We start from the raw sequence: 281,818 nt of genomic DNA on the forward strand, positions 1-281,818 counted from the left end.
ATACAATCCTGTCTCGGAGCTCTATGGACAATTCCTTCGACGTCATGGCTTGGTTTTTGCTCTGACATGCACTGTCAACTTTGGGACCTTATATAGACAGGTGTGTGCCTCATGTCCAATCATTTGATTTTACCACAGGTGGTCTCCAATCAAGTTGTCAAAACGTCTCAAGAATGATTAATCGAAACAGGATGCACCTGAGCTCAACTTCGAGTCTCATAGCAAAGGGTCTGAATAGTTCTGTATACTGTTTTTGCTTTGTCATTATGGAGTATTGTGTGTAGATTGATGAGGGAAAAAATGAATGTAATCAATTTTAGAATAAGGCTGTAACGTCACAAAATATGGAAAATTACTTTCCGAATTCACTGTATGTGCGCGTTGTGCCTTTTCCTTTTCAATAGTGATTTTAAAAAATGGATTCCACTTTGACTCACGTTGGTTGAGCCCCCTCCACTTCCTTTCATGATCTATATTTATTTACAGACACTGTGGTAAACTACAGTTCAATCATATTTAAGTCAACTTAATATTCAAGTTAATTAACTGCCACGTGATTATCTGTATCGTGTAGGCAGGCTACTCTATTTCAATGGGACCACACATACAGTACTAGGCGCTCTCTCATGCCCACCTAGGAGAGTTAGGCTACTGAAGTTGAAGCAGTGAATTCTGAGTGTGTGGCTAATGCAAAAGATATGTATTTTTAATACAATAGGTAGGATAGCGCATACAAAGCAGAAAAGAGGACCGTTTCAAAATAATCTGTGGTACAACAAAAATATTTCAATTGTCCATCTGACCATCCACTCCCACCTGTAGCGTGAAGAATGAAGACCGCAGGCCTCACAGGCATCCCGTGGGAATGCAGCCCTCTAATGCAGTCAGTACACAACACTATGCTCATTGTGTTTTCGAAGGATCAGATGGTGACAGGGGTCCCAGCAGGGTCAGACAGCCAGGGAAGACTAGTCTACGTAGCTCAGGTGAATTTTGCAGTATGTTCAGTGAATGACACAAAGTTCCATCTTGAATTGATGGGTAGACCTACAGTAGCTACATGATAGCAGCTTAAGCTTAAAGCTTCAGTCTGGGATCTGAGAAAAATTGTAATTTCAATTATTTAACCATTGATTCTATTCTTGGATAATATAATGTATAATAGTACACCAAGGTAATTCTTTGTCATGCTTCATTTTAGAAGGATCAGATGGTGACAGGGATCTCAGCAGGGTCGGGTAGCCAGGGGAAACCAGTCTGTGACTGAGGTGAATTATTGCAGATGCACTTTATTCTCTCTGTTCACCAAACAATGGACAAACCAGATGCTATTTTAAGGCCGTCTGACAAACCTCCAATGTTTATTTCCAAACTGTATCAAGGGTTGATAGACGCGTTTCCCAATGACACAAAACATGTAAAACAAAGATGTGAGGAAGACCTGAGAGACGGTATTGATGATGAATGGATACACATATTATTAAAATGCCCAGTCATGTTCATATAATCTCAGACATGAATTAATGCAGTTTAAGACCATCATAGAATGTACTATATGCCAGTGAAACTGAATATCATGCACTCAGAATTTGTATTATTCTGCTGCGGGTGTAAAGCACAAAAGAGGACATATTTGCATGTGTTGTGGTCTTGTGAAGGTTGGCTGAACTCTGACAAAGTGTATATTCTTTTATCTCAACATGTCTATCGATTCTCCTTTTTCCCTGTTTTTGTTTGCTTGGAAATGTTGATACTGGAGACTGTTATAAGAAGAATGTGTAACCTAGCATTTATAGTGGCTAACAAATGCATTGCCATTAATTGGAAGGTTGGTCATCCTCCCACAATGTTTTGAAGAAATGTCAAGTTATGTACAGTATCACCAGTATCACTTTGTTTTTAGTTTAAGGGTATGCTATGCAACTTTCATAAGGTCTAGCTGAATACCTTATATGGAATACAGTACGACAAAAGGAGTTTGTATTGAAGACATGCCCCTGAGATATACCTATTTAGGCAATCCCTAGTTGCTGGGCTGCAAATCTGCCCCCGAAAAAAAATGAAATTTGTAAACTAATTTCCTGCCATTCTAAAACGTTTCAAAATTCACTCACATATGGGATGAACTTTTTATTTATTTTTTATTTTTTACAATAATGCCTAATTGTGTATTGAATTACATTGCTCTGTTTTTGGCAGAGATTAGGGATTAATAAAGTACAACTATAACCATAATCATATAAACAGAAATCTACACATTGTTATATGAAGACAAGTCCAGATATTTTGGCCAAGGTTTAGCAAATTGTTGTTTTTATTGACATATTTACAAGTAAACTTGGTTGGGCAGCAGGGGCGTTTGCTCTGCTCTGCTCTGCTCTCCTCTCCTCTTGTCCTATCTTCTCCTCTCTACTCCCCTGCTCTCCAGTCATCTCTTCTCTTTTCCTCTGCTCTCTTATCCTCTCATCTCCTCTCCAGGCAACGACATGTTTTGACTTGCCATTCTTCAAGCTAAGGATCCAAAGGCCTTTTTGCGCTTATCGTTGACACCGATAAAAGACTGGCATATTCCTTCAAGGTCCAGTCTGTCCAGTTTCTCCTGGTGCATGTGATACATGGCCACATTGTTCAGCCTTGTTTGACTCGTCGAAGATCTAAGCCATGTCTTAAGCCTCCTCAGGGCACTAAAACTCCTCTCAGTCTGTACAGAGGAGGCAGGGATGACCAGCAGAAGCCTTACTAAAGCTTCCACCTGACTGAAGAGACCTTTCACCTCTGGCACCATTTCCCAAATAATGCTAGCAACATCTGAGCTCATTTGATATGTGTAATTAGCCCCACACATGGCCAACTGCACCTGCAGTAGTTTTGAATTCAATTCAGGATACTCGTCTACCACCTTGTCCATGTCTCTGTGTAGCAGCACATTTTCAAGCTGCTGCAGTTTGTGGAATCCAGCTTTATCAAACCTCTCTGTGAATTGAGTATTCACTGTGTCCAAGGCATTGTAAAATTGGGCTCTGTACAAAGACCGGGCATCCGGATGGATATGGCTGGTGCCTGACCGGTTTAACGCCTTGTAGGTTTGAGGATATGAGGCATCTGAATAGGTTGTAGGTCCAACTTTGCTGCCGTAGCAGTTGCTTTTGTGAACAAGACATCAAAGTGCTCCTCCGTTCGCTTGTCCTGCATGCTTGTTTTGACATGGTCCACAGCCTCCAACATGCCTGAAACGGTCTGTTTCCTAAGCTGCAGGGAGGTGTCAAATCCCCCATCAGGTCTTCAGCCATTACAAGGCTGAGCACAGTGTTCCCTTTTAGAAATGTTCCATGAAGACCATTAGCCTTAGTTCTTCAAGGACTGTCAGCACTGATTCATACTGGCTGAGAACTGAGCGGATGGCAAAGGTGCGAACAGTCCACCTGGTGTGACAGAGAGGTTTCAACGAGTTGAAATCATGCTTTGATTTTGCGATTTCTTGGAAAAACAACTTGAACTTGCTAGATTGACTAAAGAAGCCCCCCAATTCATGAACCAGACCCATTGAATCTCTTACTATTGGAGAGGCTACACAGTAACTAAGTTCACACAGTCTGGACCTCAGTGACAATACATAGCCAGCAGTCGTTCTTTCCTTAAAATGGCTTGAACCCCCTGCAATCGTCCTGCCATGTTTGCGGCACATTCATTGGTTTGTCCTCTAACTTGGGACAGAGGAAGCCCTAGACGCATCATCACATCACATGCCATCTTGGCTATATTTGGCCCTGTCGTTGAAGACACTTCGTAGAGTCCCATGAATTCTTCCATTGTTTGTAGATCTGCATCTACAAAGCACAAACATATTGACTCCTGCTCAAATCCTGATATATCCTGGTTGCCATCAAACATATTGAATCCTGCTCAACTCCTGATATATCTTGGGTGCCATCAATAATAAGTGCAAACCGGACCACTGGCATTGATTGTATTTCCCACCAGCTTCAAAATGTAGTTTTGCATTTGGGGACTGGTGAAATCAAAGTTACCTTTCAGCCAGTTGGTCAGCTCTGCATTGCCCTCTGCCTTGTACTTTAGAAGCTGGCTGAAGTTCCCACTCTCAATGCTTCGAAAAGCCTGACCGTGCCAACTACTTCACACCCCCAACAATCTTCATAAGATTTCTCCTCGCTTGTTGCTGCTGTCTTTCAAGCTCAAGTGAAAGTTGCACATTAACAGGCTTTGGCTCCTGAATCGGAGTCATCACAGCTAATTTGTGACACTTGTTGTCTTTATGCGCTCTAAATTTCTCCAGTGCCGCCTTCCAATTTTGAAAGCCAGTCTTGACTGAAAGATGAATCTGCTTTTGACACAAGCTTAGACTTTTGTGTTGCAAAGTATTTAGCACAATAGAAACAGAGAACCCCTTTTAACTTCTTATGCGAAGGTGGGATGGTAGCGTCTCACCTGGCCAACATTCGGTGAAATCAAAATAAACATCAAAATAAAGCTTAACTTGTTGTTAATCCAGCCGCTGTGTCATATTTCAAAAAGGCTTTACAGCGAAAGCACACCATGCGATTATTTGAGGACAGCGCCCCGCATACAAAAGCATGAAAAACATATTTCAACCAGGCAGGTGCGCCACGAAAGTCAGAAATAGCGATATAATAAATGCCTTACCTTTGATCTTCTGTTGGCACTCGAAAAGGTGCAAGTTACATCACAAATGGTCATTTTGTTTGATAATGTCCTTCTTTATATCCATAAAAACTCAGTTTAGCTGGCGCGCTTCAGTCACTAATCCACCCAGTTTCCCTCCATCAAAATGCATACAAAATGAATCCCAAACGTTACTAATAAACTTTTCCAAACAAGTCAAACAATGTTTATAATCAAACCTTAGGTACCCTAGTACATAAATAAACTATAATATGTAAGCCTGAGAATCGTTATAGTCTTTACCGGAGAAAAATACCAAAGAACACGTTCTCTTCCACGCACTAGGTAACACTACAGCCAAAATGGGAGCCACCTAGAAAAACTACAATTTCTGGCTCATTTTTCTAAAAACCAGCATGAAACTCTTTCTAAAGACTGTTGACATCTAGTGGAAGCCCTAGGAACTGCAAGCTGGGAGGATTTTGCCTTATAATAAAAGTGACAGCCATTGAAAACAGTGGTATGCTGAAAGATTTTTGGCGGGTATGGTTTGTTCTCGGGGTTTTGCCTCCCATATCAGTTCTGTTATACTCACAGACATAATCTGAACAGTTTTAGAAACTGTAGAGTGTTTTCTGTCCGAATCTACCAATTGCACGGATATCATAGCTTCTGGGCCTGAGTAACAGGCAGTTTACTTTGGGCACGCTTTTCATCTGGATGTGAAAATACTGCCCCCTACCCAAGAGAGGTTAAGGGGGGTTGTAATGGAGTGAAGTATAATCTTTAAACCATTTCTCCTGAAAGTAGAGTGTCTTTTGTGATAGGGAATCCCACCATACCTTCTCTGCTGTGCAATCCGGTTTCCAAGCTGGTCACGGGTGCACCTCAGCCACGCTCAACGTACTAAATGATATCATAACCGCCATCGATAAAAGATTGTACTGTGCAGCCGTCTTCATCGACCTGGCCAAGGCTTTCGACTCTGTCAATCATCATATTCTTATCGGCAGACTCAACAGACTTGGTTTCTCAAATGACTGCCTCGCCTGGTTCACCAACAACTTCCCAGACAGAGTTCAGTGTATCAAATCGGAGGGCCTGTTGTCCGAACCTCTGGCTGTCTCTATGGGTGTGCCACAGGGTTCAATTCTCGGGCTGATCAATTCTCGGGCTGACTGTTTTCTTGGTATATATCAATGAGTCGCTCTTGCTGTGGGTGATTCCCTGATCCACCTCGACGCAGACGACGCCATTCTGTATACATCTGGCCCTTCTTTGGACACTGTGTTAACAAACCTCCAAACAAGCTTCAATGCCATACAACAGTCCTTCCATGGCCTCCAACTGCTCTTAAACGCAAGTAAAACTAAATGCATGCTTTTCAACCGTTGGCTGCCCGCACTGGCCCGCCCGACTAGCATCACTACTCTGGACAGTTCTGATTTGGAATACGTGGACAACTACAAATACCTAGGTGTCTGGCTAGCCTGTAAACTCTCCTTCCAGACTCATATTAAACATCTCCAATCCAAAATTAAATCTAGAATCGTCTTTCTATTCCGCAACAAAGCCTCCTTCACTCGCACCGCCAAACATAAATCCTGTTTGGGATAGGAGGCAGCATTTTCACTTTTGGATGAAAAGTGTGCCCAGAGTAAACTGCCTCCTACTCAGTCTCAGATGCTAATTTATGCATATTATTAGTATTGGTATTGGATAGAAAACACTGAAGTTTCTAAAACTGTTTGAATGATGTCTGTGAGTATAACAGAACTCATATGGCAGGTGAAAACCTGAGAACTCCAACCAGGAAGTGGGAAATCTGAGGTTTGTAGTTTTTCAAAGCTTGGCATACTGAATACAGTGCCTATGGATTCAAGTTGCACTTCCTAAGGCTTCCACTAGATGTCAACCGTCTTTAGAAACTTGTTTCAGGCTTCTGCTATAAAGGAGGGGGGAATGGGAGCTGAATGAGTCAGTGGTCTGGCAGAGTGTCTCATGCTCGTGACGTGCGGTCCCGACAGAGTTAGCTCTCGTTCTAGTGCTTTTCTACAGACAATGGAATTCTCCGGTTGGAACATTATTGAAGTTTTATGTTAAAAACATCCTAAAGATTGATTCCATACATCGTTTGACATGTTTCTACGACTTGTAACGGAACTTTTCAAGTTTTTGTCTGGATGTAGTGCTTGCGCCTCATGAAGATGGATTACTGGGCTGAACACGTTACCAACAAGTGGCTATTTGGACATAAATGATGGACTTTATGGAACAAATCAGTAATTTATTGTCGAACTGGGATTCCTGGGAGTGCATTCTGATGAAGATCAAAGGTAAGTGAATATATATAATGTTATTTCTAACTTCTGTTGACTCCAACATGGCGGATATTTCTTTAGCTGGATTGGGCTCTGAGCGCCATACACAGATTATGCTTTTTCCATAAAGTTTTTTTGAAATCTGACACTGCGGTTGCATTAAGGAGAAGTCTATCTTTAATTCTGTGAATAACACTTGTATCTTTTATCAATGTTAATTATGAGTATTTCTGCGATTTGATGGCTATCTGCAAAATCACTGGATGTTTTGGAATCAAAACATTACTGCACGTAACACGCCAATGTTAACTGAGATTTTTGGATATAAATATGCACATGTATTGTGTAACATGATGTCCTACGAGTGTCATCTGATGAAGATCATCAAAGGTTATTGAGTCATTCGGTCTATATTTCTGCTTATTGTGACTCCTATATTTTGCTGGAAAAATGTCTGTGTGTTTTTATGAGTTGGCTCTGACCTAACATAATCATATGTTGTGCTTTCGCTGTAAAGCCTTTTTGAAATCGGACACTGTGGGTAGATTAACAAGAAGTGTATCTTTCATTTGCTGTACTGGACTTGTTAATGTGTGAAAGGTACATATTTCGAAACAATATTTTTGAATTTCGCACGCTGCCTTTTCAGCGGAATGTTGTCGAGGGGTTCTGTAAGTGCTAGAAAGGGTAACCTAGTCAAACTGACCATCCTACCGATCCTCGACTTTGGCGATGTAATTTACAAAATAGCCTCCAACACTTTACTCAGCAAACTGGATGCAGTCTATTACAGTGCCATCTGCTTTGCCACCAAAGCCCCATATACCACCCCCCACTGCGACCTCTATGCTCTAATCGCCTGGCCCTCGCTACATATTTGTCACCAGACTGGCTTTGGGTCATCTACAGTGTGGAGAACAAGTATTTGATACACTGCCGATTTTAGCAGGTTTTCCTACTTACAAAGCATGTAGAGGTCTGTAATTTTTATCATAGGTACACTTCAACTGTGAGAGACAGAATCTAAAACAAAAATCCAGAAAATCATATTGTATGATTTTTAAGTAATTAATTTGCATTTTATTGCATGACATAAGTATTTGATACATCAGAAAAGCAGAACTTAATATTTGGTACAGAAACTTTTGTTTGCAATTACAGAGATCATACGTTTCCTGTAGTTCTTGACCAGGTTTGCACACACTGCAGCAGGGATTTTGGCCCACTCCTCCATACAGACCTTCTCCAGATCCTTCAGGTTTCGGGGCTGTCGCTGGACAATACAGACTTTCAGCTCCCTCCAAAGATTTTCTATTGGGTTCAGGTCTGGAGACTGGCTAGGCCACTCCAAGACCTTGAGATGCTTCTTACGGAGCCACTCCTTAGTTGCCCTGGCTGTGTGTTTCGGGTCATTGTCATGCATGAAGACCCAGCCACAAACCATCTTCAATGCTCTTACTGAGGGAAGGGGGTTGTTGGCCAAGATCTCGAGATACATGGCCCCATCCATCCTACCCTCAATACGGTGCAGTCGTCCTGATGAATGATGTTTCCACCTCCATGCTTCATGGTTGGGATGGTATTCTTGGGGTTGTACTCATCCTTCTTCCTCCAAACACGGCGAGTGGAGTTTAGACCAAAAAGCTCTATTTTTGTCTCATCAGACTACATGACCTTCTCCAATTCCTCCTCTGGATCATCCAGATGGTCATTGGCATACTTCAGACGGGCCTGGACATGCGCTGACTTGAGCAGGGGGACCTTGCGTGCGCTGCAGGATTTTAATCCATGACGGCGTAGTATGTTACTAATGGTTTTCTTTGAGACTGTGGTCCCAGTTCTCTTCAGGTCATTGACCAGGTCCTGCTGTGTAGTTCTGGGCTGATCCCTCATGATCATTGATGCCCCACGAGGTGAAATCTTTCATGGAGCCCCAGACTGAGGGTGATTGACCGTCATCTTGAACTTCTTAAATTTCTAATAATTGCGCCAAGAGTTGTTGCCCTCTCACCAAGCTGCTTGGCTATTGTCCTGTAGCCTATCCCAGCCTTGTGCAGGTCTACAATTGTATCCCTGATGTCCTTACACCCTCTCTGGTCTTGGCCATTGTGGAGAGGTTGGAGTCTGTTTGATTGAGTGTGTGGACAGGTGTCTTTTTATACAGGTAACGAGTTCAAACAGGTGCAGTTAATACAGGTAATGAGTGGAGAACAGGAGGGCTTCTTAAAGAAAAAGTAACAGGTCTGTTAGAGCCGGAATTCTTACAGGTTGGTTGGTGATCAAATACTTATGTCATGCAATAAAATGCAAATTAATTTACTTACAAATCATACAATGTGATTTTCTGGATTTTTGTTTTAGTTTCCATCTCTCACAGTTGAAGTGTACCTGTGATAAAAATTACAGACCTCTACATGCTTTGTAAGTAGGAAAACCTGAAAAATTGGCAGTGTATCAAATACTTGTTCTCCCAATTGTATTTAGTATTTATCTAGTCTTTGCTAGGCTAGTCTTTGCTATGTAAAGCTCCGCCTCATCTCCGCTCACTGGACAACGATAACAACACCCACATGTAGCACGTGCTCCAGCAGGTACAGTGGGGCAAAAAAGTATTTAGTCAGCCACCAATTGTGCAAGTTCTCCCACTTAAAAAGATGAGAGAGGTCTGTAATTTTCATCATAGGTACACTTCATCTATGACAGACAAAATGAGAGAGAAAAAGCCAGAAAATCACATTGTAGGATTTCTTATGAATTTATTTGCAAATTATGGTGGAAAATAAGTATTTGGTCACCTACAAACAAGCAAGATTTCTGGCTCTCACAGACCTGTAACTTCTTCTATAAGATGCTCCTCTGTCCTCCACTCGTTACCTGTATTAATGGCACCCGTTTGAACTTGTTATCAGTATAAAAGACACCTGTCCACAACCTCAAACACTCACACTCCAAACTTCACTATGGCCAAGACCAAAGAGCTGTCAAAGGACACCAGAAACAAAATTGTAGACCTGCACCAGGCTGGGAAGACTGAATCTGCAATAGGTAAGCAGCTTGGTTTGAAGAAATCAACTGTGGGAGCAATTATTAGGAAATGGAAGACACACAAGACCACTGATAATCTCCCTCGATCTGGGGCTCCACGCAAGATCTCCCCCTGTGGGTGGTCAAAATGATCACAAGAACGGTGAGCAAAAATCCCAGAACCACACGGGGGGACCTAGTGAATGACCTGCAGAGAGCTGGGACCAACATAACAAAGCCTACCATCAGTAACACACTACGCCGCCAGGGACTCAAATCCTGCAGTGCCAGACGTGTCCCCCTGCTTAATCCAGTACATGTCCAGGCCCGTCTGAAGTTTGCTAGAGAGCATTTGGATGATCTAGAAGAAGATTGGGAGAATGTCATATGGTCAGATGAAACCAAAATAGAACTTTTTGGTGTAAACTCAACTCGTCGTGTTTGGAGGACAAAGAATGCTGAGTTGCATCCAAAAAACACCATACCTACTGTGAAGCATGGGGGTGGAAACATCATGCTTTGGGGCTGTTTTTCTGCAAAGGGAACAGGACGACTGATGCGTGTAAAGGAAAGAATGGGGCCATGTATCGTGAGATTTTGAGTGAAAACCTCCTTCCAAGTTGTGTTGGGGAGAGAGTTTATTTATAGACTAGACTGTTACGGGTCGGGCGTGCAGGTGGCTCGGGTTTGCTGAAATTTGATATAGAGGATGTCTTAAAGACAATCCAAAGGTGTCTTTGTACTTTATTTGATAGTTGTTCATTTTTTAGGCTATTGGTTATAGGTGTATAGTCAATTGATCGATAATATAATAACACTCTTAACTAAGTGTAAATTTAAAAATAAACATCTATGTAAAATCTATGAGAATAGAATGGTTCAGAACTTTTGTGAAACTTAACAGCACAGTTGAGAAATATATGCCAAATTCATCGGTTTGAAATCAAAACTCCCTCATGGTACCCTTCCTGCAGGTTCAGATAGATCCAGCATGACAATGCCACCAGCCATGCAGCTGAAGGATGGGACTAAAAAGCCCAGATCTTAAAAGATAACGTCTGGGACCTGTTGATAAGAAATGTCCAGGAAATCAAAACTGGATGGTGTTCAGAGATAGATGGGGGGGGATTTAAGGAGCTGAAGGATGGGACTAAAAAACAAACAAAAGATAACACTTGTAAAATATACTGTGTCCCCCCACTTCTAAAATCAACGTTGAGCCCCTGGACACACACGCACACAGAAATGAGTTGTCACTGTATTATACTTGGCAGGGGTTATTTCATGAAGTTGAAATGCTGAAGTTGAAATGGTGCTGGAATAGTGGAGGCAGCTCCAGTTTTCTTTGCGACTTGCAGTAACTCTCTGTTGTTCTAAATCAATAGTTGTTTAGTGGGCTGAAAATGTCGGAAACGTTAACTTGAGCTAACAGAGTTTGCTATCCGGTTTTGCGATAAAACAAGGTGTGGTTGAATTTATTCTGCCACTGTGTCTTCTTATTATCTCGGCGTTTAGATAACGGTCGCAAGGCATATGAATTAACAGGTTATAGATCAAACAAGCAATTATCACAACACATAGGTTGTGTGTGTGTGTGCGTGGGCGGGGGGGGGGGCTTTCCCAGTAATTTTTCCCACGAACCGGGGTTTACATTTGAGTTAGGTGGGGGTTAAGTGCCTTGCTCAAAGGCACATTGACATATTTTTCACAAAGTAATCTCGGGGGGCTCGAACAAACGACCTTCCGGTTACTGGCCCAACGCTTTTTTGCTAGGCTACCTGGTTGAATTTCCCAGTCCCTTGTGATACGTTGTGTTCCTTGCTGTTCCTTTTACCTTAGCAGGCTTGAAACACCCATGTCAATCAGCAATCAGAGGAACGTTAACCAATTGTTGCCCATGGGGTGACGCTTCCACTGGCACAGTAGGCTATTTAAAAGCCAGTTTGCGGTCAGAGCGCACGGACCATCATTACATGAGAAGATGGAGACGTTCAGGTATCTGTTTTGAACGTATGAAAAGTTTATGCTACCATACCATGTTTGCAACTATGTATCTTTAATTTTTTTGGAACATATTTTACGTCTGGAACGAAATAGTGGATATGCAAACGGCACTGGGGGACACTTGGAACCATAACATCAGCTCTTATAACCGGTCCTCTACGGACCCAGACCGCTTCAGCAGCCTGGAGGACATAGATATGACCGCGGACGGCAGTCCAGCGCTTCGAATCATGATATCAATCGTGTATTCTGTGGTTTGCGCAGCGGGTTTGGTGGGGAATTTGTTAGTCGTTTTCTTAATGAAAGTGAGACAAGGAAGAAAAAGGTCCACCATACACTATTTTGTTCTTAATCTGGCCATGACGGACTTCCAGTTTGTCCTGACCCTGCCTTTCTGGGCTGTGGACACTGCTCTGGACTTCAGCTGGCCGTTTGGGAACGCGATGTGCAAGATCATTCTCTCCGTTACTGTTATGAACATGTACGCGAGTGTTTTCTTCCTCACTGCTATGAGTGTTACGCGCTACTGGTCCGTTGCCTCGGCTCTAAAGGACCGCACCAGACACAGATATTGTTCGGTGAGATGGGTAAGCGCAGTGCTATGGGTCTTTGCCACTGTGGCCACCGCTCCAACTGCTATTTTCTCCAATATGACAAACATCGCTGGGGAGAAGCTCTGCCTTTTGCGGTTCCCGGAGGGCCAGCACTGGCTGGCTTTATATCACTTACAAAAAATCATAATTGCCTTTGTTTTCCCCATGCTCATAGTAACAATTTGCTATTTGATGCTCCTACGATTCGTTCGCCTGAGGAGTATGAACAACAACCATCCTAAACGGAGTAACAGAGTCACTAAATCCGTTACCATTGTGGTTCTTTCATTCTTTTTGTGTTGGATGCCTAATCACGCCATCACTTTCTGGGGCGTCCTGGTCAAATTTAATGTGGTGAACTGGGACAAGTCTTATTATATGGTTCACACCTATGTTTTCCCTGTGACCGTGTGCCTGGCACATGCCAATAGTTGCTTGAACCCAGTTTTATATTGTCTCATGCGAAGAGAGTTCAGGAAAATGCTGAAGGATTTATTCTGGCGGGTTTCCTCACCTGCGAACAGCTGTCAAATACGTCCCTTTTCTGCAACTCGAAAAGCCTCTGTCCACGGTGACACACAAATACCTTTGAATGTCATAGACACCGACCTCTGTCAACTATCCATTGTAAATGGGCAATGTGACGCATTAGCGGAGGACAGCCAACCATAAAGGTAACTTAATGCGTAAAAGTAGAGCTCTAAACCGCTTCGAAAAACAATCCTCGACTCAATGCATAAGACTAAGATGAGAACATTATCTTTTCTTAATTAACAGTATTTAAGTTTATAAATTATGATATTATATCACGTAACCTACCAAATTGCGCATAAGATGCCAGCTGCGCCAAGCAAATATTTGTCTCCGTGACTGGCCTCAGCCCTTATGTGACTTCAAAATGATTTCTACCTTTGTACATGGCGTACTACCTAACATAATTTAAATTGAGGCCTACTTGGGGATCTATTGAATCTGTATCGCGGAAGTTCAGCGTTACAGCTTGATTGACATTTATTAAGGCAATATTCCCGCATTAGCAGACTGCATTCATAGTAAACGCAGTATATGTCGGCTCAATCGGGAATTACCTTTACATTTCTGTCGCAGAATGTGTAAAGCTTCAACAATACAGATGATTGAAAAGCCCTTGACCTTGCTAAATCAATGGTATATTGTCGTTACATTGCGCTTTTGAGCTGTTTTTAAATCGAACAAAAACTTTGGCTACTGCCTGAACGCCTATTGTGATTTCCATGGCTATTGGTTGTCGTAAGTGTGTAAGTGTGGTATAGCAAGTGTGGTATAGGCCTAGGTGTATTTTGAGAAAAATACTGTTCTTTCCATTTTGCAAAGTAAAATGCAAGTGTCAGTCATTTTCAGTAATTCACAGTATTTCATTAACAGATACTTTGCAACTTTGTGACAAGGGATTCATATTTTCCCGGAAACTTTCCAACTTTCAGTACCGGGGATACTTCATATGTATCCCTTGAGTCCCAGAAAGTACGGCGAAAATCGGAAGTGCCCAATTCAAAGCGTTTAAAACCAAAATATGTCCACTATGCCAGGGTTCTGCCCAAATAATAAGGGCGCTGTGCCACCTTGTCGACTGGGCTGCACCACTATGTAAAGATTTCAGAGCAAATTAAACTGATATTTACTAATGAACTATCTTTGATCGCCAATGACACAGTTGTGAATTAAATTCCATAAATTCCGAGCATTATCATGTTCCTCAATTAATGTAGTGCATATCTCGATACAGAGCGCGCGCAGGACGCACAGAGCGCACCCCGAGTACAGCGTTGTCTGATCATGCAAACTTGCTAAGCTTGCTAGATAACCTCCTTCAACTAATGACATAATATATTCTATATTTGGCAAAATCGAGTTGATGATTATACAGATAGTATATCAGGAAATTAACAACAGAGAGATTTAAGAGTATAAATTGTTTAAAATGTCAAGGTATCTTAACAGGAACCAACTCTAAAAATATCCATATATACTTTCATACGGTCTGTTGATCACGCATACCGAAGCTCTCATCTGGGCAGCAACTATACAGTAAATTGTTAACAGACTGTGACAGAGATGCCTATATAGGGAATTGTGCACAGGCCTATCAAATGTGTGACTGTCTGGAGAGCCACAATGACAGCTCAAATAGGCACACGTTATTTCACAGGCTCTATTGTAGGGGTTTCCTGTAGGGCAGAGCTCTCCTTCTTGGAGAGCCACCATCCTGTATGTTTTCACTTCTAGCGCACCTGATTCTAATAATTATCTAGTTGACAAGAATCAGATTAGTTACAACTGGAGTTGGAGTGACAACCTAAAGGAGGGTAGCGGTGTCAATTATGTGTGTGCTTTGAATTTATGGCAACTTTGTGTGAAGTAAATACCTAGGCTAATGGCTTCCATGTGATAACCTGTTTGGATAATGTGTTTTTAATTTTTTCGCTAATCTGCATGTTGTGTATTTTGTGGAATTTCATTAGTGCGACATTAGCTATTTTCCCGGGTCTTGGCATTTATTTTTTTCTGGAAATATACAGAGGGTACCTGGGACAGTCCCAGGAAACAGTTTAAACATCTTACTTCTTAGTTGTGACTGTAGCCTATGCCCATTCCAATAATTGATATAGTCTATACACTAGAATACTTATTTGGTGGCACTGTGTTGATGCCGCTGTGCCTCCATCATGAAAGTCCCCCACCGTTGTAAAAAAAAATATTTCGGGAGCTATAGCAATGCATTTATTAATGTCTACATTTGTTTTTGCCACATTTATTCTATTACAGACAACTTGATGCATACAAAATGATTTAAAAAACAACTTTTTCCCCTTTAAAGTATACATTTTTTGAGATTCCTAATGTTGCTGTCCCCACTACAACAACAAAAAATACGATCCCGAAGACACTGATCTTTGAGCTAACATAGGCTAATGCGATTAGCATAAGGTTGTAAGTAACAAGAACATTTCCCAGTATATAGACATATCTGATATTGGCAGAAAGCTTAAATTCATGTTAATCTAACTGCACTGTCCAATTTACAGAAGGTATTACAGTGAAATAATACCATGCTATTGTTTGAGAAGAGTGCACCATTTTGAACATGAAAAGTTATTAATAAACAAATTAGGCACATTTGGGCAGTCTTAATAACGTTTTTGAACAGAAATGCAATGGTTCATTTGATCAGTCTAAAGCGTTGCACATACACTGCTCCATCTAGTGGCCAAAATCTAAATTGCAACTGGGCTGGAATAATACATTATGGCCATTCTCTTGCATTTCAAAGATGATGGTACAAACATTTTTTCAAAATAATGTTTTTTTCCTTCTTTGTATTATCTTTTATCAGATCTATTGTGATATATTCTCTTACATTCCTTTCACATTTCCACAAACTTAAGTGTTTCCTATCAAATGGTACCAAGACTATGCAAATCCTTGCTTCAGGGCCTGTAATTGTGTCCTGGAAACATTTAATTGAAATACTGTATAATTCCATTAATTCCTGTGGAGGACTGCTCCTACTAGGGAGTGCCAATATGGCCAATCGGTGGCTTCAAAGCCTCTCAATAGCCAGGGTTTATTTACATCATTGACTTGTTTTATTGTGAACTACAAGTAGAGCTTTGGAAACGAGTGCTGTAAATATTATAACATTTTCTGTGACTGATGCCTGTGAAATACATGTACTCTTCGCTAAACAAATGTAATGACTGATATGTCAACCAATACATTTGCATAATACAATTATTTCTCATGGCCATTTTTTTGTCTTATTTAGCAGTGATGTTAACAAGTTTGGCACAAATAAGTGGAAAATCATCAACACAATAAAAACTACACATTTTGGAAAACCGACAGTGCCAAGGGTAAGACAGAACTGGCAGGAGCTAATATACAATAAGTGAATTTGTCCAAATACTTATGACTTCTTCAAAAGGAGGGACTAGATACATAAGGTGCTTTCATTTCTGAATGGTAAAAGCAGTGGTGTAAAGTACTTAAAAAAATACTTTAAAGTACTACTTAAGTCGTTTTTATGGGGATATGTACTTTACGATTTATATTTTTGACAACTTTTACTTTTACTTCACTACATTCCTAAAGAACATTATGCACTGTTTACTCCATATATTTTCCCTGACACCCAAAAGTACTCGTTACATTTTGAATGCTTAGTAGGACAGAAAATGGTTAAATTCGCACACTAATGAAGAAAACTTACCTGGTCATCCCTACTGCCTCTGATCTGACGGACTCCCTTTACACAAATGCTTTGTTTTTAAATGATGTCTGAGTGTTGGAGTGTCACCCTGGCTATCTGTAATTAAAATAAAAGTGTCTGGTTTGCTTAAAAAATAATTGTACATTATTCATATTTTTACTTTTACTTTTGACACTTAAGTATATTTAAAACCAAATACTTTTAGACTTTAACTCAAGTAATATTTTACTGGGGGACATTCACTTTTACTTGAGTCATTTTCTATTAAGTCGTCTTTACTTTTACTCAAGTCTGAGAATTGAGTACTTTTTCCACCACTAGGTGAAAATAGATATGTAATACCCTCAAATAAAAGGTGACGTTCTGAATTGTCGCCTCATATTAAATATTTTATCTCAAATCCAAAATGCTGGAGTATAGTCAAGTTAAGTGTAGCTCTTAACCCAGTATGTCCACTGAGGGGCCACTATAGTCAATAAATAATTCATTGAATCTCAACGTGTACTTGACAAGACAACAAAACCATCTAAATATTTAGGAGAAAACCAAGGGAATTATTGGGCCATACATGATGTGTTTAAAGTATATTTGATGAATATTCTAAAATAAACTAAAAAGCAAGTCATCACAGGTTATTTTCAGTTTCTCCAAGTTAAGGTTATCCTGATCTCACATTTTAAACCCTTTTATAACCCGCCAATCTCTACAAAGTCAAACGCCATAACCTTAATAATCTACCACACACCAGTATACCTGCCTCTATCGATTCACTTTAGACATAATGGGGGGGCAGGGTAGCCTAGTGGTTAGAGCGTTGGACTAGTAACCGGAAGGTTGCAAGTTCAAACCCCCGAGCTGACAAAGTACAAATCTGTCGTTCTGCCCCTGAACAGGGGGCAGAACCCACTGTTAACCCACTGTTCCTGTTCCGTCATTGAAAATAAGAATGTGTTCTTAACTGACTTGCCTAGTTAAATAAATAAATAATCACTGAAAGGTTCTATGGCTGAGGGGCTATAATGTATATGCTATAGAAATCCCGATGGTATTCGTCAAATGGAGTAATGGAGTAATGGGGGAGATCAAATGAAACTATTGACAACCTTTTATGAGATTATTAAGGGCCATAGAGATCCTCAGGGCTACGCATACAGACTATTGTCCTGCTCAAGGCACATTACTGTAACATCACTGTGTACACAGTCAGCGTACCAAGTCCGCTGAAATGTCTCTATAGGTTTCAATTTCATAGCTCGTTTACTGCCATCTCCAAGTCTGAATATGCTAGTTTGCATTTCCTAGGAATAAGCAATACTCAGTGGAAAGGCAAATGCAAGATGGTAGCCAATCAGTCTGTCCGTTTGTATGTGTGATCCTTGAGATCAGAGTTTAAGAGTTTTTATGTTTTAATGACCCTGATCCTGATCCTGTTTACAGAAGCAAATGCTTTTTTATGTGAAGGTGGATGCTGTATATAACAACTATTATTTTTAGATCTCAGTCTCTATTTTACATTTCGGATTGAGAAGGCATTTCATTTTTTATACACCTTTCTGGAGTTGGTTGCTCACGGAGTCAGGAGTGTCTGTCTGCGCGCAAGGCCTGCTACGCGAGCGCAGGTGCGCACTGAAGGCTAGGAGCGGAGAAGCGCCTAATTAGATTGGAAAACCTGATGCACCGTGGGCGGTGGGAAAATATAGGTTGTTCTACACAACGTCTACTGATCGTTGGACACCTGTGCTGAAATACCTATAAAAAAACGGCATTATGTAGCTGTCACTGTGCCTGCTCTTTACTCAATGCCATCCTGGATTAAATAGGCTGATTAAATAGGCTGAATGATCAATGGTTGAGTGAGTTACCTTCGCTTTATGCCCTACAATTTGCAAACACTCCGACGAGACCATCATGTCAATACCACCAGGAACTTGGTCTCTCTGCAATTACATTTCTACTATTCTCAAACGCAACTGGACCTACACTTGATGGCATACTTCCAAAATCTCAAACTATTGAATTACTTTCTGTGTTGAAAGACCTCACGCATTGGGCAACAGATATATTGTTATGCTTTTATTGTTGGTCTCTGGTAAAGTGCAACCAAACCCTGGTCCGGTAGATACTATCCAATCTCTACCGAATCCCTATGATTTTAAAAACAGAGCCGGTTTTGGCCTCTTGTATGTTAATGTCAGGAGTCTATTTCCAAAAATAGACATGATTAGAATATGGGTCAAAACGACAAATGCAGACATAATGGTTTTATCAGAAACTTGGCTAAATAAATCTATATCAAATAACTCGATTTCTATTGATGGGTGGGTACATGGTTTTTAGAACGGGTTGGATGAGTAAAGGAGGAGGGGTTGCAATTTATGTGAAATCCGAGTTTAACACCTCTGAAATTCTCTCGATTACCAAAGCCAAACATTTTGAATTGCTTGCAGTTAAAGTGAACATATATAAGGACTCCCACATCACTGTAGTCGGCTGCTACAGACCGCCCTCGGCTTAGGGAGACGCACATCTTTCTGATGTCTTGCACAAGTTATTAAATGACTCTGAATTCATTATTTTAGGAGATTTGAACTGGGACATGCATACATCTGTATCGGATTATTTCGAAGAACTGTGTGACTCTCTGAATTTCGCTCAATTAATTCATGCGCATACAAGACCGAATCCCCGACCACCTAACAAATCAGCGCTATTTGACATTATTTCAACGAATACCACTTACAAATACACATCGACTGGGATATTCTGTAATGATGTCAGTGATCACTGTGCAATTTCTTGTGGTAGAAATAAAAAAATGACCAAATCCAAACCCCGTTATATTTTTAAAAGACATTTTAGACAGTTTGACGAGCAAGCGTTCTTACATGATCTGTACCATACTATTGATAGAGTAAGTCTGATTCTTGATGTTGACACTGCCTGGGACTATTATTATATGAAATTTGTGTCGATTTGTGATACGCGTGCATCTGTGAAGAAATTTAGAATCAGTGGAAGGGACAATCCCTGGTTTTCAGAAAACTTGGCAGAATTAAATAGAAAGATATATCTAGCTCAAGCTAGACGTACAAACGCTCCTGTTGACTGGGCCTCCTTCAGAGCGCTAAGAAACAAATGCACAGGATTGACCAGGAAGTCCAAATCAGATGACTATTTAAATAGTCACAGAGAACCTAAACAACCCTACCAGGTAATCAAATCGGTGTCAGGTTCTAATGTCTCCTCTGACCTTCCTGACCCTTTAATAATGATGGATTCTAATGAAGTGAAGGATAGCGCCAATATTGTAGGGTTTTTTAACAAGCACTTCATATCTGCTTGTTCAGTTTTTGATAATGGTGGGGCCCAGGCCTCTAATGTAAGCTCGGTTATACTCAACTATGATATAGGCCCTCGTGTGAACCATTTTAACCTTGAGCCTGTTTCTTATACTGAGGTCTATAAAGCACTAAAGGCTATAGACACTAAAAAATCTGCAGGTCCAGAGCCCTACCTCTTAAAAGATAGCAGATGATATTAGTACTGAACCTGTGACTCACATTTTCAACTTGAGTTTCTTGACCAATTCCATACCCAGCATTTGGAAATCAGCTTATGTTCTCCCACTGCTAAAGGGTGGTGATCCCTCAGATGCTAATAACTATTGTCCTATCTCTAAACCCCCTATCATGGCCAAAGTCTATGAATCCCTAGTGAACTCACAGTTAAAACGCGTCTTAATTGAAAATAACATACTGAGCGGGGTTCAGTCTGGCTTTAGATCAGGGCACAGCACCATAACTGCAGCTATGGCAGTGGCAAAAGACATCATTAATGCACTAGATAAAAAGCAATGTTGTGCTGCTCTGTTTGTGGATGTTGACCCTGAATTGTTGCAAGCTAGACTCAGAAACATTGGTCTCAGTGAAGGGGAAGTAAATTGGTTTAGGAACTATCTTTCTGATAGTGTATATACTGACATGTGTATATACTGAAATGTGTATATACTGACAATCACAAGTCTAGCTTTTTTAAGATTAATAAAGGTGTGCCCCAGGGTTCCATTTTAGCTCCTGTGTTCTCAATTTTTATGAATGATTTGGGAAATGGGATGCAACCGGCAAAATGACATCTATATGCAGATGATACAGTCATATATTCATGTGCTCCTTCTCTGGTTCAGGTTGTTGAAGAGCTCCAGACTGCTTTTCAGTCACTGCAGGCCTCCCTTTATGGTCTCAAACTGGTCTTGAATGTACAAAAAAAAACAAATTCATGACCTTTACCAGAGCTAGAACTTTTAGAACTTTTTCCCTTGAAAAAAGTGTCATCCTACAAATACCTAGGTATTTGGTTGGATGACAAGTTGTCCTTTACAGTTCATGTGGATAATCTTGTGACAAAGCTTAAATTGAAATTGAGTTTTTATTTTCGTAATAAGACTTGCTTCCCGCTTATTGCTAGAAAGAAGCTTGTTCAGGCCACTTTTCTCTCTGTAATTGATTATGATGACTTGTTATATATGCATACAACCTCCTCCGTCTTACAAAGACTGGACTCTGTTTATCATGCATCCTTGCGCATTATTACAAATGCCAAGTCACTCAACCACCATTGCACATTGTACCAAACGATTGGTTGGACCTCACTTTATATGAGCAGAAAGATACATTTGTATGCGTTCATCTACAAAGCCATTTTGGGTAAACTCCCTCTTTACCTCTGTAGTCTGGTCTCCTTCACCACCAGTAATTACCATACCCAGTCTGCTAGGTGGTTTCTACTTAAAGTTCCCAGGACATTCACAGTATTAGGCAACACTGCCTTCTCTTCTTGTGCACCAGATGCATGGAATAGTCTACAATCCATGCTTCATCTAGATATGTTAGTGCCATTGAATGAATTTAAAATATTGATGGGAGACTCTGTTACAGAGAAGTGTAAATGCTTTTTTTTAGGCTGGATCATGTTGCTGTATTGTTGTATGTGTCACACCCTGATCTGTTTCACCTGTCCTCATTATTGTCTCCACCCCCTCCAGGTGTCGCTTGTCTTCCCCAGTGTATTAATCCCTGTGTTTCCTGTCTCTCTGTGCCAGTTTGTCTTGTATGTTCCAAGTCAACCAGCGGTTTTCCTGTACTCCTGCCTTTGCTATTCTCTTTTTTCTAGTCCTCCCGGTTTTGACCCTTGCCTGTTCTGGACTCTGTACCTGTCTGCCTGACCATTCTGCCTGCCTTGACCACGAGAATTTCTGCTACTCTGTACCTCCTGAACTCTGATCTGATTTTGACCTTTTTCCTGTTCACGACTATTCTCTTGCCTACATTGTAAGACTCCAACCACCTGCTTCCTGTGTCTGCATCTGGATCTCGCCTTGTCATGATAGTATGTTTTAATTATGTAATGTATTGATTGTTGCTGCCTTGGCCAGGTCTCCCTTGAAAAATAGACTCTGGGTCTCAATGGGCTTTTCTTGGTTAAATAAAGGTGAAATAAAAAATATATATGTTGTAAGGCAAATAAATTATATTGGCAATAAAAAATGTTTACCATTTACTCAGCTGTATTCACAATTGCAAAAGGAAAATCTAAGGAATGGCTATAGTTGTACAATAATAGTAACTGAAGCCATTTCTTATCTGCCTTTATTTTCATCAATTTGTGAAAGTTAACTTTACAGACATATTACCTAATAAGATTAGGTAAACAGTTGCAATACTGACCTCTTTCTGCCTCAAGTTAATTTATCTGTTTGGGTGGTTATGAAATCCAAATACACCTAAATTCAGCAACAACAAAAAACGCCCCTTTTTCAGGACCAGACCTTTCAAAGATAATTCGTAAAAATCCAAATAACTTCACAGATCTTCATTGTAAAGGGTTTAAACACTGTTTCCCATGCTTCTTCAATGAACCATAAACAATTAATGAACATGCACATGTGGAACGGTCGTTAAGACACGGTAGGCAATTAAGGTCACAGTTATGAAAACTTAGGACACTAAAAAGCCTTTCTACTGACTGAAAAACACCAAAAGAAAGTTGCCCAGGGTTCCTGCTCATCTGCATGAACATACCTTAGGCATGCTGCAAGGAGGCATGGGGATTGCAGATGTGGCTAGGGCAATAAATGACGATGTCCGTACTGTGAGACGCCTAAGACAGCGCTACAAGGTGACAGGGTGGACAGCTGATCGTCCTCGCAGTGGCAGACCACGTGTAACAACACCTGCACAGGATCGGTATATTCGAACATCACACCTGCGGGACAGGTACAGGATGGCAACAACAACTGCCAGTTACACCAGGATGCACAATCCCTCAATCAGTGCTCAGACTCTCCGCAATAGGCTGAGAGAAGCTGGACTGAGGGCTTGTAGACCTGTTGTAAGGCAGGTCCTCACCAGACATAACCGGCAACAATGTCGCCTACGGGCACAAACCCCCCATCGCTGGACCAGACAGGACTGGCAAAAAGTGCTCTTCTCTGACAAGCCGCGGTTTTGTCTCACCAGGGGTGGTGGTCTGATTCGCGTTTATCGTCAAAGGAATGAGCGTTACACCGAGGCCTGTAATCTGGAGCGGGATCGATTTGGAGGTGGAGGGTACATCATGGTCTGGGGCAGTGTGTCACAGCATCATCGAACTGAGCTTGTTGTCATTGCAGGCAATCTCAATGCTGTGCGTTACAGGGAAGACATTCCTCCTCCCTCATGTGGTACCCTTCCTGCAGGCTCATCCTGACATGACTCTCCAGCATGACAATGCCACCAGCCATGCTGCTCATTCTGTGCATGATTTCCTGCAAGACAGGAATGTCAGTGTTCTGCCATGGCCAGCGAAGAGCCCGGATCGCAATCCCATTGAGCACGTCTGTGACCTGTGGGATCGGAGGGTGAGGGCTAGGGCCATTCCCCACAGAAATGTCTGGGAACTTGCAGGTGCCTTGGTGGAAGAGTGGGGTAACATCTCACAGCAAGAACTGTCAAATCTGGTGCAGTCCATGATGAGATGCACTGCAGTACTTAATGCAGATGGTGGCCACACCAGATACTGATTGTTACTTTTGATTTTGATCCCCTCTTTGTACTGGGACACATTATTCCATTTCTGTTAGTCACATGTCTGTGGAACTTGAACTTATGTCTCAGTTGTTGAATATTATGTTCATAGAAATATTTACACAGTGAGAGGACATTTCTTTTGTGCTGAGTTTATAATATAGTTAGCCACAAGATTTCGTCACAATACAAATCTATGTTTTCTTAATCACAGTTAAAGTATTTTTGATTTGTCCAAAGCACTTGAACTAATGCTGCGCGTAATCTCACACATCACGTTGTGTCAAATGAAATCTACGATACCATTTATTTTTACGTCAGAGCTGCCGGAAAACGTGTGGCGAAACAGCATTTTGCCTGAGTACTTTTCAAAGTCTGGTAAAAGCGTTTTCCAGACATATTCTTAGTTCAAGTCATAGAAATCATAGAAAAATGTTTAGCATCAGAAAAGAAAGCAGGTGTTATTTATTGGACAAGTTGACATAGTACCTTCCCCAATTTCAGACCATTTGTTTTATATAGTGAATACAACCCTGTCCACGGCATTTCACACATTAATCCCCATGCTCGATGTAACAGGTGGATTCACTTGTCAGTCACAGGGGTCTCTTAGCTACAGTGCCTTATCAACCACAGCTGTCAACAACTACATTTGCACCAGCTCCTCTCTTGCCTGCCTGGTTGCCTGCCTTCATGATAGAGCGAAAACAAATTTTCATGGAAAACAAGGTATGTGTTGAAGGGATACTTTGGGGTTTTGGCAAGGAGGCCCTTTATCTACTTCCCCAGAGTCGGATGAACTTGTGGATACCATTTTTATGTTTCTTCGTCCAGTATGAAGAAAGTTAGAGGTACTTTCACAAGCCAATGCTAACTAGCGTTAACGCAGTGCCTGGAAGTCTATGGGTATCTACTAGCATAAAATGGTATCCACAAGTTCACCTGACTCTGGGGAAGTAGATAAAGGGCCACATTGCAAAATCCTGAAGTATCCCTTTATTAAAGCAGTTTAGTCGTCCTCTAAAATGAGCTAGAACGATCCAATCTGTAGCTAGCTAACAAAACTACAAATGTAATTTAAGTAGCTTAGCTAATGTTAGCTATCTAGCTAACTAGGTTGATGCAATCATTCCACCAGGAGTTTATGTTTATAATTTAGACTCTCTAACCAGGTATACATCCAACCTTTTTATGTGGGTAAAGTACATGTCGGTTTAAAAAATGCTATGAAAGGCCTTATGGAAACATAATTTTTCAGTAAACTTGACATTTCTCGAGAAAACAAAATACTTTAAACAAGGTCTGATCTTTTTGTGTTGCTTAAAATTAATAATGTGAGAAATGTCGATGGAAGTGCTTTTATGAGGAAATATTTATATAATAACCATCATATCGAAGTAAATTTGGAGTCACGCGATTACATGTTGTGTGGTCCTCCCACTACGACACCCTAGGAAAGCATGCAGTTTATTAGGCTACAGATGAAATAAATTATGATCAACTTCACAGGGTGGTGAAAGTGCAAGGTGATGAGCTTAATGCTCGTTCCAATAATTATCAAGGGTTTTATTCGAGTGACATGACCGTCGATGCTTGGTGGCCGTTTGACAAATAAAAATGATCTTGCTCTTTAGTCCATAATAATCTCATCATGTATCTGCCGCTGCTGGCTCGAGCGCAAGTGCCAATACCAGAGTGAGCACACTCACTACATGTATATAACACATTTGTTTTGAGAAAAACATCAGCAGAGTTGAAAATGCAATGGAAACCCATTCAACTTGTATTTGTTATTCAGTACATTTGGGAATTTATCTGTATGAGGTTTTTTTATGTGCACTATGTCATCACACAGTCTTTTATCTGCAACAAGTCAATTTGATGGAAACATCTCTGGTGGGAAAAATGTGCATATTGTTTTTAATATGCACATGTCGCCAATTGGATGGAAATCTAGATTCTTAATAAATGTTTTTGGCACAGGTTAAAGAAGATGAAACGATCTGTTGCTGCTACCAAAGGACAAGGGATTCTGAAGTTATTGAAAATGTTAGTCAGACAGTTTGTTGATCCAGTAATGTTGGCATATTTCTTTTTTCCACTGCTGGTGATTATTCACAGATGTTTGTGGTGAAAATGTCACGGTCTTAAAAGTAAAACATCTACAAATTCCACCACAGAGCATTATAAACAGATAACAATATGAACACGTTTCTCCAACCATAACAGATAAATGGCTAATGCAGAAAGAAAACAATTTATGGATTCTCGCACTACCTTCTTTTACAAATACAGAGACAGGCAGCCATCATGGCATCAGTCTTTTTCAACTAGCTAGTGCATAGTGTCACCTACTGATATGAAGTGGTAATGCAGGTTTGGTTAGAATATAGTACAACAGAAAAAGTGGCATTCAATAAAATCTACTTCATGAAAAGGGAGATATTATTTTCAATTAAAATGTTGAATGTAGTTGATTTAATGATTGAATATATGGATTTGACATGCAATCAGTTCCTACAGTGAGTGCCAGAGAACCAACCATCTGGTGGGCCAGATGGAGGCCAGGACATCAACACAAGGTTAATGTTTTTATGATTTACACATTTTAAAAAATTGTTGCAAAGTCACTCGGGCTCCCGAGTGGAGCAGCAGTCTAAGGCACTGTGAAGAGGTATCACTACAGTCCCTGGTTCAAATCCAGGCTGTATCACATCTGGCTGTGATTGGGAGTCCCACAGGGAGGTGCACAATAGGTCAGGGTAGGCCGTCATTGTAAATAAGAATGTGTTTTTAACTGACTTGCCTAATTAAATAAAAAAAAGTGTAACAAAGTCTACTGTGTAAAGCAGGGTTCCCTAATTGGTGGAACTCTGACACATTTTATTTTGACACCCAAGTTTTCTGAGCATTTTTGTTGTTTTTATTTGCTGGACATAATAGACTAAAAACCAGGAAATCAGCTCCAAGTGGTTTTAATTTAAGAAATGTATTCCCAAATATTCCCACGCATAATAAAGAGAATGTGACCGTATACAAATAAATGTAAGAAGTTTGAAATGATTCACATTATATTGATTTCGGCTTCTTGAGGTCAATTTGCTCTCTATAAATGATTTGTAATTATGTTCCGGACCCCCGATCATCTGCTCAAGAAACAATCATCCCGCAGCTGAATCTAGTTCATGAAATCTGGTGTATAGTGTTAAATGAACCCTTGCAACGAACAACCATATATGTGTGAGAAAAATTCTGATATTGTAAAATATTTATCTTTTTTATCTGTATATGACATCAAAAGTGTAATTATTGAAAGATAATTTCATCACGCTTCTCTCTTTCAATTATAGTTGCTAGTTTTTGATTTCATACTTACAGCATTTTCCATAGATTTTATGATTCATAAAATCAATTTCTTTCAAAAAAGCACTTTTTAAATGGTTCTACGTCTGTAGGTTTCAAATGTAACCCTGCCTTACATAAAGCTCACAGAATTAATTTCAGAAGAGCACTGCAGTCAGATGAACAAATAATCGGTTGTGACAAAATTAAAATTGTTTTCTACAATGAAACCTGTCTTTTAAATTTTTTAAAAAGTCCACTGCTTAAAACTTCTTGATCGGTGTACCATCCACGGTACAGTTGAACTAACGCAGGCTAATGTGATTAGCATGAGGTTGTAAGTAACAAGAAAATGTTAGGACATAGACATATCTGATATTGGCAGAAAGCTTAAATTCTTGTTAATCTAACTGCACTGTCCAATTTACAGTAGCTATTACAGTGAAAGAATACCATGCTATCGTTTGAGGAGAGTGCACAATTTTTAACATCAAGTTATTAATAAACAAATTAGGCATATTTGGGCAGTCATGATACAAAATTTTGAACGGAGATGCAATGGTTTATTGGATCAGTCTAAAGTTTGCACATATACTGCTGCCATCTAGTGGCCAAAATCTAAATTGCAGCTGGGCTGGAAAAATGCATTATGGCCTTTCTCTTGCATTTCAAAGATGATGGTACAAAAAATGTAAAAAAGAACCTTCCTTTCACATTTACACACACTTCAAAGTGTGTCCTTTTCAAATGGTACCAAGAATATGCATATCCTTGCTTCAGGCCCTGAGCTATAGGCAGTTAGATTTGGGTGTAATTTCAGGCAAAACATTAAAAAAAAAAGTGTACTTAAGAGTTAAAATTGTGTGTGTATAGATATTATAATATTTAAAGACATTGTAAGCATAGCGCTCAGCCCTGCTATAATAGTTCACTAAACTACAGGGTATGTTGTCCATTGACATTGTTGTCTCTGGCTCTTTTGATATCAGATTCGGAATGAATAATAACAAGGTTTGTGGTAGTTTGAAAGGTCCACCTTAGGTCAGCAGTATTTCCAATTCACATGACCTGACAGGAAAAAAAACAGCCCTGTAGTCATAGCTTCCCTTTTTGTCTGTGCTATCTATAATAATGCTATTTTGTCATAGCCTACGAATAGGACCCATAGTTTTACCTGACCAGGACATGGGATCAGGAAAAACTCCAGGCCCCAGAAAAGACATTCATTTTGCCACACCACTTTTTAACCACACCACGTAAACTACCTCTGGTTTACAAATTTTCTCCATGAGAGATTGTTTGATCCAAACCTACAAAGCTTATTCACATTTACATAAAAACAATTTTACAGCAAGTTTGGACCCAAAATGATTTGTCCATTTATTATCAAGAAATCAAGTTGTTCTTATATCAATAAGAACAATGTCATTACTTTGTGAAAATGTCAGTAGGCTTTTTAGTGATTACTTGGTAATAGTGATAAGCTATAACAATGCCAGTTAGTATTAGTTATATATTTAAAGTGCAGACATTTCAACCAGGCACACCATTGCTTCCTTCAACATACAAATCTATATAAGGGATACATAATAGAAATATAAGGAAAACGTAATAACTATAGAAACACACCTCAGAAAGCTAATAAAGAAAAAAAACCTTCTCATTTCAACATGTTGTTAGTGGGCAGCCAGCATGCAGATGCTTTGAATTAGTGCACTTTTGTGGAACAGTATGATCGTATCCGGCCTGATGGCTGCTCAGCAGTTTGTAGAAGGAAGGGTCATTGTTTTGGCAAACTCCTCGTAGTGGACACATCCGTCTGATCCCACGCCAGTCTCTTTCAGCAGCTCGTCAACTGCAGGGAAGTGAGAAGATGATGCCCACACAACTTAATTATAACTCATTAAATCTAGTAATTTCATCAATGGTCTTTGAATATTTTAAGACGTTTTATGACTACTGGTCATAAAATCATACAATCATCGGTCATACAATCTCTGCCACACACAAAGTACCAGTCAAAAGTTTGGACACACCAACTCATTCAAGGGTTTGTCTTCATTTTTACTATTTTCTACATTGTAGAATAATAGTAAAGACATCAAAACTATAAAATAACACATAAGGAATCATGTAGTAATCAAACAAGTGTTAAACAAATCTAAACATATTTCAGATTTTAGATTCTTCAAAGTAGCCACCCTTTGCCTTGATGACAGGTTTGCACAGTGTAACCAGAAAAGCACCCTCACACCATCACACCTCCTCCTCCATGTTTTACGGTGGGAACCACACATGCAGAGATCCTCCGTTCACATACTCTGCGGTTGGAACCAAAAATCTCAAATTTGCACTCATCAGACCAAAGGACAGATTTCCACCGGTCTAATGTCCATTGCTTGTGTTTCTTGGCCCAAGCAAGTCTCTTCCTCTTATTAGAGTGTTATAGTAGTGGTTTCTTTGCAGCAATTCGACCATGAAGGCCTGAGAGGTGTCTGTTACTTGAACTCTGTGAAGCATTTGTTTGGGCTGCAATTTCTGAGGCTGGTAACTCTAATGAACTTATCCCCTGCAGCAGAGGTAACTCTGGGTCTTCCTTTCCTGTGGCGGTCCTCATGAGAACCAGTTTCATCATAGTGCTTGATGGTTTTTGCGACTGCACTTGAAGAAGGTTTAAAAGTTCTTAATTTTCCGGATTGACTGACCTTCATGTCTTAAAGTAGTGATGAACTGTTGTTTCTCTTTGAGCTGTTCTTGCCATAATATGGACTTGGTCTTTTACCAAATAGGGCTATCTTCTGTATATCACCCCTTCCTCGTCACAAGACAACTGATTGGCTCAAACGCATTAAGAAGGAAATATATTCCACAAATGAACTTTTAAACAAGGCACACTGTCACGAATATCACCGAAGGTGGCTTCCCCTTCCCGTTCGGGTGGAGCTTGGCAGTCGTCGTTGCCGGTATACTAGCTGCCAACGATCCCTTTTTTCCCCCTTTTGGTTTGGTTTTGTCTAATTGGTTTCACCTGTTCCTTGTTGGGGTATTGGGTTGGGGTTATTTAAGTTTGGTTAGCCCGCCTGTGTTTTGTGCGGGCTTGTTGCTGTGATGTCAAGAGGTGTTCATTATTATTGTTGGGTTTTTTCGCTGTCCGGTGAGGTACCAGTTTGTACTTGGATAGAGTGTATTACGCCTGTGTTCGGCGTCACCCGTTGTACGCTATTTTGTTGGACATTAAAGCGTTTTTCCCTAATCCTCTGCTCTCTGCGCCTGACTCCACTCCCATCACTCTTCGAGCATTACACACACCTGTTAATTGAAATGAATTCCAGGTGGCTACCTCATGAAGCTGGTTGAGAGAATGCCAAGAGTGTGCAAAGCTGTCAAGGCAAAGGGTGGCTACTTTGAAGAACCTCAAATATAAAATATATTTTGATTTGTTACTACATGATTCCATATGTGTCATTTCATAGTTTGATGTATCCACTACAATGTAGAAAATAGTAAAAATAAAGAAAATTCCTGGAATGAGTAGGTGTGCCCACACTTTTGACTGGTACAGTAGTGTGCTTTTCAAGTGTTCAAACAGAATATACAGTATTGGTGTAATAAAGTAACAAAGTAATTCAATTACATTTACTACCATAGAAATGTTGTTAAGTTGGTACAATAATGCACACCCATGATTCTGGATGTGCGTGGTTTGAACAAACAAACACAATGCACATACATACACTCTACAACTCTCTCGTATACATGTGGCATGTGTGTTTTATGACCCTTACCTTCTTTATCAGTGAGCTTCTCTCCCAGCCCGGTGAGCTTGGCCCGGAGCTCCGAGGACAGGATGTAGCCCTTCTTCTGCTTGTCCGTCATCCTCATGGCCTCCAGAATCTCTGCTCTGGGGTCCTCCTGCTGGATCTGCTGGTGCATTATAGTCAGGAAGGTGGAGAAGTCCAGCTCTCCACACTTATCTAGTTTTATGGAGGGAGAGTGATTGATTGAATGATCGATCAAATGATTGGTTGATTAGAAAATTGATTTATTGAAAGGGATAGTTTAACATTGAAAGACATACATGCAGACAGACAGACAGACAGACATGCGTACCAATCTTGGAGATTTGCAGGTGTCTGTCCACCTCAATGAAAGTGGGGCTGACCCCCAGGCAGCGCATGACTATAATCAGGTCCTTGGCCTCAATTTTACCCTTGTGCTTCTTGTCATAGAGTGAAAAGCATTCCTTGAATTCTGTGAGAAAGAAGAGGTTGTCACATTTCCTCAGCTCTTCTAGGTATGTCTATGTATGCTTCTAATGGCTATTACCCTGAGGTAAAACCATAGAAATAGAATGAATAGAACAGACATCCCCATACAGATCAATTATGACATAATAGATGGACTGTCAGACATGTTTTGTGTACCCATGAGTTTACCTGTCAAATTTCCATGGTCAGAGGTTTCAAGAGCCTTCTAATCCCTCTAATTCAATAGGTTTAGTTTATTAAGATCATGATTAGCTACTGCTCATTGCTGATGACAACAGTAGTAGGCCTGATCACCAATAACGATGTGACAGCCTATACAGTGGGGTGCCAGGACAACAACCTCTCTCTCAATGTGAGCAAGACAAAGGAGCTGATTGTGGACTATAGGAAAAGCAAGGCCGAACACACCCCCATTAACATCAACGGGACTGAAGTGGAGCGGTTTGAGAGTTTCAAGTTCCTTGGTGTCCACATCACCAACAAACTATCATGGTCCAAACACACCAAGACAGTTGTGAAGAGGGCAAGACGACACATTTTCCACCTCAGGAGACTGAAAAGATTTGGTATGAGTCTCTAGATCCTCAAAAAGTTCTACAGCTGCACCATTGAGAGCATCCTGACCGGTTGCATCACTGCCTGGTATGGTAATTGCTCGGCATCTGACCGTAAGGCGCTACAGAGTGTAGTGCGTATGGCCCAGTACATCACTGGGGCCACGCTTCCTGACATCCAGGACCTATATACTAGGCGGTGTCAGAAGAAGGCCCCAAAAAATTGTCAAAGACTCCATTCACCCAAGTCATAGACTGTTCTCTGTTACCGCACGGCAAGCGGTACCGGAGTGCCAGGTCTAAGACCAAAAGGCTTCTCAACAGCTTCTACCCCCAAGCCATAAGACGGCTAAACAACTAACCAAATGGCCACCCAGACTATTTACATTGATCCCCCCTTGGTTTTACCCTACTGCTACATGCTGTTTATTATCTATGCATAGTGACTTTACAAATTACCTTGACTAACCTGTACCCCCGCATATTGACTCGGTACCGGTACCCCTTGTATATAGCCTCGTTATTATGTACATCTCTTGTGTAACTTTTTGATTAATTTGATTTTTTTTCACTTTAGTTTATTTAGTAAATATTTTATTAACTCTATTTCTTGAACTGTTGGTTAAGGGCTTGTAAGTACGCATTTCATGGTAAGGTCTACACCTGTTTTATTCTGCGTATGTGACAAATACAATTTTATTCGATTTTAATATTCCTTCTCATGGTCTGAGTGTCATTTAGCTGCCTTTTGGCAAACTCCAAGCGGGCTGCAATGTGCACTTTACTGAGGAGTGGCTTCCGTCTGGCCACTCTACCATAAAGGCCTGATTTGTGGAGTGCTGCAGAGATGGTTGTCCTTCTAAAAGGTTCTCCCATCTCCACAGAGGAACTCTGGAGCTCTGTCAGAGTGACCTTTAGGTTCTTGATCACCTCCCTGACCCTCCTCCCCCGATTGTTCAGTTAGGCCAGGTGGACAGCTCTAGGAAGAGTTGGTGGTTCCAAACTTCTTCCATTTAATGATGGAGGCCACTGTGTTCTTGGGGACCTTCAATGCTGCAGAATTTTTTTGGTAGCCTTCCCCAGATCTGTGCCTCAACACAATCCTGTCTCAGAGTTCTACAAACAATTCCTTCAACCTCATGGCTTGGTTTTTGCTCTGAAATGCAGTCAACTTTGGGGCCTTATATAGACAGGTGTGTCACTTTCCAAATCATGTTCAATCAATTGAAAATACCACAGGTGGACTCCAATCAAGTTGTAGATACATTTCAAGGAAGATCAATGGAAACAGAATGCACCTGAGCTCAATTTCAAGTCTCATAGCAAAGGGTCTGAAAACTCATTTTAAGTAAGGTATTTCTGGTTTTATTTTTAATAATTAGCAAAAATGTCAACTTTTTTCACTTTGTCTTTATGGGGTATTGTGTATAGATATTAATGAATCGTGAATAATGAAGAGTGAGAAAGTTACAGATGTACAAATATCAACCCCCCCCCCAAAAAAATGCTAACCTCTCACCATTACAATAACAGGGAGGTTACCATTTTTTTTTTTTGGGGGTTGATATTTGTACATCTGTAACTTTCTCACTCAGGACTGCATCCAATTTGCTGAGTAGAGTGTTGGAGGCTATTTTGTAAATGACATCGCCAAAGTCAAGGATCGGTAGGATAGTAAGTTTTACTAGGGTATGTTTGGCAGCATGAGTGAAGGATGCTTTGTTTGCGAAATAGGTAGCTGATTCTAGATTGATTTTGGATTGGAGATGTTTAATGTGAGTCTGGAAGGAGAGTTTACAGTCTAACCAGACACCTAAGAATATGTGGACAACTACAAATACCAAGTCAGAACCGTCCAGAGTAGTGATGGGCTGGCAGGTGCGGGCAGCGATCGGTTGAAGAGCATGCATTTAGTTTTACTTGCATTTAAGAGCAGTTGGAGGCCACGGAAGGAGAGTTGTATGGCATTGAAGCTCGTCTGGAGGTTAGTTAATACAGTGTCCAAGGGCCAGAATAATACAGAATGGTGTCGTCTGCGTAGAGGTGGATCAGAGAATCACCAGCAGCAAGAGCGACATCATTGATGTATACAGAGAAAAGAGTCGGGCCGAGAATTGAACCCTGTGGCACCCCCATAGACTGCCAGAGGTCCGGACAACAGGCCCTCCGATTTGACACACTGAACTCTGTCTGAGAAGTAGTTGGTGAAGCAGGCGAGGCAGTCATTTGAGAAACCAAGGCTATTGTGTCAGACGATAAGAATGTAGTGATTGACAGTGTTGAAAGCCTTGGCCAGGTCGATGAATAAGGCTGCACAGTATTGTCTTTTATCGATGCCGGTTATGATATTGTTTAGGACCTTTTGCGTGGCAGAGGTGCACCCATGACCAGCTTGAAAACCAGATTGCATTGTCACAAGGAATGACACTGGAGAGACGAAGCAGGTACGGGGAGTAAGACATTTAATTATAACGGACAGAGACTAGACAGGAACAGCGTCAGAAACAAATTCAAAAGACAAAAACAATACAATGCAGCAGCAGGGAACAGAGCAAGGGAACAGACAAGTATAGGGGAGGAAAAGAACATGTGATAAGTGAGTCCAGGTGAGTCCAATAATGCTGATGCGAGTGACGAGGGACGGCAGGTGTGCGTGATGGATGGCAGGAGTGTGTGATGCAGGGTAATCTGGCGCCCTCAAGCGCCAGGAGAAGGGAAGAGTGGGAGCAGACGTGACATGCATAGCGGAGAAGGTACGGTGACATTCAAAATGGTCGATGATCTGTTTGTTAACTTGGCTTTTGAAGACTTTAGAAAGGCAGGGTAGGATAGATATAGGTCTGTAACTGTTTGGGTCTAGAGTGTCTCCCCCTTTGAATAGGGGAATGACCACAGCAGCTTTTCAATCTTTAGGGATCTCAGACGATAAGAAAGAGAGGTTGCATAGGGGTTGCAACAATTGTGGCGGATAATTTTAGAAAGAGAGGGTCCAGATTGTCTAGCCCAGCTGATTTGTTGGGGTCCAGATTTTGCAGCTCTTTCAGAACATCAGCTGTCTGGATTTGGGTGAAGGAGAAATGGGGAGGCTTGGGCAAGTTAATGTGGGGGGTGCAGGGCTGTTGATCGTGGTAGGGGTAGCCAGGTGGAAAACATGGCCAGACGTAGAAAAATGCTTATTGAAATTCTCAATTATCGTGGATTTATCGGGGGTGACAGTGTTTCCTAGCCTCAGTGCAGTGGGCAGCTGCAATGAGGTGCTCTTATTCTCCATTGGCTTTACAGTGTACCAGAACGTTTTGGAGTTTGTGCTACAGGATGCAAATTTCTGTTTGAAAAAGCTATCCTTTGATTTCCTAACTGCCTGTGTATATTGGTTACTAACTTCCATGAAAAGTTGCATATCGCGGGGGCTATTTGATGCTAATGCAGGATGTTTTTGTGCTGGTCAAGGGCAGTCAGGTCTGGAGTGAACCAAGGGCTATATCTGTTCCTGGTTCTACATTTTTTGAATGGGGCATGCTTATTTAAGACGGTGAGGAAGGCACTTTTAAAGAATAACCAGGCATCCTCTACTGATGGAATGAGGTCAATATCCTTCCAGGATACCCTGGCCAGGTCGATAAGAAAGGCCTGCTCGCTGAAGTGTTTTAGGGAGCATTTGACAGTGATGAGGGGTTGTCGTTTGACCGCAGACCCATTATGGACATAGGCAATGAGGCAGTGATCACTGAGATCGTGGTTGAAGACAGCAGAGGTGTATTTGGAGGGCAGGTTGGTCAGGATGATATCTATGAGGGTGCCGTGGTTTAAGGATTTGGGGTTGTACCTGGTAGGTTCATTGATAATTTTGTGTGAGATTGAGGGCATCTAGCTTAGATTGTAGGACGGCCGGGGTGTTAAGCATGTCCCAGTTTAGGTCACCTAACAGTGCGAACTCTGAAGATAGGTGGGAGGCAATCAATTCATATATGGTGTCCAGGGCACAGCTGGGGGCTGAAGGTGGTCGATAGCTTGCGGCAACGGTGAGAGACTTGTTCTGGAAAGTAGAAGCTCGAATTGTTTGGGCACAGACCTGGATAGTATGACAGAACTCTGCAGTAGATTGCAACTCTGCCCCCTTTGGCAGTTCTATCTTGTCAGAAAATGTTATTGTTAGGGATGGACATTTCTGGATTTTTGGTGGCCTTCTTAAAGCCAGGATTCAGACATGGCTAGGACATCTGGGTTGGCAGAGTGTGCTAAAGCAGTGAATAAAACAAACGTAGGGAGGAGGCTTCTAATGTTAACTTGCATGAAACTGAAACCAAGGCTTTTACGGTTACAGAAGTCAACAAATGAGAGAGCCTGGAGAATGGGAGTGGAGCTAGGTGCTGCAGGGCCTGGATATACCTCTACATCACCAGAGGAACAGAGGAGGAGTAGGATAAGGGTATGGCTAAAGGCTATAAGAACTATTGTTTAGTTCTTTAGAAACATATTCTATTGTTATTTACAATAAAAGTGACTCCAAAATGACACAATACATTATTTACCATTAATTTCTATTGGGCACAAAATCATCTGAAACGTGACCAAAACAAACAGCAAATGCATCAAACAAATGTGTAAAGTGACAGGCTTGATGTAGTTATTGCGGTGCTTGTCACGCCCTGACCATAGAGAGCTTTTATTCTCTATGTTAGGTCGGGTGTGATTTAAGGGTGGGTCATCTAGGTGATATTATATTATATTATATTTCTATGTTGGCCTAGTATGGTTCCCAATCAGAGGCAGCTGTTTATCGTTGTCTCTGATTGGGGATCATATTTAGATAGCAATTTTCCCATTGTACTTTGTGGGATCTTGTCTATGTATAGTTGCCTGTGAGCATTAGATTAGCGTCACGTTTCGTTTGTTCGTTTTGTTCTATTCCAAAAAATAAAGGTTGGAAACATACCAAGCTGCTTCTTGGTCCACTCCTTATAACGATCGTGACAGTGCTATGAATAAGGGATCAAATACTTAACTTTTTACTACTTTAACACACATATAAATGAATTTGCCCCAATACTTTTGGTCCCCTAAAATGAAGTGACTACGTACAAAAAGTGCTGTAATTTCGAAACGGTTCAACCTATACGGATGAAAATACCCTCAAATTGCACTTGACAGTCCAAACCCATAGTCATTGTACATTTCAAATGCTGGGGTAGAGCCAAAACAACAAAAAATGTGTCACTGTCCCAATACTTTTGGAGGTCACTGTACAGATTCATATTCTTATGTACAGTTAAATTAAATATTTAGAATGAGGAGAGGCGCTGTGATAGAATATGTTTATCTGTTGTTTTTAAAAAAGTTAAATCTGTTTTTGGTTTGGGTACCGTGATGAAACCCATAGTGGCGTGTCTGGTGGGGTATGTATGTCTGTTTGAAGTGTATGCAAATAGATTACACAAGTGGTTAGGCATTTCCAGCACACAAATGTTTCTTAAAAAGACTGGAAGGGAAGTTGTCTTTCATGGTTGAGGGTTAAAGAGAAATTGACTATCATACATGATGTTGATGTTAGTTGTGTGTGCAGTTAAGGGCAAGGCATGCTGTTAAACTCACTGTGTTAAGAATAAGGCCCGTTCATCTCAGACTGAACTAGCCAACAGATCCCCAAGCTTCCTGTGTAGATTAAGACACCACGAAGCCAGCGTGAGACAAGGCTCGAAAAACGGACCTCAACCCAGGGATGACAAATGTGTTGTACTCCGAATTGTCCCATTATCCAAACTGTTACACTGAGAAAATGATCATGCTAGCTAGCAGATAACAGTTGTTCAATCTTCTCTGTGTAACAGTTGTGATAATGGGACAATGCAGAGCACAACGCAGTTCTCATCCCTGGAATGAGGTACGTATTCCAAGCCATAGTTTGTCTTAATCTACACAGGAAGCCTGTCCAACCTTAGCGCAGTTGTAAGCAAGCAAATTGGATCTGCTGGCTTAAACTGAACTAGAGCATTATACTCTTCAATGGGAGATACAGGTCAGTCTTAATCGAGGTAGTATCTGCAGTCACCGCTCATTAATCTTTGATGAGGGATTACAGCCGTCAGGATCTGCTTCAATCACACAGAGGAGAGCACAGGCTGCCTACTGAAAGGCAAAGAGAACGCCCATAGAAATATATATGGGTTTCATGGTGCACTGTATACTAACTAGCCCTTGATCATGACTCTCAGTTCCATTACATTATACATAAGAGTCATTGGATGAAGGCGTCTTCTGTACGGGGGAGTTTTGCCCCAAGTCTGGGTCTGAACATTAACACGAATCGCTTGCGGTATGGTTTCGGAAGAATAAGGACCTTATCTTTCATATCAGCAAAACATCTTGGCCATGTTCTGTTATAATCTCCACCCGGCACAGCCAGAAGAGGACTGGCCACCCCACATAGCCTGGTTCCTCTCTAGGTTTCTTCCTAGGTTTTGGCCTTTCTAGGGAGTTTTTCCTAGCCACCGTGCTTCTACACCTGCATTGCTTGCTGTTTGGGGTTTTAGGCTGGGTTTCTGTACAGCACTTTGAGATATCAGCTGATGTACGAAGGGCTAGATAAATATATTTGATTTGATTTGAAAACATGTTTGTTTTTTAATAATGTGAAATTGATACACACCTTTATAAATAAGGTTAGGGTTAGTGTTCCCACACGGCCATATATTCATGTTACAGGGCATGTAACATGAATATATGAAGACAGAGGGACCACCTGTGCTATCTAGCATGCTCGGAACACCTGTGTGTAAAGGAAGTAGGCCGCCAGAAACATGTTGTCACTGAAAAATACTGTTGGCTGCAACTGTGATGAAGCTGGTTAAAACACTAAGTGTATATTTTGCATTTGTGAAATTATTTTAATGTGAGATGTTTCTAGAACCGTATTGCAAACAAGAATCAATTCACGTTTAGATGGTGTATTTGGCTGTTTTGTGTGCCAGAGTCAGTCTACCTCTGAAAATAACATGTCCTTGGACCTAAAGGTAACATTAGGAACCTTAAGAGTACATCTTGAGCTAGGTGCATATATGATGCATGATAGCACCAATCTGACATAGTATTGTATATTAGTAGGCTATATATTGGTATACAAACTAGTCCTCCACAGTCTGTAATATCCTATTCAAAATATTGTTGAACAGTTTTATGATCTACATTTGACAACAAAAGAAGAAACTATGAAAAGACTGGTGATATAAGTGATGCATTGTGTGTGTCTTCTCAACAGGAACGTTGACACAAATGGGGTGCATTGTGTTGTGGCAGGCACACGGAAAATTACGTGGAATAAAAGTCTGTTTTTATCAACATCCAGCAATAAGAAGTAGTCCTGGAATGTAGGCTTCTGTGAACGTGTAGTAGTTTTCATTTTATTCGCCAATTTCTTCAGTATAGATCAGAGACTATCCAAACTGCAATCATCAAGATAGTGGACATTCTCAGACAGTAACGCAAAACAAAACGATTAATAAACAGGTTGTGCATACCAGGAATTAAATTAAATGAATGACCACGATTATTTTGACATGTGATAAACAATCCTGCCTTGTGTCGTACTCGCCTAAAATGATCACCTTTATCCAATACAACATAGCGTGCGCAATATGTGCACACAGTCTAACGCGTCTTACCATTTATTTGGTCTTGAGTCAGGAACTTTGCCTGTAACAAAACAAGAGAAGCACGTCACTTTTATATTCAACTAAGTATTTATAGTGGATGCTACATCTAACTATGAGCCAACTATTGTACATAACAACGATTTCACTGGAATAACTTGCTTACCATCGTGGTTACGCTCAGTCAGTGCTCCTAGACACACTCGACGTGTCAGGTCCGCTTGTTAAACCTGCGTGAGTAACCTTTATTTTGAAGTTTGCATTATTGATACAGTGTTGCCATGAGCACATGGTGAACTAGACCCCACACCAACTATAGGTTAATATGCTATTTATCCCCGATCACCATGAAACGGTCTGTCACAATAAAGGCACAATCCTTAATTTATGTATTCGCCGAAAGACCCACCACTTGGTTTGCTGTAGGGCTGGATAAATGTAGCCCAGCCTACTAACGTTACTCTCAAATTCGTAACTGGAAGAAGCTATGGATGCAGAATGGCATCACGTTTTTATATAGTTTTAAACTTTTACCGTTATATTGTTTGGTTACAAAGACAAAGGATTCATAAGTAGTTTGTGGACTATAGATTATGTTTATAAATCAGTAATAGTGGTAGCCCAACCAGCAGCAAGATGGCAGTATTATGCTATTCGTTTTACATCGTTTTTTCATTTTACGTCCGACTTCTATGTGCACAGCCGGAAATACACTGGTGTCCGCCGTGGACCGGCTCGTAAATAAAACATCCTGCATTCAGGCTGAAAATGCGTCAGTTTCATCCATAACTCGACAAGGCCATTTTATTGCCTGCCAAAATTCTCTCTCTCTCCCCCCTCTATTTTGGAATTGTGATGCCTGGCATGCCTGGGGGGTTCGGCCTGGCAATTTTCTTGCATATATCCATAATTACAGTAAACTGTTATAATAATTTTTTGAAAAGTAAAATATAAATAAATGTATAATATTATAATAAACAAAACTATGACTGAATGTGCCTCCACGAAGAATCTCCTCCCCAATAGGTCCCTTCGCCCTAAATAGGAACCCCCAGCGCCTCCACTATCCCCATCAACCTCCCCCACCCCTCATCCACAAAACACAATAATGATAATAATAATTGAAAATAAAATGTAAAAAAATATACCAAGATATATATATATATATATATATATATATATATATATATATATATATATATATATATGTATAACTATGTTTCCCCCTTGGCATTTTCCCTATTTTGTTGCATTGCAACCTGTAATTTAAATTGATTTTTATTTGGATTTCATGTAATGAACATATACAAACTGGTGAAGTGAAATGAAAAAAATAAAAAACGGAAAGTGGTGCGTGCAAATGTGTTCACCCCTTTTGCTATGAAGCCCCTAAATAATATCTGGTGCAGCCAATTACCTTCAGAAGTCACATAGATTGCAAACGGGTGGACTTTATTTAACTAACTAAGTGTCACATGATCTGTCACATGATCTCAGTGTATATATACACCTGTTCTGAAAGGCCCCAGAGTCTGCAACACCACCAAGCAAGCGACACTATGATGACCAAGGAGCTCTCCAAACAGGTCAGAGACAAAGTTGTAGAGAGGTACAGATCAGGGTTGGGTTATAAAAAAATATCAGAAACTTTGAACATCCCACGGAGCACCATTATTTAAAAATGGAAAGAATATGACACCACAGCAAATCTGCCAAGAGAGGGCCGCCCACCAAAACTCACATACCGGGCAAGGAGTGCATTAATCAGAGAGGCAGCGAAGAGACCAAAAATAAGCTCCACAGCGAAGATTGGAGTATCTGTCTATAGGACTACTTTTGGTCGTACACTCCACAGAGCTGGGCTTAACGGAAGAGTGTCCAGAAAAAAATAAGCAAACATGTTTGGTGTTCGCCAAAAGGCATGTGGGAGACTCTCCAAACATATGGAAGAAGGTACTCTGGTCAGATGAGACTAAAATCGAGATTTTGGGTCATCAAGGAAAACACTATGTCTGGTGCAAACCCAACACCTCTCATCCCCACAGTGAAGCATGGTGGTGGCAGCATCATGCTGAGGGGATGTTTTTCATCGGCAGGGACTGGTCAGAATTGAAGGAATGATGGATGGCGCTTAATACAGGGAAATTCTTGAGGGAATCCTGTTTCAGTCTTCCAGAGATTTGAGACTGGGACAGAAGTTCACCTTCCAGCAGGACAATGACCCTAAGCATACTGCTAAAGCAACACTCGAGTGGTTTAAGGGGAAACATTTAAATATCGTGGAATGGCCTAGTCAAAGCTCCGATCTCAATCCATTTAAGAATCTGTGGTATGACTTAAAGATTGCTTAAAGATTGTGGAACCCATCCAACTTGAAGGAGCTGGAGCAGTTTTTCCTTGAATAATGGGCAAAAATCCCAGTGGCTAGATGTGCCAAGCTTATAGAGACATACCCCAAGAGACTTGCAGCTGTAATTGCTGCAAAAGGTGGCTCTACAAAGTATTCACTTTGGGGGGGGGGGTGAATAGTTATGCACGCTCAAGTTTTCAGTTTTTTTGTCTTATTTCTTGTTTGTTTCACAACATTTTTTATTTAGCATCTTCAAAGTGGTAGGCATGTTGTTTAAATCAAATGATACGAACCCCCCAAAATCTATTTTAATTCCAGGTTGTAAGGCAACAAAATAGGAAAAATGCCAAGGGGGGTGAATTATCCCCCCCCCCACACACACACGTACATATACATGTTCACAGGACACTCAACTTATCTCTTTTCCTACATCAGATATGCAGGTGACATTTCCACCTGGATGACAGCACATAATCAGCCAGACGAAGATGCTCTTCATTCGAGGGAATGCCTGCCCATTCTCAGATGTTAGATAATCCGAGATGATCACATCAGTTACATTCCTGCCCTAACCTGAATGCTCTGCTTCTTCCTCCACACTACACACCATCCCCCAATATGCTAAATCAGAGCTTTGTCAGCTCCAGATTTGACTACTTCAACTCACACCCTGCTGGAATCCCTGTATTATCAGATTCCCCTCTGTTATTAATCTCTATATTGTAATCAAGAAAGTGTTTCAAAATGTTGTACTTTTATTAACATATATGTGCAGATCATTCCTAAGAGAGAAGTGGTGTAATATCTCCAGATGGGTGTGTGGTACCTTGCCAACAAGATGTTACTTCTTGTGGGGTCTTTGCCTTGAAAGTAAGTATGAGAGTATAAGTAATGTACAATTAACCTACTGGAAGTATACTGACTAAAAGGCAAAACAGAACTGTCAAATTATATTTTAGCTGTGTCGTTGTATACTTGCGAATTTGAATCTTAAGTGTAACAATTTTGTTGGGGAAACCAATTTTTTTTCCCCAGTTTGCTGAATGTGTTCTGAAGGAGGACTTGATTGTCTTTTCAAATACGAACAAAGATGTTAAAATCATGAGAGATGAAATAGCAGTCACTCTCCTCCAAAACACTGCTATGTTCAATTTCTAATTAAAAATAATTGTAGATAAAAAATATAAAAGCATTTATATGGAACTTTCAAGGTTATCTTTGATCCAACTTCTGACTAGTAAGCAACACCTTTTATTTTTTAAACAGACCAGGGGTGAAAACAGACTGCTGCAACATCATTGGCTGAATGTGGTAAGCAACATCCCTGTGTAGCATTAGCCACTCTAGCATAGTGGTGGAAAATTGTGTTTTATTAAGACAGTATACATATTTTCTGTTTCTTTCCATAGACGAGCCATTAAATTGATTTAAGGAGGAAACTGATGCCATTGTAGCATGAATGGTGGATGCTTTATTTACGAGCCGGTCCATGGGGGAAATGAGTGTCTTGCCGGCTGTGCACATTCAATTCGGAGATAAGATGACAAACAACGTAAAAGGAATAATACAGTACCGCCATCTTGCGGCCATTGGGCTATAATTAAACAATAAGGCCGGAGGGGGTGTGGTATATGGCCAATATACCACGGCTAAGGGCTGTTCTTAGGCACAACGCAACGCAGAGTGCCTGGATACAGCCCTTAGCCGTGATATATTGGCCATATACCACAAACCCCAGAGTTGCCTTATTGCTATTATAAACTGGTTACCAATAAATGTTTTGTCATACCCGTGGTATACGTTCTGATATACCACAGCTGTCAGCCAATCAGCATTCAGGGCTCAAACCACCCAGGTTATAATAACAGCTATGTCTAACAGTTTGAGTTTGCCGCATTGGGACATTTCAGACCTTACAATCTGTACTTGTGTGAGTGAGCATACAACACAAACTAAACATAATTCATTATTTATGGCTTTATATAGGCTACAACAATAGTTTGGACAAGGACAGTATAGAATATATACATTGGAATATAGGAAAATAATTAGGCAATATTTTCCTCTCTTAAAGGTAGACTCAGCAACATGATGCAGAAATGAAACAGCATAGTGGGTCAATTTCTGCAAACAACTAAAAGCGATGAGCCTCAACTTTGGCTGTTTTGGTGCCCAGGCTACCACATTGAACAGTGTGAACTGAATCCGTGCACATGCGCAGATACTGTGTGTGACTGTGTGAGAGCAAAGTGTTGCATCTCGCTCATCTCTGGCGCTGTCATTTAGCTGAGTGTACCTTTACATTCTACAAGAACACAGTATGAAACAAGGTGGAAAAGATAAAGGTAAATATTGAAAATATATTTTAAATGAGTCAAGCCATAATAAAACATTGTCAGCTAAAATTTCCTCACAGTGTTGGTGGTGCACATCATAATAAAAGCTAAGATGACTTCATATCATGCAAGGAACTACATCAAATCTGCTTCTGAACATTGATAAAACTTTTCAATCCTGATAAAGGGTATAGTGTAACAGAGTTTGGGTCAATTCTATTCCGTAGCTTTTCAACAAGGAAAATCAGTGTACTTCCTGAATTGACTGGAAATGGCATTGACCCCAAAATTGAATTGACCCCAACCCTGGTGAGTGTGTGTGATCGAAAAGCATCTCTGCAGGAATCCCAGGAGAATCATACATTCAGTTTCTCCAGTCTCCATTCAGTGTTGCCAGATGGTGCTGGCTCAGCTCCACTGTTCTGAGCTCTACTGTTCTGAGACATATGACACAATCAACAGGGCTTGCATTGATTACACCACATCACTTCTCTGTAAAAAAAATAAGCAATGGAGGAATTTCATATCTGTATCTGCATACGCAATCAAGTTAATTTATCTTAGGTAACTTAAACCTTAGTAAAAAAAAAAGAAAGTTACTTCACTTCGGAGATAATTCAAATTCTTGACACAGTCCCAAGAGTACAGTACCCCTCAGCATCTCTTACTTTTGTATTTTTGTTGCATAGTAGGTAAACTCGTGCTCTATCCCTCTTTCTTTTCCTCCCAGCACACATGACTAGAGTGAGTCATTTGAGCAGCCAGTGATTGTGCGTGTTGGAGATCGACTGCATTGCAGTCGGAATGGGAAAAATCTGCAAATCACCTCGCATCCCAGATAGCTACTCATTATATTATGGGTGATCAAGATAAGTGATTCTGTGCCTCGCTTGCTCAAACTGATTCCATCCAACACGCTGATTGTCTCTGCTGTGCACCTGCATCCAAAGTAGCTACTCATTATGTGATCAAGATTACAGATTCTGCAATTCGCCTTGCTCAAGCTGATGCCCCCTTGTCTCTGATGTGCAGAGTGTAGAAGGCCCAAGGCTCCGGTATGTAGATGACCCCGCGGTATTTCTTGCGGAGGACCTGGTCGCTCCAGAGACAAGCCACCCAGATGCTGACCAGACCCAGGGCGATGGAGAAACTGTCAAGTCAAGTTTATTTTAAAATGAATTTTGCTCAGGTCTCAATTCACTTTAAATAAAGGGGTGGTTTCTCAGACACGGATTAATCCTAGTCCTAGTCCATGGTTTTTAGCCTAGGACTAGACTTAATCTGTGTCCGGGAAATCGCCCCAAATATTCTTAAAGAAAAACAAGGAACAAACAATATCGGAAACAGTATCATTATTATACCTGTAGAGCAGGAAGAGCCCATTGCTATCAGGGACAAAGCCTTTACGTTTCTGGTGCATCACTGTGGCCGTCATGGCGAAGAAGGTGAAGATGAAGAGGATGAAGATCTGGCCCTCTGTGATCAGGTACCTGTACAGAGTAGAGCATTGTTCAATTTAGCGCATGTGATGGACGACAAAAATTGGGTTACTTAAGTCCCCTCCCTGTTACAGTTTTCTTCCGCTTGCTACCTTGAACATGACGCAGTCAAGGTACCTGGATGGAGGTGGAGGTCTTATGCTGCTGCCTTTTTGGTATCTGTCTCGATTGACACCGATACCCTAAGATCAATGCACTTGTAGAGATCTGAGAATGTTTAATTGATATAAGCATGGGGACATTTCCACCTATCCTATCAGAGTGCAAGGTGGATCTATTATTATACTGCTTACACCGGTCAAATCCTCTCAGATCTCCACAAGTCTACAGGTCGATTTGGGATTGGGCCATACTCTCTCTTTGCCTCGTTCATTGAAATGGACCCAAAGTATCAAACTACTTCGGAAACAATGGATGAAATCCTTTCCTGTCAACTCCTACATTTCATATTCACACATAGGGGAGGTTTCCTCAACACATATTAAGCCTAGCACTAAAAAGTACTTTCAATAGAGATTCTCCACTGAGCTTGCTTTTTAGTCGAGGACTAGTCGTAATCTGTGACTGTGACTGCGGAACCATCCCATACAGTTGACATAAAGGATAAAAGCCATTCAAGATGTTGCCTATAAACATTCAGTGCCTTTTATTTGACCTGATAACTCTTCCATCATGTTACATTTTAGTAGCATTAAGGAGACCTTTGAAGGGAAATACTGTAACTCTGCACCACCTGTGTGTCCTTGTGAACGCAGCCCATAAAGAACTCTACAGATAGAGGGCAAGTCTCAGGAAGTCAGTTTTGCTGAGGTGAATAAGGGACAAGAGCCCATTGGAATCAGAACGTACGGTGCATCCTTCGTTCCTTCCCTCCCTCCCTCACAAACACACACGATACACTGACGTGTCCTGCCCTTTGCCCAGGGCTAAGTCATTGCGTTCAATCACAGTGGATTCAGACAGAAACAAAACAAACATTCTAGCATTACAGGCTGTGATAATATGATGTGTCACTAAAGAGGCTGACCAATAGTAGACGGCGCTGGGAGCGAGAAGAAACCAAGCAGCGAGCGGCATCCTCTTCTCCTCCTTGATGTGTGTGAAGCAACCAGTGAAGTAGAGGAAGAGGATGAGGAAGAAGGGAACATACCTATGGAAGAGAAGAAAAAAGGCACATTTTCAATCATGTTCAATTGTGTTTTTCCCAGGGAAGATTAAATAATTGAAAGTGATTAAAATGCTGGTAAGCTGCAAACACTGCACATCATGTCAATGTATCTATGACAGTCTTCACGTAGATGTAATCTCATATGACATTCACAGTTTGAATGGTATAAATTCATGTATAGCTATGGGCAAGGTGAAATGACCTTTTTCATCTGATTCAGTACAGTAAAGTAAAGATACACTACTGTTCTAAAGTTTGGGGTCACTTAGAAATCTCCTTGTTTTTGAAAGAAAATCACATTTTTTTGTCCATTAAAATAACATCAAATTGATCAGAAATACAGTGTAGACATTGTTAAGGTTGTAAATTACTATTGTAGCTGGAAACCGCTGATTTCTTAAGGAATAAGGCCAGCATCCCAGTCACCTCTTCACTGTTGATGTTGAGACTGGTGTTTTGCGGGTACTATTTAATGAAGCTGCCAGTTGAGGACTTGTGAGGTGTCTGTTTCTTAAACTCGACACTCTAATGTACTTGTCCTCTTGCTCAGTTGTGCACCGGGGCCTCTCACTGCTTTTTCTATTCTGGTTAGAGCCAGTTTGCGCTGTTCTGTAAAGGGAGTAGTACACAGCGTTGTACAAGATCTTCCATTTCTTGGCAATTTCTCGCATGGAATAGAACAAGAATAGACTGATGAGTTTCAGAAGAAAGTTTTGTTTCTGGCCATTTTGAGCCTGTAATCGAACCCACAAAAGCTGATGCTCCAGATACTCAACTAGTCTAAAGAAGGCCAGTTTTATTGCTTCTTTAATCAGAACAACAGTTTTCAGCTGTGCTAACATAATTACAAAAGGGTTTTCTAATGATCAATTAGCCTTTTAAAATGATCAACTTGGATTAGCTAACACACCGTGCCATTGGAACACAGCAGTGATGATTGCTGATAATGAGCCTCTGTACGCCTATGTAGAGATTCCATTAAATGTTGATGTTACTTTAATGGACAATGAATGTGCTCTTTCAAAAACAAGGACATATCTAAGTGACACCAAACTTTTGAACTGTAGTGTAGTTTCGAGCAAACATGCTCCTTACCACATAGAATGGCCAAGCTTTTCATCATAATAGTAAAGTAGCTCAAAGGAATCTATCTGTGGGAAGAAGAGGACAGTAAAGGTATAGCATTTCTGCTATTACCAAAATAGAATCCAATCAAATAATGCTAATGAGTACTACAATTTCATGTTTGGTCTTTAAACAAAAAGAAGCCTATCCAATAAGCAAAAACAATGTAAAAAGTTACACACAGTATTCAGCGGAGTATGGCAGTCCTTGACTTTCACAGCTTTTACATTCAGCTTTCACAGTGTTATTGACTATGCACAATGTAGTAGGCTGGTTACTGGTTTGTTATTGTGTGGGGTAAGGGTGGGGAGGACACTCATTATCTCCACCCAGCGGTTTACAGCTAAACTGGATGAAATGACTGTTACAACCTTGTAATAACATCCTGGAAAAACTGATTGAAATTACAAAATTCCACATAAGCCTTAAACTGGTTGTAAAGGTGTAATTAAAACCAGCTTGCGCGCTGGTCAAGACAAGTGCTCCTGAGTATGAGAGAGGTATAGAGGGTGTCATGGTGGAGTACCAGAGAGGCAGGCTGGAGGTTCTTGATGATGGGGTTCTCTCTGACAGACAAGTGGAGCTGGTAACCACTCAACAGGAGGCGGTGGTTAATGGAGTCACCCACCAGGTGAATGCTGGCGCCCATCACAAAGGTGATGATGCACAGGTACACGGCGACGTGGGGCAGGGTCTTGGGGCTACGCTCGATCAGCTAAAGAGGGATGGGAAAGAATTGGGCAGTGAAATTCCATCTGGGCACAATTTCAACAGGGGGGTTAGTTGGAGATGGCAGGCCAGCAGGGACATAAAGGTTATGTTCCTCTGTTCAACTTGACAGCTATGATCTTTCAGCTTCCTCAGGCCAACGTGTGAATGGGTTTTATCTGAGACAGGACAAATCAAATTGTATTTGTCTCATGCGCTGAATACAACAGGTCTAGCTAGACCTTACAGTGAAATCGTTGCTTACAAGCCCTTAACCATCAATACAGAGTAAGAAAATATTTGCTATATAAACTAAAGCAACAAAAAAAGTAACACAGTAAAATAACAATAACGAGGCTATATACAGGGGGTACCGGTACCAAGTCAATGTACGGGTTAGTCAAGGTAACTGAGGTCATATATACACATGTAATGTAGGTAGGGGTAAAGTGACTATGCATAGATAAACAGCGAGTAGCAGCAGCGGTACAAAAAAGGGGGTCAATAAAAATAGTCAGAGTAGCCATTTGATTAAGTGTTCAGCAGTCTTATGGCTTGAGGGTTGAAGCTATTCAGGTGGTCCTTTTGGTCCCAGACTTGTTACTCCAGTACCGCTTGCCGTGTGGTAGTAGAGAGAACAGTCTATGACTGGGGTGGCTGGAGTCTGACAATTTTTAGGGCCTTCCTCTGACACCGCCAGGTATAGAGGTCCTGGATGGCAGGAAGCTTAGCCCCAGTGATGAACTGGGCCGTTCGCACTACCCTTTGTAGCGCCTTGCGGTCGGATGCCGAGCGGATACCCAACCAGGTGTTGATGCAACCAGTCAGGATGCTATCGATTGTGCAGCTGAAGAACGTTTTGAGGATCTGAGGACCCATGCCAAATCTTCTGAAGGGGAATAGTTGTCTTGCCCTCCTGAGGGGGAATAGGCGTTGTCTTGCCCTCTTCATGACGGTCTTGGTGTGTTTGGACCATAATAGTTTGTTGGTGATGTGAACACCAGCTCTTGACCCGGTCCACTACAGCCCCGTTGATGTGAATGGGGATGTGCTCGGCCCTTCTTTTCCTGTAATCCACGAATCAGCTCCTTTGTCTTGATCACGTTGAGGGAGAGGTTGTTGATCTGGCACTACACTGCCAGGTTTCTGACCTCCTCCCTATAGGCTGTCTTATCATTGTCAGCGATCAGGCCTACCACTGTTGTGTCGTCGGATAACTTAATGATGGTGTTGGAGTCGTTCTTGGCCACACAGTCATGGGTAAACAGGGAGTACAGGACTGAGCATGCATCCCTCTGAGGTGCCCCTTGTTGAGGATCAGTTCCAAGTTCGATATCCCCGAGCTGACAAGGTACAAATCTGGCGTTCTGCCCCTGAACAGGCATTTAACCCACTGTTCCTGGGCCGTCATTGAAAATAAGAATTTGTTCTTAACTGACTTGCCTAGTTAAATAAAGGTTAAAAAAAAGGGCCATGTGGAGTGCAATAGAGATTGTGTCATGTGTGGATCTTTTGGGGCGGTATGCAACTTTGGGTGGATCTAGGGTTTCTCAGATGAGGGTGTTGATGTGAGCCATGACCAGCCTTTCAAAGCACTTCATGTCTCAGACATGAGTGCTACGGGTCGGTAGTCATTTAGGAAAATTACCTTGGCGTTCTTGGGCACAGGGAATAAGGTGCTTGAAACATGTAGATCCACAAGGTCTGCCATGAGAGGTGACTGTAAAATCTACTTCCGGCGCCGACAGAGATGGCCGCCTCGCTTCGCGTTCCTAGGAAACTATGCAGTTTTTTGTTTTTTTACGTGTTATTTCTTACACTAGTACCCCAGGTCATCTTAGGTTTCTTTACATACAGCCGAGAAGAACTACTGAATATAAGATCAGCGTCAACTCACCATCAGTACGACCAAGAATATGTTTTTCGCGATGCGGATCCTGTGTTCTGCCTTACAACCAGTGTAACCGAGTGGATCACATGCAGCGACCAAAAAAAAAACCGACTCAGAAAAAGAGGGAAACGAAGCGGTCTTCTGGTCAGACTCCGGAGACGGGCACATCGTGCACCACTCCCTAGCATTCTTCTTGCCAATGTCCAGTCTCTTGACAACAAGGTTGATGAAATCCGAGCAAGGGTAGCATTCCAGAGGGACATCAGAGACTGTAACGTTCTTTGCTTCACGGAAACATGGCTAACTGGAGAGACGCAATCCGAAGCGGTGCAGCCAGCGGGTTTCTCCACGCATCGCGCCGACAGAAACAAACATCTTTCTGGTAAGAAGACGGGCGGGGGCGTATGTCTTATGGCCAACGTGACATGGTGTGATGAAAGAAACATACAGGAACTCAAATCCTTCTGTTCACCTGATTTAGAATTCCTCACAATCAAATGTAGACCGCATTATCTACCAAGAGAATTCTCTTCGATTATAATCACAGCCGTATATATCCCCCCAAGCAGACACATCGATGGCTCTGAACGAACTTTATTTAACTCTCTGCAAACTGGAAACGATTTATCCGGAGGCTGCATTCATTGTAGCTGGGGATTTTAACAAGGCTAATCTGAAAACAAGACTCCCTAAATTTTATCAGCATATCGATTGCGCAACCAGGGGTGGAAAGACCCTGGATCATTGTTACTCTAACTTCCGCGACGCATATAAGGCCCTGCCCCGCCCCCTTTCGGAAAAGCTGACCACGACTCCATTTTGTTGATCCCTGCCTACAGACAGAAACTAAAACAAGAAGCTCCCACGCTGAGGTCTGTCCAACGCTGGTCCGACCAAGCTGACTCCACACTCCAAGACTGCTTCCATCACGTGGACTGGGAGATGTTTCGTATTGCGTCAGACAACAACATTGACGAATACGCTGATACGGTGTGCGAGTTCATTAGAACGTGCGTTGAAGATGTCGTTCCCATAGCAATGATTAAAACATTCCCTAACCAGAAACCGTGGATTGATGGCAGCATTCGTGTGAAACTGAAGGCACGAACCACTGCTTTTAATCAGGGCAAGGTGTCTGGTAACATGACTGAATACAAACAGTGCAGCTATTCCCTCCGCAAGGCTATCAAACAAGCTAAGCGCCAGTACAGAGACAAAGTAGAATCTCAATTCAACGGCTCAGACACAAGAGGTATGTGGCAGGGTCTACAGTCAATCACGGACTACAGGAAGAAACCCAGCCCAGTCACGGACCAGGATGTCTTGCTCCCAGGCAGACTAAATAACTTTTTTGCCCGCTTTGAGGACAATACAGTGCCACTGACACGGCCTGCAACGGAAACATGCGGTCTCTCCTTCACTGCAGCCGAAGTGAGTAAGACATTTAAACGTGTTAACCCTCGCAAGGCTGCAGGCCCAGACGGCATCCCCAGCCGCGCCCTCAGAGCATGCGCAGACCAGCTGGCCGGTGTGTTTACGGACATATTCAATCAATCCCTATACCAGTCTGCTGTTCCCACATGCTTCAAGAGGGCCACCATTGTTCCTGTTCCCAAGAAAGCTAAGGTAACTGAGCTAAACGACTACCGCCCGTAGCACTCACATCCGTCATCATGAAGTGCTTTGAGAGACTAGTCAAGGACCATATCACCTCCACCCTACCTGACACCCTTGACCCACTCCAATTTGCTTACCGCCCAAATAGGTCCACAGACGATGCAATCTCAACCACACTGCACACTGCCCTAACCCATCTGGACAAGAGGAATACCTATGTGAGAATGCTGTTCATCGACTACAGCTCGGCATTCAACACCATAGTACCCTCCAAGCTCGTCATCAAGCTCGAGACCCTGGGTCTCGACCCCGCCCTGTGCAACTGGGTACTGGACTTCCTGACGGGCCGCCCCCAGGTGGTGAGGGTAGGCAACAACATCTCCTCCCCGCTGATCCTCAACACTGGGGCCCCACAAGGGTGCGTTCTGAGCCCTCTCCTGTACTCCCTGTTCACCCACGACTGCGTGGCCATGCACGCCTCCAACTCAATCATCAAGTTTGCGGACGACACAACAGTGGTAGGCTTGATTACCAACAACGACGAGACGGCCTACAGGGAGGAGGTGAGGGCCCTCGGAGTGTGGTGTCAGGAAAATAACCTCACACTCAACGTCAACAAAACTAAGGAGATGATTGTGGACTTCAGGAAACAGCAGAGGGAACACCCCCATCCACATCGATGGAACAGTAGTAGAGAGGGTAGCAAGTTTTAAGTTCCTCGGCATACACATCACAGACAAACTGAATTGGTCCACTCACACAGACAGCATCGTGAGGAAGGCGCAGCAGCGCCTCTTCAACCTCAGGAGGCTGAAGAAATTCGGCTTGTCACCAAAAGCACTCACAAACTTCTACAGATGCACAATCGAGAGCATCCTGGCGGGCTGTATCACCGCCTGGTATGGCAACTGCACCGCCCTCAACCGTAAGGCTCTCCAGAGGGTAGTGAGGTCTGCACAATGCATCACCGGGGCAAACTACCTGCCCTCCAGGACACCTACACCACCCGATGCTACAGGAAGGCCATAAAGATCATCAAGGACATCAACCACCCGAGCCACTGCCTGTTCACCCCGCTGCCATCCAGAAGGCGAGGTCAGTACAGGTGCATCAAAGCTGGGACCGAGAGACTGAAAAACAGCTCTATCTCAAGGCCATCAGACTGTTAAACAGCCACCACTAACATTGAGTGGCTACTGCCAACACACTGTCAATGACACTGACTCTACTCCAGCCACTTTAATCATGGGAATTGATGGGAAATGATGTAAATGTATCGCTAGCCACTTTAAACAATGCTACCTTATATAATGTTACTTACCCTACATTGTTCATCTCATATGCATACGTTGATACTGTACTCTATATCATCGACTGCATCCTTATGTAATACATGTATCACTAGCCACTTTAACTATGCCACTTGGTTTACATACTTATCTCATATGTATATACTGTACTCGATATCATCTACTGTATCTTGCCTATGCTGCTCTGTACCATCACTCATTCATATATCCTTATGTACATATTCTTTATCCCCTTACACTGTGTATGACAGTAGTTTTTTTTGGAATTGTTAGTTAGATTACTTGCTCGTTATTACTGCATTGTCGGAACTAGAAGCACAAGCATTTCGCTACGCTCGCATTAACATCTGCTAACCATGTGTATGTGACAAATAAAATTTGATTTGATTTGATTTGATTTGTAGCTATTACAGACTCAGTTTGAAAATGTCAGTGAAGACACTTACCTTACCAGTTGGTCAGCGCATGCTCTGAGTGCACATCCTGGTAATCCGTCTGGCCCTGCGGCCTTGTGAATGTTGACCTGTTTAAAGGTCTTACTCACATTGGCTACAGAGAGCGTGATGTTCCATTAAACGAGTAAACGACCATCTGACCTTCCCGTTACTGGCCTGGCTGAGTGGAGCTGGCATCTGCTTTAGCAAGTTAATGTCAATGCCTTCAAAGTGTCCCTTATAAACTGCCAGAGTGCCTGCAGAGAAGCCAATGTTGGAGGGACAGCAGCGTGCCCTCATCATGTAGCATTCAACTGGGTTGTCGTGCCTTGTGTTCATTAGGCACCAAGAGGAAGAAAACGAACTAGAACAGGAATGTACTACCCGGACTTGTCCAACAAGAAACACTTGTTTTTGTATCAGTTTTGAAACGTATCGCTATGGTGTGTCTAATGAACACCACCCTGTCTCTGTGTGCCATGATTGGTTACCTTGAGAAGCAGGAAGGGTGTGATGATGTTGTAAGCCATGTGGAAGTAGTCCCCAGCACTGGGTCTGTTCAGGGGGAACCACTCTAGAGGGAGGATGATCTGAAGAGATACAGTTAATCAGTTAGAGGAGGGGAAAACAATACACAACAGGGACATGTAATAAGCATTGAATATACTCAGAAACGACATGGTAGTATGGTAATTGTTACAATGACCTAATAATTACTGTGGTTTCTGGGGTCTTGTTGAAAAAAGCACCACTACATGACATTTGATACTAGGTACCTGTAGTTATTTTTTTGTGTGTCAAAGTTACCATAAACCACTCATTGTGACCAGATACTGTTTTAGAACCCGTCTGGACATTTAAGATGGAATAGGCCATATTATGAAAGTGCTACTGCACAACCTCCGACAACCAATTGAGTTGTAGTCATATAAATAGAATTACTAGACCAGACTTTTGCCATTCAAGTCAATAATACTTTTTATTTGTATTTCACTCACCATGACAATGGGCCTCCCGAAGTCCAGCAGCCAGTTCTGGATGGTGAAACTGACCCACAGGTCCAGGTGAAACTTGGGCTTCAGCAGAGATGAGTCCATGTCTCTGGACCCATGCCTATTGTGTATAAGGAGGACAAAATAAGATCAATATGGACCCATGCCTGTTGTGTGTTAGGAGGACAAGTAATCTCATTATTAAAGTTAAAATGATTATGTGCTCCGACTTTAAATTTGAACTCTTGCATTGACATCAATAATAACCCTGAAGCTAGGTGCACAGCTTTACTCTCTGCAGGGTGCATTAGGTCCCTAATATGTTTTTGTTGGTTAAACAAAGTATGTATAGTTCAGAGACAGCGTTGAAAGAGTAGGAACCTCAGTTGTTGGAAAGGAGAGGAGAGATGTGTGTTCAAAGACAGAGAATCCCGAGGGAGGGAGGGTGGATACACATTATATACACAGGGTTGGGTGGCATGCCTCCTCTACAGTCTTAAGCAGTAGGTCTGCACAGGCTTTCTCTGCTGTAAGATATTAGGCTTTACACATCAGACCATCTTCTGGCATTTTTGAATCCCAGCTGTTCCTCCTGGCCCCAACATTAACAAGGCCAACAAAAGAACAAAACAACAACGCTGCTGTCATCTCTCTCTCTCAAGTTTATTGTCTTTATTTGGTCATGAAACAAGACACATGCAGTTGAGAGTGAGAGATCCACTGCTGGCTCCACACATTCCCTAGCAGAACCCATTTGGCCTTAGCTTCCATTCAGCTGCCTGTGTTGGAAGTCGGATTATGGGAGCCTCTGTGCACACTATGTGGAGCATCAGCATTGGTTGGGGTGACAAATGAGTGCCTGTCCTGATCCTGTGGCAGAGAGGACCTCTTCCCTTTCCCAATCCTGGCACGGCCTGGAGAATCAACTCTAATCTCATCCGATTTGTCTCTTTCAAATCCCGACAGAACAAGCTCCTCCTGCACGCTGGTTTCCTAAGGTCAGTACTCCTGAGTGGAGCTAAGAGAGGAGAGGCAGCAGCTGCACTTGGCAGGCCATAGTATCACCTTTCTGTGGGCTATATTTCAGACTAATGTGACACATTCACTCATGGGGACTGACCCTGTTAATCCCACAGAAGGAAAGGAAACGCCTGGTAATGGGCATTTGAGCACTTACTTGCAGTATGCACAATAGGGGAACTATACCTTGGTTAGATAATGTATGATAATACACATACAAAAAGAAAGGTTCTTAAATGGTTATTCCTCAGCTCTTAAGGTTCCTTGGAGAACTCTTGCCCCAAAAAAACAACATTTGTGAAGTGTGGGGTTCTTGACATGGCATCTACGATTCTTCTTAATTCTAAAAAGGTTCTTGAACTGTATGGAAGCCTGCAGATGTGTCCCTTTCATAGAACACAGAAAATTGGCCAGTGTCAACTTGTGTTGATTTTTCAGTGTAACATTCTTAGTGTTGATTAAGGAGTTAAATTAACTCTCAGTGTAAAATAACCCCAGGGAAATATGATAATGATGGATGTGGTTTTGGTTAAACTCTGGTTATTGACACCAGAGTTTAACCAAAACCAGACCCATCATTAACTATATTTCCCAGCATGCTCTATTGCAGGTTGATTCTAAGAATTGTTTGTTTCAATATCTTGTTTCATACATTTTTCTAAACTATTCCAATCTCCTACTTGGTCGTATTGCACCCGTTCCTGAAATGGTTGTTCCAGTTAGATGCTTAAGGTAGTCTCATATCTTAGTTTTTCCAACCTGGCAAACATTCTGAATGCAGGTTGTGGGTGAATAAAAATGTTAAAATGTTGGATATCCCCACTCTGGCTGGATGCCAATACGAATTACAATTACAATCACTTTGCAAGCCAGCATAACGTAACTTGCAGGCCCGATGTGGCCTGTAAACTATGAGTTTTAGGCCATTGTATTAGGGTAAAACTATGTCCGCAAAATAAATATGAAATATACATTTTATTGTCTTAGGACCCGATTCCAGCTTTCTTACACACGCCTTTCCTTTGCACGTCACAGTATTTGGTATTCAACCTTACCTTATTCAGTCGCGTAATGCCCTCTGAAGGTGCGGGTACCTTGCGCACTCTGAATACATTTAATTCAACCACAGAAAACCCTCCCACTTGCCGGCCAACAGATTATCTCGTGGAGATTTTATTCAGTAGGGTTTTCAGTACATTTATCTTAAGCCATCCCTTTAAATACGGTGTACCTTTTAAGTTTGAATTTCATCGACAGACTTGCATATATCGTGAGAACGGGTTCAGAATATTAGGCATCAATGAAAGAAAGCCAAGTATGCATATTAATTTCATCACCAATTGGTAGATTTTTTTTTTTAACTCTGAAAATTCGGATTATTTAGGTTTAGGGAAGCATTTAAGCACGAAAGAATGGAAAGAGTGGTTTTATTCATTCATAAATTTGCCACATTCAGTTCTTCAACCCATGGTAATGTTGGAAGATTAGTTTTCACAGAATTATAGTAGGGCGAATAGGTTACAAAAGTAGGCTATACCCTCATCTATTGCCTCCACTAACCATGGAACTGCGTGATGACACAGTCAAATATTGCGCCATGCGTCGGGTTAAAACTGTTAAGGCTTGGATCTCCGCTCCATAACGATTTAATTAGCCTCCCTGTCTTTTTAAAAATATTATCAACTGTTAATAATGATCCTCAGCAACAACCACGCGGCCGTGACAGCGTTTGCAAAGGAAGCAAATGAAGGTAAACTAAACAATGTAATTAAATTAAATGATAATGTAGGCTATACCAAATGAAGGAGACTAACAGTACATTGGCAGTTGAATATGTGTGGTTATTAGTCCTACTGATGGCTGGTACTGATAGTGGCTAATATCTAACGTGATATAAGTAGGAAACAGAATGTCGGGGTAGCCTATCATTAATACATTAAGACAGTCAAGTTCTAAATTACAGTACATGGAGAATTGTGTTATTTCTATTGTAAAAAATACAGTAGATGCTTTTTCCACTTGGAACCGGTAGATTCGCTAGACCTTATTCATGGTTTCCTTGCGCTTAAAGGTGGTGGAATTATTAGTGAAATAAGTCCAGGTCAGAATATGGTGTATCTGTAGACAAACCTCCACTCGACATTAATTTATTTGATTTCCACCCCAAACGAATAGCGGGTGAATAGCATGCTATCCTCATGCTTAGGTTCAAGGTCAGAATACCCATAGAGAAAAGTGCATAAAAGGGGAATTGTTTTTAATTGACGTGTGCTTATTGCTGATCAGAATCAGACCCTTAAAAGAATAAAATGAATAACAACATATTCAGTTAGGCTCTCACTTGGTGAAGGCCACAGGACTGAAAATGAATGAATGCAACAACCATATCTCTGTCACTAGCAAACAGTCATGGGTGGTACTGGTAACTAACATTCACTCAAAAGGCACCCTGGGAAATATGCAAATAAGGCTTAAAACCCGACAGCAGGGCTATTCAAATCTGGTCCTGGAGGGTCAAAACGTTTCTGGTTTGGGATTTTTGTATGATCCTTTAACGAACCATCACATGTATGGTTCTTCAGAGACCCTAAAATGGTTCCATTATGGCGTCGCTCTCAAGAACCTTATTTGGTTCTAACTTTTTAAGAGTGCACTGTATGGCATTATTTACAGATACATGGTGATGATTAGGCTTTAATATGTCTACTTATGGAATTGTTAATAATCGTAATGTTGACATTAACATTTAAGGTGTGAGGGGGTCATGCATATGAAAGGTAGGGAAGGCCAGTAAAGGGCAGACAATTCAATTGGATGAGTTGGTTAGGTATGGCTATTTAAATGAGGTTTTTCGAATGCTATATTAAAAAGTTGTTTTTCAAACCTAGAGAGAAAAGTTGACGACTGCATAGCATAGCTCTGCCGTTTCCGCATCGACGCGTGCATCCCCCTTCCAACAGAACCATGAAGATTCTCCTCGATATCACTTCTTTCAGACCCGACTTGGCAGCCACCGGTCCCTTTGAACTTGGTCAAGGAACTAGTTGCTAAAATAAGATTTCACAAAGGAAATAGCCATTTGTAGATCTGTGGTGAATAATTGACGAGTCAACAATCCGAATAACAATGCCGACCTCAAAACCTCTTCTTTCGCTCACCGTTGCTCTCCTTGCAAAGTGGCGCAACAATAGAGATTGACAGGCTCAGTGACAATCTGTAACATAATAGCCTTTGACGAGATGAGAGTCCCACACTCTCCAATAGTTTACACAATATTCCTCTCCTCAGCATTAGTTGACACAGGCTGTTTTTGCCCTCAAAGTCTAACCCGTGTCTTGAAGAGAGTTCTGAAATTTTATCACACAGTTCGGAGTGAATCTATTTTGAAATTGCGTGTTTCAGTTCTATGAGTCTGTGTGAGTCTAAAGGGATATTGAAATGAAATGGTTCAGTAGCCTGCAGATTAACCGTTAATCTGTTTTCCCCATCCCCTTTTTATCAGGGGCATAATCTCTGATTTTGGCAGAGTAGAGCAGATAGGATGCAATTTAGGCCGGCCCGGTACATATATATAGCCGGCTCCCATCAAACCAAGGTGCCCTCATGTACAAGAATGGTCAGTAAAAAATAAAAATAAAACTTATCTCTGCATTATTATAATATCTATATCATCTCTATAATACTATAAAGGGCAGTAGTGGAATCCAGGCTGTGAATGGGACATGTAGCGAGATATTCACAAAATTGTGCAAACATGATATTAAGGTCAAATTGTGGGTGCTTATAGTTGTTCTGTTTCACACATTTACAACGGGAAAGTTTTTTTTTTGTGCATATCCCACTCCTCCTGAGACACCCTCGGAGAGTGGGGTCATGGATCAGCCATTATTGACAGCAACACTGGAGCAATAAAGGTTAAGTGCCTTGTTCAAGGGCAGATGGATAGACGGTTCCTTGTCAGCTCTGGGATTTGAACTAGCAATCTCTACCGATTACTGGCCCGACATGCTAACCGCTGGGCTACATCAATAAGAAAAACAGTGCCAAACCTCTGCCAATAACAGCTAGCATTCAGTTGTCCCCTCCCCACTCAGACCACTCCCAGACAGTCCTAGTAAATGTATTGCTTGAGAAATTGCTATTTGCTAAGAAGTTTTTTTTAAACCATTTCCAGTGAAGGACAGGTTTGTGGTCCATCCACACGACGAAGGGGAGAATAGAACCCTCCAGCCAGTGACGCCATTCCTCAAGAGCTAGCTTCACTGCCAGGGGTTCCCAGTTACTAATGTCATAATTTCTCTGCAGATGAGAGCTTACGGGAAAGGAATGCACATGGGTGGAGCTTCTGATCACAGGGGGGAACGTGGAGACAGAACAGCACCTACCCCGGTATCGGAGGCATCCATCTCCACGGTGAACTGGAGTTCTGGGTCTGGCTGAGTGAGGACTAGAGCGGAAGTGAATCGGCACTTGAGTTCCAGGAAAGCTGCCTCTGCCTCAGGGGTCCAGTGGAACGGAGTGGAGGTGGCGGTGTGAGGTGCTGCCAGACGGCTGGGGTTGCGGATGAATCATCTATAAAAATGTGCAAACCCCAGGAAATGCTGAAGCTGCTTCAGGTTTAAGGGTGCAGGCTACTCTGACTGCCCTGACCTTGGCGGGATCCATACGTAACCATCCCTGTGCAATAATATAACCCAGGAAGCATGGAATTCACAGTTTTCAGATTTAACAAAAATATTATTCTCCAACAGCCATTAGAAAACGTGTTGCTGGTGAGCCTCAGAGACCTTAGAAAGAAAATCAAAATGTCATCCACACAAAAAAACGAAGCATCAAATCACATCCCTCAGTACATCATTGACTAGGTTCTGGAAAACAGCAGGGGCGTTAGTGAGACCAAAAGGCATGACCAAATACTCAGTGGTGTGTTGAACGCCGGTTTCCACTCGCGGACAAGGTGGTAGGCATTCCGGAGGGTGAGTTTGGTGAACACCGTGGCACCATGGAGGGGGGCAAAAGCTGACCTGATGAGTGGCAAGGGATACGTGTTCTTCACAGTGATGTTATTCATCCCACAGAAGTCTATGCACGACCTCAGCATCTCATCCTTTTTTCTTTACAAAGACAAATCCAGCACCTACCGAAGAGGAAGAAGGCCTGATACTGTATGTCCTACAGCCAGGGAATCCTGGATGTACACCTCCATAGCCTCCTGCTCAGGGCGAGAGAGGTTATACAACAGGCTACAGGGGAGAGGAACTCCAGGCTGGAGATCAATTGCGCAGTTGTACGGCCGATGAGGCGGCAGCGACAGGGCGTGGTGCTTGCTGAACACAGAAGCTAGATCGTGATACTAGAGAGGAACTCATGACAGGTCCGGAGATTGTGGAAAGGACTGCGGCACAGACAAGGCAGGGGCAAGTGCAGAACAAAGATCATTTGAGTGACAAAATGAACTCCAAGTGGTTACCTTTCTGGTGGTCCAGTCAATTTGTGGATTGTGCAGCTTTATCCAAGGATGGACAAGATCCAGGGAAGAGAGGGCAGTCGATTATGTGGAGACTGATCCTTTCCTGGTGATTCCCAGAGAGACGCAGGATGACAGGGACAGTTCTCTCAGACACGGGCGAGGAGCTGTCCGTTGAGAGCATTGGCATCAAGGGGTGAATCGAGTGGAACAGTGTCCAGGCCCAACTGGATAACGACACCTCGGTCCAGGAAACTCTCGTCGGTGCCCGAGTCGATAAGCGCAGGCAGAGGAAGAGCCTGGCTCTGCCACACAAGGGTGCCGTCTAGCAAGGGGAGATGGGCTGGCGATTTGGTTACAATATACCTTTTGTTGGCCGCAGGGAACGAGTGGAGACAAAGTGACCAATCTGACCACAGTATAGGCAGCTCCTAGTGATGATTCGCCGCTGCCTCTCCTCAGGTGAGAGACAGGCCCGGCCGAGTGGCATGGGTTCAGGTTCTGGAAGAGACTTGGGAAGGGAGGCAGTCAGAGGAGAACCAAGCAAAGAAGCAGATGTCGTGATGGGGCATGCAACCCTACCTGCACTCTCCCTCCGACGCTCATGGAGACAGCTTTCGATGCAGATGGCGAGAGAGATGAGCTCCTCGAGTCCATCTAGCTCATCCCTGGACACCAACTCATCCTTGATGGTCTCAGTGAGAGCTTACTGAAATGCTCCCTGAAGGGCCTCCTCATTCCAGCCGCTCTCAGTGGCGAGGGTGCGAAACTCGCTTGCCATCTCAGCGACAATATGGGAGCCTTGACTGACAGACAGGAGTAGCTTAGCGGCATCCTTACCGCAGACACGGTGGTCAAAGACTCTCCTCTCATCTCCTTTGTGAAGCTGAAGTAGGAGGAGCAGATGGGGGACTGTCTCTCCCACACCGCGTTGCCCAGGAAAGCGCTGCTCCACAGAGGCTGCCGATCAGGAAGGAAATCTTGGCCGGCTCGGTAGCGTAAGCGAAGGGCTGTTGCTCGTATACTAGTGAACATTGTACCAAAAAGGCTTTGCAAGCTCCGAGGTTGACATCGTCAACCAGAGGGGACCAGAGTCAGAGCGGACAGAACTGTAGCAGAGAAGAATTCAGCGTCAGGCAAGGGAAAACAGGCACAACACGAAAACAGTATCTATGCAGGAACAAACGTCTCAAACTGCAGACTGACTGAGCAGAGGTTACGATCTGGCAGAGTGGAAGTGGCAGGGCTGAGTATTTGTAGAGGTCTTGATAATGGAACAGGTTGCAACTGGTGGGGATCTGCTCTACCTCCAGCACACCTGTCTCCACCCACACAATCACACAGGAAGAGAGCACTGGGGGAGGGGCGACAGGGTAGGGAGACAGGATGAGCAGTAGAGGGCGTGGCAGGTGCAGATGTAACACTTTGGATGTACACAGAGATATAAAAATGAATATGTCAATCTCTCCTGGTTCAAAGTGGAGTAGAGATTGACTTTATCACTACTTGTATTTGTAAGAGGTGACATGTTGAATGCACCAAGGTGTCTGTTTGAACTACTGGCACACTGCTCTGACACCCATGCATACCCCATAAAACATGCTACCAGAGGTCGCTTCACAGTCCCCAAGTCCAGAACAGACAATTGGAGGCACACAGTACTACATAGAGCCATGACTACATGGAACTCTATTCCACATCAAGTAACTCATGCAAGCAATAAAATTATATTTAAAAACAGATATAAATAAACCTTATGGTACAGCGGAAACTGTGAAGCAACACAAACACAGGCACAGACACATGCATACACACATGATAACATACACACTATACACATGTACACATGGATTTTGTGTTGTAGATATGTGGTAGTGGAGTAGGGGCCTGAGGGCACACACATGGTGTATTGTGAAATATGTTGTGAATGTGTTGTGAAATCTGTTGTGAATGTGTAATGTTTTTAAAATTGTATAACTGCTGGACCCCATGAAGAGTAGCTGCTTCCTTGGCAGCAGATAATTGGGATCCATACTTAAATTACTTTTTAAAATGAATGAATTAATTATCAAATTCAGCAGGCTATGGTGTGAAATAGGCTTTTAGAAGTGCCATCTTAATTTGATTACTTGTCGTTAATGCTGTCTTTGGCGTGCTTTGGTGTGCTTATTAATGCACAAGCATACCCACTCTTACGATACAGTTATTTAATAAGTCATCCAAAAGTTTTACAGTGCGTGAAGTTTCAAATGCAGTCTGTTATCACTACATTTGTAATGTGATAGTATTTTATTTTATTTTAAACACACAAAAAACATGAATAAAATAATGTACGTCACTGCGGATCTCGGATTTTCCGGGATCTTCAGTTTTCTGTACTAAATATCACCTGCGCATGTGAATACGTTCAGCACGTGTATATTCTATACTATGCGTAGAGACAGGCTACTCGGGCAAATTATGCTCGTGTATTCAAGTTAAATGAAAGCTGAATCAATGTCTGCAAGATCACATAATGATAGTATTCTACATAACAGTACCGAATATAATAGCATTGTATAACGTTACTGTAAGACAAAAAAACTACCGCATTCAATCGTGAATAATAATTATTGAAGTTTTACCGGTGAAAAGTCGGTGCAACATCTGCATGTCAACCATTTGGTCTCAATCAGTTAGAAGGGGTTTCCGCTAGCTTCTATATCCACTAAATCAGATTCCACAGTCACAAAGTAAGATCCCACAGTCACAAAGTCAGATTCCATAGCCACAAAGTCAGATTCCACAGTCACAAAGTCCGATTCCCCAGTCACAAAGTCCGATTCCACAGCCACAAAGTCCGATTCCACAGCCACAAAGTCCGATTCCACAGCCACAAAGTCCGATTCCACAGCCACAAAGTCCGATTCCACAGCCACAAAGTCCGATTCCACAGTCACAAAGTTAATTGTAGGTCAGGAATAAGGTTAGCAGTGTGTTTAAGGTTAGTAAAACGGTTAGGATTATGTTTTAAATCAAATTTGAAGAAGATACCTTTTAGAAATTGGTGGGGTTTATGACTTTCTGGGGGTATAGAAGCTGGTGACGACCGTTTCATGGGGATATGCATTTAGATCTTCTTGTGTTATACAGTGTTGTTTCGAATGATGTACAATGAACTCTTTCTTTGAGAAGATTGTGTTCAACTATAGCATAGCCTCTGTGTATTTTACCTGGTGACGTGCCCTGTTGAATTTTGGCCACATGAGAGAAAAATCTGTTGGTGTTTTTGTCTTACAGGTCTTACAGTAACATTATACCATGCTATTACATTCGGTTCTGTTGAACACTGTGATCATTATGTTGATGAAATATTTTTCCTTTATTTAAATAGGCAAGGCAGTTTAGAAGAAATTATTATTTACAATGACAGCCTTGTTCTGAAGCAGAACAACAGATTTTTATCTTGTCTGCTCAGGGATTTGATCTAGCAACCTTGCGGTTACTGGTCCAACGCTCCAACCACTAGGCTACCTGCCAACCCTAAATGTTAAAACATATGAATTGTTGTATCATTATTAGTGTTTGGACAAAACGTTTTCATATTAACAATAAATACAGGTTATAGACACTTATTTATTTATATTCTAATAATGTGGGGGACTTTTATTTTGTATTTTGTATTTATTTTTTAATTCCATGACCCAGATCCTACTGAGTACTCCCTACCCCACATCGGCACAAATAATAGTTTTTTCCTGTACAGTGCTCTAATTGTACAATATAATGTCCAGGGAACTCATTTATAAATGTTGCATATGCACAAAATATGCCCCAAAACATACGTACACAAGTTGCCATTTATAAATGAGAATGTGCTTATCCTCCTGCAAACTTTAGACAATGCATATGCACAGTTTCTAGTTGTTGAAGTATTGCATTGCAAGAAGGCAAAAGTAGTAGCCTTGTGCAAATGGTGAATATACAGTATGTCACGATTATTCATAGCAAAGAAAACATGTAGCCTAACTAAATAACAACAATATGCAAACATTTTCCATTAGTGATGACTGACATTTTTTCTTCTTCTTATCTTTGCATTCTGAAATAAAACATTCCTAATCTTTTCAAACTGTGATGGTTTCATAGGCTACTCGTGTTGCGGAATAGCCTATAGGCCTACAACAAGTGTGTATAGGGTACCATTTGTCCCATCTCTCATTTAATGAGAAGTATTTTGTTCTATCCAATCCGATCCAAAGCGCAGATTAACGGTAGAACAGACAGTTCACCTTTTCCATTGACGTGTGTAGACTACACCTAATACTGTAATGTCCAATTTCTCGGGAAGACAATATTTCATTTCTAAACTTAATACATATATCACAACCATTACTGCATCACACCATGTTCTGTTTCACCTTTCTTTGTGCTTGTCTTCAGCCCCCTCCAGATGTCGCCCATCTTCCCCATTTTAATTTTATTTAATGTCTATTTAACTAGGCAAGTCAGTTAAGAACAAATTCTTATTTACAGTGACGGCCTACTCCGGCCAAACCCAGACAACGTTTATGCCAATTGTGCGCCGCATTATGGAACTCCCAATCACGGCCTGATGTGACACAGCCTGGATTCAAACTAGGTACTATACTGACACCTCTTGCACTGAGATGCAGTGCCTTAGACCGCTGCACCACTCGGTAGCCCATTATCCCCTGTGCATTTATACCTGTGTTCTCTGTTTGTCTTTTGCTAATTCGTCTTGTCTCGTCAAGTCTACTAGCATGTTTTTGTACTCCTGTTTTCTTGAGCCCCTGTTTTCTAGTTATGCCTGTTTTGATCATTCTGCCTGCCCTGACCATGACCCGGCCTACTTTTTTGTACATTTTGCCACTGCCCTGGATTACTGACCTCTGCCTCCCCTTAGCCTGCCTGCCACTCGGTACCTTACGGACTCTGCCCTGGACTACCGACCTATGCCTGCCCTTGACCTGTCGTTTGCCTGTACCCTGTTTTATAATAAACATCTGTTATTCGAACTGTCTGCATCTGGGTCTTATCCTGAGTCGTGATTAACAGAATAAATTCTTCACCTTTTCTAGCCATGTTGAGACAATTTAGTTCATATTCCTGAAGTAGCCATACAAAACAAATTCCCATGTACATCTCATTTAATTGGGCCTATTAGATAGATTATTATAATTTAAAGTTCTTGCTCTATGTATCTGACAGGAAGCACGGTTTTCAAACATACAGTAGAATTTAACAGGTGAACAGACTGTTGCGCCTATTGAATTGTGTAGGCTACCACTCTAAGTTGGCCTACTTGTAGTTTTCTTCTTTTTTATTAGTAGACAATATTTCAGATTTCAACATATTTAGGTTTGGGGAAAAGTGAATGCAAGACTATTGCATTCAAAATATCCACAACAATTAGCAATTGTTTTTCTATTTCAGAAATGGACAGATAAAGCAAATGTCACTGCAAAAGAAAACATTCTGAGAACACCTCCAAAGACATTTGATCAAGTTCACAATGCATTGTTATTTCCTTTAGATGCTGTCTTGCCTAATTCCAGTACTTCCAAAGTATACAGCAAATAAGGGCGTTATAGTCACCATAAAAGGTGAATGATGGGTGTTTTTCAGGTGGAGTTATATAATGTTTGAACACACACACATAGTTTGACGGAAGATCTGATTTATAATTCATAAGGGGAAACATGCGTATGCCATGTGCCAAGTTTATAAATCTCAACATTTTGGTGGGTGCGCAGTCTTTTCAGAAATCGTGTACACATCTATTTAGTGTTACATTTACCCAACGGTTATAAATGAGGCCCCAGGCACCCCATTTTAAGCGGTTTTGCCACAGTAAAAGGCCAGCAACACTCCATATTATTCAGAGCCCCAGTAAATGACACCATATAGGCTATATATTCTACAGACCCTACTGAGTTCTCCCAACCCCACCTTTGCATCGCCCTTAAACTATACTTGTCCTTATAAGCCAATATATTGTGTGATTTGCATTAGGAATGTATTTGACATTGTAACATGTTTTAAAAAACGAATGAAATGCAAATGTCACTTAAATATGAACAAATATGAATCACTGTTAATGTTTAGACAATTATTTGTCATTCATCATGAATAAATACTGGTTATTTTCACTTTTCTTCTATTTCGTGGGGACTTTTATTTAGAAGATTTCCGAAATTCCGTGACCCGGAAGTACTTTTTTAAAAAGTGTTGCTGACAAGACGTTGATAGCCTTGCTCTGTTCTCAAAACATTTACATTTGTTGGCTAATATAGCCGACTGCATTCTTCTTTGACCTTGTCTGCTTTAACGTGTTTAAAGGGGAGTACTGTAATTCAAGAGAAGCGAGATTTAACAGCACGAAGTTCTGATACTTGCACGGTTTTGAATGTGAGCTTGCTAGCTAGCTATCTTCAGATGATGCATTAGCTAGCTAGCTCGGTGCCACCGAAATTGGGGACAACAAAGTTGATAATTGAATCCAGAAGTTAGCCCAAACAAACAATACGAATTAGTTTGGATGCAGCTTGTTTTGTGCTTTGAAATAATGGGTTTCAGTCAAACGAATTACTGTATCAACCAAGCTCAATTGAGTTTTTCATGTGAGCACTGAATAACCTTGTTTCGGTATTTTAATGGGAGGCGGGCTGCGTTGGAGTAGTACATCTAGTGGGCGACACTTGCGAAGAAGGCGAAGGTGCCGGCGACGTGCTGGGCTTGGATGGACTCGCTTGCCGGGTACGTATACAAAGCGGCTGCTGAGGGCCGAGTCCTGACGTTGGCCGCCCTGCTGCTCAACCACTCCGAGGCTGAGACACGATATTTACTGAGTTACGTGACCCACCTCGCTGGCCAACGGTCAACTCCTCTCATCATTGCATCTCGAAACGGACACGACAAAGTTGTGAGGCTGCTGCTGGATCACTACAAGGTGGATACTGAACAGACTGGCACAGTCAGATTTGACGGGTTAGTATTCATTAATTGAATCATTGGTCAGTCAATTGTGTGTGATTGCACTTTATTTCTGCTGGCAATGGTGGGAAAATTAAGCACCGTAATGGTCTTTTATGTCAAATGCATTATTTGCTGGAATTATTTTCTGGGTAATTCATTTGACCCATCTCTTCTCCCTCCTTCAGGTATGTCATTGATGGGGCCACCGCCTTGTGGTGTTCGGCTGGCGCAGGACACTTTGAGGTGGTCCGCCAGTTGGTGTGCCACCAGGCGAATGTCAACCACACCACTGTCACCAACTCCACCCCCCTGAGAGCGGCCTGCTTTGACGGGCGCCTGGACATTGTGAAATACCTGGTGGAACACCAGGCCAACATCGGCATTGCCAACAAGTATGACAACACCTGCCTGATGATCGCCGCCTACAAGGGCCACACGGACGTGGTGGGCTTTCTGCTGGAGCATGGCGCTGACCCCAATGCCAAGGCCCACTGCGGGGCCACTGCCCTGCACTTTGCTGCTGAGGCAGGCCACCTGGACATTGTGAAGGAGCTGGTGCGCTGCCAGGCCGCCATGGTGGTGAACGGCCATGGCATGACGCCGCTCAAAGTGGCGGCGGAGAGCTGCAAGGCGGATGTGGTGGAGTTGCTGCTGTTGCACGCTGAGTGTGACCCACACAGCCGCATCGAGGCTCTGGAGCTCCTGGGTGCCTCGTTCGCCAACGACCGGGAGAACTATGACATCCTCAAGACCTACCACTACCTCTACCTGGCCATGCTGGAGCGCCACCGTGATCTCAACGCCCTCATCGCCAAGGAGCTGCTGCCACCCATCGAGGCCTACGGCGGTAGGGGCGAATGCCGCACCCCGCAGGAGCTGGAGGCCATCCGGGCGGACCGCAATGCGCTGCACATGGAGGGCCTGATGGTGCGCGAGCGCATCCTGGGCTCGGACAACATCGACGTGTCACACCCCATCATCTACCGGGGTGCCGTGTATGCCGACAACATGGAGTTCGACCAGTGCATCAAGCTGTGGCTGCACGCGCTGCTCCTGCGCCAGAAGGGCAACCGCAACACTCACAAGGACCTGCTGCGCTTCGCCCAGGTCTTTTCCCAGATGGTGCACCTGAAGGAGCCGGTGGGGGCGGAGCCAGTGAAGCAGGTGCTGCACTGCAGCGTGCTGGAGATCCAGAGGAGCATGGCCAGGGTGGAAGCAGCGCCTGAGGCCGAGCTTCACACGGCCATGGACAACTACGAGTCCAACGTGTTCACCTTCCTTTACCTGGTGTGCATCAGCACCAAGACAGTGTGTGGTGAGGAGGAGCGCGCCCGCATCAACAAGCAGATCTACAACCTGATCCAGCTGGACCCGCGCTCGCGGGAGGGCTCGTCCCTCTTGCACCTGGCCATCAGCTCCAGCACTCCAGTGGACGACTTCCACACCAACGATGTGTGCACCTTTCCCAACGCGCAGGTAACAAAGCTGCTGCTGGACTGTGGCGCACAGGTGAACGCGGTGGACCACGAGGGCAACAGTCCGCTGCACATCATTGTGCAGTACAACCGGCCCATCAGCGACTTCCTGACGCTGCACGCCATCATCATCAGTCTGGTGGAAGCGGGCGCCCACACTGACATGACCAACAAGCAAAAGAAGACGCCACTGGACAAAAGCACCACGGGAGTGTCGGAGATCCTGCTCAAGACCCAGATGAAGATGAGCCTCAAGTGCCTGGCGTCGCGGGCCGTTCGCCAGCACCAAATCACATACCGCAACCAGATCCCTAAGACTCTGGAGGAGTTTGTGGAGTTCCACTGATCCACCTGGCCATGGAGACCTTTTAAACAATTAGAATCTCTTGTTCTTTTTTTGTTTTGTTATAATTTTCTAACAAATCAGAACGGTGCTGGCTGGGGATGATTATGAACAGTTTGACACATTGTGGTTTTTAACAATGGTTCCCTTTTTCTCTATTATAAGTATGAATTGCGAGTACCAGCAGGAGCGCCCATGTTCTCGTTCTCCAGATCTCTTACTGAAGTGTGTTACTCTCTGTGGTTGTCATTCTGACTACTGGGTGTCACCAGCAGAATGAGGAAATTGACAGCCTGCTTTGTGCTTTCACTTTCCCAGAGTGTTCCAAAGAGAATACTTGGCACAGCCAAGCATCCACACAATGGTGACAACAGCAGGACCATTTGACAGCTTGTACTGCATGGATCCAATTGTCCCAGACATCCAGCTGGGTCCGCAACCATGAAAAGTAACATTACACTCTTGATTATTTTTGCCTTATCATGTTTGCCTGTTGCAGGGATGTTGTGTGCCATGTTGCAATGATTATGGGGGTCAGTGGTTTGTTGGTGTGTGTTTGAGGGAGCGAATGTGTGTCAGTCAGAGAAAGGCTGGGAGGTGAGACGGTAGTAGTTAGTCTTGGCGATAGAGAATAAGCAAGAAATGCACGGCTTTGCCAAGCAGCCAGTCAAACTTGTGTGTTAGACAGTGACGCAGAGATCTTGTGGGACTTTCTTTTATTTCAGTCACCCATTGCTCTTTAAAGTTGTCACAGTTCCACTGATGTCTACATTTTGACATTGGTTTGCCTTGTGATTCTCATTTCTAGTTGGATTGTCTGCCTATGTTTGGTTCCAAACTCATGACTGGTGATTGAGTATTGCATTATAAATACAGATCGTTTCAGATTTCTCTAGAAGAACAGCGAGCCAACCCACACAGTAGAGAGAGAGAAACTGCTGGACAGCACTTTATACTTATAATAGGAGTATTTTATTTTTCTTTCATAACTGATATTTAAAAAAAACAAAAAGTTTTATTTAAGAGGGTATGTTTGAAGATATATTTTTATGGAAAAAACATCTGTGGAACTAGATGTAAAAGGAGCTTTCTTTTACACAAACACTGACTGGTAAAGATGTGCCTGTGATTCTATTTAGATTATCTCTATCGGAGTAATTAGGCGTAGATGTCCCCTTTCAACCAAGTCACCAACGCATGTGGGTTGTTGGCCATCCTGATGAGCTTTGCTACAGTGTGAGGGAACGAGCTTGGCGGCTGTCTGTGGAGACTCCATGGCTTTGGCTGAGTATGACCTCATACGGGCCTTTAAATGGATGCTGCTCGTATTGATGTTTGAGCATGTCTTCCATTCTACGTCTCTTGGATTTGTGTGTGGGTGCGCATGCTGAGAACGAGGGAAGGACTCTGGAATGTTCCTGGCGGGGTTGAATGTAGGCCTATAGTCTTTTCCCTCATGCTTGCAACATGTCGTTTGTCCATAATAACCAACGATTTGTACAGTCTGTCCTTGTTCTGTTTCCCAATCAGATGGTCAGAGATTAAAGCTGAGAATGAAAGGTGATTTCTGCCGATTTTTCTTTGATTTTCATCGAAGTGATACTGTGACCATAGCGTGCCGTTAAGTGTGCTTTCTACTTTAAAAGGGAGTGCGTGTTAAGACTATTTAAATGCTCTCGCTATTGATTTGATCCGATTTGGCTTTTACGGTGTGACACTGTTTAAAAAAAAATCTGGAGTGGAGAATGTATGTACATTACCAGTCAAAAGTTTGGACACACCTACTCATTCAAGGGTTTTTCTTTATTTTTTACATTTTTCTACATTGTGTTTTCACTATTATTCTACAAACTATGAAATAACACATGGAATCGTGTAGTAACCAAAAAAAAGTATTGTTATTTTATTTAACCTTTAACTAGGCAAGTCAGTTAAGAAAAAAATTCTTATTTACAATGACGGGCAAACCCTAACCTGGACGACACTGGGCCAATTGTGTGCCACCCTATGGGACTCCCAATCACGGCCTGTTGTGATACAGCCTGGAATTGAACCCGGGTCTGTGGTGATGCATCTCACACTGAGATACACTGCTGCGCCACTCTGGAGCCCTAAACAAATCAAAATATATTTCATATTTGAGATTTTTCAAAGTATCCACCCTTAGACTTGATGACAGCTTTGCATACTCTTGGCATTCTCTCAACCAGCTTCACCGAGAATGCTTTTTCAACCGTCTTGAAGGAGTTCCCACATGCTGAGCACTTGTTGGCTGCTTTTCCTTCACTCTGCGGTCCAACTCATCCCAAACCATCTCAGTTGGGTTGAGGTCGGGTGATTGTGGAGGCCCGGTCATCTGATGCAGCACTCTTTCACTCTCCTTGGTCAAATAGCCCTTACACAGCCTGGAGGTGTGTTGGGTCATTGCCCTGCTAAAAAAACAACTGATAGTTCCACTAAGCTCAAATCAGATGGGATAGTGTATCGCTGCAGAATGCTGTGGTAGCAATGCTGGTTAAGTGTGCCTTGAATTCTAAATAAATCACTGACAATGTCACCAGCAAAGCACCCCCAAACCATCACCACCACCTCCTCCATGCTTCACGGTGGGAACCACACATGCAGAGATCATCTGTTCGCCTACTCTGCATCTCACAAAGACACGGAGGTTGGAACCAAAAATCTCGACATTGCACTCGTCAGACCAAAGGACAGATTTCACCTGTCTAATGTCCATTGCTCATTGTTCTTGGCCCAAGCAAGTCTCTTCTTATTGGTGTCCTTTATTAGTTGTTTCTTTGCAGCAATTCGACCATGAAGGCCTGATTCACGCAGTCTCCTTTGAACAGTTGATGTTGTGTCCGTTACTTGAACTATTTCTGAGAAGGGTAACTAATGAACTTATCCTCTGCAGCAGAGGTAACTCTGGGTCTTCCTTTCCTGTGGTGGTCCTCATGAGAGCCAGTTTCATCATAGCGCTTGATGGTTTTTGCGACTACACTTGAAACTTTCAAAGTTCTTGAAATTTTCCAGATTGATTGACCTTCATGTCTTGAAGTGGTGATGGACTGTCGTTTATCTGCATACTTGAGCTGTTCTGGTCTTTTACCAAATAGGGCTATCTTCTGTATACCCCCCCACCCACACACACACACCACCTTGTCACAACACGACTGATTGGCTCAAATGCATTCAGAAGGAAAGAAATTCACTTTGAACAAGGCACACCTATTAATTGAAATGCATTCCAGGTGTCTACCTCATGGAGCTGGTTGAGAGAATGTGTGAAAAGCTGTTTTTTGTATTTTGATTTGTATAGCACTACATGGTTCAATGTGTTATTTCATAGTTTTGTTGTCTTCACTATTATTCTAAAATGTAGAAAATAGTACAAATTAAGAAAACCAATGAATGAGTAGGGGTCTGTGCAAACTTTTGACTGGTACTGTATATCAGGTATTTCTATTTTAATATTTTGTATTTGGGGTAATGGATGCAAATGAACCCAAAGACAGTTTAACAGTTTTTTTTTCTTCAGCAGTTTACATGTTTTTTGGAAAGACTAATGCTTTGAAGACATGAAAGATACTGCATATGTACAAAGTTGGTGTCATATTAAAGCTCAGTGTTTCCCATTAGCTCATTGGTTTTTTCATTCCCCTTTCAAGCTAATGCAATTTATTTCATGTATTTAATCAGACAGCTATCAAAAGTCGAAGTGAAACTATTTCTGTCAGAAGTTGTGGGACTAGAACGATTTCTATATCACTCCATGTGTAAAGTGATACGTTTTTGCCTTGATATTAATATTTCTTATACTTTCCTTTTATACCTGCGTGCAATTAATATTTCTTCAGGTATAATTATCAAAGGTATCTATAAATATCTCCCTTTTAATATGACACCAAAACTGCTTATGAGTGAGTACACAACCAAATGTATTGACATTGGTCCTCTGCAGTCTCCGGAGGGAAAATTTTACGTGGCAATTTTGTCAGAAATCCAAGTGGATAGTGCCAAAATTTGTCTGATGTCACATGCAATGACCCGCATACCAGATGGCCTCTGGATTGAGTCAGAACAACTGTGGGCTTAAATCTTCTCTAAAACAGATGATTCCACCAATATATCACACACGTTTCATTGCATGTGGAAGCTGACCAATTCACTCTGTGGTTACAGTATACAGATTTAATTACACATAGAAAACTCATGAACTCTTTATAAACCACTTGGCATGCTTTAATGATTTCTACATGGCCATCATTGCATCTTCCTTGAGATCCTTTCTAGGACCCCAGGTCATCTGTGTTCATATATAAATCCACAGGTTGTACGCCACGGTGCAAAGCAGCCTCGTATTGGTGTACATACATCTGACAATGTTGTTGCACAATAGCCTTAAGTTAATATTATGTAGTTGTATAGTAATGCCACTTTAACAGTCATCGACAACTTAATTCAGTTGTGAAGGCACAGTTGGATATGTACACAATTCAAGTTTATCGTTATACGACAAAAGTGCATCAGCTATAGAATATGGCATTTGCAAATACAATATAATATTTCAGTTGCGTCATGTTCTCTTCCAAAATAAATGAGTAGGTCGTTGCTGTTGCATATTTGAGAAACGCCATAGCAAAAGCCCAAAAAATCATCAGCCATTATAGGTAATCTTGTGTTCTGAACAGGCTGCCTGGTTTTCTTTGGCCTTATATTAATGATGGGCTTATTCCATTCACTCTATTATATTCAGGCACACTTTCTTAGAAAAATATTCTGTGGTCATTGCTCTGGTGAAAGATTGTCATTTGGCTTTGTGGTGATGATGATGATAGGTCATAAAGGCTGACTGATAACCAGGACCTCAGTCTTGTCCAGATGGTGTCAGTCTGTTGAAGTTCCTCAGTCATAAGAGAGACGCAGGTGGGCCGGGAGCTTCTGTCGGGTTCTAAGACAGCGAGTAAGAAGGCTCGGCAGTGCAAGACGGGTGCTGTTCAGCCAAGGGGAATATGGACACCGAAGTCACGCCCACAGTCTTGTCTGGGGGTGTGCTGGGGGTCCCTGAGTGATGGGGCTGATGCGGGTCTGCACTGTTGCCATGGTTACCGCTCCTCTGGCATCTTCCCGTTGCCTACTTGCTCCTCCTCTTCCTCTCTCTGTTTCTGCCTGTTGAAGAAGCCAAGCTGGGAAGGCAGAAACAGAGAGGGGAAAGAGTGAAACCAAAACCCTTCACCAGGTGTCTACAGGGAGCAACATACTGGTAGAAAGGCTGAGTTATCCTTGATTATACACCAGGTCATTGATTATAAACCAGGTAGTTTGGCACCTGGATGCTGATTGGCTGAAAGCCATGGTATGTCAGATCGTATACCACGGGTATGACCCCACAAATATTTTTACTGTTCTATGTTGGTTACCAGTTTATAATAGCAATAAGGCACCTCAGGGGTTTGTGGTATATGACCACTATACATACCACTGTTAAGAGCTGTATCCAGGCACTCTGTGTTATGTTGTGCATAAGAATAGCCCTTAGCCGTGGTTTATTAGTCATATACGACACCCCCTCGTGCCTTATTGCTTTATTATAATGAAGATTTATGCAGGATGACATTGATTCATTCCTACCTTCCATAGAGCCAGGATGAGCAAGGCTAGCAGCAGCAGACCACCCAGTGTGCTCCCTACTATAATCCAGATGGGAATTTTGTAATCTTCCTCCTTTCTCATCTCCAGGATTATCTAGAGGGGAAATTACACTGGACTCAGGCATGTATGGGGGATCTGGTTTGGCTGGACTTTGCGGCGAGTAAACGGTCAACAAACATACATTTAATGCGGTCTGAAATGTTTTTCATTCTCTATGACTGGTGGTCTAAAATGTGGATTTACATGAACATATAATGTGTATAGGTCATACCGGCACACTCCATCATCAATCTCCCTGACCAACTCCCTCGGCTCAATCCATAAACTTTTAGAACATCTCATGACCGTCACGCCATCATTTGGAGGATGCACTCAAAAGATTTGGCCTAGCTTGGCTACTCAGTACTCATGATATATTGCTCGTTTGTTTCTTGTTTTGTTTTTTTCATCCCTTTTAGGTTTAGGCCACGATTCAACCAGTCACGTTGTGCTCTCGGCCATTACCTTTAAATGGCACATAGCCGACAAAGCGCAATCGGATTGAATCCGCGCCTTATTTCAGTTATTCAAAGCGCTATAGAAGTTGAATAAATGTATTATTATTTGGTGTGTTTAGCGTCTAATAAAAATAAACTGACCACAACCGAGTGATTGAAATAAACCTTGGAAATGACTGCCTGTTCAAGTTATCAAGTTGAACCTGTGGTTTGAAGTGTAGTGAAATTGTAACATAACAAATGAAAGGCATCTACAACAGCAAAGTAATCAGTATCACTTTCTGCCAGAAGGTGGAACCATAACCACATATATCTGAGCAACTATCACCACATTCTCCTGGTCCTCCTAGTTCTTAGGCCTCACTGCACTGGCAAGCCAAACAAATGTGGGTGTTCAACAGGGGGACTAAGTACACTTCATTAACTACACTCAAACCAGCCCATTCCTTCAGGCTGTTATGAAGCATATGAAGTCTGAGTTGGACGCTGCTGGGTCTTACGTGTCGTGTTGGCCTCTCCTCATGCAGGAACACGGGACTGGACGGACTCAGTTCTATGGAGGCTGCTGTCACCAACTCCAGAGTTTTAAACTTCACCTATCAGCAAAGAGTTTAACAAGAAAATAACTATAATTGCAATGAACAAATAACTCAGTCATCAACAAGTGACATTAAAGAACAATAAGGAATTGAAAGTTCTTTACATTAAAGAGGCGATTCAAAATTTTTGCCTCGGGACCAGATCAGGACTTAAAATGGTCCACACACACGTGCACTGTTGTGAAGGCTAAACACCCGAACATTAAGCGGTACTGGAGCAACAGTCTGACACTTAAAGGCTCCTGAATAGCTTCTATCCCCAAGCCATAAGACTGCTAAATAGCTAACAAAATGGCTACACGGACTATCTGAGTTGACCCTTGTATTTATATATTTTTTGTACTGTCTCTATGCACACTCACAGGACTCTACACACTCACGCACACTGACACTCCAACACACACATAACATGCATGCACATTTATACTGACTATACACAAGCACACACACTCGCATACATCTTAATTTACACTGTTGCTACTCTGTTTATCATAGATCCTGGTGCCTAGTCACCTTATCCCTATACACACATTTGAAGCCGGAGGTTTACATACACCTTGGCCAAATACATTTAAACTCAATTTTTTTTAACATTAATTCCAAATAAATATTCCCTGTTTTAGGTCAATTAGGATCACCACTTTATTTTAAGAATGAGAAATGTAAGAATAATAGTAGAGATAATGATTTATTTCAGGTTTATTTTTTTTCATCACATTCCCAGTGGGTCAGAAGTTTACATTCACTCATTTAGTATTTGGTAGCATTGCCTTTAAATTCTTTAACTTCAATCAAACGTTTCGGGTAGCCTTCCACAAGCTTCCCACAATAAATTGGGTGAATTTTGGCCCATTCCACCTGACAGAGCTGACACCAACCTGAGTCAGGTTTGTAGGCTTCCTTGCTCGCACATGCTTTTTCAGTTCTGCCCACAAATTCTCTATATGATTGAGGACAAGGGCTTTGTGATGGGCACTCCAATACCATGACGTTGTTGTCCTTAAGCCATTTTGTTATAACTTTGGAAGTATGCTTGGGGTCAGTGTACATTTGGAAGACCCATGTGCGACCGAGCTTTAACTTCCTGACTGATGTCTTGAGATATTGCTTCAATATATATCCACATATTTTTCCTGCCTCATGATGACATCTATTTTGTGAAGTGCACCAGTCTCTCCTGCAGCAAAGCACCCCCACAACATGATGCTGCCACCCCCGTGCTTCACGGTTGGGATGATGTTCATCGGCTTGCAAGCCTCCCCCTTTTTCCTCCAAACATAACAATGGTCATTATGGCCAAACAGTTCTATTTTTGTTTCATCAGACCAGAGGACATTTCTCCAAAAAGTACGATCATTGTCCCCATGTGCAGTTGCAAACCGTAGTCTTGCTTTTTTTATGGCGGTTATGGAGCAGTGGCTTCTTCCTTGCTGAGCGGCCTTTCAGATTATGTCGATATAGGACTCGCTTTACTGTGGATATAGATACTTTTGTACCTCTTTCCTCCAGCATCTTCACAAGGTCCTTTGCTGTTCTGGGATTGATTTGCACTTTTCGCACCAAAGTACGTTAATCTCTAGGAGACAGAATGGGTCTCCTTCCTGAGCGGTATGACGGCTGCGTGGTCCCATGATGTTTATACTTGCGTACTGTTGTTTGTACAGATGAAGGTGGTACCTTCAGGCATTTGGAAATTGCTCCCAAGGATGAACCAGACTTTCTGAGGTCTTGGCTGATTTCTTTTGATTTCCCCATGATGTCAAGCAAAGAGGCACTGAGTTTGAAGGTAGCCCTTGAAATACATCCACAGGTACACCTCCAATTGACTCAAATGATGTCAATTAGCCTATCAAAAGCTTATAAAGCCATGACATAATTTTCTGGAATTTTCCAAGCTGTTTAAAGGCACAGTTAACTTAGTATATGTCAACTTCTGACCCACTGGAATTGTGATACAGTGAATTAATTATATGTGAAATAACCTGTCTGTAAACAATTGTTGGGAAAATTACTTGTGTCATGCACAAAGTAGATGTCCTAACCGACTTCCCAAACTATAGTTTGTTAACAAGAAATTTGTGGAGTGGTAGAAAAACAAGTTTTAATGACTCCAATCTAATTGCATGTAAACTTCTGACTTCAACTGTATCTGCCTCTATCACTCCAGTATCTCTGCACAATGTAAATATGCTATTGGAATTGACCCTGTAAATAGATTCTTACTTCTCGTGTTCTTCTTAGTTTGTGTTTCTTGTGTGTTTCTTGTGTTATTTTTAGTTGTTGTTTTTGTTCTGCCTCATGTTATTTTTAGTACTACATTGATATTGATTATTACATTGTACATTAGAACGTGCAAGAAAGCCATTTCACTGTACTTGTGCACGTGACATTAAAACTTGAAACGTGGATGCTATTGACACATATCTTCTAAAATGGTCAAAGTTTGAAAGAGTTATCGAGAAAGAGTGGAATAGGCGTACTGAATGTCAGCGGAGTGCAGAAGTAATGTCAAACTCACAGCAAAGAGAGCTTGGAGGTGCAGACGCCCCCTGACTGTCACTCTGACCTCCCTGTACGCAGGCACGTTGAGTCTGCACTGCATTGGCAACGTCATGCTGTTGGAGTGATTCTGCACAACACATAACAAGGATTGTCATCAACATGATACTGTCCTAATAGCCCATATGCTGCATACTCCATAACCAGTTGCAAAACCGGTTGAAATGACATCACAGTCATTTTTATTCCAACCAGTTTCTGGTTGAAATGATATCAAAGTAAAGTTATTCCAACCAGTTTTTGGTTGAAATGACATATTAATTTTTATTCCAACCAGTTTCTGGTCGAAATGATATCTTAGTAATGTTATTCCAACCAGTTTCTGGTTGAAATGACAGCACCAGTTTTGCCATCTGGGTAGTACTTCAGTACATACACAACCACACTAGACACATAGGCAGATAACCAATACTTACCAGCTGTGGGACGTGTGAGAGATCTTCAGGGAAAACATGGCTTGGAGTCATGTGATTTGGGAGGACACAGTTAGAGCTAACCGCCTGGTGAGGAGAGAGCGAGAGAGAGTTTTAATCTGTCATCCGGTAGCTACACACAGACACAGGGTACAGTCCAGTATAGTTAGAAGAGGACTGGCCACCCCTCAGAGCCTGATTCCTCTAGGGTTCTTCCTAGGTTCCTGCTTTCTATGGAGTTTTGGCAACACTTTATTTTATCTGTCGTTCTGCCCCTGAACAGGCAGTTAACCCACTGTTCCTAGGCTGTCATTGAAAATAGCAGATGTTCTGAAAGAGCTGCAAAACCTGGACCCGTACAAATCAGCTGGGCTTGACAATCTGGACCCTCTATTTCTGAAACTATCCGCCGCCATTGTCGCAACCCCTATTACCAGCCTGTTCAACCTCTCTTTCATATTGTCTGAGATCCCCAAGGATTGGAAAGCTGCCGCAGTCATCCCCCTCTTCAAAGGGGGAGACACCCTGGACCCAAACTGTTACAGACCTATATCCATCCTGCCCTGCCTATCTAAGGTCTTCGAAAGCCAAGTCAACAAACAGGTCACTGACCATCTCGAATCCCACCGTACCTTCTCCGCTGTGCAATCTGGTTTCCGAGCCGGTCACGGGTGCACCTCAGCCACGCTCAAGGTACTAAACGATATCATAACCGCCATCGATAAAAGACAGTACTGTGCAGCCGTCTTCATCGACCTTGCCAAGGCTTTCGACTCTGTCAATCACCATATTCTTATCGGCAGACTCAGTAGCCTCGGTTTTCGGATGACTGCCTTGCCTGGTTCACCAATTACTTTGCAGACAGAGTTCAGTGTGTCAAATCGGAGGGCATGCTGTCCGGTCCTCTGGCAGTCTCTATGGGGGTGCCACAGGTTCTCGGGCCGACTCTTATATTTCTACTATATATATCATATTATTCTCTGTATATATCAATGATCTTGCTCTTGCTGCGGGCGATTCCCTGATCCACCTCTACGCAGACGACACCATTCTATATGCTTCCAGCCCGTCCTTGGACACTGTGCTATCTAACCTCCAAACGAGCTTCAATGCCATACAACACTCCTTCCGTGGCCTCCAACTGCTCTTAAACGCTAGTAAAACCAAATGCATGCTTTTCAACCGTTCGCTGCCTGCACCCGCACGCCTGACCAGCATCACCACCCTGGATGGTTCCGACCTTGAATATGTGGACATCTATAAGTACCTAGGTGTCTGGCTAGACTGTAAACTCTCCTTCCAGACTCATATCAAACATCTCCAATCGAAAATCAAATCAAGAGTCGGCTTTCTATTCCGCAACAAAGCCTCCTTCACTCACACCGCCAAACTTACCCTAGTAAAACTGACTATCCTACCGATCCTCGACTTCGGCGATGTCATCTACAAAATTGCTTCCAACACTCTACTCAGCAAACTGGATGCAGTTTATCACAGTGCCATCCGTTTTGTCACTAAAGCACCTTATACCACCCACCACTGCGACCTGTATGCTCTAGTCGGCTGGCCCTCGCTACATCTTCGTCGCCAGACCCACTGGCTCCAGGTCATCTACAAGTCCATGCTAGGTAAAGCTCCGCCTTATCTCAGTTCACTGGTCACGATGGCAACACCCACCCATAACACGCGCTCCAGCAGGTGTATCTCACTGATCATCCCTAAAGCCAACACCTCATTTGGCCGCCTTTCGTTCCAGTTCTCTGCTGCCTGTGACTGGAACAAATTGCAAAAATCGCTGAAGTTGGAGACTTTTATCTCCCTCACCAACTTCAAACATCTGCTATCTGAGCAGCTAACCGATCGCTGCCGCTGTTCATAGTCTATCGGTAAATAGCCCACCCATTTTTACCTACCTCATCCCCATACTGTTTTTATTTATTTCATTTTCTGCTCTTTTGCACACCAATATCTCTACCTGTACATGACCATCTGATCATTTATCACTCCAGTGTTAATCTGCAAAATTGTAATTATTCGCCTACCTCCTCACACAATGTATATAGACTCTCCTTTTTTCTACTGTGTTATTGACTTGTTTATTGTTTACTCCATGTGTAACTCTGTGTTGTCTGTTCACACTGCTATGCTTTATCTTGGCCAGGTCGCAGTTGCAAATGAGAACTTGTTCTCAACTAGCCTACCTGGTTAAATAAAGGTGAAAAAAAAAAATAAGAATTTGTTTTTAAGTGGCCAGCGAAGAGTCCAGATCGGAATCCCATCCAAACCCTATGGCGAGAGCTGAAAACAGCAGTTGGCGCGAGGGCACCCATAAAACATTGAAGAATTAGAGCAGTTTGCTGCTAAAAAGTGGGCCAAATAGCCAGAAGAAAGGTGCAGCAAACTCATTGATGGCTACAAGAAGCGTTTGTCTGCAGTTATCTTGGCCAAAGGTTGTGCAACCAAGTGGTGACCACAATTTTGTTTGAAATGTCAACTTATTTGAGAAGAAATAGGGAATATCTACGAAAGGTGCCAGGTTGCCAATATATTTGGTCGCAACTGTATACAGTAGATTAATGTATATTGACAATGCAACGTTATAACATTGAATAATAAATAATCCTCTCACCTGGTCAGTGTCGATATTGGCAATCTGGAAGAGATGGTTACCACTCTTTGTAACAGCAAACACGTCAACAGCGAACTGCAAGTCTGTCACTGGGAAGAAGCCCAGATTCTGGATCTTTACGTTGAGAAGAGAATAAATATAAAGATACTGAAGAGAATGTAAAAAAATGTATAGTCTACAGATTATAGTCAGTATTTAGTATTTATACTTATAATGTAGATTGGCCATATGTATAACTTGGACAAAGGATTGCAGGTCGGGTCTTGTTAAGGTAGCGATTGAGAGAAACTCACGTGATAAGTAAGGTTAAACATTGGACCACTGCTGCCGGGTTTGTTCCGGTAGTGGTCTGAGTTGATCTCAAAACGAGGAGGCTTGGAGTCCCTGAGGTGGAGAAAAAAGGGATGGATGATACAAAATATCCCCCCCCCACACACACTTTAAATGACTCCTTATGTGTGGAATCATCTAAATTCAGCAGCTCATTGAAACCCACCTTGTGAACAGGAGGTCTGCCTCGTACTTCAGGGGATGAAATATGTTGTTGATGTTGTCGTCTGGGCTCATCTCCTCCCCATCGCTGTAGAGCACAAATCAACATGAAATAATTCACCTGCACCCTGTTTGTGTTTGACACCAGGGTTAGGGTCAAGTTCATTTACTTCCTGAATTGACTGGAGTGAAATGGAATTGACCTCAATCCTGTTGGGTACAGTACATACATGAATTGTTTAGGAGGAGGTGATTGTGGAAACATAGCAGGTCCGGTTCCATTAGTCCGTAACAGATGGTTACCTGGTGGTATTGGCTACCCAATGGGAAAAAACTGGCTGAATCAACGTTGTTTCCACGACATTCAAAAAAAGTCTATGTGATGACATTGAATCAACGTGGAAAATTGATTGGATTTGAAAAAATCATCAACGTAAGGGAATTTCATCATTTATTCATCCAACTTTTAAGGTAAATCAAATAACATGGTGACAATTTTTGTTGATTTCACGTTGAATTCACAACTCAACCAAATGTACATCAAAACTAGATGTTGAACTGATGTCTCTGCCTAGTGGGTAGGGGCTGAAATGGAATGTGGTGATTGGCAGGACAGGTTTAAAAGTGTGGTATCTGAGCATACAAGGCCCTCACCAATGGTTAATATGAACATATACAGGTGACTGCCAACATGAAGGAAACACTTGAGTAAATGATACAAAGTATATTGAAAGCAGGTGCTTCCACACAGGTGTGGTTCCTGAGTTAATTAAGCAATTAACATCCCATCATGCTTCGTGTCATAAAAATGCAGTTGCCATTATCTTGGCTACCGTGGCTTGAAGAAGACTTTGAAAGAGGGGTCTCAAAGGAGCATAGGGCGGGGTTTAAGTGTGTGTGTGTGTGTGTGTGTGTGTGTGTGTGTGTGTGTGTGTGTGTGTGTGTGTGTGTGTGTGTGTGTGTGTGTGTGTGTGTGTGTGTGTGTGTGTGTGTGTGTGTGTCACCAGATCTCAACCCAATTGAACACTTATGGGAGATTCTGGAGTGGCGTCTGAGACAGCGTTTTCCACCACCATCAACAAAACACCAAATTACAGAATTTCTCAAGGAAGAATGGTGTCCTATCCCTCCAATAGAGTTCCAGACAATTGTAGAATCTATGCCAAGGTGCATTGAAGCTGTTCTGGCAGCTTGTGGAGGCCCAACGCCCTATTAAGACGCTTTATGTTGGTGTTTCCTTCATTTTTGCAGTTACCTGTATGTCTACGAATATATTCATATATGCACTGTATGTCAATTACCTGGCAGCCTGCAGGACAACCCTCACATGGTCCAGGAAGACAGAGTGACTCAACTCAAACTCCAGCCGGAAAGACACCTGGGGCAGAAAAGACATATACCATTAGTTACATAGCATCCACATGAAAAAGATTTTATGTTGGAAAATTAGGAACTGAGAGACTTACAGAGGCTCATATAGGCTAAGAAATGTTAAGGTATCTGGCAACAAGCTGTGTTTTACATTTCGTCTTTTACTTCCAGTCAAATTATACCTGATATGGTACAGAGGTTTTCCAAAGGAGAGCCAGTGGAAATCTGCACCATTGTATTTCAGACATCCGTCACTGAAGCGGTGCCTCAAGGTCAGGGCCTATACTGGGGCCACCACAGTCTCTACTGCTTTACTGTGGGGTTTCATATATAATCTTATTAAGAGTTTAGAAAAATGTTTTTTTCCTAGTCCAATGTAATCTAATCTAAATAAATGAACTGAAAATGAACAAAAACGAGATTTCTTTAAGACACTGCAGTACCTGCCCACCTATTATTATAATAAGGTTTTGGGTATGTTACTGTCATAAATATTCCCTTGCAAAAGAGCTATAACGATCAATATTACACCATAAACACTAAGTCTATTATCGCCCGAAGCATCTGCCCTGTGATAGACAACATCTGTCAATTCATTGTCCTTCTACAAAACATTTCTTCCTTTCATTCCTCATAACTTCTGCGTGCTATTCCCCCCTTGTCCTGATTCATCTGACCACCTAAGGGTTTCTATTAAGGGAAGGACAACCCTGCACTACATAGGGAGTGTGGTTTCTGCTCACAGCCAGAACACAGAATGGACCTGTAACTCACTGACTGACCATGGTATATCAGGAGAATACAACCAGGGACAGACAGAGGAATCTCCAAAATGGGGCTCGGTGGTCTTTAAGGCACTGGGTGACCGCTGGAGAATGCAAGCTTTTGTACAGCTTCTTTTTGCAGGTTTAGGTTTCTGTTTATTACCCTCACCTGGTAAGCTGTACATACGGAATGTATGTCTTTGGTCATGTTAAAGGGACATTTCACACAAATTACAAAATTGCATATTGGTTTCCATACACTGCAAGCAGTTTTTGGACAAGATATGACAGCAATCCATGCTTTGGTTTAGTTTCTCTGGCACTGTTTCCAAATGCTAACGTTTTAGCATTTGTGGCACAAATCCCATAGCCTGACGATTCACATTAAAATCTTCTGCTGCTGTTGTTCACTGCATACTTTAGTCTGAGACTAAAATTGTTTGTGGTGACGAGGGGCACAAGTGGTGTTGTACAAAACAAAGTAATCAGCGTTTGGATCGTCTCTAACCAATCAGAGTATCAAAGCCAATTACAGATTTTCAAACAGCCGATTTACCCACGTGTGTTCTGGATCTGGCCCAACCCATCGGTTTCTGGACCAATCAGACAGACGAATGTGTTCACATTCGATGAAGGGTCAGGGAGGTACTCAGATCCAGACTCATTGTGGAGAAGAAACTGACGTCTGTGGGCGAGGCGTAGCTTCTTGCCGGAGCATGGAGTCTGGGTAGCCAGGCAACAAATCCCATTCAAGTCATGGGACCGATATTAGCATTTGTCACACATCATGTTCAAATCTTTCAAAAGTATCTAAAACTGATTGTGACGTTCAACAAAGGCACTTATAGATGATTTGAAAGTGATGTGAGAAAAATGCTAATATCGGTCCCATGACTTGAATGGGATTCGTGCCACAAATGCTCAAACGTTAGCATTTGGAAACAGTGCCAGTCACTGCCAGGGAAACTAAACCAAAGTATGGATTGATGTTATACCTTGTACATAGACTGCATACAGAGTAAGGAAACTAATGTGTACATTTGTAATTTGGGGGAACTATCCCTTTAAGGGCCAGGAGTTCTTCCAAACCTTGTGGCTTGAAGGCAAAAATCTCGTAAGTCCCTCAGTTTTTCCTGGTCAGATGCTTTGGTAAGCAAAAATGCTGGCTCTAGTAATGTTAACTAAATGTGTCCAATTGAAAACCTCTAGTATTGGCAAGGTGATGTAGTGTGGGAGATGTAGTGAGGGTGATGAACTGACGAGGCAGGAGCCAGCAACAATGCTGATTAGATACAGTACCTGGGTCAGTGACCTCATAAAGGGTGAGCTGACATTGCAGGTCCTATCGTTCCTCTCCCTGTCCTCAGCACGACATTCAATCTGGATGTCTGAGTGGTCCTGCAGGGTGACAGAGATACGCTGAGTCAAGTGCTGAATAAGACCTAACGTATTACTTTGATCACAAACAGTCATAGGTTACTTATGCTGTAATCTTAACATAGTAAGAGATGTCATGATGTGGTCTATCTAACTCATGTCTGAAGAAACATTTAAGGGTCAGTGTATGACCTCTCCCCTCACTGATATGATATGAACTTTACTATGCAGCAACAGTTTGCACAACCATACCATGGTTATCCTCCGTTTTCTCCTACCTTGACTATGAGACTGGAGAAGAGCAGGTTGTGGGAGTGGGAGATGTTGAGCGTGGTGCCATAGGCGTTCTCTCCTTGGTTCTCCAGACGAGCTTCTACCACCAGCCTCCTGCGTGATGCCTCCACCACTCGCTCCGAGCCCACCGAGGCCCCCTGGTGGTGACACAGCGCCCATGCGGCCCGCTCCCTTGGCCTACAGAACTGCCTTTGGCCGTAGACAGACATGAACATTAGCGCCACGGTCTTACCCCCTTTTCTCCCCAATTTTGTGGTATTCAATTAGTAGTTACAGTTTTGGGAGAGGCCTACGGACTCAGGAGAGGCGAAGGTCGAGAGCCGTGCATCCTCCAAATCACAACCCAGTCAAGCCGCATTGCTTCTTGACACATCACCCGCTTAAACCGGAAGCCAGCCACACCAATGTGTTGGAGGAAACACTGTACACCTGGCGACTGTGTTATTGTGCACTGCGCCCGGCCCGCCACAGGAGTTGCTGTGGGACAAGAACATCCCTGCCAGCCAAACCCTCCCCTAACCCAGACGACGCTAGGCCAATTGTGTGCCGTCCCATTGGTCTCCCGGTCGCGGCCGGCTGCAATAGAGCCTGGACTTTAACCAGGATCTCTAGTGGCATGGCTAGCACTGCGATGCAGTGCCTTAGACCACTACGCCAATCCTTTTTAAGGTGAATTCAATGATTCAATGATTGGTGGGTTCCTAGGGGAACTTTTTCTATTTCCAGATGGGTGGAAACAGTATAGGGGAAACTCCACCTTGTCTATTAGAGTGAAGTGTAAAGGGGAATGGCTAAAGGGATGACTTGGGATTGGACATACAGACACCATCTCATCTCGTGTATTGTGTGTGTGTGCTTCTGAGGGCTAAAAAGTCACCTGCGGTCTAGAAGGTCTGTCCGACTGTGCAGGATGAGGTCAGGGACACAGCTGTCATCCCCCTCGCAGCCATTCCAGAAGGCGATCTACAGAGAGATATCAAATCAAAAATTGAAATACAAATGTTATTGGGCACATGCTTCATAAACAACTGGTGTGGACTAACAGTGAAATGTTTACTTATGGCCCCTTCCTAACAATGCAGAGATAAACAAAATAGAGAAATAATAGAAAAGTGAAACACGTAATAATGAAAGTAATAATAGATACACAATGAGTAACAATAACTTGGCTATATACGAGGGTACCAGTACTGAGTCGACGTGCAGGGGTACGAGGTGATTGAGGTAGATATGTACATATACAGTGCCTTGCGAAAGTATTCGGCCCCCTTGAACTTTGCGACCTTTTGCCACATTTCAGGCTTCAAACATAAAGATATAAAACTGTATTTTTTTGTGAAGAATCAACAACAAGTGGGACACAATCATGAAGTGGAACGACATTTATTGGATATTTCAAACTTTTTTAACAAATCAAAAACTGAAAAATTGGGCGTGCAAAATTATTCAGCCCCTTTACTTTCAGTGCAGCAAACTCTCTCCAGAAGTTCAGTGAGGATCTCTGAATGATCCAATGTTGACCTAAATGACTAATGATGATAAATACAATCCACCTGTGTGTAATCAAGTCTCCGTATAAATGCACCTGCACTGTGATAGTCTCAGAGGTCCGTTAAAAGCGCAGAGAGCATCATGAAGAACAAGGAACACAGCAGGCAGGTCCGAGATACTGTTGTGAAGAAGTTTAAAGCCGGATTTGGATACAAAAAGATTTCCCAAGCTTTAAACATCCCAAAGAGCACTGTGCAATCGATAATATTGAAATGGAAGGAGTATCTGACCACTGCAAATCTACCAAGACCTGGCCGTCCCTCTAAACTTTCAGCTCATACAAGGAGAAGACTGATCAGAGATGCAGCCAAGAGGCCCATGATCACTCTGGATGAACTGCAGAGATCTACAGCTGAGGTGGGAGACTCTGTCCATAGGACAACAATCAGTCGTATATTGCACAAATCTGGCCTTTATGGAAGAGTGGCAAGAAGAAAGCCATTTCTTAAAGATATCCATAAAAAGTGTCATTTAAAGTTTGCCACAAGCCACCTGGGAGATACACCAAACATGTGGAAGAAGGTGCTCTGGTCAGATGAAACCAAAATTGAACTTTTTGGCAACAATGCAAAATGTTATGTTTGGCGTAAAGGCAACACAGCTCATTACCCCGAACACACCATCCCCACTGTCAAACATGGTGGTGGCAGCATCATGGTTTGGGCCTGCTTTTCTTCAGCAGGGACAGGGAAGATGGTTAAAATTGATGGGAAGATGGATGGAGCCAAATACAGGACCATTCTGGAAGAAAACCTAATGGAGTCTGCAAAAGACCTGAGACTGGGACGGAGATTTGTCTTCCAACAAGACAATGATCCAAAACTTAAAGCAAAATCTACAATGGAATGGTTCAAAAATAAACATATCCAGGTGTTAGAATGGCCAAGTCAAAGTCCAGACCTGAATCCAATCGAGAATCTGTGGAAAGAACTGAAAACTGCTGTTCACAAATGCTCTCCATCCAACCTCACTGAGCTCAAGCTGTTTTGCAAGGAGGAATGGGAAAAAATTTCAGTCTCTCGATGTGCAAAACTGATAGAGACATACCCCAAGCGACTTACAGCTGTAATCGCAGCAAAAGGTGGCGCTACAAAGTATTAACTTAAGGGGGCTGAATAATTTTGCACGCCCAATTTTTCAGCTTTTGATTTGTTAAAAAAGTTTGAAATATCCAATAAATGTCGTTCCACTTCATGATTGTGTCCCACTTGTTGTTGATCCTTCACAAAAAAATACAGTTTTATATCTTTATGTTTGAAGCCTGAAATGTGGCAAAAGGTCGCAAAGTTCAAGGGGGCCGAATACTTTCGCAAGGCACTGTAACTAAACTCAGCAACAACAACAAAAATGCCCCTTTTTCAGGACCCTGTCTTTCAAAGATAATTAATAAAATCCAAATAACTTCACAGATCTTCATTGTAAAGGGTTAAAAAACTACTTAGGGGTAGAGTCTAGTTTCCTGAATTTCCGCCTGACTGACATGGCCATTATTGTTGATACGGCAGGCAAAAATCAGAAGAAAAACCAACCGGAATTTTTTTTTTTTTTAGGTCCCAGGCTCTTATAATGTAAACCTATTGTTCCTATGTAATTCCGGCTCCCAGATTACAATTCCTATGGCTTCCACTAGATGTCAACAGTCTTTACCCAATGTTTCAGGCTTGTTGTTTGAAAAACAAGCAAGAATTTAGATTTTTGGTGAGGAGAGCACCGGAACAATATCAGTCTTTCGGCGCACGCTTGCTAATTTTGCTTTCCTATTGAACATACTACTTTCAGTATGAAATATTAGAGTTTAATCCTCAGAGTACCTGAGGATTCAATAGAAATGCTGTTTGACTTGTTTGGACGAAGTTTAGTGGTAGCTTTTTAGACTTTGTCTGCATGTTGAACGAGTGGATTACTGAAATCAATGAAGCCAATTTAACAGACTTTTTGGGATATAAAAAAGGATTTTATCTAACAAAACAACCATTCATGTTGTAGCTGGGACCCATGCGATTGCAAACAGAGGGAGATCTTCAAAAGTAAGTGATATACTTTTGAATCATTTTGTGATTTTATGAAGCCTGTGCTGGTTGAAAAATATGTTGACCTGGGGTGCCGTCCTCAGATCGCATGGTATGCATTTGCCGTAAAGCCTATTGTAAATCCGACAATGCAGTTAGATTAACAAGAATTTAAGCTTTTAAATTATATAAGATACTTGTAGGTTCATGAATGTTTAATATTATGATTATTTATTTGAATTGCGCGTCCTCCAATTTCATCGGATGTTGTCGGCTGGTGTCCTGCTAGCGGGATGCCTATCCCTAAGAAGTTTCCCATGCTTGTTCAATGAACCATAACTTTTTAAAGCTGCAGGGGCAGTATTGAGTAGCTTGGATGAAAAGGTGCCCATTGTAAATGGCCAGCTCCTCAGTCTCAGTTGCTGATATATGCATATTATTATTAGTATTGGATAGAAAACAATCTAAAGTTTTTAAAACTGTTTGAATTACATCTATGAGTAAAACAGAACTCATATTGCAGGCAAAATCCTGAGAAAATCCACTTCCTGTTTGGATTTTTTCTGGGGGTGGCAGATCTTCAACCAAGCTCTCATTGAAATTACAGCGAGATATGGATGAGTTTTCATTTCCTACGCCTTCCACTAGATGTCAACAGTCAACTTTGTCTGATGACTCTAATGTGAAGGGGGGTCAAATGAGACAGGAAATAGTCACCACTGCCACGAGTTGAGCATGCTTTCACCATGCGCGTTCACAGGGGAAGGACCTGCATTCCACCGGTCATCTGAAGTCATTCTAATTCTCCGGTCGGAATATTATTCTAGATATATGTAAACAACATTCTAAAGATTGATTCAGTACATCGTTTGACATGTTTCTACTGACTGTTACGGAACTTTTGGACATTTCGTCACGTTATAGTGGACACGCTTTGTGACTTAGGAATTGTTTACCAAACGCTCTAACCAAAGTAGCTAATTAGACATAAATAACTGACATTTTCGAACAAATCAAGCATTTATTGTGGACCTGGGATTCCTAGGACTGCATTCTGATGAAGTTCATCAAACTAAGGAAACATTTATCATGTATTTTCTGGTTTCTGTTGACTCCAACATGGAGGCTAATTTGGCTACTGTTCTGAGCTCCGTCTCGGATTATTGCATGGTGTGCTTTTTCTGTAAACTTTTTTTGAAATCTGACACAACGGTTGCATTAAGGAGAGGTATATCTATAATTCCATGTGTATAACTTGTATTATCATCTACATTTATGAAGAGTATTTCTGTTGAAACGATGTGGCTATGCAAAATCACTTGATGTTTTTGGAACTAGTGAATCTAATACGCCAATGTAAACTCCGATTTTTTTATATAAATATGAACTTTATCAAACAAAACATGCATGTATTGTGTAACATGAAGTCCTATGAGTGTCATCTGATGAAGATAATTCAAGGTTAGTGATTCATTTTATCTCTATTTTTTTGTGAGTGCGATATTTAGCTGGAAAATGGCTGTGCTTATTGTGGTTTGGTGGAGACCTAACATAATCGTTTGAGTGCTTTTGCTGAAAAGCATATTTGAAATCGGACACTTTGGTGGGATTAACAACAAGATTACCTTTAAAATTATATAAAACAAATGTATGTTTTAGGAATTGTAATTATGAGATTTCTGTGGTTTGAATTTGGCGCCCTCTATTTTCACTGGTAGTTGTCATATCGATCCCGTTAGCGGGATTGCAGCCATAACAAGATAAACAATTAATGAACATGCACCTGTGGAACGGTTGTTAAGACACTAACAGCTTACAGACGGTAGGCAATTAAGGTCACAGTTATGAAAACTTAGGACACTAAAGAGGCCTTTCTACTGACTCTGAAAAACACCAAAAGAAAGATGCCCAGGGTCCCTGCTCATCTGCGTGAACATGCCTTAGGCATGCTGCAAGGAGGCATGAGGACTGCAGATGTGGCCAGGGCATTAAATTACAATGTCCGTACTGTGAGATGCCTAAGACAGCGCTACAGGGAGACAGAACGGACAGCTGATTGTTCTCGCAGTGGCAGACCACGCGTAACAACAGGTACAGGTACAGGATGGCAGCAACAACTGCCCGAGTTACCCTAGGAACGCATAATCCCTCCATCAGTGCTCAGACGGTCCGCAATAGGCTGAGAGTGGCAGAAATGAGGGCTTGTAGGCCTGTTGTAAGGCAGGTCCTCATGAGACCTGCAACATTGTCCTGTAACATCACCTGCAACATTGTCGCCTATGGGCAAAAACCCACCGTCGCTGGACCAGACAGGACTGGCAAAAAGTGCGCTTCATTGACGAGTCGTGGTTTTGACTCACCAGGGTTGATTGTCAGATTTGCGTTTATTGTCGAAGGAATGAGCGTTCCCCCGAGGCCTGTACTCTGGAGCGGGATCGATTTGGAGGTGGAGGGTCCGTCATGGTCTGGGGCGATGTGTCACAGCATCATCGGACTCAGCTTGTTGTCATTGCAGGCAATCTCAACGCTGTGCTTTACAGGAAAGACATCCTCCTCCCTTATGTGGTACCCTTCCTGCAGGCTCATCCTGACATGACCCTCCAGCATGACAATGCCACCAGCCATACTGCTCATTCTGTGCGTGATTTCCTGCAAGACAGGAATGTCAGTGTTCTGCTATGGCCAGCGAAGAGCCCGGATGTCAATCCCATTGAGCACGTCTGGAATCTGTTGGATCTGAGGGTGAGGGCTAGGGCCATTCCCCCAGAAATGTCTGGGAACTTGCAAGTGCCTTGGTGGAAGGTGCAGTCCATCTGGTGCAGTCCATGAGGAGGAGAAGCACTGCAGTACTTAATGCAGCTGGTGGCCACACCGGATACTTTTAATTTTGATCCCCCCCTTTGTTCATGGACACATTATTCCATTTATGTTAGTCACATGTCTGTGGACCTTGATCAGTTTATTTCTCAGTTGTTGAATCTTGTTATGATCATTCAAATATTTACACGTTAAGTTTGCTGAAAATTAACGCAGTTGACAGTGAGAGGACGTTTCTTTTTTTGCTGAGTTTAGGAATAAAGTGACAGATGGTTAACAGTAGCAGAATCGTATGTGCTGAGTCAAAAGGTTTGTGCAAAAAGGGTCAAGCGTCAATAGCCTGAGTAGCTATTTGGTTAACTATTTAACTAACTATTTAGCAGTCTTGTGGCTTGGGTGTTAAAGCTGTTCAGGGTCCTGCAGAGATAGTAGGATATTTAGAGTAATAAATTGGTGTAAAGCCAAATAACAATGCCTCTCTTCATCAAAAGTATGTATCAGAATCAGTACACCAGTAGAAATGTTGCAATGGCGCCGACAGAGAAGGCTGCCTCGCTTCTAGTCCTTAGGAAACTTTGCAGTATTTTTCATAATCAAATGCCGACCGTTTTATCTTTCAAGAGAATTCTCTTTGGTTATTGTCACAGCCATGTATATACCCCCTCAAGCCGATACCACGATGGCCCTCAAGGAACATCACTGGACTTTATGCAAACTGGAAACCATATATCCTTAGGCTTTATTTATTGTAGCTGGGGATTTTAACAAAGCAAATTTGAGGAAAAGGCTACCTAAATTCTGTCAGCATATCGACTGTAGCACTGGACCATTATTACTCTAACTTCCATGATGCATACAAGGCCCTCCCCCGCCCTCCTTTCAGCAAATCTGATCACGACTCCATTTTGCTATAGGCAGAAACTCAATCAAGAAGTACCCTTTCCAAGGACTATTCAATGCTGGTCTGACCAATCGGAATCCACGCTTTAAGATGGTTTTGATCACATGGACTGGGATATGTTACGGGTAGCCTCAGAGAATAATATTTACATATACGCTGATTCGGTGAGTAAGTTTATAAGGAAGTGTATATGAGATGTTGTACCCACTGTGACTATTAAAACCTACATATGTGGCAGGGTCTACAGACAACCATTTTAAATGAGGAATTGTAATTATGAGATTATGAGATTATGACAAAAGGAAAACCAGCCACTTCGCAGACAGCAACGTCTTGCTTCCAGACAAACTAAACACCTTCTTTGCCCACCTCGAGGATAATACAGTGCCACCGATGCAGCCCGCTACCAAGGACTGTGGGCTCTCCTCCTCTGTGACCGACGTGAGTAAGACATTTAAACATGTTAACCCTCGCAAGGCTGCTGGCCCAGATGGCATACCTAGCCGCGTCCTCAGAGCATGCGCAGACCAGCTGGCTGGTGTCTTTACAGACATACCCACCTTTCCCTATCCCAGTCTGCTGTCCCAACATGCTTCAAGATGGCCACAATTGTTCCTGTACCCAAGAATGCAAAGGTAACTGAACTAAATTACTCACCTCAGTCCTAAAGGTAGTGGGCCAGCCGTGGTCCAGCACCGGGCCTTGGTCTGGACTCTGCAGTCCTACCTTCACCACAAACACTATGGGATGGCCGTAGTCTGCAGTTTCCTGTTGGAGCAAGGTGGAAAGTCAACTGTAGAAATGTAATTACCCATTTCCTTAGTTTGAGGGTTCTTTTTCCATTTTAGAATTTCTATTTCTAGAATGGAAAAAGTCAACTTCCTGCCACAACTAGTTTCAATACAGAACATGTATGTACAATGAAATGTATACAGTAATAATGAAGATTATGCAGAATTAAAACATGAACTGTTTTTACTTGCAGGTGCTTAGCCTGAGACTGTGCTCACTCACCTGAACATAGAAGTGGACATGTTCACAGGACTCCTCCCCGCGTTGTAGTGTCAGATTCCTTGACTGCTGTTGTCTGTCATTGTCATCCAGCGATGCTCTGGGAGGGTGCCTCCTCTCGTCTATCAGCACCCTGTACCACACACCTAACCACACTCAGAGAGAGAGAGAGAGATAAAGAGTGTGTGTGAGTGTAACAGTGGTGGTTCTATTACTTCGATGACCACACTCACGGGTAGAGAAACCTTGTCTGAGACCTCAACAGTTTTATTGGCTCCTCAGCCTGAGGCAATGCTTTGGCTTAGCGGGCTAATATGATGTTCTGCACACAGAAGACCCTGGTTCAAATCCTGTCAGTCACATGAGAAGACAACTGTCTAATGTTCATGTCCACTAAACTGTGTTGACAGGCTGTAAATGTTGGCACCTACTGCTTTTAGATTATTTTAGGCTTGAATTATATGTCAGTGAGGGCTAGCTGTATGTAGCAGGCAATAAATATTCCCTCTCCATCTGTGGGCATGAATGAGATGAGGACACAGACTAGACTTTTTCATATTTTTCATTCCGGCTTCTCCTCTCACCATGGGCGGTCGTGGTAACAGGAGAATGCTGAATGGGAAAAGTGGAGGCACAGTATGTTGTGTCTGTCAGGTTCTGCTTTCATCTAAAAGTGGGTTTGAAAGTATGCAACTCTATAACCCTGAGGTAAATCAGGAGATACGCTGCTCCACTTCTATGCGTGTAGAGATTGTGTGTGTGTGTGTGTGTGTGTGTGTGTGTGTGTGTGTGTGTGTGTGTGTGTGTGTGTGTGTGTGTGTGTGCCTGCGTGCATACACTGTTCTGTCTGATATAAACCAGACTAGGGGAAGGAGGGGAAAGGGAGGACTGAAAGGGAAGACAGAGACCGACACACTTTAAGCCCCTCTCCGTGGCTCTGCTCCGCTGAGTGATGCACTTTAAAGAGATCCCCCGAGCCCCTGGGCTTAGGACATTAGGAAAAAGGTTTTCTTGAAAAAACGGACTGACCCTAGCCACACATCTGACAGGAATTACACACAGACACAACAACAACCACTAACCCTGGGGAGGTTTAAAAAAAAATGTCACGTGACCCTCCCTTTGTACTGTAAAAAAAATGTGCACACCCTCCCCCTCATAAAATGAACTCCAAAATAATTATTACCACCACAATAAAAATAACTGTAGCAGCCCTGTGTTTATAAACATGGATATCGACTTGAGCACTTCAGCATTGTTTTATCGATCCCACGCAGGTCTACGGGCCAGAAGGTTGATGGTTTTCCAACCTCCACTGACAAGCGCACTCTCCCTGTCTGTCTCATTACAGTAAGATCAGAGCCAGCTGCAGACAATGATCGGCTAGGGTGAAATCTGATTTTTTAAATATTTATGCTATATTTATAACTATAAACTAGGTAGTTTGAGCCCTGAATGCTGATTGGCTGACAGCCGTGGTAAATCACGGGTATATCACGGCTTAATTATATACAATATTTGCAACAAAGTTTCCACCAACAGAATTCTGTGCCAATGCACCAAAAAACAGCCAATAAGCAATGCAAAACTGCATACCGAATACTGACTGAGTGCTTCACCAGGGTTGCGTTTTCAACATCACAATCAAGTATGTCAATCTCGACAAACAGAAAAATACACCCCTCCCTACTCAGTATCGAAGGCTTGGCTTGACAATCTCCGAATGTCATGAAACGTTTTGGTGTTTTGTAAAGGATGTCTCGTTCCATTCCTCAAATGAACAGTGCGCAGTTTGGGAGGGCTGGAATTATATTAGAGTGGAGTGGATGAATGTGTTCAGGTATCCTACAGGAGACTTTTGAAGTAGCCTAATCAGATAGAAACATTGTGACTGGTTGTGTTAATGCCACACATAAAAGGTAATACATTTAAAAAGTTAAATGACAAAGATTTTGGCTATATTGAAGCTTTAGGTTTGATGTCAAGGTTTGCGTCACTGAAGTCAATTGTACTCACTTGAAAACAATAATGCAAATATTCATTGCATTGTGGTGTTGTAGGCTAGTCTAGATAGCATAATTATATTGTCCCCAAGGCCATACAAATTGAATGAATTGTATATTGGAGGATATTTTTTTAAAGTGAGGCGAGCCAGCGAAAAGAAACATATCCTAATAAAACATTTTAAAAAGTTGTACCCCTTGTAATAACACTGAACAACATTTGTACAACACCTAACAACCTCACCAAGAGATTTGAGCCTTTTGGTGTTCCCACTAACAAACAGCAGGAAATGAAATCGGGTCACTGGCATGAAAGGCAAATACCCTATGCATTGTGCCAATAGGGTTAACCCATTAGGTAGGAATTGTGTCATGGCTCATATTGCGAGGATTGTGACAGTTTAATGGTTTTGGAATGACAGTCACAGGGACCAGGGTTTGAATCCAAGTCAGGGTACCCTTCACTATATTGGTGTCAGGTGTTGGAGAGCACCATTGAAAGCATGGCCCAAGTCAGGGTACCCCCCTTCACTATATTGGTGTCAGGTGTTGGAGAGCACCATTGAAAGCATGTCCCAGCTGAGTTTTAGTCACAGTACATTTGTGATGGCAGAGTACAGAGGTGTCATGCCCATAGGTGGCACAGATTTGTCCATTTCTTTACTTGATTATTTCTTTATTTTATTTACATTTTGTTGTTCCTCTGTAATACTATTACCTAGTCATCTAGACAATTTGAGTTAGCTACCAAGAAAATGTAACCTAGCTTGTTTATCTTAGCTGGGATGCTTGCTGGCAGGGTTAGTAGACTTTAGAAAAGCAAGCAATAACTAAATGTACTGACTGTACTTTTAATATTTTACACAGATTTGAGCAGAGATGCAGAGAAGCATATTTTGTTTCTTTAAAAAAAATAACCAGCAGTCAGGATGATACAGACAGCTCAAGAGATATGCTTTGATATGCAAGAAAATATACTTTTTTATTTTGTATTTTGTATTTTTTGTATATATTTTTTTTTTACATATAATCAACTATCATTATGACTCTAAATTGCAAGAAAAACTGTTTCAGGTGTTTGAAAAATGCAAACATTCTCACATACTTTATGTCCCTTTAGATTTTTTTTTTTTTTGGGGGGGGGGTGAATGACGCCCCTGACAGAGTATGCAAAACAAATATGCACCCGATACTGTATATATATAGTATATATACTATACCTTACCTTTAGGAGTGTTTACTTCAGGCTAATTACTAGCATCTATTGAGTTGAAATGTCCCATAAATGTCACGACTTCCTCCAAAGTCGGTCCCTCTCCTAGTTCGGACTTCATCAGTCTTCTAGCCATCGCAAATCCACCTTTCATTTTCCATTTGTTTTGTCTTGTCTTCCCACACACCTGGCTTCACTTCCATCATTACATGTTGTATATTTAACCCTCTGTTCCCCCCATGTCCTTGACAGAATTGTTTATTGTATCCTTTCCCCAGGAATACGATGGGACGGCTGAGAACTGCCACGGGTTCTTCTTGCAGCTGGACTTATACCTGGCAACCGTCCACCCGGCTCCTTCGGCCTTGAGAGGGTGTCCGCCCTCGTCTCCTGCCTCACTGGGAAAGCCCTGGAGGGGGCCAACACCGTATGGAGAGAGGGAGATGCAGCCACCTAGTCTGCAACCACCTAGTCTTCGACCACCCGCCCGAGGGTAGAGCAGCGGGTGAATGCCTCTTCCATCTGAGGCAGGGGACGAGGAGCGTCCAGGAGTTCACGCTGGAGTTTCGATCCCTGGCTGCCTGGGCGGGATGGAACGACAGGGCCCTGATCGACCAGAGACACCACCATCACGTTTGACCTGTTGGTGGACCTGTCCATCCGGCTGGATAACCTGCTGGCTACCCGCGTACGTTCAGATCGGGGTCTGTTGGTTCCATTCCCTGTACCCCCTCTCCGATACCCATGGAGCTGGGAGGGGCGGTGTGCAGGGAGACCGGAGGGGGTTCCAGCTCGTGCACCATCTGTGGCCGCAGAGGTCACACTGCCGTTCGATGCGGGTTGGTTCGTCTGGGTATCGAGGCAGCAGGCAGGGCGCTCTGGCGTCACCCAAGGTGAGCCGGCACCATTCTCACCCAGAGCCCTGTGTTGCACATATGTTTGTGTATGTCACTTTTCCTGAGTTTTCCCCGCATTCCCAGCATAAGGCGCTCGTCGATTCAGGCGCGGCTGGGAATTTTATAGATAGATCGTTCACCCATAGTTTAGGCATCCCCATTGTTCCCGTGGCTGTGCACTTCCCCGTTCACGCCTTAGATAGTTGACCATTAGGGTCAGGGTTGATTAGGGAGGCCACTGCTCCTCTGGGCATGGTGACGCAGGGGGGTCACAAGGAGGGAATTAGTCTCTTCCTTATTGACTCTCCTGCGTTTCCCGTGGTGCTAGGCCTACCCTGGTTAGCTTGTCATGACCTCACTGTTTCTTGGCCACAGAGTGCTCTCACGGGTTGGTTGCAAGAGTGCTCAGGGAGGTGTTTAGGAGTTTCTGTTGGTGCTACTATGGTGGAAAGTCCAGACCAGGTCTCCACCTTGCGCATTCCCCCTGAATATGCCGATTTGGCTCTCAAAATTGACGGGCAATTGTGCGATAAATCTCCTGGTAGACGCTGCACTTCCCAGGAGTCATGTGTATCCCCTCTCACAGGTGGAGACTGAGGCTATGGAATCATATGTCTCCGAATCCCTGCGTCAGGGGTACATTCGGTCCTCCACTTCAACCGCCTCCCTGAGTTTCTTTTTTGTGAAGAAGGAGGAGGGAGGTCTGCGCCCGTGTATTGACTATCGGGGTCTAAATCAGATCACGGTGAGGTATAGTTACCCGCTACCACTCATAGTCACAACGATTGAGTCAATGCACAGGGCATGCTTCTTCACAAAACTAGATCTCAGGAGCGCTTTCAACCTGGTGCGTATCCGGGAGGGAGACGAGTGGAAAACGGCTTTCAGTACCACCTCAGGGCACTATGAGTACCACGTCATGCCGTACGAGTTGATGAATGCACCATCAGTCTTCCAGGCCTTTGTAGACAAGATTTTCAGGGACCTGCAAGGGCAGGGTGTAGTGGTGTATATTGATGATATTCTGATATTCTCCGCGACACGCACCGAGCATGTGTCCCTGGTGTGCAGGGTGCTTGGTCGCCTGTTGGAGCATGACCTGTACTTCAAGGCTGAGAAGTGCCTGTTCTTCCAGCAGTCTGTCTCCTTCCGAGGGTACCGCATTTCCACCTCAGGAGTGGAGATGGAGAGTGACCGCATTTCAGACACCACTGTAAAGGAGGTGCAGCGGTTCTTAGGGTTTGCCAACTACCGGAGGTTTATCCGGGGTTTTGGTCAGGCAGCGGCTCCCATTACCTCACTGCTGAAGGGGGGCTGGTGCGTTTGCAGTGGTCGGCTGAGGTGGACAGGGCTTTTGGTCACCTGAGGGCTCTGTTTACCTCGGCTCCCGTGCTGGCCCATCCGGATCCCTCTTTGGCATTCATAGTGGAGGTGGACGTGTCTGAGGCTGGGATAGGAGCTTTGCTCTCTGCACGTTATGTCTGGTGTGCATCTGGTTTTGTACCCATTTATTGATTGTTCTGTTTTCCGGTGGTTTTTATTATTATTTATTATTTATTATTATTATTATTTATTATTTTGCTCTCCTGCGCCTGACTTCTCTGCCGCCAGTATGCACCCCTTACATAAATTGAATGTCCAAATCCATTTAAAGTATCTACTGTACAAAATGAATTTTGCAGGGACACAATTTGAAAGGAAGGCTACAGCAAAAACATGTCCTTGTACTGTTTGCGATTCACAATTTATTATTTTGATTCCCATGATTGAAATCATCGCATTTTAACCGAACCCCAACTACTACAATGGTGAAGCACATCATTCAATTAGTCTAAAATAATAATTAAAAAATAAGTGATTCACTATTTTGAGAAATGTGAAGAGGGGAATCAATTATACAGTAAATGTCATTTTTATGACCTAAACTAGATCAATAGGGGAGTTTTTTGAGCTGCGTGTCTCATGTCTTGACTGTTATTTCATGCGCAATGAGACACCTGGCCTCTCCGCTGCCTATCAGCTATTCCTCTATGTTCTTGTGGATTTATATAGAAAATTGTTGCAGATTTGAATAATTTTACGTGTGGTATGATTACTAGTTAACCTATTGCAGATCTGGACAAACGATCCACCTACCACTATTGTCACTATGGGTAGAGGGAAGGATAGATTTGACTATAAAGTAAGTGCGCAGAAAGCGTAGTGCATAAGGGAACTACCAAAACACCTTGATAGGGAAGTTGCATGCGGGCAGAAATGTAGGTCCTATTTTGGAGCCACACATTGGTGGGACATTGTGGTGAGTTTTGCACATACAAAGTAAAAGTGAAAAGTGCTGCACTGTATAAATGCAAACCGCATTGTTGTTTTTATTATGGCATTTTGATTTGAGAGGAGTGGTTACTCAGCTGACTGATTAAAGTTTCACTTGTACCCATTCTTTCACAAATTCACAGGTTTAAGGACTCTTGGAAGATTAGTCCAAATGAGGACTAAAAGAGATCCAAATAAAATCACATCACATAAAAAATCCTGAGTGTAATGGAGTGAGAACAAGGGGATCTTTATGTAAACAGCTCTGCTCTGAGGTACTTGAGGTTTTGTTGGTCTCATTGTGCACCCAAATCGTTACTGCAATAAGCAGTCAGAATCTAGTCAGAAAGCTCAATGAACCCAGAGTTAGGAGTCGCAACCAAGATCTACATGAAACCACATGTACGCACTAACACGCCACACACACGCTCATTCCAACACTTTTAATTCAGTATTAATGCCCAACTAGACCAAACACACCCACTCCATGGCTCTGCATCCGAGTCCTGGCCTCCAGACTGATACACACGATGGCAGACATGCAGGTGACGTCCTTGCCTCCCCTGCGGCAGTCCTTGTTGAAGGTATTGATCTTTTCCGGTTCAAAAGTGATTTTTCCTTGGATGCGCACCACACTGCGAGACCTGAGGGAAGAGAAGGGGCATAAGGGACATTATCAGTGTGTCTATGTGTGAACGATGGGACTGCAATAGTATGGGAGTGTGTGTCACTAACCAGATCAGTACTGCTGCACCTAATGCGCCCACTGCCAAGTCCACCAACCCGTCTTCATTGACATCCATCATCCCATGAACACTGCGGCCAAAATACTGCAGACCAGCAGAGAAGCCTGCTGCTCCAATTCTCTGAGAGAGGGGGGTTGTAAGGGAGGGAGGGAGGGAGGGGGAGGGAGGGAGGGAGGGAGGGAGGGAGGGAGGGAGGGAGGGAGGGAGGGAGAAAAAGCCAGTTAGTGAGACAGCAAGAAATACTTTTAGTATTGGTTCTGAATAATCCACTGCGTGACTAGGGGTTGTGTGCCACTGAGCTCACCTGTCTGTATTTGTGATGTATGCCACTGAGCTGGCCGTAGAACAGGTAGATGGCCCCCTGGTGATCGTCCTCTAGAGGAGCTCCCACCACTACCTCACTGTACGAGTCACCATTCATATCAGGGATAGGGGCCATCGCTCCACCAAAACGAGAGTTCTGGGACTGGTCGGAGACCTCAAGTGTCCCTTCCAAAAGGAAATGGTTCTGTAGATAGAGAAAGAGAGAAATCTCGACAAGCCATTTCTGTATGGACCTTGCTTGGTGCACAGGGGCATTGTCATGCTGAATCAGGAATGGGCCTTCCCCAAACTTTTGACACAAAGTTGGAGGCACAGAATCGTTTAGAATGTAATTGTATGCTGTAGCATTAAGATGTCCCTTCACTGGAACTAAGGGGCCTAGCCCGAACCATGAAAAACATCCCCAAATCATTATTCCTCTTCCACCAAACTTTACAGGTGGCATTAGGCAGGTAGCATTCTCCTGGCATCGCCAAACCCAGATCCGTCCGTCGGACTACTTGATGGTGAATCGTGATTCATCACTCCAGAGAACACATTTCCACTGCTCCAGAGTCCAATGGCAGCGAGCTTTACACCACTCCAGCCGACTCTTGGCATTGCGCATGGTGATCTTAGGCTTGTGTGCGGCTGCTCGGCCATGAAGCTCCCAATGAACAGTTATTGTGCTGACGTTGCTTCCAGAGGCAGTTTGGAACTCGGTAGTGAGTGTCGCAACCGAGGACAGGCAACTTTTACGCACTACGCGCTTCAGCTCTCAGTGGTCCCATTCTGTGAGCTTGTGTGGCCTACCACTTCGCGGCTGAGTCGTTGTTGCTCCTAGAGATTTCCACTTCACAATAAAAGCACTTACAGTTGACCAGAGCAGCTCTAGCAGGGCAGAAATTTGATGAACTGACTTGTTGGAAAGGTGGCATCCTATGGCGGTGCCATGCTGAAAGTCACTGAGCTCTTTAGTTAGGTCATTCTACTGACAATCTTTGTCTATAGAGATTGCATGGCTGTGTGCTCGATTTTATACACCTGTCAGCAACAGGTGTGGCTGAAATAGCTAAATCCACTATTTTGAAGGGGTGTCCACATACTTGTGCATATATAGTGTTCATGTACACTCCGATTCACTTCTCCTGGTTCTCACCTGCTGAGTCACCCTGTAGATGTACACCTTGCCCCTCTCCCAGCCCTTACTGAAGAACATGGGCGCTGCCACCAGGAGGAAGTCTGTCACACCGTCCCCATCGATGTCCAGAGGAGCTAGCTCACTCCCGTAGTATGACCCAATCTACAGACACACCAGATGACAAAGAGTCAAGCCATATGTGCTCTTCTAAAATGTGCAGAACAGTGATTCATTTATATCTATGCACATTCAGCCCGAACCATATCACAATTTGAAAAGAGTTAAATTAACACAGTACAATTACTGCCCATAGCATCCAGTGAGGGGAAAACCCCATTCATATCAAGTCTATTTAATTGTCCTAATCGTATTTTTAGCCCATATACCCCACAAGCAAGGAAGGAGTGTAAGAGGGAAGGGGAGGCATGTGAGACCGGATGCACCACCTAACACATCCCAGCCGGACTAGCTTACTGTAAATCTTGCCCAAGTGGCCTCAGGCTACCTCAGAAAACACCACAGCAGCCGTAATTAATCCTAGAGGCGTACTGCATTTCTAATGTCCCCTCAGGAATGCGCAGCGCTGACTCTAGGACTCTACTCCTCCCTCCCTCCCTCTCCCAAACAACAGTCTGGTCTGACACAGTGGTTAGACCTTATTTACAGGGAGCTTGTTGCCCGGGGCGATGCGTCTGTGCTCAGTAGCATACCCTGTTTTGATTGGATGCATACAGATGAGAAGCACATGGGCCGATGAGACAAAGGCCATCTGGACCGGGCAGCCGAGTCTAGACCATAATGTAACGAAGACTCCAATGTGTCACACGTGTGCACACACAAGCTTGACACGTAGAGCCAGTGTGTGTGTGTGTGTGTGTGTGTGTGTGTGTGTGTGTGTGTGTGTGTGTGTGTGTGTGTGTGTGTGTGTGTGTGTGTGTGTGTGTGTGTGTGTGTGTGTGTGTGTGTGTGTGTGTGTGTGTGTGTGTGTGTGTGTGTGTGTGTGTGTGTGTGTGTGTGTGTGTGTGTGTGTGTGTGTGTTTGTGTGGTGTGTTTGTGGGTGTCACTGTCATATCACCTCCACCCTACCTGACACCCTAGACCCACTCCAATTTGCTTACCGCCCAAATAGGTCCACAGACGATGCAATCTCAACCACACTGCACACTGCCCTAACCCATCTGGACAAGAGGAATACCTATGTGAGAATGCTGTTCATCGACTACAGCTCGGCATTCAACACCATAGTACCCTCCAAGCTCGTCATCAAGCTTGAGACCCTGGGTCTCGACCCCGCCCTGTGCAACTGGGTACTGGACTTCCTGACGGGCCGCCCCCAGGTGGTGAGGGTAGGCAACAACATCTCCACCCCGCTGATCCTCAACACTGGGGCCCCACAAGGGTGCGTTCTGAGCCCTCTCCTGTACTCCCTGTTCACCCACGACTGCGTGGCCACGCACGCCTCCAACTCAATCATCAAGTTTGCGGACGACACAACAGTGGTAGGCTTGATTACCAACAACGACGAGACGGCCTACAGGGAGGAGGTGAGGGCCCTTGGAGTGTGGTGTCAGGAAAATAACCTCACACTCAAGGTCAACAAAACTAAGGAGATGATTGTGGACTTCAGGAAACAGCAGAGGGAACACCCCCCTATCCACATCGATGGAACAGTAGTGGAGAGGGTAGCAAGTTTTAAGTTCCTCGGCATACACATCACAGACAAACTGAATTGGTCCACTCACACAGACAGCATCGTGAAGAAGGCGCAGCAGCGCCTCTTCAACCTCAGGAGGCTGAAGAAATTCGGCTTGTCACCAAAAGCACTCACAAACTTCTACAGATGCACAATCGAGAGCATCCTGGCGGGCCTGGTACGGCAACTGCTCCGCCCACAACCGTAAGGCTCTCCAGAGGGTAGTGAGGTCTGCACAACGCATCACCGGGGGCAAACTACCTGCCCTCCAGGACACCTACACCACCCAATGTTACAGGAAGGCCATAAAGATCATCAAGGACATCAACCACCCGAGCCACTGCCTGTTCACCCCGCTATCATCCAGAAGGCGAGGTCAGTACAGGTGCATCAAAGCTGGGACCGAGAGACTGAAAAACAGCTTCTATCTCAAGGCCATCAGACTGTTAAACAGCCACCACTAACATTGCGTGGCTGCTGCCAACACACTGACACTGACTCAACTCCAGCCACTTTAATAATGGGAATTGATGGGAAATGTAAATATATCACTAGCCACTTTAAACAATGCTACCTTATATAATGTTACTTACCCTATATTATTCATCTCATATGCATACGTGTATACTGTACTCTATATCATCGACTGCATCCTTATGTAATACATGTATCACTAGCCACTTTAACTATGCCACTTTGTTTACATACTCATCTCATATGTATATACTGTACTCGATACCATCTACTGTATCTTGCCTATGCTCCTCTGTACCATCACTCATTCATATATCCTTATGTACATATTCTTTATCCCCTTACACGGTGTATAAGACAGTAGTTTTGGAATTGTTAGTTAGATTACTTGTTGGTTATTACTGCATTGTCGGAACTAGAAGCACAAGCATTTCGCTACACTCGCATTAACATCTGCTAACCATGTGTATGTGACAAATAAAATTTGATTTGATTTGATTTGTTGGTGTGTGTTTGTTTGTTTAAGCAAATAAACTCAAGCACCTGCCTGTAATGGTGTCCCCCAATGTTCAGTCCTTGGCCCCCTTGTATTAATCATTTATATCTCTTGGTGTGTCTCACCTGCTGGCCTTTGAGTGAGTGTAGGATGGTGAGGTTGCCATTGTTTCTCAGGGTAAAGATGATGACTTTGCCTGTGTGGTTGAAGCGAGGGGCTCCAGCAACATAGAGCTGCCTGCCTTTGGCCGACACCACTGAATTTACTGTGTAACCTGGGAGATTGGACACAAGGACACACTTTCTGAAGGCACTGTCCAAAAGTTATGGGAGAGGGTGCAGTTATGGGTGTGCAGTGAGATAACCAATCGGTTGAACTGTATTGTCCTTGTCAATCATTTTGAAAACATATTTTCTTAAAAATTGGAAATCAAGATGACCCTCCATCGTTAAGACAGTGAATGAATCAAATGCATTATTATCTGAATACAGAAAAATTTGGGCTCCAGAGTGAAACAAAATAGTACAATTTGAAGCCATATGGCATAAAGTATTACAAGCACTGGAGATATTCAAAGGATGAGAAATTAGAGAAAATGAGACGGACAGAATAGGTAAAAACTTGTCTGCTAAAATGTGTGTGTGTAAATGTTAAGTTGTCTATTGTTTTTAAATTGTCAAAAAAGAAAAAGAATCACACTATAGTATAGTACTGCATGCAATGTTAGACAGACTATTCATCCATCCATTTATTTATACATCTATCCACACACCCATTCATCTCTTTATTCATTAGTCTATGCATCCATCCATCTATCCATCTGTCCGTCCATCCACCCACCCATCCAGCCATCCACCTACACAATTATACCTGCCCATCCAGTTCACTCACCCAAGTAGGCCCCATGGTTCTTCAGTTCTTCTGGGAACTCTTCCAGATAGGAGGACTTGGGTGGGACTACCTTCCCATGACGTGTCTCTTTCAGAACAGCCCCGTTCCAGTCATAGGCCCCCACGGCCCCCACCAATATGCCATCCTACAGGAACAAGCATTTTCACATCACTCGCCAAATACACATCTCTCATTAGGTCAATGTACCTCTTTCGCCACCGTACAAAGAGGTACCAAAGCAGAGAGGGATGATGGTGGACAGATATGTCTGTTATGAGAAATAATGGGTTGAACATTTGTCTTTTGAGTAAGTCCAATCCTTTCAGTGAGTTGATTTATTCTTTGGTAATTTTCCACTCCCTATCTTGGTCATCTCTAATGGCAGGGTAGCCAAGTGGTTAGAGTGTTGGACTAGTAACCAGAAGGTTGCAAGTTCAAATCCCTGAGCTGACAAGGTACAAATCTGTCGTTCTGCCCCTGAACAGGCAGTTAATCCACTGTTCCTTGAAAATTCATTGAAAATAAAAATTTGTTCTTAACTGACTTGCTTAGTTAAATAAAGGTTAAAAATAAATTGTAAAAAGAGCACCAGGCAACAAGGAAACAAACGGTTACACTTTCCAACATGAATTCCAAAATGAATGCATCACCATCATTGCTGAACTTTCTCAATAAAAACACGTGAGTACATTTAACAATACAGATGGTGTTGAATGAACTATACACACACCGTCACACGCAGATGTCAATGCTCTGTACAGTATGTCATGTCCAGAGGTCATTCATGTCCAGAAGTCATTCAACCGTGAGTTACACATCTCTACACATCTCTCAGAGCAAGAAAAACAGGGATCATGGTCAACGACCAACTCCCCAGCAGTGTGTGCAATGCTCCATTAGGCTGCATGATGCATGGGAATGTTCATTGAGCCCTGTCAAACTCTCATACTGTTTTGTATTATTGTTTTAGATACCGGTGAAGCACTGTCACCATACTTCAAGTTCGCCTGATCCCAGATCTGTTTTGTGGTGTCTTGCTGTCTCCAATGGTCACGTGACTTGAAAATGACCATAGGTGCTGGCAAGAAAGCACAATCAGATCTGGGACCAGATTAGCATTGACCACCAAACTATACTCAGCAGACCGCATGTACGGTACTATAGCAACGGTCTTCCTTAACCTTTGGAAGAGAGAAAGAAGGTGTTCAAGAGAAACTGTGTTCTACAGGGTTGTAATAGTGCCGCATACACAGACCATGTGAATTTACTAATAAAAGTTAAAATACTGACACCATGCCAGCAGACAGATTTCAGCCAACGCTACAGTCATGGCTAAATCAAGACAGCAGCGGGGCTGTTGTGAAGATACGCCATGGCCAAGTATTCCCTCACTCATAGTCATAGGCTGTCGACGTGGACAGTTTGACTGGCTGCCGTGGCAACTGTTGCGGAGTAAAGTAAGTCTCCCATTGGGATGGATACAGTATTATCCATGACTTATGATTTTAAGAATTTGGTTATTAGTTAATAGTTTATTCGCTAATTTGCATGTACAGACAGACAGAGAGTAAGTTTACTGGCCCTTCTGTGATAGGGGGTTTTCACATACAGTCCTCTTTAAAAGATGCGATCTCAGTCCTCTTTAAAGGGAACTCTGGGGTAAAAAAAAAAGCTAAATAACTCAGGTCTCTTTGTATTCACACTGCCCTTGCCTTTGAATGAGGACTCAACTCGTTTGTCAGTTCACTTCACATATTTGTGGTCTGAGTCCTCTTTCCATTCACATTGTTATGTTTAAAAAGGAACTCAGATCTTTTTCCAACATTCAGTCAATGCACTCTGGGTTGTGCAGGACAAGCCATTCCATCAGAATATGTTATTGGACAGCTATACAGTGCCTTCGGAAAGTATTCAGTCCCCTTAACTTTTTCCACATTTTATTAGGTTACAGCACTATTCTAAAATTGAAAGCCCTATAATGACTAAGTAAAAACAGGATTTTAGCAATTGTTGCTAATTTATATATTTTTTAAAACAAACAGAACTATCACATTTACATAAGTATTCAGAACCTTTATTCAGTACTTTGTTGAAGCACCTTTGGCAGCGATTACAGCCTCAGTCTTCTTGAGTATGATGCTACAAGCTCGGCACACCTGTATTTGGGGAGTTTTTCCCATTATTCAATGCAGATCCTTTCAAGCTCTGGAGTATTGCTGCATATCTATTTTAAGGTCTCTCCAGAGATGTTCAATCGATCGGGTCCGGGCTCTAGCTGGGCCATGCAAGGACATTCAGAGACTTGTCCGAAGCCACTCCTTCATTGTCTTGGCTGTGTGCTTAGGGTCGTTGTCCTGTTGGAAGGTAAATCTTCGCCCCAGTTGAGGTCCTGAGTGCTTTGGAGACGGTTTTCATCAAGGATCTCTCTGTACTTTGCTCATTTCATCTTTGCCTCGATCCTGACTAGTCTCCCAGTCCCTGCCACTGAAAAAAATCCCCTCCACCATGCTTCACCGTAGGGATGGAGCCAGGTTTCCTACAGACGTGCCGCTTGGCATTCAGGCCAAAGAGTTCAATCTTGGTTTCATCAGACCAGAGAATCTTGTTTCTCATAGTCTGAGAGTCTTTTGGTGCCTTTTGGCAAACTCCAAGCGGGCTGTCATGTGCCCTTTACTGAGGAGTGGCTTCCGTCTGGCCACTCTACCATGAAGGCCTGATTGGTGAGGTGCTGCAGAGATGGTTGTCCTCCTGGAAAGTTCTCCCATCTCCACAGAGGAACTCTAGAGCTCTGTCAGGGTGATCATCGGGTTCTTGGTCACCTTCCTGACCAAGGCCCTTTTCCCCGATTGCTCAGTTTGGCCGGGAGGCAAGCTCAAGGAAGAGAATTGGTGGTTCCAAACTTGTTCCATTTAAGAATGATGGAGACCACTGTGTTGTTGGAGATCTTCAATGCTGCAGGCCTTCTTTTTTTTAACCTTTCTTCAGATCTGTCCAATCAATTGAATTTACCACAGCTGAACTCCAATCAAGTTCATCTCAAGGATGATCAATGGAAACAGGATGACCCTGATCTCAATTTTGAGTCTCATAGGAAAGGGTTTGAATACTTATAAGGTATTTCTGTCTTTAATAAATTTGCCAAAATTTAAAAAAACCTGTTTTCACTTTGTCATTATGGGGTATTGTGTGTAGATTGCTTAGGATTTTTTTCCCAATCCATTTTAGAATAAGGCTGTAATTTAAAAAATGAGGAAAAAGTCAAGGGGTCTGAATACTCTTTATACCTACTTACATTTTGGAAGCTAATAGATTGCATTTAGTTAAAAGATGAGACATAAACATTGTAATCAAAAGATAATATTAACATGTAAATATTATCTTTAACAGGATAAATAGCAGAAGAACAGCTGCCGATTAAATAATGCTTTAATTGAAAATTGCACACACAATGTAGGCTACTGCCCCTTTAAGGGCTAGAATTGATTTTGTATCCCATGTTGGGATTCTCATCAAATATGTTGTAGTCTTCTCACACCATTCAAACCCCACAAGCGAATAAACAGCTTATGAAGCTCTCTTTATAGATCACATATTGTAAACAAATAATCTGAACTAAAAACTCCACACATATTTTGGCATTTCTGTGCATCATTGACAATCGCTAATCAATATCCAAGAACAGCACACGTTATTTTCTGCGAACCTGCGCATCATCATCTTCTCTTTTGTGGCACCAATGTGAGGGGTTATGGGTTATGGCAGGTGAAACGGTGTTGCAGTATTCTAGTGTGTGGTGAGGGAATAATGACAAGTGAACCTGGGGGCTGGAGGAAAAGTGGTTGGAGGAAGTAGCCATATGAGGTTCAAGGTGGGTTGCAGGCGACTGTTTTTGAAAAGGTTACATCCTTATTTCATCCATTCTTGTTTCCTCATTTCTTCTCAAAGTGCATTGAAGGAGAGAATCCAAGGTACCTCCCTCGGATATCCTTTTCCAATGAGCTTTGAGAAGGACTGAGGAAACAAGGATGACGGAGGAAGAAAGGATTTGACAGTGTTACGTTCCCCTAGCAAGAAAACCAAAAATGACGCTCAAACAGAAGGGAATCTAACAAAGAGTCACTGACAACAAACAAAATGAAACCGGTAGGGTACTGTTTTCAGACACAGCCACAAGTTGCGATATGGACAGTGTGCTTCCCTGCCCTGATATGAGGGAACAGCATTCAAATGGCCAACGTAGAGACAAATGAGGATTGAGGAGACAAACAAAAGTGAGATGATACATAAAACTGATACCTGGAGAGATCCCTGAAGACTGGGATTTGGTATGCAAGAGGTAAAACCCCAAATTACTCATGTCAGTAGTGCGGCAATGTCAGCCAACACAACCAATGACCTGAACAAATCTTTCCATATTATTTTGACTTACTATATTAAATGACTTCAGCTAATAATCCCCTAAATATATTAGGATTTCAAACTATGAGCAAATCAATTCCATCACAATAGGACAATCTCAAAATATTTGGTGTGTCTGTGTCGTGTGAGCTTGTTGATCAGTGTGTCTGTGTTAATGTGTATGCTGTGTGTGTTAATGTCTGTCTGTCTGTCTGTCTGTGTATGCATGTGTTTAGCTGGCAAGCTCTGCATTCAACTAAACCATCTGTACTCTCTTGCCTGTTTTCCTCTTAAAGTCCCCCCACCCCTCCCTCCGCCAACCCCACCCCTCCCTCCGCCAACAAAAAATACTTTCCACAACGTTATCATCATCTCATTCTCAAATTGCCCCTGTGCCTAGAATCCGACAATGCGTTGATGAATATATAATTTTCCCCAGAGACGGTTAATGCTTTCTCCAGTATCCACAGTGCCGTGGTCCATGCTAATATGAACAATAATATGAGCTCCTTAGAGGTAGCTCACATTCATCATCTACCACCCATCATCTTTCACCAACATACAACTCCCACCTGGGTAATGTAGTCTTCCCAAGAGATCTTTAAAGCGGTGTATAAATACAACAGATTCGGTTCCGTTCAGCCCCGGACACAACTCATTGGAATGCAACCTCCCCATGGCCCTACTTGCAATTCACACCTGGGCCATGTTTAGTACGAAAACGTTCTTGAACGTAGCAGATAGAAACACCAAAAATAGAGCTGACGTGATTCCATATTCTGCATGTCAGAGATGCATGTTTGTTCTACATAGCATATTTCTATCTGAACGTTCCAAAACGTTGCTTCCCCAGTCCAATGGTGGTCCCCACAGTGGGTGGGCAGGGGCCGGTGAGTGAGGGAGAGAGAGGGAGAGAGACCAGCCACATAGACTCACACTAGTTAGACAAAGTTGTACATTCCACAGGTTATCTATCATCCCATCTGGAAGTACACATGACTGACTGCAACAAATCGATGTAAATAAGCTAGCTAAGATAGCCAGCTATGCTAGCCAGCGAGCTAGCTAGCTAGGTACCTAGACTATTTATGGCTATTTTGCTCAATTCCATGCAGATTAAAGAATAGCCTAATTGATGTTTGCTCGTCATTGTAACCAACTCCTTCTCATTTAATTAACTTAATTCCATCATTATCATTACATTTTGCACTGATTAGAGAGCTCCCAAATTGCTTGCTACACATAGAGGCACTGACTGTAGACAGTGCCACTTTCATTGGCCGACAATAACAACTAAAACGCATGAAACCCATGTGGGCTATTAAAGGATGTATTTTTATGTTGTGCAAGTCATAAACCTACATGTAAAAGTTTTTTTTTTTTTTAGTTAAGAATTTAAAATGTCATGGTATATCCTTATGTGTAGCAATGTCACTTAGATCATTTAATATATATGAAGCGGCGCATTCCTACGTTTTAGTAGAAAAATATATAAAGTTATACCCAATGACATCATCAAAAGTTACAACATTGTAAAAACAGTGATTTTCAAACACTTGATATTCGCGGTGACGTTGGGAGCAAGACAATAACCTCCCTTTAGCTAGAAACTCTTTGCAGGTTTTGAAAATCTCTGTTTTGTACTTTTAATCCTACCCTGTGATGTCACAGAGAAGCATTTTTCAGGGCCTTTATCTTTTTAACCACAGATCATAGAAAAGTGCTGTTTTTATACATGTAAACAATGGTTTGGTGCTGAGGTTAGGAATTTGAGGTTGAAAAGTGGCGGAATTCAAATCAAATCAAATCAAATCAAATTAAGGTTTGATTCTGTCAACATACATGTTCAGATCAAATGGTCACAACAGCGAAGACAAAGGCCAGTGCCTGTTGTGTACAGCACATCGCCACTTTGCGATCTGTCAGCATTTTGAAACCATAAATTGCTTGAAATCTGGACGTTTTACTTCATATAGTCCTAATGATGCATATTGCTTCAATGTAGCCTAGCCAAAATCCAACCATGGAATTGTTTTATGAACACTTCCTCCTAGCCTTATGCCATTGAAACCAACATTTCTCTTCTGTTCTCTTGGTTTTCAAACCAACTTTCTTTCAGCAGCCAAAGGCACATTCCTAGTCATATTAGCAACCTATATATTTCTGCATCTTTAGGTGTCCCTTCTTTCAACATTTTTTTATGGATATTTACTTCCATCTCTGCCATTGGCATGTCCGATGAGCAATAGTGTTTTCCCCGCTACTTGCATTTTAGTAAATGTGAGCTTATTGTTGTGTGCGCATTGCTGATTATAATGTGAATAAATAAATAATAGTTTATCAACTTTCTAATCTGTTCTATTATTTTCGTTGTTTCAAATTTGGGGATTTACAGTGGATGTAGGAACTTTGGATCTAGCATCCCAGAACTGTCCCAGAGTCTGTTTTGAACTGTCACAGACTTATTTTTTTTTTAATGTAAAAAATAAAAAGATAAGCCCTTCATTTCGAGCCCTGGCTACTTGTCATTAATGCAACTGCAATGTTGCATATGTCAGAACAGCAGAACACTTATATAAGGTGAAAATAGAATGGATGTTGTTGGCGTATTCAAATCATTTTAAATACTGTAGCCTAAATGATGCAGTGCAGCATAGATATGGCATGAATATCTGTCAGGTAGGCTACAACAGTCAGCTCCCAACCAGAGGCGTCATGCCAATAGGGGGCACGGATTAATTTGATTGTTGTTGTTTTTTCTCTGTATACTACTAGCCAACTAGCAATTTTATGAAGTTGGCTTTAGCTAGCCAGATAGGTTTCCAAACTCCCAACTTCATAACTAGCTGTCAATAAGCCATTTCAGGTTATAGAGCAAGTTCGAGTAGCTAGCTTGTCTGACTATCTTAGCTGGTATGACTGCTGGCAAGGTTGGTAGACTTTAGAAAAGCAAGAAATAACTAAATGTAAAAGACTCACATTCATTTCAATATATTACCCATATATTCATTTAAAAAAGGAACCGCAAGTCAGGAGGATACAGACAGCCCAAGAGGTATGCTTACACATATGCAGATAAATTTACATATTTTTTTACATAGAGTGCCTTCAGAAAGTATTCATACCCCTTGAATTATTCCACATATTGTTGTTACACCCTGAATTCAAAATGGATACAAAACACATTCTCCCCCATCAACACACAACACCCCATAATGACAAAGTGAAAACATGTTTTTAGACATTTTTGCTAATTTATTGAAAATTAAATACAGAAATATTTAATTTACATAAGTATTTACGTCATAAGTCCTTACTTTGTAGAAGCACCTTTGGCAGCGATTACAGCTGTGAGTCTTTCTGGATTAGTCTCTAAGCGCTTTCCACATCTGGATTGTGCAACATTTGCCCATCATTCTTTTCAAAATTCTTCAAGCTCTGTCAAATTGGTTGTTGATCGTTGCTAGACAACCATTTAAAAGTCTTGCTATACATTTCCAAGTAGATTTAAAAACTGCAACCCTGTAACTCAGGAACATTCACTGTCTTCTTGGTAAGCAACTTCAGATTCCAAGAACACAGGATGAGATGTTACTATCCTTTGTGCAAGCACTTCCAAGAGTTAATGAACAGTGAGCGTGGTGAAATTTGGGGAGCGCATCGTCAGTAGTGTACCTTTGGTTCCTAGGGTGTTTCGGCCTTTCACACTATACACCCTCCGCAAAGGCGGCCAGCGACAGGGTGATCAATCCTACGCCTGCGTCCCATTCCCAATTAGTCATAGGAGTTGCCTTGTTGTTGATAGCCAACATCCCATGGGACTATGCATGGCAGGGGTGTCCTCCTCCCTGAGTCAAGCATTGTTGACCGCATACCTCCTGGCCCTCTCACTTCGGGACCCAGCTGGGGTCTTTCCTCTTCATCCAGAGCCACTGACTGCTGCCTTCTGCCGCCTCCGATACAGCTTTGATTGCCGAACGCTGGCTCTGGCCCTTAATTCCCAGGTCTCTAAGCAGTCTGGTTGTAGATGTTGCCACAAAACCTCTGCAGCCCACATCCACTGGTCGGACTTCTGTGTTCCAGCCATGATGCCGTGCTTCGGCAGCTAGATCAGCATAGCGCAATGTTTTCGCTCATAAGCCTCATCTACTGAGTCCTCCCAGGGTACTGTGAGCTCAATGATGAAGACCTTATTGAGCGAACGGGACCAGAGCACCATGTCAGGTCTTAGGGTGGTGGTTGCGATCTCCGGAGGAAACACAAGTTGCCGGCCAATGTCAGCTAGCATTTTCCAGTCTCGGGCCAAGCGCAGCTGGTCTCGCTCTAATGGTGTAGAGCCGCTCTTCGGTGGTTTAGCCCCTTCGCGGACAAAGTTTGTCCGTAAGGAGTCTGATGCTGCTGTGGGTGGTAGGGAGTTGGTGGCAGCTCGCTTGTCCTCCAGGGCGGACGCAAGGTTTTTAAGGACTTGGTTGTGACGCCAAGTGTAGCGTCCTTGGGTGAGGCTTGTTTTACACCCTGTGAGAATGTGCCTGAGGTTGGCTGGCATGGAACAGAGGGCACAGTCCGGATCTTCACCATACCATTGGTGAAGATTAACTGGTGTTGGAAGGACGTCATATGTTGCTCTGATGGAAAAGCTCAACCGCCTCGCTTCCATGGCCCACAGATCCTTCCAGCTGATCTTCCTCTTCTCCACACTGTCCCATCGAGTCCACTGTCCCTGTTTGGCAAGAGAGACTTCCTTGGCCCACCTTGCAGCCTCCTCCTGATGGCGTACTTCCTGCACTACCATCTTCCGCCGCTCTGGTGCAGTGGCCTTACTCCAAGCAGCATGGCTAGTTAGCCCAAGGCCTCCTCTCCCTTGCTGAACATGACCCACAATGTCAGCATGTCTGAGGGCTGCTGTTGCCTCCTGGACTGCTTTTCCTGGCCTCCATTTGCGCCCAGTTGCCAAGGTCGGCGCGTTGTTGCTCACCACTGGGTCTCGAGATTCATTCAGTGTCATCTGGAGCCTGGTTTTTGCACACTTGAATTCCTCTGTTAGACTGGTGAGGGGCAGCTTGAGGACACCATCTCCATAGAGGCCTATGGTGGTAAGGCATCGTGGAACTCCGAGCCACTTCTTTAAGTAGCCTGTGACTCCTCTTTCCATCTTCTCCACTGTTGAGATTGGAACCTCATACAGTGCTAAGGGCCACAACACCCGGGGTAGGAGACCAAACTGCAGACACCAGGCCTTTAACTTTCCAGGTAGCTGGGTGTAGTCGATGGACTGCAGGCTACTACTGATGTCTTTGCGCAGCTGTTGCACCTGGTCTTTGTCCTTCAGGCTTGCATCATACCACCTTCCAAGGCTTTTTACCGGCTGCTCAGACACTGTTGGGATTTGGTCATCTCCGATGAAGAATTTCAGGTCAGAGAGTACTCCCTTCACAATCGAGATGCTGTGTGACTTGGATGGTTTAATCTTCATACGGGCCCAGCTGATGTTCTCCTCGAGTTTTCTGAGCAGTCTCCTGGTGCATGGGACAGTGGTGGTCAATGTTGTAATGTCGTCCATGTAGGCTTTGAGTGGAGGGAGGCGGAAACCAGAGTCGACTCGCTGTCCACCAGCAACCCATTTTGAGGATCTGATGATAACCTCCATTGCCATTGTGAATGCCAACGGAGAAATGGTACATCCCACCATTATACCTACATTCAGACACAGACGCCATGAGGTGGTGAACTCTGAGGTGGTGAAGCAGAACTGCAGATCCTGGAAGTACGACTTCACCAGGTTTGTGATGGTGTCCGGTATGTGGAAAAATCTGAAGGCAGACCACAGGAGTTCATGGGGCACAGAGCCAAATGCATTGGCGAGGTCAAGGAAGACTACATGGAGGTCCCTTTTCTCCACCTTGGCCATTTGGATCTGGTGCCAGATCATGCTGGAATGTTCCAAGCAGCCAGAGAACCCTGATATTCCTGCCTTCTGTACAGATGTATCGACGTACGCATTCCTTTGCAGGTACTCGGCCATCCTCTGGGCAATGACCCTAAAGAAGATTTTACCCTCGACATTCAATAAGGAGATTGGGCGGAATTGGCTGATGTTCACTGCATCATTCTCCTTAGGGATCAGGACCCCGCCTGCCCTACGCCACACTTTAGGTATTATCTTCTTCTGCCAAGCTGTTCTCATAAGCCTCCAGAGGAACCTCAGGACGTCTGGTGCGTTCTTATACACTTTGTACGGGACTCCATTTGGCCCCGGGGCTGATGCTGTTCTTGGCCGTCGAACTGTGTTTTCCACCTCTTTCCATGTCGGAGGGCTGGTCTCAATATGATGTCTCGGGGGTTCAATGGGTGGGATATCTGATGGGATGGCCAGATGTTCATGTCGCTTTGAGTCAAAGTTTGTTGTTCTCAGGTGCTCCTCTAGGTCTTTCTTTGTTGTTTTTAGAGCTCCATTTTTTTCCTTTGTGAAGAGACTTTTAAGGAACTTGAAGGGATCTTTATAGAATCGAGTTCTAGTTTGTTCTTTCTTCCTTCTGCGTTTCCGTAGGTTCTCTGCTCTACGGAGGGATGCCAACCGGGTTTTGATGTCAGCCTGAAGTGCCTCTATGCCCTCCTTTTCCACTTCCGAGGCCTTCTTCCACTGTTTCTTAAGCTGCCGCCTTTCTTGAACGAGGCGCTTGATTTCTTGTTGCCTCCTGGAAACTGGTGGGGTTGGAACCTTTCTCCCGCCTTTTGCCTCTTCCACTCCAAATCTTTCTGTCCCATACTCATAGATGATATCCCCCATCCTCTCCAACTTCTTCTCCACTGTGCCTCGAAGTTTCTCGAGGGTCAAGGTAAGGTCAGTATTCACTGTTTCCCACAACTTCTTGTCACTGGCGCCAGGCCACTTCACATACGGTCTGTGCCCTGGTAGTCTCCTCTCGACTGCAGGTCTGGGAGGCTGGGTGAGTTCCACTCCTGTTGTTGGTTCCACCTCAGTTGCTACTTCGGTGCTTGAGTTTACGTCCTCCATGACAGTGGTACTGATGCACTGCAAACTATGGTTTGCGTCCAGTTGCTGTGCTTCATTCGACTGATTTGATCAATGCGAGTTCTCTGTCTCTCTTTACCCAAACACCCCTTCTTCCCCTGGTGGATCCTCAACCCATGGTGTGATGTAACTTTCCTCCAACCACAGACACATACCTGCATCTGTTTGTGGCCCACTGTTGCAGCAGAACTTGTGACAGTTGCTGTGGTGTTCTCTTGTGCTGTGCTCTCATTACTCATAGTCGTTTCCAGTCCAGTCGTTACCATGTTGTCAGCCAATGAGTGTAGATTTGGCCTTGTGTTTTAGGTAATTGTCCTGCTGCAAGGTGAATTCATTATCCAGTGTCTGGTGGAAAGCAGACAACCAGGTTTTCATCTGTGCTTAGCTTCATTCCATTTCCTTTTTATCCTGAGAAACTCCCCAATCCCAAACAATTCCGATCATACCCATTACATGATGCAGCCACGACTATGCTTGAAAATATGGACAGTGGTACTCAGTAATATGTGACTGACCAACTTGATTCGATCTTATGTAGCAAAATTTGACATTGTTGGATAAAAGTAGAGACTCAGAGCTAGAACATGGTATATTGTACACTACAGTTGAGGAACAATGGGAAAGTTAAAGCGTACTGTTAGCTAGCTAACGTTACGTGTATGATATGTGTAGTAATATTATTCATATCTCAGAGCCATTTGCATTGCTAGTTATATGTCACGCCCTGGCCTTAGTTATCTTTGTTTTCTTTATTATTTTGGTTAGGCCAGGGTGTGACATGGGTGATTTATGTGTTTTGTCTTGTCTAGGGTTTTTTGTAGATTTATGGTGTTGTGTTCTTTTAGGTGTCTAGGTAAGTCTATGGTTGCCTGGATTGGTTCTCAATCAGAGGCAGGTGTTTATCGTTGTCTCTGATTGGGAGCCATATTTAGGCAGCCATATTCTTTGGGTATTTTGTGGGTGATTGTTTCCTGTGTCAGTGTTTGTGCCACACGGGACTGTTTCGGTTAGTTCACGTTTATTGTTTTTTGTATTTATGTTCATGTTGAGTTTTCCTATTAAAACCATGGACACTTACCACGCTGCGTATCGGTCCAATCCTTGTTTCACCTCTTCAGAGGAAGAGGAGGAAATCTGCCGTGACAGAATCACCCACCACAACAGGACCAAGCGGCGTGATGACAGGCAGCGCCAGCAGGAGCAGCGCAATCAGGACTTCTGGACGTGGGAGGAAATCCTCGACGGGCGAGGACCCTGGGCAAAGCCAGGGGAGTGTCGCTGCCCCTAGGTGCAGCAGGAGAAGCGGCAGCAGGAGCAGCGCAAGGAGGAATGGACTTGGGAGGACGAGTTGGACGTAGATGGACCCTGTACACAGCCGGGGGAATATTGCCTCCCCAAGGCAGAGCTGGAGGCAGCCAAAGCGGAGAGGCGGCGGTTTGAAGAGGCAGCACGGAAGCAGGGCTGGAAGCCCGAGTGTCAGCCCCAAACATTTCTTGGGGGGGCCAACAGGGAGTATGGCGAAGCCAGGTAGGAGACCTGCGCCAACTACCTGTTGCGAGAGAGACCGGGCAGGCACCGTGTTATGCTGTGGAGCGCACGGTGTCCCCAGTGCGGGTGCATAGCCCGGTGCGGTACATACCAGCTCCTCGTATCGGCCGGGCTAGAGTGGGCATCGAGCCAAGTACCATGAAGCCGGCTCTACGCATCTGGTCTCCAGTGCGTCTCCTTGGGCCGGCGTACATGGCACCAACCTTACGCATGGTGTCCCCGGTTCGCCTGCACAGCCCAGTACGGGCTATTCCACCTCGCCGCACTGGCAGGGCGACCAGGAGTATTCAACCAGGTAAGGTTGGGCAGGCTCGGTGCTCAAGAGCTCCAGTGCACCCGCACGGTCCGGTCTATTCAGTGCCACCTCCACGCACCATCTCTCCGGTGGCAGCCCCCCGCACCAGGCTTCCTGTGCATGTCCAGAGCCCAGTACTCCCTGTTCCTCCTCCCCGCACTCGCCCTGAGGTGCGTGTCCTCGGCCCAGTACCACCAGCGCCGGCACCACGCACCAGGCCTACAGTGCGCCTCGTCTGTCCAGAGCCGCCAGAGTCTCCCGTCTGTCCAGAGCCGCCAGAGTCTCCCGTCTGTCCAGAGCCGCCAGAGTCTCCCGTCTGTCCAGAGCCGCCAGAGTCTCCCATCTGTCCAGAGCCGCCAGAGTCTCCCGTCTGTCCAGAGCCGCCAGAGTCTCCCATCTGTCCAGAGCCGCCAGAGTCTCCCGTCTGTCCAGAGCCACCAGAGTCTCCCGTCTGTCCAGAGCCGCCAGAGTCGCCAGTCTGTCCAGAGCCGCCAGAGTCTCCCGTCTGTCCAGAGCCGCCAGAGTCTCCCGTCTGTCCAGAGCCGCCAGAGCCGCCAGTCAGCCAGGATCCGCCAGAGCCGCCAGTCAGCCAGGATCCGCCAGAGCCGCCAGTCAGCCAGGATCCGCCATAGCCGCCAGTCAGCCAGGATCCGCCAGAGCCGTCAGTCAGCCAGGATCCGCCAGAGCCGCCATTCAGCCAGAAGCTGCCAGAGCCGTCAACCAGCCTGAGCTACCCCTCAGTCCTGAGCTACCCCTCAGTCCTGTGCTACCCCTCAGTCCTGAGCTACCGCAGTCCGGAGCTGCCCCTCAGTCCAGTGGGGCCATTTAGTAGGGTTGCCAATCCTAGGTCGGCGGCGAGGGTCGCCGTTCCTAGGAAGAGACTAAAGCGGACAAAGACCATGGTGGAGTGGGTTCCACGTCCCGCGCCAGAGCCGCCACCATGGACAGACGCCCACCCAGACCCTCCCCTATGGGTTTAGGTGTGCGGCCGGGAGTCCGCACCTTTGGGGGGGGGGGTACTGTCACGCCCTGGCCTTAGTTATCTTTGTTTTCTTTATTATTTTGGTTAGGTCAGGGTGTGACATGGGTGATTTATGTATTTTGTCTTGTCTAGGGGTTTTTGTAGATTTATGGGGTTGTGTTATTTTAGGTGTCTAGGTAAGTCTATTGTTGCCTGGATTGGTTCTCAATCAGAGGCAGGTGTTTATCGTTGTCTCTGATTGGGAGCCATATTTAGGCAGCCATATTCTTTGAGTATTTTGTGGGTGAATGTTTCCTGTTTCAGTGTTTGTGCCACACGGGACTGTTTCAGTTAGTTCACGTTTATTGTTTTTTGTATTTATGTTCATGTTGAGTTTTCCTATTAAAACTATGGACACTTACCACGCTGCGTATTGGTCCGATCCCTGTTTTACCTCTTCAGAGGAAGAGGAGGAAATCTGCCGTGACACCGGGTCTGTAGTGATGTGCCTTAGACCGCTGCGCCACTTGGGAACCCCCGCCTAATGTTTTTCAACCAAGTACTGACTAAAGGGTCTGAATACTTACGTAAATGTGTGATATTTCTGTTTTGCAAAACTTTCTAAAAAACAGTTTTTGCTTTGTCATTATGGGATATTGTGTGTAGTTTCATGAGGGGAAAAAAACTATTTAATCACTTTTGGGATTAAGATGTGTCCAAACTTTCGACTGGTACTGAATATCACAACGTTCAGATAAAATAGCAGTAGCATAATATAGAGCAATTCAATACAAGCACCTGAGGCTGTAACGTAAGGAAATTTGGAAAAAGTCAAGAGGTCTGAATACTTTCCGAATGCACTGTAAAGTGTATATCAGGTCCGGGTGGGAAGCCCTGGGACCATTTCTTAACGGGACCTCTAATTCCCATCACAATGTATCCTCATCATTCAGATCAAGCTTTTAAATGTTCAAATCTCAGATCCTCCAAAAATCTGTGTTTTAATAGATTTCACCTTCGTTCTAATTTAACAAATTGACATTTAAAACCTGAGTCCACTCAGCGCTAAAGAAAGCAGGAAAATATGCATTAGTTCAAGAGGGTGCTATGGTAGATGTAGTTTTCTTTACCCTATGTCATTATACATCACATTAAATAATCATTATATTAATCTGAACGATATTATAGACTTAATATGCATGTCCTGGGCAGTGTTGATGAAATACGAATGTTATAAGTGTGTTGGGAAAATGACCTGCTCCCAACATGCACCATTCATTTATTTATTTATTTGATTTTATTCTTAATGGAACCACAATGTTGAGTTAAAATGACATATGCACTCGTATTTGCACGCACCAACAGAAGGGACATCTTATTGGTAAAATATATAAAATATGTATCTGGGCTAATTCACCATCTCAGTAAGTGGAAACTCAAAATGCATTACTTAGATAGCTAAATATACAGTATGCTGCTAGTTTGCTGGGTAATTGATAGCCTAGTTACCGTGACTCAACAGTCACGTGGAATTTGACTTGACTGGTGTGTTCATACCATCACCGTAACAGCCCTTTACCCACCTTGAAAAAAAAAACACTCCACCTTTTTGGAAGGAAGAACCTGTAAAACCACTTGCCTATTCCAATAAAGTGTGAGAGGGAGAGTCAGTGAGTATAAAACCAGATCCCAGGTTAGACTCATGTGGTGACTTATTTCAGAGACTCACCTCCACTATGTGTGATGAGAAGCCTGCCTGAGACATCTGCAGACCGAACCCCGTCCCGTTAGGGTTCACTCCTGTGGAGAACAGTGAAGTGACAGCTAGTCTACACACTTCATTAGAATGATCATCGCAGTCTGCTACAATGGAGTCCTCCAGAATTGTTCTATATTGCCACCATTATAAACTTCACAATTCCATTCATCTCTAGAGACAGATTTTCATTTAAAAAAAAAATGAACATCTGTTGAAGAATGTTAAACGTTGTTTAAATTCAGACACGTCCACCCCCAGAAGTAAATGCAGCTAGCTAGCCTAGCTAACACATGCAAAGATGTATTTCTGGGTGTTTCTGAGATTACAATCCCTTGAACACTTGATGAAACTAAAGGGTCATTAAAGGAAAATACCCTCGAGACTGAAGATCCTCTCTCCCAGGGCGTCCACTATGTCCTTTAGCGCCGACTCATCGGTCACATTGAAGAAGTGTTTGTCGTCAGGATCGCTGGCGATATACTTGATCTCTTTCAAGAAGGCCTCTGGGTTTATCCCGCGCCGATTGTAGTAGCCCAATACCTGGTGGTACATAACATGCAATGTCAATACCAAACAGAGGATATAGGAAATACCATAGAACGTCAAAAGAATACTAGGCACATGATCTGATAAATGCTATAGAACATTGATAGAATAGTAGGCAGATGCTCTAAAAAATAGAGAATATCAATTCAAGCACAGGATATTGATATGGAAACGGTATAACATGTAAGTGATAGACCGAGACGTGGCAGGAGGAACAGAGAATGGGATTACAGTGTTCCCAGGGGAATATAAAAAGGGACAGGTTGACTCACAGCGATGGCATACATGGTGATGTTGTCCGCCTCAGTGTCCTCCATGGCCTTCTGCAGGTCAGGGCTGTCGTGGGATTCACCATCCGTAATCACGAGCATCACTTTCTTAGCCCCTTTCCGACCTCCCCGTTTAAATCCCTCCGTCCTTTGAGCGAATACAGTTTTTTTTTTCTCAGTCAACTCATTAACCGTTATGAGTAACTATCGGTTAGTTAGCCATTCAATCATTATGGATAAACAGCATTAGCAACTTTACCTCAACACACTGCACAACCAATTCAGCAACAAAGTGCTTTATTTTACCCCCTGTTTCGAAAGGCACTACTATGGAAAATGATACTGAGAATCTTGGGATTAGGGTGAGAGTTATGACCAGTGTTCAGCAGCTCTCCATACCGTGCCACATTGATGCCCAGGGCCGTGCGTGTCTCCTCCCCTCCCCGTTGGTCGATGGTCTTGGCTGCTTCTACCACCTCCTCCACAGAGCGAAAGTCATTCAGGGTGAACTCATGGACCACCCTCGACCCATACTGCACCACTCCAACCTGTAGAGATAGGAGTGTGATTCACTTGCCCCTGGGTGCTGATCTAAAGGCAGCATAGTATTTTCCACATTGATGGTTAACGTTAGGATTTGAGGAAGGTAAAGATGATACTAGGTCTGTGCCTATGGGTACAACTTCCACACAGAACGTAGAGATACTGGCTCCCACACATGCAGTCAGGTCCACAGTTATTGGCATCCTTTATAAAGATGAGCAAAAAAGACTATATGAAATAAATAATACAAATGTTGAGCTATATTGTATGCACATTTTTGTGTGAAAATTATTTTATACAAAGAAATTGCTCAGAGAAAGAGATTTTGTTGAACAAGTAATACAAAAAAATAGGGGCCCCTGTTTATTTGCACCTCTGTTTTCAATTCTCCAGCACCCTGCCCTTGCGAGGATAACGACACTGAGCCTTTTTCTAAAATATTTTATGAGATTGGAGAACACACTGGGAAGATCTCTTCTTCTGTGCTTACAGACTGCCCTCTTCAATTCAAACCACAGGTTTTCAATGGGGTTCGGAGACTAAATATTTTGATTTTGTGGTCAATTAACCATTTCCTTGTGGATATTGATGTGTACTTGGGGTTATTGTCTTGTTGGAAGGTCCACCATAATTTTGGACCTGACTATATACACTCACTGGCCACAGAATAATACACATTCAGGTACATATACTTGTCTATCAGAATCAGATCAGAATCTCAGATAACACACCTGGATCTGACCTGGCCCAATGTAGAACTTCTGCAGAATGTTGATGAGGAAGTCCTGCACCTCATACCAAGGGTAGATGGAGTTGGACCCGTCCAGGACAATCATTATGTCCATGTAGGTCTCGCACCCTGGAAGAAGCAATTGGAAACGGTCTGTAACAGTGAGTAACTCTGGGAAGCCATTGTCTTATGAGGTGTATGTGAGTGAATTGTAGATTGTGAGAGTAGATTGTTTTACTCTGAAAGGCCGGCGAGATGGTTTTGGAGAACTTGAAGCTTTCGTTAACCCTGGAGCAGATGCCTGTGCTGTAGTAGGAGCTTCCACATTCGTACGACCACAGAGGACCACAGGTCTGGAACACAAAGCCATTGATGAACCACCTTCAATTGGGTTAAACACAGACCACAGTAAATCTCAATTTAATATTTTCAACAGTCAAGATCAATTGACACCCACCACAAAGCTGTTGTCCTTAGGGTTGGAGGTCAGTGTCATGCCCAGCCTCATTTTGTCCTTGCGCTCTGACACATTGTTCAGGGATACCTTTCCTTGAAGGAATTAATGAAAGCAGACAAAGAAACAACATTTAAAAATGTGCATTGAATGAACCACAACATTAGACAAATTCAACAATATCAATGAAATCACAGTCAAGCTGATGCTATGATACTATGTTTAATGCATCATCGGGTGGCCTATATGGGTAATTCATACTGTAACTGTCCATCATGCATAACTCCCACTGGGCATAACAGGGTGTAGAGTTTCCTCTGCATGAGTTGGACTTGAGTCAACAATGTGAGATCTCAATCTACAGCACACAATGCTGCCAGGTGTTTCTAATCCAACTGAACACCTGGTCGGAGAGCCAGCTTCTGGAGGGAATCATATTCTGTAAAGTATGCGAAGGTGTGCTGTGATTTGGAGGGAGAACAGTTCCATATGGAATCTATCTATCTCATTCAGCCATACCTAGGTTGAGTCTAGTGCAGTTGGTGTTGGGACTGGTGTCCATCGGGCATTTGTATATATCGCCTGTCTGGTGTTGGCCACTGGTTTCAAAGGGAGCTCCAACTAGTAGCCTGGAATGACAAAAACAGCAAAGGATGAGGACTGATCTTCATTTCTACGGCAAAAAGAGAGAATACCCTGCTGAAAAAACAGCACAGACCATCATAAATTTCAAGATGGTCCATGCTGGTATTTTCTGGTCCTAACTGGTCTATGCTGGTCAGTTCTGGACGGATGCTGGTAAAGCTGGTCTGATCAGTATGGTCAAGCTGGTCCAGCTGCTCTGACCAGCATGGTCTGGCTGGTTATGCTGGTTTTCTGGTGACCAGCCTTCGCTGTTTTTTGGGCACTGGTTACCAGCCTTCGCAGTGTTTTGGACACTAGTGACCAGCCTTCGGTGTGTTTAGGACACTGTTGACCGCCCTTCACTGTGTTTTGGATGCATACCAGCTTATGCTGGTGATGCTGGTATACTGGTGACCAAGCTGGTCATGCTTTATCATCAATTCTAAGATGGCTTCGTGTACTGGAATGTACTGGTACAAAAACAGACCATACAGTTTGAAGAGCTAATTGGCGTAGGAGCTAGCCTAGCTGCTAACTAGCTACCAAGCTAGCAAGGTTTCCTTGACAGGTTGAACACAGCCTGGAAAGCGGTTAGCCCTTGTGGCTGAGACTGTTTTATTAGTTTTGAACTGACGCAAGGAGATAGGATGCAAGGAATCAAGGAAAGACAAATTGAAATAGAGCCTGGAATGACTAAAACAGCAAAGGATGAAGGCAAGTATTTTCTATGTCAACAAGAGAGAATAGACAGCGGACAGTGTGGTGAAGTACTAATTCTGTGAGGGGCGTGGAGGCCATTTGCCCTGTCAACCTCAGGCTTTTACTATAAATATTACCGTTATTACAAACATAAGATGGAGGCTCCTGGAGTCCACACTTCAGCGGTATTTAAACCTACAGTATGACAGCCAGAGACAAGAAGGCCTTATCTACTGGTATTCCAGCCAATTTCCAGAGGACCTGCTAAAACAATCAGCGGTGAGCCTGTTATTAAAGTTAGAACCGAGTCATTAGTGTCAAAAGGAGAGGGTAATAGTGCTAAATGGGGCCTTGGGCAAAATGGTGCTTGGGAAACGCCTGAATCACGTTGGAGTTTGATGCTATACCAAAGAAGCCCTAACCAGCAATCTGCTCATTTATTTAACATTCAGATCAAATGGTCTGGGGAGTGAAACCCTCAGCCTGCATAATGGATCTGTGTTTTTGTGTACAGTAATGAATCCGCATTCCCCCCCGTACGTTTCACTCATGCAGTGTGAGTAGTTCACATCTCTGTGGTATTAATATGTCCTTTGAACACTATAATCTATTTACAAGCATGATAGCTGTACTTTTAGTTGTTGGTTTACGCAGGTTGTCGTCCATTAGCTAATCAGCATTTCTCGATGAGTTCAAAGCACGTGAATGCATCCAACTGGTATTTAAGACTTCACAACTTGTAAATTCCCAGCTCCTGCTTTTCCCTGGTCTCTCCCTATAGTCTCTCTTTTTCTCACGCTCCTGGTTTTGACCCTTGCCTGTCCTGAATCTGTGCCCGCCTGCCTGACCCTGAGCCTGCCTGCCGTCCTGTACCTTTGCCCCTACACTTGATTACCAACCTCTGCCTGACCTGACCCTGAGCCTGCCTGCAGTCCTGTACCTTTGCCTCACTACTCTGGATTAGCGACCCCTGCCTGCCTTGACCTGTCGTTTGCCTGCCCCTGTTGCTGTAATAAACAATGTTACTTCAACACAGTATGCATTTGGGTCTTACCTGAAATGTGATATTCTAATTATGTTGTCATTTAAGATCAAATGTTTGAAGGAACTATAATTCTACACTATAATTAACATACAGTTAAAGTCGTAAGTTCACATACACTTAGGTTGAAGTCATTAAAACTAGTTTTTCAAATTTCTTGTTAACAAACTATAGTTTTGGCAAGTCGGTTAGGACATCTACTTTGTGCATGACACAAGTAATTTTCCCAACAATTGTTTACAGACATATTATTTAACTTATAATTCATTGTATCACAATTCCAGTGGGTCAGAAGTTTACATACACGAAGTTGACTGTGCCTTTAAACAGCTTGGAAAATTCCATAAAATTATGTCATGGCTTTAGAAGCTTCTGATCATCATTTGAGTCAATTGGAGGTGTATTTCAATGTATTTCAAGGCCTACCATTAAACTCAGTGCCTCTTTGCTTGACATCATGGTAAAATCTAAATAAATCAGCAAAGATCTCAGAAAAAAGAATTGTAGACCTCCACAAGTCTGTTTCATCTTTGGGAGCCTGAAGGTACCACGTTCATCTGTACAAACAATAGTACTCAAGTATAAACACCATGGGACCATGCAGCCATCATACCGCTCAGGAAGGAGATGCGTTCTGCCTCCTAGAGATGAACGTACTTTGGTGCAAAAAGTACAAATCAATCCCAGAACAACAGCACAGGACCTTGTGAAGATGTTGGAGGAAACAGGTACAAAAGTATCTATATCCACAGTAAAACGAGTCCTATATCGACAACCTGATAGGCCGCTCAGCAAAGGAAGAAGCCACTGCTCCAAAACCGCCAATACAAAGCCAGACTACGGTTTGTAACTGCACATGGGGACAAAGATCATATTTCTTGGAGAAATGTCCTCTGGTCTGATGAAACAAAAATAGAACTGTTTGGCCATAATGACCATCATTATGTTTGGAGGAAAAAGGGGGAGGCTTGCAAGCCGAAGAACACCATCCCAACCGGGAAGCACGGGGGTGGCAGCATCATGTTTTGGGGGTGCTTTGCTACAGGATGGACTGGTGCGCTTCCCAAAATAAATGGCATCATGAGAAAGGAAAATTATGTGGATATATTGAAGCAACATATCAAGACATCAGTCAGGAAGTTAAAGCTTGGTTGCAAATGGGTCTTCAAATGGACAATGACCACAAGCATACTTCCATAGTTGTGGCAAAATGGCTTAAGGACAACAAAGTCAAGGTATTGGAGAGGCCATAACAAAACCCTGACCTCAATCCTATAGACAATTTGTGGGCAGAACTGAAAAGTGTGTTCGAGCAAGGAGGCCTACAAACCTGACTCAGTTACACCAGCTCGGTCAGGAGGAAAGGGCCAAAATATACCCAACTTATCGTGGAAAGCTTGTGGAAGGCTACCCGAAACGTTTGACCCAAGTTAAACAATTTAAAGGCAATGCTACCAAATACTAATTGAGTGTATGTAAACTTCTGACCCACTGGGAATGTGAGGAACGAAAATAAAGCTGAAATAAATCATTCTCTACTATTATTCTGACATTTCACATTCTTAAAATAAAGTGGTGATCCTAACTGACCGAAGACAGGGAATTTGTACTAGGATTAAATGTCAGGAGTTGTGAAAAACTGAGTTTAAATGTATTTGGCTAAGGTTTATGTAAACGTCCGACTTCAGCTGTACATACAAAAAGTATTTTAGATTGATAGGCAGTCTTGCGATTTATTTATGTTCCTGATATGTCGATATTTCATTTGAGGCGGGAGTAGAGAACCTACACGCAGCTGTCTGGTGTCAGACTCGTTTGACACACTAACAACATGAGCTCAACTGAAGGGTATGCTACAAAGTAGGGTCAATGAGTTAGCAAGCTAACTTTTACAAACAACCAGAAATAACACTTGATTTCTGGTTTGGTTCATTAAGAAAGCTAAATATAGATACAGTGCATTCGGAAAGTATGAGGACCCCCTTGACGTTTGCCTATTTTTTTTACATTACAGCCTTATTCTAAAAAGGATTTGAATAAATCCTCATCAATCTACACACATTACTTCCGGCGCCGACAGAGATGGCCGCCTCGCTTCGCGTTCCTAGGAAACTATGCAGTTTTTTGTTTTTTTACGTGTTATTTCTTACACTAGTACCCCAGGTCATCTTAGGTTTCATTACATACAGCCGAGAAGAACTACTGAATATAAGATCAGCGTCAACTCACCATCAGTACGACCAAGAATATGTTTTTCGCGATGCGGATCCTGTGTTCTGCCTTACAACCAGTGTAACGGAGTGGATTACATGCAGCGTCCCAAAAAACGACTCAGAAAAAGAGGGAAACGAAGCGGTCTTCTGGTCAGACTCCGGAGACGGGCACATCGTGCACCACTCCCTAGCATTCTTCTTGCCAATGTCCAGTCTCTTGACAACAAGGTTGATGAAATCCGAGCAAGGGTAGCATTCCAGAGGGACATCAGAGACTGTAACGTTCTTTGCTTCACGGAAACATGGCTAACTGGAGAGACGCAATCCGAAGCGGTGCAGCCAGCGGGTTTCTCCACGCATCGCGCCGACAGAAACGAACATCTTTCTGGTAAGAAGAGGGGCGGGGGCGTATGCCTTATGGCCAACGTGACATGGTGTGATGAAAGAAACATACAGGAACTCAAATCCTTCTGTTCACCTGATTTAGAATTCCTCACAATCAAATGTAGACCGCATTATCTACCAAGAGAATTCTCTTTGATTATAATCACAGCCGTATATATCCCCCAAGCAGACACATCGATGGCTCTGAACGAACTTTATTTAACTCTCTGCAAACTGGAAACGATTTATCCGGAGGCTGCATTCATTGTAGCTGGGGATTTTAACAAGGCTAATCTGAAAACAAGACTCCCTAAATTTTATCAGCATATCGATTGCGCAACCAGGGGTGGAAAGACCCTGGATCATTGTTACTCTAACTTCCGCGACGCATATAAGGCCCTGCCCCGCCCCCCTTTCAGAAAAGCTGACCACGACTCCGTTTTGTTGATCCCTGCCTACAGACAGAAACTAAAACAAGAAGCTCCCACGCTGAGGTCTGTCCAACGCTGGTCCGACCAAGCTGACTCCACACTCCAAGACTGCTTCCATCACGTGGACTGGGAGATGTTTCGTATTGCGTCAGATAACAACATTGACGAATACGCTGATTCGGTGTGCGAGTTCATTAGAACGTGCGTTGAAGATGTCGTTCCCATAGCAACGATTAAAACATTCCCTAACCAGAAACCGTGGATTGATGGCAGCATTCGTGTGGAACTGAAGGCGCGAACCACTGCTTTTAATCAGGGCAAGGTGTCTGGTGACATGACTGAATACAAACAGTGCAGCTATTCCCTCCGCAAGGCTATCAAACAAGCTAAGCGCCAGTACAGAGACAAAGTAGAATCTCAATTCAACGGCTCAGACACAAGAGGCATGTGGCAGGGTCTACAGTCAATCACGGACTACAGGAAGAAACCCAGCCCAGTCACGGACCAGGATGTCTTGCTCCCAGGCAGACTAAATAACTTTTTGCCCGCTTTGAGGACAATACAGTGCCACTGACACGGCCTGCAACGAAAACATGCGGTCTCTCCTTCACTGCAGCCGAAGTGAGTAAGACATTTAGACGTGTTAACCCTCGCAAGGCTGCAGGCCCAGACGGCATCCCCAGCCGCGCCCTCAGAGCATGCGCAGACCAGCTGGCCGGTGTGTTTACGGACATATTCAATCAATCCCTATACCAGTCTGCTGTTCCCACATGCTTCAAGAGGGCCACCATTGTTCCTGTTCCCAAGAAAGCTAAGGTAACTGAGCTAAACGACTACCGCCCGTAGCACTCACATCCGTCATCATGAAGTGCTTTGAGAGACTAGTCAAGGACCATATCACCTCCACCCTACCTGACACCCTTGACCCACTCCAATTTGCTTACCGCCCAAATAGGTCCACAGACGATGCAATCTCAACCACACTGCACACTGCCCTAACCCATCTGGACAAGAGGAATACCTATGTGAGAATGCTGTTCATCGACTACAGCTCGGCATTCAACACCATAGTACCCTCCAAGCTCGTCATCAAGCTCGAGACCCTGGGTCTCGACCCCGCCCTGTGCAACTGGGTACTGGACTTCCTGACGGGCCGCCCCCAGGTGGTGAGGGTAGGCAACAACATCTCCTCCCCGCTGATCCTCAACACTGGGGCCCCACAAGGGTGCGTTCTGAGCCCTCTCCTGTACTCCCTGTTCACCCACGACTGCGTGGCCATGCACGCCTCCAACTCAATCATCAAGTTTGCGGACGACACAACAGTGGTAGGCTTGATTACCAATAACGACGAGACGGCCTACAGGGAGGAGGTGAGGGCCCTCGGAGTGTGGTGTCAGGAAAATAACCTCACACTCAACGTCAACAAAACTAAGGAGATGATTGTGGACTTCAGGAAACAGCAGAGGGAACACCCCCATCCACATCGATGGAACAGTAGTGGAGAGGGTAGCAAGTTTTAAGTTCCTCGGCATACACATCACAGACAAACTGAATTGGTCCACTCACACAGACAGCATCGTGAGGAAGGCGCAGCAGCGCCTCTTCAACCTCAGGAGGCTGAAGAAATTCGGCTTGTCACCAAAAGCACTCACAAACTTCTACAGATGCACAATCGAGAGCATCCTGGCGGGCTGTATCACCGCCTGGTATGGCAACTGCACCGCCCTCAACCGTAAGGCTCTCCAGAGGGTAGTGAGGTCTGCACAACGCATCACCGGGGGCAAACTACCTGCCCTCCAGGACACCTACACCACCCGATGCTACAGGAAGGCCATAAAGATCATCAAGGACATCAACCACCCGAGCCACTGCCTGTTCACCCCGCTGTCATCCAGAAGGCGAGGTCAGTACAGGTGCATCAAAGCTGGGACCGAGAGACTGAAAAACAGCTTCTATCTCAAGGCCATCAGACTGTTAAACAGCCACCACTAACATTGAGTGGCTACTGCCAACACACTGTCAATGACACTGACTCTACTCCAGCCACTTTAATCATGGGAATTGATGGGAAATGATGTAAATATATCACTAGCCACTTTAAACAATGCTACCTTATATAATGTTACTTACCCTATATTATTCATCTCATATGCATACGTAGATACTGTACTCTATATCATCGACTGCATCCTTATGTAATACATGTATCACTAGCCACTTTAACTACGCCACTTGGGTTACATACTCATCTCATATGTATATACTGTACTCGATATCATCTACTGTATCTTGCCTATGCTGCTCTGTACCATCACTCATTCATATATCCTTATGTACATATTCTTTATCCCCTTACACTGTGTATAAGACAGTAGTTTTTTTGGAATTGTTAGTTAGATTACTTGTTCGTTATTACTGCATTGTCGGAACTAGAAGCACAAGCATTTCGCTACACTCGCATTAACATCTGCTAACCATGTGTATGTGACAAATAAAATTTGATTTGATTTGATTTTGATTTGATTTGATTACCCCATAATGGCAAAGCAAAAGAAAAACTGAAATGTAACATTTACATAAGTTTTCAGAACCTTTACTCAGTACTTTCTTGAAGCACCTTTGGGGGTGATTACAGCCTTGAGTCTTCTTGGGTATGACAATACAAGCTTGACACACCTGTATTTGAGGAGTTTCTCCCATTCTTCTCTGCCGGTCCACACAAGTTCTGTCAGGTTGGATGGGGAGTGTCTCTGCACAGCTATTTTCAGGTCTATCCAGAGATGTTCAATTGGGTTCATGTCTGGACTCCAGCTGGGCCTTTCAAGGACATTCAGAGACTTGTCCCGAAGCCACTCCTGCATTGTATTGGTCCTGTGCTTAGAATCGTTGTACTGCTTCACAGTAGGGATGGTGCCAGGTTTCCTCCAGACGTGACGCTTGGCAATCAGGCCAGAGAGTTCAATCTTGGTTTCATCAGACTAGAGAATCTTGTTTCTAATTGTCTGAGACTCCTTAGGTGCCTTTTGGCAAACTCCATGCGGGCTGCCATCTGCCTTTTATTGAGGAGTGGCTTCCATCTGGTCACTCTACCATAAAGGCCTGATTGGTGGAGTGCTGCAGAGATGGTTGTCCTACTGGAAAGCTCTCCCATCTCCACAGAGGAACTCTGGGGCTCTGTCAGAGAGACCATTGGGTTCTTGGTCACCTCCTTGCCGAAGGCCCTTCTCTCCCGACTGCTCAGTTCTGCCGGGCAGCCAGCTCTAGGAAGAGTCTTGGTGGTTCCAAACTTCTTCCATTGAAGAATGATGGAGGCCACTGTGTTCTTGGGGACCTTCAATGCTGCAGACATTTTTTGGTACCCTTCCCCAGATCTGTGACTCGAACACAATCCTGTCTTGGAGCTCTACAGACAATTTCTTTGACCTCATTGTCACGACTTCTGCCGAAGTCGTTGCCTCTCCTTGTTCAGGCGGTGCTCGGCGTTCGACGTCACCGGTCTTCTAGCCATCATTGATCCTTTTTTCATTTTCCATTGGTTTTGTCTTGTCTTCCCACACACCTGTTTTCAATCCCATTCATTACCTGTTGTGTATTTAACCCTCTGTTTCCCCTCATGTCTTTGTCAGAGATTGTTTTGTCAGTGTAGTGTGATTGTTGTATAGGTGCATGTCGGGTCCTCGTACCCATGTTTGTGTGTTTATGTACATTTAGTGTTATGGAGCATACTCCGTGGACTTTATTAAAAGACTCAATTTTACACTCCATTTGACTCTCCTGCGCCTGACTTCCCTGCCACCTATTACACCTATGCATGACACTCATGGCTTGGTTTTTGCTCTGTCATGCACTGTCAACTGTGGGAACTTATATATACAGGTGTGTGCCTTTCCAAATCATGTCATATCAATTGAAATACCACAGGCAGACTCCAATCAAGTCGTAGAAACTTCTCAAGGATGATCAATGGAAACAAGATATACCTGAGGTCAATTTCCAGTCTGATAGCAAAGGGTCATTATGTAAATAAGTTTCGCTTTGTCATTAGGGGCTATTGTGTGTACTGTAGATTGATGAGGGAAAACATTTATTTTGTCCAGTTTAGAATAAGTCTGTAATGTAACAAAATGTGGAAAAGTTCATCTTTCTAAAAGCTTATATGTTTTTAAATGTTGAAGTTATTTCAGAATATTCTTGCAAATTAGTTGGCTAACTCTTTGATCTTGCTTTGTAGTCTACCGCTCTGCTGGTTTATTCTTGTGAGGTTTTAGTTGCAAGCAAGTTTGTTTTAACACGCAGGTGCAGGCAATCTCCCATTAGCAAAGTTTTAAGAAATAATTTACTAACGTGTAGGCACGAGTTAAGTTCTGCCCGTAGTTTGCAGTCCACCCGCCAAGTCACAGACCAAAATCAAACACAAAGATCAAAGGAACAAACAGACTAAATAAACAGATTCACGCAGCCCTGCAAACATCTGCCACCTCTTAGCGTGACCTTCCCTTTGACTCAAAGGTCAAAGGCGTCTGACCCCATTACGCAATGCTCTAATGCCTTTGGCTTCTCATCTGAGGTAGAAGAGAATGTGGGAGCTGACAGCCCAAATGTCAGTCAGCTGGATACACAGATGACTAGGAGAGCGTTAACAGCCAATGGTATTTGGCTGTGATATTCAACACCCTCACATTTGAATGGCAACTATTCATATATAAATGCCAGAGGTCATTGAAGGTTTGAATGTGATGCTTGGTGTAAATTCACCAGAGGTAAATATCGAGGAAACAAGTTTGTATATGTTGCTCTGGGCCGTTTAATCAGGGCCAAATACATCTCAAAGCATTAAACATACTGTATATATTTTTTTACCTTTATTTAACTAGGCACGTCAGTTTTGAACAAATTCTTATATTCAATGACAGCCTAGGAACAGTGGGTTAACTGCCTTGTTCAGGGGGAGAACAACAGATTTTTACCTTGTTAGCTCAGGGATTCGATCTTGCAACCTTTCAGTTACTATTCCAACGCTCTAATCATTAGGCTACCTGCCGCCCCGTAATGTAATGTCTGCCTAAAAGAAACATGCGCCAGTTGACTCCACATACTTTTTGCATGTCACCAATGCCTCTACAAAGGTCCCCAGGCTCAAATAGAAAACTATGGATACATTCATTAGTCAGATTCAGTTGCAAAACATTTAGTTTGTTGCAAAACGTTTTGCAACAAAAACGTTTACCGTTTACTGCTCAGTGATACGGGAAGGAAGGGGTTGTTACTTCACAAGCAGAGCCTGGGGTGTAGTCGTTTTTCTTTTGGAGTAAATGGTTACCGTTGCAAAACGTTTTGCAACAGACAAAACATTTTGCAACGGAATCCCGACTAATAAATACACCCCAGGCTCTGCTTGTGAAGTAACAACCCCTTCCTGTATCACTGTGTAGTTTGTTTTTCTCCCCCTACTAATCGGCCAGTGATGGGATGCACAGAAGGGGGCTTGGGAATAAACGACCACAACACATTCTTTCCAGAGTCATCAAAAGCCTCTGGGATGCTTGCGAACAGGTTGCTAGACAAACACAAATACTTTCCACTTATTTACCTGTGACTTCATAGGGCAAAATATTTGGCAATCCTGGAAGAACCGCAAGATATTCCGCATGGCTAAAAGACTTCCAGTCTGGAAACCGTAAAGAAGACCTGGAACGTTACTCAATCTCGGCCATCTTGACGATCAAACCCTCTCATCCAAGACGCCTGACTAAAAGTTAAGCTAGCAGCTTTTAAACTGTTAGGTTTACAAATGATAATTGATCACATTAATAGTTGAACAAAAACAACCAGCTGGAGACGGATTTAATTCATGCTCCTTTCCACAAGCTCACTTCGGTAAAGGACTTAAAGTCCATTCCTGTGGAGAGTAGCAGCAGTTGAGAGCCATAAAGATGAGGGATGTGATATTCTGTCAGGCTAGACTCATACCTCACTGACAGCAGACATTAAGAGGAAAGGAATTTCAGCCTGGCATCAAGAGTTAACATATAATGAACAAAAATAGAAACACAACATGTAAAGTGTTGGTCCCATATTTCATGAGCTGAAATAAAAAAATCCCAGAAATGTCCCATACACACAAAAAGCTTATTTATCTCATTTTGAGGACAAAATTGTTTACATCCCTGTTAGTGAGCAATGTCCATCAGAGCTGTTGCCAGAGAATTGAATGTTCATTTCTCTATCATAAGCTGCCTCCAATAATCATTTTTGAGAATTTGTCAGTACGTCCAACTGGCCTTACAACTGCAGACCACGTGTAACCACGCCAGCCCAAGATCTCCACATCTGGCTTCTTCACCTCTGGGATCGTCTAAGACAGCCACCTGGACAGATGATTGAACTGAGGAGAATTTCTGTATGTAATAAAGACCTTTTGTGGGGAAAAACTCATTCTGATTGGCTGGGCCTGGCTCCCCCAGTGGGTGGGCCTGGTTCCCGAGTGGGTGGGCCTCCCAGGCCTCCCATGTGAAATCCATAGATTAGTGCCTAATGAATTTATTTCAATTGACTGGTTTTGTTATATGAACTGTATCTCAGTAAAATCGTTGAAATTGTTGCGTGTTACGTTTATAATTTTGTTCAGTTTAACATAAATCTGTGAGACACAAATTAGTATGATATGTTACATTTGGCCTTGTTACATAGGAAAGACGGTAGTGCGTTGCTGCACAGCTATTTTCAGGTTTCTCCAGAGATGTTCGATGGGGTTCATGCCCGGGCTATGGCTAGGCCCCTCAAGGACATTCAGAGACTTGTTCCAAAGCCACTCCTGCATTTTCTTGGCTTTGTGCTTAGTCGTTATCCAGTTTGAAGGTGAACCTTCCCCCCCAGTCTGAGGTCCTGAGCACTTTGGAGTATGTTTTCATCAAGGATATCTCTGTATTTGCACAGATTATCTTTCTCTCAATCCTGACTAGTCTCCCAGTCCCTGCCACTGAACAACATCTCCACAGCATGATGCTGCCACCACTATGCTTCACCGTAGTGATGGTGCCAGGGTTCTTCCAGATGTGACGCTTGGCATTCAGGCCAAAGAGTTCAATCTTGGTTTCATCAGACTAGAGAATCTTGTTTCTCATGGTCTGAGAGTCTTTTAGGTGCCTTTTGGCAAACTCCAAGCGGGCTGTCATGTGCCTTTTACTGAGGAGTGGCATTCGTCTGGTCACTCTACCGTAAAGACCTGATTGGTGGAGTGCTGCAGAGATGGTTGTCCTACTGGAAAGCTCTCCCATCTCCACAGAGGAATTCTGGGGCTCTGTCAGAGAGACCATCCGGGACTTGGTCACCTCCCTTGAACAAGGCCCTTCTCCCCTGATTGCACAGATCTGGGGAAGGGTACCAAAAAAATGTCTGCAGGGTTGAAGAACACAGTGGCCAACATCATTCTTAAATTGAAGAAGTTTGGAACCACCAAGACTCTTCCCAGAGCTGAATATACACTGCTCAAAAAAATAAAGGGAACACTTAAACAACACAATGTAACTCCAAGTCAATCACACTTCTGTGAAATCAAACTGTCCACTTAGGAAGCAACACTGATTGACAATAAATGTCCCATGCTGTTGTGCAAATGGAATAGACAACAGGTGGAAATTATAGGCAATTAGCAAGACACCCCCAATAAAGGAGTGGTTCTGCAGGTGGTGACCACAGACCACTTCTCAGTTCCTATGCTTCCTGGCTGATGTTTTGGTCACTTTTGAATGCTGGCGGTGCTTTCACTCTAGTGGTAGCATGAGACAGAGTCTACAACCCACACAAGTGGCTCAGGTAGTGCAGCTCATCCAGGATGGCACATCAATGCGAACTGTGGCTAGAAGGTTTGCTGTGTCTGTCAGCGTAGTGTCCAGAGCATGGAGGTGCTACCAGGAGACAGGCCAGTACATCAGGAGACGTGAAGGAGGCCGTAGGGGGGCAACAACCCAGCAGCAGGACTGCTGCCTCCGCCTTTGTGCAAGGAGGAGCAGGAGGAGCACTGCCAGAGCCCTGCAAAATGACCTCCAGCAGGCCACAAATGTGCATGTGTCTGCTCAAACGGTCAGAAACAGACTCCATGAGGGTGGTATGAGGGCCCGACATCCACGGGTGGGGGTTGTGCTTACAGCCCAACACCGTGCAGGACTTTTGGCATTTGCCAGAGAACACCAACATTGGCAAATTCGCCACTGTGCTCTTCACAGATGAAAGCAGGTTCACACTGAGCACATGTGACAGACGTGACAAAGTCTGGAGACGCCGTGGAGAACGTTCTGCTGCCTGCAACATCCTCCAGCATGACCGGTTTGGCGGTGGGTCAGTCATGGTGTGGGGTGGCGTTTCCATGTGCTCGCCAGAGGTAGCCTGACTGCCATTAGGTACCGAGATGAGATCCTCAGGCCCCTTGTGAGACCATATGCTGGTGCGGTTGGCCCTGGGTTCCTCCTAATGCAAGACAATGCTAGACCGCATGTGGCTGGAGTGTGTCAGCAGTTCCTGCAAGAGGAAGGCATTGATGCTATGGACTGGCCCGCCCGTTCCCCAGACCTGAATCCAATTGAGCACATCTGGGACATCAAGTCTCGCTCCATCCACCAACGCCACGTTGCACCACAGACTGTCCAGGAGTTGGCGGATGCTTTAGTCCAGGTCTGGGAGGAGATCCCTCAGGAGACCACCCAGGAGCATGCCCAGGCGTTGTAGGGAGTTCATACAGGCACGTGGAGGCCACACACACTACTGAGCCTCATTTTGACTTGTTTTAAGGACATTACATCAAAGTTGGATCAGCCTGTAGTGTGGTTTTCCACTTAAATTTTGAGTGTGACTCCAAATCCAGACCTCCATGGGCTGATAAATTTGATTTTCATTGATCATTTTTTGTGTGATTTTGTTGTCAGCACATTCAACTATGTACAGAAAAAAAGTATTGAATAAGAATATTTCATTCATTCAGATCTAGGATGTGTTATTTTAGTGTTCCCTTTATTTTTTTGAGCAGTGTACTTGGAAGTGGTGGGTGGTGTGCGAGCCTCCTAAGTCGAACCAGCAAGCCGCTCCGAGTGCCTCTGTTCTGCCAGCGATGTTTTAGGCCGGCCTCTGGAATCAGTTCAATTCCCCTGGGGAGAGCGAACAAAGGATCTGCTTTCGGGGAAGTCATATTTCTGGTCGTAATGCTGGTTGTTCTGGTAAGTTACCATCGCTCTGATATCCAATAGTTCTTCCCTGCTGTATGGAATGACACAAAACATTTCCTGAGCTAATAATGTAAAAAATAATACAAAAATACAAAAATAAAATACTGCAAAGTTTCCTCAGAGCTAGTCGCGAGGATGATCGATGGAAACAGGATGCACCTGAGCTCTCATAGCAAAGGGTCTGAGTACTTATGTAATTAAGGTATTTCTGTTTTTTTACTTTTTATACATTTGAAAAAATGTATAAAAACTTGTTTGTTTTCGCTTTGTCATTATGAGGTATTGTGTGTAGATTTATGAGGAAAATGTTTTATTTAATCCATTTTAGAATAAGGCTGTCACGTAACAAAATGTAGAAAAAGTCAAGGGTTCTGAATACTTTCCAAACGTATTGTACTCCTGTGTCCGTAAGAATCAGGGCTACAGCTCAATGCAAGTAATTTCGATCTATGGTTTCCACATATCGATTTCTAAGTGAAAGCACTAGAACCACACAGGTCCACAAAACAGGGGACTTTACATATTAAGCCAAAAATGAAAGGAGAGAGATTGGTCGTGACTCGAATGTCTAAGCAACTACTTAGCATGTTAGCTAACCCCTTCCCCTTACCTTAACCACTAACCCAAATTCCTAACCCTAACCCTTACCCTTAACCTCTAACCCCTAGCCTAGCTAACGTTAGCCACAACAATGTGGAGTTCATAACATATTGTACGAATTTGCAATTTTTTACATTTCATACTAAATGGATGATGGACATCCACAATTGAATATATACCATACAAAATGTAACATGTTATACTAAATCGAGGGAGACAGATTTACATTAACTATGTGACACCTATCCCTGTGTCCAGGTTGGCAAAACACCCAGTGCCATAAAGACCCATTGGTGGTGTGTGTGGGTGGATGTGTGTGTGTATGCGCCTGCATGCATGCATGTACACGTGCACATTGTGTATGATGAAGCAGGGAAAAGCTAGCTAGAGGCATATGGATTGCACATTTCCACTTTTACAAAATGAAAACAGAATTTCAACGAAAGATGACCATAAATAATCTCCAATGTACGAGAGAGACGTTACACTTATTTTTTTATTTTTGTTTATTAATTCACTTTATTTATTCAGGGTAGCTCAATTGAGACCAGGATTTCATACACAAGGGTCCCCTGAGTACAAACATTTTCTAACAAACAGGAAGAAAACATTTACATTACAAATAAAACAACAACAAGAAAAATAACCACAACACCATAACCTCAACACCACAACCACAACACCACAACCTCAACACCACAACCTCAACACCACAACCACAACACCACAACCTCAACACCACAACCTCAACACCACAACCTCAACACCACAACCTCAACACCACAACCTCAACACCACAACCTCAACACCACAACCACAACACCACAACCTCAACACCACAACCTCAACACCACAACCTCAACACCACAACCACAACACCACAACCTCAACACCACAACCTCAACACCACAACCTCAACACCACAACCTCAACACCACAACCTCAACACCACAACCTCAACACCACAACCTCAACACCACAACCTCAACACCACAACCTCAACACCACAACCACAACACCACAACCTCAACACCACAACCACAACACCACAACCTCAACACCACAACCTCAACACCACAACCTCAACACCACAACCTCAACACCACAACCTCAACACCACAACCTCAACACCACAATTTCAACAAATAAACCACTACAATCAATTGAAACAACTGCCATCCTCAAAAAATGTATTCAACACCAGAGTCCTAAACTGCCCTGGCGACACAAGTGAGTCAACATGCAAGGAATTTTATAGGTTATTCCAACAATGGGGGACACTAAAACAAAAGGAGCATTTCCCTAAATTGGTCAGTAGCTCATTCTTTTATACGTTAGCAACGAAGTTAGGTCAGTTGGAAGTTTGTGTAGTAGGCAATAATGAAGTGATCTATGGGACTTTAACTAGGACCAGCCAACCTTTTGATACAAGATGCAGTATTAAACTGTCACCTGTGATAAAGCGAAGGGAGCTATGGTAGGATACATTCAAAGGTTTAAGAGTAGAGGCTGCTACAATATGGTAAATTGTGTCACCATAGTCTAGAACTGGCAGGAAATTCGACTGGACAATCTGCTTACTGATATTTAGGAGGGGAAATATCTATTTCAAAAACATTATCCCACTTTAAATCTTAGCTTTTTAACTAGCTCATCCATATGTTTTTTTAAACATTAAGTCTTTGTCAATCCAAATGCCCAGATATTTATAGGCCTGAACCCGATCGATGGGAGAAACATCCAATTAATAAATATGCAGTTCATCTGAAAATGTTTTGCGAGAATTAGAGAACAACATATATTTAGTCTTGCCCTCATTAAGTACAGGTTAAAAAACAAACAGGGCTTTCTCTAAGGCAACAAAGTCACATTGCAACTCTAACATAGCCTTTAACAGGCTATTTATATAAGTAGTAAAGCGAACAGGTTACAGTACCGACCCCTGCGATACACCTCTGGTAATATCCAGGAAACTAGACTTGACGCCATCAGAAATCATTATTTGAGTCTTATCTGACAGATAATTCTCAAACCACAGGCAAGACGCCTGATGCAGGCCTATTTCAGCCAACCTTTATGGGGTAGTGGGAAACATCTCAGCTCCAGGCAACATCTCAGCTCCTGTTCTGATGTGTATGACTGTATGGAGTCTGTTGGGAGGAACAAAATCCTATTGATATCCAGGGGTTCTCTTCTTTCATCCAAATACAGTGCTTTCAGAAAGTATTCACATCCCTTGACTTTTTCCACATTTTGTGTTACAGCCTGAATTTTAAATGGATTAAATTGAGATTTTGTTTCACTGGCCTACACAAAATACCACATTATGTCAAAGTGGAATTATGTTTTAGAAAAAAAATGTATAAATAAAAAATAAAGTATTCTACCCCTTTTGTTATGGCAAATTTGCTTAACAAGTCACGTAATACGTAGCATGGACTCACTCTGTGTACAATAATAGTGTTTAACCTCTCTAGGGGGTGTGGGACGCTACCGTCCCACCTGGCCAACATCCAGTGAAATTGCAGAGCACCAAATTCAAAAACAGAAATACTCGTAATAAAAATTCATAAAACAAGTGTTATACATCGGCTTAAATATTAACTTCTTATTAATCCAACCACGGTGTCAGATTTCAAAAAGCATACCATGCGATTATCTGAGGACAGCGCCCAGCTCACAAAACATTGCAGACAGTGACCCAGCCAAGTAGATTAGTCACAAAAGTCAGAAATAGCAATAATATTAATCACTTACCTTTGATGATCTTTGTATGGTTGTACTCACAAGACCCCCAGTTACACAATAAATGTTTGTTTTGTTCGATAAAGTCCCTCTTTATATCCAAAAACCTCAATTTTGTTGGCGCGTTTTGTTCAGTAATCCAATGGCGCAAAGGCAGTCACAACAGGCAGACGAAAATTCCAAATAATACCGGAAAAGTTTGTAGAAACATGTCAAACGATGTTTATAATCGATCCTCAGGTTGTTTTTAGCCTAAATAATCTATAATATTTCAACCGGACAATAGCGTCGTCAATATTAAATAAAAACAAGAAAGGCACGCTCTCGGTCGCGCGCAGCAAACAGCTCTGGGGACATCCCACTATCCACTCACTCAAAGTGGTCATTCTCCCTCATTTTTCAGAATAAAAGCCTGAAACAATGTCTAAAGACTGTTCACAACTAGTGGAAGCCATAGGGAATGGAATCTGGGTTCTATCCCTTTAAATAGTGGATAGGCTTTCATTGGAAAAACAGCCATTTCAAAATAATGGCACTTCCTGGATGGATTTTCCTCAGGTTTTCGCCTGCCATATCAGTTCTGCTATACTCACAGACATTATTTTAACAGTTTTGGAAACTATAGAGTGTTTTCTATCCAAATCTACCCAAATCTATTTTATGCATATCCTAGCTTCTGGGCCCGAGTAGCAGGCAGTTTACTTTGGGCACGCTTTTCATCTAGAGATCAAAATAAAAAATCATGTTAACCCCTACCCTAGTGAGGTTAACATGATTTTTGAATGAATAACTCATCTCGTTACCCCACACATACAATTATCTGTAAGGTCCCTCAGTCGAGCAGTGAATTTCAAACACAGATTCAACCACAAACACCAGGGATGCTTGCCAATGCCTCACAAAGGAGGGCACCTAAAATAGCAGACATAGAATATCCATTTTATCATGGTGAAGTTATGAATTACACTTTGTATCAATGCACCCAGTCACTACAAAGAAACAGGCATCCTTCCTATCTCAGTTGCCTGAGAGGAAGTAAACCTCTCAGTGATTTCACCCTGAGGCCAATGGTGACTTTAAAACAGTTAAAGTATAATGGATGTGGAGAAAACTGAGGATTGTATAACATTGTAGTTACTCCACAATACTAACCTATATGACAGAGTATATGACAGGAAGCCTGTACAATAAGGAGCTAAAGTAAAACTGCAAAAAATGTGACAAAGAAAGGAATGTTATGTCCTGAATACAAAGTGTTGTGTTTGGGGCAAATCCAACACAACACATCACTGAGTAACACCCTTCATATTTTCAAGCATAGTGGTGGCTACATCATGTTAGGGTATACTTGTCATCGGCAATGACTAAGGAGTTATTTTGGATAAAAAGAAACGGAATAGAGCTAAGCACAGGCAAAATCCTAGAGGAAAACCTGGTTCAGTCTGCTTTCCAACAGACACTGGGAGGCAAATTCACCTTTCAGCAGGACATTAACCTAAAACACCAGCCCAAATATAGACTGAAGTTGCTTACCAAGACAACATTGAATGTTTCTGAGTGGCCAAGTTACAGTTTTGTGCAAATATTGTACAATCCAGGTGTGCAAAGCTCTTAGAAACTTACCATTTAAAGACTCACAGCAGAAATCACTCCCAAAGGTGATTCTAACGTATTGACTCAGGGTTGTGAACACTTAAGATAAATAAGATGTTCTGTATTTCCTATTAAATAATAAAACATATATAAAAAATAAAATAATGTTTTTACTTTGTCATTATGGGGTACTGTCGATTGGTGAGAGAAACATATTTCATCCATTTTGATTTCAGGCTGTAACACAACAAAATGTGGAAAAGGTCAAGGGGTATAAATACTTTCTGATTCATTGACACGCAATGACCTCTCATTGCGTGTCAATGAATCAGAAAGTATTTATACCCCTTGGGCACTATGTTTTCTGGAAGAGGTATAAACCCACTAAGCAAGGACAGACTTTGTTTGGTGCAATCTGGACCGGCCTTGATTTCTACATGTATGTTTGGTTCAGATTTGGTCCTGTCCTGCCTTGTTTTGGCGCAAACATAGATGTCTATGATAGGTTCAGATTTGGTCCGGTCCTGAACCAAGCATAGACGTCTATGTTTCACAAGTTTGAACAGCACAGTACAGTAATGTGGAGGACAGCAGAGTACGGGACATTACAATAAAGAAAAGTAAAGTATAGTTTACTCTAATGTAGTCTACTCTAATGAATTAAACTGTAGTGTACTGGATTAAACTATTGTACTCTACTGTACTTTTCTCTTCTGAATTAAACTTTACTGTATTGTACCGTACTCAACTGTACTCTACTGAATAACACTCTGTCCTGTACCATACTATGTACTCCACTATGCTGAACTGAAATATGCCGTACTGTGCTGAAGATTTGGTCTGGTCCGGACCTAACACATTTTTTCTTGTTTTGGGAGGACCTCTAAATATGTATTTTAAACATCAGGAAAACACATATTTTCACCTTTCATTCAGAACCTAAAATTAACTTAACTTGAATGACTGGAAAATACATCTTGTAGACATCCTTTCAACTTCATTTTGCTTGCTGGGAACAGTAATAACGTTGTCCAAAGCCTTTCTGAAATGCTTTCTGAACTTGTCCAAATCTTTGGGTGATGATGAAATCAACTTTTTCATTTTACAGTGATTGGAAGACTGAGTGGGAGGAAGTGATAGTGATTTAGAGTGGAAATGTGAGCGAGAGAAAATAGAAAGAGTGTGTCTTACCACTTCTGTCCTCCTGCCTCATGCTGCTGCACTGTGTACCCAAACTGGGCCTCTTTGGAGCCTTCAATGATCTTGTACTTTTTTGTGTCAAAATTGAAGCATTGCAGAAGGCCTAGAAACACACACAAAACATTGTATAAGCATTTAAAAGATTAAGTACACTGAATGAATGTAATCACACCACTATTGCGTTGCATCTCACACTCGACGGGCTTACCAATCACTTGCACAGTGAGAGGAGCAAAACTTACCAGTAACACGTCACAATAAGTTGCTCCTATTAATATGTAACTACCCAGTAAAAACTGTAGTAATAATAGTAGTTACATAGATGTCACTAAGTAATTACATGGTAATAAGGTTGTGTAGCTCTCAAGTATTACACATTTGGAACACGAAATGTGCAATTGCACATTCACTTGCTGAAGGTTAGTTCACATGTGTAACTACTGATGTTAAGAAACATTTTCTTGTTCCACTATGTAACTAATGTTGTGTAATTACACGCTTGATATCAAAAAGAAGTAACAAAGACAAATGGAAACAAATTTGTGCTGATTTGGTACTCAAGCGTCAATTGGTTTAGTCGTGACTCTTGGTTGACAGTGCCAACACTGCAGACTAGTTTTATATTATTATTCTTAATGATTATTATTCTTAATGAAATCAGAAAAAAATGCCACAATGTGTCTGTGAAACTATATATTCACAGTATTATGAATGAATTGTGGTTTATTTGGTAGCATTTCGCAGTGTGACTGATTTTACTAATTGTATTAGTACTGTACAAAGTTCAAGGTGCGTTATTTGATAGATTACCCCGCTCCCCCTACCTCAGGTTTCCAGTGGGGAGACCTGATGTCAGCCTACCCTTCTCCCCTCCCCATCTTGTATTTCTGAGTAGGAGACCTTCCCAGGCAGTAGCCTGCCTAGCTTACAAACTAGAATCAGGGTGCCCACTCCGACATAGTTAATTGACCCACAGTCCCACACGGTGACATGATATCACTGATGTGACGTGCAAATGAGCAATAGAAAACTGATTGCGGAAATGTCACCATTCCAAATTTTTTGGTGTGTCGCCCCCTCGCACATATCGCCTATACTTAAATTCGCCACTGACTCCAACCAAAATCCGACCTTGTTACACATAACTACAAGGTGCCACTACTATCGAATCCACATAATAATACCAGGATTGATAAATAGGCTAGAACCTTATTTTCAATTAGTTTATTTCTATATTATGACCTGGCTCAAAAGCTAGGGAGTTTAAAAAAAATGTTTACCTTTATGTAGCTAGGCAAGTCAGTTAAGAACAAATTCAAATTTTCAATGACAGCCTAGGAACAGTGGGCGTTCAGGGGGAGAATGACAGATTTCTACCTTGTCAGCTTGGGGATTCAATCTTGCAACCTTTCGGTTACTAGTCCAACGCTCTAACCACCAGGCTACTTGCCAGATATACTTACATAGGATATACTTGTATTTATCATGTACCTACCCAGTAGTAGGAAACTTAATGTAAAGTGAAACCCAGTTGGGGATAACAATAGGCTAACCAGGCGAACATGAGGTATAACCAATTTAGTTACATTGTGCTTACAATGTAGCAAATCTTTGACAACCAACTTAGTTGTAATTACAATGTTGGTACAAAAGATATACATATATTTACAATGTACTTGCCCAGGAGAAGCAACTTAATGTAAAGTGAAGTGACATTGTTAATGACTTGGTAGTTACAATGTAACAACCTTTGCAGACAATAGCATAACCAGGAGAAATAAGGAGACAAGAGAAAATCCTTCAGTTTGACTTTTCTTTAATGGATTTGATAAAGATTCATATTCAAACTAGGGCTGTCAAAAGATTAAAATAATTAATAGAGTTAATGGCTTTAGTTAATCACGATTTAACAATTTGTTCAAATTTGGCCCTAAATTTACAAAAAAATCTGTTTTAAAAAGCAGTGTACTTTATTTGCAATATTATGTTTTGATTGTCAGGGGAAAAAACACAAAAGAATCTGCATCGGAATGTTTTTTAATGGCATTTTCACCATAAACAACACAAACGTCACTAACATACAGCTATTATGTTCTTGAAGTTGAACACGCGCGTGCATAAACACACACCCATACACAAGTACTGTTGAATCTTCAGGCATTCTAAATTAGTGTTCTCCCAATTTATTATTGGAAATAAGTGGCTCTATGGATACAAAGCGCTTTATACTTGTCCAACAATGTTCTGAATTCCACAGAAGACAATAACAACAGATTAGCCAGGTCTGAGTTTATGTCAAATATAATATCGCTGTTAGATCTTGCCTAAGGCTACTTATCCATGTACTTCAACATAAACTTGTCACAAGCTGCTACTACTACAATTGGCATCATTTGCTTAAATCTTTTGACCCGAGAAGTACAACAAAAACAGTAGATGGCTAAATGCAATGATTTTAATCATGTTCATGTTCTGATTAAAATTGTTGTGGGAAGTTAGCCATGGTATTGTAAACATTCTTCTGGTTAGCTAGCTAACATTAGCATAACTAGCTACTTCTGTACAAATTATGTTTTTGGAGTTTTTGGAGTCAACAGTTTAAGACAGTGCGGCACTGTTTGAAAATAAACAAATTCATGCAGAGCCGTAGGAAAACGTGAAATCTTTCAAAGCAGCTGCACTGAATGGGTTTACCAGACATAGTCATAAGTTAATGTCATAGAAAAACTGAAAAGTTTTGCAATGTTAAAAAAGCAGGCCTCTGTTATTGGAAAAGTTGACATAGTACCTCACCCAATTTCAGCCCGTTTGCCTTTGTTTTGTCTAGTGAAGTCAGTCACAGTGGTCTCCTAGCTACAGTGTACAGACCCTCATCAACCACGCCTATCAACAACTATGTTTGGTTGCACCAGCACATTTTTGTTTGATTCTGCACTTTGTTTCTTTCTTCGTTCGTCCTCCTCTCCTGCCTACCTGGTTGCTTGCCTCACAAGAGAGCGAAGACACATTTGAATGGAAACAAGGTATGTGTCAGTAAAAGCAATTTAATAAAAGCAGTTTAGTCGTCCTCTAAAACTAGGTAGATTAATAAATGCGGTAAAGAGGTCAATGGAACACCGACTGTGGGGGATAGATGAAGGATGCTGGATCAAATCCAATTTTATTTGTCACATGCTCCGAATACAACAGATCTTACAGTGAAATGCTTACTTTACAAGGCCTTAACCAACAATGCAGTTAAGAAAATACCAACAAGAAAAAGAACAAAAAAGTAAGAGAGAAGAAAAACAAATAATTAAAGAGCAGCAGTAAATAACAATAGCGGGGCTACATCCCGGGGTACCAGTTCAGAGTCAATGTGTCAATGTGCGGGGGCATCGGTGTCAAGGATATTATGTACATGCAGGGGGTTATTAAAGTGATGAGAGTAGAAGCCTCTTGGACCTATATTTGGCGCTCTGGTACCACTTGCTGTGCGGTAGCAGAGAGAACAGTCTATGACTAAGGTGGCTGGAGACTGACAATTTTTAGGGCCTTCCTCTGACACCTCCTGGTATAGATGTCTTGGATGGCAGGAAGCTTGGCCCCAGTGATGTACTATGCCGTACGCACTACCCTCTGAGGTATCAGAGGCAGAGCAGTTGCCATACCAGGCAGTGATGCAACCCGTCAGGATGCTCTCGATGGTGCAGCTGTAAAACCTTTTGAGGATCTCAGGATCCATGACAAATCTTTTCAGTCTCCTGAGGGGGAATAGGTTTTGTCGTGCCCTCTTCACGACTGTCTTGGTGACCCGTTGATGAGAATGGGGTTGTGCTCAGTCCTCCTTTTCCTGTAATCCACAATCATCTCCTTTGTTTTGATCACGTTGAGGGAGAGGTTGTTAACCTTGCACCACACGGTCAGGCCTCTGATCTCCTCCCTATAGGCTGTCTCATCTTTGTTGGTGATTAGGCCTACCATTGTTTTGTCATCAGCGAACGTAATGATGGTGTTGGAGTCGTGCAGTCATGAGTGAACAGGGAGTACAGAAGGGGACGAGCACGCATCCCCCGTGTTGAGGATCATCGTGGTGGATGTGTTGTTACCCACCCTTACCACCTGGATGCGGCCCGTCAGAAAGTCTAGGATCCAGTTGCAGAGGGAGGTGTTTAGTCCCAGGGTCCTTGGCTTAGTGATTAGCTTTGAGGGCACTATGATGTTGAACGCTGAACTGTAGTCAATTAATTGCATTCTCACATAGGTGTTCCTTTGTCCAGGTGGGAAAGGGCAGTGTGGAGTGCAATAGAGATTGCATCATCTGTGGATCTGTTGGTGCAGTATGCAAATTGGAGTGGGTCTAGGGTTTCTGGGATAATGGTGTTGATGAAAGCCATGACCAGCCTTTCAAAGCATTTCATGGCTACAGACGTAGTGCTACGGGTCGGTAGTCATTTACCTTAGTGTTCTTGGGCACAGGGACTATGATGGTCTTCTTGGTCTTCTTGAAACATGTTGGTATTACAGACAGGGAGAGGTTGAAAATGTCAGTGAAGACACTTGCCAGTTGGTCAGCACATGATCGGAGTGCACGTCCTGGTAATCTGTCTGGCCCAGCGGCCTTGTGAATGTTGACCTGTTTAAAGGTCTTACTCATATAGGCTGCTGAGAGCGTGATCACACAGTCGTCCGGAACAGCTGATGCTCCCATGTATGTTTCAGTGTTACTTGCCTCGAATGCAGCATAGAAGTTATTTAGTTCGTCTGGTAGGCTCATGTCACTGGGCAGCTCTCGGCTGTGCTTCCTTTTGTAGTCTGTAATAGTTTGCAAGCCCTGCCACATCCGACGAGCGTCGGAGCCGGTGTAGTAGGATTTGATCTTAGTCGTGTATTGGAGCTTTGCCTGTTTGATGGTTCGTTGGAGGGCATAGCGGGATTTCTTTCCCGCTCATTGAAAGCGGCAGCTCTACCCTTTAGCTCAGTGCAAATGTTGCCTGTAATCCATGGCTTCTGGTTGGGGTATGTATATACAGTTAATTATTGATAAAGCCAGTGACTGATGTGGTGTACTCCTCAATGGCATTGGAAGAATCCCGGAACATATTCCATTCTGTGCTTCATCTGACCACTTTTTTTATAGACCGAGTCACTGGTGCTTCCTGCTTTAATTGGGGCGGCAGGGTAGCCTAGTGGTTAAAGTGTTGGACTAGTAACCGAAAGGTCCCCGAGCTGACAAGGTACAAATCTGTCGTTCTGCCCCTGAACAGGCAGTTAACCCACTGTTCCTAGGCCGTCATTGGAAATAAGAATTTGTTCTTAACTGACTTGCCGAGTTAAATAAAGGTAAAAAAATAAATAAATTGTTGCAGGAATCAGGAGGATAGAGTTACGGTCCGATTTGCCAAATGGAGGGTGAGGGAGAGCTGTGTATGCAATCTGTGTGTGGAGTTAAGGTGGAGTTTTTTCCTCTGGTTGCACATTTAACATGCTGATATAAATTTGGTTAAACTGATTTAAACTTTCCTGCATTAATGTCTCCGACCACTAGGAGCGCCGTCTCTGGATGAGTGTTTTCCTGTTTGCTTATGGCGGAATACAGCTCATTGAGTGCGGTTTTAGTGCCAACCTCGCTCTGTGGTGGTTTGTAGAGAGCTACGAAAAATACAGATTAAAACTCTCTAGGTAGATAGTGTGGTCTACAGCTTATCATGAGGTAGTCTACCTCAGGCGAGCAAAACTTGGAGACTTCCTTAGATATCGTGCACCAGTTGTTGTTTACATAAATGCATAGGCCGTGTCTTACCAGAGGCTGCTGTTCTCGCCAATAGAGTGTATAACCTGCTAGCTGTATGTTAATGTCGTGATCCTCGCAAGCCACCCTGATCTTTTGCCTCGAAATCTCAGTTTCCTTCTCCAGCGAATCACGGGAATCAGGGCCTTTCCATTGTTTTTGACTAGTTCCATTGACCTCTTTATGGCATCTATGATCCAATCTTAGCTAGCTAACAAAACTGCTAACATTAGCTTTAGTAGCCTAGTGTTACGGTTTTCTTCCGTCGAAGGAGAGTCGGACCAAAATGCAGCGTGGTTAATTCGATACATGTTTAATGACAAAGAAAAATGAACAATACAAAAACAACAAACGGAACGTGAAAACCTATACAGCCTATCTGGTGACAACTAACACAGAGACAGGAACAATCACCCACGAAACACTCAAAGAATATGGCTGCCAGAGACAACGATAATCACCTGCCTCTAATTGAGAACCAATTCAGACAGCCATCGACTATGCTAGAACACCCCACTAAGCCACAATCCCAAAACCTACGAAAAACCCCCATACATAAACACAACACAAAATAAACCCATGTCACACCCTGGCCTGACCAAATAAATATAGAAAACACAAAATACTAAGACCAGGGCGTGACACCTAGCTAGAAAACTAGCTAATTAACCTTAGCTAGCTAGGTTGATGTAATCATGCAGCCAGCAGCTAACATTAATAATTTAGACTCACTAAATAAACAATCGGCTGCTACCCAAGGCCAAGGGATACTGAAGTTCCTGAAAAGGTTAGTCACCCAGTTTGTTAGTACAGTAATGTTGGCATATTACTTTATTTCCACTGCTGTTGATTATTCACAAATGTTTGTGGCACAAACTTCTGTCTTTAAAGTAAAAATAATAAAACAAATATCCGCCACAGAGCAGTCTACACAGACAATATTAACACATTTGTCCAACCATAACAGGCTAACGCATAAAGAGAGAATTGATGGATTCTAGCACCAGCATTATTTTCACAAACACTGAGACAGGCAGTCATCATGGCATCAGTCTTTTTCGACTAGCTAGTGCATAGTGACACCTACTGATATGAACTGGTAATGCACATTTGTTAGAATAGAGCAGGGTTCCCCAACTGGCCCGCAGGTTAGCAATTTCATTTGGCCCCTCAAGTTTTCTGAGCAAACATTTTTGGACATAAAAGACTGTAAAAACAACAGCCAATCAGCTCCATGTGATTTTAACTTTGGAAATCTATTCCAAAGTATTCCCACACATAATAGAGATACATGTGATTGTATACAAAATGTAAGAAAGTTTTGACATTATTTTGTTTTAGTAAAATGTTATATCTGTTCGGGCTTCTTCAGTTTTAAGTCTATCAATTTTGATATCCATTTTGATAGGGGTGCAGGTAGCCTAGTGGTTAAGAGCGTTGCGCCAGTAACTGAAAAGTTGCTGATTTGAATCCCTGAGTCAACTAGGTGAAAAGTCTGTTGAGGCACTTAATCCTAGTTGCTCTGGATAAGAGCATCTGCTAAATGACCAAAATGTAATTTTCAATAAAAATGTTGAAAGTAGTTGTTCTAATGATTGAATAAATGGATTTTACATGCAAAGTTCCTCTGCTCGGACATTGTTAATGCCTGCCAGATCTTACAACCCCTGGATAGGTGTTTTATGTATCAGCTGACCACATCATATGTTATAGCAATCTGTAATTTGATGACACAGTCGATGATGTGGCATGCAACCATTGGCTGATGCATGCAACGTCTGAGCAGGGGAACACAACTTAAGACAACAGGATTTTAATATCCCATAACTCTTTGCAAGCCTCCCATGAGGTGGCACCACAGGTTCAGAAGTGGTGTGGCAAATTTCATGTGTCTTTTCTGGGGCCTGGAGTTTTTCCTGATCTCATGACCTGGTCAGGTAAAACTCTGGGCCCTATTCATAGGCTATGATAAAATATTATTATTATAGATAGCTTCCCTTTTCATCTTTGCTATAACTATAGGGCTTAGGTTTTTCTTGTCGGGTCATATGGATTGGAAACACTCCTGGCCTAAGGTGGATCCAACCCTTCAAACTACCACAACCCTTTATTATTCATTCTGAATCTGATTTCAAAAGAGCCAGAGACAACAACTTCAATGGACAACATACTCTGTAGTTTAATGAATTACTATAGCAGGGCTGAGTGTTACGCAAAGAATGGTTAAATGTCTTATTAATTTCACTCTATACACACACAAAGTTAAGCAGTGGAATTTGAAAAATAAAAAAGACACGTTTCAATGTAGAAAATTGTTTTAATTTTGTCATAAAACCTATTATTTGTTCATCGGATTACAGTGTTCTGCAATTATTTGTTCTGTAACCTTTATGTAATGCAGGGTTACATTTAAACACTATACACAGTAGAATTTGTAACAAGGCAGGGTTACATTTAACACTATACACAGTAGAATTTGTAACAAGGCAGGATTACATTTAACACTAAAGTATACACAGTAGACTTTGTAACAAAGTTGTTTTTATGTGTAATTCATAAAACCACTAACCTTGTGTTGTTGTCCTGGTCTCCACCTGGCTCATCAGATGTTGGTTCCCTGGTGCTCACTGTAGGAACTGATTGCCATATATATTCAATCATTAAAACAACTACTTTCAACATTTTCATTCATAACAATATCCCTCTTTTCATGAAGTAGATTTGATTGAGTGTCACTCGTTCTATTCCACTCTATTCTAACCAAATCTACATTACCAGTTCATATCAGTAGGTGTCACTATACACTAGCTAGTCCAAAAATATTGATGCCATGATGACTGCCTGTCTCTGTATTTGTGAAAGTTATGGTGATGCTAGAATCCATCATTTCGCTTTTTATGCATTAGCCATTCATTTGTTATGGTTGGACAAACGTGTTCATATTGTCTGTGTAAACTGCTCTGTGGTGGAATCTGTAGTTTTTTTACTTTAAAGACAGTGAAATTTGTGCCACAAACACCTGTGAATAATCAACAACAGTGGAAATGAAGTAATATGCCAACATTACTGGACTAACTGTCTGACTAACCTTTTCAGGAACTTTAGTATCCCTTGGCCTTGGGAAGCAGAAGCAGATCGTTTCATCTTCTTTATCCTGTGCCAAACACATTTATTCGGTGAGTCTAAATGATTAACATTATTTGTTGGCTGCATGACCGCATAAACCTAGCTAGCTAATGTTAGATAGCTAAAAAAAAAAGCTGGCCAGGACTTCCCAAACTCAGTCCTGGGTCCTGGCGGCGCCACACCAGATTGAAAAGTACTGGGGCAAATGCTGCCTCACCACCTTTTTTCCCAGTGGCTCTGCAACCACCGACTGCTTCCTCATTACTGTTTGCCTAAGATGGCAAATACAATGCAACCTAAAGGGTTAAACCTAAAGGTCTCCTGTCTTTTCATTTCTCCTGGTTAGCCTATTGCCTGCAACGGTTGCCACATTACAAGGTTACGCCCAACTAGATTTCACTTTACATTAAGTTTCTTGCTCCTGGGTAGTTACATGATTATTACGAGTATATCCTATGTAACAATATAGTTCTTACATTACACTTGATTCGGTATAGCCTTTGAGCCAGGTCATAACATAGAAATAAACAAATTGAAAATGACCGGTAGTTAATGACAAGGGTGTGCCTTGTTGCAATTGTTGTTACAAGGTCTCAGCCTGTTTATCATCCCTGGTGTTTACATGTGGATCCGATGGTAGTGGCATCTTGTAGTAGCTGTATCATCCTGTATGTGATACTTTAGATTTGTGTATTTGTGACAGGATTAGACCTGACCTCTGGTAATCAGTGGACTCCCGATTACCATGTGGTAATGATCAGCCAAGAGGCACGCATACCCATAGTCATTAAAGAGAGTGGGAGAGAATACACTGGAGGACAAAAACCCTTATGAAAGTTGATCAAAGAACAGACCCTTCAGATTGTTTCTCCTCCTCTCCTCTCCTCCCTCCTTTCCTCTCCTCTCTTTACTATGTTCTCTCTCAGCTCTTGACAAGCACACGCCACACATTGGGACAGGAGCAGCTCCCTCTGGTTTCAATTTAAATGTTTATCAGGAAAGGTTACTTGAAAGACAGAAATGGGAGGGAAACTCTTTTTCTTGATGTAGCAAAAACACTCCTAAAAAGGAGTATTAAAATGATGTCACATGGTCTTTTAAGTTTATTTTCTTCTGCAGGAAATGGTGAACAGTAGAAATAGATGTAGCAGATGAGAAGAACGTCCTCTTGGATAAAACAGAAAGGGGGTTAAGTTGATCTGACTTCCTTTAAATCCCCCTCTCCCTCTTCACTCCTTACGTGGATCTCCTTATTGCACTTGACTTTTCAAGTCCTCTAACATTCTCGAACGAGAATACGATGTTGAGGACTGGTCCAGTGAGACTACTTGGACTAGAGTAATTGAGTGTTGTCCTGGCGATACTTGGAAATGTATATGAAACAGAGTAGGTTCTTAACGAGAGCACAAAATAGAATCTACAAACAAAAGTAATTGCAGAAAAGGCACGTGGCACTGAGTTGGGCAATGTTGTCAGCTTGCTGTCTGAATTTATAGAAGGAAAAAAACGATCACTCAGGGGAGTGACAGAAATTGAGGCTGTTGGGAACTCTTAAAGGAGGGAGAGAAAGGGAGGGAGGGAGGGAGGGAGAGAGAGAAATAGCTTTAAATGTCATCACACTTAAATCAGACGCAGAGCTCCTTCTCCTCCTCTGTCAGGTTCAACACAATAATATTAGTCTGTTACTCAAGAAAAGTATATTTGACACATTCAGAACTCTGGGAGTTGTCCTGAATTCATCAAGCTTAGAGGAACATATCACATCATGATAACTGGCCCACCTTTTGGCCCCCTTTGCTTCACAGTGTGACAAGCTGAGTATTTCAACACTTAAAATGGGAACGCAAAGATTTCTCGGAAGTGAGCCTTTAGCACAGAAATCAAATCAAAGTTTATTAGTTGCGTACACCAGTTACAACAGGTGTAAACGATGCAATGAAATGCTTACTTAAACTAAAGCTCCCTTAATAATACAGTCCAAATATCAAGATCAATAATAATCAAAAATCAATAAGTAATTTAAATAAAGTAGTATGCAATAACAAGCAGAATAAATTTGTGTGCAGAGGGACAGATCGGAAGTTTTCCTGCCCCTGGTAAGAATGGCTGGCAGCAGAGCTGCTGTAGCCGAGTCTAGTTAGGAACTATGTGAGCTATGAGTCCCTTAAAAGGAGAAGAGGTACAGACATCTGCCCCCGATATACTATAGAGTGAGATTCCTTACTCTACCCACCCAGATGTACAAATGACCAGTGTGTTTAAAAACACAGTGAGCTGTGAGACTGTCTTGCACGGGTGCCAACAAAGCAAGTTCTGATCAGTTTGGCTACCTGGGAAAATAAACATTGGGGAAAACAAGATGATTTGTAGTTAGTCCGTGCCCTGAGGTTGCATTACTCTGTTAACGGCTGAATGGAATTTGCTTCTGTTTGTGGAGGAACTGCATTTATCTGAGCTGTCTCAGGGATTTGGCACAGTGGGGAAACCTCAGTAGGATCCAGACCAGACCAGACATTGGACCTGAGAAAGTCTCAAAAGTCATGGCTCAACTCCCACATAGCAAACGTTTCAATACAAGGCCGTTTTTCCACTTAACAGTCAGACACTTGGATGATCCTCTCTGGCTCTTAGAAGTGTTTATACTTTTAAAATCATTTTTCAGAGGCCATCTGAGATTGTCTGTCATTTTTCATTCTTATAATTCCATACTTTTCTAGATGCTGCTTGGGTGCCACAATGTGATGCAATGATTTGAAGACATTTGAATGGTAGGTTTGCTTTGTAATATTACTTTTGTAATATAGAATATTATACAGCCCCAGGTGAAAGTAAAAAAAAAAAGTAAATAATTGTCTTTGAGTAGTATTTTCACAAGACACTTCCCAAAAACTGGTTGAATTAAAGTTGTTTCTACGTCATTTCAACCATAAAAATCTATGAGATGACGTTCAATCAACTTGGAAATCTGATTGGATTTGCACCAAGTCATCAATTTAATTTAGCCAAATCCAATGACAAGGTGACATTTTTGGTGGATTACCTGTTGAATTCACGTTCGTTGACAGCTCAACCAAATGTGAATTAAAACTAGATGTTGAACTGACAGCGTAGCCTAGTGGTTAGAGCATTGGAATAGTAACCGAAAGGTAGTAAGATCAATTTCCCGAGCTGACAAGGTACAAATCTGTCATTCTGCCCCTGAACAAGGCAGTTAACCCACTGTTCTTAGGCTGTCATTGAAAATAAGAATTTGTTCTTAACTGACATGCCTTGTAAAATAAATAAATCTGTGCCTAGTGGGTTGGTTTAATGTCAAATAGTATATAAATGGTTGAGAGAGAGAGAGAAAATGATGAGGCAAATTCTTAATATTCCTCTCAGTAATATTAGAAGACAGACAGTCTGCCCACAATAATAAACCCAGTCTCAATCACATCCTGGCACACAGTGGAGCTAGGACACAGACCGACAACTACTGGCACAGCATCACTCACTGCAGCTTAACATTGACAACACAGACTTATGATAACCTCACCCCTTCCCACGTGTAATGGATGTGGGTCGGTGAACCACACTTGCGTGATGAGTAACCTTGCCTGACACCGGAAGAATTGTGTTGGTTCCCTGGGTTATAATGCCTAGGCTTTAGCTCAACGGCCTAACACAGTCTTGTTTAAACCCAGGGTTTGAATCCAGCTAGTCACAAGCAGGAGGAAAAGACAAGCACACACTAACTAATATGACCATACACTCATGTACCTCTAACCTGTCCTGCCACACCCTGATCAGTAGATCATGGACTGGTTATTATTACCTACCAAGAGCATACAGAGGAGAGTAAGATATGGGCTGCCAATAAGTGTTGTCTGATCCATTTAGAAAGGCTGATCAATCCCCCTCTGAACTCACTCCTGCTAGAAGGGAATGCACCTACAGGACTGAAGAACACACCTGTTTTAGAAACCGTTTCCAATAGTTCTGTAATTAGCTATATGCATCTATGTATAATATATATGCAACTGAAGTGTAAGCCCAGCTACTGTACTCCCTCTTCTGGTAGGAATTTGATTTTCCTTGGTCTTTATCACAACAGTGCCCATGATTCCAAACCCTGCTTTTACTGTGCTAAGGACGCCAGAAATGGGTTGTCTATCTCAAATAAATATGAAGAATAAGTAACTTCACAGAAGGGGCATAGCATAGAGTCTCTGCCAATAGAACTCTGAAACCCATGTGCATTCTCAGGGTCAGTGACCACCAGCCTCCTTCTCCCCCAGTAGTGAACCCCACTCAGGAGACCAGGGCCCAGTTTGTCAAAACTTTTCATCTGCATCAGAATGATCCTAATTCTATAATCCTCTTTTTTTACGATCCAGGATCAGTCGATATGGCTGTTTTTGAGCTGTTTCAGAAAATGATTGGATAGGATCATTGTGATCCAGATACCACAATATCAAGATCGCAGGGCTTTAAAACAGGTCTACACCTTGCCATCTACTGAACATGTTGTGGTACTACTTCTACACTGCCATAAGGAAACAGAGATGAGTAAACTGCATGAATAAATGTACCTTGATTAAAAATAACTACGCCTGCATAAGTAGATGCGTTTATTTGACATTTCTCAATATAACAATTTACCGCATACCTACAGAGGCTTGCGAAAGTATTCACCCCCCTTGGCATTCTTCCTATTTTGTTGCCTTACAAACTGGAATTAAAATGTATTTTGGGGGATTGTATCATTAAATTTATTTGACATGCCTACCACTTTGAAGATGCTAAATATTTTTTACTGTGAAACAAACAAGAAATAAGACACACAAAAAAGAGAACTTGAGCGTCAATAACTATTCAGGTCCCCCCCCTCTCTTGGGATATGTCTCTATAAGCTTGGCACATCTAGCCACTGGGATTTTTACCCATTCTTCAAGGCAAAGCTGCTCCAGCTCCTTCAAGTTAGATGGGTTCCGCTGGTGTACAACACAAGTCCAAGATGTTCCATAATGTTCCAAGATGGCGTAGCAGTCGGTCGTATGTTTTTGTCTTGTCCCTTTAAATATATATTTTTTTCTTCGTATGTATTTCGTATATATTTTTTTGATTTTTAATCTCAATTTCCATCTACGGACTGAACATACTCTCCTGCATCCCGCCTCACCCAATATGGTATGGATCTACAGTTTTTTATACTTTAGAACCAGAACCCCCATCAGAAGCTAGCCAGCTAAGTAGCTGCTAGCTAGTAGTCAGTTAGCCACTGCTAGGGGTCATCACAGTTAACTCAAACATCAGCCAGCCTCAGCCCGGTCAATTCCTTCTACTCTGCACAGCGCGATATCAACCCAGAGCATATCGGACTGCTTTTTTACTACCACATCTTCCCGGATTCCTACCGCAAGCTATGAACCTTTACGCCGGATCATCACAGCTAGCTAGCTGCTATCCAAGTGGCTACTCCTGGCTAACATCTCTGTCCCGAAGAAAGCACCAGTTTGCCTGGAGCTAGCCTGGAGCTAGGCCCATCTCCCGGATAGCCGAAGAGATCCATCAGCCAAGGAATTACAATACCTCATTTGCCAATCGGCCTGGACCCCTTTACTTCCGACACGGAGCCCCGACGATCCATCACAACTGGTCTGCCGATGTAACTGCCCGAAGGGGTTTCTACAGGCTCTTCCATTGCGACATCCCCAGGAGGCCTGCTAGGTGTCTGAATCGCTGTGTCTCCAGCACGCCTAGCTACTCACTGGACCCATGATCACTCGGCTACACATACCTCTCCCTGATGTCAATATGCCTTGTCTACTGCTGTTTTGGTTAGTGATCATTGTCTTACTTCACTGTAGAGCCTCCAGCCCTGCTCAATATGCCTTAGCTAGCCCTTTTGTTCCACCCCCCCACACATGCAGTGACCTCACCTGGCTTAAATGGTGTCTCAAGAGGCAAAACCTCTCTCATCATCACTCAATGCCTAGATTTAACTCCACTGTACTCACATCCTACCATACCCTTGTCTGTACATGATGCCTTGAATCTATTCTTCCGCGTCCAGAAATCTGCTCCTTTAACTCTCTAGAACGCACTAGATGACCAGTTCTTCTAGCCTTTAGCTGTACCCTTATCCTACTCCTCCTCTGATGCAGAGGTTAACCTAGGCCCTGCAGCCCCCAGCATCGCTCCCATTCAACAGGCACTCTCATTTGTTGATTTCTGTAACCGTAAAAGCCTTGGTTTCATGCATGTTAACATTAGAAGCCTCCTCCCTAAGTTTGTTTTATTCACTGCTTTAGCACACTCCATCAAACCGGATGTCCTAGCCGTGTCTGAATCCTGGCTTAGGAAGGCCACCAAAAATCTAAAAATGTCCATCCCTAACTATAACATTTTCCGACAAGATAGAACTGCCAAAGGGGGCGGAGTTGCAATCTACTGCAGCGAGAGCCTGCAGAGTCCTGTCATACTATACAGGTCTGTGCAAAAACAATTTGAGTTTCTACGTTTAAAAATCCACCCTTCCAGAAACAAGTCTCTCACCGTTGTAATAGACCCCCTTCAGCCCCCAGCTGTGCCCTGGACACGTATGTAAATTGATTGCCCCCCATCTATCTTCAAAGTTCGTACTGTTACGTCACTTTTTTATGGCAGTTTTGGAGCCGTGGCTTCTTCCTTGCTGAGGAGCCTTTCAGGTTATGTCGATATAGGACTCGTTTTACTGTGGATATAGATACTTTGGTGCCTGTTTTCTCCAGTATCTTCACAAGATCCTTTGCTGTTGTTCTGGGATTGATTTGTACTTTTCGCACTAAAGTATGTTCATCTCTAGGAGACAGAACACGTCTCCTTCCTGAGTGGTATGACGGGCTGCGTGGTCCCATGGTGTTAATACTTGCATACTATAGTTTGTACAGGTGAATGTGGTACCTTCAGGCGTTTGGAAATTGCTCCCAAGGATGAAGCAGACTTGTAGAGGTATACAATTATTTTTCTGAGGTCTTGGCTGATTTCATTTGATATTCTCATGATGTCAAGCAAAGAGGCACTGAGTTTGAAGGTAGGCCTTGAAATATATCCACAGATACACCTTCAATTGGCTCAAATTATGTCAATTAGCCTATCGGAAGCATCTAAAGCCATGACATAATTTTCTGGAATTTTCAATTTTTTTAAAAAAGCACAGTCAACTTAGTGTCGGTAAACTACTGACACACTGGAATTGTGATACAGTGAGTTATAAGTGAAATAATCTGTCTGTAAACAATTGTTCGAAGAATTACTTGTGTCATGCGTAAAGTAGATGTCCTTACCGACTTGCCAAAACTATAGTTTGTTAACAAGAAATTTGTGAAGTTGTTGAAAAACGAGTTTTCATGACTCCAACCTAAGTGTATGTACATTTCCGACTTCAACTGTATATCCATCCTGCCCTGACTTATTAACATCTTTGAAAGCCATGTTAACAAACAGATCACCGACCATTTCGAATCCCACCGTACCTTCTCCAATATGCAATCTGGTTTCCGAGCTGGTCATGGGTGCACCTCAACCATGCTCAAGGTCCTAAACGATATCATAACCGCCATCAATAAAAGACCGTACTGTGCAGCCGTCTTCATTGACCTGGCCAAGGCATTCGACTCTGTCAATCCCTGCATTCTTATCGGCTAAATGGGCAAGACTAAATAGCCTTGCCTTGTCAAATGAATGCCTCACCTGGTTCACCAACTACTTCTCAGATAGAGTTCAGTGTGTGAAATTGGAGGGCCTGTTGTCCAGACCTTTGACAGTCTCTATGGGGGTGCCACAGGGTTAATTTCTCAGGCTGAATCTTTTCTCTGTATATATCAATGATGTCGCTCTTGCTGCTGGTGATTCTCTGATCCATCTCTACGCAGACGACACCATTCTGTATACATCTGGCCCTTCTTTGGACACTGTGCTAACAAACCTCCCAACAAGCTTCAACATCATACAACACTCCTTCCGTGGCCTCCAACTGCTTTTAAATGCTAGTAAAACTAAGTGCATGCTCTTCAACCAATTGCTGCCCGCACCCTCCCGCCCGACTAGCATCACTACTCTGGATGGTTCTGACACCTAGGTATATGTAGGCAACTACATATACAAATACCTGGGTGTCTAGTTAGACTGTAAACTCCTTCCAGACTCACATTAAGCATCTCCAATCCAAAAATAAATCTAGAATTGGATTCCTATTTTGCGTACAAAGCTTCCTTCCCTCATGCTGCCAAACATACCCTCGTAAAACTGACTATCCTACCGATCCTTGACTTTGCCGATGTAATTTACAAAATAACCTCCAACACTCTGTACTCTATCACGGTGACAGCCGTTTTGTCACCAAAGCCCCATGTACTAGCCACCACTGCGACCGGTATGCTCTCGTTGTCTGGCCCAAACTACATATTTGTTGCCTAACCCACTGGCTCCAGGTCATCTAAAAGTCTTTGCTAGGTAAAGCCCTGCCTTATCTAAGCTCACTGGTCACCATAGCAACACCCACCCGTAGCATGCGCTCCAGCAGGTATATTTCACAAGTCATCCCGAAAGCCAAAACTTCGTTTGGCCGCCATTCCTTCCAGTTCTCTGCTGCCAATGACTGGAACAAATTTCAAAAGTCACTGAAGCTGGAGTCTTATATCTCCCTCTCTAACTTTAAGCATCAGCTGTCAGAAGAGCTTAGCGATCACTGTACCTGTACACAGCCAATCTGTAAATAGCACAACCAACTACCTCATCCCCATATTATTACTTAATCTCTTGCTCTTTTGCACCCCAGTATCTCTACTTGCACATCACCATCTGCACATCTATCACTCCAGTGTTAATGCTGAAATTTAATTATTTCACCTCAATGGCCTATTTATTGCCTAACCTCCCTACTCTTCTACATTTGCACACACTGCACATACAATTTTCTATTGTGTTACTAACTATATGTTTGTTTATCCCATGTGTAACTCTGTGTTGTTGTTTTTGTCACACTGCTTTGCTTTATCTTGGCCATATCGCAGTTGTAAATGAGAACTTGTTCTCAGCTGGCCTACCTGGTAAAATAAAGATGAAATAAAAATAAAGAAGTCATACCACAGATTCTCAATTGGATTGAGGCTGGGATTTGACCAGGCCATTCCAAGACATTTAAATGTTTCCCCTTAAACCACTCGTGTGTTGCTTTAGCAGTGTGTTTAGGGTCATTGTCCTGCTGGAAGGTGAAAATCTTTCCCAGTCTCAAATCTCTGGAAGACTGAAACAGGATTCCCTCAATAATTTCCCTGCATTTAGTGTCATCCACCATTCCTTCAAGTCTGACCAGTTTCCCAGTCCCTGCCAGTGAAAAACACCCCCACAGCATAATGCTACCACCACCAAGCTTCACTGTGTGGATGGTGTTCTCGGGGTGATGAAGGTGTTGGGTTTGCTCCAGACATAGTGTTTAGTTTTGAAAACGCAAAAACTACATTCAATCCTAATTATAGTTCAGATTAGGGCTGTACCTGTCATGATATTTTGTCAGCCAGTAACTGTCATGCAAATGACTGCCGGTTTCACTGTAATTGACCGCTAATTAACATAAATACGTTTAGCATCTCTGGGCTCCTACGCATACAAGTTGCTGATGCACGCCTTTGGAACATCTAGGTCTACATTTTAAGAAGTCGAATGGAGCGGCTATTGTCTTGAGGGAAAAGTGATCATTTGAAACAGGTCCTATAGGCTACACTTAATGAGTTAAGTGTTACTTTTGTTGTGATAGGCCTACATACCAGAGAATGTCTTAGAAATCGAAATGTCGGTATAGGGACAGAGTTTAGTCACAATTCAACGGATCAGACATGAGGCACAATGTGGCAGGGTCTAAAGGAAATTACGGACTACAAAAATAACACCAGCCACTCACGGACACGACATCTTGCTTCCAGACAAACTAAACACCTTCTTTGCACGCTTTGAGGATAATACAGTGCCACTGATGTGGCCCGCTACCAAGGTCTGTGGGCCCCCCCTCTCCTTCTCCGTGGCCGACGTCAATAAGACATTTAAACGTGTTAATCCCCGCAAGGCTGCTGGCCCAGACGGTATCCTTACACGCATCCTCAGAGCATGCACAGACCAGCTGGCTGGTGTGTTCCAGTCTGCTGTCCCCACATGCTTCAAGATAGCCACCATTGTTCTTGTACCCAAGAAGGCAAAGATAACTGAACTAAATTACTATTGCCCCATAGCACTCACTTCTTTCATCTTGAAGTGCTTTGAGAGACTAGTCAAAGATCATATCACCTCCACCTTACCTTCCACCTTAGACCCACTTCAGTTTGCATGCCGCCCCAACAGGTCCACCGACGATGCAATCGCCATCACACTGCACACTGTCTTAACCCATCTGGGCAAGAGGAATACCTATGTAAGAATGCTGTTCATTGACTATAGCTCAGCATTCAACACCATAGTACCCTCCAAGCTCATCATTAAGCTTGAGGCCCTGGGTCTGAAACGCGCATTGTGCAAATAGATCCTGCACTTTCTGACAGGCCGTCCCCAGGTGGTGAAGGTAGGAAACAACATCTCCTCTTCGCTGATCCTCAACACTGGGACCCCACAAGGGTTCGTGCTCAGCCCCCTCCTATACTCCCTGTTCACCCATGACTGCGTGGCCATGCACGTCTCCAATTCAATCATCAAGTTTGCAGAAGACACAACAGTAGTGGGCTTGATTACCGACAACGACGAGACAGCAAACAGGGAGGAGGTGAGAGCACTTGGAGTGTGGTGTCAGGAAAACAACCTCTCACTCAACGTCAACAAAACAAAGGAGATAATCAGGACATCAGGAAACAGCAGAGGGCACCCCCTATTCACATCAACGGGACGGCAGTGGAGAAGGTGGAAAGTTTTAAGTTCCTCGGTATACACATCACGGGCAAACTGAAATGGTCCACCCACACAGAAGACAGCTTGGTGAAGAAGGCGCAACAACGCCTCTTCAACCTCAGGAGGAAATTTGTCTTGTCACCTGAAACCCTCAGAATCATTTACAGATGCACAATTGAGAGCATCCTGTTGGGGTGTATCACCGCCTGGTACGGCAACTGCACCGCCCTCAACCGCAAGGCTCTCCAGATGGTGGTGCGGTCTGCACAATGAATCACCGGGGGTAAACTACCTGTCCTCCAGGACACCTACAGCACCCGATGTCACAGAAAGGCCAAAAAGATCATCAAGGACAACAACCACCCGAGCCACTGTCTGTTCACCCCACTACCATCCAGAAGGCGAGGTCAGTACATGTGCATCAAAGCTGGGACCAAAAGACTGAAAAACAGCTTCTATCTCAAGGCCATCAGACTGTTAAGCAGCCATCACTAACACAGAGAGGCTGCTGCCTACATACAGACTTGAATCATTGGCCACTTTAATACATGGATCACTAGTCACTTTAAATAATGCCACTTTAATAATGTTTACATATCTTACTTTACTCATCTCATATGCATATACTGTATTTTAAACCATCTATTGCATCTTGCCTATGACGCTCAGTCATCGCTCCTCCATAGATTTATATGTACGTGTCCTTATTCCATCCATTTAGATGTGTGTATTAGGTAATTGTTGGATTGTTGGGGAATTGTTATTTTACTTGTTAGATATTACTGCACTGTCATAACCAGAAACACAAGCATTTCGCTACACTCGCATTAACATCTGCTAACCATGTGTATGTGACCAATAAAATGTGATTTGATTTGGGGGGAAAATATTGGCTGCATGATGCAAAAAAAGGCAAGCTCTCTGATCCTTGCACTTCCCCAGAGAAAGAGACAATGTCATTGCAACTCTGCCTGTGTGGCAAAAACGTTAAGAGAACTTGTCAATGGACGATGGAATTAAAATTACAAAGTGAAAGTTAAATGAGAAGGAAAGGCTACAATGACCAAAATCCAACAGGAAGGCTGCTATTTATAATCTGAAGGGAGTTGTTATTTGTAGGCTAACTGTAGGACGGTAAGAAGCGCAGTAGCATTATGGCTAGCCTCAATTAGCCAAGTTAGCTACACTATATATACAAAGGAATGTGGACACCTCGTCAAATTAGTGGATTCGTCAATTTCAACCACACCCGTATAAAATCCAGCACACAGCCACGCAATCTCCATTAGGGGAACATTGGCAGTAGAATGGCCTTACTGAAGAGCTCAGTGACTTTCAACATGGCACCGTCATAGGATGCCACCTTTCCAACAAGTCAGTCCGTCAAATTTCTGCCCTGCTAGAGCTGCTCTTGTCAACTGTAAGTGCTGTTATTGTGAAGTGGAAACATCTAGTAGTAACAACGGCTCAGCCGTGAAGTGGTAGGCCACACAAGGTCACAGAACGGGACCAACGAGTGCTGAAGTGCGAAGTAAAAATCGTCTGTCCTTGGTTGCAAAACTCACTACCGAGTTCCAAACCGCCTCTGGAAGCAACGTCAGTGCGAGAACTGTTCGTTGGAAGCTTCATGAAATGGGTTTCCATGGCTGAGCAGCCTAATATTACCATGCACAATGCCAAGCGTCGGTTGTAGTGGTATAAAGCTGCACTGCTTGGACTCCGGAGCAGTGGAAACATGTTCTCTGGAGTGATCAATCACGCTCACCATCTGGCAGTCCGACGGACAAATCTGGGTTTGGAGGATGCTAGGAGACTGCTACCTGCCCCAATGCATAGTGCCAACTGTAAAGTTTGGTGGAGGAGGAATAATGGTCTAGGGCTGTTTTTCATGGTTTGGGCTAGGCCCCTTAGTTCCAATGAAAGGAAATCTTAACTCTGCAAAATACAATTACAATCTAGACAATTCTGTGCTTCCAACTTTGTGGCAATAGTTGGGGAAGGCCCCTCCTGTTTCAGCATGAAAATGCCCCCGTGCACAAAGCAAGGTCCATACAAAAATTCTTTATCGAGATTGGTGTGGAAGAACTTGTCTGCCCTGCACAGAGCCCTGACCTCAACCACATTGAACACCTTTGGGATGAATTGGAATGCCAACTGCGAGCCAGGCCTAATCAGCCAACATTAGTGCCCAACCTCACCAATGCTCTTGTGGCTGAATTGAAGCAAGTCCCCGCAGTAATGTAGAGTGGAGGAATCAAAATGTTCAGTTTTGAAAAACCCAATTCTAACATTTAATCCTATCCGATTGCCAAAATACGATCTAAAGACTTTTTTGGTGCCGGATGGTGAGGACCATGTCTCATCGCCTAACTGGAGTTGGTTTAACAGTTGTTGGAATGAGTGGTTTTAGAGCACCCCTGTCTCCGAGAGCACATGCAGGAAAATCTTTTCTGAATGGGAGGAAAAGGACATTCTTTTGGACGAAGCAGTCATGACACCTTTTGGAGTGTCTTTCAAATAAAATCACATTTTATTTGACACATACGCCAAACACAACAAATGTAGACCTTACCGTGAAATGCTTACTTGCAAGCCCCTAACCCACAATGCAGTTCAAGAAACAGAGTTCAGAGAATATTTACTAAATGAACTAAAATAAAAAATATTACAAAAAGTAACAACAATAAATTACATAAAAATAGCGAGGCTATTTACTGTACATGGGGTACTAGGACCCAAGTCAATGTGCAGTGGTACAGGTTAGTCGAGGTAATTTGTACATGAAGGTAGTGGTAAAGTGACTATGCATAGATAACAAACAGCGAGGAGCAGCAGTGTAAAAACAAAGGGGGGGGGGTCATGGTAAATAGTCTGTGTGGCTACTTGATTAGCTGTTCAGAAGTCTTATAGCTTGGGGGTAGAAGCTGTTAAGGAGCCTTTTGGACCTAGAATTGGTGCTACTGTACTGCTTACCGTCCGGTAGCAGAGAGAACCGTCTATGACTTGGGTGACTGGAGTTTTGTTTTTTACCCCTTTTTCTCCCCAATTTTGTGGTATCCAATTGGTAGTTACAGTCTTGTCTCATCACTGCAACTCTGGACTTGGGAGAGGTGAATGCCGAGAGCGGTGCATCCTCCGAAACACAACACAGCCAAGCCGCACTGCTTCTTGGCACAATGTCCACTTAACCCTGAAGCCATTCGCACCAATGTGTCGGAGGAAACACTGTACACCTGGCGACTGTGTCAGCGTGCACTGCGGACTGACTGTGTCAGCGTGCACCACAGGAGTCGCTAGTACGCGATGGGACAAGGACATCACTGCCGGCCAAAACGTCCCTGAACCCGGGCAACACTGGGTCAATTGTGCGCCTCCCAATGGGTCTCCCGGTCGCTGCCGGCTGTGACAGAGCCTGGACTCGAATCCAGAATGTGACTGTGATGCAGTGCCTTAGACCACTGCGCTACTCAGGAATCCTGGTGAGTCTTTGACAATTTTTTGGGCCTTCCTCTGACACCGTCTAGTATATAGATCCTGGATGGCAGGAAGCTTGGCCCCAGTGATGTATTGGGCGGTACGTGCTACGCTCTGTAGCACCTTACGGTTGTATCCCGAGCAGTTGCGATACCAGGTGGTGATGCAACCGGTCAGGATGCTCTTGATAGTGCAGCTGTAGAACTTTTTGAGGATCTGGGGACCCATCCAAAATCTTTTCAGTCTCCTGAGGGGAAAAGGCTGTTGTCGTGCCCTCTTCATGAATGTCTTAGTGTGTTTGGACCATGATAGTTTGTTGGTGATGTTGACACCAAGGAACTTAATAAAACTCTTAACCCGCTCCACTACAGCCCTGTTGATGTTAATGAGGGCCTGTTCGGCCCTCCTTTTCCTGTAGTCCACAATCACCTCCTTTGTCTTGCTCACATTGAGGGAGAGGTTGTTGTCCCGGCACCACACTGCCAGATTTCTGACCTTCTCCCTATAGGCTGTCTCATCGTTGTTGGTGATCAAGCCTACCACTGTTGTGTCGTCAGCAAACTTAATGATGGTGTTGGAGTCGTGCTTGGCGACGCAGTCGTGGGTGAACAGGGAGTACAGCAGGGGACTAAGCAAGCCGCCCTGAGGGGCCCCGTTGTTGAGGAACAGAGTGGTAGATGTGTTGTTGCGGAACCTTGCACTAATTTAGTAATTTCAACCATTTTGGTGTAAATTAGATGTCAGGCATCAACCTTAGCCTCCTTCAACACAGTAGAACCTGCATGTGACTCAATTAAAATTGAATCAATGTATTACTGACAATTATAAACTGGGTGGCTCGAGCCCTGAATGCTGATTTGGCTGACAGCCTTGGTATATCCGACAACGGGTATGACAAAATATTAATTTTTACTCCTCTAATTAGCCTTGACTTTTTTCACATTTTGTTCGTTACAGCCTTATTCTAAAATGTATTTTAAAAATTGATCCTCAGACATCTACACACCATACCCCATAATGACAAAGTGAAAACAGGTTTTTAGACAGTTTTGCAAATGTATTAAAAATAAAAACAGAAATACCCTATTTAGATAAGTATTCAGACCCTTTGCTATGAGACTTGAAATTGAGCTCAGGTGTATTCAGTTTCCATTGATCATCCTTGAGATGTTTCTACAATTTGATTGGAGTCCACATGAGGTAAACTCAACTGATATGACATAATTTGGAATGGCACACACCTGTCTATATAAGGTCCCACAGTTGACATGGCATGTCAGAGCAAAAACCAAGCTATGAGGTCGAAGGAATTGTCCGTAGAGCTCCAAGACAGGATTTTGTCAAGGCACAGATCTGTGAAAGGGTAGCAAAAAATGTCTGCAGCATTGAAGGTCCCCAGGAACACAGTGCCCTACATCATTCTTAAATGGAAGATGTTTGGAACCACCAAGACTCTTCCTAGAGCTGGCCTCCCGGCCGAACTGAGAAATCGGGGGAGAAGGGCTTTTGGTCAGGGAGGTGAACAAGAACCTGATTGTCACTCTGACAGAGCTCTAGGGTTTATTTTTGGAGATGGGAGAACCTTCCAGAAGGACAGCCATCTCAGCAGCACTCTACCAATCAGGCCTTTATGGTGAAGTAGCTAGAAGAAAGCCACACCTGAGTAATGTAGAGAAGAATGGGAGAAACTCCTCAAATAAAGGTGTGCCAAGCTGTCACGTTCTGACCATAGTTCTTGTGTGTTTTCCTTGTTTTAGTGTTGGTCAGGACCTGAGCTGGGTGGGCATTCTATGTTGTGTGTCTAGTTTGTAAATTTCTATGTTTGGCCTGATATGGTTCTCAATCAGAGGCAGGTGTTAGTCATTGTCTCTGATTGGGAACCATATTTAGGTAGCCTGTTTTGTGTTGGGTTTTGTGGGTGGTTGTTTCCTGTCTTTGTGTTTTCTGCACCAGTTAGGATTGTTTCGGTTTTCACGTTTATTGTTTTGTAGTTAGTTCATGTTAAGTGTCTCTTATTAAAGAACCATGAACTATAACCACGCTGCGTTTTGGTCCGCCTCTCCTTCCCAGGAAGAAAGCCGTTACAGAACCACCCACCACAACAGGACCAAGCGGCGTGGTGAAAAGCAGCAACAGCAGGAGATGCAGCAGCAGCAGCAGCAACAGCAGCAAGAGAGGCAGAACTATTTGAAAAAATGGACTTGGGAGGAGATCCTAGACGGGAAAGGACCCCGGGAACAGCCAGGAGATTATCGCCGCCCCAAAGAAGAGCTGGAGGCAGCGAAGGCGGAGAGGCGCTGGTATGAGGAGGCAGCACGGCGGTGTGGATGGAAGCCCGAGAGTCAGACCCAAAAATTTCTTGGGGGGTGGCACATTGGGTGTATGGCGAAGCCAGGTAGGAGACCTGCGCCAACTTCCTGTGCTTACCGGAGGGCGAGAGAGACCGGGCAGGTACCGTGTTATGCTGTGGAGCGCACGGTGTCCCCAGTGCAGGTGCATAGCCTGGTGCGGTACATACCAGCTCCTCGGTACATACCAGTCCAGAGCTGCTAGAGTCTCCCGTCTGTCCAGAGCTGCTAGAGTCTCCCGTCTGTCCAGAGCTGCTAGAGTCTCCCGTCTGTCCAGAGCTGCTAGAGTCCCTCGTCTGTCCAGAGCTGCTAGAGTCTCCTGTCTGTCCAGAGCTGCTAGAGTCTCCCGTCTGTCCATAGCCGCTAGAGTCTACCGTCTGTCATGAGCCGCCAGAGCCGCCAGTCAGCATGGAGCCGCCAGAGCCGCCAGTCAGCATGGAACCGCCAGAGCCGCCAGTCAGCCAGGATCCTCCAGAGCCGCCAGTCAGCCAGGATCTTCCAGAGCCGCCAGTCAGCCAGGATCTTCCAGAGCCGCCAGTCAGCCAGGATCTTCCAGAGCCGCCAGTCAGCCAGGATCTTCCAGAGCCGCCAGTCAGCCAGGATCTTCCAGAGCCGCCAGTCAGCCAGGATCTTCCAGAGCCGCCAGTCAGCCAGGATCTTCCAGAGCCGCCAGTCAGCCAGGATCTTCCTGAGCCGCCAGTCAGCCAGGATCTTCCTGAGCCGCCAGTCAGCCAGGATCTGCCAGAGCCGCCAGTCAGCCAGGATCTGCCAGAGCCGCCAGTCAGCCAGGATCTGCCAGAGCCAGGATCTGCCAGAGCCGCCAGGATCTGCCAGAGCCGCCAGTCAGCCAGGATCCGCCAGAGCCGCCAGTCAGCCAGGATCCGCCAGAGCCGCCAGTCAGCCAGGATCCGCCAGAGCCGCCAGTCAGCCAGGATACGCCAGAGCCGCCAGTCAGCCAGGATCCGCCAGAGCCGTCAGTCAGCCAGAAGCCGCCAGAGCCGTCAACCAGCCTGAGCTACCTCTCAGTCCTGAGCTACCTCTCAGTCCTGAGCTACCTCTCAGTCCCGAGCTACCTCTCAGTCCCGAGCTACCTCTCAGTCCTGAGCTACCTCTCAGTCCTGAGCTACCTCTCAGTCCTGAGCTACCTCTCGGTCCTGAGCTACCCCTCGGTCCTGAGCTACCCCTCGGTCCTGAGCTACCCCTCGGTCCTGAGCTACCCCTCGGTCCTGAGCTACCCTTCGGTCCTGAGCTACCCCTCGGTCATGAGCTACCCTTCAGTCATGAGCTACCTCAGTCCCAAGCTGCCCCTCAGTCCAGGGAGCCCTTTGTTAGGGTTCCTAGGCCAAGGTCGGCGGCGAGGGTCGCCACTCAAAGGACGCTAAGGAGGTGGACTAAGACAATTATGGAGTGGGGTCCAGCGCCAGAGCCGCCACCGCGGACAGATGCCCACCCAGACCCTCCCCTTTAGGTTTAGGTTGTGCGGTCGGAGTCCGCACCTTGGGGGGGTGGGGGGGGGATACTGTCACGTTCTGACCATAGTTCTTGTGTGTTTTCCTTGTTTTAGTGTTGGTCAGGACGTGAGCTGGGTGGGCATTCTATGTTGTGTGTCTAGTTTGTCTATTTCTATGTTTGGCCTGATATGGTTCTCAATCAGAGGCAGGTGTTAGTCATTGTCTCTGATTGGGAAGCCTGTTTTGTGTTGGGTTTTGTGGGTGGTTGTTTCCTGTCTTTGTGTTTTCTGCACCAGTTAGGACTGTTTCGGTTTTCACGTTTATTGTTTTGTAGTTAGTTCATGTTAAATGTCTCTTATTAAAGAACCATGAACTATAACCACGCTGCGTTTTGGTCCGCTTCTCCTTCCCAGGAAGAAAGCCGTTACACAAGCCTCATACCCAAGAAGACTCAATGCTGTAATCGCTGCCAAATTTCCTTCAACACATTACTGGGTAAAGGGTCTGAATACTTATGTAAATGTGATATTTCAGTTTTTATTTGTAATAATTGATCAAAAATTTAAAATAAAATTTAAAACGGTTTTTGCTTTGTCATTATGGGGTATTGTGTGTCTATTGATGAGGGAAAAAAGAATGTAATCAATTTTAGAACAAGGCTGTAACGTACCAAAATGTGGAAAAAGTCAAATGGTCTGAATACTTTTCGAAGGCACTATATGTTGGTAAATTAGCTTAAAACTTGTTTAAAGAAATTGTGAAAGAGATTGGTATGTTTTTCCACCATATAATCACGATGTGGGGTTGTTCAATTACATGATGTATTTCTTTCAAATCTATCACTTTATGTTGTACTTTTTTTTGCAAAATGCTATATAGCCGCCTCGCTCTTAGAGAAATAAGTTGTATTGCTAGGTTTAACACAGTCAAATGTAACAATTAACTACATTATTAGAAAGAAATCTACAAATAATAAATTTGTTACATTAATATACTGTATATATTTTTTAAACATCATTCTATATAGTAATATGAGATTTTTATATGAGAAAATTGACATTTGATATTTTAGTCATTTAGCAGATGCTCTTATCCAGAGACACGGGTAAGTGCATTCATCTTAACCCCTGTAGGTCTAAGCCATTAGATTGCAAAATCTACTAAACTACGATATGGAATTGTTTTGAAGATGCACTCTCAAATTCTTTTCAACATTTCAGCCTGTAGTTTAGAAAGTTGTGGTCACGAGTCAAAAGTGATCCCGTTTTTTGGAGTGCTGTGTCATCCAATTGTGTACTACGTCATTCATTTCATATATGTTAGGTTCTACAAATACATTGAATACAATAGCAATTTAAATACATGTATGTAAACGAATCCAATTCGTACTGTACGTTACACATTTGTTGTGCTTAAGATCCTGGAGTGCATCTTTAAGATGGATCATTTAGACTACGACTTAGAATTTTAGGGCCCCTGTAGGCATAAAAAATACAAAAAAACCTGATTTGATGATATATGGATATTGGCCTTTAACTGCTATAGCCCATCGAAACCCGTTAAATAACACATTTGTAGATAAGGAATAATGTTGTGAAGAGTGTCCTATGTCTGAAACATATAAGACATTTTGAAAGCACTATTTACCGCTATGCACATTATGACATTTTTACAGCCTAGTACTGTGTTACCTTCAGATGACTCCCCTGACACTTGTGTGCGTCGTAGAGCAAAACAACCAGCACTGTGTTGCTGAGAGTTTCCCCTTTCCATATTGGCGATCCGCTTTCGAAATTATACGTTTGTAGCTCCAAGGGTTCGGTCGGTTTTGTGAGAAGACCTCTCTGTAAGTAGGGCATCCGCGCCATAGCGTTCTGATGACTGACGTAAAACTGGTGGACGTCATAGAGCAAAATAAAAAGACACTGTCATGTTTGTGAGAGTCTCATCTTTCTTCTACTTCTACGTGTATTGGCAGACTACATCCGATAATTGCCGCCATCTACTATACTGGATTGTTTGATCAAATCACAATTTTATGTTGGTATATCAACCTGCATATACAGTTGGGCAAAAAAGTATTTAGTCAGCCACCAATTGTGCAAGTTCTCCCACTTAAAAAGATGAGAGAGGCCTGTGATTTTCATCATAGGTACACTTCAACTATGACAGACAAAATGAGGGGAAAAAATCCAGAAAATCACATTGTAGGATTTTTTATGAATTTATTTGCAAATTGTGGTAGAAAATAAGTATTTGATCAATAACAAAAGTTTCTCAATACTTTGTTATATACCCTTTGTTGGCAATGACAGAGGTCAAACGTTTTCTGTTAGTCTTCACAAGGTTTTCACACACTGTTGCTGGTATTTTGTCCCATTCCTCCATGCAGATCTCCTCTAGAGCAGTGATGTTTTGGGGTTGTTGCTGGGCAACACGGACTTTCAACTCCCTCCAAAGATTTTCTATGGGGTTGAGATCTGGAGACTGGCTGGGCCACTCCAGGACCTTGAAATGCTTCTTACGAAGCCACTCCTTCGTTGCCCGGGTGGTATGTTTGGGATCATTGTCAAGCTGAAAGACCCAGCCACGTTTCATCTTCAATGCCCTTGTGATGGAAGGAGGTTTTCACTCAAAATCTCACGATACATGGCCCCATTCACTCTTTCCTTTACACGGATCAGTCGTCCTGGTCCCTTTGCAGAAAAACAGCCCCAAAGCATGATGTTTCCACCCCCATGCTTCACAGTAGGTATGGTGTTCTTTGGATGCAACTCAGCATTCTTTGTCCTCCAAACACGACGAGTTGAGTTTTTACCAAAAAGTTATATTTTGGTTACATCTGACCATATGACATTCTCCCAATCCTCTTCTGGATCATTCAAATGTTCTCTAGCAAACTTCAGACGGGCCTGGACATGTACTGGCTTAAGCAGGGGGACACGTCTGGCACTGCAGGATTTGAGTCCCTGGCGGCGTAGTGTGTTACTGATGGTAGGCTTTGTTACTTTGGCCCAGCTCTCTGCAGGTCATTCACTAGGTCCCCTCGTGTGGTTCTGGCATTTTTGCTCACTGTTCTTGTGATCATTTTGACCCCACGGGGTGAGATCTTGTGTGGAGCCCCAGATCGAGGGAGATTGTCAGTGGTCTTGTATGTCTTCCATTTCCTAATAATTGCTCCCACAGTTGATTTCTTCAAACCAAGCTGCTTACCTATTGCAGATTCAGTCTTCCCAGCCTGGTGCAGGTCTACAATTTAGTTTCTGGTGTCCTTTGACAGCTCTTTGGTCTTGGCCATAGTGGAGTTTGGAGTGTGACTGTTTGAGGTTGTGGACAGGTGTCTTTTATACTGATAACAAGTTCAAACAGGTGCCATTAATACAGGTAAAAAGTGGAGGACAGAGGAGCCTCTTAAAGAAGAGGCAGGTCTGTGAGAGACAGAAATTTTGCTTGTTTGTAGGTGACCAAATACTTATTTTCCACCATAATTTGCAAATAAATTCATTAAAAATCCTACAATGCTATTTTCTGAAAACAAAATGCTCATTTTGTCTGTCATAGTTGAAGTGTACGTATGATGTAAATTACAGGCCTCTCTCATCTTTTTAAGTGGGAGAACTTGCACAATTGGTGGCTGACTAAATACTTTTTTGCCCCACTGTACTACAATACCCATCCCTATCCCACTACCCATAAGATCCATATTAGTCACTCTTCGGCCCACGGGCCTGGGAGGGCAGCGCATCTTCTGTCGATCCTCTGCAGATATTTCCCAGAAAACATTCAGCCATTACACAACAGTGCACATTTTCTGTGATCTGTGTTCTACTTGCTCAACACAATTCACCACCATTGTGATGTAGGCCAAGAACCAGGATTTTTTTAACACACGGTTTCTGGGGTCCACATGCTGAAATGGGAACATTCACTGTTGCCGTTGGCCCTTCTCTACCCTCAACCCTTCTCACTGCCTCTGCATACGTAACACCCTGTCCTACTCTGACTTCAGCCATCTGTATCTGTTTCACTTTTACCAAATGAGTCTCATCTTGACGATTTTCTTGTCCATATCCTCTCGTGTAGAAAACCACTGCTTTCACAAGCCCCGTGTTATGGAATAAGCTTTATATCAGTGGAAAGAGGGTATAGAAGAAGCGATAAGTCTTTAACATTTGTACATTTTATGTGGACACCAAGAAGAGTAGATGCTACATGTGCAAGAGCTAATGGGGATCCTAATAAACTTAACAAATCATGGGGACATGTTCAATATTCAAAATGACGTCACTGTGTGACGTGCATGTGCATCCAAGGTGAGACAATCACGTCATAGTCAAATATACAGGAACTGAAAATCTGAGAACAGTAATATTTTACACACACATGAAGGTACCCATAAGCAATCATAATAAGCAATCAAAAAACACAAATGTTTTGGAAATGTAAAGGCTCATTAATGACTCAAATGTAGCCTGGGTTGAGCTGCAGTTGAGCTACAGCAATGGCTGATCCCGAATCAGTCTAATGGCCAGATCTTTACAACGAGTGGAAACTCTGAGAGCTGCGCTGAGAGCAGATAGCATCATTCCTCCTTGCATCATCCCAGAGGGAGGCTTAAAGAGGAGGCCGACAGACAGAGGGTCTCAGAAGAGCAATAGTTTTGACAAGGTATGAGGCCATGCCAGATTCGTGCATCATGCTGTTGGCTCATCTCACACACTCTGTGCCTCTAGAGACGAGGAACAGGTGGACACACCTCCTCACATGGACTAGTCGTTAACTTCCCAAATGGCCTAAAAGCAATACCACAAAATAACTGAGAAACTCTTGCCAACTCTGCTCGTCTGTCTAACAAAAGGAACGACCTGACTTAAACTAATCCAGAGACATTCATCTCACCTTCGCTCACTGAGATACAAAAACACATTGCGCACACACACACACCTCTTCCACATGCTCTCTTATCCTGACTCCAGAGGTCACACACACTTTTACAAACATGCTCAAACTCTTACAGTCCCAATTAAATTACATACAAACTCTCTCACGTTTATTGTCATTCTGTAACACATATAAACTCTCCATCGATCCCTTATTTTCCCCTTTCACTCACTCACTCACTCACACTCGCACACACACATAGTCACTCACACACTCACCTGGCAGGAGGGCACAGGTCCACAGCAGCAGGCTGCAGTAGTATTCCATTTGTGTAAAAGAGTGTGTATGTTTGGGGGGCTGATCCCGTGCTCTCGTTTCAAGGCTTCTGCTCTTATTGACTCCACTGCTATTCCACAGCCTCACTATATCTGAGGGAAGTAGGAGGGGGCTGGCTCTGGTTGACTGAGGCACAGCTGAGAGGTGTACATACAGTGCATATACGGCCAGGACTTGATGCTTCCTCACCAATCAATGTGGACTTTCTTTCATGCACGCACGAACGCACACACCCACACACACACATTCACTCTCAGATACAAACAGACTCATTCACACTCTTGCTGTATACAAACATCAAATCCTATTTTATTAGTCACATGCGCTGAATACAACAGATGTAGACCTTGCAGTGAAATGCTTACTTACAAGCTCCTAACCAACAATGCATTTTAAAAAGTATGAACAAGAATAAAATAAAATAAAAGGAACAAGTAACTAAAGAGCAATAGAAAAATAACAATAGCAAGACTATATATAGGGGGTACCAGTACAGAGTCAACGTGCGGGGCACCGGTTGGTTGAAGTAATTGAGGTAATATGTACATGTAGGTAGAGTTATTAAAGTGACGATGCATAGATAATAACAGAGAGTAGCAGCAGCGTAAAAGAGAAAGGGCGGGGCAATGCAAATAGTCTGGGTAGCCATTTGATTAGATGTTCCGGAGTCTTATGGCTTGTGGGTAGAAGCTGTTTAGTAGCCTCTTGGACCTAGACTTGGAGCTCCAGCACCGCTTGCCGTGCGGTAGCAGAGAGAACAGTCTATGACTAGTGTGGCTGGAGTCTCTGACAATTTTTAGGGCATATGTTACACTGATTGGGACACAGGTCACTTACACCAAAAAAAATATGCACTGAGACACACACACACACACACACACACACACACACACACACAACATGTGTACACGTTGTATGACACCATCCTTTAAAAATAAAATAGCTCAGACAATAGTTGTCAAAACCTTTGTTCTTTTACAACCTTTAATGCGGCTGCACCGTCATAGGGTCGGTCCTGGTGTGAATTCCTCCCTCTGTTTCCGTGACCTCACACTGGACTGAATAAAATGGTGGTAAATACAGTCCAGATGTGGGGGGAAGTAGCACTCTACTGTCCAATGCTCTGAAGTTCAGGTATTTACGATACAGCACCATCCAGGAAAGAAGTATGGAAGCTAGCGCTGTTGTCTGCCAGAGGGACAACAGCACTGATAAAAGCAAGATTTTTCAAAAATGTTGGTCTGTCTTACCAGCATAAATAACGAGACCTTCAAGGGCTATTGGGGGAAAAAAATCACATTCAATACAAAAGCTCTCCAAAATCCACAGTGGAAATTGAGACCAACTGAAACACTGTGAGACTGTGGACTAGAATTCATTGAAATTTAGGCTAATAAAGGAGACCAGTTACATAAATGATGGCAAAATCCAGATGTTTATGGTTCATTGATGTAAACAACTAGACTGGCAATTTGTTGTGACAAAGCTGTAAATACGATCCACACTGTGAAAGGCAATCTTCTCTGACTTGTTGGATTCATGGATGTCTAGTCTCAAAATATGACTTCAAACACCAACCCACATTACCAAAACATGAGCAGACATAGTTCATCACAAACAGTCCTATTACCGCCAATGCAGTGTGTATCTGGCATCAAACTGCTTGGAAAACAAAAGAACACACATTTTCTTAGAGGCAGGAGGAGGTTTGACGACTGTTACCGCACTACACACGAGCTGTGTGGAGCTAGTTTGAGGCAAGAAAACATGAAGTGACAAACAGTAAATCAAAGAAAGGTTGATGATTAACCCAGGGCTTGGATCCTCTGTGTGATGGCAGAGGGCCAGGACCATGTTGGGAGAGGGGGGGGGGGAACCATAGAAATAGAATGACTCAATTATCTTTCTATGGCCCAGGCCCACCCATCACAGTGTGTTGACTTGGATGGAAATGTCTGTTCTGGTAATTGTATTTCTATGGAGAGAGAACGTCATGCTTATACAGAACACAGTCTTTAGAGAAGCTTTTTGTAGATGGGCCTACTGATCTGCTTGTCAGACATGACATCTCTTGTTGTCACTGGGCATATAAATAAAGCTGAAATAAAAAAAATAAAAAAAATATTTGGGGGGGAGGCCGTATAGTGTAAATCAATTTGGTCTCGAACACAGGACAACTCAAATGATTGTCACTTTTCATTCTGACTGACTTTCAGAACAAATAGGAAATGTACACTATTAGCTAATAGACAAGTCCTATATTCTACTTCATGGACAAATGGGGAATTAGTATATTAGTAATATTCAACATGCTCTGAGTGTTGTCCAAGCTAACCTGAATGTTGAAAGCAGGCCAGCAACACTGGACTGGTTTTACAGATACAAACCAGAGCTAGCTCATGCCTGATACGTAATGATTTCATTCGAGTGCTATCGTCAACATCTACAAGTGATGACAACACGATCTGCCTTTAAATCATCTTACTGCTCAGACAAAAGGTCAATTGCACAATTCGTCTGATTTAGAAAATGAATGGGAAAACAGTGGAAACGGTGTCTTTCTCTTGGAAATACCAGTGGAAATGCAACTCCACATGCCAAATGGGAGTGAAGCATAGCACAAAATAATATTAAACGGAAACATTTGGACTGTGACGGACAATAACAGTCTTTAAAATGACCAAAAGGTAAAACTCATCACAATACACTCATCTTAAAACGATATCAATGTAACTTAACTCTGTCTCTAGAATTATCTATCTACAGAGCATTTGGAAAGTATTCAGACCTGTTGATTTTTTCCACATAATTATTCACACCCATTACTCAGTACTTTGTTGAAGCACCTTTAACAGCAATTACAGCCTTGAGCCTTCTTGGGTATGACACTACAAGCTTGGCACACCTTTATTTGGGGAGTTTATCCCATTCTTCTCTGCAGATCCTCTCGAGCTCTGTCAGGTTGGATGGGGAGCGTCGCTGCACAGCTATTTTTAGGTCTGTCCAGAGGTGTTCGATCGTGTTCAAGTCCAGGCTCTGGTTGGGCCAATCAAGGACATTCAGAGACCTGTCCCGAAGCTACTCTTGCGTTGTCTTGGGTGTGTGCTTAGGGTTGTTGTTCTGTTGGAAGGTGATCCATCGCCCCAGTCTGACGTCCTGAGTGCTCTGAAGCAGGATTTTTTATCAATTATCTCTCTGTACTCTGCTTCGTTCATCTTTCCCTCGATGGTGACTATTCTCCCAGTCCCTGCAGCTGAAAAACATCCCCACAGCATAATTCTGGAACCAGCATCCTTCACCGTAAGGATCGTGCCAGGTATCCTCCAGATGTGACATTTGGCATTCAGGCCAAAGAGTTCAATCCAGGTTTCATCAGACCAGAGAATCTTGTTTCCCTTTTTCTGAGAGTCCTTTAGGTGGCTTTTGGCAATCTCCAAGTGGGCTGTCATGTCCTTTTTACTGAGGAGTGCCTTCCGTCTGGCCACTCAAACATAAAGGCCTGAATAGTGGAGTGCTGAAGAGATGGTTGTCCTTCTGGAAGGTTCTCCTATCTCCACAAAGGAACTCTGAAGCTCTGTCAGAGTGCCCATCAGGTTCTTGATCACCTTCCTGATCAAGGCTCTTCTCCCCCGATTGCTCGGTTTGGCCAGGCGGCCAGCTCTAGGAAGAGTCTTGGTGGTTCCAAACTTCTTCCATTTAAGAATGATGGAGGCCACTGTGTTTTTGGGAACCTTTGATGCAGCATATTTTTTTTGTACCCTTCCCCAGGTCTGTGCCTCGTAACAATCCTGTCTTAGAGCTCTACGGAGAATTCCTTCAACCAAAGCCTGCTTTTTGCTCTGGCATGCACTGTCAAATGTGGGAGCTTATATAGACAGATACAGTTTAAGTCAGAAGTTTACATACACTTAGGTCGGAGTCATTAAAACTCGTTTTTCAGCCACTCAACTAATTTCCTAACAAACTATAGTTTTGGCAAGTCGGTTAGGACATCTACTTGTGCGTGACACAAGTCATTTTTCCAATTGTTTACAGACATGTCATTTCACTTATAACTCACTGTATCACAATTCCAGTGGGTCAGAAGTTTACATACACTAAGTTGACTGTGCCTTTAAACAGCTTGGAAAATTTCTGAAAATTATGTCATGGCTTTAGATGCTTCTGATAGGCTAATTGACATAACTGGAGGTGTACCTGTGGATGTGGTTCAAGGCCTACCTTCAAACTCAGTGCCTCTTTGCTTGACATCATGGGAAAATCAAAATAAATCAGCCAAGACCTCATTAAAACAATTGTAGACCTCCACAAGTCTGTTTCATCCTTGGGAGCAATTTCCAAACACCTGAAGGTACCACGTTCATCTGTACAAATAGTACGCTAGTATAAATACCATGGGACCACACAGCCGCCATAACGCTCATGAAGGAGAAGCATTCTGTCTCCTAGAGATTAAAGTACTTTGGTGTGAAAAGTGCAAATCAATCCCAGAACAACAGCAAAGGACCCTGTGAAGAAGCTGGAGGAAACAGGTACTAAGGTATCTATATTCACAGCAAAACAAGTCCTATATCGACAAAACCTGAAAGGCCACTCAGCAAGGAAGATGCCACTGTGCCTAAACTGCCATAAAAACCCAGAATATGGTTTGCAGCCGCACAAGGGGACAAAGATCGTACTTTTTGGAGAAATGTCCTCTGGTCGGATGAAACAAAAATAGAACTGTTTGGCCATAATGACCATAATTTTGTTTGGAGGAAAAAGGTGGAGGCTTGCAAGCCAAAGAACATCATCCCAACCGTGAAGCACGAGGGTGGCAGCATCATGTTGTGGGGGTGCTTTGCTACGGGAGGGACTGGTGCACTTCACAAAATAGATGGCATCATGAGGAGGGAAAAGTATGTGGATATATTGAAGCAACATCTCAAGACATCAGTCAGGAAGTTAAAGCTTGGTTGCAAATGGGTCTTCCAAATGGACAATGACCCCAAGCATGCTTCCAAAGTTGTGGCAAAATGGCTTAAGGACAACAAAGTCAAGGTATTGGATTGGTTGTAGAAACATCTCAAGGATGATCAATAGAAATAGGATGAACCTGAGCTCAATTTCAAGTCTCATAGCAAAGGGTCTGAATACTTACGTGAATAAGGTTTTCAGTTTTTATTTTTAATAAATGTGCAAACATAAAAAAAACTGTTTTTGCTTTGTCCTTATGGAGTATTGTGTGTAGATTGATGAGGTAAGTCTGTATCGTACCAAAACGTCAAGGGGTCGGAATACCTCCCAAATGCACTGTATCTATCTATCTATCTATCTATCTATCAATCTATCCATCCATCTGTCCACTTTGCTTGTTCACCCCCCCCCCAAAAAAAAAAAAAAAAAATACTACAGTTTTTTAATTATAGAATTTTATGGTATTCTGCAGCAAACTATAGTATACTGTAGAATACTGTACTCCACACTGTAGTGTTCCTCAATCGTGTAGTGTGAACTACAGAAGGTTGCAGTGTACTGTAGAATACTATACACCACACTAGGGGTGTCCCGAGTGCTCGGACAAAACAAGTATCGTAACAATATGGAGAAGTTAAAATTTTTTTACCAGGTAAGTTGACTGAGAACACATTCTCATTTACAGCAACGACCCAGGGAATAGTTACAGGGGAGATGAATGAGCCAATTGTAAGCTGGGGATGATTAGGTGACCGTGTTGGTATGAGGGCCAGATTGGTAATTTAGCCAGGACACTCTGGTTAACACCCCTGCTCTTACAATAAGTGACACAGGCTCTTAAGTGACCAGAGAGAGTCAAGACACCCATTTAACGTCCCATCCGAAAGACGTCACCCTACACAGGGCAAAGTCCCCAATCACTGCCCTGGGGGCATTGGGATATATATTTTTTTTAGACCAGAGGAAAGGGTGCCTTCTACTGGCCCTCCAACACCACTTCCAGCAGCATCTGGTCTCCCATCCAGGACCAACTCTGCTTAACTTCAGAAGCAAGCCAGCTGTGGGATGCATGGTGGTATGCTGCTGGCTAATATGATTATACCACAAGTATTTTTTGTAATTATCCATGATCGAAAAAAAAAACAGTTGCCAGCACGCATCTCTCTTTCAATCAAACAGTGTGAAGCTCTGTGTGCTCCAAACAACGATTGGCTAGTTCTTCTGTCTGAATAGAAACGGTTGAGTCTGCTGCAACAATTATGGATTAGAACAAGCCACTCTCCCTCTACTCTCATTTCCCCAGACAGACACAAGCGTGGCTCTGTTTCACTCACTGGAAATAACTACATTGAACAACAATGACTAGCTAGTCTCCCCTTCTCCAAACATTGTGTTTGAATCAGAATCCGTACATATGTAGGATCTTAATTTGATCACTCATTTGTTGCTGAGAATGTTCCTGCACAGCAGGAAATGCAAACTTATAGTGTATTCAGGGTTTAGAAAAGCTTCTAATGTTTGTAATTTTTACTTTAAAATATCTACTTGGCGTTGTTTAGTAGGCTACTTTGTCTGTCCATATAAATTTTCCTTTGCAGACTGTCGTTAGATCGTGATCTAATCCCATGCTTGCTAGCTATTATTATTTATTCTTGCCCAGGGATGGTTACCGAGCAACAGATAATTTGAAAATAAAATTACTCCACACTATAGTATCCCTCGATCGTGTAATGATTTACTATAGAAATTTGTAGTATACTGTGGAAAATTATACTATACACAGTAGTATCCCTCGATCATGTGGTTCTGACTATAGAATTTCATAGAATACTGTTTACTATAATACTAATTTCTATAGTACCTTTCAGCACTACCAGCAGTACGACCAGGAATACGAGTTTCCCGAAGCGGATCCTTTGTTCGCACCCCCCAGGGCAATTCAACTAATTTCAGAGGCCTACCCAAAACAGCGCCACCAGAGGAGAGGTACTCGGAGTGGTCTTCAAGTCCGACTTAGGAGGCATGCACACCACCCACTCTTTCCGAGTATATTACTCACTAATGTTCAGTCTCTGGATAATAAAGTTGATGAGCTCAAAGCGAGGGTTTCTTTCCGGAGAGACATCAGGGATTGTAACATACTCTGTTTCACAGAAACATGGCTCTCTTGGGATATACTGTCTGAGTCGGTACAGCGAGTTGGGTTCTCAGTTCATCGCGCAGACAGGAATACATATCTCTCCGGGAAGAAAAAGAGGGGCGGGGGTGTATGTTTCATGATTAACGACTCATGGTGTAATTATGATAACATACAGGAACTCAAGTCCTTTTGTTCATCCGACCTAGAATACCTCACAATCAAATGTCTACCGTATTATCTCCCAAGATTATTTTTTTCAGTTGTAGTCTTGGCGTGTATGTCACCCCTCAAGCCGATACCACGACGGCCCTCAAAGAATTTCACTGGAGTTAATGCAAACTGAAAACCACATAACAAAGCAAATTTGAGGACTAGGCTGACGAAGTTCTATCAACATATTGACTGTTGTACTTGAGCGGGTAAACACTCGACCACTGTTATTCAAACTTCCAGGATGCTTACAAGGCCCTCCCCCACCCTCCTTTCGGGAAATCTGACCATGGCTCCATTTTGCTCCTCCCTTCATATAGGCAGAAACTCAGTACCCGTGCTAAGGACATTCAATGATGGTCTGACCAATCGGAATCCAAACTTCAGGATTGTTTTGATCACGTGGACTGGGATATGTTCCAGGTAGCTTGCGAAAATAATTTAGATGAACACACTGAAACGGTGACTGAGTTTATCAGGAAGTGTATAGGAGATGTCTATTAAAACCTACCATAACCAGAAACCGTGGATAGATGGCAGCAATCACGCAAAACTGAAAGTGCGAACCACCGAATTTAACCATGGCAATGTTACTGGGAATATGGCAGAATAAAAACAGTGTAGTTATTCCTTCCGCAAACATGCAAAACGTCAGTATTGAGACAAAGTGGAGTCGCAATTCAACGGCTGAGGCACGAGACGTATGTGGCAGGGTCTACAGACAATCACGGACTGCAAAAGGAAAACCAGCCACGTCGTGGACACCAACATCTTGCTTCCGGACAAGCTAAACACCTTCTTTGCCCGTCTTTGAGGATAACACAGTGCCACCGACGCTGCCCGCTACAAAGGATTGTGGGCTCTCTTTCTCCATGTGAGTAAGACATTTAAGAGTGTTTACCCTCCCAAGGCTGCCAGCCTAGCCGTGTCCTCAGAGCATGCGAAAATCAGCTGGCTGGTGTGTTTATGGCCATATTCAATCTCTCCCTATCCCAGTCTGCTATCCCCACATGCTTCAAGATGGCCACCATTGTTCCTGTAACGAAGAAAGCAAAGATAACTGAACAAAATGACTATCGCCCTGTAGCACTCACTTCTGTCATCATGAATTGCTTTGAGAGACTAGTCAAGGATCATATCACCTATACCTTAACTGTCATCCTAGAGCAGACCTGGGAAATTCCAGTCCTCAGAGGTATGATTGGTGTCACACTTTTCCCCCATCCCTAGCAAATACACCTGATTTAAGCTAATTGCATTTTTAACTGGAGATCATGAATAGTTGATTATTGGAGTCAGGTGTGTTAGCTGAGGCTGGGGCAAAAGTGACACCAATCAGATCCACAGATAATGCAATCACCATCACACTGCACACTGCCCTATCCCATCTGTACAAGAGGAATACCTATGTAAGATTGCTGTTCATTGACTATAGCTCAGCATTCAACACCATAGTATCCTCCAATCTCATCATTAAGCTTGAGTCCCTGGGTCTGAACCCCACCCTGTGGGTCCTGGACTTCCTGGTGGGTTGGTGGTGAAGGTAGGAAACATCACCTCCACTTCACTGATCCTCAACACTGGGGCCCCACAAGGGTGTGTGCTCAGCCCCCTCCTGTACCCCATGTTCACCCATAACTGCGTGGCAACGCACGCCTCCAACTCAATCATCAAGTTTGCAAACGACACAACAGTAGTAGGCTTGATTACCAACAATGACGAGACAGCCTACAGGGAGGAGGTGAGGGTTCTGGGAATGTGGTGCCAGGAAATAACCTCTCACTTACGTCAACAAAATAAAATGGATGATCGTGGACAGCAGAGGGAGCACCTCACATCGACGGGATCGCAGTGGAGAAGGTGGAAAGCTCCTCAGCGCACACATCACTGACAAACTGAAATGGACGACCCAGACTGACAGTGTGTTAAAGAAGGGGCAATTTGTGTTGGCACCTAAAACCCTTACAAATGCACAATTGAGAGTATTTACAGATGCACAATTGAGAGCATCCTGTTGGGCTGTACCACCGCTTGTTATGGCAACTGCACCGCCCACAACCGCAGGGCTCTCCAGAGGGTGGTCTGGTCTGCCTAATGCATCACCAGGGGCAAACTACCCGCCCTCCAGGACACCAACAGCACCCGATGTTACAGGAAGGCCAAAAAGATCATCAAGGACAACAACCACACAAGCCACTGCCTACTCACCACCTTCTCATCCAGAAGGCGAGATCACTACAGGTACATCAAAGCTGGGACCGAGAGAATGAATTACAGCTTCGATCTCAAGGCCATCAGAATGTTAAATAGCCATGACTAGCACACAGAGGTTGCTGCCTACATACATAAACTTGAAATCATTGGCCACTTAAATAATGGAACACTAGTCACTTTAACAACGTTTACATATCTTGCATTACTCATCTCGTATGTACAGTTGAAGTCGGAAGTTTACATACACCTTAGCCAAATACATTTAAACTCAGTTTTTCACAATTCCTGACATTTAAGTAAATATTCCCTGTCATAGGTCAGTTAGGATCACCGCTTTATTTTAAGAATGTGAAATGTCAGAATAATAGTAGAGATAATGATTTATTTCAGCTTTGATTTATTTCATCATATTCCCAGTGGGTCAGAAGTTTACATACACTCAATTAATATTTGGTAGCATTGCCTTTAAATTATTTAACTTGGGTCACATGTTTTGGGTAGCCTTCCACAAGCTTCCCACAATAAGTTGGTGAATTGTGACCCATTCCTCCTGACAGAGCTGGTGTAACTGAGTCAGGTTTGTAGGCCTCCTTGCTCGCACACGTTTTTTCAGTTCTGCCCACAAATTTTCAAAAGGATTGAGGTCAGGGCTTTGCGATGGCCACTCCAATACCTTGACTTTGTTGTCCTTAAGCCACGTTGCCACAACTTTGGAAGCAGGCTTGGGGTCATTGTCCATTTGGAAGACCCATTTGGGACCAAGCTTTAACTTCCTGACTGATGTCTTGAGATGTTGATTCAATATATCCACATACTTTTCCTGCTTCATGATGACATATATTTTGTGAAGTGCACCAGTCCCTCCTGCAGCAAAGCACCTCCACAACATGATGCTGCCACTCCCGTGCTTCATGGTTGGGATGGTGTTCTTTGGTTTGCAAGCCTCCCCCTTTTTCCTCCAAACATAATGATGGTCATTATGGCCAAACAGTTCTATTTTTGTTTCATCAGACCAGAGGACATTTCTCAAAACAGTACGCTCTTTGTCCCCATGTGCAATTGCAAACCGTAGTCTGGCTTTTTTTATGGCGGTTTTGGGGCATTGGCTTCTTCCTTGCTGAGCGGCCTTTCTGGTTATGTCGATATAGGACTTGTTTTACTGTGGATATAGATACTTTTGTGCCTGTTTCCTCCAGCATCTTCACAGGGTCCTTTGATGTTGTTCTGGGATTGATTTGCACTTTTCGCACCAAAGTACGTTCATCTCTAGGAGACAGAATGCGTCTCCTTCCTGAGCTGTACGATGTCTGCGGGGTCCCATGGTGTTTAAACCTGCGTACTATTGTTTGTACAGATGAACGTGGTACCTTCAGGTGTTTGAAAATTGCTCCCAAGGATGAACCAGACTTGTGGAGGTCTAAAAAACATTCTGAGGTCTTGGCTGATTTATTTTGATTTTCTCATGATGTCAAGCAAAGAGGCACTGAGTTTGAAGGTAAGCCTTGAAATACATCCACAGGAACAGCTCCAATTGACTCAAATTATGTCAATTAGCCTATCAGAAGCTTCTAAAGCCATGACATAATTTTCTGGAATTTTCCAAGCTATTTAAAGGCACAGTCAACTTAGTGTGTGTAAACTTCTGACCCGCTGGAATTGTGATACAGTGAATTATAAGTGAAATAATCTCTCTGTAAACAATATTTTGTTCTTGTTAATAAAACATTTGTGGAGTGGTGGAAAAACAAGTTTTAATGACTCTAACCTAAGTGTATGTAAACTTCCGACTTCAACTGTATATACTGTATTCTATACTATTCTGCTGTGTCATAGTCTATGCCGCTCTGACATTGCTCTTCCATATATTTATATATTCTTACTTCCATTCCTTATTCTTAGATTTGTGTGTATTGGGTATATGTTGTGAAATTGTTAGATATTGCTGCACTGTCGGAGCTAGAAACACAAGCATTTCGCTACTCCCGCAATAACATCTGCTAAACACGTGTATGTAACCAGTACAATTGTATTTGATTTGCATACTATGGTAGACCTACAAATAAATGTATGTTTATTATGATAACTTTGTAAATAATAGCATGTATTTATTCATATTACTCTACTGTGAAATGATGTAAAATGTGTTATACTGTAAATATGCAGCCATTTAAAAAATCATTCCCAAGAATGCGATCATTTTATTTATGGAAATAAATCATACCCACATTAAATAATACTATAGTTTAATATAGAACACTACAGTACTTAGTATAGAATGATGTACTACACTGAAGTAAACTGTAGTATACTATACTTCACACTGTATTGCTATGCTAATATTTAATCTATATATACCCACCCATTCCCCTCCCCCATAACACAATTTGCTGCCACCCATAAGTAAGAAACCTACATGCCAAGTATGGAGTATATATATTCCCTAGAAGTTATTGAAAGCCACATAAGAACTGGATTTAACTGTTCAGTCCCCAGTCCTACCAACTTACAGGTTATGGAACATTTTTGCTTTTTGTATTCAGTACGTTCAGTTGGTTTCCTCAATACAATGTACAAATTACCTCTGTTTAGTTCAAATCTGTACTTGAAAAGAATATCTTTGAAAATAAAATTGATATTTACAATGCGGATTCCTTCACCTCCAGTGTCCATTATCAGACTCACAACTTAACAGTTACCCTATGGATAATGCAGAGACGGTGTCAGTATAAACATTCCACACAGCATGAAGATTTGACCCTTTGCTAAACCCTACCCCCTTTGGCTACTGTTGCAACCTTGGACAACATTTTCAAGGGAAGCCCAAAGCCCAAACTTCTATGTTTTTGCACAAAAACACTACATTTTAGTCATTTAGCTCTTATCCAATGCAACTTACAGGAGCAATTAGGATAAAGTACATTGCTCAAAGGCATCAACAGACTTTCCACCTAGTTGGCTCAGGGATTCAAACCAACAACCTTTCAGTTACTGGCCCAACACTTTTAACCAGTAGCTTATATGCCACACAGTAAAGTCTGCAGAAACACTACAGTGAACCCATACAGAGAAATAGTATATTACCATATATTTTAACATGTATGTACATGTATTTACATACTGTATGTAAATAACATATCTAAATATACAGTATGTTTAAGCCTTATACGATCTTCCATTGGATTTGAAATAACACTGAGGTTAAAGTGCGGACTGTCAGCTTTAATTTTAGAGTATTTCCATACATATTGAGTGAAAGGTTTAGAAATTACAGCAGTTTTTGTACATTGTCCCCACATTTTAAGGGACCAAAGGTATTGGGACAAATTCACTTATATGGGTATTAAAGTAGTAAAAAGTTAAGTATTTGGTCCCATATTCCTAGCACACAATGACTACATCAAACCTGTGGCTCTACAAACGTGTTGGATACATTTGCTGTTTGTTTTGGTTCTGTTTCAGATTATTTTGTGCCAAATACAAATGAATGGTAAATAACGTATTGTCATTTTGGAGTCACTTTTACTGTAAATAAGAATAGAATGTTTCGAAACACTTCTACATTATTGTGGATGCTACCATGATTAAGTATAATCCTGAATTAATTGTGATGATGATGAGTGAGAAAGTTACAGAGACATAAATATCATACCCTCCAGGAAATGCTAACCTCCCCTGTTATTGTAATGGTGAGAGGTTAGCATTTTTGGGGGGTATGATATTTGTGTCCCTGTAACTTTCTCCTATAGTATTTATACCGTAGTAAACTATAATATTTTTACCATGTATTGCTGTCCCCCCTTCAACAAATTATTATATGGAATATCCCTGACCCATGATGGAGTAGGTCAAGCCTAACTATGAATGGAATTTCATAAGGATCATCAAGTGATAAATGTTCAACTTCTTATTTTTGGGTGATGCCAATTGGTCATGCGTAATGCCTTGCCAAAAGCCCAGGGAGGAAGTGAGAGTTAGTATTGGAAGAATGGAGGAATGAGCTCAGTCTGAACACACACAGAGTTATGTCTTCCTTCGCAGACACCTGGCTCTGGTGCCAGAGAGAGTGAGATAAAGCAATATCCATGTGGATAAGGCTGAATCCTGACGAACTGCCACTAAATGACTAAACACCTGCATTTCATATGGTAAATCAAACATGTGCATACAAACTTCTGAAAAGCAATGCCATTAAAAAGGGACAGTTGACAAGATGGTGAAATACGAAAAATCGGATGCCTTGTCATAGAGAAATGGGGTCCTTTACTCCAACCATTGGATTTCTTAACACACACCCACACTGATGCATTTGCCTGTCACTGTTTTTGGACCTACTGTACATCAAGCTGTAACTTAGAAGTCAGAGAAGACACATACTAGCTTTTGCACCTTGTCGTTTGAGGAAAACATAACAGCCAAGACGAAAACCAACCAAAGCATCGGACAGTAACATCTAACTAATTGGGCTGAGGTCATAATAATACCCACCACAACATTACAAATATTCCAAGTATAAACTATAAATACGTTTAATGACCATCACAGCCGTCCAAATAAGGCATTATTCATTATCCCCTCTGAAAAACAAAGTCCCAGGACAGAGAAAAGACAGGGTAACCTGAACCAAATGCTCTGAAATAGGACACATTTAGTAATGCTGGCTAGCTCAGTTTCCTGCCCTGCCAAACAGCTGGCCTGGGTACGTTTAGCCAGGAAAGCCTGATCACTCCTGAAGCTCCATGATTGAAGAGTGGGGAGATATGCTGGCCTAGTGAAGGGCTAGGTTGGTAGGCGAGCCCCTATTCTTCGAGTGGATTGGGATCTGACGGCAAAAGTGCCACCTCAACCAGTAGAAGAACCCAAACAAAGACTTGGGGAAAGATCTAAGTACAGAAAAAAAATCTGTGTATTGGTTTATAGGCTATTGATGGTCTGACTGAAGCAAGGCTGGATTTGATCACACCCCATTTAACTGCATCTCTAAGGAACCAGCTGTTCTTGGCTAAGGGTGGGTGGAGATTGAACACAGAGCAGCAGAGTCAGCAGATTTCCTCCTCATCTCAACCCATTACACTACAGAAAGAGTTCATTTTCTCACAACAGACCTCATATTCATAACACTTCCAGAGATGCGCAACAAGAGCATTTGAGAGTTTTCGAAACTAACTACCAGAGCATGGGACATTTCATTTCAACTCAGTCCATTCAGCAAGTGAATTTTTTTTCTTCTTCCCATAAATCGGAACATCCTCAGAAACGAATGGGAACTGATGAGTTGAATTTTAATTGATGAGTTGAATTTTAAGAATTTTCATAAAATTGCAGAATTAAAATTAAACTGACTCCAACCCTATGTCCTACTCATTTACATCGACACATAACGCAGATGTATAACGCAGAGCTAAAAGTAATATAGAAATCCAGACACACCGGATAGTCATTACTCCTGGCATAAGGACTTGGAATCGGTCTGCAGTGTGAGTAACCTAAGTACAAAAATCCTTCCATCACAGCTGCTTCTGATAAGAACTTCCTCTAGAAGTGTGACTACCTCAGATGCCAGACCTGATGTGTAGAAGTAACATGCTCCATTCTGGTGTGGACCAAAGTCTTTCTTTACATTACATAATATAAAGGACTTGGTCTGAACTGGGCTGGGCTGGGCTGGACTGGGCTGGGCTGGGACTGGGCTGGACTGGGCTGAACTGGGCTGGGCTGACTGGGCTGGGCTGGGCTGGGCTGGGCTGGGCTGGGCTGGGCTGGGCTGGGCTGGACTGGTTTGGGCTGGGCTGGGCTGGGCTGGGCTGGGTTGGGCTGGCTGGCCTGGGCTGAACTGGGCTGGGCTGGGCTGGGTTGGGCTGAACTGGGCTGGGCTGGGTTGGTCTGAACTGGGCTGGGCTGAACTGGGCTGGGCTGAACTGGGCTGGGCTGAACTGGGCTGGGCTGAACTGGGCTGGGCTGGGCTGAACTGGGCTGGGCTGGGCTGGGCTAAGCTGGGCTGGGCTGGGCTGGGCTGGGCTGGGCTGGGCTGGGCTGGGCTGGCTGGGCTGGGCTGGTCTGGGCTAAGCTCGAGTAGAATGTTATAATGGATGGTGTTCCTGGTTCACACATGCATAGGGCAGATCACTGTCAAATCAAATCAAACTGTATTTGTCACATGCCGAATAAAACAAGTGTAGACCTCACTGCGAAATCCTTACTTACAAACCCTTACCCAACAGTGCAGTTCAAGAAAAGTTAAGAAAATATTTACCAAAGAAACTAAAGTAAAAAACTATAAAAATGAACACCATAAAATATCTATAATGAGGCTATATACAGGGGGTACCGGTACCGAGTCAAGGTGTGGGGGTACAGGCTAGTCAAGGTCATTTGTAAATGTAGGTAGGGGTGAAGTGACTATGCATCGATAATAAACAGCGAGTAGCAGCAGTGTACAAAACAAATGGAGGGGGGTGTCAATGTAAATAGTCCGATGGCCATTTGATTAATTGTTGAGGATCAACATGGCAGACGTGTTGTTGCCTACCCTTACCACCTGGGGGTAAGGGTAGGCAAGTCCAGGATCCAGTTGCAGAGTCAGGTTTTTAGTCGCCTTAGCTTAGTGATGAGTTTTGTGGACTCTGTGGTGTTGAACCCTGAGCTGTAGTCAATGAACAGCATTATCACACAGGTCTTCCTTTTGTCCAGGTGGGAAAGGGCAGTGTGGAGTGCGATTGAGATTGCGTCATCTGTGGAACTGTTGGGGCGGTATACGAATTGGAGTGGGTCTAGGGTATCCGGGAGGATGCTGTTCATGAGAGCCATGACCAGCCTTTCAAAGCACTTCATGGCTACCAATGTGAGTGCTACGGGTCGGTAATCATTTAGGCAGGTTACCTTCGCTTCCTTGGGCACAGGGACTATGTTGGTCTGTTTGAAACATGTCGGTATCACAGACTCAGTCAGGGAGAGGTTGAAAATGTCAGTGAAGACACTTGCCAGTTGGTCTTCGCATGCTTTGAGTACATGTCTAGGTAATCCATCTGGCCCGCGGCTTTGTGAATGTTAACCTGTTTAGCGAGAGCGTTATCATACAGTCATCCGGAACAACTGGTGCTCTCGAGGCATTTAGCTCGTCTGGTAGGCTCGCGTCACTGGGCAGCTCGCTTCTGGGTTTCCCTTTATAGTCCGTCATTTTTTCAAGCCCTGCCGCATCCGACGAGCGTCAGAGACGGTGTAGTAGGATTCAATCTTAATCTTAATCCTGTATTGACGCTTTGCTTGTTTGATGGTTTGTCTGAGGGCATAGCGGGATTTCTTGTAAGTATCTTTAGTGTCCTGCTCCTTGAAAGCGGCAGCTCTAGCCTTTAGCTCGATGCGGATGTTGCCTGTAATCCATGGCTTCTGGTTGGGATATGTATGTACGGTCACTGTGAGGACGACATCGTCGATGTTCTTATTGATAAAGCTGATGACTGAGGTGGTACACTCCTCAATGTCATTGGATGAATCCGGAACATATTCCAGTCTGTTCTAGCAAAATAGTCCTTTAGCATAGCATCCGTTTCATCTGACCACTTCCGTATTGAGCGAGTCACTGGTGCTTCCTGCTTTAGTTTTTGCTTGTAAACAGGAATCAGGAGGATAGAATTATGATCCTGATTTGCCAAATGGAGGACGTGCGAGAGCTTTGTATGCATCACTGTGTGTGGAGTGAAGGTGGTCTAGACTTTATTTTCCTCTGGTTGCACATGCTGGTAGACATGCTGGTAGAAATTAGGTAAAACCGATTTAAATTTGCCTGCACTAAAGTCCCCGGCCACTAGGAGCGCCATTTCTGGATGAGCATTTTCTTGCTTGCTTATGGCCTTATAGAGTTGGTTGAGTGCGGTCTTAGTGCCAGCATCGGTCTGTGGTGGTAAATAGACAGCTACGAATAATGTAGATGAGAACTTTCTTGGTAGATAGTGTAGTCTACAGCTTATCACAAGGTACTCTACCTCAGGCAAGCGATACCTCGAGACTTCATTAATATTAGACGTTGTGCACCAGCTGTTATTGACAAATAGACACACACCCCAAACCCTCATCTTACCAGACGTAGCTTCTCTGTTCTGCCGGTGCATGGAAAATCCTGCCAGCTCTATATTATCCGAGGTTTACATGTGTATGTGTGGGAGGGGGACAACTGATAGGAATATCAAATAATACACTAATCATGTTTAGTTCCTCACTTTTATAGATCTGAATATTGCTACATTAAGAATGATCATAATTCCGTTTTTATAGCAAGAGCTTAAAAATGTATGCCTATTTTTAGTTGTTGTGTGGTAAGCCAGTGTGGACTACACCTATTGTGGCTCTATTTCCTGGATACATTTTCAGTGGGCTCAGTGAATCTCCAGGGCTTCTTCACCATAAGCCTTTGCATGCCACCATGGAGGCCTAGTGTCTGAGCCTGAGGAGGTTGCGTGAGGTATGCAGATATATCAGGCCCAAGGCAGGAGACAAGTTGATATATAGATGTTGGCTTAACTGATGTTGCGCTCACAACTGTCAATCGGCAATGGCACATACGGGAAATACTTTCCTTTCGAGAGTCAATCCGCGAAAACCTATAGAATATGAGTATTTTAATCTGTATCGATAATATAGATGTGTTCTGAGTTTAATTAATACATTTATGAAAACCTGCAGAACAATGTCTGGTAAAAAAAAAAGATCTATGGTTTTGGCTTTTAAGCTCTTGAAAAAATATTACTAATATAATGTTTTTGTGGGAGAAGCCCACAATATCCAGGCAATATCCAGATACATTGGAGTTTTTTTTCTTTGATTTCACATTAACAAGAGATGATTCCTAACTGCTAACACATGTGCAATACTGTGCTGCACTTCATCACAGAGACTTTGGACTTTTTCCAGGTTAGCAGAGTAAAAGTGACAGTGAGGAGGAAATAAAGAGTGGGAGAGGGAGAAAGAGAGAGAGAGAGAGAGAGAGAAAGAGAGGCCCACATAAAAATGACTACAGTTTACTGTAGAATACTATACTACTTCCTATAGAATTCTCAATCATGTGTAGTACTTACCATATCATTTTGTAGTATATGGTAAAATACTACAGCACACTGTAGTATCCCTCAAATGTGTAGTGCTTACTATAGAATTTTGTAGTACTGTATACTGTAGAATACTATACTCCACACTGTTGTATCCGTCAATTGTGTACTGCTTACTATAGAATGGTGTAGTGTACTGTAGAATACATATTTAATTTGCATATGCCCATTTCCCTCCCCACATCCCAATTTGTCTCACCCATGAGATGAGTGAGAAACCTACCTGCCAAGTATCTATGTAGACCATGATTTCACAATCTCTGTCCTGGGGCCCCTGCTGGGTGTATGTTATATCTGAAAAAGCAATACAGTAAATACTACAGTGTACTACAGTAATGTCAGCAAAACACTACAGTAAATACCACATAAATATAGTAATACCACTGTAGTATTTTGTCATGTGGGGCAAACAGAGAGAGAGAGGCAGAGCGCTCAAGTGACTTTGAAATTGGACGTATAGATGTTGCATCTAGCTATACAATTCAGTACAGTAACATCACACAAACATGCATTTCTCTGGGAGACACTGGTGGAGAACCTGACGCTGTACAATTAGTGGTTGTGCAAACCCCAACACTGAAAAAGAGGTAAGAAATGCTGTATGCATTTTCTGTTATGATTTGTGATTCAATAATTATTTTGTTGGTAATCGACCAAAATAGTTAGCTTAGCTATGTTTGCCTGTTCAAGCACATTGCCTGCCTATATACAGCATTGATTCCTATCTAGTGTGAACTACCCACCAGAACGACTGAATGAATACCCAGCATGGTCAGTAAAGTAAACAATGGCTCATCTGCATGACATATTGGTGGACTATGGGCGATCAAGTCACAGGATGGTACATTAGTATGACACATGATCCACTGGTTGCATTAAAGAATATGAGGTTGTTGAATTCGGATACGGTGTGTACGTTCTCACAATAATGTATTCATTTTCCATCGATATTATGTTATAAAATGAAAATCAACATTTATTTGGCATACGCATAGGATGCAGGCTGATGTATACTGGAATATGACATTGCATTGTACCATGTGCAATTGAAGTAACAATTTGTTTCATGTTTTCCCAACGTCAACCTTAAAATGTCCAGGATAGCTCGGACCTGTTGGATGGCGGAAACAGTCAGCCGTAGATGATGAGGAACATCCTAACACTTCAGCTGCACTATATGCGTCACCGTCAGCGGTGTCCATGTGACGTTGTACCTGCCTACACCAGAAACCAACCACATCAACTCTATTTCTCGTTAATTCAACTCACAAGAACTCGCGCGTCAGCCATCGATCATTTAACCTCTGTAGCAGGGCTGTAAAAGATGCACTGCGGTTATACTGGCTCTGGTGACCTCCTAGTAAGGAGTGAAAGGTGGGAATCAGGAGCAGCACATAACAGTTTGTGACCTGTAGGTGTGGGACCTGGCAACACGGTTGTCATTCCAGGCCGCTGTGTGTGGCGAGTGCTGGCCTCCCGTGATCCGCTGCGGCACCATGTAGGCTTTTCTTTCCTGGGAGCTGGTAGTTAGCTAGATATGTCCTGCCTTGTTTGTGTGTTTTATTTCAGCTACAAGTGTTCAGTTGTCATTGTAATTGACTCTTTTGTTGTTGTTGAAAACAGTCACTTATACCTTGTAAAGTTTTTAATTCGTGAATTAAGTGGATTTTTCACATCAGAGATTTGTGGTTCAGTCTTTTCATGGGAAGTCCAAGTCATCCATTGTTCTGTTACTCCAGCAGTGTTGATGCTGATCTCACTGAAACGTATTGCAATCCCTTATTAGCATAAGTGTCAATGGCCTTCACGAACCAAATTTGTATAGTATTGAATCTAACTCAATGTAATTGTATATTAATTTCTCAAGTTTCATCAGAAAAAGGTAAAATACTTGTAACAAGCGTAATGTCTGACATTCTGTATGAACATAAGTTTCCTACCAAGCCGTTTGCACTGATGTTCCTGGAGAAACTCTTGCTTGGTTGCTAGTGGGACAGGAGGGACGAGTCTGAGTCTTTGGGGATTGTTGGCACTGTGTGGGAAAACATCAAACGAATTGTTACTTCAATAGTATCCAGTACAATGCAATGTCATATTCCCGTATATACCCCACTATGTCCTGTGCAGATGACAAATAAACGTTAATTTTGATAGCATAATATGGATGGAATATGTATTGTGTTGCTTTAACCAGTGTAACATGCTAAGGTAACCATCCAATTAATTGATGGTCCATACTCAACCAATACATTCTGAAAATATTCAGACCCCTTCACTTTCTCCACATTTTGTTACGTTACAGCCTTATTCTAAAATGGATTTAAAAAAACGAATCCTCATCAATCTACACCCAATACCCCTGCCACGACTTCTGCTGAAGTCGGTTCCTCTCCTTGTTCGGGCGGCGCTCGGCGGTCGGCGTCGCCAGTCTTCTAGCCATCATCGATCCACTTTCAATTTTCGTTTTGTCTTGTCTTCCCACACACCTGGTCTCAGTTCCCTCCTTACATGTTGTGTATTTAACCCTCTGTTCCCCCCCATGTCTTTGTGCGGAAATGTTTATTGTAAGTGATGTGCACGGTTTCTCTGGTGCGCGACGGGTTTTGTACCTATTTGTTTGTTGTTCTGGTTTCCGGTGGTTTTATGAATAAAACTGCTCCGTTGATTACCCAGTTTTGCTCTCCTGCGCCTGACTTTCCTGCCGCCAGTTACGCACTCCTTTACAACCCCATAATGACAAAGGGAAAACAGGTTTTTAGAAATGTTTGCAAATGTATAAAAAATACACAAAATAACTACCTTATTTACATAAGAATTCAGACCCTTTGCTATGAGACTCGAAATTGAGCTCAGGTGCATCCTGTTTCCATTGATCCTCCTTGAGATGTTTCTACAACTTGATTGGAGTCCACCTGTGGTAAATTCAATTGATTGGATATGATTTGGAAAAGCACTCACCCGTTTATGTCAGATCCCACATTTGACAGTGCATGTCAGAGCAAAAAACAAGCCTTGAGGTCAAAGACATTGTCCGTAGAGCTCTGACACAGGATTGTGTCGAGGTTCAGATCTGGGGAAAGATACCAAAAAATGTCTGCAGCATTGAAGGTCCCCAAGAACACAGTGGCCTCCATCATTATTAAATGGAAGAAGTTTGGAACCACCAAGACTCTTCCTAGGGCTGGCCGCCTGGCCAAACTGAGCAATCGGGGTAGAAGGGCCTTGGTCAGGGAGGTGACCATGAACCTGATGGGCACTCTGACAGAGCTCCAAAGTTCCTGTGTGGAGATGGGAGAACCATCCAGAAGGACAACCATCTTTGCAGCACTCCACCAATCAGGCCTTTATGGTAGTGGCCAGATGAAGCCACTCTTCAGTAAAAGGCACGTGACAGCCTGTTTGGAGTTGGCCAAAAGGCACCTAAAGGACTCTCAGACCATGAGAAACAAGATTCTCTGGTCTGATGAAACCAAGGTTGAACTCTTTGGCCTGAATGCCAAGCGTCACGTCTGGAGGAAACCTGGCACGATCCCTACGGTGAAGCATGGTGGTGGCAGCATCATGCTGTGGGGATGTATTTCAGCTGCAAGGACTGGGAGACTTATCAGGATTGAGGGAAAGATGAACGGAGCAAAGTACAGAGAGATTCTTGATGAAGTCCTGAGTGCTCTGGAGCAGGTTCTCAGACTGGGGTGAAGATTCACCTTCCAACAGGACAACGACCCTAAGCACACAGTCAGGCAACGCAGGAGTGGCTACGGAACAAGTCTCTGAATGTCCTTTTGTGGCCCAGCCAGAGCCTGGACATGAATCAGATCAGACTTTTCTGGAGAGACCTGAAAATAGCTGAGCAGCGACGCTCCCCATCCAACCTGACAGAACTTGAGAGGATCTGCAGTGAAGAATGGGAGAAACTCCCCAAATACAGGTGTGCCAAGCTTGTAGTGTCATACCCAAGAAGACTCAAGGCTGTAATTGCTGCCAAAGGTCCTTCAACAAAGTACTAAGTAAATGGTCTGAATACTTATGTTAATATGATATTTCAGTTTTTATTATTAATACATTGAAAAAATGTCTAAAAATCTGTTTTTGCTTTGTCATTATGGGGTATTGTGTGTAGATTGATGAGGAAAAAATGATTTAGTCAATTTGAGAATAAGGCTGTAACTTAACAAAATATGGAAAAGGTCAAGGGGTCTGAATACTTCCATGTCATGCAGATGAGCCATTTACTTGACTGACAACAATGGATATTCATTCCATCTTTCTGGTGGGTAGTTCACACTAGATAGTAAACAATGCTGTACTGTATATAGGCTGGCAATGTGCTGAACAGTCAAACATAGCGCACTATTTTGTTGATTGCCAACAAAATAATTATTGAATCACAAACCATTACAGAAATTGCATACAGCATTTCTTACCTCTCTTTCAGTGTTGGGGTTTACACAACCACAACTTGTACAGGTTCAGGTTCCCTCGAAATCCACCAGTATCTCAAATCAAATCCAATTTTATTAGCCACATGCGCCAAATACAACAGTGAAACCGTGAAATGCTTACTTACAAGCCCTTAACCAACAACGCAGTTTTCAGAAAAATACCAACCAAAAAAAGGAAATAAAAGTAACAAATGATTAAAAGAGCAGCAGTAAAATAACAATAGCGAGGCTATATACAGGGGGTACCGGTACAGAGTCAATGTGCTGGGGGCACCGGTTAGTCGATGTAATTGAGATAATATGTACATGTGGGTAGAGTTATTAAAGTGACTATGTATATATAATAACAGAGAGTAGCAGCAGTGTAAAAGAGGGGAGGGGGGGGACAATGCAAGTAGTCTGGTTAGCCATTTGATTAGATGTTCAAGAGTCTTATGCCTTGGGGGTAGAAGCTGTTTAGAAGCCTCTTGGACATAGACTTGGCGCTCCGGTACCGCTGCCATGCGGTAGCAGAGAGGACAGTCTATGACTAGGGTTACTGGAGTCTTTGACAATTTTTAGGGCCTTCCTCTGACACCGCCTGGTGTAGAGGTCCTGGATGGCAGGAAGCTTGGCCCCAGTGATGTACTGGGCCGAACGTACTACTCTCTGTAGTGCCTTGCGGTCGGAGGCCGAGTGGTTGCCATACCAGGCAGTGATGAAACCTATCAAGATGCTCTCGATGGTGCAGCTGTAGATCCTTTTACCAAATCTTTTTAGACCTCCTGAGGTGGAGTAGGTTTTGTGCCCTCTTCATGACTGTCTTGGTGTGCTTGGACCATGTTCGTTTGTTGGTGTCACTGAGAAATACATGTTTGTGTGATCTTACTGTATTGAATGTTTTAGCTAGATGCATTTTTTGGGGTGGTCCTGGGCCGAAAATGCTGTCGACTGCGTAGATAGCTAGTGTTATCATCTACAAACTAAAGACAGCCATGACAGACATGTCAACAATCTGCATATCTTGCTTTAGATAGCTAACATACATTTGTTGAAATTAAGGCATTGGGCATCTTGTGGGGTTTATGCAGTGTAGCGACATGATTCTATTGTTAGATTAATTTGAGTACAAAACAGTAAGTATTCAGAATATGTTAGCTAGATAGCTAGCTAAGTAGCCTTATTAACTAGCTTGAACATTGAACACACTAAGATCAGACGCTGACGTAGCTAGCAGGCTAAAAACGCAACCCAGCACTTCCCTAATGTTACCAGTCCATGAGAACAGTGGCAATTTCGCAGTCACTCTTTCACCTTTCAAAATGTATTCCAATATGAATCTTGTTTCTCGATTGGTCATGAGCAGTCTTTTTCCTCGCCTCTTTTGCTCTTTTGCAGTCGAGCTGATTCAGATCCAAGAACCGAGAATGATGCTTGTTGGCTTCGTCTGCTCTGTTTGTTTTTGGCAGCTGTAACGTTAGGTTGCAAGTGGCATTCACTTTTTCTCCAGCTCCGGAGACACATGGTCATTTGATTAGGTGGGATTGTTGCAAACAGCCAAAGTTGGCACAGTGCTCAACCGCCTTCTTTTCGTTCAAAGTGAAAACATTTCTGCTTTAACTTCGAAATTTGACTATTGGAGAAACGTTACGATGCTGAGCAGGAGGAGTCAACCCAGGGTGTCAAAAACACTTCGAAATTTGGTGTTTGGAGCAACTTTGAATATTTTTAAAATGTGGATAAATGTCTAATCCTGCAGTGAGACTGTGAGAGCCTGTTGATACCAGAGCCCCCATGTGGACTAGCATAGGGTTGCAGTGCAAACTCTTCATTGTCACACTCCTTCAGCAAGTAAGGAATCATACAGAAAAGGACTTGCACTATTGAATTTTCTTCCGCCATTGCCCTCAACCTAAACAGCTTCGTTAAGCGTTTAAGAAGAGCTACCGACTGTGGTTGATGATATGCTTTACAAAGTAAGTACATGAAAGTCTGCGCAATATTGTGACAGCTCACTGAGAGATGTCGATTTTGGTTTGTTATCATTCGTTCATCTAGAATTTGCTATTCTGGTGTTTAATCGACAGAAGGAGGGCTGATAGGATGAATACATACTATGTACACAGTGCACAAAACATTAACCCCCCCCATGGACTCTACAAGGTGTCGAAAGACTTCCACAGAGATATACTGGCTCATGTTTACTCCAATGCTTCTCACAGTTGTGTTAAGTTCGTTAGATGTCCTTTGATAGGTGGACCATTGTTGACACACATAGGAAACTGTAGAGCGTGAAAAACCCAGCAGAGTTGCAGTTCTTGACAAACCGGTGCTCCTGGCACCTACTTTACTACCATACCCCGTTTCAAAGGCACTTAAATATTTTGTCTTGCCCATTTAATCATTGTCTCAAATGTCTCAAGGCTTAAAACTCCTTCTTTAACCTCTCTCCTCCCCTTCAGCTACACTGATTGAAGTGGATTTACATAACAAGTGACATCAATAAGGGATCATGGCTTTCACCTGGATTCACCTGGCAGTCTATGTTATGGAAAGAGCAGGTGTGCTTAAAGGAACATTTTTAAAAAATGGTCAAGTTCATATTCATAATCTTCAGCAACACCCCACAATCAACATATGTGAATTTGCGCATTTTGATGTTTTGTTGTAAAAAAGACAGAGAAAGAGCTCTCAGTTTTTCCAATGACATCTTCAACCAATTTGTCGGCAATTTGTAGGCATTTCCTACTCACAATTGGTCAAAATCACACAATGCATACCAATGTTGTCATTGGAAACACTTATCTTCCTCTATCTTTTTTTTACTACAAAACATAGAAATGCACCATTTTAACATATGTTGATGTTGGGGTGGTGCTGGAGATGAGGAATATGTTGAAACATTTTGAAGTTTCCCTTTAATATTTTGTACACTCAGTAGGCTATGAATACATCCCTGGTAGGGGATGACAGGCTGAGGTTGTTCATGGGTGGATGTATTGTGTGTAACAGGACTTTTTGTTTGCAAAAGAGAAAGGTCATTGCTGTTGTTCCTAAAAACAACCACACAGTGGCAGCATAACATCAGCTAATGCTTGAAGAACACAAGTTCTCTTAATAAATTCAAGTTCACGCAAATATTTTACAAGCAGCTCCTACTACAACATACTGAGATATTGTACTTTCTGACAAATGGATTAAAAAAAAATGTAATGCATGCCAGGTAGAACACATTGACATCTTACAACATTATCTGCACAGCGTTCAATCTGAATACTATTGTCGTTATTCATCTCTTAACAGACTATTTCAAGATGAACAAAGGTTATTTAAGGAGTTGAAAAGTGATGCTCCAGGTGAGTGAAAACATTTGTAGTTTGTGTGAGAGAGAGTGGGTTGTTTGTCTGTTGCCAGTAGCCAACCACCTTCTTGTTTCAGGAACACGAGCACTGGGGGAATTCATGTGCTTCATGCCAGTGGAAACCTGAACGGGAGCCCACCACCACCGAACCTGAACTTCACTTGCAAGTTGCTCACAAATAGTTACCATTTCACTGAACAACATTCTCTTCTCTACTCTCCAATCCTCTCCTACTCTCCAGTTCCCTGTCTCTCATCCTCTCCCACGTTGACATACATACTCTTTCTCTCCTTTCCTCTCTTCTCCAATCCTCTCCTCTCCCCTGCCATCTCCTCCATCTCTCTGGTATTGCTTCTTTCCCTAAGCCAGTAAATCACTGAGCTTCAGTGAGGCTGTGAGAGAGAGGAGATTACAATGGAGGGATGAGGGAAGGGAGGAGAGGAGGAGGAGCTCTTCCTGTTGTAGTGACCACGTGCGCCTCCTACCTCACTGCAGCACTCTCAGACCGACAGCAGCATCATCACAACAGCAGCAGCTATTGGCTCCTTCCACATAGTGAGTGAGAGTGCAGCTTCACTCCCTCTTCCTCTCCCCTCTCTCTATTTTTCTCTCTCTCGTTGTGTCTCTCAGATTAAAAGGAGTTCCTGTGCGATAAGAGCACGTTGGTGGAACACCCACACGCCTTCACTGCATGGCTCTCACAAAGGTAAGCAGAAGACTGAGGAGAGAGATGCTGGCTGGGTCAGGAGGATGCTGCTTTGGGGAGGTGGTGGTGATAAAGTTCAAAATGGGTGGTTAGGGAAGTGATGCTCTTCCGTCACTGCTTCAGCCAAGATGCTGTTTTGGTAGGAGTTAGGGGGGGAACCGCTCCTAGATTGTGAAGCCAGATGCTGCTTTGGAAGTTGCTGGGTGGGGAAACATGGTTGGTGTGTCCGTCTCTGTGGTTCAGCTTTGACAGGTGGAGGGAAACAAGATAAAGTTGCAGGGCTGTCATTGATGCCAGGCTGACCTGCTGCCATTGTGGTTACAAGAGGCGGGGGGGGCTTTTAGGTGAAGTATCACTTTTTGTATGTTTCAGACAGGTGTATTCGTTTTGGAGTATGCAATGAATTTGCGAATGGCTTTTTTTCATATCATGATTGTCATATTAGCCCAGCCTTTTGCAGTCGATTTGGCATTATTTAGTTCAGCAGTAGAGTTGCCGAGCTGAGGAGAGCGCATGTGTTTTGTTTGTGTTCAAATCATGAACAGTACACTGCCAGTTTGAGTTTGCAGCCAGCAGCAGGCTCAATCCCCTTAATGAAATAACAACAGGACAGATGCTTTCCACTGGGAAATTAGCATTATGCCCACCTGCTGTGTTCTATGATAAATAAATATGACAATCATATTCCATTACACACATGCATACCATAGGCAGCACTAGAGCTGTTGAGCCCATATGTAGAAAATAATCCACTACTGCTAGAGTTACACTAAGCCCCTACGAGCAGCAGCATCCCACACAAAAAAAGAGTCGAATAGGGAGGGGTGCATGCATACATGATGAGAGACAGAAATAGACACAGAGAGAGGAGATAGACGGGGTGAGAAAGAGTGAAGAGAGGGGGGGAATTAGAGGTGGGGAAGCAGTGTAGCGTGGTGTGGAGTAGGAGGCTGAGAACAGGTGTTAGCCGTACAGCCGTCTGTAATGCTAACCAGTGCCCTGGCCTCACCCACATCACTCAGACACACGGAGAGATCTGTCTCCGTGAAATGGGAGGCCTGGCCTCTGAGAGAGAGAGAGAGAGATGCTGACTGGGTTGCTGTGATAAACACAGTGGAGAACAGACCATCCTCACTCAGCACACTGTGACCTTGCTGTAGCATTCTAACAGACCTTGGGGCTGGATGGATGTCAGGGATATGGTATCACAGGAAAGGGACACAGGCTGATAATGATACAAAGAGAGCTCACAGTCAAAATCTCAACAATCTAAAAAAAGACCATGACAAAAATAATACATATGAGTAAAGCACTCATGTTGAATCAAATCACAGCCAACTATGTTATTAACCTAATGATACATTATTAACCCGAATCTCTTGAGGAAATTGGAATACTGTATATGAGCTAACCATACGCCTAAAATGCTGATAGTGTAATACAAATGCAGTAGAAAGACCAAACTCAGATTGTATCCTTACCTTTGCCCAGTCATATCCATTAGGCTGTGGAGTTTGTGTGGTGATTGTGTCTGAGCCTCTTAAGGCCTTTGTAGATTGTACGATTTTATGCCACAATTTTGACTTCCCAAATAAACGTCCATGTCATGGGCAAATTCTTAGGTTGTGAAGGATTGTTGGACGTCTTGGCTCGTTCAGTGTGACAGGGTCTAGGTCTGCCGATGAAGTACCACTAGGTGCGGTCGTAGGCTCCGACAAAGTTCCGTTCTTTTTTTCCTTTATCGTGAAGTGTGGCTGGTGTTGCAAACCGATCCCGGCGACTGATCAATAGGAACATGGCCAGCACTGAGTACGCACACAATAATATGGTTATGGTGAATAGTCAGAGTAATATAATAGTTTGATTTGAACGATCTCCCTAATAATCTTGTTTACACAATCGCCAGACAAAACAAACGTTCTACAACAGTGACCATGTTATTTTGGGAAGATTAGACATAAAAAGTTTGCATGTGAAAACTATTTCTAAGATGGATACTTTCACTCGCGCATAAGCATTGAGAGAGGCTTGCGCTGCTGGTGCTGGCACGTGCACAGATCAAACGCACCGCTGCAGCTGACGTAGCCTCTATTGGATAACGTGGCCTCGCAAGCCAATCGCAGAATGTGACGACAGAACTGAGGCAAATCGTATAATCAGGCTAGGTTGATATTACAGTTTTTAATTTGGTAACATCAGTGCGACGTGTTAATCGCAAAGAACTGAATCCGAAGTAGAGTCTGCAAAGGCCTTTAGCAGTGAGAAGGAGGGTGAAGTATTGTATAGGGCAGCTGGTGGAGGAAGAGGAGGAAACACAGCTGGAAAAGAAGCCTATTGTCCCCCTGAAAATATCCACAACAATGGCATGACATCAACCAGGAAATGTACGTAACCTATCTCAATGTAAAAAAAAACTCAGCCATGACATTCAGGAGCTAAACAGTAGAGTTCACCTCAAGTCGTTGCTGCACTGACTGACTGACTAAATGGTCTGTTATATTTGAACTGCAGGTCTGATTTCAATCTGAAATGCGATAGATTACAAATTGCAAAAAACTGATCACTCTGGAATCACCTGTAATTTAACCTACTAAAAATGGAAACATTTTCAAGTGATAATTAGGCAGGTCTGATGAAACAAAACAAAAAACTTTTCTGTTCGAGCGGTTAGCTACACCGCTACATGGCAAAATGTAATTAACTACTGTGTGTGTGTGTGTGTGTGTGTGTGTGTGTGTGTGTGTGTGTGTGTGTGTGTGTGTGTGTGTGTGTGTGTGTGACCATTTCAAACCACGAGTGCATACATGAAGACATGATACATTCCCATTCCCTGCCATCTAGTACAGCTATTACTTAGTTCTAATGATGCTTAATGATTACTGTCACCTCCTCCCAAACACATACAATCATGATAATATGTTTATGATGAGGCCCGTACACAAGCATGACTCACCTACGGTACTGTAGGTCTTGTATTCTACGTGAGACTAAAATATGTCTGGAGCTAGACAAGTGATACAGGGATTTGAGTCTGAGGAGGTCAGATGGTCCCTATAAGGATAGTTTCTTACCCCTCTATCTGCGTTGGAGACGCAATGGAAAACGTTTTAAAATGTGTGTTTCTTATTGGACAGGTCCAGGTAGTCCCTTCCTGTTTCAGGCCATTTCCTTCCATTTGGTGCCTAATAAATAAAACCCTGGTCTGCGGTTCAGATCTGCTCAAACTATCTCAGAGCTGTCAAAACAAATCCAGTCAAACCAATGACCAAAAAAACAGCAAGACCTTTACAAAGGGGTGAAGGTCCGGATCACTGGGAACATGTGCCATCTCACTTTGCCTCAGATGCATGCCGATTGAAATGTCAAAGGGTTCCACAGGTAGAGGAAGAGCAGGAAGTCATCCATTAATAAAGGAACCAAGAGGGACATAAGGTCGGATGGAAATGGAGCGTGGGCAGTGAGAGGTCTGTCGTTGTTCTGGGGTTATAGAAGGAAAGAGTCTTTCTTCCTCCTACATGACTCAAAGGAAATACCTGTTTTTGATGATAAAGGGCTCATAAGGTTGATGAGTCCATGCGTCATCTACCACAATAGATCAGTTTGTACTGTATTGACATACCGCACTAATCTGGTTAAAGGTGTAATGGCGACACCGATTTCCCTCTTTATTCAATGCTAAGAAGTTGGTTTCTCCCATGGGAAAACAGGGTTCAAATCCCGCATGTGACAATGACGCCCAACGCGGGGTGGTCTCTCATGGGGGAGGAGGTCAAAGGGGGTGAATATAAATCAAACAAACTGTTTTTGGTCACATACACGTGTTTAGCAGATGTTATTGCGGGTGTAGAGAAAGGCTTGTGTTTCTAGCTCCAACAGTGCAGTGATATTTAACAAATAATATCTAACAATTTCACAACAATACGCACAATACACACAAATCTAAGTAAAGGAATGGAATTGAAGAATATGTAAATATATGGACGAGCAATGTCAGAGTGCCATAGACTAAGATACAGTAGAATAGAATATAATACAATACAGTATATACATTTGAGATGAGTAATGCAAAATATGTAAATAATATTAAAGTGGCCAGTGATTTCAAGTCTATGTATGTCAATCAATCAATCAATCAAATGTATTTATAAAGCCCTATTTACATCAGCCGATGTCACAAAGTGCTGTACAGAAACACAGGCTAGATTCCCAAACATGTAGAAGCACGGTGGCTAGGAAAAACTCCTTAGAAAGGCCAGAACCTAAGAAGAAACCTAGAGAGGAACCAGGCTCTGAGAGGTGGCCAGTCCTCTTCTGGCTGTGCCAGGTGGAGATTATAACAGAACATGGCCAAGATGTTCAAACGTTCATAGATGACCAGCAGGATCAAATAATAATAATCACAGCGGTTGTCGAGGGTGCAACAGGTCAGCACCTCAGGAGTAATTTCAGTTGGCTTTTCATAGCCGATCATTCAGAGTTAGAGACAGCAGGTGCGGTAGAGAGAGAGTTCAAAACACCAGGTCCGGGACAAGGTAGCATGTCCAGTGAACAGGTCAGGTTTCCATAGCCGCAGGCAGAACAGTTGAAACTGGAGCAGCAGCATGACCAGGGGGACTGGGGACAGCAAGGAGTCATCAGGCCAGGTAGTCCCGAGGCATGGTCCTAGGGCTCAGGTCCTCAGAGAGAGAGAGAGAGAGAGAGAGAGAGAAAAAAAACTTACATTCACACAGGACACTGGATGAGACAGGAGAAATACTCCAGATAACAGACTGACCCTAGCCCCCTGACCCTAGCCCCCTGCCAAAGCACAGCCTCCACACCACTAGAGGGATTTCTTCAACCACCAAACTACTACCCTGATACAAGGCTGAGTATAGCCCCGGACAAGGCCGAGTATAGGCAGCAGTCTTTAATGTGCTAGTGATGGCTATTTAACAGCCTGATGGCCTTGAGATAGAATCTGTTTTTCATTCTCTCGGTCCCAGCTTTGATGCACCTGTACTGACCTCACCTTCTGGATGATAGCGGGGTGAACAAGCAGTGGCTCGGGTGGTTGTTGTCCTGGCTTTCCTGTGGCATCTGGTGCTGTAGATGTCCTGGGGGGCAGTTTACCCCCAGTGATGCATTGGGCAGACTGCACCATCCTCTGGAGAGCCCAGCGGCTGTGGGTGGTGCAGTTGCCATACCAGGCGGTGATACAGCCTGACAGGATGCTCTCAATTGTGCATCTGTAAAAGTTTGTGAGGGTTCTAGGTGCCAAGCCAAGTTTCTTCAGCCTCCTGAGGTTGAAGAGGCGCTGTTGCGCCTTCTTCACCACACTGTCACTGTGGGTGGACTATTTCAGTTTGTCAGTCATTTGTACTCCGAGGAACTTGAAGCTTTCCACCTTCTCCACTGTGGTCTCGTCGATGTGGATAGGGGGGTGCTCCCTCTGCTGTTTCCTGAAATCCACGATCAGTTCCTTTGTTTTGTTAATGTTAAGTGAGAGGTTATTTTCCTGGCACCACGCTCCCAGAGCCCTCACCTCCTCCCTGTAGGCTGTCTCGTCATTGTTGGTAATCAAGCCTACTACTGTTGTGTCGTCTGCAAACTTGTTGATTGAGTTGGAGGTGTGCAGGGTTATGCAGTCATATGTGAACAGTGAGGACAGGAGGGGGCTGAGCACGCACCCTTGTGGGGCCCCAGTGTTGAGGATCAGTGAAGTGGAGGTGTTGTTCCCTACCTTCACCACCCGCCGGGGGCGGCCCGTCAGGAAGTCCAGGATCGACCCAGTTGCACAGGACGGGGTTCAGACCCAGGGCCTCGAGCTTAATGATGAGCTTAGAGGGTACTATGGTGTTGAATGCTGAGCTATAGTCAATGAACCGCATTCTTACATACTGTAGGTATTCCCCTTGTCCAGATGGGATAGGGCAGTGTGCAGTGTGATGGCGATTGCATCGTCTGTGGATCAGTTGGGGCGGAAAGCAAATTGAAGTGGGTCTAGAGTGAGGTAGAGGTGATATGATCCTTGACTAGTATCTTAAAGTACTTCATGATGACAAAAGTGAGTGCTACGGGGCAATAGTCATTTATTTCAGTACCTTTGCTTTCTTGGGTACAGGAGCAATGGTGGCCATCTTGAAACATGTGGGGACAGCAGACTGGAATCGGGAGAGATTGAATATGTCCGTAAACACTCTAGCCAGCTGGTGGATTCCAATTGGTTAGCACAGGTACTTCCTGTTTGAGTTTCTGCCTCTAGGAAAAAAGGAGAAATATGGATTTTCCGGAGGACGCGGGAGGGCCTTGTAGGCATCCCGGAAGTTGGAGTAGCAGTGGTCAAGCGTTTTAGCAGCACAAGTACTACAGTCAATGTGTTGATAGAACTTCGGTAGCATTTTCCTCAAATTTGCTTTGTTAAAATCCCCAGCTACAACAAATGTGGCCTCAGGATATATGATTTCCAGTTCGTATAAAGTCCAGTGAAGTTGGTATCGGCTTGAGGGGGAATATACACAGCTGTGACTATAACCGAAGGGAATGCTCTCGGGAGGTAATACGGACGGCATTTGATTGTGAGGTATTCTAGGTTGTGTGACCAAAAGGAATTGAGTTCCTGTATGTTATCACAATTACACCATGAGTAGTTAATCATGAAACATACACCCCCACTCTTCTTTTTCCCAGAGAGATATTTATTCCTGTCTGCGCAATTACCCAACTGGCTGTACAGACTCAGACAGTATATCCAGAGAGATCCATGTTTCTGTGACATGGAGTATGTTAAAATCCCTGATGTTTCTCTGGAAAGAAATCTTCACAATCTTTGATAATAAAGTAAACTTTATTATCCAGAGATGGAACATTAGCGAGTAATGTACTTGGAAGCTGTGGGTTGTGTGCGTGCCTCCTGAATCGGAATAGAAGTCCACTCCGAGTACCTCTTCACCGCCGATTTATTGTATCAGCCTCTGGAATCAGTTCAATTGCCCTGGTGGGTACGGACAAAGGATTCTGGAATGTCGCATTCCTGGTCGTAATGCTGGTAATGCTGGTAAGTAACTTCCGCTCTGATATCCAAAAGTTATTTCCGGCTGTATGTAATAACACAAAAGAATGTCTGGCCTAATAATGTAAGAAATAACACACAAAAAAAAACAAAATACTGCAAAGTTGCCTAGGGGCTAGAAGCACAGCTGCCCTCTCTATTGGCGCCATGAGACAACACTACATATACAGTATATCCCTTACTAGCTCAAGATAGCAATCTGCCTTTGTCACAGGCAAGATCTGAACCCTGGTCTCCCACGTGAGTCAGACTTATGGTCTCACTGGGAACGTGTGGCATGACTACAACTTCAAAATTAGTGTTACCCTCAGCTTAAGTGTGAATTTCCTCTTCTCCTAATGGTAAAACGTTGGCTTCTCCTGTGGACCAGGGTTCAGATCTTAGCCTGCCTGGGACAAAAGCAGATTGCTATCTTAATCTAGTAAGGGGTATATGTAGTGCTGTCTATTAGTCTGATATTCTATATTATAGTTTAAATACAATATCTAAAACATGCTGTGGCTTAAGTAGTTGATAGACTTGGTATGCAGCAGGCACTGAGTGTGCTGAAAAATACAATATACTGTTTTATCTGTCCTTGATTACCACAGAGCTAATGCTGGCATATCTGTTTTAGCTGATGTTCAAACACACGGGTGTTTCACCGCATAGACCAACTATATTTTTTTCCCTCCACTGAAAAGCAGTGTTAGCCAAAAGATATATCTACAAACATTATTAATCTGCCTGGCATTCAGATAGCATCCTGCTTAGGTCTCCCCGACCAATTTATTTCTCAATTGGGGTCTCAACTTACTGTTGAGAGTTAGTACAGTAGAATACACAAAGTGCAATAAAAAAATGTGGTTATTCATCATCAGTTTTTCTCTTGTTATGTCAGTCATTGACAGTCACTCAATTAGCCTATGTCAGCTAAAAAATAAATATTGGTAAATTAGTCTAGCCAGCTATCTAACCCTTGTAGTGATCATGGCCAAATTATCGACTAGGCACGGAGGGAACATGCACAGGGGGCTGACCTCCATTCGTTGTGTTAGTCACTCTCACTCAAATATCCTATTAACATGGCATAAGTCATGTCAAAATGTGTAGAATTACAGCAAATTAGCTTTAAAACTGCAAATGTTTCTCTCCACCCCATAGCAAAATCTGTAGGATTGCAGGGAATTAACTTTCAAGCTTTTTTTCTCTCTCTCCGCCGTCAAGAGGGGGACCACAATTTTTTTTTGCCTGGGGTGAGTCAACCAAATCTCGCTTAGGGCCCCAAAAGGCTAGGGCCAGCCCTGCATCCTGTCACTGTGTCCAGTGTGCCTACATGTGGTGCACCAATCAGTCAGATTGTCTCCATCACATAGTAATCAGTCATGGCTCTACAAACACAATGCATCTCTTTCTCTGCTCCCTCGCCACAAACTTACAGCCATTTGTTCCCAACACCTTTTTTACAGCCTAAGTCTGTGAGTGAAACATGATGTGTTCCTGTGCATAAATAAGAATGGACAATCTCATAATGATCAGATAATCTCTTGGCTATAAATATATAAGCTCCTTATCGGTGCTGCCTCTGCACTGTACAGTAGCAGGTCCCAGCATGATCATTTACTGCTGCTGACGTGAATTCACTTTCTGTGCCTTTCAGCACTTCGGCTGGAGAGCAGTGTCACAGGAGACAGTATTGCCCTGCAAGTTGGATTTTTGACAGCTTCGCTCGGCAGAAGCGTCATGGTGCTTCAGCATTACAGTTTGACACCATTAGCCATCCAACTACTGTATATGTACGCCTAGTTTAAAAAATATTACATTTGTTGTATGAACGCCCTACGTGAAGCTGTCTTGACCCCAGTGGCGATTTTAGCATGTACATCTTGGTGGGGCAAACAAAACAAATGTGGGATGCATGCCAGCAAAGCCCCAACACAACACAACACTAAACAATACATTAATTACACAAACTGTTAGGGCCTACATAAAGCTGTCCCAACAGCACAGTCCCAACAGCTGTCCCATCACCTTACCACTGCTACACCTGGTTATCAGCGGAGCCTTGTCTGGCAGCGAAACAGTTCCTTCAGCCTCATTTTCTGCCTTAAAAAAAAGCATAGCTGATATGGCTGGCTTGCTTGCTTGAACAAATGTGGTTTCTACTGAAAATTGAAATGTACAAACTATGACATAAGGGGACGACAAGTGGATTAGAGGCTATCCGTAATTTCAATTAAGACATAATGAGCAAAATAGGACGGACGTAGTCAATATAACTATTTGTTCAGCATGTACAGTGACATAATTCAGAACATGGGCCATTCTTACACTGTTCTCCCTGTACACCAAGTCAGAACCGTAGGATGAATAAAGGGGGCATATAAGCAGACAATGAAAGCTCTTACAATATTAGATTATTACATTTCTCAAAAACAGGTTATAGGCTACCAAATCAGAAGAGTAGGTGAAATTAAGAATTGAGAATAGACCAAATTATTAGGGTGAGGCACATGGGCTACTAACAGCTTATTACACAGCATACCCTGAGTATTACTTTCTTAGCTACAGTATACATATATCCCTAGTATGTTACAGAATTTATGCAGCAGCATACAATACATTTTTGGACTCACCTTTTTGTGCTGTTTTTAAGTTTTTATTTTCTAAGAACAGTTTGAATTGAGGTGTGTTCCGCCTCCTCATTAATTCACTTTTGTGGACAATTTATAGTTTTGGAATTTCTGACCCTGACAAAATTCCCCAAGCACTTCCAAATTGTTTCTGCAGACATTTGCGCATCTCCCATCAGAACAGCATGTGCACACACGTGTTCACATTTTCCATCTGGTGCCCGCATCGCAGTCATTGTTGTTTTCATTACTAACAATAACTTTGGAAATGTGTGCGTTTCTATTAAAGTAAGTGTCTTATTACGTTATGTCGTTTCTACTGTAACTCAATATATTTGTGTATATTCCTTATATAACCATGGACACTCGAAGTAATGTTACTCATTTCATAACCTTTATGGTGTTATAGTCAGTCGTGCTTATGTAGCTAGCTACATTCTTCTATTAGCTCTGTAAAATAATGCTAATTGCGTCAGAGAAGTATTAGCTTGTGTTGTCTTTTGAAGCTACCCTGGCCTTATGACTCCCAAGTGGCACTGTGGTCTAAGGCACTGCATCTCAGTGCTAGAGGTGTCACTACAGACACCCTGGTTTGAATACAGGCTGTATCACAACCAGCTGTGATTGGGAGTCCCATAGGGCGGTGCACAATTGGCCTAGTGTTGTCCGAGTTTGGCCAGTGTAGGCTGTCATTGTAAATAAGAATTTGTTCTTAAATGACTTGCCTAGTTATGTAAAGGTTAAATAAATGAAAAATATTTGACCATGGATGGTTTTTATTTGGACTATTTAGCATAGCTCTGTTCTGCCCTGCCCCCTTGTGGAGCTCAACAGTTACTGTGTCTTACTGTTATAACGCAAATGTGTGATTTTGTCAATGCAAGTATATTATTTTTATAGTAGTGTTTATTATGTTTCTTCTTTGTAAAAATTGCTTTATTGTTATATCCTGATATTGTATTCTGATTACTAAAAATTCCTCTTTATTCTGTACTTTCAGAAACCACACACACACAAACAGTATTTGCCAATATCATAACTGGAACTAGAGCTGGACATCTTTGGAACTGAAGACTGAGGATTTTGTATGCTAGCGTATACTCTTTAACAGTTTTACTCGTTGAAAACACAGCGAGAAAACACATTTCGACCAAACGTCAGGCTGGGAAGAACATTTCTTATTTTGTATAGCAGGTCATTTAGGTTGGCAGTGGCATTTTTGACTAAATGCAGGCATCGCAGCAGAAAAAAGGAAGCGGTCTTGGGAGAAGAGGGTGGCAAAGAAGGGAGTTGCAAACATAGGATCTGTGCTCCAGTATTCTCTTAGGGAGTTCTTCTTTACTATTCCCATGAGAAGGACTGTCACCAGGAAGGTATACATTTCACTCATTGTGGTTGTAACCCATTTAGCGAGTTTTCCCCTCCCTCCTGGCTCTCTCTTCTCCTGTAGCTCCATGGCATAGCGATTGGTCTCCTCTACTATGTCTCCCACCAGCTCCTCTGTCAGAAACAACTTTAAGCACTCTGCCTCAGATGGAAATGGCAAGGGGCGTTGCACTCCAGACTGGGACTCATCAAAACAGCAGGGCCAGGAGGGGTGAAATGGCTGGTGGCCTTCCAGCTACTATAGAACACCTATACTTCAGCCACTGTCGGTCTGCCTCCATCACCACCAGCATCTTCAAACGGACCTGGGACTTCGTCAGTGGACAAGGGGTCCTCAGATTCAGGGCTCTCAATGGCTACAAGGTTGGGGGGCAGCTCCTCACTGTCAGAATCTGATTCCTGACTTTCATACTCAGACTCATTGTCAGACTCAAAAATCTCAGGAATTTCTGCATTTGTGAGAAGTCTCCTTTTGAAAGACATTGCTAATGCTACAGCTTAGCTCACTAGCTACATACATAAACAACAACACTGAATGGCTCAGAGTGGGAGTGAGAGGTTACATGATTGACTGCCAGCACGCACCACTTCTATCAATAAATAACTATCAGAAAATGTTTTGTGTGGTAATTATTTATATATTTACTGTTTCATTCACATGTTTTCAAGTACTATTGACAAATCATGCATTCCAATTCTTGCATAGATTGCAATGGACACATTATGTCTGTAAAATACTTTTTTGAGGGTTGAACTGATTATCATGAGCTAAGCTAATTCCAGCTATGTGTGGATCCATGTTTGTTGACATACAATGCATTCTGGGTTTCACGTAATCGTCTGTCAGACCAAAATTAGGTGAGTATGGGTTCACTCATTTTTCGAGAACTTCCGGAAGTGAATGGTGGGATGTGAACGATGGTAGATGACACACCCCCTTCAACATGCATGTTATAAACAGACCAAACTCATCTTGTCTACCATCCTTTAAATCCCACCATTCACTTCCGGAAGTTCTCAAAAAATTTGTGAACCCTTACTCACCTAATTTTGTTATAACATCTTTGGTCCGACAGACGATTACGTGAAACCCAGAATGCATTGTATGTCAACAAACATAGCTCCATTGGTAGATTTTCGATTTCTAGAAAGTGTTAGAGAGTTATAAAAACATTACCCCTTGTATAAAGTCAATCTTTCCTCCGTTAGCACTAGGACAAATGTAGCCTACATTTTTCCGGTTTGGATGATTGTGTTATGCTGTAGCTACTTCTAAGAATGTCTGAACATTGCATCCAAGAATAAATTGCTCACATTCTGTACATAACTTTGTAAGGATTGTGTTTGTGAAAAATGTTTCTGAAAAAACAGTGTCCAGCTCAAATGCTGATTGTTGTGTCTTTCCAAACTGGATGTTCTAAAAAAAAAAGCGTTCTAATCACACCGGTTTGATCGTACGCTACAGGGACCACTGTAGAATGATCACACCAGTGTGTTTTTATGTGTGAAAAGGCTATGGCAGCACCCAAGGGGCTAGAATTTTCTAAGTATACCCTTAGACTCGGCGGTGACGTAGCATCCCCAAGAGTGACAGAACACTGAGCCAATCACGGTGCAACGCTCCGTATTTTCTCCTGGCTTGCCCCAACACCACAGAAAACACAGAGCTAGGCTGAAACACCTGCATTTTGGAGCTCCCTTACTCAAGAAAACAAAAAAGAGACCATATTTGTATGCGGCTTTATTAACTCAATGATATATATATTTTACATTGTTTGCTAACTGATATGTGACGTCTTAAATGCTGATATGTGACACGTCTTACTGCCAAAATAACATGCAAAACAGGCAAGCCCAACATTTTTATTTATATTTTGCTAAAAATCTGGGGCTCAAAATCCCTGAATGACGGGTCACCACTGCTTGGCTCCAATTTCTAATTAGGTGAGGTAGGCTACTCTAATGTTCTACTTACTACCACAGAGACCTACTTAGTTTCCTACACTAAAGGCAGATTTCATTCAGCCAAACATTACGTGAAATGAACTACAGTTTGAATGTGATTTCCTCTTAGGAAATCCTCAGTGAAGTATCAATGGCCATTAGAAATGTCTGTGTAAACATCTACCCCATTGAGAACAAGATTTCACTTAGAACAATACTATGTGAAGCTTTGACTCTGTCTATTTACTCTTTACCAACATGAGCTGAAGCTTAAAGTAAGCTATGGGGCGAACACAACAGACATAGGGCTCTATTTTAGGCTGGTGCTAAGGAGACGCAAGTATCAAACCCACGTTAGTTAGCAATTTCGTCATGTACAGTGAGGGAAAAAAGTATTTGATCCCCTGCTGATTTTGTACGTTTGCCCAATGACAAAGAAATTATCAGTCTATATTTTTAATGGTAGGTTTATTTGAACAGTGAGAGACATAATAACAACAACAAAAATCCAGAAAAACGCATGTCAAAAATGTTCTAATTTGATTTGCATTTTAATGAGGGAAATTAGTATTTGACCCCCCACTCAATCAGAAAGATTTCTGGCTCACAGGTGTCTTTTATACAGGTAACGAGCTGAGATTAGGAGCACACTCTTAAAGGGAGTGCTCCTAATCTCAGCTTGTTACCTGTATAAAAGACACCTGTCCACAGAAGCAATCAATCAGATTTCAAACTCTCCACCATGGCCAAGACCAAAGAGCTCTCCAAGGATGTCAGCGACAAGATTGTAGACCTACACAAGGCTGGAATGGGCTACAAGACCATCGCCAAGCAGCTTGATGAGAAGGTGACAACAGTGTGTGCGATTATTCGCATATGGAAGAAACACAAAATAACTGTCAATCTCCCTCGGCCTGGGGCTCCATGTAAGATCTCACCTCGTGGAGTTGCAATGATCATGAGAACGGTGAGGGATTAGCCCAGAACTACACGGGAGGATCTTGTCAATGATCTCAAGGCAGCTGGGACCAAAGTCACCAAGAAAACAATTAGTAACACACTACGCCGTGAAGTGTGTTGCCCTTCTGAAGTTTGCCAATGAACATCTGAATGATTCAGAGGATAACTGGGTGAAAGTGTTGTGGTCAGATGAGACCAAAATGGAGCTCTTTGGCATCAACTCAACTTGCCCTGTTTGGAGGAGGAGGAATGCTGCCTATGACCCCAAGAACACCATCCCCGCCGTCAAACATGGAGGTGGAAACATTATGCTTTGGGGGTGTTTTTCTGCTAAGGGAACAAGACAACTTCACTGCATCAAAGGGACGATGGACGGGGCCATGTACCGTCAAATCTTGGGTGAGAACCTCCTTCCCTCAGCCAGGGCATTGAAAATGGGTCGTGGTGGGTATTCCAGCATGACAATGACCCAAAACACACGGCCAAGGCAACAAAGGAATGGCTCAAGAAGAAGCACATTAAGGTCCTGGAAGGCCTAGCCAGTCTCCAGACCTTAATCCCATAGAAAACCTGTGGAGGGAGCTGAAGGTTCGAGTTGCCAAACATCAGCCTCGAAACCTTAATGACTTGGAGAAGATCTGCAAAGAGGAGTGGGACAAAATCCCTCCTGAGATGTGTGCAAACCTGGTGGCCAACTACAAGAAACGTCTGACCTCTGTGATTGCCACAAGGGTTTTGCCACCAAGTACTAAGTCATGTTTTGCAGAGGGGTCAAATACTTATTTCCCTCATTAAAATGCAAATCAATTTATACAATTTTTGACATGCGTTTTTCTGGATTTGTGTTGTTGTTATTCTGTCTCTCACTGTTCAAATAAACATACCATTAAAATTATAGACTGATCATTTCTTTGTCAGTGGGCAAACGTACAAAATCAGCAGGGGATCAAATACTTTTTTCCCTCACTGTAAAAACTGGTCCTGCAATTTAGCGTGCCTGTCCAACATCAGCTCACTTGCGCTAAGGTAGGAGAAGAGGCAATTTGTGAGACGTGTCCTTAAAAACAAGCGCGAAAGTGACAATTTCATGCAGCGCTAATGAAAAGTTTTTAAAACCCACAAAAAGCCGGTCTTAACCATAGCACAGTTGACAATGGCATAGATTTTGAGAGCGGAAGTCCTGCCTATCCAGCCATGATGGACTGTGCCCATGGAAGGAGAGATGTGCATGTTGTATTGGGGAATCTGATATTTAGAAACATTAAAACATATATATTGTTTCCCCCCATATAGTTTAATTTGATTAAAAACAAGCATAGCCAACCCTCCCCTTAATCAATGCTGGTTTAGTAGCATCGCATACAGTAGGTGCATCTTTTTATCCTGGCCATTAGCCAAGTAGCCTGAAATAAAGGGGTTTTAAATGGTCTTCTTTTTCATTATTCACAATTCACATACCTGCATTTCGCTTGTTCAAATTGCCAAAGACATGCTCTTCCAAACTATTCAGTCCTCTGATAATGTCATATCAATGGCAGATTTTTTAAATAATCTGCCTCACACATAAGGCAACAAAATAATTGACAGGAGCCTAGTATTTGGTTTAGACCTACGTGGGCACTGAACACAGTGTCATTGAATGAGAGAAGCGATTTATGATATCATACTTCTGACCCAAACCTATTTAGAAATATTGTTGTTGGTTTATAAAACAGATTAATTGTTTTTTGTTTAATTTGATTGAAAACCAAACCAGATTCACCGTCCATCGGTATACGGTGAATACACACTTGGCTCGAATGCAATGCAATTTCATCTGCTATTTCTGGAGAAGTTAGAAATATGATCTGTAAGATGGTTCCATGGTGTTTATAAAACATTACATTTGCGTGCAGTATATTGGTAAGTGGACATTCCCCCTTTTCTGTTTAACAGTAGCCTATATTGGATCTTTATCCAGGTCCTGTGAAACATTTGGATGGCCTGTAAAACCCTCCAAAGTCTAAGTTACCTTGTCTGTATGATACGGGGAGCAATTATGGTGCCTGCAACTGTATTTAGACATAGCCTATTTAAAACAAGTTGCTGTTCTGTTTTTATAAGAATTTCATTCAAATTATACCGTGTCTTTTCAGGCCTTATCAATAGCCTAGTGAGATTTATCTTTCTTATTGACTACGTTCGGTATGTCCATGTCCAGACTGCAATCGGGTCTGGGGTCCATGTAACTACAGCTGATCTACCCAGGTGGACCCAAATGGACCTGACCCACGGCTCTGCATATAGACTCAATGGTTCCTAAAATGAGAAAAGGTCTGTCCATGATACAGTTGTGTCTCACCGGACTACTGTCCAGTTGTGTTGAGAAGAAGCAATGCAACTTAAGCAATGTGGATTGCAATCATGTTCAACATATTTCGCCGAAAATGGGGCAGGCTATTTAACGAACTAGGCTATAACGGACTAACATTCAAATTTGAGTTGATGAAAATGCAATACATAAAAGACCGTAAATACACAACTTGAAGCAACGACATATTTATCCATGGAGCGCGTTCTGATTGGCCAGTGAGCAGCCAAGCCTCGACACACACTCACAACTTGTTTATTCATCAAAACCCAACTTTTTCTTTCCACCGCCAGCTACTGCACCCATAATTCCGGTTGTGAAAATAGCAGTGCTAACATTTACCATTGCATTAGGTTTGTTAAAATGAAGGCTTTAATGTTGCCAATTAAAAATAAAGGAACAATGTGATACAGAGGATAAAATAAAAGTTCAGGTTTATAAAATATCAACGTTCTTACAAGTGGAAGGTGTTTCCTGTAAGGAGGAACCTTGACTTTGTGTCAGAGCATTGTTTCCAGTCTTATGGCAACTACAGGACAAGAAAATGATTTTAATAAACAGGTTCTATTGACAAGCCCATGATAGAGGTCTAAGCGGAGAGCAGAAACTGTATCAAAAAATAAGGTGGGAGCCAGGTGAGAAGAGGAAGAGTTGGCTCAGCACAGAGGTGCATAGTCTACACTGGAAGCTATTTCTGTAGTAGACACGTAGAAAGAAAAATATTTATCATCAGGAAGGGAAAATGGATTTAAATGGAAAATGGATTTAAATCTTAGGTTTTAAAAAAGGTAGGATCTGCTCCTAACCGGTAGTCCATGATCATGCATGGTGGTTGTATAGCCAACAGTGTGTTCCACAAGAAAGCCATTGAAATGATTACTGATCCATCTGCCATCACATTCTGCTCTTTTTTCCGTTGCATTTTTTTCACATTCTTTTTTAGTTGTAATGGAGTTGTACAACAAAAATCACCTTCCTAAAAGTAGGAAAAATAATGACGCCCTCACTAGCTACGGCTTATCCTTGGAATCCTCTCAGTGGAAAAAAAACAGCTACATATGAAAATAGGTCAAAGTACTCATGCCATGACTATTTGAAACGTGTTACAACATCATGTGGGCAGCAAAGGCCATACACTGAGGCCATACACTGAGGCCATACACTGAGGCCATACACTGAGGCCATACACTGAGGCCATACACTGAGGCCATACACTGAGGCCATACACCGAGGCCATACACTGACAGCTGTTGAACGCCTGTCCCATTTCTCAGCTAAGGACATGATGGCAAATGAGAAATGTTGGCTTTAAGAACTCAAACTCCTCCGGCATTGTCAGTAAGTAAAGAGGAACACAGTCAAACAACATATGGGCTTATATCAACATAAACTCCAAGCCACAGAGAATAACAGCTTATCAACCTACCAAGACCACCAGATATTACCAGCCCCTAATTCATGCACCTTGCTGTTTATGGATCACACACTCAGGGTTGAATATCAGACAGACGCTCAACTGTATTGAGGGCTAACTGATCCTGATAGGGCAAGCGTTGCCTCCCAGTGTGTTGCTGCTAGTCCTGAATAAGCTGCAACCCCCATTATTTTACCAGACGATCCTGTCGCTCTGAAGGCTTTTCACCAATCTCATCTGTCTGCTCATTACACCTTGACTATCATTCCCTTAAGTAACCCACCATGCCATGCCACAAAGACCCACAGCTCTCTCAGGTCACCTCATATTAAATCACAACTACACTGACAGCCTGGGAGGACAGCCAAGGACTACTGCCTGCCTCCATTCACAATGAAAACATCATCACTAAGGCTTGCAGGGGTCATTTGCACACTTGGAATCCCCAACAAAAGACAACCAAGACAATTGGTCCTGTATAACATTGTGAAGTGTAAAACACCTCTAGGAAGTGTCCTGCAAAGGACATAGAATATGAAAATAAAGAAAGAGAATGTGTCTCCTCTTTGCGGACAGGCTGTTCACTGTTTCACTGATATTCTTTACTGTGCTTTGTCCCCAGATATCATGGCGTCCGACATACAGAAGCTCAAAGTTTCGGAATGTGTATGGCAAGGCAGGCAACCGAGAGCAGTGCTTCGATGGCATCCCCATCACCAGAAACGTTCATGATAACCACTTCTGTGCTGTCAATGCCAAGTTCCTGGCCATTGTCACTGAGACTGCAGGTGGAGGGTCCTTTCTCGTCATCCCTGTCAACAAGGTAGGCTGCACACCATAATGACATTGAGGGCTCTATTTTAACAAGCCTAACGAAATGGTAAATCTAAGCGCTGGCAGTAGCTCTATAGGTACGGGGGGTGTCAGAAATATTTGTGCTATTTTCACAACCAGAATGATAGGCGCAGTAGGGTTCGAAAGGGCTGGGTTTTGATGAATAATCAAGTTGAAGGTGTGTCGAGCCTTGACCCCTCACTTGCCAATCAGAACGTGCTCCATGGTTGACACTGATTACCAAAGCTATAGCCCAAGTCGGTATTAGATAGATCATCACGGCCATGCCCGCTTGTAGGGTAAATAAGGTTAAGTTACTCCATTGGCCCACAGCAAAAACTTCACCTTTTTCAAACGCAGTTATGTTGTTGTCAAGAAACGTATTTAAATAGCCACTTGAGTGAACGTTAAGCTAGCCAAGACCAACAACACAAACAAATGGACTATACAGCTACAAGTAGAGAGTGGAGTTACAAACAGATTATACAAAAAAAGTTTAAGTCTTATCTGTGATTAAATGTTTTCCACACACATAGCTATGTGTAGCCTACTTGCACACTGGTTCCCAACATTTCCCACTCTCCCACACCGAATAGCCTGAAGCCACAGGGCTTTTCTCGCAGCCCCTACGTGGGAGAATTGCGAACCATAGGTTGGGATTTTTGACCTGGTTAAATGTACATTGAGCAACACAGAAGCTTTTTGGCATGTTTTGTTATTTCTGTATGACAAAAAATATCACATTTGTGGGTGTGGTCACTGCGTACAATACCGTTCAAAAGTTTGGGGTCACTTAGAAATGTCCTTGTTTTCCATGAAAACATACATGAAATGAGTTGCAAAATGTATAGGAAATATAGTCAAGACGTTGGCAAGGTTATAAATAATGATTTTTAATAGAAATAATAATTGTGTCCTTCAAACTTTGCTTTCGTCAAAGAATCCTCCATTTGCAACAATTACAGCCTTGCAGACCTTTGGCATTCTAGTTGTCAATTTGGTGAGGTAATCTGAAGAGATTTCACCCCTCCCACAAGTTGTATTGGCTTGATGAGCACTTCATACGTACCATACGGTCAAGCTGCTCCCACAACAGCTCAATAGGGTTGGGATCCGGGGACTGTGCTGGCCAGTCCATTATAGACAGAATACCAGCTGAACGCTTCTTCCCTAAATAGTTATTGTATAGTTTGGAGCTGTGCTTTGGGTCATTGTCCTGTTGTAGGACGAAATGGTCTCCAATTAAGCCCCGTCTAGAGGGTATGGCGTTACAAAATTATAGCCTTCCTTCTTCAAGATCCCTTTTACCCTGTACAAATCTCCCACTTTACCACCACCAAAGTACCCCCAGACCATCACATTACCCCCACCATGCTTGACAGATGGCATCAAGCACTCCTCCATCATCTTTTCATTTTTTCTGCGCCTCACGAATGTTCTTCTATGTGATCCGAACACCTCAAACTTAGATTCTTCTGTCCATAACACTTTTTTCCAATCTTCCTCTGACCAGTGTCTGTGTTCTTTTGCCCATGTTAATCTTTTATTTTTTATTGGCCAGTCTGAGATATGGCTTTTTCTTTGCAAATCTGCCTAGAAGGCCGGCATCCCGGAGTCGCCTCTTCACTGTTGACGTTGAGACTGGTGTTTTGCGGGTACTATTTAATGAAGCTGCCAGTTGAGTACTTGTGAGGTGTCTGTTTCTCAAACTAGACACTCTAATGTACTTGTCCTCTTGCTCAGTTGTGCACCGGGGCCTCTTATTCCTCTTTCTATTCTGGTTAGGGCCAGTTTGCGCTGTTCTTTGAAGGGAGTAGTACACAGCGTTGTACGAGATATTCAGTTTCTTGGAAATTTCTTACATGGAATAGCTTTCATTGCTCAGAACAAGAATAGACTGACGAGTTTCAGAAGAAAGTTCTTTGTTTCTGGCCATTTTGAGCCTGTAATCGAACCCCCAAATGCTGATGCTCCAAATACAACTAGTCTAAAGAAGGTCAGTTGTATTGCTTCTTTAATCAGCAACAGTTTTCAGCTGTTCTAACATAATTTTTGTAATGATCAATTAGCCTTTTAAAATGATAAACTTGGATTAGCTAACACAATGTGCCATTTGAACACAGTAGTGATGGTTGCTGATAATGGGCCTCTGTACTCCTATGTAGATATTCCCAGAAAAAAATCGGACGTTTCCAGCTACAATAGTCATTTACAACATTAACAATGTCTACACGGTCATTAAATTTGCTATTTTAGTTGAAAAGGAAATGACAGAAATTGTGCCTAAGGTATTTTATACAACATTTCACATTAGAATTTTTCAAATATAGTTTTTTTAAACTATTTAGATATTTTCTTAATGATATGTATTAATATTTGTAACGTTTGTCGTTGGAAGGAGACCAAGGTTCAGCGTGTTAGGCGTACATTATTTTATTTAAATGTTCCACCAAGAAAAACAATACAATGAACGAAAAGCTTTGTTGTGCAAACTACATGCACTGAAACAAAGACACAATCCCACACTGAAGGACGGGAAAAGGGCTGCCTAAGTATGATCCCCAATCAGAGACAAAGTAAGACAGCTGCCTCTGATTGGGAACCACACTCAACCAAACACAAAGAAATAGAGAACATAGAACGCCCACCCAAATCACACCCTGACCTAACCAAACATAGAGAATAACAAGGATCTCTAAGGTCAGGGCGTGACAATATTTTTACATTATTTTAGGAATGATCTTAATAACAAGCATATAAGGTATGGGAAATATGGGAAAAATTATCAATATCAATTGTAATTTAATACATGTACCGTGATGGTAATGACTCAGAATTGTGGTATTGACAGAGTGTGGTGTAAACAATATTTCATATATAACAACTGATGAAAAGTATGATTAAACATTTTAATGTCACACATGCCTCAATAACTTAAGCATCTTTTAGAACAATTTTGGGATTCAATGCATTATTCAGATATACATGTACATACAGGGTTGGAAACACTGGCTGACATTAAGGGCTCCCAGTGGCGCAGCGGTCTAAGGCACTGCATCTCAGTGCAAGAGGCGACACTACAGTTCCTGGTTTGAATCCAGGCTGAATAACATCTAGCTGTGATTGGGAGTCCCATTGAGCAGTGCACAATTGGCCAAGCGTTGTCTGGGGTGGGCTGGCATTATAAATAAGAATTTGTTCTTAACTGACTTGCCTAGATAAATAAAGGTTATAAAAAACATTAAACAAATCATTGTTCACTGGCTGCAGTCTATTGAGACAGGCTCACTCAAGATTAGGTTTTGCCCTTAATGCACTCTATTGCTCCAAAGGATCGGACCCGTTTTCTCAATCTTCACATAAAATGACATACCCAAATCTACAGTTGAAGTCGGGAAGTTTACATTCACTTAGGTTGGAGTCATTAAAACTCATTTTTCAACATCTCCACACATTTCTTGTTAACAAACTATAGTTTTGGCAAGTCGGTTAGGACATCTACTTTGTGCATGACACAAGTAATGTTCCTACAATTTTACAGACAGATTATTTCACTTATAATTCACTGTATCACAATTCCAGTGGGTCAGAAGTTTGCATACACTAAATTGACCGTGCCTTAAAACAGCTTGGAAAATTCCAGAAAATGTACCTGTGGATGTATTTCAAGGTCTACCTTCAAACTCAGTGTCTCTTTCCTTGACATCATGGGAACATCAAAAGAAATCAGAAGGTACCACATTCATCTGTACAAACAATAGTACGCAAGTATTAACATCATGGGACCACGCAGCTATCATACCGCTCAGGAAGGAGACGCATTCTGTCTCCTAGAGATGAACGTACTTTGGTGCAAAAAGTGCAAATCGATCCCAGAACAACAGCAAAGGACCTTGTGAAGATGCTGGAGGAAACAGGCACAAAAGTATCTATATCCACAGTAAAAACGAGTCCTATATCGACACCTGAAAGGCCGCTCAGCAAGGAAGAAGCCACTGCTCCAAAACCACCATAAAAATGCCAGACTACGGTTTGCAACTGCACATGGGGACAAAGATCGTACTTTTGGAGAAATGTCCTCTGGTCTGATGAAACAAAAAATAGAATTGTTTGGCCATAAATACCATCGATATGTTTGGAGGAAAAGGGGGAGGCTTGCAAGCCAAAGAACACCTCATCCCAACCGTGAAGCACGGGGTGGCAGCATCATGTTGTGGGGGTGTTTTGCTGCAGGAGGGACTAGTGCACTTCACAAAATACCCGAAACGTTTGGCCCAAGTTAAACAATTTAATGGCAGTGCTACCAAATACTAATTGAGTATATGCAAACTTCTGACCCCACTGGGAATGTGATGAAAGAAATAAAAGCTGAATGAAATAATTCTCTCTACTATTATTCTGACATTTCACATTCTTAAAATAAAGAGGTGATCCTAACTGACCAAAGACAGGGAATTTTTACTAGGATTAATTGTCAGGAATTGCGAAAAACTGAGTTTAAATGTATTTGGCTAAGGTGTATGTAAACTTCCGACTTCAACTGTAACTGTCTGTAGCTCAGGACCTGAAGCAAGGAAGTTTGTGGAAATGTTAAATTAATGTAGGAGAATATAACACATTAGATCTAGTAAAAGATAATACAATGAAAACAATGTGGGTTTTTTTATGAAAGAGAAAGGCCATAATGGATTATTCCAGCCCAGGGGCAATTTAGATTTTGGACACTAGATGGCAGCAGTGTATGTGCACATTTTTAGACTGATCCAATGAACCACTACATATCTGTTCAAAATGTTGTATCATGACTGCCCAAATGTGTCTAATTGGTTTATTAATACATTTTCAAGTTCATAATTGTGCACTGTCCTCAAACAATAGCATGGCATTCTTTCACTGTAATAGCTACTGTAAATTGGACAGTGCAGTTAGAAAACAAGAATTTAAGCTTTCTGCCCATATCAGATATGTCTATATCCTGGGAAATGTTCTTGTTACTTACAACCTCATGCTAATCACATTAGCCTACATTTGCTCAACCGTCCCGCAGGGGGGACACCGATCCCGTAGAGGTTATTAACGAGAGAGCAAATTTCCTTGCAGACTGCACCATCAAGCATCATATGTAGTTTTGTCAGTGGATGAGGCTCAGGGACAATCGCAAGAACATTCGCTTGTTGGTACCATACAATGTCCTCTCTCATTGGCCAAAATAATCAGTTGGCTCCACGCAACTCATCGTCTTCACTAGAGTGCAGCTCTCTGCATCAACATCTTGTGTAATACCAGTGTAAGGGTCATCATCATCTGTCACAACACACCACTTTCCAATCAGTCCCTCATGTATGTCTGCAATGGGCTGTATTGCTCTAGGAGGTGGCTGTGGTGCTGTGCAGGTGGAAGTGGAAGGTTGTGCTTTGTCTGCCTCTGTTTGTTGAATTGTCACGGTTTGTGCATGGGCTGAAACAATCACATAGATGTGGAGTCATTTGAAGGGCAGTTAGGTCATCATTCTGTAGCTGTAAGAATTCAGGTGAGTATGGTGGTGTGTTCCTTGACAGGTATGACTCCATAACCACAATATTCTGGATAGTTGATCTTCTGTTTCTTTGGCTGATTTTCTTTAGCTTCCTTTTTTTCTCTCACTGGGAAAGTTGTGAGATGGATTTCAGTTCACCCCGTTATTTTCTCTTGAGTTCTCTTTATTTTTGTTTCTTAAGATACTACTGGTATCTTATAGGATCTTGTTGGAATCTGTTTATATACACTGCATGACCAAAGGTATATGGACACCTGCTCGTCGAACATCTCATTCCAAAATCATGGGCATTAATATGGAGTTGGTCCCCCCTTTGCTGTTTTAAAAGCCTCCACTCTTCTGGGAAGGCTTTCCACAAGATGTTGAAACGTTGCTGTTGGGACTTGCCTCCATTCAGCCACGAGCAATAGTGAGGTCTGGCAATGATGTTGGGCAATTAGGCCTGGCTCGCAGTCGGCATGGCAATTCATCCTAAAAGGTACTCGATGGGTTGACATCAAGGCTCTGTCAAGTTCTTCCACACCAATCTCGACAAACCATTTCTGTATGGACATCACTTTGTGCATTGTCATGTTGGAACAGGAAAGGGCCTTCCACAAACTGTTGCCACAAAGTTGGATGCACAGAATCATCTAGAATATCATTGTATGCTGTAGCGTTGAGGTTTCCATAAAACAGCTCCAGACTATTATTCCTCCTCCATCAAACTTTACAGTTGGCACTACCCAGATTCGTCTGTCGTACTGCCAGATGGTGAAGCGTAATTCATCACTCCAGAGAATGCGTTTCCATTTCTACAGAGTCCAATGGCGGCTAGCTTTACGCTACTCCAGCAGACGCTTGGCGTTGCCCATGGTGATCTTATGCTTGTGTGCGGTTGCTAGGCCATAGAAACCCATTTCATGAAGCTCACAACGAACAGTTATTGTGCTGACATTGCTTCCAGAGGCAGTTTGGACCTCGGTAGTGAATGTTGCAACCGAAGACAGACAATTTTTACTCGCTTCAGCACTCGGTGGTCCAGTTCTGTGAGCTTATGTGGCTGAGCAGTTGTTGCTCCTAGACATTTCCACTTCATAATAACAGCACTTACAGTTGACCAGGGCAGCTCTAGCAGGGCAGAAATTTGACAAACTGACTTGTTGTAAAGGTGGCATCCTATGACGGTGCCAGTTGAAAGTCAATGAGCTCTTCAGTACAGGCCATTCTACTGCCAATGTTTGTCTATCGAGATTGCATAGCTGTGTGCTCAATTTTATACACACATTTGAAGGGCATGCTAATTCTAGTTGAACTGCTAGCATAGAGTGTATCCTAAATACACATAATTATAATTTGATGAAATTCTGACATACAATAAAAATATTACCTTCTCAAGTCATATTTACCTTTATTTTTCTATAATTTTTAGGAAAAAAATTGTCAAAGACTCCAGCCACCCTAGTCATAGACTGTTTTCACTGCTACCGCACGGGAAGCAGTACCGGAGCACCAAGTCTATGTCCAAGAAGCTTCTAAACAGCTTCTACCCCCAAGCCATAAGACTCCTGAACGGCTAATCAAATGGCAACCCGGACTATTTGCAAAGTATCATGACTTTTGTAAGTGAGGTCAAAAGTCTGGGTGTGAGACAGGACAAAAATAGAGTAAACAGTGAAATCCAGACATGAAATGTTTAAGAAAATTGAACAAAAAAACAAATTGAGAGCTAAAAGTTTAAGGTTATTTTAGTCTCTACTTAACGGATGTGCAGAAACAAAATCCCCAAAAACATTTAATCTCAAAAATGTAACCCTGAGACACAAAAAGTCCCGTATTTGCTGGACATGCTTTTCATCCGGACGTGAAAATACTGCCTCCTATCCCAAAGAAGGTTTAAACAAATCAAAATATAATTGATATTTGAGATTCTTCAAATATCCACCCTTAGCCTTGATGAGAGCTTTGCGCACCCTTGGCATTCTCTCAACCAGTTTCACCTGAAATGCTTTTCCAACAGTCTTGAAGGAGTTCTCACATATGCTGAGCACTTGTTGGCTGATTTTCCTTCACTCTGTGGTCCGACTCATCCCAAACCATCTCAATTTGGTTGAGGTCGGGGGATTGTGGAGGCCAGGTCATCTGATGCAGCACTTCATCACTCTCCTTATTGGTCAAATAGCCCTTACAAAACCTGGTGGTGTGTTGGGTCATGGCCTGTTGAAAAACAAGTGATATCCCATCTGGTTTGGGCCTAGTGGGACTGGCGTATCGCTGCAGAATGCTGTGCTAGTCTTACAAAGACACACCGGTTAAAACCAAAATCTTCAATTTGTAATCCAAACCAAAGGACAATGTTCATTGCTCGTGTTTCTTGGCCCAAGCAAGTCTCTTCTTATTATTGGTGTACTTTAGTAGTGGTTTCCTTGAAGCAATTTGACCATGAAGGCCTGATTCACACAGTCTCCTCTGAACAGTTGATGTTGAGATGTGTCTGTTACTTGAACTCTGTGAAGCATTCATTTGTTTGGGCTGCAATTTCTGAGGCTGGTAACTCTAATGAACTTATCCTCTGCAGCAGAGGTAACTCTGGGTCTTCCATTCCTGTGGCGGTCCTCATGAGAGCCAGTTTCATCATAGCGCTTGATGGTTTTTGCGACTGCACTTGAAGAAACTTTCAAAGCTCTTGAAATTCGCCGGATTGACTTTCATTTCTCTTTGCTTATTTGAGATGTTCTTGCCATAATATAGACTTTTACCAAATAGGGCTATCTTCTGTATAGCACCCCTGTCTTGTCACAACACAACTGATTGGCTCAAATACATTAAGAATGAAAGAAATTACACAAATTAACTTTTAAGAAGGCACACCTGTTTAATTGAAATGCATTCCAGGTGACTACCCCATGAAGCTAGTTGAGGGAATGCCAAGAGTGTGCAAAGCTGTCATCAAGGCAAAGAAAGGCTGCTTTGAAGAATCTAAATATATTTTGGTTTGTTCAACACTTTTTTGGTTTTGTGTTATTTCATAGTTTGGATGTTTTAACTATTATTCTACAATGTAGAAAATGGTAAAAATTTAAATTAAAAAAACTCTTGAATGAGTAGGTGTGTCCAAACTTTTGACTGGTACTGTATAGGAAGTAGTGGCAAGAGAACCATTGAAGATACATATAGTGCAAAGCAAGTAACAACAAGATAATTGTTGAAGATGCACATGGGTAATAAGGGAGATTACCAAGTGTGTTTGGGAATAGTACTAAGTGAATTTGGATATGAAATGTGTGTGATTGTGAGATATAACATATTAAGCTGATTGAAATTTGGATGATAAATGGATCGAAATTAGTACTATTAAGATTGAAATTTTGATTGAATTGTGGATATTAAACTAATTGAAATTTGGATAACAACATTGAAATATGGATAATCAACTGATTGAAAATTTGGATAACAACATTGAAATATGGATAATCAACTGATTGAAAATTGGATAATAAGAGATTGAAATTTGCTATAAATTACTGAGTGAATTAGAGCTGTCAGAGGACTAGCTCAAGTTATTTTGTATCTGTAATGTTATCTGGGGTTTTGTCCACCACTGCCCATTTGATCTACAGGTAGAGGATAACATGTCTCAGAAATCTCATTCCAGTAACATTTCGCAGATGATAACGTCTCGATTAGAAATGAGGATAACATGATAACGTGTCTCATTAGAGGATAACATGATTACACATCTCATTAGTAGCGAGGATAACATGTCTCTGAGGGTAACATGACTTTAGATGACATAAGGATAACATGACCCATAGGTGGAGTTTGAGGGTATAATGTCATTGTGTATGTGGAGATATGAAAGGAGAAAGCACTATTCCTGAATATTCTGCTAAATAGAACACTAGAGTGAATATTCAAACCCCTGTATAAATAGAACACTGGTGTAGGGGAGAAATTGGTGATGTAACACAAAAATGTATAATGGGTTACTAGAGATAAAGTAACATAATATTGAGTGTAATGGGTTACTAGAGATAAAGTAACATAATATTGAGTGTAATGGGTTACTAGAGATAAAGTAACATAATATTGAGTGTAATGGGTTACTAGAGATCTGATGAAGTAACAATAGAAAACATTATAATAATATAAACCTGGCACACCCACACATAGACGTCCGTAAGTGGTGTTAAAAGTATTCTGAGAAATATTCAGTGGTCCCTTTATTGATCATTTGATAAATATAAGGTTAAAGCATTGTACGGGACTTGACTTACCCCTAACCAATAAAGCTATAAATGCTGATGAGATTTCCTCCACCCTGATAATACATTTTGAAGTAGACCCCATACCCTGTTAAATAGAACCTATGCTTTTCTGTTAATTAAACTTAAGGCTACAATGTATTGTACTCCAAGATAGTTGATATCCCAAATGATGACGTTCTATTCGTGAGTAGGCTAAATGGAAAATGCATCTGTTTCCCTGTATAAGCTGTCTCAGGTGCCAGACTTATTACGGACCGAGCGCCCCATCTACAGGGGACTGACAGACAGTGCCAACCCAGTTAATACATATTGATCCCTCCAAAGCATTACGTATTAATCTTAAAATAATATACTTTTTTTTGAAGCAGAAATTGAATATCCAACAGAGATAGGTAATACAAATATAGACTTTTAACTTTTTGAAAGTATACTAAAATGAACACAATGCCTTCTAATATGGAGAAAGTTATCATGTTTGTCTTGTAATAAACCTTGCAATAGGGGAAAAGCAGAACGTTGTTTACCCTACGATATTTACCACACACACGCCACCACCCACACACAACCCACCTGTTAATGAATATTTGTTAGTCGTTAATACTCTTTGATTTATTGTGTGTGGTCTTTTTATTTTTGTTTTAGTGGGTTTTTCACGGGTTAGAAAGGATGCAACTTAAAGGGTACAAAAAATGAAATTTTCTGAAGATTCTATTGTCAGAATTTTGGTTGCCCACATGCAAATTATTTTGATAAGAAATGTACTGAAAACCCCAATGTAAACCTAATGCACAAAATGTTTGAAATATCTTTAATGTCTGAGGTACAAGAAACCAATCCTCACTTAATAGGGCTGACTGACTAGAGGCCAGATCACCCTCACTAGAAAGACTAGAGACATTGGGTGAGATTTAAACGGGCTATGTAAACACTAATAATTACATTATAAATAATCAATAGTCCTATGTGTGTTCAGACCACGAGAAGGACATTATTTTAAGATTGACTTTGAGTGTACCTGTGTAAGAATTTCCATGGCAGCAACATGTTAATGAAGCAGTCTTCACATCTGCAGCCATGAAATTATCAACAACCTTGCTAAAGCCCTTAGGATGAAAAGACCTTCAGCTACCCAAATGTCTTGGCTAGCTAGCTAGCTAATGGACTAGATCACTAGTCCATTAGATCACTTCACTAGATCACTTGATTGTTCTTAGCTACCTGTCCTGCAAATTTACCGTGGCTCAGCGTCCTGTGGCTTCGCAATACAGTATCCTCATTTCTGACAAGAATGATATTCCCTTGGATAGTTATTTCATAGGCCAAAACCCCCCTAAATTATTGTATAATAATCTATAGATAAGACTGAGACTGATGAAAAGGACCTGCAAAATAGGATGGCTTCCTCCCTCTCATCTATTGCTCACAGTGCGCTCGCGGTCCTTTTTGGCTCCAAATTAACGTGCTTAGTTATTTCTACCACTGGCACTACATATAAATTCTTTGCCATTGAATGTTTCAATAGTTGGCTTTGCTATGTCTGTTGTCACTGGTGTGAGGTGTGCATAAACCTTTTCAATACTCATGTTAGTGATGCCAGTTTGTTAGGACTGAAAACAAGGCTTCAAAAAAGAATTACTAGCCTACATACAACATTTTTTTCACTGAGATGTGTAAGTGGTAAAAAGCGATATTTATTAGAGGAAATAATGTGCTCAGAAACCAATATGTTAAGCATGAAGGAGTGGGGAAGGGGGGGTTTTGATTGGGGAAACAATGATTAATTGTTGGCCATGATGAGGATAGCCTACAGCTTTAAAATACTGCTCTTAATAGCCAATTAGTAGAAGTGATAGTGAACAAGGGTTCCTCCGTTTAAGCCACAGGGTTCTCTGCTACTGTCTAGGTCATATGGCTTGTATAGGCCCACTTATTATAGGATTAACCCATATTAGTCACTTCTGCATCTTCCACTTGTAAACAGTCATGCTATAGGGTGTGACTGGTACAGAGTTAGCTTGAATCCTATTTTTTCAGTCATGTGACCCTCCTGTCTTACAATGTTCTCTTTCTATCCTAACTGTTGTATCAGACACTTTTAGACAAAGACTGACAATGTCACTGATACAATGGGTTCCATTAAGCAATGATAGCAATGTGGTCTGTGAGGCATGTTTGAATTACAAATTAGGCTACTTTCCTTTGTACTTCCAACTGGATTTCCTTCTAACCCCATTTTGGAAATCATATACTTAACTTGTGCGGTTTCTGTCAAAATAGCCCTATTGCTCACTGTCCTTATACACATCAAAAAGCATCTACTCAAAATCAAAATGCATCTATTTTGTTATAATTGACCCAGCTTTTGACCCTAAGATCCAGTAGCTCAGAGATGCTGAGGGAAGCAGGATGATGTGAAAGGCTTCATGCAGTGCAACGTATGGCACAGTACAGTGGCACCACTCAGTGGGCGTTAGGGGTAAACACTGGCTGTCAATATTGGTGTCAACCCTGTTGATGCATTTCATGTTATGTATTGTGTCATTTTTCTTTGTAGACAATATTCTGTTGAATACAAATATCCTGAGTTATCTTACTCATTGAGTTCAGCAAGGTTTTGAGTATGGGATTGAATTTTGATCAGCATGTTTAGATTCAAATAAAGGGATGATAATGCTTTTATGCTATTTACAGTATCTGTTTTGTGTTGTCTCTGTTTCTCTCCTCCATGTGCTCCTCCAGGCTGGGCGAATCGACCCTCACCAACCTAAAGTGTGCGGCCACCAGGGAGGCGTGCTGGACATCAAATGGAACCCCTTCATCGACAACATCATAGCCTCCTGCTCAGAGGACTGCTCTGTGAGTAACAATAATCATTGGTGTGTGTGTGCGCACTTGTGTCTATGTCTGTGTGTGTGTTTTTGGGAGCACGCAAGCATGTCTCTGTGTGCGTGTGTGCACACATGTCTGTGTGTGTGCTTCCCTGTGTGTGCATGCGGGTATGCCTGTGCATAGGGAAAAGTATTTATACCCCTTGACTTATTCCACATTTTGTTGTGTTCAAAATAGATGAAATATGTTTGTTTTTTTCTACACATAATACCCCATAATGACAAAGTGAAAACTTGGCAAATTTATTGAAAATGATATATAGAAATATTGTCTTTAACATAACTATTCACAAGCCTGAGTCAATACATGTTCGAATCAGCTTTGGCAGTGATTACAGCTGAGAGTCTTTCTGGGTAAGTCTCTAAGAACTTTCCACTCCTGGATTGTGCAATATTTTAACATTTATTATTTTTGTAATTCTTCAAGCAAATTTTTTTGCAGTTTACTTTAGTGCCTAATCGGATGCATGTTTTTCTGTACAGGCTTCCTTCTTTTCACTCTGTCAATTAGGTTAGTATTGTGGAGTAACTACATTGTTGTTGATCCATCCTCTGTTTTCTCCTATCACAGGCATTCAATTCTGTAAATGTTTTAAAGTCACTATCGGCCTCGTGTTGAAATCCCTGAGCGGTTTCCTTCCTCACCGGCAACTGAGTTAGGAAGGATGCCTGTATCTTTGTAATGACTGGGTATTTTGATACATCATCCAAAGTGTAATTAACAACTTCACCATGCTCAAATGGGTATGTAATGTTTTTTTTGTTTTTTTGCAAGGCATTGGCAAAACTCCCTTGTGGTTGAATCTGTGTTTGAAATTCACTGCTCGACAGAGGGATCTTACAGATAATTATATGTGTGAGGTACAGATATGAGGTAGTCATTCAAAAATCATGTTAAACACTATTATTGCACACAGTCCATGCAACTTATGTGACTTGTTAAGCACATTTTTATTCCTTAATTAACCCATTAGGCTTGCCATAACAAAGAGGTTGAATACTTATTTACTCCGGACATTACTCCATACTCTAGACATTTAAGATTTTTATTTTTACTATAACTAGTAAAAATGTCTAAAAACATAATTCCACTGTGACATTATGGTGTATTGTGTGTACGCAAGTGACACAAAATCTGAATTTAAACCATTGTAAATTCAGGCTATTACACAATATAATGTGGAATAAGTCAAGGGGTGGAAATACTTTCTGATGGCACTGTACTATATATATGATATACAGTACTTTTAAAATTAGATCTTTAGAAAGAGGAGAGGTCTTATTTAACTGTTTTTTAAAGCCAAACTTCCTTTTTCCCTGAGTAACCTCTGGTGGCAGAGCATTCCACGATGACATGCCAATGTCTATGACCGTTATCTATATGTGGCCTATAGGTGCGGATATGGGAGATTCCAGAGGGAGGGCTGAGGCGGAACATGTCCGAGGCGGTGCTGGAGTTGTATGGACACAGCCGACGAGTGGGTCTTATAGAGTGGCACCCCACCTGTAGTGGCATCCTCTTCAGCGCTGGCTACGACTTTAAGGTATCAGTAAATCATTGCTGTCGTGTTCTTTACCATCCTTTCCTCTCTTTAATGAATTCTCTCACTCCCCTCACTCACTTTACCCATCTTTCTCTCTCGCTTTGTTCACCCTTTAATCTCTCTCTCTCTCTCTCTCTCTAAACACTACATGACCAAAAGTAGACACCTGTGGACACCTGCTTGTCAAACATATCCTTCCAAAATCATGGACATTAATATGGCGTTCGTCCCCCCTTTGCTGCTATAACAGCCTCCACTCTTCTGGGAAGGCCTTCCACTAGATGTTGGAACATTGCTGTGGGGGGCTTGCTTTCATTCAGCCACTAGAGCATTAGTGAGGTCGGGCACTGTTGGGCGATTAGGCCTGGCTCGCAGTCGGCGTTCCCAAAGGTGTTCGATGGGATTAAGGTCAAAGGTGTTTGATGGGATTAAGGTCATGGCTCTGTGCAGGCTAGTCAAGTTCTTCCACACCGATCTCAACAAACCATTTCTTTATGGATCTCGCTTTGTGCACGGGGGCAGTGCCATGCTGAAGTGTGAAAGGGCCTGCCCCAAACTGTTGCAACAAAGTTGAAAGCACAGACTGTCATTGTATGCTATAGCGTTAAGATTTCCCTTCACTAGAACAAAGGGGCCTAGTTCAAACCATGAAAAACAGCCCCAGAAAATTATTCCTCTTCCACCAAACCTTACAGTTGGCACTATGCATTCGGGAAGGTAGCATTCTCCTGGCATCCACCAAGCGTGATTCATCACTCCAGAGTCCAATGGCGGCGTGCTTTACTCCACCAGCCGACGCCTGGCATTGCGCATGGTGATCTTAGACTTGTGTATGGCTGCTTGGCCATGGAAACCCACTTCATGAAGCGCACGACAAACAGTTCTTGTGCTGACATTGCTTCCAGAAGCAGTTTGGAACTCGGTAGTGAATGTTGCAACCGAGGACATAACATTTTTAAGCGCTTCAGCACCTGGTGGTCTGTCAGCTTATGTGGCCTACCACTTTGCGGTTGAGACGTTGTTGTTCCTTGACGTTTCCACTTCACAATAACAAAGCTTACATTTGACGGGGGCAGCTATAGCAGGGCAGAAATTTGACAAACTGACTTGTTGTAAAGGTGGCATCCTAAATTCACTGAGCTCTTCAGTAAGGCCATTTTACTGCCAATGCTTGTCTATGTTGATTGCATGGCTGTGTGCTCAATTTTCTCCACGTGTCAGGAACGATTGTGGCTGAAATAGATGAATTCACTCATTTGAAGGGGTGTCCACATACTTTTGTATATATAGTGTGTATATACATATATATATATATATATATATATTCCTATAAATTCACTCCCATTTCTCTCTCTTCAATCACCTCACATCCTCAGACTTTTGTCTCTCCCTCATTAACTTTCACTCTTTATGTCCCTCCATTTGTCAGATCCTGATCTGGAACCTGGAGGTGGGAGGCCCAGTGAAGATGATCGACTGTCACTCAGACGTGGTGCTCTGCATGTCCTTCAACACCGACGGCAGCCTGCTGGCCACCAGCTGCAAGGACAAACACCTGCGTGTGATCGAGCCTCGCTCGGGCAAGGTCCTGCAGGTTGGTCACTCACCCATGTAGACAGAGAGACACCAGCTATATTACAGTTTTTTACAATCGCGAAGACCCATTTCTCAATACTTAGGAAACTTTTTCAAAACTCTTCACACAAATCTCCTAACCAACTTTCAGCTTGGCACAGCAGTTCATTTCACATCCAAAATGCAATAACACTACCAGAACACTTCATACATGTCTGAAATCAACTCATTCTTCCATAACACTAGCAAAGGTTGTGACCAAACAAGCACACTTTGTCATTCATAAAACAATGACATAAAAAACACTAACAACAGGTAGCAATACACAATGTTTTCTTTTGTAAAATGTCTTTACAACACAATAATGACCTCCCTACTGTTTAGAATTCACTTTACAGGAATTAATCAGACATGATGCAATATGCTTTATGACATTTTTTGGCATTGAGTGATTCCAAAATACAAGAATTTGTATATACACCGTCTAGTCAACCCTGTCTTCTGCATTTGGCCACAGGTTCTCATCCACATCACATCTTATGTCATCTTGGGCAATATACATAGGAAATAATCTTTTGGCATTAATGGTCCATCCCTGGCAATCTTCTGCAGATATGTCCAAGCATCCAGCATTCATTGCGTCCAGGAGGGACATTTGATCATGAGGATGGTGGTCCATGAGGAAAATAATTCCTCTATGAGGTTGAGGAATGGAGAGTAAGGTGGGAGGAAATGTGACACCATCCTGGGATGGGCTGCAAACCACTCTGACTGCACTGGATTGGTGAAATGCCACATTGTCCCATGCAATTGCAAACGTTGGCCGATTTCGCCTCACTGCAACCCTTTCCTCACCCTTCCATAGAGGTCATCCACGATTGAAATAAGATGCTCGGTGTTGTATGGCCCAATTAGCGATTTGTGTAACAGCAATCCATCAGAGTATATTGCTGTACACATTGTGATGTTGGCACGCCTCTGGCCCGGGACATCCACTGTGCCTCTTTTCCCAATCACATTCCTTCCTCGCCACTGTGTTTTGGCCAAGTTGAAAACAGCCTCATCCACAAAGATGAATATGTGGGTTGTTGGCCTGGCTTCAATCTCCATGATTCTCTAAAATAAATCCACAAGGCAACATAAGAGTTAGGCTATACCATATTGGTTCCTAAATTTGCTTGACTCGTTCAGAGTTCCTCTCAAAGGAGACAGTGTACAACTGCTTCATCCTGATTTGATGTTGTTTCAGGACTCTAGAAATAGTTATGCTTACATTGTGAATATTTCCAAATGTAATGTTGTCTGCCAACACTCTGTCCTGAATCTCTGAGTTTTATGCCATTATTTCTGATGACCATATCAACGATTGCAGTTTCCAACACAGCAGTGAAAATCCTACCTCTCCCGCCTGTGGGAGGTAACCGTTGGGGCCTAAGCAGGAATACAAAAAGAATTGTACACAAGTGGGTTTGGAGGCTTTGCTCAATTTACTTCTGTAATGTGCAGGTCAGTCAGATGTCCTGAATGCACATCTTACCTGTTGTTTTGCTGACAATTTCTCACAATAGATGCCACTATTGAGCATTGCAGATTTGGCTGCACTCTCAGACCAGCCTCTCTCATTGATAGACCATGATTTATTACATGATAAATTATAGTAGCCCTAATCTCATCTGAGACTACAGCTCTTGATCTTACTCTGTCTTCTTCCACCACGCATACGTACTCCTCTACCTCTGTCAGCCCACTCTTCTTCCTCTGTCAGCCACTTCTCGATCTCTGGCTGGGTCCATGTTTACATTGCAGTACAGCATTATTCCTAAAATGTCCCCTTTTGCATATGTAGCCGATGTGAAATGGCTAGCTAGTTAGCGGTTGTGCACGCTAGTGGCGTTTCAATCGGTGACATCACTTGCTCTGAGACCTTGAAGTAGTGGTTCCCCTTGCTCTGCAAGGGCTGCGGCTTTTGTGGAGCGATGGGTAACGATGCTTCGAGGGTGACTGTTGACGTGTGCAGAGCGTCCCTGGTTCGCGCCCAGGTCGGGGCGAGGGGACGCACGTAAAGTATATACTGTTACATTGGTGCCGTGAGCCGGATCACTGGTTGCTGTGGAAAAGGAGGAGGTCAAAAGAGGGGTGAGTGTAGCCGATGCGAAATGGCTAGCTAGTTAGCGCTGGTATCGGTGACGTCACTCGCTCTGAGACCTTAAAGTAGTGATTCCCCTTGCTCTGCAAGAGCTTTTGTGGAGCGATGGGTAACGACAGGGTGACTGTTGACGTGTGCAGAACGTCCCTGGTTCGCGCCCAGGTCGGGGTGAGGGGACGGACGTAAAGTCTGTGGTTGGTCTAATTGTTTTGATAGTATTTCATTTTTTAGATTTGGAACATATTTCAATAGGGCAGAAATGTAGCAAATTGCTGTCTTATTCAATTTTGTGTCATGTTAGGTTTTGAACTTAAGTTGAACAGTTTTAAAAAGAGTATGTAAACGTGCAAATTGGCCTGTAGGTACATATAGTTTTGGTGGTGGTTGTGTCTGAGAGAGTGTCTCACAAAGACAAGGCGGGTTAGAACCAAAAATCTCCAATTTGGACTCCAGACCAAAGGACACATTTCCACTGGTCTAATGTCCATTGCTCATGTTTCTTGGCCCAAGCAAGTCTCTTCTTATTATTGGTGTCCTTTAGTAGGGGTTTCTTTGCAGCAATTTGACCATGAAGGCCTGATTCACACAGTCTCTTCTGAACAGTGTTGAGATGGGTCTGATTCACTCAGTCTCCTCTGAACAGTTGATGTTGATATGTATCTGTTACTTGAACTCTGTGAAGCATTTATTTGGGTTGCAATTTCTGAGGCTGTTAACTCTAATGAACTTATCCCCTGCAGCAGAGGTAACTCTGGGTCATCCATTCCTGTGGCGTTCCTTATGAGTCAGTTTCATCAAAGCGCTTGATGGTTTTTGCGACTGCACTTGAAGAAACTTTTAAAGTTCTTGACATTTTCCATATTGACTGACCTACGTGTCTTAAAGTAATGATGGACTGTCATTTATCTTTGCTTATTTGAGCTATTCTTGCCATAATATGGACTTGGTCTTTTAATATGGACTTGGTCTTGTCACAACACAACTGATTGGCTCAAACACATTCAGGAAGGAAATTCCACAATTTAACTTTTAAGAAGGCACACCTGTTAATTGAAATGCATTCCAGGTGACTACCTCGTGAAGCTGGTTGAGAGAATGCCAAGAGTGTGCAAAGCTGTCATCAAGGCAAAGGGTGGCTACTTTGAAGAATCTCAAATGTAAAATATATATTTGATTTGTTTAACACTTTTTTGGTTACTACATGATTCCATATGTGTTATTTCATATTTCATTTTATTCTACAATGTAGAAAATATCAAAAAATAAAGAAAAACCCTTGAATGAGTAGGTGTTCTAAAACTTTGGACCGGTAGTGTATATATGTTTATTTGTATTTATTTTCTCATTTTGTGATGTCATCTACAAGGGGTGTATGTTCTATTTTTAGTAGCCCATTCTACTTGCAACATGGTATTTAAAGCCAGAGTGACCTGTTCACACACCTGGGTTGTCTCCATATACAGCACCATTTGTGGGGTACCTGGACACAAACATACACACACACTAAACACCTCACACACACACACACACAAATGCTTTGGCATTAGGATTCTGTAGACGTAGATACTGTATTGTGTAACGCTGTGTTGTAACACAGCCAGTTTGAACAATTTTCCAGAGCTGTTGCCATCTATGTGAACAGGAAGCTGACTGTAAGAGCCACAGGGTGAACAGAGTGGTGTTTCTGGGCAACATGAAGCGCCTGGTGACCACCGGAGTCTCTCGATGGAACACTAGACAAGTGGCACTGTGGGATCAGGTGAGCTCATTGGTGAGAAAGAGAGAGAGAGAGAGAGAGAGAGAATGTGTGAAGAGCAGTGTCTCACTAAGGTTCTCTCTCCAGGAGGACCTGTCCATGCCCATCATAGAGGAGGAGATTGATGGGCTGTCTGGGCTGCTCTTCCCTTTCTATGATTCTGACACACACATGCTCTACCTGGCAGGCAAGGTAAGACACGTCATACCAAGGCCACTTGACCTTAGCTTTCAACTATCACAGAAGGTGATGTGTATGAATGACATTTTTTACGTTTTAATGTGAATTTCTCTCTTGAATTTAAATAGGATTTAATTTCACTTTTTGAATTGACTGACTTGAAATGGAACCCCTATGTGTTATGTGTGTGTCCTCATTTGCTTATAATTGTGAAAATGCATTTTGTGTGTGTGTGTGTGTGTGTGTGTGTGTGTGTGTGTGTGTGTGTGTGTGTGTGTGTGTGTGTGTGTGTGTGTGTGTGTGTGTGTGTGTGTGTGTGTGAAGTATATGTATGTACGTGTGCATGTGTGTAAAAGAGTGTGTTACCATGGGAACCTCAACATTACTGCTATCTGCTGTGAGATCTTAGGTATCTGTGTCTGGTTCACAGGGAGACGGTAACATCAGATACTATGAGGTCGGCACAGAGAAGCCCTACCTGCAGTACCTAATGGAGTTCAGGTCCCCGGCTCCACAGAAAGGCCTGGGTAAGTCAGTCACATCAATCGATGAATACTAAGTAGTCTCACAAATCGCAATGCCATCCTTCCAGGTCTCGTTCATCAGTGAGGAAGCCTGTAAATTGAGGTTAATCAATGAGTGAAAATCATACTTTTCTAACTCTTGGAACAACATTTCAGATACATGACAGTGTACACGGTTGAGTTTTTTATCTATTGGTCCTGAATCATACAACTTGAGATCTGCACTCAGAACTCTGATGTTAGCGCAAAATTCCAATTGACATCAATGCATGATTTTAGAGGATGTGATCTCAAATTCAGCCCTCAGTGAACCCACAGCACAATCAGGAATCCTAACAAGAGGGACATTCGCAGCACTCAGAGCATTGCAGATAGACCAGACACGCCTCTCATCTCCAACTGAACTAGAGAATTGTGACTGTTCCAGACATTCCGTTTCTATCCATGCTCAGTCTGAACATTGCTCCTGACAGTAGAAGCCCCTAGATTGGCATGGTATGTAAGGTGTCCATTTTAACTTCAAGACTCACCTCAACCCCCTTTTCCCTCTCTTTGTCCACCCTCACAGGAGTGATGCCAAAACATGGGCTGGACGTGGCGGCCTGCGAGGTGTTCCGCTTCTACAAGCTGGTGACTCTGAGGGGCCTCATCGAGCCCATCTCCATGATAGTCCCAAGAAGGGTGAATGGAGTGCAGTGTTGGGGAAGCTACTCTGAAGCTACCAATCACTTCACAATGGAAGAACTTTAGCTACACTAGCCTTAGGAAAAATATACTTTAGTTAACTGAAGGTTCATTTTAAATAGTAGTTCAAGAAGGCCTCTAGCCTTTTGGACCTGGGTTCAAATCCTAAGGACCTGGGTTCAAATCCTAAAAGTCCACAAATAGTAATATTACAGAAACTGTGTTAGGGCACTCAACACTGAATGTGTCAGCATAGTAAATCAAGTGATATCAAATGTTGTCCTTCCTGGACAAAGGGAGTTGTCTGAGTCGCTGAGATACTGTATGATATTGGCCATTAATGCTACGTTAGTGTGGAATATTACCCAGGACAGAAGCTAGCTGAAATGTAATCCTCTCACCATATGGGTTATGCTTGGCTTATCTCCCTTATCATACCACCTAGGTGCTTTCTAGACTAGCACAAGGCAATGCAGCAGCATTCATGTTCTGCTTTGGGTGCTATAGGAATGATTAATATTGTCTTGTGGTTTTGCAGTCCGAGACATACCAGGAGGACATCTACCCTATGACAGCAGGCACAGAACCAGCCCTCACTGCAGATGAGTGGCTGAGTGGGATGGACAGAGGTGAGTAGTGCAATACTGCAAAATGGCATACACATGTAACTAATGTTTTTATGAATACTGATACAAACATACAATTATGCAAACCTGGTGAGCATCATCCAAGTGTGTGTGTGTGCGCAGAGCCAGTGTTGATGTCCCTAAAGTCTGGATACAAGCGGCCCTGCCAGAAGGCCTTCAAGGCCCCTGTGAGGGAGAGGAAGACCATGGTGATGAATGGCCTGCTGGAGAGTATTCCACCCAAGACAGAGAACGAGGTGAAACCAATTGATGTGTTGTTGTGTATATGACGGCGGTATGTCCCTACTCACTCTCAGAAGCATTACCACGTCTTGAACAACATAGAATAGATAGCACACTGCACAACTACAGGCACTGTCTTGCCAATGCATCTGCACTATGCCTTTACCATGACCTTCTGTGTGTGTGTGTGTGTGTGTGTGTGTGTCATTCCTCTCTCCCAGCTCATGCGGACGTTCTTCAGGCAGCAAGATGAGCTAAAGAGGTTGAGAGAGGAGCTGGTTCAGAAAGACGTTAGACTCCAACAGCTGGAGCTGGAGCTCAACAACCTGCGGAACAACTCCAACAAAATGTGACCTTTGACCTGGCTGACCTCTGACCTCCCCACTCTGACCTCCTGCCCACTCAGGGAGAGAGACCACTGGTGGCCGACTCCCTTCCCTTCTTCCCGAAGTGTGCACCCCGTGTGGAAACTCCCTCTGTCTAGTCCATGCGGGTCCAGTGAGTGAACTCGTGCTCACTTCTGGGAGAAGGGTAAGGAATCGGAAGGCAACCTCTGACACACTGTGTCCCTCACCCTGAGAGCGGGTCACCAAGCCCTGAACACTGCCAAAAATATACCCAGCCTGGCTGCACCTCTTCATCCCTTCTCCACGTTCCAACGAACTTCACCTCCTTCAGCAAAAGAACCTTAGTATGTCCCCATTCAGCCAAAGCACCAAGACCAACTGTGGTAGATAGCTCTGCTTAGAATTTACTCAAGTTGACAGGATCAGTTATGTTGGGAGTGAAGCCATTGTTTCCCTTTAACTTCAAGCAGGCTCTGTCCTCAAGACATGAAATGTCATGTCTTGCGACTTGAAGGCCCTTGAATATGAGGACTTGTGAGGACTGTAGTTGCATAGCAGGGGTATTGCAGGTGTATCACTGGGTTGAGCATGTGTAGTCTGTAGTCTCTGCAGTGGTCCTATCGGAGGATGGGGAAAGAGATGAGGCAATAGAGTGGTAACCAAGCCTATTCAAACAGATGGCTTGTCTAGTACTATTCATCCCATACATTATTCATCCTATTACTTATGACGAATCTGTGATAGAGCCTCATCATATTTTCACTTTATAGTTACATTTTGTCATTAAATGAATATTCTGACTAAAAAAAGAAATAAACACATGAGCGCCATGTTAGACGAAAGGCAAAAACAGACTTTAAAGCCATATTGAGTGACAAATCTTTGCTGACTTGGTAGCAGGTTGACCACAACATGAACATGACTGAGGCTTTCCCAAGGTTGAAGGGACCCCTGAGGGATGTGCGTATGCCCCTCGACCACTGAGGGACCATGTCCTCGCAGACGTCTGTATGAAGTCGGTAGAGATGCTCGCAATTCACGTTGGCCACACGTAGCTACTGCGTGACCACTCTGTGGTCATGTATGACTACCGATCAGAGGTAACTAGCAACGGCAAACACTTATCATTTGACTGTATAATACAGTAGGCCCGTAACCGGCAACGATACTGGTATATTTATATTGTAGTACATGATGATAGAACGATAGGAGAGAGTATTTAATATATATACCATAGGCAGCAGTGGGTTTAGTAAGATACCCAAGGTAAATGTATGACTGCTTAGAGGATGTTATTTCTTAATGACTGTAACATAATATCACAATATGTCTTCCTGAAGTTGCCCCTCTCCCTAAATAAATGCATTGACACCATGACGATGAGTGTTCAGTACGTTGACATTTGTGGTTGAATCTGTGTACAGCTTAGTGGTATGCATCATCGGAACTGCGCGAAGCAAACATGCTGCAGTGAAACAAAAATGATATTAACAGTCTGTTCTAGAGAAGCACTGGAATTCTATATTCTGCCGTGTCCACGTCTTCTTTTGTTACAACACAAAGGTGCACCATGAAAACAAGGTCAAAGGAAGCACGCTTCTACATGGAGTCTCCACTAGGTGGAGCCCTTTCCCCAACTGCAGTACTCTTCATGCTACATGATAGGGTGTATTATCTCTCTAATTCAATTACCAGTAGTTCAAAAAAAAGGGTGGTGATATATAAATACCCAATAGCAGCTGTTCCACCTCATCCACTTGGCTCAAGGGTTTTTGTCTCTACTTCTGAAGTGGTTATTTTGACAGCATCAATGGAACCTATTCCATTAATGGACATAGTGTCGTCTGAATGTATTCCTGACAAGGACATTTTTATAGATATCATTGAACAACCAGTTACATACACTATGTATACAAAGGTATGTGGACACCCCTTTTAAATGATTGGATTCAGTTATTTCAGTCACACCTGTTGCTGACAGATGTATAAAATCTCCACAGATCTCCACTGATTGCATGGCTGTGTGGCCTTACTGAAGAGCTCAGTGACTTTCAATGTGGCACCGTCAAAGGTCGTCAAATTTCTGCCCTGCTAGAGCTGCCCTGGTCAGCTGTAAGTGCTGTTATTGTGAAGTGGAAACATCTAGGAGCAACAACAGCTCAGCCACGAAGTGGGAGGCCACACAACCTCACAGAACGAGAGCTGAAGCGCATCGTGTGTAATAATCGTCTGTCCTCGGTTACAACACTCACAACCGAGTTCAAAACTGCCTCTGGAAACAACCTCAGCACAAGAACTGTTCATTGGAAGCTTCATGAAATGTGTTTCCATGGCCGAGCAGCCGCACACAAGTCTAATATCACCAGGCGCAATGCCACGGATCGGTTGGAGTGGTGTAAAGCTCGCCATTGGACTCTGGAGCAGTGGAAAACATGTTCTCTGGAGTGATGAATCACGCGTCACCATCTGGTAGTCCGACAGACCAATCTGGGTTGGAGGATGCCAGAAGAACGTTACTTGCCCGAATGCATAGTACCAACTGTAAAGTTTGGTGGATGAGGTATAATGGTCTGGGACTGTTTTTTATGGTTCGGTTTCAGCCCCTTAGTTCCAGTGAAGGGAAAATGTAACTCTACAGCCAGTGGTAACCCGTCATTCAGGGCAGGTGGGGCAGAGCTCGACTTGTTTTGTTAAATATACACACAGTACCAGTCAAAAGTATGGACACACCTACTCATTCAAGGGTATTTCTTTTTTCTCTACATTATAGAATCATAGTGAATACATTAAAACTATTAAATAACACACATGGAATCATGTAGTAACCAAAAAAAGTGTTAAACAAATCAAAATAGATTTTAGATTTTAGATTCTTCAAAGTAGCCACCCTTTGCCTTGACGACAGCTTTGCACACTCTTGGCATTCTCTCAACCAGCTTCATGAGGTAGTCACCTGGAATGCATTTCAATTATCAGGTGTGACTTGTTAAAATTTTATTTGTGGAATTTCTTTCCTTAACATGTTTTTCCAATCGAACAGCTCAAATAAGCAAAGACAAATGGCAGTTTATCATTACTTAAAGATTACTTAAAGGTCAGTCAATCTGGAATATTACACACACTTTCAAAGATCTTCAAGTGCAGTTGCAACAACCATCAAGTACTATGATGAAACTGGCTCTCAAGACGACTGCCACAGGAAAGGAAGACCACAGAGTTACGTCTGCTGCAGAGAATAAGTTAATTAGAGTTAATTGCACATCAGATTGCAGCCCCGTCTGGGTGAATTAGGCATTCATGTTCGAATTGCTGCAAAGAAACCACTACTAAAAGACACCAATAATAAGAAGAGAATTTCTTGGGAAAAGAAACACGAGCAATGGACATTAGACAAGACATTTAAATATTCCCCGTAAACCGCTCGAGTGTTGCTTTACCAGTATGCTTAGGGTCATTGTCCTGCTGGAAGGTGAACCTCCGTCCCAGTCTCAAATCTCTGGAAGACTGAAACAGGTTTCCCTCAAGAATTTGCCTGTATTTAGCGCCATCCACCAGTTTCCCAGTCCCTGCCGATGAAAAACATCCCCACAGCATGATGCTGCCACCACCATGCTTCACTGTTTGGATGGTGTTCTCGGGGTGATTAGAAGAGTTGAGTTTGTGCCAGACATAGCATTTTCCTTGATAGCCAAAAAGCAAAATTTTAGTCTCATCTGACCAGAGTATCTTCTTCCATATGTTTCGGGAGTCTCCCACGTGTCTTTTGGCAAATACCAAACGTGTTTGCTTATTTTTTTCTTTAAGCAATGGCATTTTTTTCTGGCCACTCTTCCGTAAAGCCCACCTCTGTGGAGTGTACGGCTTAAAGTTGTCCTATGGACAGATACTCCCATATCCACTGTGGAGCTTTGCAGCTCCTTCAGGGATATCTTTGGTCTCTTTGTTGCCTCTCCAATTAATGCCCTCCTTGCCTGGTCCATGAGTTTTGGTGGTGCTCCGTGGGATGTTCAAAGTTTCAGATACTTTTTTATAACCCAACCTGATCTGTACTTCTCCACAACATTGTCCCTGACCTGTTTAGAGAGCTCCTTGGTCTACATGGTGCTGCTTGCTTGGTGGTGCCCCTTGCTTAGAGGTGTTGCAGACTCTAGGCCCTTTCAGAACAAGTGTATATATACTGAGATCATGTGACAGATCATGTGACATTTAGATTGCACACAGGTGGACTTTATTTATCTAATTATGGGACTTCTGAAGGTAATTGGTTGCACCAGATCTTATTAACAGGCTACATAGCAAAGGGGGTGAATACATATGCACACGCACTTTTCAGTTTTTTTATTTTTAATTTCTTGAAACAAGTTTTTTTTCTCCATTTCAATTGGACTATTTTGTGTATGTCCGTTACATGAAATTCAAATACAAATATATTTAAATTACAGGTTGTAATGCAACAAAATAGGAAAAACACCAAGGGGGATGAATACGTTTGCAAGGCACTGTGCAGTATACAGCATTCTAGGTACATAAGTGGACATTATAAAGCTCCATATCTTTTCAAATAAAACAATGGCCAGTTTGGGTCTCAGTTGTATGCACGTTTTTGTGGGCATTAGTTTTGTGGTTGTGCTCAGTAGTTGTGGTCAGTAATTGTGTGGTTGTGGTTCAGTAGTTGTGGTCAGTAGTTGCCTTGGCTGCCTCACCTTCTTCATAACTTTTGCCTACACTGCCACATATGCTCCTCTGTGTCTGTGAGTATCCATAGGAATGGATCTGTTAGAGCTGTTTTTTTAACCTTTATTTAACTAGGCAAGTCAGTTAAGAACAAATTCTTATTTACAATGATGGCCTACCCTGGTCAAACCCAGACGACGCTGGGCCAATTGTGCGCCGCCCTATGAGATTCCCAATCACGGCCGGATGTGACGCAGCCTGGATTCAAACCAGGGACTGCAGTGGCGCCTCTTGCACTGAGATGCAGTGCCTTTTGTCTGGCTTGTTGAGGGAGTGGTCAAAACGGCAGTTGTTTGTCAAAAGTTGGGTAAAAACGTGTTAACGCAGTTACTAAAACAGCTGTATCGTTACATCCGTAGATGTTTCACAAACAGATTTGAATAGTAGAGAAGTAGACAAGTATATCATACCCTCTAAGTCGTTGGGGAAGTGGTAAAAATGCCAGGTGTTTACAAAAAGTTACAGAAAATGTTGAAGCGGTTTCTAAGACGACTGTAACTTTTTATCGGAATTCTTCCAACCTCAGATTTGAATAGCCGAGAAGTAGACAGAGATTTCATACGCTTCAACTTTGTGTCTCAGTTGTGGCAAAGTGGTCAAGGTAGCTGATTTGTGTCCAAAGTTGTATTGTTGCATTTACAGTGAATTTAATGTTGGAAGTGATGATGTCACTATGGGGCCTTTCAGAATCTTGAGGAAATGTCATGAAAATGAATGAACAGATATCAGACAGTTTTATCCGAGCACACTATTCCAGACTGATCTTCGTGTTTTAAAGTTTGAATTACTTTTCTAGCTTAATAAACGGTGTAGGAGGAGCTGCATTCCAAATAATGATAAGAAAAAGAAGTATGACAAATATTCCGAATGGGACGTTTTCTTCGCAAGTCCCATTAATAACCAAGTCAGAAATCATTCCTACAATATCTAAAGTGTGGCTAGTAATAAAGCCACATGAGTAATAAGTAATTGAAGTATGACCAATAACGGTAGAATGTTGCTTCACAATCACCCTAAGCACAGTATGTAAAAACCCGCATGCATGTTCATACCGAGATATGAGGGCAACCCACTGCTATTACACAACGTTATATCTAAGCGTTGATGCCTGTACTGAAAGCTGCTCAGCGGGGAGTGGGCTGTCAGACACAGCTGCTGGGTATCAGGGCTCACTGCTGCCTGTTTTTGTCCCCTCCACCATCACTACAATAAGCCAGGCTGCCAACCAGGGAGTTTGGGTTTGGATGAGTGAAGAAAAATAGCAATGCTTGAGAAAAGTGCATCTTGAAAGCATTGACCAGCTCAGAAAATTGGACATAGGCTTCTGCGTCAATACTATCTGTGTTGTAGGTAAGCACAACTTCTTATGCAAAGATTGCATGATTATGACTGGTGAAGGTATAAGACAGGTAATACTATGCTTTCCCGTCAATACAGGCTTATACGATTTTAAGCAGTGTTTTTCAGAACAATGTTGATTTAGTCTAACACTCCAGTGATTAACATCTGATTTAGTTCAGAATGTTTATTTTGTAATTTTTTTAAATGACACCTTATTGCCAAAAGGAACTGGATATATAATAGGCCTTGGCAATAAGAACGTTTGCGTTACAGGGAACATTTTTAAGAAGATCATCAAAATATATGATGGTATGTATTATGCAATCTTATAACGGTTGCTGTGTATCTTCTGGCCAAACAAATACCGTATACAAAGTCCCTCCTCCTATTCCATCAGGTTCATTCCATTTGATTTCAATCACTTTTAGACCACAACACTTTTGATCTCCACAAAAGTTGTCAGAAAGTTACTTTTTGGACCTGAATGCCAAAGAAATTAGGAGATTGTCAAACATTTAGAGTGTTGTCAAACAATTTTATAATTTCTTGAAAAAACATTTTTTTTATAAACATTTTGGAATTCTTTAAACCTTTAATGGTAAACTCCTATAAAATGTGTGCATATGTTGTAGCTTAGGACCTATTTTACATAATATGAGGTGCTTGTGTTGTGCCCTCCATCGGTTGAGCCATAGCATACTTGAAAACAGGGTGGTTGGCATTTCAATCATAGAAATATAATTTATAGAATGGACATATCCCGTCAGACCACTGCAATTTAGCTGGTACGTCATTGAAATTGAAATTGAATAGAAATTTTGACTTCCAAATATTACCACAAAGATGGCCACAGGTCAACCCACCGTTGAATGTCAACTGAAATTGGAAGTATATTCTATTATCTATATTTCTATGATTTCATGGCAGATTACAGTAGAATTCCCAATTGATATTCCCATTCAAATCAACATTTTCAAATGTGTGGAACTCCAACCATCTTTGTGCTACCATATTAGAGTAGAAATTTAAAATGTATTGAAATGTTAGTACATTTATCAGCTAAAACATGACTCCCACCCTGTATTCAAGAGCATGCTGTGTCTCAACCGATGGTGGGCACAATACAAACACCTCAGATGATGTAAAATAGGGTCTCGGTGTCACTCTGCTACCGTGGAATTGCACTCACACATACCTGTCTTTCAACATGCTATGTATCAGATGTCAGGACACTCTAGGCCTCAACTCGTGACAATCCAACCTTAAAACTCTTCAACATTAGCAAAGCTTATTATTATAACTAACCGCCAAAGGTTTCCCCATTCATCTGTGACATTACTCTCAGTAGGAAACATGACAATGTAACAGATGTCTCACCGTTCTCATTGTTCAATTGATAGTTGTATCAGCTTCATATCCACCAACGTCTGTAATGATGCATGTTTACGTCATTCAGAATGACTATACAATCTTGATACTCAGAAGCATAATTTGCTCTTTAGCCACCATGCTTTTAGCCATTGGGGCTATAAAAAAATTCTTAGTCTCTGGTGCTATTAGCCTTTCCATTTTCACATAACTATCTGTACTCCGAAAAGCTCTGTATTAAAACTTTTACTTCGACCAGATCCCGGGAGTCAAGTCTACTTTTAACCTTTACAAAGTCAACTTGCTACTGCAAATGACCATCGACAGTGTGTTGTAAAAAAGTGGGATTCATTCAACTCCACAACAGAGGTAAGTGGTTTACTTATGACCAGGATGCAAGTCGTTAATTAGAGGTTCTGACATCCCCCTGGCAACCTCAGTCACGCTGTACTCTTTCTAGAGCTGTACTCTTTCTATAGAGCCAGGTCTCACCCTTTTCACATAACTGCGCTCACCTCAACCAAACTGAGCTGACTTGGAAATGCTCTTTAACATTGGTCTTGTTCGACATTGCAGCCAACAGTGCGGGCGACTGCGCGACGGACTGATCTGCAAAAAACCTTGCATTGTAAATAACTACTCAATATTATTTGTAGGTCAGTCAGTCACAATTTACCCATGATGCATTTAAGCGATAAGGCCCAAGGGGGTGTGGTATGTGGCCAATATACCATGGCTTAGGGCTGTTCTTATGCATTTTTATTTATTTATTTTATTTTATTTTACCTTTATTTAACCAGGTAGGCAAGTTGAGAACAAGTTCTCATTTACAATTGCGACCTGGCCAAGATAAAGCAAAGCAGTTCGACAGATACAACGACACAGAGTTACACATGGAGTAAAACAAACATACAGTCAATAATACAGTATAAACAAGTCTATATACAATGTGAGCAAATGAGGTGAGAAGGGAGGTAAAGGCAAAAAAGGCCATGGTGGCAAAGTAAATACAATATAGCAAGTAAAACACTGGAATGGTAGTTTTGCAATGGAAGAATGTGCGAAGTAGAAATAAAAATAATGGGGTGCAAAGGAGCAAAATAAATAAATAAATAAAAATTAAATACAGTTGGGAAAGAGGTAGTTGTTTGGGCTAAATCATAGGTGGGCTATGTACAGGTGCAGTAATCTGTGAGCTGCTCTGACAGTTGGTGCTTAAAGCTAGTGAGGGAGATAAGTGTTTCCAGTTTCAGAGATTTTTGTAGTTCGTTCCAGTCATTGGCAGCAGAGAACTGGAAGGAGAGGCGGCCAAAGAAAGAATTGGTTTTGGGGGTGACTAGAGAGATATACCTGCTGGAGCGTGTGCTACAGGTGGGAGATGCTATGGTGACCAGCGAGCTGAGATAAGGGGGACTTTACCTAGCAGGGTCTTGTAGATGACATGGAGCCAGTGGGTTTGGCGACGAGTATGAAGCGAGGGCCAGCCAACGAGAGTGTATAGGTCGCAATGGTGGGTAGTATATGGGGCTTTGGTGATAAAACGGATTGCACTGTGATAGACTGCATCCAATTTGTTGAGTAGGGTATTGGAGGCTATTTTGTAAATGACATCGCCAAAGTCGAGGACTGGTAGGATGGTCAGTTTTACAAGGGTATGTTTGGCAGCATGAGTGAAGGATGCTTTGTTGCGAAATAGGAAGCCAATTCTAGATTTAACTTTGGATTGGAGATGTTTGATATGGGTCTGGAAGGAGAGTTTACAGTCTAACCAGACACCTAAGTATTTGTAGTTGTCCACGTATTCTAAGTCAGAGCCGTCCAGAGTAGTGATGTTGGACAGGCTGGTAGGTGCAGGTAGCGATCGGTTGAAGAGCATGCATTTAGTTTTACTTGTATTTAAGAGCAATTGGAGGCCACGGAAGGAGAGTTGTATGGCATTGAAGCTTGCCTGGAGGGTTGTTAACACAGTGTCCAAAGAAGGGCCGGAAGTATACAGAATGGTGTCGTCTGCGTAGAGGTGGATCAGGGATTCACCAGCAGCAAGAGCGACCTCATTGATGTATACAGAGAAGAGAGTCGGTCCAAGAATTGAACCCTGTGGCACCCCCATAGAGACTGCCAGAGGTCCGGACAGCAGACCCTCCGATTTGACACACTGAACTCTATCAGAGAAGTAGTTGGTGAACCAGGCGAGGCAATTATTTGAGAAACCAAGGCTGTCGAGTCTGCCGATGAGGATGTGGTGATTGACAGAGTCGAAAGCCTTGGCCAGATCAATGAATACGGCTGCACAGTAATGTTTCTTATCGATGGCGGTTATTATGCATGACGAAACGCCTGGATACAGGCCTTAGCCATTGGATATTGGCCATATACCACAAATCCCCAAGGTGCCTTATTGCTATTATAAACTGGTTGCCAACGTAATTAGAGCAGTACAAATAAATGTTTTGTCATACCAGTGGTATACGGTCGGATATGCCACGGCTGTCAGCCAATCAGCATTCAGGGATCGAACCACCCGGTTTATAATATGGTTTTGATCCTCTTCAACCCGGCCATTGTCTTTAAAGGGGGGAGGCTATACAGACACGCCTGGTGCGCAAATTGATGATGTTTGTCATGCAGGGAGAGTCAAGTGGAGACTAAGCTGGGACTTGGGAGTGTGCAGAATCATGACATTTTTATCGGAGTAATTGTTGAAAATCACTGCAATAAATGGGCTTTAGCCATCACCCTGGCCGGATATTGGCTACACTATCTAGCTACTTCCCTCACCTTACTGAGACAAGCAGGAGCTAAAGGACACTGTGCCCCATGATGTGTTGCCTGACTGTAGCGCAAACTCTCCCCGTTGAGCAGTGTAGACTATCACAGTGACATCCAGATGGTTACTCCCAGTATTACAAGTTATTTCTCATGTAGGCTGCTGTCCTGCTCTAAATAAAATCAAGTGGGATGGAACAAATTGGAGATGGTGTCTAAATCCAGATGAAGACCAATACTACAAGTTATTTCGCCCATCGAAGTAAACATCACGTTCTTTAACAAGTCGTAATTAGCGCCATGCTGCTGTTGCCAGCTAGCCATCATAAACTAGCTGTGAAGGGGCTCATCAGCACCACTGGATCAGGACAACTGACTGAACTGAGTTTATTTGTCTTCACACTCAACTCTCAGCTGTGCGACATACTTCATCAATTTGGACAACAGGCGTGTCCATATAGCCTCTCCCTCTTTAAAGCTCCCTTTTTGCCATGGCCTTCTGTAGGTTATTTCGTGTGTTGACATTACAGCAGGTGTGGTGGTGAGTGTAGAAGGCTACCATCCCAGCAGCACCATGAGTCTGGATGAGGATGCACGCTGGCTGGAGTGGGTCACCAAGCAGTTTGAGAGCATCGCGGGAGAAGACAAAGAAATTGACCTGGAGGAGTTCAAAACGGCCCTCAAGGTCAAGGAGGTGAGTCAGGGCTCAAGGGTCAACTGATTTGTCACTGTCCCCAAAACACAAATACGTGAAGGTTCACATCCAGAGCCGCCAAAAATGAACAGTCTCAATGTCTGACTTCCACTTACTCTAAGTGATTGTGCTTCACGGATTATGTACGGTATGTGAGTTTTACTTACTTTGTCCATAGAAGTCAGTGCTGTGTGATTCTGTGTGTGTTTCTGCAGTCTTTCTTTGCGGAGCGGTTCTTTGCGCTGTTTGACTCTGACGGTAGCAAAACCATCAGTCTGGATGAGCTGCTGGAGGCTCTGGACCTGCTGATCCATGGCAGCGAGACGGACAAGCTCCGCTTCCTCTTCCAGGTCTATGACGTCGATGGTATGTGTTTAGCCTAGTGCCAGATCTGTTTGTGCAGTCTTGACAATTGCCAGTGACCAGGAGTTGGCATGACGACACACATAGATCTGTGACCAAGCTTGCAAGTGTTACTTGTGAAGACAAAATGTGTGCATTATCCACCATTAAAACACACAGTGAAATAAAACATCTACACTTTTTTGATATATGCATTGTCTCACCTTTAGGACGTGTAGTTTATTGCGTCCAACAATAACAACAATTAGCTGCCTATATTTTCATCACCTTGCAACAGACTATTGACATTTCTCTTGGCCTGCAGGCAGTGGCTCGATTGACCCAGACGAGCTGCGCACAGTGCTCAAGTCGTGCCTGCGCGAGAGCGCCATCTCCCTGCCAGAGGAGAAGCTGGACGACCTGACCCTGGCTCTGTTCGAGTCGGCTGACAAGGACAACAGCGGCTCCATCACCTTCGAGGAGCTCAAGGCCGAGCTGGAGAACTTCCCCGAGGTTATGGAGAACCTCACCATCAGGTCTCAAGGCACAGCTAACATGTTTAAACACGGGGGCCGGTTTCCCAGACACAAATGAAGCCCAGCCCTGGACTAAAAAGTTTAAGAATATGCTTCCTTTTTGTCAGGGAACAGGCCCAGAATGTATCAAACATGCAAAATATAAGGCTCACACGTCCGTACACGCATAATATTTTGCCCTGTGACATTTTATGTAGTCCAGTGTCTGTTCTCCAACTCTGTATCTCAGCGACATAGTCAATATGTCCCCAAAGAATGATCTTTACCGCAGACGAAGTGCCTAGAGCCTAGATCAGCACTCCTATTCTGAAACTCTTTGTAAATATGGGCCCTCCATTTCCTCCACCACCTAGTGCTGCCAACTGGCTGAAGCCTCCCGGCCTGGAGCAGAAGAAGGGGCGGCATACCCCGCGCTACCTGACTCCAGCGTACTGGCACAACAACAGCCGGAAGCTCCTCTTTCTGTGCGCCTACACTTGCCTCAACCTGCTGCTGTTCATCACCGCCATGCTGAAGAACGCAGAGGGGGGATTCTGGTACATGGTGGCCAAGGGCTGCGGCCAGTGCCTCAACTTTAACTGTACCTTTGTCATGGTGAGGGAGTTAGTGGGCAAGTGGGGGAGGGAGGGGGTGAATGTGGTTTGGTGGATAGAGATGAAGAGGTATAAATGTTTGCTTCATACGTCGATCTTTTAAACCAGCACGTTTTCGGCGAAGGCCTTCATGATGGTATTGGTGTTAAGAGGTAGACATCGACATGGAGCTGTGACATTTCCCTTTTAGCAACACTAGACGTTTTGCATTGACTGTGTCTGTGTATCCGTGTATGTGTGTGTGTGTATACGTGTTTACATGTGAATGCGTGTAGGTGCTAATGCTGCGGCGCTGTTTGACCTGGCTGCGGGCCACTTGGGTGGTGAGGGTGCTGCCTCTGGACCAGAACATCCTGCTGCATCAGATGGTGGGCTACGCCATTGTCACATTCTCCACCGTGCACACCACTGCCCACTTCATGAACTTTGGTACGAAGGAACACACACGCTCTAAACCAGAAACACTCACATGTTATACACCTTCCCTCTCCCAGATGCAGTGAACCAGTCCCAAAAAATATTTTTAAGCCTTGAGACAATTGTTTCATGAGCTTAAATAAAAGGCACCCAGAAATGTTCCATGTGCACAAAAAGGTTAATTCTCTCAAATTTTGTGCACAAATTTGTTAACATCCCTGTTATTGAGCATTTCTCCTTTGCCAAGATAATCCATCTACCTGACAGGTGTGGCATATCAAGAAGCTGATTAAACAGCATGCTCATTACACAGGTGCACCTTGTGCTGGGGACAATAAAACGTCACTCTAAAATGTGCAGTTTTGTCACACAACACAATGCCACAGATATCTCAAGTTTTGAGAGAGTGTGCAAGACCAACCACACGGACAGCTGATGAAACTATGGCTTTGCAAATCTGCAGAATTTCTGCACAAACTGTCAAAAACCGTCTGTGCTCGTCGTCCTCAACAAGGTCTGTTGTGGTGCCATTCATCCGCCACTATCACCTCATGTTTCAGCATGATAATGCACAGCCCCATGTAGCAATAATCTATACACAATTCCTGGAACCTGAAAATGTTCTAGATCTGCCACTTACCAAGCGTGTCACCATTTGAGCATGTTTGGGATGCTCCGGATCGACGTGTACGACAGCATCTTCCAGTTTCCGCAAATATCCATAAACTTCGCACAGTCATTGAAGAGGAGTGGAATAACATTCAACAGCCCACAATCAACAGCATGATCAACTCTATGTGAAGGAGATTTGTCACGCTGCATGAGGCAAATGGTGGTCACACCAGATACTGACTGGTTTTTATTATCCACGCCCCCACTGTTTTTTAAGGTATCTGTGACCAACAGATGCATATCTGCATTCCCAGTCGTGTAATCCATAAATTAGGGCCTATGTATTTATTTCAATTGACTGACTTCCTTATATGAACGGTAACTCAGTAAAACCTTTGAAATTGCTTCATGTTGCATTTTTTGGGGGGTTCAGTTTAGTATATACAGTACCAGTCAAAAGTTTGCACACACCTACTCATTCAAGGGTTTTTCTTTATTTTTGACTATTTTCTACATTGTAGAATAATAGTGAAGACATCACAACTATGAAATAACACATACGGAATCATGTAGTAGCCAAAAGAAAGTGTTAAACAAATCAAAATATATTTTATATTTGACATTCTTCAAAGTAGCCACTCTTTGCCTTGATGACAGGTTTGCACACTCTTGGCATTCTCTTATCCAGCTTCATGAGGAAGTCACCTGGAAGGCATTTAAATTAACAGGTGTGCATTAAAAGTTCATTTGTGGAATTTCTTTCCTTCTTAATGTGTTTGAGCCAATCGGTTGTGCTGTAACAAGGTAGGGGGGGGTATACAGAAGATAGCCCTATTTGGTAAAAGACCAAGTCCATATTATGGCAAGAACATCTCAAATAAGCAAAGAGAAACGACAGTCCATCATTACTTTAAGACATGAAGGTCAGTCAATCCAGAAAATGTCAATAACTTTGAAAGTTATTCAAGGGCAGTAGCAAAAACCATCAAGTGCTATGATGAAACTGGCTCTCATGAGGACCACCACAGGAATGGAAGACCCAGAGTTACGTCTGCTGCAGATGATAAGTTCATTAGAGTTAACTCGGATTGCAGCCCAAATAAATGCTTCACAGTGTTCAAGTAACAGACACATCTCAACATCAACTGTTCAGAGGAGACTGTGTGAATCAGGCCTTCATGATTGAATTGCTGCAAAGAAACCACTACTAAAGGACACCAATAATAAGAAGAGACTTGCTTGGACCAAGAATCACAAACAATGGACATAAGACCGCTGGAAATCTGTCCTTTGGTCTGACGATTTTTAGTTCTAACCGCCGTGTCTTTTGAGACACAGAGTAGGTGAATGGATGATCTACGCATGTGTGGTTCCCACCGTGAAGCATGGAGGAGGTGTGATGGTGTGGGGGTGCTTTGCTGGTGACACTGTCAGTGATTAGAATTCAAGGCACACTGAACCAGCATGGCTACGACAGCATTCTGCAGCGAAAAGCCATCCCATCTGGTTTGCGCTTAGTGGAACTATCATTTGTTTTTCAACAGAACAAAGACCCAACACACACCTCTAGGGCTATTTGACCAAGGAGAGTGATGGAGTGCTGCATCAGGTGACCTGGCCTCCACAATCAACCGACCTCAACCCAATTGAGATGGTTTGGGATGAGTTGGACTGCAGAGTGAAGGAAAAGCAGTCAACAAGTGCTCAGTATATATGGGGGACTCCTTCGAAACTGTTGGAAAAGCATTCCAGGTGAATCTGGTTGAGAGAATGCAAACCTGTCATCAAGGCAAAGGGTGGCTACTTTGAAGAATCTAAAATCTATTTTGATTTGTTTAACACTTTTTTGTTTACTGCATGATTCCATATGTGTTATTTAATAGTTTTGATGTCTTCACTATCATTCTATAATGTAGAAAATAGTAAAGATAAAGAATGAGTAGGTGCGTCCAAACTTTTGACTGGTACTATATTTTGGCTATAATTAGAATGCCAAATGTGTTTAATAAGACTGAGTACACATCAATGTTTCCCATATCAATACTTATTACCTCACCTAAACACACATTTAGATGGGTTGGCTGACAAAGTCACAAAAACGAATCATTCTTTGTTATGATTTTCCCATGTGGGAAATCGTAGGTGGCTCGTTTCCGCTAGTTGTATCTTGTTCTTGATACCATGTCTTGTTTTGAGGTGTTTTGACTTATTTCATGTCAACACTAAAAAATATGGCTCAAATTCGTTAGCTAGGTAACCAACAACAGTAATTATGTCTTTGTGCATTGTGCAAATGTATTTATGTTTTCAATAAACATTTGGAGACAAAATATAGTTTACATGTTGTCAACAATCTAAGCCAACCCCGTCTGTTTTGCCCCATAGTTGCGCACGTGATGGTTTTGTTGCTAAACAACCAACCCATTTATTGGTTTCAATTTAATGTTTTGGTATTTGCATCCCTGAATGATATCTTTAGACTGGAGGGTACAACAGATGAGGCTGGTGGGAGGACCGATAGTGGAACGTGCTCATTTTAATGCCGGAATGGAATTAATGGAATGGTAATTTGTTTGATGTGTTTGATACTGTTCCATTTATTCCATTCCAGCCATTACAATGAGCCCGTCCTCCTATAGCTCCTCCCCCCAGCCTCCTCTGTGGTACACATAACAGCATGTTTATGTTTAGACTGATCTTGCCCTTGGTCTAAGGTGGTGCTGTATTGTGGCTTTCAACTGATCGATCACATTTATTTATAAACCTCTTTTTACATCAGCAGTTTCCACAAAGTGTTTTTACAGTAACATGGTCTGATCCTTTGTTTCCTCCTTCAGTACACCTATCTCAGAACAGCAGCTACAGCCTGTGGGAGCACCTTTTCACTACTCGACCAGGGATTGGCTGGGTGCAGGGCTCTGCATCCCTTACCGGCATGGTGCTACAGATCATGATCTGTCTAATGGTGGTCTGTTCCAGCACCTTTGTCCGCCGCAGCGGACATTTTGAGGTACAGTGGACAATCTAGCTAGTAACTTAGCAGGCGCTCATATACAAACTTTGAAGTTGTATTAGTCTTATGTACGGGATACGCATGGTATACACCAGGGTTCCCCAACTGGCAAACCATTTTATTTGGACATAAAAGATTAAAAACACCAGCAAATCAGCTCCAATTTATGAACGTTTTGTGAATCTGTTCCCAAGTATTCCCACGCATATGAGAGACACGTGATCGTCTGCATACAGAGCATTCGGAAAGTATTCAAATATTAACTTTGACATTTTATTACTTTACAGCCTTATTCTAAAATGAATGAATCTACACACAATACCCCAATAATGACAAAGCAAAAACAGGTTTTTAGACATCAAAACCCCGGAAATATCACATTTAAATAAGTATTCAGACCCTTTACTCAGTACTTTGTTGAAGCACCTTTGACAGTGATTACAGCCTCAAGTCTTCTTGGGTATGATGCTACAAGCTTGGCACACCTGTGTTTGGGGAGTTTCTCCCATTCTTCTCTGCATATCCTCTCAAGTTCTGTGGGGTTGGATGGGGAGCATAGCTGCACAGCTATTTTCAGGTCTCTCCATAGATGTCCGATCGTGTTCAAGTCCGGAATCTGGCTGGGCTACTCAAGGACATTCAGAGACTTGTCCCAAAGCCACTCCTGCGTGGTCTTGGCTGTGTGCTTAGGGTTATTGTCCTGTTGGAAGGTGAACCTTCACCCCAGCCTGAGGTTCCGAGTGCTCTGGAGCAGGTTTTCTTCAAGGATCTCTCTGTACTTTGCTCCGTTCATCTTTCCCTCAATCCTAACTAGTCTCCCAGTGGATAAAAAACATCCCCACCGCATGATGCCGCCACCACCATGCTTCACCATAGGGACGGTGCCAGGTTTCTTCCAGACGTGACGCTTGGCATTAAGGCCAAATAGTTCAATCTTTGTTTCATCAGACCAGAGACTCTTGTTTCTCATGGTCTGAGAGTCTTTAGGTGCCTTTTGGCAAACTCCAAGCGGGCTATCATGTGCCTTTTACTGAGGAGTGGCTTTCGTCTGGCCACTCTACTATAAAGGCCTGATTGGTGGAGTGCTGCAGAGAGGGTTGTCCTTCTGGAACATTCTCCCATCTCCTTAGAGAAGCTCTGGAGCTCTGTCAGAGTGACCATAGGGTTCTTGGTCCAGTTTGGCCAGGCGTCCAGCTCTAGGAAGAGCTGGGTGGTTCCAAACTTCTTCCATTTCAGAATGATGGAGGCCACTGAGTTCATGGTGACCTTCAATGCTGCAGACATTTTTTGGTACCCTTTCCCAGATCTGTGCCTCGACACAATCCTGTCTCGGAGCTCAACGGACAATTTCATGGCTTGGTTTTTGCTCATGCACTGTCAACTGTGGGACCTTATATAGAGAGGTGTGTGCCTTTCCAAATTGTGTCAAATCAAATTAATTTACCACAGGTGGACTCAAGTTGTAGAAACATCTCAAGGATGATCAATGGAAACAGGATGCACCTGAGCTAAATTTCGAGTTTCATAGCAAAGGGCCTGAATACTTAATGTAAATAAGGTATTTCTGTTTTTATTTGTAATACATTTGCAAAAATGTCTAAAAAACGTTTTTATTTTTTTATTGTTATTTTATGTTATTTGTCAGTTCTCTTGATCTAATATTAGGTTTTTGTTGAAGATCTGATAGCATTCACTATCACAAATATGTACAAATAGAGAAAATCAGAAAGGGGTGAAATACTTTTTCATGGCACTGTACATTCACGTACATGAGCTCCCTCCATCGCTACACCCAAATACTCAATTTTTTGTATATTTCTGTGTGTTGTTTCCCCAGGTGTTCTACTGGTCCCACCTGTCCTATGTGTGGGTGTGGGCTTTGCTGGTGGTGCACTGTGCCAACTTCTGGAAGTGGTTTGTGGTGCCTGGTGTGATCTTCCTGCTGGAGAAACTAGTGGGCGTTGCTGTTTCTCACATGGGAGGCCTCTACATCGTGGAGGTCAACCTGCTGCCATCTAAGGTGCCCATCTGGATGTTATACCAATAGCGATCACTTTTCTTAAAGAGGACATCTATTCACTTTTGTGTTTTTCAACATCTAACTATTGTGTATTGACACCTGCTCAACACGTAGTGAAGTTTGACTACACCTCTGCTGTTGAAATATTAGATCATAATATGATACATCTTATTCCAACCTACCAACCCTACTATAAGGCGAGAAAAGTCAACTAGCATTGTGCAGTGTGCACAGAGTGTAGATGGCTCTGTTAGCCTAGTAGTTCATGTCTTCATTTTTGTTCAGAGACCATTTTTTGTTTCCCCCCCCTTGAGAGTGTTGAAAAATGTCTGTTACTTGCAGGTGACCCATCTGGTAATCAAGCGGCCCCAGTTTTTCCACTTCAAACCAGGGGACTATGTTTACATCAACATTCCAGACATCGCAAAGTATGAGTGGCATCCTTTCACCATCAGCAGTGCCCCAGAGCAGCCAGGTTTTTATTTTCATTTCACCTTTTAGCAGGGAGTCCCATTTGAAACCAATACAAATATACGAGATCACAAAACATACTTAATAAGAGAAACAATCACATTCCTCGAAAAAAGAGGTCCCTAATCAACCATTTGAATTGCCCGAGAGGCACCCAGTACATATAGTTGCAGGGAACTCTGTAGATTGTTCCACACAGTACATGGGGTGCAAAGAAACCAAAAGCAGATTTACCTATCTGGGCTCCCGGGTGGCTCAGCGGTCTAAGGCGCTGCATGTCAGTGCTTGAGGTGTCACGACAGTCCCTGATTCGAATCCAGGCTGTATCTCATCCGTCCGTTATTGGGAGTCCCATAGGGCGGCACACAATTGGCCCTGCGTTGTCCAGGTTTGGCCGGGGTAGGCCGTCATTGTAGAGAAGAATTTGTGTTTAACTGAATTGCCTAGTTACATAAAGGGCACACAACTGTGAAGACCGAAGGGATCCCCAGAGTTAGCCACCCCTGAAACCGAGTATGTTAACTCATACAGTCTAAATGATGTTAAGTATGGCGGAAGTTTACGTAAGAGAGCTTTGTAAATAAAAAGAGAGCATTGAATCGATCTACGTATTCAAAGAGGGTCAGCCTACTTTCTGGTAAAGAATGCAGTGATGTGTACTGAACCTGTCGCCCGTAATAAAGCACAGTGCGCTATGATAAACTGCGTCCAATAGCTTCAGTATAGTGGCAGATGCATTCATATAGACATTGGTACACTCAGTTTGTCTAAAATCTGTGTTACATCTAGTTCCCCACTCTCTCTAAACTAGAATGTAATACAAAATGTAACTTTATTGTTCATTAGTTAGAACGGGAGTTTATCTTCTGCCGTTCCTAACGCCCACAAGTCAGCCTCAGAGGATGGAGAGCAATTGTACAGGGGATCAGACACCAGCAGCTTTCCATCTGCCAGTTCTTTTCCATTCCCATTTTTCTGTGTCCCAGCCCGGGGCTTGAACAAGCAAACTTCCAGCTGCTGGTCTGCCTCTCTAACCTCTAGGCAACTTCTGCCTCCAAATTAAACTAAACTTACAAACGTACACACATGGTCCAGTTGCAGCTTTGACATCCATGAGCATTTCCATACAACTCAATGGAGTGTGTCTGCGCTTGCACATCCCTTTCTGAAAAGATACTCTGTGGTTGCATATCCGCTCCATGGGCCAGTGGACCAATCGTCTGTATGAGTACTTCAGGCAGCCAGACAGCCAGGTGGTCAGCACCAAGAGACTGAGCGCCAGCCTGAAGGACAGACGGCACCAGAGGAGGGCCCAGGTTCTCTACCTTCTTTTTCGCCCACTTACTTATGATTCTCTCTGTTAGCAATACAATACAATTCTACATACACAAAGTCAAAACCATACAATTAAGTAGGACCCTGGAATATGGGAGTGGGCTAAATCATTAGATTTTCTTGCAGGAGGAGCTGTTTAAATGTGCGAACTGCAATGGGACGGTGGCCTCCAACGAGGACGATGCCATCGAGCTAACCCTGTATCGACAAAACGGGTGTAGACCAGGGCCAGGACCATGCCCAGGACCAGGGCCACAGGGGCCCAACCCAGACCAGCAGAACCAAGCAGAGAGAGGAGAAGGCCCCCCGCTCAGAGAGGTATGATCTGGGCCCCTTATAAGATATGCAACATAGAATAAACATATTTATCATACAAAAGAGCCTAAACTCTGAGTGATGTTTCAAATGTTTACTCAGCGAAGATGTACAGCTGAATGCATATATTCAATACAGTGCAGTGTCAACTTATACCCTTAGCTCTTACCCTCTCACTTTCCACAAAGATGTACTTCAGTACTTTTCCATCACCCAGGATTTCTCCGTGCTCCTATGTCCATATCACAGGACATTATCAAATCAGGAGAAGCCTTGAGTTAATGGGAACAACACATTCCTACAGTCCACTGCAATCCACCAAATAATTATACTTCTCATACACAAAGAGCTTGAGCCTAACACTACTTTCAGTCTCTGAGGATCTATTCATACGAAGAGGATATAATGATATAAAAGAGTAAAGGTATAAAACAGTCATTTGGAATCTGTCACCCATATTCATAAAGCATTGCAGGGCAGGAGTTCTGATCTAGGATCAGTTTTGCCTTTTTAGATCATAATGAATTAGATTATATGGAAAGGAGGGGACCTGAACCTAGATCAGCACTCCTACTCTGAGAGGCTTTAAGAATACGAGCCCAGGTCCCCCATGTCCACATCATTTTATTTATTTTGATCTAAAAGGCTAAACTGTTACAATATCAGCACTTTTACACTAAGACGCTTTAGGAATGTGGGCCCTGGTCTGACAGTACAGGAGTTTGGGTCACTGGGTCACTGTTGTAATGCATTATGATAACATCTTATTACTTATTTTAAAACTGACGATTCATCCGTTTTTCCTCCTGACCAACATAGACCACAGCCAAGCTTAGTGAAAACCACAGGTTCTGCAACGTCAAAGTGAGTTTGACTTCAACCTGCTCCTGTAACATTTAATTGTTGATAATGTACACAGGCATACATAACATATTACTAACCCTATTTTAAGACATTATAAAAGGCTTATAACAAGTTATGAAGCATTATACCATCAAGGTGATATGTCATTCTCTTATTAGCTATCTAGACGTTCACATTAGGTTTGAATGTACTCTGTGTCTGTATCTCTGTCTGTCAGTGCTTCGTGGATGGGCCCTATGGGACTCCGACGAGACAGATCTTTGCCTCTGAACACGCGGTGTTAATCGGTGCCGGTATCGGGATCACGCCTTTCGCCTCCATCTTACAGAGCATCATGTACCAGTAAGTACATGCTAGGTTGCCCTGGAATGGAAACACCGAGAATTTAGAAGCACTTACAGTATACATCAAATGAAATACCCAAGTAACCCGAGCTATACTGCAAGCTATAATCCTACAATGATGATTATGGCGCCAATGTCTACGTTTGTTAAAGCTTAGCCCAATACTATGGTTATTAATAACTAAAAATGTTCCTGCATATTCTGCTGTAAGTCAATTTTCCTAACAACTTTGGTTGGTGTGGGCAATAAAGTTTTGAGTTTTGCATTTTAACTTCTGATTTCTATTCCAGCTATCGCATGAGGAAACAGAACTGTCCCAACTGCAGCTACTCGTGGTGTGAGAACATCAAGGACAGTGAGATGAAACTGAGGAAGGTAAGACCCACTGCAGATGACAGATGCCCATTGGGCCTGAAAGCTTGAAGTTATTAGCCTGGTCCCGGATCTGTTAGTGCAGTCTTGCATACTCCTGTGGCCAAATCAGCAAGACATCATGAACAGATCTGGGACCAGGCTAAAAAAATATTAGTTATAATTAACATTTGTTAAACACTCGGTTTGTGGTTCTCCTACAGGTTGACTTTATCTGGATCAACAGAGACCAGAAATCATTTGAGTGGTTTGTGAGTCTCCTGACCAAACTGGAGATGGATCAGGCTGACGAAGAGCCAGAGGGTAAGTGAGAGGAGGAATGAAAGATACAGAGATGGAGGGAGGACAAAGAAAGGAAGAGCAAGATCTTCTGGAAGAGAAACACCACTGTGTGTTTGGCGTCAAATCTAACGTTTGTTCCACTCCTGTGTTTCTCTGTGTAAGGCACATGTGTAAATGCCTTTTGTTTAATTTATCTATCTTATTACTGTTTTCACTGTAAAGTGGTTGCAATTTTAAATACACTTTAAATAAAGTTTAATTCGATTTTTGAACCCTCAGGCCGCTTCTTGGAGATGCACATGTACATGACCTCTGCCCTCAGCAAGAATGACATGAAGGCCATCGGCCTGCAGATGGCACTAGACCTCCTGGCCAAGAAGGAAAAGAGGGATTCCATCACTGGCCTTCGCACCCGCACACAGCCAGGGAGGCCAGAGTGGGGGAAGGTATGATGTCAAACTGTATCTCTGTATATATCTGTACCTGTCCATTATAAAGCTCATAGAGCATTTTTCAGCTAATCTTGAAGAGATGCACCATTTCTAAATCGGTATGGGGTGCCTCTGCTTTATTTCATTGTTGGCTATGAGGGCCCTGAGTTTTTCCCTGGTCAGGTTAGGTGGTCAGGAAAAACCTGCAATGAGTCGTGATTCAGTGACATGCAAGCTTGTGGGTCCTGTCCAACCCCCGTACATTGAAAATGTCCTCTTTCACGTGTATCAACCGTAGGTGTTCCAGAAAGTGGCAGAGGAGAAGAAAGGGAAGGTTCATGTGTTCTACTGTGGAGCCCCTGCACTGGCTAAACTCATCAAGGCCCAGTGTGAGCACTTTGGATTCAACTTCTACAAGGAGAACTTTTGAGGACTGTCCAACATTTTCCTGACTGACATCAGCACCCTCAACTAAATCCACACACCTATGTGCTGATCTATGTCAACAGTTTCTGTACCATACAGGCTGGTTGTCCACAAGCACTATCTCGTGCTGAATCCGCACTATGCCGTTACCAACCCAAGTATGTGAAACCGACAATCAGTATGCTGCTAACATCTTTGCTTCTTCCGCTGTCCCTGTCCCCTTACTGGGCTCAAACCAGTGGTCCTCTGAATTCAAACACACCGCCCTCCTTGAAAACATACCAACTAGTTGTGCTATAAAAAAGGATCCGATTCGATAGGACCATTGGCGTGCCTGCCCTTAATGCTTGCCTTGGTCAAGAAGTATATTGTGGGCCTTTATACTGTATATTCTATCACATTTAGTATTCAAATGGATCTACCTTGCTTTAAACCAAAACATATTCCAAAGCACAAATACAAAATGGCAGACATTGTGACAGAGAATGGAATTATGTTCACACCATACACTTACATAGTTAATGTACCCCTTAACTACATGTTGTTGACAATGGATCTGTTGTTTTTTGATTTAACTAGACAAGTCAGTTAAGAACAAATTCTTATTTACAATGACAGCCTACCCCAGACAACGCTGGGGCAATTGCGTGCCGCCCAAACCATGGCCAGTTGTGATACAGCCTGGAATTGAACCAGGGTCTGTAGTGAATCCTCTAGCACTGAGATGCAGTGCCTTAGACCACTACTACGCCACTCGGGAGCAGTGCTTGTATTGGATGTAATTGTAGTAGATATATTTGAAGTTTCTGCTTAAATCTTCATGGAAGGTTGTTAAGATAGAAAATACAGCATAATATGCACCTTGGTGGAAGGGTGAAATGGGTTAGCCTAAGAAATGTAGTGATTGTTCTGCATCCTGGGTAAGACCAGAAGATGTCCATATATTATAGGGAATATAGAACATATCAAACTAACGTTACAATTTTATAAAACGTGTAGCTATTCTATGTCATGTAACCAAAGTGCCTTCAGAAAGTATTCACCTTTGACCTTTTCCACGTTTTCTTTTATTACAGCCTGAATTTAAAATAGACACCATTTAGATTTTGTTTTTGTCACTGCCCTACACAAATGTATCAAAAATGAAAAGCAGAAATATCTTCAACCCCGTTGTCACGGCGAGCCTAAATACATTCAGGAGTAAAAATGTGCTTAACAAGTCACATAATAAGTTGCATGGACTCACTGTGTGCAATAATAGTGTTTCACATGATTTTTGAATGACTAACTCATCTCTCTACCCCACACATACAATTATCTGTAAGGTCCCTCAGTCGAGCAGTGAATTTCAAACATAGATTCAACCACAAAGACAAGGGAGGTTTTCCAATGCCTCACAAGGAAGGGCACCTATTGGTAGATGGGTAAAAAAAATAAAAACAGACATTGAGTATCTCTTTGAGCATGGTGAAGTTATTAATTACACTTTGGATGGTGTATCAATACACCCAGTCACTACAAAGATACAAGTGTCCCTCCTAACTCAAGGACTTCACTATGAGTCTAATGGTGACTTTAAAACAGTTATAGTTTAATGGCTGTGATAGAACAAAACTGAAGAGGATGGATCAAAAACATTGTAGTTACTCCATAATACTAACCTAATTGACAGAGTAAAAAGAAGGAAGCCTGTACAACAAGGCACTAAAGTAATACTGTAAACAATGTGGCAAAGGAATGAACTTTTATCCTGAATACAAAGTCTTATGTTTGGGGCAAATCCAATACAACAGATTACTGTGTATCACTCTCCATATTTTCAAGCATAGTGGTGGCTGCATCATGTTATGGGCATGCTTGCAATCGTTAAGGACTGGGGACTTTTTCAGGATAAAGAAATAGAGGAAAGCCTGGTTCATTCTGCTTTCCAAAAGATACTGGGAGACAAATTCACCTTTCAGCAGGACAATAACTTAAAACACAAGGTCAAATATACACTGGAGTTGCTTACCATGACAACATTGAATGTTCCTTGATTGGCCTAGTTACGGTGCAACCAACTTGACAGAGCTTGAATCATTTCAAAAAGAATACTGTGCAAATATTGTACAATCCAGGTGTGCAATGCTCTTGGAGGCTTACCCATAAAAACTCACTGCTGTCATCTCTGCCAAAGGTGATTCTAACATCAGGGTCAGCGTGTTGAATAATTATCTAGTAAAAATATTAGTGATTGTTTTTCCTTTTTTATTATTATTTATTTTTTTACAAATGTTAATATTTTTTCTTCCACTTTGTCATTGGAGTATTTTGAATAAATTGTTGACCAAAAATAATAATTATATCAATTTTAAACACACTTTGTAACACAACCAAATGTGGACGTACAGGGGTGTGAATACTTTCTGAAGGCACTGTATGTAATTTACATCATGTAAATAGTGTAGATTTACATTTCTGTTCAATAGTGTATTATTGATAGCTAAATTATAAATATTAATTTTAGATTTACATTTCTGTTATATTATTGGTAGTTACATTGTATTTGTTTATTTAGGTTTCACTGCAATTCAGCTTTTAGCTGCCAATGTTGTACAACATGAATAAACTAAACTATGATTATTATAAATGCATAGCATAGCAGTTTATATGATATTATGAACAGAGTGACTAAATGTTGGAGAAACATTTATAGTATGTGAATATGGATCTATATAAGAACATTGTATTTTGTAAGTGGTAATGGTTTTATTTGTTGTAACCGACAGTCTATAAAACTATCCAGAATGCCAATCCAAAACAAGTCTGTCTGTATAGACCTGTCTAAAGCATAGTTTGGTGAACAATGTGATTTCCCCTGTTGCCTTGTTGAAATTATACAATTATTTCCTGCGCACTGAATGGTGTAAGGGGTTCTAGGGGATCTAACTGCAATAAATGGAATGCAGGGCAGAAAATGAATTGTTTTTCAGACATTGTGTCTATATGTGAGTTATTTGAGCAGTCTTTTACATAGCCTCCATTATCCTTTGATTTAAAAAAAGGGCTTGTGTGCCTATACAGAAACGTTTGCCTCTGGGGGTGTTCTCTAGCCAAAGGAGGTTCTTATAGGCTGTTTTCTGCCTCTGGGGGTGTTCTCTAGCCAAAGGAGGTTCTTATAGGCTGTTTTCTGCCTCTGGGGGTGTTCTCTAGCCAAAGGAGGTTCTTATAGGCTGTGTTTTCTGCCTCTGGGGGTGTTCTCTAGCCAAAGGAGGTTCTTATAGGCTGTGTTTTCTGCCTGTCTAAACGCAGCCAATGTGTGTTCGAGCAGTAAGCCTTACTAAGACGACTATAAAAAATAAAGTTGTGAGTGAAGTCAGGGAAGGGGCATCTGCGACAGCCGAAAGTCAGACACTGTAGTGGTTTTCTAACATCATGGCAAGGCTCATGCTGGCTTCACATGCTCATGGGAAACTGGGAAGTCGTAAATCCGACATGATTGGGCTAGTTTGAGTGGTAAGGACTGAAGCAATGTTTTCCAACAGCAAGGCTCATAACATGGCAGTGTTGTCATTGTTTGTATGAAAAGAAATCTTTATAATATCGAAATAAACATGCCTCCAACCCCCATATCAACACACTCACAAACTGAAATAAAATGTGTGTACGTTGTACAATCAATTAGTGAGGCTCAAATATCACAATAATTTGTATATACAACTTACCGGACAGTTTATAAGGTACACCACCCAATTCAGGAAAATGGCTCGCTCCTACAGACAGTGAGTCACGTGGCCATGGCTTGCTATATAAAGCAGGCAGACAGGCATCAATGGATTCAGTTACTGTTGAATTGAGCGATAGAATGGGCAAAATGATTGACCTAAGCGACTTTGAGCGTGGTATGATTGTCACTGCCAGGTGCGCCGGATCCAGTATCTCAGAAATAGCCGCCCTCCTTGGCTTTTCACGCACATCGCTGTCTAGGGTTTACTGAGAATTGTGCGATAAACAAAAAACATCCAGTCAGCCGCAGTCCTGTGGGCAAAAACAGCTCGTTGATGAGAGTGGTCAAAGGAGAATGGCTAGAATCGTGCAAACTAACAGACGGGCCATAAACAGGCAAATAACGGCACAGTACAACAGTGGTGTGCAGGATGGCATCTCAGAGTGCACAACTCGTCGGTCCTTGTCATTGATTGGCTATTGCAGCAAACAACCACACCGGATTCCATTCTTAGCAACTAAAAACCAGTGGGCAAGTGATCACCAATACTGGAGTGGAAAAAACATTGTCTGGTCCGACAAATCCCGGTTCCTGTTGTGGCATGCTGATAACAGAGTCAGGATTTGGCGTAAGCAGCATGAATCCATGGACTCATCCAGGCTGGTGGCGGGGTGTACCGTCGTCCAATATGCAGCAACTGCGTGATGCCATCGCGTCAGCATGGACCAAACCGATTTGTATAATCCTTGCCCCAAATAATTCAGGCTGTTCTGGAGGGAGGGGAGGGTACTAGATGGGTGTACCTAATAAACTGGCCAGCTAAATAGCAGTGTTTCGCAAACCTTTTGAACTGTGGCAAACGTTGATGGGATATATACACTTAATCTGATCCATACAGCAAACCATCTACTGTATTTTCTTTGACAAACTATTTTTATAGATTAGGGTTTATTTGAAATATGTTCATAGTTTTGATAGCTTCTCACGCACGTGATGGTCAATTTGTGTGTACCACTTTAAGAGCGTCCCGGAATCTGGAAAGAAGAAGATGTATACTGACCAAAATATAAACACAACATGTAAAGTGTTGGTCCCATGTTTCATAAACTGAAAAAAAAATGTTCCAATCAAACAGAAAGCTTATTTCTCTGAAATCTTGTGCACAAATGTGTTTACATTCCTGTTAGTGAGCGTTTTCTCCTTTGCAAAGATAATCCATCCACCTGACAGGTGTGGCATATCAAGAAGCTGATTAAACAGCATGATCATTACACATTGAGCTGGGGACAATAAAAGGCCACTCTAAATGGTGTAGTTTTGTCACACAACACAATGTAACAGATGTCTCAATTTTTGAGGGAGTGTGCAATTGGCATGCTAACTGCAGGAATGTCCACCAGAGCTGTTGCCAGAGAATTGAATGTTAATTTTTCTACTATGGGTCACCTCCAATGTCGTTTTAGAGAATTTGGCAGTACGTCCAACCGGCCTCACAACCGCAGACCAAGTTTAACCACGCCAGCCCACGATCTCCATATCTGGCTTCATCACCTGCGGGATCGTCTGAGATCAGCCACCCGCACAGCTGATGAAACTTTGAGTTAGCACAACCAAATAATTTCTGCAATGTCAGAAACCGTCTCAGGGAAGCTCATCTGCGTGATCATCATCCTCACCAGGGTCTTGACCTGACTACAGTTCAGCATCGTAACCAACTTCTGAGGGCAAATACTCACCTTCAATGGCCACTGGCACACTGAAGAAGTGTGCTCTTCACAGATGATTCGCGGTTTCAACTGTACCGGGCAGATGGCAGACAGTGTGTATGGCGTTGTGTGGGCGAGCGGTTTGCTGATATCAACAATGTGGACAGAGTGCCCCATGGTGGAGGTGGCGTAAAGATATGGGCAGGCATAAGTTACGAACAACGAGGCCCATTGTCGTGCCATTCATCTGCCACCACTAAATATACGAACACGTACATCTAATGCAAACACCAGGGTTACAATAATCAATCCCGCACAAAGAACCAGGATTGATTATTGTAACCCTGGTGTTTGCATTAGATGTACGTGTTTGTGTATTTATTGGTAGACTGTTTTCGTTCCCTGTGTCTGGGGCATTTGGTTTGAGCACCCGAAAGTGGGGGGACCGTAGTTCACCGTGTGTGCATTAAAGAAGCACTTTATTGAACTCTGCTTTCCTGCGCCTGATTTCACCCTCACGACACCCAGGACCTTACAGATGGCAGGTCGACGAATCACCCTCAGATGATTCGTTGAGAGACCGAGACAAAAGTACAAAAGTCTTTTATAGCCAAGATACACCCCCCTCAGGCTACATGACAAACAACAGATGTATGGAATGGGTCACAAGGTTAAGATTAGTATGAAAGATACTTATAATTCACAGCAGACAGTATCTGCTGTAAAAAAAAATATTGTTGTGTAGAGACCAGGGTCTGGCCCTGGAGTCATCTCTCCCTGGTACCTTATAGAACAGAAACATTAACTCATGGAATGTGGTCTCTTTAGGTTTTATCACCCAAAAGACATCGTAAATCTTCTGTCAGTGTTTAATCTACCAGAGGCCCTTCCTCAGTAGAACACACACAGATGAGTGTTCTAACAACCCCTTATTCTGTTGCATAAAACAACCATTTGATGCAATAACATAATTATAACATCATCATATAATTTCTATTCTGACAGGCCCCCATATCACACACTGACAAACTAAAAAAATAACTTGTATACAATGAATTGGTTAGAGAGAGAGTTCTCAGATATCACTCTAATTTATCCCCTGTAGCATTAGACTCCAAATCTGCCCAATTAGATGATTCTCTTTCCATACAGCCACTTCTTTTGACATGCCCACTTTCAGATGTATGCAGTTACCCATGACTCTTAAGCCGTGTTCACATTGGCAATTTGAAGTAACTGAAATCCTATCTATTTGCATATATACAGCCAAAAAGCACATGGAATCAGATATTTCAAGTGACATTTGAAGTCAGATACAAATCTGATTCCTGCCCTGTGACTTGTTTGAATGTTCAAATCTGCCCTCAAGTGGTTTTTAGACTGTTATTTGGCATATATTGTTGCTTGCTAGCTACTCTGTTGACAGTTTGACAAGAACATGTGGTAGCTAGCTAGCTTGTTAATTGTTTACAAAGAAATTAGTGAATGTGTTAGAACGCTAAACAGCCATCTAGCTAGCTAGTTGACTACTGTGGCTAGCCAAAAAAAGGACTTGTTTTGAAAGTTGGATCATCTTATCAATTGAGGCTTTTAAAGTCTTCTTACCCTATGATTAAAACATTCCAAGCAACTGGGAAACCTCCATGGCAGACATTGTTGTCACCTTAGCTTACTACATAACATCTGAGCATAGGAATCACAACCGCCAATCAGCCTACAGCACTGCACACACACCTGTCATTACTATGACACTAGCATAGCCTTGTCAGCAAATGATTGCTGTTTGAACACAAACAAATCCAATTTGGTCACTTGTAACTTGCTGTTTGTGCGGTTAGTAGTCCAAAACGGATTTGAGCATTAAGGCCTGCATTGTGAATAAGGCTTTAGAATCATGGCAAAGTTGGTTCCTGTTTCTTCTTCAAGTGGTTTTCCAGCAGACTATGTTGCGTCTTGCTGCCTTTCACACCTAGGAAAGTGCATTGCATATTTGTTTGGTTGCTGTTTCAGACACATATTTGGCCATGTTAGCGTGGGTCAAACAAAAACACTCAAATAATTCCTCCCACAATGCAGGGATGGCTGCATGGTGCAGTTGGTGAAAACAGAGTAAAGCGAGAGGGATAACTGGGCCCAAAATCTGTCTTCTCCAGCAGGTGGCGTTTTATATATTTTTCACTCACCAAGCAAGTTCAATGAGAGTCGCATTTGGCTTATTTGATCAAATAGATATTTCGTCATGATCAGATAGTTACGAGTGTACTGATATGAGTAGGACACGTGAGATCCCGGCACGTCACATCCCTAGTGCCTGGTCCGGGGTGATACACGCGTATCTGCCCTCTCATTGACTTGAATGGTCCAACCTGATCTTGCCTCTTCCCGACTGCCTTCCATTTTTTAAGAAATGTATTTTCATTGTTAGAGCGGTCACTAGAGTATGTGGTCAATATAATGGATAATCTGTGTTGAAAAGAAACTTCGGCGACTTGAAGGCGACCTTCATCAAAAACTGATTGACCTTTGATCACATGATTTTTGTAAATGTCATACAGACGACATAGTCGTAGTCAATGTAGTCAAAGACAGAAGAGAAAGCGAGACATCTCCACGTCCCTAATTTTTTGTATGTTTCAATGGAAGTCAATTTCCTAAGTAGACCAGACCCAGATGCTATTGCATTTTGTGTCTATGGGAGAGGCTTTTAAAAGATTAGGACCAACGGTGACCAACGATGGTCAATGTCTTGACAACAGTGATCTGTTCGAACGCGCCCATAGGACAGAAAGGAGCACACCTCTCAGCAAAAGCTGTTTGACAAGTGTAATTTATATAAATAAGAGGGTGGTAAAGAAATATTTGGTTTCTTTTCATTTAGAAAGTCAGATTATTGACTGCTGTTAAATCATAATAATGCTGAAATGAATAGTGACATGAATAGCACCCATATACAAATTATATTCCTGGTGCCAAAAACCCTGGTCTCCCATAAAAAAACCTATGTAAATTATGATCTCCAGAACTGCCAAACATTTTTTTAGACAGACGTTTTGGGCTCTAAAATGTGTTTATTATGATCAAGTTTGATCCCCATATGAACTATTTTAAGATCGCTACAAATCAAGATATTTCATTAAATAGTGCTCTATTCTGACTACTACATTTGTCATCACACAGGACCACATGCTAACACAGACCAAGCAGGGCTCTCTCGTGTAGGACGAAAATGAATTCATCGACCATGATCCTTTGCTAGTTACAGCCACTTTCACTATCATCCTTTGCGATTATTTTGGTGCCTTTCAGCCCCATTCAGCATGGCGCGCTTCAAATTAAAATACTTGCAGTTTCGTGCTCCATATGGAGTTTTCCATATGAATTCGTGGATGACGTCAGCGCTATCACCATCTACTGGTTTTATACTAGTCTGAATTAGGAAACTCTGAAATTTCCGACTTGCTAACTGGTTGTAGTTATACACGTGCCGTGTTCAACGAATCAGCAAGTCTGAAATGTCTGAGTTTCCTAGTTCCGACTAAAATGTAAATTGTGCGCACAGGGGAGCAGTGCTAGCAGTGACGACGTCATCACGTTATCCAAAAACATTGCAGACATTGGATATGTCTAAAATGTTAATATCTTCGGCTGACCCTTGCTGGGTCATGGCTGAAAGGGATCCTTCTTTTGTCAAATTAACGTTCTTTTAAAAAAGTATTTGAGCTAACCCTAGTCATAACTATTTTCTTAACCTTAGCTTAATTACTATAAGCTGCTAAGAAAAGTCAAATAATTTGATGTTAATTTTACAAAAACTGGATCCCTTCTAGCCATGACCGCCTTTTTTTGCTGCCGAGTCCGCAGATGCCTCGAGTCCCCAACAACCGGGTGTAAAGGTTTTCAGGAGAAATGTTAAGAGAGCCTGTGACACGACTTCTGCTTTTGGACTTTAATTAACAAGGCGATTTAACTCCTCCACATTTACTGGGTTGTTTGAACAGTGCAGAAGAGAACCTCCCCCGACAGTTGCTTTCCTTCTTCTCAAGTATGTAGGGGACCTAGTTTCAGGCGTTTCTTTTACGGCACCTACTACGTTAAGTTACTGTTTGGGGGTTAGGGCTTTACTGTAATTGCCTTTTCCTACATAATGTTCGGTATACATTTTTGCTTTTCTGGAACGCACATGTGTGTCATGAGCAACAATAGTGAAATCGGCGGTTCAGCTTCAAAATACAAGTCCGTGATGCAAACGGATAAAAATAGTGGAATCGTGCCACAATTGGACTAGAAAATGCCAAAAAAGATTGGAATGTTGTATAATTTCAACCAAAGACAATACTTAGTTAATTTGACGGGGCTATACATTCCTGAAACGGATGACACAAACAACTGGATTCGTTATCCCTTTCATGCCCTGCCTCCAGTCCACTTACCGATATCTGAACAACAGAGCCCCAATGAAATTGCAACAAGCAGTTCTGTGAAAATGTAATTTAATCAGAAGCCACTGGCAGATTTCTGGATTGGGCTGCATTCAGAGTATCCGGCCTTGGCAAATCACGATAAGACACTGATGCCCTTTGCAACCACGTACCTATGTGAGAGTGAATTCTCGGCCCTCACTAGCAAGAAAACTAAATATAGGCACAGACTGTGTGTAGAAAATGATTTAAGACTGAGACTCTCCAATACAACTCAACATTGCAGAGTTATGTGCATCCTTTCAAGCACACCCTTCTCATTAACCTGTGGTGAGTTATTTAGATTTTCAATGAACAAAAAGGTTCTATATGTACGGTGGTTAAATAAAGAGCAAAACTATTGATTATTATTATTTGTGTCCTGGTCCTATAAGTGCTCTTTGTCACTTCCCACGAGCCAGGTAGTGACAAAAACTCACACTCATTCTTATGATTAATAAATGTATTGTATAGTGTGTGTGGCAGGCTTACAATGATGGCAAAAAAACAACATTTGAGAGTGCGCTGACCCTGGTGCTAGAGAGGGTACGCAGCTGGAGGTTGAATGTTTGAAGGGGTACGGGACTATAAAAAGTGTGGGAAACACTGTTCTAGGGCAAGTTGACTAACAAATAGCCTACCAAAATGTTGGAAATTATAAAGCAGAAACATATCTAAATCAGGCAGCAGCAGAAGAATCCTGCACCCCCTGTCAAAAAAGTATTCCACTGTCTCTGACTGTGGCCTACACCGCATTTCTATATACACCAGGCCTGAGTAGCCTATGCCACCAAAGCAATTCTGAAGTCTAATACATACATTGTGCGATTTCAACAGATGCTTATCTATACTGAAAAATATATATAAATGCAACATGTAAAGTGTTGGTCCCATGTTTCATGAGATTAAATAAAAGATCCCAGAAATGTCCCATATGCACAAAAAGCTTATTTCTGTGAAATGGTGTCCACAGATGTGTTTACTTCCCTTTTAGTGAGCATTTCTCCTTTGCCAAGATCATCCATCCACCTGACAAGTGTGGCATATTAAGAAGCTGATTAAACAGTGTGATCATTACACAGGTACACCTTGTGCTGGGGACAATAAACCACCACTCAAATGTACAGTTTTGTCACACAACACAATGCCACAGATGTCTCAAGTTTGAGGGAGTGTGGAATTGGCATTCTGACTGCAGGAATGTCCACCAGAGCTGTTGCCAGAGAATTGAATGCTCATTTCTCTACCATAAGAGAACATCTCCAACATCATTTTTGAGAATTTGGCAGTATGCCCAACCAGCCTCACAACTGTGTAACCACACCAGCCCAGGATCTTCACATCCAGCTTCTTCACCTGCGGGATCATCTGAAACCAGCCACCTGGACAACTGATGAAACTGAGGAGTATTTCTGTCTGTAATAAAGCCCTTTTATGGGGAAAAACTCATTCTGATTGGTTGGGCCTGGCTCTCCAGTGGGTGGGCCTGGCACCCAATTGGATGGGCCTATGCCCAGTCATGTGAAATCCATAGATTAAGGCCTAATAAATGTATTTCAATTGACTGATTTCCTTATATGAACTGTAACTCAGTAAAATCATTGAAATTGTTTCATGTTGCATTTATATTTTTGA

At 42.7% G+C, this 281,818-nt stretch overlaps 7 protein-coding genes across 11 annotated transcripts; 4 read left to right on the forward strand and 3 right to left on the reverse strand.

The window, feature by feature from the left end:
• Window positions 1-11,959: 11,959 nt before the first annotated feature.
• Window positions 11,960-15,579, forward strand: rxfp3.3b (relaxin family peptide receptor 3.3b). Its single transcript, XM_024380292.2, has one exon. It carries the CDS (start codon window positions 12,089-12,091, stop codon window positions 13,253-13,255), a length of 1,167 nt encoding a protein of 388 aa, XP_024236060.1. The 5' UTR covers window positions 11,960-12,088; the 3' UTR covers window positions 13,256-15,579.
• Window positions 15,580-28,046: 12,467 nt separating this feature from the next.
• calml4b (calmodulin-like 4b) lies at window positions 28,047-40,159 on the reverse strand. Its single transcript, XM_024380293.2, has 5 exons — window positions 39,870-40,159; window positions 39,716-39,746; window positions 31,346-31,486; window positions 31,021-31,209; window positions 28,047-29,090 (listed from the first exon to the last, which is right to left on the reverse strand). Exons 1-5 carry the CDS (start codon window positions 39,870-39,872, stop codon window positions 28,993-28,995), a joined length of 462 nt encoding a protein of 153 aa, XP_024236061.1. The 5' UTR covers window positions 39,873-40,159; the 3' UTR covers window positions 28,047-28,992.
• Window positions 40,160-43,832: 3,673 nt separating this feature from the next.
• cln6b (CLN6 transmembrane ER protein b) lies at window positions 43,833-59,568 on the reverse strand. The gene is made up of 8 exons (XM_024380295.2): window positions 59,038-59,568; window positions 55,140-55,254; window positions 54,633-54,731; window positions 48,708-48,896; window positions 48,152-48,207; window positions 46,916-47,038; window positions 45,751-45,879; window positions 43,833-45,539 (listed from the first exon to the last, which is right to left on the reverse strand). The coding sequence occupies exons 1-8, from the start codon at window positions 59,097-59,099 to the stop codon at window positions 45,389-45,391; spliced, it is 924 nt and encodes a 307-aa protein (XP_024236063.1). The 5' UTR covers window positions 59,100-59,568; the 3' UTR covers window positions 43,833-45,388.
• An 8,267-nt stretch (window positions 59,569-67,835) lies between these two features.
• On the forward strand, window positions 67,836-71,980 carry fem1b (fem-1 homolog b). The gene is made up of 2 exons (XM_024378956.2): window positions 67,836-68,610; window positions 68,784-71,980. Exons 1-2 carry the CDS (start codon window positions 68,363-68,365, stop codon window positions 70,417-70,419), a joined length of 1,884 nt encoding a protein of 627 aa, XP_024234724.1. The 5' UTR covers window positions 67,836-68,362; the 3' UTR covers window positions 70,420-71,980.
• A 2,612-nt stretch (window positions 71,981-74,592) lies between these two features.
• itga11b (integrin, alpha 11b) lies at window positions 74,593-179,137 on the reverse strand. 3 transcript variants are annotated; one of them, XM_042301319.1, is made up of 32 exons: window positions 179,028-179,130; window positions 155,665-155,730; window positions 155,146-155,212; window positions 146,798-146,909; window positions 126,577-126,686; window positions 126,061-126,152; window positions 125,842-125,956; window positions 125,605-125,732; window positions 124,730-124,878; window positions 124,334-124,478; window positions 123,890-124,055; window positions 123,486-123,556; window positions 107,522-107,666; window positions 106,756-106,904; window positions 103,986-104,129; window positions 102,828-103,031; window positions 102,513-102,643; window positions 102,258-102,421; window positions 95,356-95,498; window positions 94,999-95,109; window positions 87,941-88,026; window positions 87,048-87,252; window positions 86,692-86,790; window positions 84,559-84,635; window positions 83,262-83,345; window positions 83,059-83,149; window positions 82,766-82,879; window positions 80,140-80,223; window positions 79,683-79,793; window positions 77,066-77,161; window positions 76,048-76,161; window positions 74,593-75,602 (listed from the first exon to the last, which is right to left on the reverse strand). In XM_042301319.1, exons 3-32 carry the CDS (start codon window positions 155,177-155,179, stop codon window positions 75,522-75,524), a joined length of 3,555 nt encoding a protein of 1,184 aa, XP_042157253.1. In that variant the 5' UTR covers window positions 155,180-155,212; window positions 155,665-155,730; window positions 179,028-179,130; the 3' UTR covers window positions 74,593-75,521. The 3 variants fall into 3 exon arrangements, with proteins under 3 accessions (XP_042157253.1, XP_042157252.1, XP_042157254.1); XM_042301318.1 differs by lacking the exons at window positions 155,146-155,212; window positions 155,665-155,730 and having other exon boundaries at window positions 179,028-179,137; XM_042301320.1 differs by lacking the exons at window positions 146,798-146,909; window positions 155,146-155,212; window positions 155,665-155,730; window positions 179,028-179,130 and adding an exon at window positions 137,041-137,350.
• A 26,855-nt stretch (window positions 179,138-205,992) lies between these two features.
• Window positions 205,993-248,415, forward strand: coro2bb (coronin, actin binding protein, 2Bb). 2 transcript variants are annotated; one of them, XM_024378958.2, is made up of 12 exons: window positions 205,993-206,191; window positions 224,531-224,731; window positions 237,265-237,381; window positions 238,808-238,957; window positions 240,387-240,551; window positions 244,297-244,437; window positions 244,522-244,626; window positions 245,045-245,141; window positions 245,707-245,819; window positions 246,361-246,451; window positions 246,572-246,705; window positions 246,913-248,415. In XM_024378958.2, exons 1-12 carry the CDS (start codon window positions 206,177-206,179, stop codon window positions 247,042-247,044), a joined length of 1,461 nt encoding a protein of 486 aa, XP_024234726.2. In that variant the 5' UTR covers window positions 205,993-206,176; the 3' UTR covers window positions 247,045-248,415. The 2 variants fall into 2 exon arrangements, with proteins under 2 accessions (XP_024234726.2, XP_024234728.2); XM_024378960.2 differs by having other exon boundaries at window positions 244,321-244,437.
• A 4,571-nt stretch (window positions 248,416-252,986) lies between these two features.
• On the forward strand, window positions 252,987-271,567 carry nox5 (NADPH oxidase, EF-hand calcium binding domain 5). Of its 2 annotated transcripts, XM_024380296.2 has the most exons (17): window positions 252,987-253,122; window positions 257,778-257,941; window positions 258,157-258,307; window positions 258,609-258,819; window positions 259,173-259,413; window positions 259,688-259,841; window positions 263,279-263,451; window positions 265,292-265,474; window positions 265,817-265,949; window positions 267,119-267,261; window positions 267,407-267,598; window positions 268,415-268,459; window positions 268,677-268,801; window positions 269,094-269,178; window positions 269,379-269,478; window positions 269,737-269,903; window positions 270,187-271,567. In XM_024380296.2, the coding sequence occupies exons 2-17, from the start codon at window positions 257,822-257,824 to the stop codon at window positions 270,316-270,318; spliced, it is 2,355 nt and encodes a 784-aa protein (XP_024236064.1). In that variant the 5' UTR covers window positions 252,987-253,122; window positions 257,778-257,821; the 3' UTR covers window positions 270,319-271,567. The 2 variants fall into 2 exon arrangements, with proteins under 2 accessions (XP_024236064.1, XP_024236065.1); XM_024380297.1 differs by lacking the exon at window positions 252,987-253,122 and having other exon boundaries at window positions 257,139-257,941.
• Window positions 271,568-281,818: the final 10,251 nt, after the last annotated feature.

Source organism: Oncorhynchus tshawytscha, linkage group LG19 (assembly GCF_018296145.1).
Source record: "Oncorhynchus tshawytscha isolate Ot180627B linkage group LG19, Otsh_v2.0, whole genome shotgun sequence".
In the NCBI taxonomy this organism is placed as follows: Eukaryota; Metazoa; Chordata; class Actinopteri; order Salmoniformes; family Salmonidae; genus Oncorhynchus; species Oncorhynchus tshawytscha.

Coding starts and splice junctions, on each gene's coding strand:
- rxfp3.3b (XM_024380292.2), top strand. CDS start 12,089: ATGCAAACGGCACTGGGGGACACTTGGAACCATAACATCAGCTCTTAT.
- calml4b (XM_024380293.2), bottom strand. Junction 31,487..39,715: donor GACTCAAGACCAAATAAATG/GTAAGACGCGTT, acceptor TCTTTCTCACAG/AATTCAAGGAATGCTTTTCA. Junction 31,210..31,345: donor CCTGCAAATCTCCAAGATTG/GTACGCATGTCT, acceptor CCATAAAACTAG/ATAAGTGTGGAGAGCTGGAC.
- cln6b (XM_024380295.2), bottom strand. CDS start 59,099: ATGCACGCGTCGATGCGGAAACGGCAGAGCTATGCTATGCAGTCGTCA. Junction 55,255..59,037: donor TCGTCAACTTTTCTCTCTAG/GTTTGAAAAACA, acceptor TATACACAATAG/GCATGGGTCCAGAGACATGG. Junction 54,732..55,139: donor TCGGGAGGCCCATTGTCATG/GTGAGTGAAATA, acceptor GTATCTCTTCAG/ATCATCCTCCCTCTAGAGTG.
- fem1b (XM_024378956.2), top strand. CDS start 68,363: ATGGACTCGCTTGCCGGGTACGTATACAAAGCGGCTGCTGAGGGCCGA. Junction 68,611..68,783: donor GGCACAGTCAGATTTGACGG/GTTAGTATTCAT, acceptor TCCCTCCTTCAG/GTATGTCATTGATGGGGCCA.
- itga11b (XM_042301318.1), bottom strand. CDS start 179,076: ATGGAATACTACTGCAGCCTGCTGCTGTGGACCTGTGCCCTCCTGCCA. Junction 103,032..103,985: donor TCTACAGGGTGACTCAGCAG/GTGAGAACCAGG, acceptor CTCTATCTACAG/AACCATTTCCTTTTGGAAGG. Junction 95,499..102,257: donor GATGCAGAGCCATGGAGTGG/GTGTGTTTGGTC, acceptor GAGTGTGGTTAG/GTGTGTGGTACAGGGTGCTG.
- coro2bb (XM_024378958.2), top strand. Junction 224,732..237,264: donor TCGTCATCCCTGTCAACAAG/GTAGGCTGCACA, acceptor GTGCTCCTCCAG/GCTGGGCGAATCGACCCTCA. Junction 240,552..244,296: donor GCTCGGGCAAGGTCCTGCAG/GTTGGTCACTCA, acceptor ACAATTTTCCAG/AGCTGTTGCCATCTATGTGA.
- nox5 (XM_024380296.2), top strand. CDS start 257,822: ATGAGTCTGGATGAGGATGCACGCTGGCTGGAGTGGGTCACCAAGCAG. Junction 257,942..258,156: donor CGGCCCTCAAGGTCAAGGAG/GTGAGTCAGGGC, acceptor GTGTTTCTGCAG/TCTTTCTTTGCGGAGCGGTT. Junction 258,820..259,172: donor ATGGAGAACCTCACCATCAG/GTCTCAAGGCAC, acceptor TCCACCACCTAG/TGCTGCCAACTGGCTGAAGC.